Genomic DNA, 280,990 nt, shown 5'->3' on the forward strand with positions numbered 1-280,990 from the left:
ATTCTGATCATAGGCATGCAACGCACATAATATCAACAGTATGAATTTGAGCTGTATTTTTAGTTTTTTTTATGATTACATTGGACATGTTGATGTAGATAAGTGCAATTGTATATTTATTTTATAAAAAAAACTACACACAATGTGTCCTGTTTAGTTTTAACCATCTGTGTATCATATGAGACTGCCTATGACAGGTGCTGCCAAACTTGTAGGCCTAATTTGTCTTTGGGCAAAGCAATAGTAACTGTAGTATTTATGCAGCAGAAGCTGTAGTAACACGACACAATAACAAATCCACACTTTCATTAATTACACTGAACGTAAGGCTCACGCTGTTTATACCATCCACAGTCAGCTAAAAGTTAAATCGTGGTACTTCAATCTCTGAAATATTTAAGTCAAGTGCCTCAGCTTAATGACGTTTCAGTCAACTACACAGACCCATTTTCTAAATGTGTCTGAAGCATGGAGTTCCAGTGCTTGAGATAACTAAAGAGTTGACATCCAACTGTAAAAGTCCCCCATGTTGATTCAGAACCTGGTGTGAATATGCTTGGAATGCACACAAGCCCTCCCAACTGAGTTCAGTCCAGAAGGGTATCAACTGTGGTGATAATTTGAAAGGGGCAATCTGCAGTTGCTAACATCCATTTTTGGATTTACAGTTGAAGTCGGATGTTTACATACACCATAGCCAAATACATTTAAACTAAGTTTTTCACAATTCCTGACATTTAATCCTAATAAATATTCCCTGTTTTAGGTCAGTTAGGATCACCACTTTATTTTAAGAATGTGAAATGTCAGAATAATAGTAGAGAGAATGATTTATTTCAGCTTTTATTTCTTTCATCACATTCCCAGTGGGTCAGAAGTTTACATACACGCGATTAGTATTTGGTAGCATTGCCTTTAAATTGTTTAACTTGGGTCAAACGTTTCAGGTAGCCTCCCACAAGCTCCCCACAATAAATTGGGAGTTTTTTGGCCCATTCCTCCTGACAGAGCTGGTGTAACTGAGTCAGGTTTGTAGGCCTCCTTGCTCGCACCTGCTTTTTCAGTTCTGCCCACAACTTTACTATAGGATTGAGGTCAGGGCTTTGTGATGGCCACTCCAATACCTTGACTTTGTTGTCCTTAAGCCATTTTGCCACAACTTTGGAAGTATGCTTGGGGTCATTGTCCATTTGGAAGACCCATTTGCGACCAAGCTTTAACTTCCTGACTGATGTCTTGAGATGTTGCTTCAATATATCCACATAATTTTCCTTCCTCGTGATGCCATCTATTTTGTGAAGTGCACCAGTCCCTCCTGCAGAAAAGCACCCCCACAGCATGATGCTGCCACCCCCGTGCTTCACGTTTGGGATGGTGTTCTTCGGCTTGCAAGGTACCCCCTTTTGCCTCCAAACATAATGATGGTCATTATGGCCAAACAGTTCTATTTTTGTTTCATCAGACCAGAGGACATTTCTCCAAAAAGTACGATCTTTGTCCCCATGTGCAGTTGCAAACCGTAGTCTGGTTATGTTATGGCAGTTTTGGAGCAGTGGCTTCTTCCTTGCTGAGTGGCCTTTTAGGTTATGTCGATATAGGACTCATTTTACTGTGGATATAGATACTTTTGTACCTGTTTCCTCCAGCATCATCACAAGGTCCTTTGCTGTTGTTCTGGGATTGATTTGCACTTTTCGAACCAAAGTACGTTAATCTCTAGGAGACAGAACACGTCTCCTTCCTGAGTGGTATGACGGCTGCGTAGTCCCATGGTGTTTATACTTGCGTACTATTGTTTGTACAGATGAACGTGGTACCTTCAGGCGTTTGGAAATTGCTCCCAAGGATGAACCAGACTTGTGGAGGTCTACAAAAAATGTTCTGAGGTCTTGGCTGATTTCTTTGGATTTTCCCATGATGTCAAGCAAAGAGGCACTGAGTTTGATGGTAGGCCTTGAAATACATCCACAGGTACACCTCCAATTGACTCAAATGATGTCAATTAGCCTATCAGAAGCTTCTAAAGCCATGACATCATTTTCTGGAATTTTCCAAGCTGTTTAAAGGCACAGTCAACTTAGTGTATGTAAACTTCTGACCCACTGGAATTGTGATACAGTGAATTATAAGTGAAATAATCTGTCTGTAAACAATTGTTGGAAAAATTACTTGTGTCATGCATAAAGTAGATGTCCTAACCGACTTGCCAAAACTATAGTTTGTTAACAAGAAATTTGTGGAGTGATTGAAAAACGAGTTTTAATGACTCCAACCTAAGTGTATAAATTCCTGAAGAACATAATTTATAAATGCCTCATGAGCTTAGTTTAACTGTCGTACCCAATCAGAATCCAAAATATAAGCTTGTTAACAAAGTAAATGTAAACAAACACTATATAGTCTCAAAACATTGTTATTAAAACTATAATTTTGATCAGTCCTTGCATCCGTAGCTCTATAGGAACTTGAGAGTGGTTACATTTCTCCAGCCCCATCGTGCAGCTTTTTACAGAAACGGGCGGGGAGTGCGCTTTGTTATTTTTTCAACTGGTGATGGCCTCTTCAAACGGTCATGAGCCACAGACATATGGGCACATACCGTTATATCCTCATCATTATTGGTGGTAAAGATTGATTACTATTATAAACAAGAAAATTACATAAAAACTGTAAAACAAAATTATATGGAATTGGTCAGTGGTCACTAAATATAAAGGTTTTCTGTCTGTGTTGGAGTATTTCAAATATGATTGATGGTGGCAACACTTGGCTCCTAACAGTATTTTGGTGGAAATGTGTGGACAACTATTTACAATAGGGCTGTTGTTAGTCTTTCACATGTTTTAAAACCCTCCATGGAGACTAATTACAAAAGAAACAGGTGTTTAAATTATTTCTGCCTCCAAAATACACTAATGTTTTAGCCTGCCCTGTTGTGTAGCTAATTGCTGAAAAACATTGTTCTTTTTGAGTGTTACATTTGTAGATGGCAAAAGAAAAAACAGCATGCAATCTTTGGTTAGAATTCTATAGAATTCTATAGACTGCAGAAGGGGAGCTATAGGGTAGAATTACTGCCTAATTAGCTCTGCTTACTCTATGGGGGGGACGGGGGGGGGACACTTCACTATTCCATTACACTGTTTCAAATGACTTACTAGTTTTTCATAGACTGCGTAAAAAAAAAACACACAATTAATCTCCATGGGGTTTCCAGAGGACCACTTTCCAAAAGCAAAACATAGGCCAGGGAACCAGTAGATTAATTGCCCTCTTAGAGCCTTGTTTATAGTCTAACGTTTAAGGATATGGTGCACTCTGAACCCCTTATTTCCTCCCAGAGGACAGAAATTGACATACAGAGAGCATACCTTTTTTATGTTTGTTTGAAGAGTGCAGTAGATACAGTTACCACTAACACAATTTGAGAATTACATTCAGTCTATCTCCTAGCCCTACACTCTAGCCCTACACTCTTTTCATCTGAAGAACCATTTTTGTAAGAAAGGGTTCTTTGATGATTCTTTGGAAGGCAACAAGGATTCTTTGGAATGCAATAAGTGTTATACAAAGAACCCTTCTGAATCTGAATAAGCTTTTATTTGTAATTTTAGTAACACTTCATTTGGATAGTCCCAAGTAGATTGTTTATAGATGGTTTTTAGATGTTAAATAACTGTCAACAACATTTCCACTAACCCTAGCCCTAACCCTAACCCTAACCTTAACTCTTATCATAACCCTAAACTTAACCCTAATCCTAACCTTAACCCTTACCCTAACCTTTATTCTCTGTTACTCTGTTAATTATTTATGCATAGTCACTTTAACTCTACCCACATGTACATATTACCTCAACTACCTCAACTAGCCGGTGCCCCCGCACATTGACTCTGCACCGGTACCCCCCTGTATATAGCCTCCCTACTGTTATTTTATTTTACTTCTGCTCTTTTTTTCTCAACACTTTTTTGTTGTTGTTGTTTTATTTTACTTTTTTATTAAGAAATAAATGCATTGTTGGTTAATGGCTGTAAGTAAGCATTTCACGGTAATGTCTACACCTGTTGTATTCGGCGCATGTGGCAAATAAAATTTGATTTGATTTGATTTGATTCATTCTAAACCTAACCCTACCACTAACTGTAACCTTAGCAAGCAGTTGCTTATCAACATATAGTTTGTTGATAGTATGACCATCTGTAAATCATCTATATGGGACTATCCAAATAAAGTGTGACCATATTTTATTTTATTTTAAATAGTGCCTGCGCATTAGTGTTTATCTCAGTGTTTAAACTTTAATATCATTAGTTTGCGTAATCTGATACATTTAAAAAGATAGATGAGAGAACGTTTTAAACTGTACCTATATGGGATTATTTTCAGGGATGTTATGGAGCAGAGAGTTGGAGAATAGAAGGGAGTACGAGTTTAGTCTCCTATTCAGAGGACCCCCACTTATTGGTCAAGGTCACGACAAATACTTATCACCACATCTCGTTCAGCCTATCAGCAGCCCTGATTCCCGGGAGTCGGCAGTCTTGCCAATTTAGAGACTTTGTTGTTATATTTAGCGAGTTTTCAGACCCTTCTAGCGACACATTTTCAAAAAAGCGACTAGCGATAAATCTAGCGACTTTTTCTGGTGTTTTTGGAGACTTTTGGAAACTTACTCTTCTCGACGAGCAGCGGGTGCTGCCGAGGGCCCCACCCGGGCCCCACCCCCGTCCCAAAGCACTCACAGGCGACCCAGTCCTCGCACAGCACTCCCTCCCAGCTGTAGTCAGAGCAGGAGATGTTCACCTCTCCGCGTCCAGACTGCAAATTAATCGCGCATGCGGGAAGACGCCGCTGGCTGATCCCGCCCTGGCTTACATTCAGGGCGGGATGTAAATGTAAAATGTTCTTTGTCAAAAATAAATCACTGCATTTCACTCACACAGCCTCAGTCACTTACTCACCTCGTCCACTGTGTGTGTGCCTCTCTGTGACATAAGCTAAACATCTAGCTGGCTAGCTCATCATGTCTCAGTCTAAACTGTACACTCAAAAATACAGAAAGGAGTGGGAATCAAACCCTGAATTCAAAGGCTGGTTGAAGCCGTTTATTGGAGATGATACACGGCATACTGCCTGTATTGTAAGGCTGATTTCTACGCCAAACTTAGTGATGTAAAAAAACACATGATGACTCAAAAACATTCTCAAAAGGCAAAGCCTTATAACAGTTCCACCCAAAACAAGCTGCCATTTATGGTTAAAAAAATCGACTCTGCAAAAAAGGCTGAGGCCACCATGGCATTAGCTATCGCTGAACACTGTTCCATGCTGGCATGTGATCACATTGGAGAAGCATGTAGAGCTGCTTTCTCAGACTCCACTGCTGCTACCCACTTCAAAATGCACAGGACAAAGTGCACAGAAATGATTAATGGTGTTCTAGCACCATACCTTCTGAAAAAGTTGGTCGCAGATGTGGGTGACCAGTGTTTCAGCCTCCTCCTCGATGAGTCCACGGATGTAAGTGTTTCTAAGTACCTGGGGGTTGTAATAAGGTATTTTAGTGACACCAAGCAGACAATTGTATCAACATTTCTGGGGCTTGTTGAGTTGGAGGGAGGAGATGCCAAATCTATAGCCCGTGCTGTTGTGGCTTTCCTCGAGAAGTGTTGTCTTAAAAAAGAGAAACTCCTGGGGATATGGACTGACAATGCTTCTGTTATGACGGGATTAACAATGGGGTCCATAAAGTGCTGAAGGAGGAGTATGGCCTCAAAGATCTGGTTCTTATTCGCTGTGTGTGCCACGCTCTGCAGCTTGCTGTAAGTCATGCTTCCAATGACACCATCCCTCGTAGTGTGGAGTACTTGGTACGAGAGACTTATAACTGGTTTTCAGTGTCTCCAAAGCGCAGGGAGGCCTACAAGGCCATATATGAGACCATCAACTGTGGGGAGAAACCTTTACAGATAACCAAGGTGTGTGCCACACGTTGCCTCTCCATTGAACCAGTGGGAGGAGCTTAGGCTGCATTTCGCAGTCACCAAGTCCAGTGAACACTGCTACATGGCTGAGGTTTTGTACTCCAGTGATCCTCAAAACATATTGTATCGGACTTTTTTGAAGTCAGTGCTGGGCGAGGTACAGTTGGCCATCAAGGCTTTTGAGGGAGAGCAAGTAGATCCTCTTAAGCTACTTGACAGCTTGGTTAGCCTGATCAAGTCTGTGAGCAACAGGGTGCTGAATCCACAGGCAAATGTTGATGTACTCAAAGGGCCAATAGATGGATACATCAGTCCCAAACCATACCTTGGTTAACTTTTTGAGTCAAAGGCAGCTGAGCTCCACCTTGCGCCTGAGGATGAAAACAATGTCAGAAAGCAGTGTGTAGCCTTCACCATCTCCCTCACTAATGAGTTGAGGGTGAGACTGCCGGACAACATGGAAGCATTGCAGTACATGTCCGTTTTCAATGTGGAGGAAACTCTAAAGCACAATAAGAGCCCTGGAGAAATAGAAAAAATAGCCAAGCTCCTTGGCTACTCCCCTGCAGAGATAGACAAGATTGTCCAGCAATGGCGTGCCATCCATCTTAGTGAATGGAATGAGACAAAAAACACACTGGGCTTCTGGAGTGAGATTTGGAAGTTCAGGGATGCAGCTGATATCAACCCGTTTCAAGAACTTGCCATGGCTGCTGTGTCTGTGTTGTCCTTGCCACACTCGAATGCTGAAGTCGAGAGAGTATTCAGCCAGATGAGTGTGGTAAAAAGCAAACTTAGAAATCGGATGTCCTTGCAGACCATTAACTCCATCCTGTACATTCGATATGGACTGAAGCTGTCTGGTGAGGCTTGCTATGAGTACCAGCTGCCTGATAATGTTTTGCAGCTTTTTGGCACATCAGCTGCTTACTCATTTAAGTCAGCTCCCTCAGTTGCTGAACCTGCCATAGAGAGCCTTGACCAAAATGACGATGACCCACTCTTTCTGTGAGCCAGCACAGCCTGTGTGTGTGTGGAGGGGCGTCTGAAAAACAACAACAATTAACCTGAATTAGGGCCAGACTAGTTACCATCATTTTCTGACATTGCCATTGACTTTTTTTTCTATTGTCTCTTTTTGGTCAATTTAGATTGTTAATGTAGATTGTATACAAAACATTTTTTTTAATGTTATGGTTAAAAATGTTCATGTTTTACTGTGACTTGTTGTAGGCTCCTAAGTGGACCATAAGGTTAAAAACCAAACCAAACTTAAGAAAACTAAACTAGCACAGCTCCAAACTATGCAATAACTAAAATAAAATAAAATAAAATAAGTAACTCCGTCAGAGTATCTTTTTTGGGTCACTTTTGCCGGTCCCAAGCCCGGATAAAGGAGGAGGGTTGGAATAGTGACATAAAAAAAAACAAGAATCGACAGAAGAAAGTTCATTTATAGTTCTAAACATATTTAGGGTGTTTGTTACTCACTTTTTGTCTCTCCCACGACATTATTCCTCTCTCCTACAGCGTCTATCAGAATTACATGCACATGGCCAATTATGCAAATTGGGTGATGACGTCATTTAGCGACTTCTAGCGACTTTTAGGACAGCCAATAGCTACTTTCCTTACTGAGCAGTTGGCAACACTCGCCTGTGTGGTCAGAAACGTGCTTTCCCCATCCTGATGAGCACTTCCACAGTTTCCCTCCTGTGGACTGAATCCCTGTATGTCTGAAGTTTAATTGTATATAATTGTATAATTGTGAGTGCATCTAAACATAAGTGCCTTGAGATCTGTGTCGTTATGTGGAGCTAAGTTTTGTGGTCCATTGTGTATAATTACCGTGTGTTGAGCTTGATAGCTAGCTTGCGTTCCCGCTAGCGTTAGCACTACTGTTAGCATTTTGCATTGGAATGCATGAGCATTTTAGCATGCCGTTAGCGATTAGCCATTTATTAGAATTGCTCATTTATGGTGCTAGGCTATTTTCTATTCTATATACACTACCATTCAAAAGTTTGGGGTCACTTAGAAATGTCCTTGTTTTTGAAAGAAAATCAGTTTTTTTGTCCATTAAAATAACATCAAATTGATCAGAAATACAATGTAGACATTGTTAATGTTGTAAATGGCTATTGTAGCTGGAAACGGCTGATTTTTAATGGAATATCTACATAGGCGTACAGAGGCCCATTATCAGCAACCATCAGTCCTGTGTTTCAATGGCCCGTTGTGTTTGCTAATACAAGTTTATCATTTTAAAAGGATCATTGATAATTAGAAAACCCTTTTGCGTTTATGTTAGCACAGCTGAAAACTGTTGTGCTGATTAAAGAAGCAATAAAACTGGCCTTCTTGAGACTAGTTGAGTATCTGGAGCATCAGCAATTGTGGGTTCGATTACAGGCTCAAAATGTCCAGAAACAAAGAACTTTCTTCTGAAACTCGTCAGTCTATTCTTGTTCTGAGAAATGAAGGCTATTCCATGCGAGAAATTGCCAAGAAACTGAAGATCTCGTACAACGCTGTGTAATACTCCCTTCACAGAACAGCGCAAACTGGCTCTAACCAGAATAGAAAGAGGAGTGGGAGGCCCCGGTGCACAACTGAGCAAGCGGACAAATACATAAGGGTGTCTAGTTTGAGAAACAGTTGCCTCACAGGTCCTCAACTGGCAGCTTCATTAAATAGTACCCGCAAAACACCAGTCTCAACGTCAACAGTGAAGAGGCGACTCCGGGATGCTGACCTTCTAGGCAGAGTTGCAAAGAAAAAGCCATATCTCAGACTGGCCAATAAAAATAAAAGATTAAGATGGGCAAAAGAACACAGACACTGGACAGAGGAAGATTGGAAAAAAAGTATTATGGACAGACGAATCAAAGTTTGAGCAGTTCAGATCACAAAAAATAACATTTGTGAGACACAGACTGAATGAAAAGATGATGGAGGAGTGCTTGATGCCATCTGTCAAGCATGGTGGAGGCAATGTGATGGTCTGGGGGTGCTTTGGTGGTGGTAAAGTGGGAGATTTGTACAGTGTAAAAGGGATCTTGAAGAAGGAAGGCTATCACTCCATTTTGCAACGCCATGCCATACCCTGTGGACGGCGCTTGATTGGAGCCAATTTCCTCCTACAACAGGACAATGACCCAAAGCACAGCTCCAAACAATGCAATAACTATTTAGGGAAGAAGCAGTCAGCTGGTATTCTGTCTATAATGGAGTGGCCAGCACAGTCACCGGATCTCAACCCTATTGAGCTGTTGTGGGAGCAGCTTGACCGTATGGTACGTAAGAAGTGCCCATCAAGCCAATACAACTTGTGGGAGGTGATTCAGGAAGCATGGGGTGAAATCTCTTCAGATTACCTCAACAAATTGACAACTAGAATGCCAAAGGTCTGCAAGGTTGTAATTGACGAAAGCAAAATTTGAAGGACACAATTATTATTTCAATTAAAAATCATTATTTCTAACCTTGTCAATGACTACATGTCCTATTCATTTTGCTATATTTCCTATTCAAACTCATTTCATGTATGTTTTCATGGAAAACTAGGACATTTCTAAGTGACACCAAACTTTTGACCGGTAGTGTATATATCACTCATGCTCATTGTAATTATATATACATTTCAACATTACTGTAATGTTTATTTGAGCACATTTGCCTGAGTTTCATGTGTACAGGTCAAACAGGCTGTTTAGTCTATTGCCATGTGACTAGGCATCATGCCTGCTGTAGTGTATAGCCCTTGCTGTTATATACTTACCTGTGCTAGCTTATACAGCCATGTCATTCATATTGTAATGAAACAGGCAGGGAGCAGGTCTCGAACCCTCAACCTTCTAGCCAGCACGCCATTGACTGTGCCCCAAAAGCATGCTCCCGTGGCAGAGTCGATATCCGCGCTTATAAACCAGGGTCGTTACAATATTATAGCAGTGCTATAGCCTAAGTTTTCTTTCTCCTCTTTTCTTTCAGGACCCCATAGTTAATGTCAGTTCTCACTGGACATGATTCTCAGTTATTTACATTTTAGTCATTTAGCAGATGCTCTTATCCAGAGCGACTTACAGTTAGTGAGTGCATACATTTTTCATACTGGCCCCCCGTGGGAATCGAACCTACAACCCTGGCATTGCAAGCGCCATGCTCTACCAACTGAGCTACAGGAGGCCCTAGTTATCTGAGACCATGAGTGGTCAGATGTGTGTGTGTAAAGGTGGACATCTTCTTCCATTAAATTCCCTTAACCTGGACATCCGCCTCATCCTTGTTCTGACCTGATATTCTGTAGTGGTTGCTACCGGCCTTAAGCCAGCACCTAAGGTTTCTTATTACATTCATGGTCCTTCGATTCTCTACAACCCTACCCCTATTTTTCACTAGTGTTGATTTTTTGTGGGTAACATGATTTAGGAGGTAACTTTTCCCCCAATTTTTTTCAATTGCTTGATGCAAATTTCACAAGTATGTGGTACATTTTCACAACACTTAGTACAAAACTCAAAACAGATCATCAAAATGGCAGTTGTTTCAAAACTCTAAGCACATTTTCAATTGACAAAGTAAAACAAACACAATAACAGTCAATTTTTTACCAAACTTAATCAGGGTTTCATCTAGAAATACATTGCAATACATGTTCATATAAAGTCATTTTATGTTATGATTGTCTTCTCATTTGTTAAAATGCATTTTACTATTACTTAATCCAACTGCTCTTAATTGATAATAACTTAACTGTTTGGTAAACCTATAGATTTCAAACTGGTTTGTCTACTACAGATTTTGAGAACTACATAGTTTTTCTCAATCACTTTTGCAAATTTTTCAGATGTAAGTGGTATATTTTCAAAATTAAGTACAAAACTCTAAACTGATAACACTTGCAATGCCCCCTATCTTATGTTCAGAACCTTTGATTGTGCATTCATTGGGGTTTCACACATTTCTCACCCCTGAGTCATTCATGCAAAATCAATGTTTTCCGGGAAATACCATGAGAACATTTCATATAGTCATCAATACATCAGATAATGATAGGCTCACCATTTAGATTCAATTCCATTTTTAAAAGTCTAAGTCGTTGGTAAAATATTGAGTTTGGTCTTTACCATAGCCCAGAGAAACGCATTGAATAACACATTAATAAATGGCAAAAAAGACAGTAAAAAAATAAATAATAGGAAACAAGGTTTTGAAGTGTTTGTCCTATATCTAGGAGATATAAGAAAGCTCAGGAAATATTCACAGTTTTTTTTTATATATACATATTTAACCCCTTTTTTGGGTAGGCACAAAACTACCTTCATACTTCCATTAATTTTTTAAAACCGGTACCGGTTACCTTCAGACGAGTCCCGTAACACTTGTGGGGGTCATAGAGTAATCTGGAGAACACCATCGTGTTCATGAGTATCTCCCCTTTCCACGGTGGGGTCATAATAGTTTGTACGGACGCTACAGACATTTTTGTGAGAAGACCGATTCTTTTTTTTAAAAATGTTTGTAGCCCACACGGTTCGGACACTACAAACAGAAGTTGGCACATCGACGGTACCGACTTCAGGCGAGTCTGACACTTGTGGGGGTCGTAGAGCAAAAGGATTAGACCATCGTGTTCGTGAGAGTCTCCCCTTTCCATAGAGTGGTCATAATAGTTTGTACAGATGCTACAGACGTTTTCGTGAGAACACCGATTTACGGGATGTCTCATGGTCTGACAAACACCACTCTAGCTCTCCCACCTTTCACCACAGATGCGGAAGTGCGACAGGCGGATGTGGTGGATTGAGACGCATCCAATGCAAAAAATATCTATAGCTTACAGTTTTTTTTTTTCGCTTTGGTACTATTTTCAGAAGTATGTCGTATATTTTCACAACTTTTAGTACAAAACTCCAAACTGGTCACACTTGTAACGCAGCCAGTCTTTCATTCAAAACCTGTCATTGTGCATTAATTTGGATTGTAAACATCTCTCACCACACAACAATTGATTCAAAATATACGCTTATTGTGAAATGTAATGAGAGCATTGGTTTAATCACCAACACACAACATAATGATATCTTTTCAATTTAGTTGTTTTAACTACGAGTTAATCCAATGGCAAACAATGCAAGATACATGTTTGAAATCACCCTTAGAAGAGCTGAAACTAATATGCTACAGTACTGTAAATTACAGTAGATTACACAGTTTTCACTTTAGGCAATACACTTACATTACCCAACAAAATGGACAGAAAAGTAATAATTTCCGTAATATCTATCCAATGTGTAATCAATGGTGTGATCAATGAAGACATCCTCTACAATCATTCATGCAAAAAAAACATAGGTGTACTGTCTGTAATCAAATGTTAGAAATTAAATGAAACAAATTAAATGAATGAAAATAAAACATAACATTTAGCACACATTCATTTGCATCAAGCCTGTCTTGAGCATTTGGCCATAAATTCTCATCCACATCACAGTGAATGTCCTCATTGTTCATGCACCGCGGGAAAAACCTTTTGGCATGACGAATCCAAGCTTGACGTTGGTCTGCATTGATGTCGTCGCATGCCTCATCCATGGCCAGAAGGAGGGTGGCACACTCATGGGGATGGCGATCGTACACCTTCCACCTCCATGCTGAAAATAATTTTGCAATAGGGTTGAGGAAAGGAGAATATGGGGGCAGGTATTGGGTCACGAATCAGGGATGGGCCCGAAACCATGCCTGAACCACCTCTGCATGGTGGAACCTGACATTGTCCCACACAATGACATAGGTGACCCCTTCACCTTGACAGGCCAGCTCAATTTCATAGAGAAACACAATGTAGAATCCAAGTAATGGCCTACGTCCTACCATACTATCTTCAGAGATTGCTGCGCACATGGAGATGTTTCCCCCATGTTGTCCAGGCACGTAGACGGTCGCCTGTTTGCCGATGACGTTCCACCCACAGCGCTGAGTTTTGGCCAGGTTGAAGTCCGCTTCATCAACAAAGATACTAAATATTTGCAGTGGCAACCCGTTATTCTGTGCAGGTGGGGCAGAGCCCCACCTGTTTTGAGCCCCACCTGTTTAGCAAAAAATTTATAAATTAATACGTGTCACATATCAGTTTGCAAACAATGTAAAAAAATATATTATTGAGTTAAAGACATACAAACATGGTCTCTTTTTTGCATTCTTGAGTAAGGCAGCTCCAAAATTCATGTGTTTCAGCCTAGCTCAGTGCTTTCTGTGGTAGAGGGGCAGCCAGTGGAAATACAGAGCGTATGGGTTGGTCATCTTCTCTAGTTGCTCCGTGATTGGCTCAGTGTTCTGTCACTCATGGGGACACTATGTCACCGCAAAATCTACAGGGAGAGCTAGTAAGTTCAAGCCCCCTTGGGTGCTGCCATAGATTTACATTAGAAGTGCCCATTGAAGAAGGCTCAAGGTCATTGGCCACAGATAAAATGGTGTCAAATCAAGTTATATCTACTGTAGCTTTGATTGGACTGATCATGTCAACAGCATACTTTCAAAATCTTAGCTAGCAAGCTAAACAAGCAGTCATCATCATGAATCACGTCGACAATCTACTTGCAAATAATTTTCAGTCCTTATCATATGAAGATCAATTATAGATAAAACGTATCGGTGCTCATCGGCCATTGGACATAAACATTACACAACAAATTGGAAATCGCTAATTCAACAATGAGTGGTTTGGAAGGAATCAGTGGCTCACTGCAAGCGCTGCAAAGCAATCACTATTTTGCTTCCCCTGCCTGCTATTCGGTGGAGTGGGTGTGTGGTCCAAGTCTGGGTTTAAGGGTCTCTTTTCCAAGCGTAAAAGGATAAACATTCACACGCAACACCACGGGCCAGAAAAGGTAGAATACAGTACATTGGCGATGATGTCAATCCAGCATGACTTCTGCCGCGTTCAAAACAACTGGAAACTCGGAACTGGGAAATCTCAGACTTCAATGAGTTCAAGACAACTGGGAACTCTGAAGAAAACAAGATCGAATCATGACGTCAGTGATCTTCAGGTCGGGACTCTAGAAAGAGGCCCAAGATCCCGACTTGGAATTCTAAGTTGGATGAGCATTCAAAACGTATTTTTCCAGTCAGAGCTCGTTTTTTTCCCAGAGTTCCCAGTTGTCTTGAAAGCACCATAAATCCAGAGAATGTCAGACTTTTATGACAAAGTTTCATGACAGAATTCGCCCACAAGAAGGACCGCCGCGCCACCTTCCTGTTCAAGTGAGCACAACGGTGAGTCCATAAATGTTTTGTATGCTGCTGCATAAATTATGTAATATGCCAGGGAGATATGTATACTGTAGCTAAGAAAGTAATACTAAGTGTATGTTGTGTAGTAAGCTGTTAATAGCCCATGTGCCTCACCCTAATAATTTGGTCCCTTTTCCCCTCATAACTTAGCCTACTGTTCTGACTTGGTGGTGCACATGTAGCCTATAGCCTGTTTTAGAGAAATGTCATCATTGAATATTGTAAGAGCTTTCATTGTCTGCTTATATGCCCCCTTTATTTCTCCTACGGTTCTGACTTGGTGTACAGGGAGAATACTGTAAGAACGGCCCAAGTTCTGAATTCTGTCGCTGTACATTTGAAAAATGCTGAACAAATAGTTATATTGACTACGTCCATCTTAGCTCGCTCATTAATGTCTTAATTGAAATTACGGATTGCCTCTTATCCGCTCATCTTTCGCTTATGCCATAGTTTGTACATCTCAATTGTCAGTAGAAACCACATTTGTTTAAGCTGTCACGCCCTGACTCTGGGGACTCTTATTTGTTGAGTCAGGGTGTGATTTTCTATGTTGTGATTGTCTATGTTGTAATTTCTAGTATGTGTATTTCTATGTTGGCCGGGGTGGTTCCCAATCAGAGGCAGCTGTCGCTCGTTGTCTCTGATTGGGGACCATACTTAGGCAGCCTATTGGCACTAGTGGGTTGTGGGACCTTGTTCCGTGACAGGTATGTTGTTGGTGTCTACCTTGGACTTCACGTTTCGTTTCGTTTCTTGTTTTGTCGTTGTGTTTATTAAATTTAAATAAACATGTATGCATATCACGCTGCGCCTTGGTCTGACCCGTCGATGAACGAACGTGACATAAGCAAGTCAGCCATATCAGCTATGTTTTTTAAAAAGGCAGTAAATGAGGCTGAATGAACAGTTTCGCTACCGGTGGTAAGGATTCACTCCATGGTGCTGAAAAGAAAGTTCTGCTGTTGGGACAGCTTTATGAAGGCCCTAACAGTTTGTGGGCACCGTTTGTCACCGTTATAGTGCAATAAATGTATTGTTTAGTGTTGTGCTGTGTAGTGGCTTTGCTGGCATGTTTGTTTTTGAGTTTGGCCCACCAAGATTTACAAGCTAAAATCGCCACTGTATACTTGTGATGGTTCACAGCAGCATCAAGCGCCATCACCCTCTAAACATATATTTTGGTTAGTTATTCTTACAGTATAGTTCAAATAGGATATTGTGAAGTAGCATGTACATCAAATAGTAACAGTTATACAGTATATAGTGCTGAACATACTCGGCCCGCAGTTGTTTCACCTGGTCTTAGTTTCACCCGGTCGTTGTTTCTCTCAAAAGGCCCCAGATAAATGTGTTTCATAGATTCCTGGTGACTCTTCAAAAGGCGGGCGATTGTTGGTAGGCTGATGGATGCCACATTGGCAAAGGTGTCATCGTTCTCCTCAATGGCCTGCTTTATTTCAGACAGCCGTATGTCATTTCTGGCCCTCACCATTTTCACCACTGCCCACTCCTGCTGGTCGGTCAGCACACGGCCACCACCATGGGGCCATCTGTCAATTCTGAGGGTAGAACAGAGTATACTGTCAATAGATCATACTGTAAGAATAATGTTTTGTGAATGCATTACAATATGTCATTTACTGTTTTTATTTTTATTTATTTTATTTAACCAGGTAAGCCAGTTGAGAACAAGTTCTCATTTACAACTGCGACCTGGCCAAGATAAAGCAAAGCAGTGCGATAAAAACAACAACACAGAGTTACATATGGGGTAAACAAAACATAAAGTCAAAAATACAACAGAAAATGTATATACAGTGTGTGTGAATGTAGTAAGTTATGGAGGTAAGGCAATAAATAGGCCATAGTGCAAAATAGTTACAATTTCGTATAATACTGGAATGATAGATGTGCAAAAGATGATGTGCAAATAGAGATACTGGGGCGCAAATTAGCAAAATAAGATAAGAGTCTCCAGCTTCAGAGATTTTTGCAGTTCGTTCCAATCATTGGCAGCAGAGAACTGGAAGGAATGGCGGCCAAAGGAGGTTTTGGCTTTGGGGATGACCAGTGAGATATACCTGCTGGAGCGCAGACTACGGGTGGGTGTTGCTATGGTGACCAGTGAGCTAAGATAAGACAGGGATTTGCCTAGCAGTGATTTATAGATGGGTTTGGCGACGAATATGTAGTGAGGGCCAGCCAACAAGAGCGTACAGGTCACAATGGTGGGTAGTATATGGGGCTTTGGTGACAAAACGGATGGCACTGTGATAGACTACATCCAATTTGCTGAGTAGGGTGTTGAAGGCTATTTTGTAAATGACATCGCCGAAGTCAAGGATCGGTAGGATAGTCAGTTTTACGAGGGCATGTTTGGCAGCATGAGTGAAGGAGGCTTTGTTGCGAAATAGGAATCAAATTCTAGATCTAACTTTTGATTGGAGATGCTTAATGTGAGTCTGGAAGGAGAGTTTACAGTCTAACCAGACACCTATGTATTTGTAGTTGTCCACATAATCTAGGTCAGACCCGCCGAGAGTAGTGATTCTAGTCGGGTGGGCGGGTGCAAGCAGCGTTCGGTTGAAGAGCATGCATTTAGTTTTACTAGTGTTTAAGAGCAGTTGGAGGCTACGGAAGGAGTGTTGTATGGCATTGAAGCTCGTCTGGAGGTTTGTTAACACCGTGTCCAATGAAGGGCCAGATGTATACAAAATGGTGTCGTCCGCATAGAGGTGGATCCAAGCGTCACCAGCAGCAAGAGCGACATCATTGATATACACAGAGAATAGAGTCGGCCCGAGAATTGAACCCTGTGGCACGCCCATAGAGACGGCCAGAGGTCCAGACAACAGGCCCTCCGATTTGACACATTGAACTCTATCTGAGAAGTAGTTGGTGAACCAGGCGAGGCAGTCATTAGAGAAACCAAGGCTATTTAGTCTGCCAATAAGAATGCGGTTTTTGACATAGTCGAAAGCCTTGGCCAGGTCGATGAAGATGGCTGCGCAGTACTGTCTTTTATCGATCGCGTTTATAATATCGTTTAGGACCTTGAGCGTGGCTGAGGTGCACCCATGACCAGCTCGGAAACCGGATTGCATAGCGGAGAATGTACGGTGGGATTCGAAATGGTCGGTGATCTGTTTGTTAACTTGGCTTTCAAATACTTTCGAAAGGCAGGGCAGGATGGATATAGGTCTATAACAGTTAGGATCTAGAGTGTCACCCCCTTTGAAGAGGGTGATGACCGCGGCAGCTTTCCAATCTCTGGGGATCTCAGACATTACGAAAGAGAGGTTGAACAGGCTAGTAATAGGGGTTGCGACAATTTCGGCGGCTAATTTTAGAAAGAAAGGGTCCAGATTGTCTAGCCCAGCTGATTTGTAGGGGTCCAGATTTTTTAGCTCTTTCAGAACATCAGCTGTCGGAATTTGTGTGAAGAAGAAGCGGGGGGGGGGGGGCATGGGCAAGTTGCAGCGGAGGGTGCAGAGCTGGTGGCCGGGGTAGTGGTAGCCAGGTGGAAAGCATGGCCAGCCGTAGCAAAATGCTTGTTGAAATTCTCGATTATTGTAGATTTATCGGTGGTGACAGTGTTTCCTAGCCTCAGTGCAGTGGGCAGCTGGGAGGAAGTGCTCTTATTCTCCATGGACTTTACAGTGTCCCAAAACTTTTTGGAGTTAGTGCTACAGGATGCAAATTTCTGTTTGAAAAAGTTAGCCTTTGCTTTCCTGACTGCTTGTGTATATTGGTTCCTAACTTCCCTGAAAAGTTGCATATCGCGGGGGCTATTTGATGCTAATGCAGTACGCCACAGGATGTTTTTGTGCTGGTCAAGGGCAGTCAAGTCTGAGGAGAACCAGGGGCTATATCTGTTCTTAGTTCTGTATTTTTTGAATGAGGCATGTTTATTTAAGATTGAGAGGAAATTACTTTTAAAGAACAACCAGGCATCCTCTACTGACGGAATGAGATCTATATCCATCCATGATACCTGGGCCAGGTCAATTAGGAAGGCCTGCTCGCTAAAGTGTTTTAGGGAGCGTTTGACAGTGATGAGGGGTGGTCGTTTGACCGCGGACCCGTTACGGACGCAGGCAATAAGGCAGTGATCGCTGAGATCCTGGTTGAAGACAGCGGAGGTGTATTTAGAGGGTAAGTTAGTCAAGATGATATCTATGAGGGTACCCATGTTTACGGATTTAGGGTTGTACCTGGTAGGTACGTTGATAATTTGTGTGAGATTGAGGGCATCTAGTTTGGATTGTAGGATGGCCGGGGTGTTAAGCATATCCCAATTTAGGTCACCAAGCAGTACGAACTCTGAGGATAGATGGGGGGCAATCAGTTCACATATGGTGTCCAGGGCACAGCTCGGGGCTGAGGGGGGTCTGTAGCAAGCGGCAACAGTGAGAGACTTATTTCTGGAAAGGTGGATTTTTAGAAGTAGAAGCTGAAACTGTTTGGGCACAGACCTGGATAGTACGATAGAGCTCTGCAGGCTATCTCTACAGTAGATTGCATCCTGTACATGTAAGGGTAAAGTATAGTGCATATCCTGCAGACTTACCTGTTTTCTTGGCAAAATGTTCTCATGATCAAATTGACAGTTGATCTTTTCAGATTGGGATGAACTACTCTGGCAGCCTCTGCCATGGTAAGGCCTTTGTTTACCACATGGTCAACGACGATGGGCCGGACTTCATTAGACACAACAGTTCCCTGCCATCTGCCTCCCTCTCTCTGATGTCCACCTCTTTGACGGGGCCCATGCCCACCTCACTAACGGGCCCCTTGTCTACGAGCTCTTTGATCACACACGCCCTTTTATATGGTGATCAATTGTGGTAATCACTATGTGAAATCAATTAGCAATAACGAGTCATTATGTATGGTTATCATGTATCATACATTGTCACGGATTCAGCCGAGGCTGCTCCTCCTCCTTGCTCGGGCAGGCTTCGGCGTTCGTCGTCAGGGCTTTTAGACATCTGAAGGACCTGTTTACCTCGGCTCCAGAGCTGGCACATCCGGATCCCTTTTTGGCGTTCCAAGTTGAAGTGGATGCGTCCAAGGCTGGGATCGGTGCTGTACTGTCTCAGCGCTCGGGTACGCCACCAAAACTCCGCCCCTGTGCTTTCTATTCTAAGAAGCTCAGTCCGGCGGAGCGCAATTATGACGTGGGGGACAGGGAGCTGTTAGCTGTGGTTCAAGCCCTGACGGTGTGGAGGCATTGGCTTGAGGGGGCTAAACACCCTTTTCTCATTTTGACTGACCATCGTAACCTGGACTACATCCAGGCAGCGAGGAGGCTGAACCCTCGCCAGGCAAGGTGGGCTATGTTTTTTACCCGATTTGTATTTAAGCTCACCTATAGACTAGGGTCACAGAACGCTAAGGCAGACGCCCTGTCCCGACTATATGACACAGAGGAGAGGTCCATTGAGCCCACTCCCATACTTCCGGAGTCTTGTCTGGTGGCACCGGTGGTGTGGGAGGTTGATGCGGACATCGAGCGGGCGTTACGTACCGATCCTACTCCCCCACAGTGTCCAGAGGGTCGGAAGTACGTGCCGCTCGAGGTTCGTGATCGATTTATATATTGGGCTCACATGTCACCCTCCTCTGGTCATCCTGGTATTGGTCGGACAGTGCACTGCCTTAGTGGGAAGTACTGGTGGCCCACTTTAGCTAAGGACGTGAGGGTTTACGTTTCCTCCTGCTCTGTGTGTGCCCAGTGTAAGGCGCCTAGACACCTGCCCAGAGGGAAGTTACAACCCCTACCCGTTCCACAACGGCCGTGGTTTCACCTATCGGTGGATTTTGTCACGGACCTTCCCCCCTCCCAGGGGAACACGACGATCTTGGTCGTTGTGGATCGGTTTTCGAAGGCCTGCCGTCTCATTCCTATGCCAGGTCTCCCTACAGCCCTACAAACTGCTGACGCCCTGTTTACACACGTCTTCCGGCACTACGGGGTACCTGAAGATATAGTGTCTGATCGGGGTCCCCAGTTCACCTCTAGAGTCTGGAGGGCGTTTATGGAACGTCTGTGGGTCTCGATTAGCCTTACCTCAGGTTTTCACCCCGAGAGTAATGGGCAGGTGGAGAGAGTGAACCAGGATGTGGGTAGGTTTCTGAGGTCCTATTGCCAGGACCGGCAGGGGGAGTGGTCGGGATATATCCCCTGGGCAGAGATAGCCCAAAACTCACTCTGCCACTCCTCCACTAACCTTACGCCTTTTCAGTGTGTGCTAGGGTATCAGCCGGTCCTGGCACCTTGGCATCAGAGCCAGATCGAAGCCCCTGCGGTGGACGAGTGGTTTCTGCGCTCTGAAGAAACCTGGAACGCTGCGCATGTCCATCTGCAACGGGCTATCAGGCGGCGAAAGGCGAGCGCCGACCGCCACCGCAGTGAGGCTCCGGTGTATGCACCGGGAGATAGGGTCTGGCTCTCGACCCGAAACCTGCCCCTTCGCCTGCCCTGCCGGAAGCTGGGTCGGCGGTTTGTGGGGCCATTTAAAGTCCTGAGGAGATTGAACGAGATATGTTATAGGTTACAACTGCCCATTAATTACCGCATTAACCCCTCGTTCCATGTGTCTCTCCTCAGGCCGGTAGTAGCTGGTCCATTCCAGGAGAGTGAGGTACGAGAGGCTCCTCCGCCCCCATTGGACATCGAGGGGGCCCCGGCGTACTCAGTCCGTTCCATCTTGGATTTGAGGCGTCGGATGGGGGGCCTGCAGTATCTCGTGGAGTGGGAGGGAAACGGTCCGGAGGAACGGTGCTGGGTCCCTAGGAGGGGCGTCCTAGATCCCTCCATGTTGAGGGATTTCCACCGGAGTCATCCGACTCGCCCTGCTCTGCGTCCTCCTGGCCGTCCCCGAGGTACTAGCTGCTACCAATCTATGTTTCGGTGTTTGTCTTGTTGGGTCTTTATTGTTTACACCTGTGTCCCATTATGTGGCATTGTATTCCCTTTAAAAAACCCTGTCTCTCATTGTTTGTTGTGTGTGATTGTTTTCCGTGAGGTCGGCAGTTGCTGTTGTATGCGAGTATTGTTCCTCCCTGTTAGGAGGTGTTTTTGTGTTTGTTTTTGTATGTTCATTACTGTGCAAGTAAAGTACGTCTGCCAGTAGCTCGGTGTCCTGCGCTTGACTTCGTTCACCGCATACACGTCACCTTGACATGCATGTAATTTAGATGTTTATACTTTACAAACACATTTTATTTCTGTAGTTCTCAAAATCCATATATAGTAGACAAACCAGTTTAAAAACTATAGGTTTACCAAACGGTTAAGTGATGCACAGTTGGATTAAGCAATGGTCAAATATATTTAAACAAATGAGAAGAGACTCACATGAAAAGTATTGTGAGCATTGCATTGTGAAAGGCAATTACTTTATATGAAAGGTATTTCTAGATGAAACACTGATTAGGTTTGGTGAAAAAGTTACTGTGTGATTTTATGTGTTGTACTTAGTCAATTGAAAATGTGCTTAAAGTTGAGAAAAAACTGCATTTTTGATTATTTGTTTTGATTTTTGTACTAAGAGTTGTGAAATTTTACCACATACTTGTGAAAATAGTACCAAAGCGATAAAAAAAACTGTAAACTGACGGATTTTGATGGGGATTTTTATTATGTGAGTTAGATCGACTCTAGGGGTAAAACTACTATTTAATCCAATAGCAGAAAAAACAAGATACAAATGTCAAAACTGTTCTTTTTGAAGTGCTGAATTGAAAGAATAGTAAATGATAAATATCATTTTCCATACAGTATTTGACTATAACTTGACATGCACCATCTTAAAAAAAAATGTGTATCCAATGGCAGGTTGTGAGCATGTTGAGAAATACAGTGCATTCCGAAAGTATTCAGACCCCTTCCCTTTTTCCACTTTTTGTTATGTTACAGCCTTATTCTAAAATGGATTCAATAAAATAAATACAAATCTAATCAATATACAATACCATAATTACAAAGCGAATACAGGTTTTTAGAAAATGTATTAAAAATTAAAGACAGATACCTTATTTGCATAAATATTCAGACCCTTTGCTATGAGACTCGGAATTGAGCTCAGGTGCATCCTGTTTCCATTGATCATCCTTGAGATGTTTCTACAACTTGATTGGAGTCCACCTGTGGTAAATTCAATTGATTGGACATGATTTGGAAAGGCACACACCTGTCTATATAAGGTCCGACAGTTGACAGTGCATGTCAGAGCAAAGACCAAACCATGAGGTTGAAGGAATTGTCCGTAGAGCTCCGAGACAGGATTGTGTCGAGGCACAGATCTGGGGAAGGGATACCAGAAAAATTCTGCAGCATTGAAGGTCCCCAAGAACACCGTGGCCTCCATCATTCTTAAATGGAAGAAGTTTGGAACCGCCAAGATTCTTCATAGAGCTGGCCGCTCGGCCAAACTGACCAATCGGGGGAGAAGGGCCTTGGTCAGGGAGGTGACCAAGAACCCGATGGTCACTCTGACAGAGCTCCAGAGTTCCTCTGTGGAGATGGGAGCACCTTCCAGAAGGACAACCATCTCTGCAGCACTCTACCAATCAGGCCTTTATGGTAGTGGCCACACGGAAGCCACTCCTCAGTAAAAGGCACATGACAGCCCGCTTGGAGTTTGCCAAAAGTCACCTAAAGGACTCTCAGACCATGAGAAACAGGATTCTCTGGTCTGATGAAACCAAGATTGAACTCTATGGCCTGAATGCCAAGCGTCACGTCTGGAGGAAACCTGGCACCATCACTATGGTGAAGCATGGTGGTGGCAGCATCATGCTGTGGGGTTGTTTTTCAGCAACAGGGACTGGGAGACTAGTCAGGATCGAGGGAAAGATGAACGGAGCAAAATACAGAGAGATCCTTGATGAAAACCTGCTTCAGAGCGCTCAGGACGTCAGACTGGGGCGAAGGTTCACCTTCCAACAGGACAATGACCCTAAGCACACAGCCAAGACAACACAGGAGTGGCTTCGGGACAAGTCTCTGAATGTCCTTGAGTGGCCCAGCCAGAGCCCGAACTTGAACCCGATCGAACATCTCTGGAGAGACCTGAAAATAGCTGTGTAGCGACGCTCCCCATCCAACCTGGCAGAGCTTGAGAGGATCTGCAGAGAAGAATGGGAGAAATTCCCCAAATACAAGTGTGCCAAGCTTGTAGCGTCATACCCAAGAAGACTCAAGGCTGTAATCGCTGCCAAAGGTGCTTCAACAAAGTACTGAGTAAAGGGTCTGAATACTTATGTAAATGTGATATTTCCGTGTTATAATTTTTTCTATACATTTGCAAAGATTTCTAAATACCTGTTTTTGCTTTGTCATTATGGGGGTATTGTGTGTAGATTGATGAGGGGGGAAAACAATTGAATCCATTTTAGAATAAGGCTGTAATGTAACAAAATGTGGTAAAAGTCAAAGGGACTGAATACTTTCCGAATGCACTGTATTTCAGTCTTACAGTTTCATTATCCTTTTACAGTACATACATAGGACAAATCATCAGAAATATGGGTATTGTAAAGCAGTTGGCAACTGTAAAAACGTAGCACAGTGTTGTTTTCCATTTCTGCCCCATGCAACATCGTACAAGATCACCTTTTCTACGTGGCTTGTCAACTGATACAGTATCGCTTGTCTCGCTACTTGAAATTCATCAGCTTACAGTGTATCACTGAAATTCAGATAGTGAGTGGAATATATTGTTATATACAACCCAGGTATTTCAGCAGTGCATTGTACACTACACTATAATTCCAAATGGTAGCACATAGTGACCCTTTCCACTTTGTCCTATTGAAGCATACTGGCTGATGGAAAATGATGATGTAGTATTTACAGCCACATCCATATATGATTTGGTTTTACCTTCCAACATAAATGGATGTCAAATTGATGCATTTATTGAATTTTACAGTGATCAGCAATTATCAAACGTATAAGTTAACTAGGCACTACATAATTGTGGTTCAGTAGTTATCAGTTTTCTGCACTTTAAATAAATGATAAATAACAAGAAGATCATAGCAAAAGTAAAGTGAATATTGCATTTTGAAAAGCAGATACTTAGAATGTGTCCAAATTGTAAGAGTGATTTGGTGCAGTGAACAAGTGACTTAGTGAATTTGTTTGTTGTATTTAGTCAATTGAAAATGTGCTAAGAGTTTTGAAACATGAACCATTTTGATGATCTGTTTTGAATTTTGTTCTTAGAGTTCTGAAAATGTACCAGATACATGTACTTGTTGTGAAAATTGCACCAATGTGATTGAAAGAAAAAGTAATGAAAATGTATGTTTGTAAAATATAAACATATGAAGTATGATATATACTGTATTTTAAACTGAGTGGTTCGAGCCCTGAATGCTGATTGGCTGAGAACCTTGGTATATCAGACATTATAAACTGGGTGGTTTGAGCCCTTATGCTGATTGGCTGACAGCCGTGGTATATCAGACCGTATACCACAGGTATGACAAAACATGTATTTGTGGTATATGGCTAATATACCACGCGTAAGGGCTGTATCCAGGCACTCCGCATTGCGTCGTGCATAAGAACAGCCCTTAGCCATGGTACATTGGCCATATACCACAACCCATCAGGCCTTATTGCTTAAATGTACTATTATGATTTTACGTCACAGTAAGTTTAAAGAGATCAGAGATGTGCTGTATGTAACAAATGCATCCCCTATACAGTAAACATGTATCCAAAATGAAGTTGCTGGGGTCTTTTTGATGGGGGGTTTCACACTGCTTTACTAAAACTGCATTAGTCAGTACAGTACTGTAACATATACCATTTACGTAGCAGACGCTTTTATCCAAAGTGACAACAGTGAGTCCATACATTTTCATATGTTATCCCAGTGGGAATAGAACCCACAACTCTGGTGTTGCGAGTGCCATGCCCTTACTAACTGTGCCACACAGAACCACTACAATATATACAGTTGAAGTCGGAAGTTTACATACACTTAGGTTGGAGTCATTAAAACTAGTTTTTCAACCACTCCACAAATGTCTTGTTAACAAACTATAGTTTTGGCAAGTCGGTTAGGACATCTACTTTGTGCATGACACAAGTAATTTTTCCAACAATTGTTTACAGACAGATTATTTCACTTATAATTCACTGTATCACAATTCCAGTGGGTCAGAAATGTACATACACTAAGTTGACTGTGCCTTTAAACAGCTTGGAAAATTCCAGAAAATTATGTAATGGCTTTAGAAGCTTCTGATAGGCTAACTGACATAATTTGAGTCAATTGGAGGTGTACCTGTGGATGTATTTCAAGGCCTACCTTCAAACTCAGTGCCTCTTTGCTTGACATCATGGGAAAATCAAAAGAAATCAGCCAAGATCTCAGAAAAAAATGGTAGACCTCCACAAGTCTGGTTCATCCTTGGGAGCAATTTCCAAATGCCTGAAGGTACCACGTTCATCTGTACAAACAATAGTACGCAAGTATAAACACCATGGGACCACGCAGCCGTCATACTACTCAGGAAGGAGACGCGTTCTGTCTCCTAGAGATTAATGTACTTTGGTGCAAAAAGTGCAAATCAATCACAGAAAAACAGCAAAGGACCTTGTGAAGATGCTGGAGGAAACAGGTACAAAAGTATCTATATCCACAGTAAAACAAGTCCTATATCGACATAACCTGAAAGGCCGCTCAGCAAGGAAGAAGCCACTGCTCCAAAACTGCCATAAAAAAGCCAGACTATGGTTTGCAACTGCACATGGGGACAAAGATCGTACTTTTTGGAGAAATGTCCTCTGGTCTGATGAAACAAAAGTAGAACTGTTTGGCCATAATGACCATCGTTATGTTTGGAGGATAAAGGGGACGTTTGCAAGCCAAAGAACACCATCCCAACCGTGAAGCACAGGGGTGGCAGCATCATGCTGTGGGGGTGCTTTGCTGCAGGAGGGACTGGTGCACTTCACAAAATAGATGGCATCATGAGGAAGGAAAATTATGTGGATATATTGAAGCAACATCTCAAGACATCAGTCAGGAAGTTAAAGCTTGGTCGCAAATGGGTCTTCCAAATGGACAATGACCCCAAGCATACTTCCAAATTTGTGGCAAAATGGATTAAGGACAACAAAGTCAAGGTATTGGAGTGGCCATCACAAAGCCCTGACCTCAATCCTATAGAAAATGTGTGGGCAGAACTGAAAAAGCGTGTGCGAGCAAGGAGGCCTACAAACCTGACTCAGTTACACCAGCTCTGTCAGGAGGAATGGGCCAAAATTCACCCAACTTATTGTGGGAAGCTTGTGGAAGGCTACCTGAAACGTTTGACCCAAGTTAAACAATTTAAAGGCAATGCTACCAAATACTAATTGCGTGTATGTAAACTTCTGACCCACTGGGAATGTGATGAATTAAATAAAAGCTGAAATAAATCATTCACTCTACTATTATTCTGACATTTCACATTCTTAAAATAAAGTGGTGATCCTAACTGACCTAAGACAGGGAATATTTACTAGGATTAAATGTCAGGAATTGTGAAAAACGGAGTTTAAATGTATTTGGCTAAGGTGAATGTAAACTTACGACTTCAACTGTAAGTAGAATACAACACTTTAAAATACAATACATGATTACAATACAGGTGGAAGGTGTATGATTGCCATCCCCATAATAATAATAATAATAATATGCCATTTAGCAGACGCTTTTATCCAAAGCGACTTACAGTCATGTGCGCATACATTTTTACATATGGGTGGTCCCAGGGATCAAACCCACTACCCTGGCGTTACAAGCGCCATGCTCTACCAATTGAGCTACAGAGGACCCATGAGCGTGCCACCCTCGCTTAGGCCATGGATGAGGCATGCGATGACATCAATCCAGACCAATGTCAGACTTGGATTCGCCATTCAAAAAAGTTTTGTCAGGTGCATGAACAATGAGGACATTTACTGCGATGTCAATGAGAACCTATGGCCAAATGCTCAAGACAGGCTTGATGCAAACTAGTGCCTGCTAAACGTTATGTTTCTTTCTTTCATTCAATTAACTTGTTTAATTTGATTACAGTACACCTATGTTGTAATTATATCTGAACAACAATACATTTATTTTTTGCATCAATGGTTGTGAAAGACGCCTTACAGTAAATAATCACACATTTGATCACACATGGGATAGAAATTATGGAAATTAGATTTTCTGTCAATTTTGATGAGTAAGTGTATTGCCTAATGTGAAACAGTGTAACGTACTGTAATTTACAGTACTGTAGCATATTACATTCAATGAGCAATTTTAAAACATGTATCTTGCATTCTTTGGTATTGGATTAACTGTTTGTTAAAACAACTACATTGAGAACATACAGTATTATTATGTTGTGTTTTGGTGATTAAATCAATGTTCTCATGGTATTACACAGTGAACTTAGATTTTGGATCAATGGTTGTTTGGTCTCCAAACAAAATGAATGCACAATAAAAATGTTGAACATAAGACTTGCTGTGTTACAAGTGTTACCAGTTTGGAGTTTTGTACTACGAGTTTTGAAAATTCATCACATACTCGTGATAATAGCATAAAAGCGATAGAAAAAACTGTAACACTCAGTGGTGTAAAAGAACCCCAGTGTTGGTGTTAATATCCAGAGTCGAGTGGGATTGTGTCATTTTTACTCTGTGTTGAGTAAAACACTCAAAACCACATCCATCATCATATTTCTCATTGCTCTAATGCAGGTTGATTTTCAGAATTGTTTGTTTCAATATCTATGTTTTTGCATGTATTTTGACTGGTTTATTAATCTACACAAAGATAAACTAATCAAATTTCTTAGTAGTTGGACTTATTGCACCTGTTACTGAGATGGCTGGTCCAGTTTAAATGATGTAGGTAGTCTCATGAATCAATCTTTCTGAATACAGGTTGTGGGTGATTAAATGTTCCAATTGTTGGATATGCTCACTCTGGCTGGATTCCAAAGGAAATTACACATCACTTTGAAAGCTAGCATAATGTGACTTGCAGGCCTAATGTGGCCTGTAAACAAGGAGTTTCCTTACACCACTGTGGTAGGGTATAACTAGAACCTCAAATAATGGCCTTATGATATATTTCGTATATAATGTATTGTCATAAAAGGTTTAACTTTAATGGCTATTAAAACTGGTGGAACCGCTCATAGAGGGTTCTAGGAAGAACCCTTTAAAGATAAAAGGGTTATTGGCAGAGCCGTTCATAGAGGGTTCTAGGAAGAATCCGCGGGCCACTATCTTCCTGGAATCACTCGCAGGCCGGTTTTGGCCCGTGGGCCGCCTGTTGCCGACCCCTGTCCTATGGGAACAAACCGAAGAACCCTAAATGGTTCTACTTAGCACCTTTTTTTGTAAGAGTAGGTCATATTCCCCAAATAAGACAAAATTACCTCGACTATTAAGGCAGCCTGACGATAGGCAGACTAAAGTTTCTGAAGTGGATTATGTCAAAGCATCTTATTTTGTTTCTACTGTACGTCTGTTGCCTTTGTGAAAATGTTTCATTTCATATCCAATCAGTATTTTTTATTTTATTTTATTTATTAGGATCCCCATTAGCCGACGCCAATGGCGACTGCTAGTCTTACTGGGGTCTGACACATAACGAAAAAGACATTACAGACAACTTACTTTACAATTGACATACATTTAAAAACATTAACGTGTGTGTGTGTGTGTGTGTGTGTGTGTGTGTGTGTGTGTGTGTGTGTGTGTGTGTGTGTGTGTGTGCATCTATCAGTTGCACATACATGTCAATACATACACACAAAAAGTAGGTCACATGGGGGAGAGGCCGAGATGTGTTGCTTTATTTCTTTTTGGACCAGATTTGCTGAATGAGATGGAAGGTAGTTCCATGCAATCATGTCTCTGTATAGTATTTTAAGTTTCCTTGAATTTGTTCTGGACCTTGGGACTGTGAAAAGACCCCTGGTGGAATGTCTGGTGGGGTAAGTGTGTGTGTCAGTGCTGTGTGTAAGTTGAGTATGCAAACCATTTGGAATTTCCAACGTGAATGTTTCTTATAAAAATAGCCAAGCAAAATGCAAAATGTGCCAATGTTCTGGGCCAGCTGCAGCTTAACTAAGTCCTTCTTTGCAGCACTTGACCGTATAACGACAATAATCAAGATAGGTAGGTATGCTTTCACTTTTCAGAATTAGAAATGTGTGGGCACGGGATGAATATTGTAAATAAAGAATTTAAAATATATATATAGATATCTGCCCAAATGGAAGTCACAACCATTGAACTATGAACCAACTGTTTTAGCAGATGTGCCACCAATAAGTCACAGCGGTAGGGGAAAAAATACAACGAGTTGACAGGACCACCATTGTCATCTATTTCTTGTTATGATGCATGTAGCTACGAATATAAATGTATAATCCTCATAGCCTACATGTTTTTTTTCTCTCGTAAAAGCACATAGATGTGTATGAAACGGTAAGCAAAAATGTTGAATTTGGTCATAGGCGGAAATGTGCCTTACTGACGTTTGAATTGTGTGTAACGTCAGTAGTCTAGTCAAGGAAGCATCATGCAAAATACACTACATGACCAAAAGTATGCGGACACCTGCTCGTCGAACATCTCATTCAAAAATCATGGGCATTAATATGGAGTTGGTCCCCCCTTTGCTGCTATAACAGCCTCCACTCTTCTGGGAAGGCTTTCCACTAGATGTTGGAACATTGCTGCATTGATTTACTTCCATTCAGCCACAAGAGCATTAGTGAGGTCAGGCAATGATGTTGGGCGATTAGGCCTGGCTCGCAGTCGGCGTTCCAATTCATCCCAAAGGTGTGTGATGGGGTTGAGGTCAGGGTTCTGTGCAGGCCAGTCAAGTTCTTCCACACCGACCTCGACAAACCATTTCTGTATGGACCTCGCTTTGTGCACAGGGGCATTGTCATGCTGAAACAGGAAAGAGCCAGAAAGTTCTAAGCTCAAAATCGTCTAGAATGTCATTGTATGCTGTAGCATTAAGATTTCCCTTCACTGGAACTAAGGGGCCTAGCCCGAACCATGGAAAACAGCCCTAGACCATTATTCCTCCTCCACCAAACTTTACAGTTGGCACTATGCATTGGGGCAGGTAGCGTTCTCCTGGCATCCGCCAAACCCAGATTCGTCCGTCGGACTGCCAGATGGTGATGCGTGATTCATCACTCCAGAGAACGCGTTTCCACTGCTCCAGAGTCCAATGGCGGCGAGCTTTTCACCACTCCAAATGACGCTTGGCTTTGCGCATGGTGATCTTAGGCTTGTGTGTGGCTGCTCGGCCATGGAAACCCATTTCATGAAGCTCCCTACGAACAGACGATTTTTACGCGCTACACGCTTCAGCACTCAGTGGTCCCGTTCTGTGAGCTTGTGTGGCCTACCACCGTTGTTGCTCCTAGACGTTTCCACTTCACAATAACAGCACTTGACCGAGGCAGCTCTAGCAGGGCAGAAATGTGACGAACTGACTTGTTGGAAAGGTGGCATCCTATGACGGTGCCACGTTGAAAGTCACTGAGCTCTTCAGTAAGGCCATTCTACTGCCAATGTTTGTCTATGGAGCCTTTAGGCGGTACCACCCAGCACATCTAGAAGGGAGTGTATTTCATACTGAACCCCTCTCTTGAGATGACATAGAGGCACCTCTAATTCACGATTTCAATGGTAGAGTTGAACCGCTAGGAGGCAAAAAGAGCTAGATTTACTACTAAAAGACCAAAACATATTACTTTTGCAACGAACTGTCAAAATGAAGACCAGAATTGACGTGTTTCACTATAACTAAGCCCCAACCCCAAAAAACATGAAAGTTACTCTTTAAATTGGAAACTTCAATTTACAGTCGAAAAACTATGGATAACAATCCCTTGATCAGGCATTTAGATTTCTGGTCTTTCAAGACATTGGCATGGGGCGGCCTGATAGCTTGGGCTGCATACTACTACTGGTGTTAGAGGAGACAAAGAGAGAGAGAAGGAAAGAGAATGTGTGAGGGATATACAGTACATTCGGGAAAGTATTCAGACCCCTTGACTTTTTCCACATGTTGTTACATTACAGCCTTATTCTAAAATGGATTAGATAGTTTTTTCCCTCATCAATCTACAAACAATAACCTATAATGACAAAGCAAAAACAGGTTTTTATACTTTTTTAAAAAATGTATACAAAATAGAAAACAGAAATATCACATTTACATAACTATTCAGACCCTTTACTCAGTACTTTGTTGAAGCACCTTTGGCAGCGATTACAGCCTTGAGTCTTCTTGGGTATGTCGCTACAAGCTTGGCACACCTGTATTTGGGGAGTTCCTCCCATTCTTCTCTGCAGATCCTCTCAAGCTCTGTCAGGTTGGATGGGGAGCTTCGCTGCACAGCTATCGGGTTCAAGTCCGGGCTCTGGCTGGGCCACTCAAGGACATTCAGAGACTTGTCCCAAAGCCACTCCTGCATTTTCTTATCTGTGTGCTTAGGGTGGTTGTCCTGTTGGAAGGTGAACCTTCTTCTCAGTCTGAAGTCCTGAGCGCTCTGGAGCAGGGTTCCATCAAGGATCTCTCTGTACTTTGCTCCGTTCATCTTTCCCTCGATCCTGACTAGTCTCCCAGCCTCTGCCACTGAAAAACACCATGATTCACCGTAGGGATGGTGCCAGGTTTCTTCCAGACGTGACGCTTTGCATTCAGGCCAAAGAGTTCAATCTTGGTTTCTTCAGACCAGATAATCTTGTTTCTCATGGTCTGAGAGTCCTTTAGGCTCTGTAAGAGTTACCATCAGGTTCTTGGTCACCTCCCTGACCAAGGCCCTTCTCCCCGGATTGCTCAGTTTGGCTGGGTGGCCAGCTCTAGGAAGAGTCTTGGTGGTTCCAAACTTCTTCCATTTAAGAATGATGGAGGCCAATTCCTTCGACCTCATGGCTTGGTTTTTGCTCTGACATGAACTGTCAACTGTGGGACCCTATATAGACAGGTGTGTGCCTTTCCAAGTCATGTCCAATCAATTGAATTTACCACAGGTGGACTCCAATCAAGTTGTAGAAACATCTCAAGGATGATCAATGGAAACAGGATATACCTGAGCTGAATTTTGAGTCTCATAGCAAAGGGTCTGAATACTTATGTAAATAAGGTTTTTCTGTTTTTTATTTGTAAAAAAATCTACAAACCTGTTTTTGCTTTTTAATGTTGGGTATTGTGTGTAGATTGTAGATTTTTTTTCTCCATCCATTTTAGAATAAGGCAGGAATGTAACAAAATGTGGAAAAAGTCAAGGGGTCTGAATACTTTCTGATGAGAGAATAAGGAAGAGTAGGAGGTAAGGAAGAGTAGGAGGTAGCGAAAGAAAGACAGGAACAGAAATGTCTGAGTTTCCTAGTTCTGACTAGCACTTGAACGTGGCATCATACCAAAGATTTGTATAACTAACCCAAGATAGACCAGAGCCTGTAGTTTGTAACAGGAGCAAATGACTCATAGTGGGCAGAACAAGCAAGGAGGTAGGCAGAGCCAAGCACGAGCTAGTGAGATCCTATTGGCACGTTCTAGCATTTCTTTGCATATTTCCGTTAGGGAATGCCTACTGTGAAGTAATGTGAAGTACGCATGTGCAATAACTCAATACGCCCTTGCACTCCTTCTAAACAACACAATTTTGTAAAACTTTGGCAAAGGGTAAAGTCTACAAAATGCAGTGCACTCTGTTTGTTACAGATTTTCGTTTTGGAAACAGAAAACTGTATGGAGATCAAATGTTTCATCGATGAGAAATCCATCTTGCTCCATCTTCTCCCACTGCCGGACACTGGGCTTCCTCTCATCACCATATTTGGTAGTGAGTGGAAACGCTAACCGGATGCTTCACATTTATACAGCCAGTGAAATATCTGGCTCATTGTTCCATCTGTGATCATACTAAATGGAGTGGCACGATTTACCTACAGAATAATATATTTAATGATAGGCGGGTTTTAGTGACAGGCCGCTCAGTGGCCGCCCTTACAAAAAAAGATTGCAATTTTGAAATTGCAGTAACTGCAGTCGACTGTGATATTTTGGATGCAGTAATTACAGAATAACTGCACTGTACTGCAGTTGAATTGCAGTTATACTGCACTGTAACTGCAGTTACACTGCAAAATTACTGCAATAAAAAAAACGGTGTTATTTTGGACGCAGTATTTGCAACATACTGCAGTTATACTTCAGTGTATAGCAGTTATACTTCACTCTGACTGCAATATTTTTTTGTAAGGGCGGCACTGTAGCTGGATGCAGCCAGAGATCTATACATATATAATTGATGAGATGCTCATGTCTCCGCCCTAACAATGGGAGTCGTTGTCCCAAATGCTGGAAGGCAGGCGACACGTTTAGGTCCAAAATAAACCCATTGAAACGCATTGGGCTTATTTTGGACAGATTTGGGCGAGAGTGAAACCTCTCGCTTCTACTCTTCCTCTCTGATTAATCTCCATTTGTGACGGTCATCATTAGTTACCAGAGCCACAAAGTCATAACCCTATTTCTAAAATGTATCTTCTTAAAATGTGATTTTAAACCTAAACATAACCCTAACTATGATCATGCATTTTTACGACAATTCTGAGTTTGTGGCTGTGGTAACTAGCGGAAACCATTTGGATCTTGGCATAAAGGAAGTGAGCGTAGAATGAATAAGGAAGCCGATAGTAGTCATTACGTTGAAAAATAAAATAAAAATGGCAGCCGCTGAAAGCACTAGCTTGTCACCAAGTCAGTCAGAAGAACCGCTTAAACTATCAGATTTATTAGATCGGGGATGGAAACTATATGGGGAGGTGGACACCACAAATGATCACATCGCAGCTACCCATATCCAGGTTAAAATCAAGCGTGGGATAACGCAACTGGAAGAGGCAACGCGGATGGTTGCCCAGCTCGACTTGTTCAGGTAGCTAACGTTAGCTAGATATAGATCGCTAGCTACTCAAGCTATGATGACTAGCCAGATATCCCGGTAGCTAGTTACTGTCATGTATTGGGCATGATTATGTATAAAATTGTATAGTCAGCTTGATAACGAATAGATTCCACCTTAAAGTTGCTTGACAGTTTAGCTAACTAGATACTTTTGCTGGGCTAGGCTAAATCGTAAACAATCTAGGTAGCTAGCTAACGTTAGCTAAGCTAAGGCCATACAATGAAGGTGATGCTGCATGTTCATTCTTGTTCATTCTTCATGTTTGTTTTTTAGCCGAAATGAAGAGTTGGAGGAGGTGGCAACCACAGATCTGAAATATCTGATGTTGCCTGCCCTCCTGGGGGCTCTTACTATGAAGCAAGTGAACCTGGCAAAACGATTAGAGCAGGTTCAGATAGCTAGATGTTACTTTTTGGACTTCTTGAAAAGATGTAAGGAGTATAACATATCAAAGTTTGAACTACCCAACACCAATGAAAACTCTGCTGGCACACTGGAAGAAGAGTCAGCAAATGGGCCCCCCAAACCTCCGGACTTGATTGCGATGGCGACAGTAAGAGCTGCAAAGATAGAAAGGTATCAGAAACATCTGCTTTTCAAAAAGCATTGTTTTGATTCAGGACTGCACAAGTAATATTTAGGCCTATGCTTGAAGGTCTAGTACCTGTCACGCACCTCTTAAAATATGTTATGTCCCTCAGCTATTTAACAAATTAAACATCTGTCTTGTTCATTTTATAATGGCAATTCATCTGCACCCAAATTGTTCTGATGACTCTTATTTATTGTGCTATACTCTGCAGATACAACCAGAGGAAGGACACTGAGGCCAAGCTATCAGAGATCAAGGCAGCAGTGGACAGTGGGCAGGCAGACGACGAGATAGTTAGAGACTTCTACCTCCTCAACTTGAGGAAATGGATTGCTGTATCCCTGGAGGAGATTGAGAGCATTGATCAGGAAATGGAGATTTTGACCAGGATGGATGTTCTACAACAGGTACATGGATTTGAAGATGTAACTAATCTCATTCACCAATGACTAATTGAAAGAGTATTGTTTTCTGATGCTCTTTATATGTTCCATGTGCAGAGTTCAGCAGAGCCATCACAATCTAAAAGGCCTCCCATGAAACCCTTCATTCTCACCAAAGATGCTGTTCAGGCTCGGTAGGCACCTGCTCAAACTTATCATTTATTTTCTCATTCAGCAAATATTTATGTAAAATATTTAGCTGTTTTCCTGCTCACAAAATAAGTACTATGTCCAACCTCCCTTATGAAGATTACATAGCTACTTGCTTATTATATGACATGAAGTAAATAGTTGATGAATGTGTAAAAATGTGTAATTTTTCATTTCAGAGTGTTTGGGGCAGGCTATCCCAGCCTACCTACTATGTCCGTGGATGAGTGGTATGAGCAGCACAGGAAGAAAAATGCCTTGCCGGACCAGGGGATCCCTCGCAGCGCTGGTAGGGTTAACAGAGATGTTCATAATCGTTTTCTATTTACAGTTAACTGTATGTACCTAAATTGTTTTGAGGAAAATTAAAACGGTCATGAACCATGTTTTATTTTTCACCCTGTCTCATTCACCAAATGCAATTTGTCCCCCCTTCAGAGGACGTTGATGCAGAAGAGCGAGAACAAGAAGAGAATGAGAAGCGGGTTGAAAATGATGACGAGGAGGCCTTGCAGAAAGCTAGAGACTGGGACAACTGGAAGGATACACATCGGAGAGGCTATGGGAACCGTAAAAACATGGGCTGACAACCCTCAAACACAGCAACAGCAACCGTGCCAAACCTGGTCTGCATTCCCTCTTAAATACATTTTAAAAAGTTGCCAGTGTATATGGAAAGATGGCCTTGAAGAAAAGGGAGGTTTATACAATCCCAGACAGAAACTGTTCATAAGTGTCTGTTTATGGTCTCTTTTTATTTTGATGCTGTAAATCACGGCTTTCATTGTGGCCATATCAGAGGAACATTATTTAGTGGTAGCCATTAATATGATCTGCAGGCTCTATGCAAATACACAACCAAGTATTGACACGAAGGCCCAGTCTCTGTTGAGACAGCGCAGTGCTGTGCTTAAGAAGATTAGTAAGTGAATTTGATGATAAATTGTTTAACAGCTGCTCCCAAACAGAGTAATATTTCCTGAGAGTATCCAGCAGCACTTAAACTGTTGTGACTTGTGAAATGCCCTAGAAAGGTGGTGGTAACACTCTACAGGTACAACACATTGATATTGTATTTTGTCATCCATACTTCATCTGATTGGTTATGTTAGCTCGTGCTTATACCTGGAAGAAGCCCCATTATTAAAACATGTTTCCTCTGATCGATGTCCATTGTGAAACTGAATAATGGTTTGCTATGCAGGTGTGATGTTAGAGCCACTCCCTTTTCATCTTGTTTTGCTCTTTGTTAAAGAACTGTGTGTGTGAAAGGCAATTTGCTCTTCTCAAAAGTATGGCTGACTCATTTTATTTCTTTTTGACAGACTTGGTGGATTCCTTTGTCAGAGTTGATAACTCTTGGTCTATTTTTCCACAATAGCAGGAATTCTGTATGGTTCCCACTGTAACAACAAATTATTTGAGTGTTTTGTACTTTTTCCCCATTTTTTCTTAAAGAAGTTGCTAGTGCATTGGAAATATGGATACGATCCAGAATAAATATGATACAGTAAGCTGCTATGGTCAAGCAAATTGTTATTGACACATTGATATTCACACATACACAAAATGTGCATTAATCAAAAACATATATTGAACACGACTACTATTGCTCCCATGTAACTTGATATGTGTATTTTGGTGAAAGCATAAATTGTGATCTCAAAATGTATTTCTGTTTCCCAGCCAATTAAATCAATGTATTGTACATCCTCACTAAACGTTTATTTTATTTGCTACCCATTGGACCACTGTGCTAAAGTGAAATGATGCCCAGTACACCACCTAGTTCTAGCTTCATGATGTGTCTTTGTGATACTTTGTCTCAGTCAGTGTGTCATCCATCAGTGGACCTAGCTCCCTCTAGAGATGAGATGTTGATCTGTCTGAGACTTGTTTAAGATTATTTAAGATTATCTCTCCAAAGTATCCCTCAGAACTTTACTAGAATGGTCTGTTACGTTTTTGACAGCAGGTGGGTATACAAGAAAGGTTAGAATGTCTTTGAAAATACCACGCACACAAGACTTACATTTTTTATGAACAAACAAGCATTTATTTCTCTACTGTTATCTATATGATTTACTCCCTCTGCATGTGGTTAGACTTTCTTTGTTTGGGTTTTGTACTTTTTACTCTGTATTGTGTCAAAAGCAGCCTTCACTTCCCTTGCAGCACAGTGCACAATAGATAGGGCAGGCTTCTTTGTGTCCACACAGATTCTTTCCTTTGCTGAGGGTAGGCGGAAACTGAGGCGCTTGATCTGAATTCTAAAGGGGCTTGTTGGATCTAATAAAAGCAGCTATTGTATGTAAATTATTCACACGAGCATATGACTCCGACTGTGCAGGGCAGTGGCTAGTGTGAGAGAAATCATTAGCAATGCAAACTCATGGTGTTCTGGCTCACAGAATCACTAATGGGAAGAAATCCATCTATACTGATGGTAACTCAATTGTTTCTGGGCGTGTTTGTGCACTACTTCTACTGAAGGTAATTTGATTAATTTAATAATTTGTTACAGCTATGAAATCTAAATTAAGTATAAGCATTAAAACATTTTTGTCATGATTTACATGTTGGTGATTAGGTTTCATGTTATTTATTTATTTCTATTTAACTAGGCAAGTCAGTTAAGAACAAATTCTTATTTCCAATGATGGCCTAAAATGTTAAAGGGGGTGAGATCTCTCCCTGGTCATCTTTCTGCCTAGTCAAACAAACAGTTTTACTGATGTTTTGGAAATGTTTATTTAGGATTAATACTAATAATCTAAAAGTATCCTTTAAAAAGTGTTATTTGATGTATTAACATAATTTAAAAGCACCAGTTGTGTTGTATTCACTCATTCTTCTACATAGATAGCCTATTGTATGTCGCTTGGATAACCATAGCTGTGCTTTCCAGTGACAGCCATAATAGGTTGCTTGTGAAATATATTAGAAAATCAGAGGTGCGCGCTGTAAGAATTAAGAAAACATGCTAATCTTAAATAATAACTATACTTAAAGGTTTTATTGTGGAAATCTTAATTTAGCCATTCAATTTGCGATCTCATGTTCAGGAATCTCATTCCATTAATCTTCTCTTACCATATTACCTCAAATTTCTCATTTTATCAGGAAAAATCTGTCATTAATATTTTTTAAATCCTGAATTATGTGTTTTTTCATTTATATCTTGATTTGACTTGAGTTGAAGGGAAATAGACCCGAACCATGTTGTCTGTAGACACTTTTGGCATTGACTTATCATATAGTCTTTGTTGTGACACTACATATTATAGAACATTTCATGAAAGTCCCCACTATGACCCCAGTCTGTGGTCAGTCGGCTGGGGGAGGGGCACAGATATACCATGCAGGCTGGTGCCAGTGTCAACATGGCACACTGGTCACATGGAGGCAGATACTCCCTTGCCAGTGACTTTGGGAAAATGGTCACCTTAAGCCGCCCACCAACGTCAGGGCATGTAGAGAGGTTTGGTTCTCCACTGGACGCACATCAATGTCCACGCTACACCGGTGGGTCAACGTTGTCCTCCACCCTGGGTGCCGCCTATGCCTCTTACACCTCCTGTTGAGCTTGGTCACCTCTCCACCTCTCCACCTCTCCACCTCTCCAAGTCTCTTCTACTGCCATGGCAGGAATGACTGGAACAATGGAATTAAATAGATCTGAATTATAACAAGCTGGAGAGAGCTCAGTTGCCATTGGCTTTGACGGATATGGAATTAGTCTTGGGGGATTCTGCTTTTTGAGAATGGATGGCTTTATGGAGATTTCCCAATATCTCAGTCGCTGACCAGTGCTGGTCAGACAGTGGTGTTGACTGGTGAAGCGGGTTATGTGAGATCTGTGTTTTTAGTAACAAACCGTGCAATTAGTATTTGTTTACAGAAATCTTGTGGAAATGTGGAAATAACTTACGTATGTAGGGCAAATTTTCTATGCAAAATGAGCAACAATTTATCAACATTATTGACCTCAAAGCGTTCTACAATTAAATAATTTTAATGCCGTCCTTGTTTTTCAGACCTGGAATCGAAAATGAACTGGGCGTCCTTTTATGCCGTCATCAGCGGTGTAAACAGACACTCCACGGGCATCGGTCGCATCTGGCTCTCTGTCCTCTTCATCTTCCGTATCCTGGTCTTGGTGGTTGCAGCAGAGAGTGTGTGGGGCGACGAGAAGTCCGGCTTCACCTGTAATACCCAGCAGCCCGGCTGCAACAGCGTCTGTTATGATCACTTCTTCCCCATCTCACACATCCGTCTGTGGGCCCTGCAGCTCATCCTGGTGTCCACCCCAGCCCTGCTGGTGGCCATGCATGTGGCCCACCGCCGACACATCGACAAGAAACTCTACAAGCTGTCTGGCCGGGCCAGCCCCAAGGACCTGGAGCAGATCAAGACCCAGAAGATGAAGATCGCAGGTGCCCTCTGGTGGACATACATCATCAGCTTGTTCTTTCGCATCATCTTTGAGGTGACCTTCATGTATCTCTTCTACATGATCTACCCTGGCTATAAGATGATCCGGCTGGTCAAGTGTGACTCGTACCCCTGCCCCAACACGGTGGACTGCTTTGTGTCCAGGCCCACAGAGAAGACCGTCTTCACTGTGTTCATGCTGGCTGTGTCAGGGATCTGTATCCTGCTCAACATTGCAGAGGTGGTCTTCCTAGTGGGAAAGGCCTGCAGTAGGCACTTAAGCAATGCTGGAGACTCAACCATGGGAGCATGGATCACCCAAAAGCTCTGTTCCTACTAGAACAAACTAAATGGACCAGCACTGTGTAACTGTAATTGGGCACATATGTTCAAAGCTCAAAGTAACGGCCTTAACAACACTCATTAATTCTGCTTACAGTGCCATGATGAGGTGTTCACACTTTCTCTATAGTTGTTGAAATGACACTTCAAATAGATATGACTCAAAGGACAATTTCAGTTTGGATATAAAACAAGCTCCAGAAGAGGAGACTGAAGAAACGTATGGTAAACTGATTTATTAACAGTCCCTTACCTTGTAACGTCTCAAATTTAGCTGAATTCAATATGCAGTCACCTTCGATATACTCTGCAAGATTCAAGCAACTAAACCAGCTCATCATCCATTCTGTATTATGATTCATAAATAGCTTTCAATTCCTGACAGACATTTTAATCACTGATAATGCGGCATCATTAGGACAAAGCATTGGTACCCCTGGTTTATTGTAAATAGTAACCCAAGAAAACTGTCCAACTGATGAATTTAACCAACATTTGGTGGAGTATTACTAATAACTATGAGGCTATTCCAAAGCACTACTAATAACTATCTCACTTTCATAGTGAAATATCAAATGCTTCAAGACATCCAAATAGTGTTTTGAATGCTATGAATGAGACTGATTATGCAAGTGTAGAGAGTAAAATAGAATAGTGAATGAGAAAATATGCTTAGTTGATGTTACAATGAAAGAACCAAATGATTAGTGAACATGTTTTCATGTCTATCTCATAGTTTTTCTTACTATATACAGCATTGCTGCTTTAAAACTATTGTGTGTGTGAGAGAAAGGATAATAGATGTTTAGAATTTGTGGTACTGTAAAGTTTTTACTTCATTAAATATATATAGTATTTTACTTCCTGTTTTGTTGTATACCATGCCTTGTTATGTTGAATGTCTTGCACATATTTGTATTACTGTAGCTAATAAAATTAGACATTCCTAATAAAACACTTGAGTTTTATTATGTGCAATAGCCACATGGAAATATTAACGAGCTAGTAGTACACGCAGCTATTATGAGTGTGTTTTGAATGCTTAATGTGTGTTGTCTTGAGTTACAAGGTGGTCAATACAAAGTCTTTATGTAATACTTCAGAAAGCCACAGGAGAGCAGCACAAACACATAAAACTAACCAAAACATCAGGTACTAATGGCTTTTAGATTCTCTGCTGTTATGATCATTTGACAGTGCCATTGAGTAAGAATAGGAAAGAGAAAAATCCAATCCATAGATTGTATTGATTGAAACACAATCAAAGAATGAAGTCTCGTGAAGCTTTTTAAAGTCAGAGGTACTGTTTGCTGGAGTTCTTGTGAGCTGTCAGACCACCTGTGAGGAAATGTCTGAGGAAGCTTCAGCAATTAAAACCATAGACTGGCCGGGTAGAGTGCATGGTCCCAGGTTATCAATAGCGTAGCCTTGTGAGGGGTCAGTTCAGTCTCTGAGGCTAAGAAATATTCACCCTGGGGACAGCTGGACCTAGCAGGGGCAGGTGTGAAGGCATTTGTCTTTTTCTGGAGCACGTCAATAGAGACCATATATAGAGAGTCTATCAGGTGTGAGGTCTGACTGAGAAGGGAGACATCTAATCACAATGATTTTCACTGTCCGCTATGAATAACTCCACTAAATGTAGATGTTATCTGGCATTATTCTTACCTGACACTTTGCTTTTAACAAGCTGTTAATGGATAAATACAGCACCTTTTTCACAGAAGTCATATGGTAAGCATTCATAATGTACCTTTCAAAGTGCAGATTTGCAATGTACCATATGTGCTATGTGTTCTCTGTTGACTTATCTGACCATACAATTTGATGCTTAAAGGGTTATGATTTCATCCATACAATGAACAGAGGTCAGTTTAACAAAACATAGTTTTTTCTGTTTTAGGTAAAGTAAATATAGCTAACTGCCTCTGTTTGGAAGGATGTCTTCTGTTGAATTTACAACCACCACAGACTGTGAGATTCTGGTCAGCCTGTCAATAATGACACCGGAGTACGTGCCATAACAATGAAGGGAGGGCCCACCTTTTCCATTTTCTGATGCTCTCCCACCCCACACAGCCACAGGCCTTGGAACACTTTACCTTTCAACTCCAATTCACCAACCCCCCCAAGCCCCCTGAGTGTGATAGCACAGCCACTCCCTTCACAGTGAATTATATTTAGAGCCATGCCACGCAAGACTTAAACCCACTCCCCCCATTGGGCTACTTTAACGCCACTCAGTCGTAAAGAAACATCACTTTAGCAGTGGGCCTTATAATTCTCTACAGGGAGTGAGTGTTCTCATCCTAGCTAACTGACACAGTGAAAGAGGGTGCTTACAGAGGTCCTATTGGTGGTTACTTTTACAGGACACATTTATTGGGCGTTAGTAAGGAGATTCAACGAGAGCTGAAAACTAGTTGAAACCATTTGGAGACAAGAGCGCTTAACATTTGTAGTGTAGTGTCATCACTATCAAAGGACATGGCCTTGTCGGGGACAGGAGTACCACAGTGTAGACTGTGATAGCGACCTAAGTGGAGACGCCACCACTGGATCTGCAATTCCACTGGAGATGAGCATTATGGGAAGGTGGGTCTTGACGCACTGTGTCTATAGAAGTTTCAACTGAAGAATCACATTAGAAATCATTAATATGGTCACTAATATGGTCAATACCCAGCTAGAACATAACATCCTGAGAACCATATGGTTCTTAGAGATTGGTGAAAGCGTGTTATTTTGCATAACCAGTACTTCAGCATGAAGTATATATATATTTTGTTGTTGCATACAACCTTCCCAAAACTTCTGGGAATGATGCAGGATAGTTGCTTGGCTTTGGAACATTCTCAGCACATCTAAGAACAATAAAAACATTATTTTCTTGGTATTTCATTATTTTAACAGAACATTTTGTAAAGGTTCAAAGATGGTTACATTTAATTTAAATTTTGGTAATGTTCTAGGAATGTTCTCACACTGGTTTGACATTGGGAATATTCTCAAATTAGTTCAGAGAATCAATGTTCTTATGTGGGAATTACAGTACTTCAGCATAACGTTTCTTACAGGTTTCCTTGTGGTTCTATTTAAAGTCATATTCTCACATTCTTCCGACAACGTTAAGAAACAACGTTCTTCTGTGTGAATTTCAGTACTTCAGGATAGTGTTTCCTACTGTACAGGTTTCCTCATGGTTCTATTAAAGTCATGTTCTCACATTGTTCCGAGAATGTTAAGAAAAAACTTTTTCTGTGGGAATTTCAGTACTTCAGCATAACGTTTCCTGCTGTACAGGTTTCCTCATGGTTCTATTTAAAGTAATGTTTTCAAGTTGTTCCCGAGAACGTTAAGAAAACTTTCCATAAAAACCACAAGAAAACTTTAATAAAGTTCAGAGAACGTTCTAATAATGTTATTTAAAAACATATACATTCAGTTCTTCTCAGCATCAACAAAACGATATCTTCTATATTGTTAAGTGTGCTCAGGTGTGTTGGCCGCATCCATTAATTTGTCTTCTTCTTGAAGTTTTATTGGCAAATCACAACCAACTGACAGGTGCATACATCGCCACCTACTGTACTGAAGTGTGAGGCCGGTCACAACCTATCTATACCACTATATTCTCTTAACTAACCCTGAATTTCACTTATTTTTTACCCCCTTTTTTCTTCCCAATTTCGATCTCGTCTCCTCGCTGCTACTCCCCAACGGGTTCGGGAGGCGAAGGTCGAGTCCTGCGTCCTCCGAAACATGACCCGCCAAACCGCGCTTCTTAACACCCGCATGCTTAACCCGGAAGCCACACCAATGTGTTGGAGGAAACACCGTTCAACTGACGACCGAGGTCAGCCTGCAGGCACCCGGCCCGCCACAAGGAGTCGCTAGAACATGATGAACCAAGTAAAGCCCCCCCCGGCCAAACCCTCCCCTAATCCGGACGACGCTGGGCCAATTGTGCACCACCCTATGGGACTCCCAGTTGTGATACAGCCTGGGATCTAACCCAGGTCTGTAGTGATGCCTCAAGCACTGCGATGCAGTCCCTTAGACCGCTGCGCCACTCGGGAGGCCCTTAAACCTGAATTTCTAATAAAATAAAATAATTCCCTTCAAACCTCACTACCCCCACCCAAAATACCACCCACTCCTCATTCCCTTCCAACCTCTCTGACCCTGTCAAACAACTTCTCCCTTTCTACATCATACATTTCACAAAATAATAATACATCAACCATTTCCTCTACCATACAGCCATTACACATTCCAGTACCCGCCCATTAATCGGCCACACCTGATCTTAATGAGTGCTTGTTTCCTTTTAAATGGGGTCTATTTGAATAGACTAAATTGAACAGCTTTGTATGAGTTAAAAGAACATGGCATCCTAGCTCCATCCTGGTGGTGCAGCAGACAAATTCCATGGTTGAAAACAGAAGATCATAGGTTTGAATCTCACTGACGCGATCCCACAATAAAAAATAAAAAATTGGTTTGCATGATTGCTTAAGCAAATAAGTGTCCTGTCTATGCTTGTTCAAAACAGTTAAACTAAGCTATCAGTTTTATTTAAACATGTTCTCAGAACATTAATAAAACCTCCCAGAAAAACATTCAGGGAACCAAAGTTCTCAGAACCTAAAAATGTACGTTCCCAGAATAGGCGAAATGTTCACTTCCGTTCTCATAACGTTTAAAAAACATTCAGTTTTACCAATCAAGAAACGTATTGCTTCATTCCCAGAACCAATTGGAAACCAGAAATGTATTAGTCTCTGAATTTCTGAAATGGCTCAAAAACTGTAACGAGGGAAGTCAACCATTTCAGTGAGTGTAGTTGCAGTGCAATGCTTTACTGTCTCTACTAACCAGGCCAGTGTTGTTATCAAATAATATTAGTGTGTAATAAGAGCAAAGTTTAGCAGATGAAGTCTGAGATGATTAAACCACGGACTATGATGAATGTAATCAGGGAAGTCCTAGATTGAGACAAGTTCTTGGCCATCCACATGTACACTATACTGTCATGGAACGCTCTTAGGTAACAGCAGCCTAGTTTTTAATAACTTTAAAATCCCTGTGTGGAAAGTGAAACTCATCTGGGAACCTGACCGCCACTTCCATACGCAAGTCTAACTGGCATCAATCAGTATGTTTACTAAAGTGACCACTCAACCCCTGGAAACCTATATCTATGGAGAAAAGAGCTACAACCTATTGAGGCCATGTGTGTGTCAGTGTGTTTGTCTTGGTGCTCCTCCATCTGATTTCCGGTTTACACTGCCTGGCAGTAGGCTACAGTGGACTGGCCACTACCTGCTCCAGTGCATACTCTCTGGGTACAGTCAGTACTTAGTTTGCATTCAATGGGTATTCATACATACAGTCGCTAGTGAAAGTCTACACACCCCTTGCACATTTTTCTGCTTTAAAATGAAATCTAAAAAGGTAATATGGACTGGGGACTTTGTCAGAATAAAAATAAACAAAAAACATGAAAGAAGCAAAGCCCAGATAAAAAGTTAGAGGAAACCCTGCCTCAGTCTTCTGAATTACGAACCCTGGGATAGGGTTTTATTTTTCAGCTGGAAAATTACACAAATATTAATGCCAATAGATGTTGAGTGTTCCTGAATGGTCCAGTCTAAGTCCTACTTAAATCTGCTTGAAAATCAGAGACAAGGTTTAAATACTGCTGTCCATCAATGACTCCCAACCAAATGTACTGAGCTTGAGCCATTTCTTACCAAAACAATGGATAAATGTTGCCCTAGGAGTTGTGCAAAGTTGGTAGAATCTTATTCAAAATTATTCACAGGTGTAATGGCTGCCAAAGGCGCTTCCACCAGCTATTAACTGGGGTGTGAAAACATACTCAATCAAGACATCTTCGTTTTTTTATTTATTTAGAAAATGTTCTGTAATTGTTCTTTCACTTTGAAAATGTGGAGTATGTTGTGTACATCGGTATGATTTTTTTCAAATGTAATTTTAAAACAGCAAAATGTTAAGACTGTTGTGTAGACCAAGGTTATTATAGTTTTGTGTTTTTATATTCGTTTAAATTTCTTTCTCTCTTTTTTTTTTTTTTTTTGAATTCAGTTTAGTTTCAATTCGTTTTCAAACCTGATTTGCTAGTTTTTATTTAGTTTAAATTGTATACAAATATTTCTATTTCGTTTTTTATATGATTAAGTTTCAGTTTTAGGGTTAGGGACCGAAAGCATGCATAGGAGCCATTTGGGTTGTATTGTTTTTTGTGTGTTTTTGGGGATGTCACTTCTTGCAATTTGGGGGCAGTAATACACAAGGTGATGGGTCAGGTCATACAGTAGGTTAGGTTAGCCCTTCTCATGACTCCAATGCTACGTTGGAGTCATTCCACGTCCCTTTTGATTAGCTGAGGAGATTTAGTAAAGAGTGAAACGTTCTATCTAGAAACAATTCTTGCTTGTGATAGGGTTTGGGAAACCTTGAACACGACTTCATTATCATTCAAAAATAACTTCACAAATAAGAAAGAAACATTTACTGTTAGCTGTTTTACCACAGATTTATACAGAGGTTTTTTGTGTAATACAGCTTCGAGCCTAAGTTTTTTTCCTACGTTTTTTCTCTCCAATTAGCTCAGGAAGTGCAATGCAAAACACCTCTGTGGGAATCTGTGTTAAAACGGCGCACAGTAAATATATATTTTTTCTTTGTTAAATCATTTTGGGTTGATATGAAAGTGGTTTCCAAAATCGTATCGTACACAGTGATTATTAACGGTTAGATGGAACGTCGGGACAGTTGTAAACGTTGGCCCAGCTCTGGTCAATTGTTCAAATGAGAACCCTATGGCTGTATGGTCTTCGGTTCTCAAGAGCTATGGTTAGGTTAGGTTTAAATTATAAAGTTAATCTCAAAGTGACTTGGTTTTAAAAGGAATGGAATGGTGCAAAAAAAAAGGTAAAAGGAAACTTTCTCTCGCCAATCCGATGCTTTTTAACCTTAATAGTACATGTAAGAAGAATCAAGTTAGCTACCTAGCCGTTTTTCCTCTTGTTAGCTAGTGATAGCTAGTGACAGTGTTGCCAACTCCTCAGTAAGGAAAGTAGCTATTGGATGTCCTTAATGTCGCTAGAAGTCACTAAATGATGTCATCACCTAATTTGCATAATTGGCCATGTGCATGTAATTGTGATGGACGCTGTAGGAGAGAGGAATAACGTTGTGGGAGAGACAAAAAGTGAGTAAAAAACACCCTACATTTACATCCCGCCTGGGCGGGATCAGCCAGCGGCGGCTTCCCGCATGCGCGATTCATTTGCAGTCTGGACATGGAGGGGTGAACATCTCCTGCTCTGACTGCAGCTTGGAGGGACTGCTGCGCGAGGACTGGGCCGCCTGTGAGTACTTTGGGACGGGGGTGGGGCCCACGGGGGTGGGGCCCACGGCAGCACCCGCTGCTCGGGGCCCACGGCAGCACCCGCTGCTCATTGAGAAGAGTAAGAACGATATGTGCTTTCACATCAGAGTCTCCAAAAGTCTCCAATAACACCAGAAAAAGTCGCTAGATTTGTCGCTAGTCGCTTTTTAAAAAATGTGTCGCTAGAGGGGTCTGAAAACTCGCTAAATATAGCGACAAAGTCGCTAAGTTGGCAACACTGGCTAGTGATAGTTATGCACAAGCTAGGCCTTTTTGAAACATTGCCATCTCCTGGCCACATTTACCAGCCATATTCAGTAGCTTGAAAATCCCCAAAAAGCTTGATTGCCCAAAGTTGAGAAAAAATACTAAAACTGAACATAATTAATGATAGCTTTTATTTTATTTCGTTTTGGAGTCAAACATAATAGTTTCAGTATAGTTTTTGTTTTTCAAACATGTTTGTAAATAATTTAATTTTACTCAATTGTTTTTCAAGATTAGTTTTAACCTTGGTGTAGACTTTCACTAGGCACTGTACATATAATTCTAAAATGACAGGCAGGGTCTTTTGGGACTACGAACAGGTTCAGTATGAGGGTGAAATACATACAGTATACTGTAGAACCTTTCAAATGGGTGTCAGCCTATTGGTATGATCTATTCCTGATATATTGCATACTGAATACACTAAACACAACATTTCAAGTAGCCTACAACTAACTGACTGTGATGAATATTCATCATCCATTCATACAATGTGCTCACATCTCACCTCCAACGAATAACATGATAGTGGTCTACTTAGGGTTGCAAAATTCCGGGAACTTTCAAGAAATTCCCTGGTTTCCCAGACATCTCGGTTGGAAGATTACTGGAATTAGTAGGGAATAAGCAGGAAACCCGGATCCTCCAACCAGGATTTCTGGAAAACCAGGGAATTTATTGAAAGTTAGTTCCTGGAATTTTGCAACCCTAGGTCTACTTGATGGGCGGTTTCTCCTCAAGGAAACAGGTGTTATATCGTGCTGTTGCCTGTGATGTGTCCATTAAATGAAGGACCCGCAGCCACTATGTCAAATTAAACATGCTAATGAAAACAGAGGAACTTTGAGGAAATTATTTATCTCAGAATAATGGAGGTAAAACCAAAAAATATGCATGGACCACCTGAGCTTTTCTACAAGACGTTTCACAAGCATATGACAACACTCTAGGAACATGACCAACATTACACTTTTCTTCCTGTTTTTCAGAACCGCTCACATTTTGGGGATTAGGAAAAATAAACTGTGTGGAAAGGACAAGGCCATATATTGCGAACTAGTCAAAGCATGGGCATTACTTTCTCTTTAGAGAAATGATGGCAAATTATTGCCAGGAAGCACCAATCTCGCTTAATTGGTCTCTGCAGGGACCAAATTAATGTAATGTATTGAACAAATGTTTTCATGCTAGAAGAAACAGAACCACAGAAACGTGTAGCAGAACATTATATATAGAAGTGAATCTGGTTCATTTACAGAAACACACTCAAAAAAATACAAAGCTAAAAACTAAATTACAAACAAATTATTGAGCTGGAGAGGTCTGTTTAGCAACAGTAAAAAATACTTGGCTCTTATCTTTAAATGCAAGCTTTTACAACCAAATACATTATAAATGAAAATGCATCAGTATAGGTTAATTTCTTATGCCACCCTAGGTGTAATAATATAGTTACGGTGAGGCATTTTCCTCAAACTATCCACGTTTTTATGCAATGGTTTTCAATCTAATTGTGATGTTTGTCTGATGCAGTTCGTTTACATTATGTTTTTATTCTGATTGCAGGTTCCTGTTTCGGATCTCTCTGTAAGACTGAGCCTATGAGTAAGCCACTATGGCGGACTGGAACTTGTTGGGCAAGCTTCTGGAGAGTGCCCAGGAGCACTCCACCGTAGTAGGCAAGGTCTGGCTGACCGTGCTCTTCATCTTCAGGATCCTGGTGCTAGGAGCTGCAGCTGAGAAGGTGTGGGGTGATGAGCAGTCTGGCTTCACCTGCGACACCAAGCAGCCTGGTTGTCAGAATGTCTGCTATGACAAGACTTTCCCCATCTCTCATATCCGCTTCTGGGTGCTGCAGATCATCTTCGTGTCCACACCCACTCTCATCTACCTGGGCCACATCCTGCATCTGGTGCGCATGGAGGAGAAACAGAAGCAGAAAGACTTGGCTGCGCAACTGGCCATCCACAATGACAAGCAGCAGCTGCTGCCCGACGCCAAGCCCAAGAAGCCCCCCGTCCGGGACGACTTTGGCCGCATCCGCCTGCAGGGGGTCCTGTTACGCACATACGTCTTCAACATCATCTTCAAAACCCTGTTCGAGGTGGTATTTATCATCGCTCAGTACCTGCTCTATGGGTTTGAGCTGAAGCCTCTGTACACCTGCAACCGCTCACCCTGCCCCAACGTGGTGAACTGCTACATCTCCAGGCCCACAGAGAAGACTATCTTCATCCTCTTCATGTTGGCAGTGGCATGTGTCTCACTGGTGCTAAACATAGTGGAGATGTATCACCTGGGGTTCACCAAGTGCCGCCGGTACAGATGTGCCCAGTCCACATGTGAGACAGGGTCCAAGGCCCCCAGCGAGGCAGTGGTGCCTTTTGTCCCAAACTATAACTACTTCCCCAGGCACCACCCAGCCAATGAGCCCTACCATGCAGATCAGTACATCTTGAATGAGCCTGACTCTACCTACCACCCCTACAACAGCAAAGTGGCTTACAAGCAGAACAGAGACAACCTGGCTGTAGAGATGAACAGTAAACCAGAAGGGGGTGACACCACAGAAAGGAAATGCTCCAGTTCTGCTCCAGGGTCGCCTTCAGAGAAACAACGGCGATCCAGCAAGCACAGCAATAGTAAGACCAGACTAGATGATCTGAAGATCTGAGGGCCAGTTAAGGCGCATTTCCACCACAGGGTTTTATACAGCTGCTTGGCCTAAAGATTAAAACTTTCGTGTTTCCACCTCTGGTGGGGGAAAAGTATTGGGCCATTTGAGGGGTGAAAACAGACAAAGCAGGATAGATCACCACCTCATTTGTCAGGGGCCAGAAACAAAAACCTTCTGTGGAGGCTTAGGATAATAGTTTTTAATTATTCAAGGTAGTTGATTCTCATTAAACATTTTACTCCTGAAAACTTAACTTCAACTGAAAAGCATGTCAGATGCTGTGTGTTCTATGTGCAGTGCTAGAAACAGAGGTGGGCTCCTGTTCTTCTTCAGTTATGTTCCTGTACAGAACAATCCCTTGGTCAACTGACGAGACCCAAGTCTGACTCGCACAACTCCCAGAGGTAAAGGGTACTCCCTGGACAAGTGCCATATCGCTAACTGGAGAGGGTTGCCAGCGAGTCTGTATGCAAAGAGACCGAGGCCAATTGAAGTCCAAAGCTTAATAAATTAGTTAGCTTGGGCACGCAAACAGCAACTGTTGGAGGTTCTCTCTCATCAGTCAAACATTTGCCATGCGCAGTATAATATTTCAATGTGTTCCAAGACAAGTTGTTTCCTTATGAACACATGTTGATTATTCTGACTGGAAATAATGCCAAAGCAATTGCTCGTCTGTGTAATGCTTTGGGCACAGACTACCCACCAGAAAGTTAAGATGCAGCATGCATTTGATTGATTTTACAACCATGAATAGTGAATTGTTGTTTATGAAGAATTTGTACAAGACATTCATTCTTGATTCCTTCAATTAGAAAAAGACAGAAAATAAACTTTATAGTACATTATCAACTTTTCTCAAGACATTCAGGACAGAAAATGCATTAAACCGTACTAGTTTGTAAATGAAAGACAATACAATCTAAGCAGGATCAAAAAGTTTAAAATAAAAAGATATCATGAAGTTAGGCTTCTTTTGTGTGGTTTAATGAACAGTTGGTTATATGATTGTAACAATAAGAAATTCTTAAATGAAGGGCAATATATATACACATTAGCTATGAAGTAAAAGGACTGCCATGACTGAGTTTCTTGATACTGTACATGTGAACATCTCTGGCAGCAATAAATGGTTTCCACCTCACTGGCCACATGGTAAACACAGATTTAAAGTGTTTAAGTTGAACATTATTGTTTATATTATCAGTGTATGAACATTAAGCTTTTGAATGAAAAAAAAATCCAGTGAGGCTAGCATAGGGGGTTAAATTCAGTGTCAATTAAATGGTTTTATGAACTAAAGTAAATGACTTTTATACAGCTGTTCTGTACACTTCATAACAAACAAATATATGGGTTTCCAATACGAACCACAGACGTTTCAACTAGTTGTCGTTGACAGTGCCCAAAGTACCTAAGCGTTCCAAATACATTATCTGAACTGAGGGTGGTATACTGCAGTGCTAATATAGTTTCTATACAGATCTAGCTACAATGGTAATTCTATAGGGGAAATGCTCACTGAACTATTTGTGTAGGGGTGACTTAACAACCATGGGACAACCAAAGGCATTGTAGTTAGTACAATGCCAGGGTTGTGGGTCCTGTGTGGCTCAGTTGGTAGAGCATGGTGCTTACAACGCCAGGGTTGAGGGTTCGATTCACACGGGGGACCAGTACGAAAACGTATGCACTCCCTACTGTAAGTCACTCTGGATAAGAGCGTCTAAATGACTAAATAAAAAAATTGAAAAAGTAACTTATGCCCGTCATCCCTTGTGCTAGCGGCTTCCACATCAGCAATGTACACTATATAAACTTGTTGCGTGGCTTTCAGTCCATGTCTCCCTGTCCCGGGTGCTCGTCATAGACATCCTTGAGAGCCAGGATCCTGTTGAGCATAATTCCCAGCCTGCCCTTGTCCATGGGGATGTCAGAATACCAGCGAGGACTCTCAGCCATACATGTGCTCTCCGGCTGCAGGTAGAATGCACTGCAGCTGCTCCGCACACCATCAGAGCTGTAAGAACACAAAGACAGACACCATATGTGAATCTAAGAAAGGAAATTGTACGGTTTAATTTATTCATTCCAATGTATTAAACAAATTCAGGGATAGTCCAAGGCCTTCAACTGGCGTTTTAAACGCTGCTGTGCATACCTGGCCAGTCCACATTGCTTACCATTTGGAGAGGTAGAACTCAAAGAATTTGACGGGGCATCTGAGAGGGTTCAACCGGTTCTCTTGTTGCTCCAGCTCAGAAGGCTCATCCCGTTTCCTCTTTCCCAAGCCGCCCTCTGTGTGTAAACAGAACAGAGTACAGGCTCACTTCACTGTCTGACTGACCCATTGGTGTTTATTTTAACACTTGGCTACAGTTAGGGCCAAGCTAAACGGATTAAGCTGATGGCCAGACAGTTATGGGGAACAGTTTAGTTTTTTTTGTCACTGTCTTTCATACTATAAAAGGTTAATAAAATGAATATTATTTTGAAATGGTCTTTCCTACAAAAAGGTACTTTTGGATATCATGAAGGTCACAAGCCCACATGTTTTATCCAACGTTGATATATGGACTTTAGACTTTATTTATTGTGCCACTAGCTACATCTAAAACACTTTTCAGACATTCAGTCAGAGATTCTCTACTAGTATATCATGTTGCACGACTCCGAGTTGCTCCACAGCTCCTTTTAGCTTCCTGGTTTTCCCTTGGCAAACAGTGACAGGCCAGGGGTTGGTGTTTGTAGTGTGTATGGCCAGGGCCAGTTCTAAGACACATACCATGGTACACCTCCCATGCTGAGAGCAGCTCTTCAAAGAACTCCACTCTGTGGTATAAATAGCCGTCCGACACACTGAGAATAGCAGTATGGACCAACCGGGGGGGAAGGGGGCAAACAACTTCCTTCTCCTACATCAACAGGTCTCTCACTGTTATTTGTAATATTTAAGACAAGCACTCATAGAACACAAACTGTCAACAGGTGATGTCACCCTAAAATCATTTATTTTATACGTCAGCATAAAACCACAATAGTACCAAACTGATCAATTTCAAACTGACCTACAAAGCCACTGAGAAATCTAGCTAGTGACACTGATATCCAGAGAATGGTCGGGCCGAGTTCAAAATAGACCTACGTTAAAACACGTGATTATGTTTCAGTCAGAACATGCCAGTAAACAGAGAAACACTGAGTAGGATGGAGGTGTGGGTCTAGGCTAGCCTATATGTTATAAATAAACAACTGGCACCAGGACAATTTCACAGGCATTGCAGTGTTATACTCCAGGCAGTCCAACTCATTGGCACCATGTTATTTGATCGCCGGAAGCTAGTTTAACGGTTTTTACTAATTTATCTTCAATGGAAGCTCTTTGGGGTCAGATGCACCATGTTTAGGAGTGGTGGTCCCTGCCTAAGAGAATTACCCATCACCATCATCTAATTGCATTTTAAAAACACTGTAGTGATAAGGGGAGTTAATGATAAGAAAAACCCAGGCTCTAAGAGTTACTTTAAGACATGTCAACTCCTATCATTCCTTAGCAGATAAAGGCAAAGACCCTACCACGCCTTGGTCAAGTATACATCCAAATTATATAAATTACTGGAGTTGAAAATATGTTTTGTTGGGAATAGCATATTATATCTACAAGTACAGTATTTTTAGGATGTTTTGAAAAATACATTCTTACCACTAAACTGGACCTCATAACTCTATACTAGACTTTCAAACATTCTAAATATGAACTCAAAGATTTAATTTCACCTAGTTGTAGATATTCATGTAATGACTCCATTTTCTAGCCCTGGTCAGCCCCCCTGTCATTCAGCTGAAAGGTGGTACAACTCAAGATAGGTGACCTGCTTCCCCCCCAGGCTGGGGTCATGACCCATGACCCAAAGCAACTCAATCTCTCATTACTGGGAATGACAACTAGCCAATCTTCCATTGGGCTACAGCGCATACTGACACTTCTCATGCACTGGGCTTTCTTATACCAAAACCAATCTCAGACATGGAAAATACAAATGAACGCTAATGTTGTGATGTGACTTGGTACACTAACCACATTTCCCCATCCAGTTTTTAAGCGTGTCAAGTCATACTGTAAAACAATAAAATAATCACCACAGCTGTGATGGAAACAGGTAGTTTCGGTACAATTTTATAAATGATGACAGATCATTTGTCCATTTGACATGGTGGGATCTTTGTTATGTCGGTATAATGAATTATGCGAGAAATTGTGGTGGAAACTCATTTATGCGTAAATATTGATATAATAACCATCATATCGAAGTAAACTTGGAGTCACGCAACGTTATGATGAATTTCACAGGGTGGTGAAAGTGCACGTCGATCTTGATGCTCCTTTCCAATAAATATCGAGGGTCTTATTCTGGTGACATGATCGATGCTTGACTGCCGTTTGACAAATAATAATAATCTCACCATGTAGACTAGCCTACCCACACACTGTATCTGCCAGCTGTTGGCTAGAGTGCACATGCCAAGACCAGAGTAGGCACAGAGTTGAAAATTCGATGGAAACACATAGAACTTTTGATTTTTATTCGGTACATGAAAACTTAAGCGAAAAAGTACATTGTATTATTTTATTTTTTTTACCTTTATTTAACTAGGCAAGTCAGTTAAGAACAAATTCTTATTTACAATGACGGCCTACACCGGCCAAACCCGGAAGACGCTGGGCCAATTGTGCGTCGCCCTATGAGACTCCCAATCACGGCCGGTTGTGATACAGCCTGGAATCGAACCAGGGGGTCTGTAGTGACGCCTCAAGCACTGAGATGTAGTGCCTTAGACCACTGCGCCACTCGGGAGCCCCCGGGAGCCCCCACTAAGTCATCACGCACTGACTTATCTGCAACAAGTCTGTTTGGTGGAAACACACCACTGGTGGGAAAATGCATATATTTTCTCTATGAGGATGTTATAATATTCACATGAAAATCTGTCATCAATTAGATGGAAACCTAGCTAGTGGCACACAAACTCTCACCTTTACTTGTTCTCTTGTGATGTGATTTGGGGTGGTAGCAGACACTAGATGACTTGACCATGCCATGTGGTGTAGACCTCCTCTTGGCCTGGCGCGTGACTGTAGAGAAGGAGAGCTGGAGGTGCTGCTCCACAGTGGTCAGACCAAAGTACTTGGTGTTGAAGAACATGAGGGTGTTGAGCAGGACAAAGGGAGAGTACACACCCAGCTGTTTACACTCCCACAGGTGCTCCTCCTGGACACGAGAACTGAGAGCACCTGCACCCAAACACACACAAATACATTATTTACACCCCAAATACAACACATACACAAAATGTGTGAAAATAAATAGAAATATGAACTCACCGTTAGGTGACATAGAAGGCAGCCAATGGCTGACAATCTTATTCAGCTCCTCAGCGAAGGTGACATATAACTGGTCTGTGAATATATTCACCATCCGGTTGTTCTCAAGGAGATACTGGAAAATATACAAGACCACTGTGATCAAATGTTTAAGTTGAACACACCGTGTAAACAAAATAGACATTTTCTAAAAAATAAAATCACTTAAGATTTTAATAAGGGACTCTTCAACAAGTTGCAAATATTAACTACAAGACTGAAACCATGATGAAATTGGGATTTACCTGTTGAATCCCTAGACAGAGGTAAAATACACTGTCAGGCTTGTAGCATGGTCCTCTAGGATGAACAATGTCTTGGACAAACTGCGACAGGCCATGGTTCAGTTCCTCAGGACTGCACAAGAGAAGGTCTAATGGTTTCTCTATATGGGAGAAAATAACAGGCACTTTATTATCAGGATTACATTGAAACATTACTGCCCATTTTACTCACAGGAGATCTATCAAACTCAAAGGAGAACTATCAAAGATGGGTACATTTAAAGTTCCATTCAAGAGATATTTTACGTTTTCTGTAGTCAGCGTCCGAGTGCTTGCTTTGGGCCCATGACCTCCAGGCTTTGACCCCAAGGGAGCTGTTCAAACCAGCGCCGAGAGGCTGACTGTCCAGGGGATCGTGCAGGGTCATCTCTGACATGGCCTGACGCTTGGGACCCTGTGACACAAAGCCTATATTAGACATCACACTGCTATGACCTGTTAAGGGCTAGTTACTGTAGTTGGTTAGTTAGTTATTCATATTCTCTTCGAGTGCACCCATTACATAAATTCTACATGTGGAATGATCATTAACACGTTGTCTGGTCCAAGAGACCACCAAAGCGCGAAAGTAAATTTCTCAGTATATATGTCAAATACTCTCGTTTTAAGAAGGACACTTTTCATTAGTAAGCAGTCCATCTTGTAGGTTTGGTGACTGTTGCCTTATGTTACATGAGCCGTGTGTTGGGGACCATGCCTGCCTGCCTTCCACCAGGGATATATTTGTTTTTCAACCATTTCACCTTTGTGACCCTGTTGCACCTGTCTAAGTACGCAGAACATGACCACTGGTCTCCGGTAAGTCTGACACTAAGACATCTCATGTTTGTGCCAGTTTTATCCCATGTGATTCCACTGTGTCGCTCACATAAGTTGACGCTTTTCTGACACTATTTAATTCAATACAAAATGAAAGTAAAGTAAGGTCTATAAAAGACAGACAGAATACACGTATTGTAGGCTGTGTTTAATTATACCTTCTGAACAGCGACGTCGGAGCTCTGCTCTGTTGAAGTAGCATGTGGCGGCATCCCACAGTCAAAGAGGAAATCAACATTGGGGTTCAGGTCCAGGGAAGCTAAAGAGCACAAATGATAAGGGACACAAAATATATATCATAGACTGTTGAGAGTGTGTGCAATTATAGTGTACGTTTACACATCTCAGACGGCAAAGCAAACTACACATTAGATCAGGGGTCTTCAACCTTTTATAGCATTAAAACAACTTAAAAAATGAAACATGTTGCAAGCTACTATTTTTCCCCCTAGCTTTCAAATAGGCACATTGTTCTCTCCTCCCCTGCAACTCTTCCCCAGGTCCTGTAAGTCGTGGGGGCGGGGTTCTACTAAGCTAACATATGGAATTGTTTTTAAGACGGTCAAAACATGGATAATTTAGCTATTGGATTCGGAATTTTGAGACCCCTTTAGGAATAATTTTTTTAATCAAAAATCTATTTGATAAAATATTGAATTTGGCCTTTACTACTATAGCCCAGAGAAACACATTGAATAACACATTCATAAATGGCAAAAAGGACAGCCAAAAAAAGAATCATAATGAATAAGGTTTTGAAGTGTCTGTCCTATACAAATCTACAAATTCTGTTTTATAGTTTCCCAAATTATGTTCTCTCAGTTTCCTTTTTCCTGGTTTTATATATTTTTTTGTTTTCACTCTGAAAATTACAATTGTTCAAAGAAAACAATGAAATGGATGTTCGGAGTCCATGTCAATGCTTAAATCACATCAGAAGAAAATTTTTAGGTCTGGAAGAAAAGTAATACATTTGGATTGAGTGTAATTGCGCATCTGGCCCTTTAATTGCGCATCTAGCGAGTGAGGAATGTGCCGGTCTAGGATGGTTCTGTACGGCTGCTGCTCATTTCATGGCAAAGTTTGCAAATAACAAATACAAATGACATACTTACTCATGATATATTTCTGCCAGGTAAGCCTGCTCTGCAGTTAACATTTAATTGAGAAGGTTTTGGGGAAAGTATTTTGTTCAACCCTCAAGACGGTATCACATCATCTGGCTACACACTGAGTGATAGACAAACGCACGCACCACACAGACAGTGGCAATATTGCTAGAAATTAATTGGCAGGTATTGTGTTAGGTTTGTCTTTTTAAGCAAATAGCGGCTCACCAGGGGTGGGATAATGTAAATGTTGCATTGATAGTAGCAAGGAGCTTGCGGTGTCTTGATACTTGTGAGATTTGTTTATGACAGTTTGCGGTGGAACACGTGAAAAATGCATGTACTTTCAGAATTGTTTGGCGAGCTACTCACAGGTGGGCTGCGAGCTACTGGTAGCTCACGATTGACCTGTTGGATACCCCTGCATTAGACATTACATATTATAAAGCTTGAACCTACCTTTGGTGAGCTCATCTACTGGGTCTTGGCCTGGCTCAGTCAGTACATCAGCCATATTGACAGCCATGGAGAGGATGTCATCTTGGGATGTAGAATCAAATAAGCTGCAGTCCCTCTGATCACTGTCCAGATCTAAATAAACACATATAACCATCATATAGTTACAATAATTATATATAGAATACCAATGGCAAGTTGACTAAGAAGAGAGAGAGAGAGCCGAGGAGCCCTTGCCTTTATTCTCCTCTGCTATCATGTCTGCCATGGCCAGAATGTCAGCCTCCAGTGGATCAGACGGGATCTGGAGTTTCAGGTCATTTATGTATTCCACAAGTTTATCGATATGATCCAGTGTGACAGGTAGGAACATGGGGACAGGGAGCTAACAGAGAATAAAGAGCAAAACAATAAGCAGACAGTCCCTCTAGAGAACCAGACATTATTGCAGCAGTGTGTAGGCACCCATAAGGAACAAGTTTGGGTGGAAACTAAGAGTTACTCTAGACTCGAAATTAATGACGATAAGCCTAGAGTAAATTTTGCACAATACTCAACAGGTCCTAGACAAAACCAACTCACCGGCAGCGGCAGGGCCATTGGTATGGGAGTGTACTGACAGTACATATTCAAAGGTACAGGAACAAACACAGGCACAGGGACAGGCAACACCACAGGTGGGGACTGCAAGAAATCATCTGAAACAGACAATATTTATTAAAACCATGAAGGTGCTTTTTTTGCAACTGCTAATTATAATTGTTGGCCTGATTTAACATAAAGCTCTTAGCATACGAATAGGGATGTTTTGTTTAAAACGCGAATCCTTAGTTGCTACATCCATTTTTGGACTTATAAATCAATGATACAGACCTATTGATTCTTAAAGAAAATAACTTAAATATTAAACACATATGAAATAATATTAAATATAGTGTTAGACTAACCAGTGAGTCCCATAGACGGGTTGGTTGTTTAGAAACAAAAGTGATGTGTGAGCAACTATGGGGCAAAACAGACAGGGTTGGCTTAGAATTGACTATATAAACTATATTTAGTGTCCAAATGTTTATTGAAAACATACATTTGCAATGAGCACTTGTTGTCTCAACTACATCGTTACAGTTGTTGGTTAGCGAGCTAGAGAATTTTAGCCATATTAGAATAGACACTACATCAGTCAAAACAAGACATGTTATCAATAAGATACACTATATATACAGAAGTATGTGGACACCCCTTTAATTTAGTGGATTTGGCTATTTCAGCCACACCCGTTGCTGACAAGTGTATAAAATCGAGCACACAGCCATGCAATCTCCATAGACAAACATTGGCAGTAGAATGGCCTTACTGAAGAGCTCAGTTACTTACAACGTGGCACCGTCATAGGATGCCACCTTTCCAACAAGTCAGTTCGTCAAATTTCTGCCCTGCTAGAGCTGCCCCGGTCAACTGTAAGTGCTGTAATTGTGAAGTGGAAACTTCTAGGAGCAACAACGGCTCAGCCGCGAAGTGGTAGGCTACACAAGCTCACAGAACGGGACTGCCAACTGCTGAAGCGTGTAAAAATCATCTGTCCTCGGTTGCAACACTCACTAGAGTTCCAAACTGCCTCTGGAAGCAACGTCAGCACAATAACCGTTTGTTGGGAGCTTCATGAAATGGGTTTCCATGGCAGAGCTGCCACACGCACAAACCTAAGATCACCATGTGCAATGCCAAGCATCGGCTGGAGTGGTGTAAAGCTTGCCGCCATTGGACTCTGGAGTGATGAATCACGCTTCACCATCTGGCAGTCTGACGGACAAATCTGGGTTTGGCGGATGCCAGGAGAACACTACCTGCCCGAATGCAAAGTTTGGTGGAGGAGGTATAATGGTCTGGGGCTGTTTTTCCATGGTTCAGGCTAGGCCCCTTAGTTCCAGGGAAATCTTAACGCTACAGAGACAATTCTGTGCTTCCAACTTTGTGGCAACAGTTTGGGGAAGGCCCTTTCCCGTTTCATCATGACAATGCCCCCATGCACAAAGCGAGGTCCATACAGAAATGGTTTGTTGAAATCTGTGTGGAAGAACTTGACTGGTCTGCACAGAGCCCTGACCTCAACCCAATCTAACACCTTTGGGATGAATTGGAACGCCAACTGCGAGCCAGGCCTAATCGCCCAACATCAGTGCCCGACCTCACTAATGCTCTTGTGGCTGAATGGAAGCAAGTCCCCGCAGCAATGTTCCAACATCTAGTGGAAAGCCTTCCCAGAAGAGTGGAGGTTGTTATAGCAGCAAAAGGGGGACCAACTCCATATTAATGTCCATGATTTTGGAATGACATGTTCGACAAGCAGATGTCCACATACTTTTGGTCATATAGTCTACAATGGTCTGAAACGAGCCACCTACGACTCCCCACTTGGCAGCTTCTTGTCATTGTTGCTAGCTATCTGATCGTTCAGAATCATAACGCACGCCTTCCGGCCACATCGATGCGGGCGCATCATTTTCGTGATGTTGTCAGCCAACCAGTCTATAAAAATGGACATGGGTTTACGTTCGCCATTACCTGTCTGGCAACTCTGGGACTTCATCTCAGGTTTACATGCGACACCAGTAGTGGCCATCATGGGTTTACACATGGAGGATTTGTTCCTTTGGGAGAGAGGTAGAGTGAAGGGAGGAGCAGGCTTGGCTACAGTCCTCTTCAGCCCTCTTCCTGTGGCCTGAAATAACAGAAAAATTGACAAAAATAAATGTTTGGACGTTCACTCAGCATAAGTTTTATAGAGAAAAGTAGCTCTTAGCTTTATTTCAAAATCCAATGAAGTTTTTTTCAAGCAGAGAATACATTTGTTTGTGTGGTAAAAGCCATGATCAAATGCATTTGTGTGTCCTTTCGGTTGCATTTCCCCCCCACCTTTTAGAGCATCAAGTCAAAAAGCACACTTACTTCACTTGTCTTTGTAGCTACAGGGGGAGGTGTAGACTCTGGGGAATGACCTGTAAGTCCAGTAAACATATAGAAGTTTAATAGCCAATTACTGAGACTAACATATACAGATTTAAGGGAAATCACAAAAGCAATAGCACTAACTCTGTAACATTATGTTAAACAGTGAAAATCAAACGTTGAACGATTATATTACAACAAAGCGCACATAGAAAAAACTATTCCCATGTATGGATTGGGTTTATGAAAAACTAAGTGTGGGTATTGTTTGCATGCATGTATTGGTGTACGTGAAGCTAACGCACTGCTGAGCAGGCTCCCAGGGCCCTGCTTGGTGTCTAGGTTGGGCTGGTTCTGTTGGCTGTAGAAGTGCAGGAGGCACGGCTGGTCACAGTAGTGTTGGATCTCTCCCCTCCAGTGGATGGTCTCCAGGAGCTCCCCTTGACGCTTGCAGGCATGGCACTGTGCTTCCTAGGAGAACACACATAGCTCAAAATACACATTGTAGCCTGGTAATATATGACACTGCTAACACATAATTTGATCGCAAATCACGCATATTCTGGATTCATTCTGTCATGTATGACGTCATGACAACCATATTCTGGCAGTTTAGCACATACATTCTGAAGCTACCATTCCTCAAACAAATATGTCTATATTACCACATACAACAGACTATTCACAGTGAAAGCGGGTGAACTGAATGCAGCCTGTGTACCGGCAGCCATCTAAAACTTCAGGGCCAGTCATATGGTCATGGTGTATATATGAAATTGTTATTGTTTGGACATACTTTCAGGTACCACAGGAGGTATTTGCTTTTACAATCTTCGCTGCAGAAGTCCCATGTGTTGCCATCCTGTTCCTCTGTGACTGCCCGTGAGCAGGTCTGAGAACAGTATGTACAGGTTATACAGCACAGGCCCAGTTGTTGAGCAAAGTCTTGCTTGTACAGTAGTATGCAACCTTGGTAAAAAGAGACAACAGACAAACATAAGTCTCTGCCTAGACACACAGGAAAGTGTTTCCATGTAAACCAACAATCTATTACATATAACAATGCGCACAGAAATGCATGCATCATCCTAACCGTCACTGCAGAAGGTCTTCTCCACCCCAGAGAACTTTATCTTCTTATGCAGCAGTTTCTCTTGGTTGCAGTGCTCACACACAGAAACCACACCATTCAGACGCTTGTAGTCCTCACAGCACTCCTTACAGCAGAACTGATATATTGAGTCCTGAAAGCAAAAAAAATAATATATTCAATCCTGGTGTAACAAGCGTCATTCTCTACCAACTGAGCCATACAGGACCACACATAATAATGGATGTACTTCTTATTGAAGTAGTCTTGAAAAAATAACAGTTTTCACTAAACCAGCCGTAAAAAACATTTTTGCCACAATGTTGAGACTAGTAAACTAAAAAACAAGTATGTAAAAGGCAAATTTGGATTACCTGCCAGTCTAAGATTTCTGGTACCCCACTGAACATGTTATGACAAGAGAGACAGTTGAAGTAGATGTCTCCATTGGGACTGTTGCTCTGTGAAGAAGAGTATATTTCTTAAACTGGAGATTTAACAAGAAGAGAATAAACAGCAAACATTAAGCCAAGGCAAAAAAAAAACTACCTCACAGGACTAGTATCAAAGAGGGACTCAAGAATGTCTCAGCCCATTCTCAGACATTTTATTGCGAGGGTTTTGCAGAAACAGACCAAGCCCTAATTCATAGGTTTTCTGTAGAATAAAGGCGAAAGCTTTCAAAGGGTGACCCTCTCCACACTAAAGAGCTTTATGATGATTTTTATTTTAATGGGCTCCAGAAGTGAGGCTGAGCTCCTCACTGCAGCTGCTTGGTGTGCATTTTAACTAGCATTTTTCTGCTTAACAGGCACCTACGGCCAAGCCTGTACATCACACTGTAAATATTAACTGTTTCTTTTTTATCACTTTCAGAATCCATCACCAAAAATCATTTTTTTGTTGTTGTTGAACAACTGAGGCATTAAAAATGTTTAAAACAAATGCACATAAAATAACAAAGTGTTGTATAAACATCTGTCAGACGATGTTTTAATGCAAAAATGTTCTACAAATCTTTGAGAGTAGGCATGATTAACCTCTACGGGATCGGTGTCCCGTATACGGGACGGTTGAGCTAACGTGCGCTAATGTGATTAGCATGACTGTTGTAAGTAACAGCAAACTTTCCAGGACATAGACATGTCTTATATGGGCAGAAAGCTTAAATTCTTGTTAATCTAACTGCACTGTCCCAAGTTACAGTAGCTATTACAGTGAAAAACTACCATGCTGTTTGAGGAGAGTGCACAACAATAAAAAACGTATCATTAGGCAACTGGTTTCGTACATTCACCTCTGAAGGTAAATAATGTACTTACATTCAGTAATCTTGCTCTGATTTGTCATCCTAAGGGTCCCAGAGATAAAATGTAGCATAGTTTTGTTTAATAAAATCAATTTTTATATTCAAATGTAGGAACTGGGTTCTACAGTTTGAACCTCTGCTGTCTCTGGCGCCACACCCACCCCGCCCGGCCATCTAGATGTGTGAAAGTTAGTGTATAAGCTAATGATCCATCATGTATGACATTCCTGGGAGTGTGTAAACTTACATTTTGTATTACCATATCATTTTTGCATGTTCTCTATAGTTATGTACTTGAAAAAGTAACAATTGACCAATTCGGCACATTTGGGCAGACTTGATACAAAATAGTCCAGTATTGCAGTGGCTCACTAGATCAATCTGAAACTTTGCACACACACACACACACACACACTGCTGCCGTCGAGTGGCCAAAATCTAAATTGCGCCTAAACTGCAATATTATATTGTGGCCTTTCTCTTGCATTTCGAAGATGATTAAAAAAAATGTTTTTTGTTTGTATTATCTTTTACCAGATCTAATGTGTTATATTCTCCAACATTAATTTCACATTTCCACAAACTTCAAAGTGTTTCCTTTCAAATAGTATCAAGAATATGCATATCCTTGCTTCAGGTCCTGAGCTACAGGCAGTTAGATTTGGGTATGTCATTTTAGGCGAAAATTGAGAAAAAAAAGGGTCCGATCCTTAAGAGGTTAAACACTGTAGGTTGTAGTGTTGTCCCAACTCTATTCAGGGTATGGGTTTATCCTACCTGAAATTTGCTCCAACAGCTAGGGCTACAGAAGACATACACGGCTTCATTTGTTTTACAGTAGTAAGGTTCAGAGGGGCTTCTTTTGCAGGAACTGCAGGCTTCACTGGGCACTGGAAAAGAAACAGATTAGTAGTAGTAGTAGTGAAGAGCCATTCACAGTCAGACATCATGTCAAAACATTCAGATTAAGAAAAGGTGAATTAATACAGTAGTAAACAAGCCAAGGAGAGTAGAAGGTACCTGTGTCCCCAGACGTTTTAACTTTATGTGAGGCGATACAGCACAAAGAACAGAAGTGTCTGGTCTTGCCATACTGATCCACTTTAGACAGCATGTCAAAGTTCTTACACAGAGTCCTACACCACTGGCATGAGAGCACCTTAGTGTTTTTCTGAAATCAAAGACAACACAGCAGCCGTTCAGATGTTAAACACTCTAAGCAGACAAATCACTCTCTTATCACTCAATATTACAAGACTGTACATTCAAGAAGAGAGATTCACCCACCATCTTATACAGCCTGAGACACGAGGAGTTGCAGAACCTCCTCTGCTGTCCCTCATGCAGTAGGTACTCAGCCCGGGAGGTGAAGGTGTTGATGTAGGTGCCACACGCGTCACAGCAGCTGGTCTTCAGGCCCTTGGTAGCGCGGAAACGGTTGAAGCAGGCATCACTGCACATGAGGTGAATCATGTTCCCCATGGTTACCTCGTGGTTGATCTGAGGCAGGAGGGAAGAAATGTAAGAAACTCGGGGCTGAATTCTAACAATCCTACCTTCAAATAACGCCATCATTTTTAATTTCCCATTAGTCAACCAGTTGGCTATAATTTATTCTGCTGCCTGCTCATAGCATACGAACAGACTCAACAACAGCATAAACTTGTCGATATGGATTTCAAAGTTTGACAGAAGTCCTGCCTCATGCAGACTCCATCATCACAGCATAGATCCAGCTACACACATAACATTTGTTTTCAATTATGAAATATCAACATGAGGTGACATTGAAATGTGTGTCACTAGGGTTTAGGGATTCTTTGTTTTCACTTCTGGGAAAAGCACATGACGTGACAAATACTTCACATTAGCACAGGTGTTCGGTGGGCTGCCCTATATCGACTGAGCTTGAATTGAAGAGTGCTGATCAGATCTCTGACCAGCATTTCTAACACAAAGGATATTTTAAAGAATGTATACCATAATCACATCATTGTGTGGTTTTGCAGTGCTTAGCATTAAAAAGTGCCTACTTATTTTTAATACATTTTATTGTACAAATGACTAACAGATGGTGTGGGAAACTCTAATCAGAATAGGTAAGGCTGGTGCCAGCTTTTCGAGGTAAGCATAAAATGTTGACTTGTTGCAAGAGTAGAAGCTGCAGTCTTTAAAATAGCTTCAATTTAATGTATAACTAACAAAACAGCCTACAGCATTTTAAACCATAAGCAAAGCATTGTGGAAGTGTAGCCATTTTTAACTCAATATCAAATAATTTTCAGGTAACAATTAAGTACCTTACTGTGATTGTTTGCAATTAAAATGGTCAAAAAGAAACAGCTTCTTAGTTTTTTTGTTGCTTCTTAGCAAAGAGCAATTTCTCAAGCAAGAATGCTGATATGACTGTCTGGGAGTGGCATGAGTGGGGAGGGGAAAACAGAAAACTAGCTGGTTTTGGCAGAGGTTTGGAACTCTCTTGTTGGTCTATTTATGTGGAACTGACAGCATTTTAGCAACATCAAATCATATTAAAATCTGTTCATATACACCCCCAGGAAGAATATGAAGCCTTTTATTTTTATATTTTACATTTTCTGAGAATGGAGTAATTAGATATGGTCATTTTCACGTTTTAATACATTGTGTTTGTTAATGACGTATAGTAAGGCATTTGTGAACATTCTATAGCAATATAGAGTGGGAAAGCAGCTGTGTGTTTGGACAATTAATAGACTAGCCAAACTCAACTGGCGGGCCGCGGTCCGGACCCAGAGGAAGGTTCAATCCGGGCCGGACAACATCGCATTTTGTTATAGAAAAGTCAATAAATTATGTTTAGACAGCTTTTTTTAAATCTACCTGGCGCAGCGGTCTCTTTAACTCAGTAACCTCTCTTTCTCGCTCTCTCGAAGCAACACCCACCTCTACTAGTGCCCAATCTAATCCAATTGCATGGTTATATGCAAATACAAGAGGCCGCGTCTTACCCAATCACATCAATATCCTCAAATATCCTTCACAATTATCCTCTGCGGAACCTTGGAACAAGGAGGCATAAAGAAACAAAGATTTGACCATGGTTCAACTGTTAATAATCACAGATATGAGTTTAGTTACCAGTATCTTTGTTAATATGGCTTGATAAAAAAATTATCATGACTATGAAAACCGTATATTCAAAGACGAGTGGACGGAACAGTATTCATTCTCCCCGCAACTAACACAAAACCAATGTACCTGATATGCAGCCAGTCCGTAGCTCTCGTGAAAAGTGCCACTGTTAAGTGCCATTATGACACCAGGCATAGTAAATTCGATCAGATGTATCCCCTGAACACGGAGGTGAGAACAAACAAAATTAACCAACTCAAATCCCAATATGAGAGGTCCACCAAAGTCCTTGTCAATTACCTGACAGCCCAACAACGTGCAGTGTTCACTGAGGATAGCTTGGGTTTTGGGAAAACACACCAAAAAACAAATCTGACACTGAGATGGTAAAATAATGCATGTGTGAAGTTACTGAAACCTTGCTGGAAGGTAAACAGAAAGATGAGCTCAGGGAAAATATCAAACAGATCCCACTGTCAGATTCCACAGCAATGAGGAGAACTGAAATATTAGCGGAAGATTTCACTTCACAACTTGATGAGGCCATTCAGAATGCACCATGCATTTCATTAGCTGTGGATGAATCAACAGATAACACTGATAATGCACAGCTTCTGGTGTGTCAGATTTTATAACGAAACAAAGAAGGAATTCTGTGAGGAGCTGTTGGGCTGGCTCAACTAATCTAGAAGCACACACACGGGGAGAGGATATCAATGAGGCCATCAAAGGGATGCTGACAAAAAGGGGGATAGATCTGAAGTCAGTGGTCTCCATCACCAAAGATGGAGCTCCAGCCATGATAGGAAGAGGGAGGGGACTGGTTGCACATTTGAAATAGGACCACCCTGACCTGACATCATATCACTGCATCATCCATCAATCTGTCCTGTGTGCCAGTCTGGGAAAGCAATATTCCGAGGTCATGACAACGATGATGAAACTGATCAACATCATCCCTACAACACCGCCTGCTACGAGGCATTCTGACAGAGGCCAATGACAGTTTTGATGACTTACTACTGCACAACAATGACAGATGGCTCAGCAAAGGCAGGGTTTTGGAACGCTTTTGGGCCATTCAAGAGGAAATCAAAGCTTTCTTATCAGAGGAAAAGAGTGACAAGGCAACTCAGTTTTCTGTGTTTTTGGAAGATGGAAACAGTTGCACAGTGTGTGATATGCTAACAGCAGTTCAGGCTTTCTAGAAGAAATTTGAGCTTTCAAGAATGATCTCCAAGGAGAACTTGTCCACTTCCCCAATCTTCTGATGCAAACGCAGGGAGACAATGATGTTCCCAACCATGTTGATTTCATCCAGAAGCTGATGGATAACTTCAAGGCTCGCTTTGATGACTTCACTGTTGGGAGAGAAATGCTGCTGCTCATCCAGAACCCCTTCTTGGTCATAAATGTGACAAAGTTGTCAGAAGAAGCAAAACAGATCTTCAAATGGGTAGATGTTGCATCACTGCAAATGAAGTTGATTGAGCTGCAACAAAATGTGGCTTTGAAAGAGCAGGCTGGCGATTGTGACCCTGTCACTTTCTGGGGAAAGATGGTGCCTTCAGTTGATGTCCCTGTTCTCAACAAACTGGCACTACACATCCTGACCATGTCTGCCTCCACATACAGTGGGGGGGGGGAAAGTATTTAGTCAGCCACCAATTGTGCAAGTTCTCCCACTTAAAAAAATGAGAGAGGCCTGTAATTTTCATCATAGGTACACGTCAACAATGACAGACAAAATGAGGAAAAGAAATTACAGAAAATCACATTGTAGGATTTTTAATGAATTTATTTGCAAATTATGGTGGAAAATAAGTATTTGGTCAATAACAAAAGTTTCTCAATACTTTGTTATATACCCTTTGTTGGCAATGACACAGGTCAAACGTTTTCTTTAAGTCTTCACAAGGTTTTCACACACTGTTGCTGGTATTTTGGCCCATTCCTCCATGCAGATCTCCTCTAGAGCAGTGATGTTTTGGGGCTGTCGCTGGGCAACACGGACTTTCAACTCCCTCCAAAGATTTTCTATGGGGTTGAGATCTGGAGACTGGCTAGGCCACTCCAGGACCTTGAAATGCCACTCCTTCGTTGCCCGGGCGGTGTGTTTGGGATCATTGTCATGCTGAAAGACCCAGCCACGTTTCATCTTCAATGCCCTTGCTGATGGAAGGAGGTTTTCACTCAAAATCTCACGATACATGGCCCCATTCATTCTTTCCTTTACACGGATCGATCGTCCTGGTCCCTTTGCAGAAAAACAGCCCCAAAGCATGATGTTTCCACCCCCATGCTTCACAGTAGGTATGGTGTTCTTTGGATGCAACTCAGCATTCTTTGTCCTCCAAACACGACGAGTTGAGTTTTTACCAAAAGGTTATATTTTGGTTTCATCTGACCATATGACATTCTCCCAATCCTCTTCTGGATCATCCAAATGCACTCTAGCAAACTTCAGACGGGCCTGGACATGTACTGGCTTAAGCAGGGGGACACGTCTGGCACTGCAGGATTTGAGTCCCTGGCGGCGTAGTGTGTTACTGATGGTAGGCTTTGTTACTTTGGTCCCAGCTCTCTGCAGGTCATTCACTAGGTCCCCCCGTGTGGTTCTGGGATTTTTGCTCACCGTTCTTGTGATCATTTTGACCCCACGGTGTGAGATCTTGCGTGGAGCCCCAGATCGAGGGAGATTATCAGTGGTCTTGTATGTCTTCTATTTCCTAATAATTGCTCCCACAGTTGATTTCTTCAAACCAAGCTGCTTACCTATTGCAGATTCAGTCTTCCCAGCCTGGTGCAGGTCTACAATTTTGTTTCTGGTGTCCTTTGACAGCTCTTTGGTCTTGGCCATAGTGGAGTTTGGAGTGTGACTGTTTGAGGTTGTGGACAGGTGTCTTTTATACTGATAACAAGTTCAAACAGGTGCCATTAATACAGGTAACGAGTGGAGGACAGAGGAGCCTCTTAAAGAAGAAGTTACAGGTCTGTGAGAGCCAGAAATCTTGCTTGTTTGTAGGTGACCAAATACTTATTTTCCACCATAATTTGCAAATAAATTCATTAAAAATCCTACAATGTGATTTTCTGGATTTTTTTCCCTCAATTTGTCTGTCATAGTTGACGTGTACCTATGATGAAAATTACAGGCCTCTCATCTTTTTAAGTGGGAGAACTTGCATAATTGGTGGCTGACTAAATACTTTTTTTCCCCACTGTACAGCTGTGAATCAGCCTTCTACACAATTAACTTTATTAAAACAAATACCACACCAGGCTCACCAATGAACACCTGTACCAGCGTCTCAGCGTTGCTCTCACACCATTTGCGCCAAAGTTCAAAGCATTGGCAGGAGACAAAGTGTAATTTCTCTCATTGATGCAAGGGCAAGGCACAGTGACTTTTACATGAATATTGTATGGCCCACAGTGATGTTCTGTGCATTCATTTTTTTTTTCTTCCCAGCTCTCCTTTGTTCTCCAGAAAACATGCACTTTATTTTATTTAAATATATATTTTTGAATTTAAGGCCAATGTACAATGGTTCACAGTGCACTTTTTGCATAGACAATTATGCAACCACTTTTGTTCTTCAGCAATGTTGATGCATCTCATTTAATGAATTTAATGTACAGTTAATATAACAACATGTTTCCTAAGTCGCAGACGACTATGTTTGTTACTACGCTGTACCACAGCGCCGATAAAGGATGATATCCATCCAGACTTTTGACACCTAGGAAATTTGTGTCACTGGACCTTCTCAAATAGTAGTTGAGTACCCCTGTAATAGACATTGCAGTAAATAAAACCTAATAAAAACATGTGTCTTGTCCAGGACTGGACTCTACCACAGACTGGTGCACCATAGCCAATCAGAGCTACAGTAGGACTATATGCAAATAAGCCATTTGCCACACGGGCCTGCCATCATTCACTTTGAACTGGACTGTGTGTTTACAGGCAGTAGCAACAGTACGAATTTAGCTCATTAGAAAGCCACAAAATACACCTGAATGGATTTCTGCAAATATGTAAATACCACGGGAGTCCTCTTACATTTGGGAACTTTACAGTCCTACTGATCAAACAACCATGAAAAGGTAGGCTCTCTCTCCCTCAGTTGCCTATGTACATCAAAAACAACAAGATCAACAACTAATGTCAGCCAGAGAGCTGAGCTAAAATCTAATGAGGGAACAGTAGATAAACCCTCCAACTTTTTCAGCTTGTAGTGCACTGATAAACGATAGGGGGAAAGTAGCCTGCTCGCCCTTCTGCAGCTTGCCTGCCAATGCATGCTTGTCCCAACCCACGTTTTAACAACTAAATAGGAACTTGCCTGCCCGCCCATTTGATCGATGCCAAATACATTTGATTGACAACTAAGAGATATGCTAACTGTGGATAACAGTCGTTCAAGTTCAGCATTGCTAGCTAGCAAAGTGATTTACATTTCTTGCTAGCTAACCAAATGACACCTGCATCTTTAGCTGTAGCCACAGAAAAACGATATTGGGGGGAAAAGTTGGCCACTCGCCCACTGTCCAATGACATAACATCATCCCAGCAGCTAGCTAATGTTAGGCTCCGCGTTTTTAGCTTGATAAATACATAGCAACATAAATAGTTAAGCTAGCCTATTAGCCACTTATGACTGACTTGTGATCATTGCCCTTGCTAGTTTGATTGTATTGACATTCCTCGCCTTACTTACATTTGTCTGTTTTTGTCCAACATATTGAGTCATATTGAAACTGAAACAGTGCATCCCCAATGGTTGGAGGAAGCAAACAATGTACCAGGCCAGCTGTGATGTACAACCTGATAGCAATATTTGTTGCTACCAAGAAATGTATTGGTGAATTATATTGATCATGCATTGAACTGCATCTGTCTATTCTGCCAACAATGCCTTACTCTATGTCATGGCATTTTCTGTCAAATAGAACCTATTTTTAAAGTAGTTTTTTTAAAGAATAAACTGGGAATTTGATATTTTTTTTACTGATATTCTGATCTGCAAATTAGTTAAAACGCTTTCAGTGCCACTAACTAAGGCAGGCCAAAACTCCATCCCACCAAAATAGGCAGTAATTTCAGGCAGTCTTTTCAAACAGCTCTTACACTAAAAGGACATTATCGTTTTTTTTCTCAATTTCACAGTATTATTCCAACCTCATAGTGTGGAAATATATATAAAACAGAGGGAAATCATGTTTTTGACTGCACTGGGCCTTTAAATAATCATCCTACTGTCTACTGGAGTTTCCTCCTATTGAGACACCCTAACACTATTTAGTTGAACATGCAGCCAATTGGCTGGGAGCACATAATCTAAAATGTTATGGCCAAAGCTTTGGTACCTCACGCATTAGGTTGCACACACTGCATCTTTGGGCAGGGGCACTTGGTTTGGGGGGATGTGTCGGGCCCTTCTCCAGCCGGGCCTCATACAGGGAAAGACAAGTGCTGTTGCAGAATTCTTGGAAGGCCTGTGACTGGCCAACCTGTGCAAGCATGGTGTCCTTTCTATTACCCATGTCCCTAAAATAGAAGAGACAAACCTTAAGGTACATTTCACAAATATTGTTGAGATCAAAACAATGCACAATGTTAACACTTACTTTACTATGAAATAGCATGAGGAATTTGTTATAAATCCACTGTCCTTCCTGGAAGGAATAGCAGAAACTAAGAACACATTAATTGAATATCTATTGAGAAGCTTACCTTTTACAGAAAGCACAGGGCTTTTTCTTGGGGGCTTTCTTGCCAAAGGAGTTAAGGCAGGTGGAGCTGCAGAATAGCTGAGGCTGACCCCTGCGCTGGTAGGCTGTCTGTCCGCTCTGCAGAATTCCACTGCAGTTGGCACAGAGGACCCTGGTAGGCTGGCGAGGGGGTGGCGGCCGGGGTGGAGGGGGTCCTCCAGACCTCTGAGTGTACGCAGGGGTAGAGGCAGGACCAGACAGCTTCGGGGAAATGAGGCGGGGGGACGGAGTGCTCTGGCTCCTTTGGGAGACCCTGGTGGAACGCCGGAGGCCAAACCGTGCGGGGTCAAAGTCTGTGTCCCTCGGATCATCAGCTGCATCGTCAGAACCGCTGTCTGTTAGCTGGTCTGCAGCAGAAGACAATGCATTTAGAGCAGTGTGATAATCATATAATTGGGCAAATAGTCATACATAATGATAGTTGTTGAGACTGAGGTAAATTAATTAGCTAAACATAAGCAGCTTTACAAAGAACTGATGTTTTACCTCCATCAGACATGTTTTGTGTATTTTTCCTCACTTCTCCACGATTACGACGACCTCTCTTTCTCCCCTACAATAAATGAGAAGAGTAACTAACAGTAATTAACTTACTTTTAAAGAAAATGTCTAGAATTAATGGAAAGTTGTTTTTTTACCGTAGTCTTTTGACTATTTGGATCCTCGACGGCGACCTCAGTTTCAGGTTGTTCCTCAGCTGAAACAAACACAATCGATCATCAGTAACTAAAGGCTGTTCATGACATAGGAGATGCAGACTATGTGAACTGACATGGCTATTTGAAGAAGTGATTGCTAATCGTTTCTCAAATATGTGTAATTATGCCTAAATCAAGTTTTGCATTTCCCTTTATCATTCTCAAACTATTTCTGTGGCACTGAGACTTCTATATGTTACATAAATGTATAAACTTATGAGCCTAAAAACAACGGTTCCTTACTACACACACCTTCACCTGGTGTCAATGGCTGGGCCCAGGATGATAGTGGGGACATACTGCCCCCCACTGGCTGTTCTTTCTCACTCTTTTTCTCTGCTGTGCCTTCTACCTTTGGCACCAATCCATAGAATGATAAGGCTTCCTCTTTGCCTGGACCATCCTCAGAGTGTGAACTCTCTACGCTGACTATAGAAGGCATATTTGGATCAACGTCATCTTGAGCAGATGCAGTGGGATCTTCATGCACTATGTCCATTTGCTCCTCTCCTGTCTCTGGCATCTGTGTCCCAGTTACGGTCGGAGTTCCCACGGTGACCTCCAGCCTGTCTGTCCCTGGCTCAGCTCCCATTTCTGACCAGGCTTCTGTGTGACCCTGCCTGCCCCACTCATCCTGACTGAGGCCTGTGGCTGGGCTGGAGGGCTCTTGGAAGTCTGAGGGTTTTGAAAGGTATGAGGGTTCTGGATAGACTGAGGATTCTGAGAAGCCTGAAGGTTCTTGAAGGTATGAGGATTCTGGAAGGACGGAGGGCTCTGGAAGGACGGAGGGAATTGGAAAGACTGAGGGTTCCTGAAAGTCTGATGGTTCTGGAAGGACTGTGCGGCTGTAAAAGTCCTCCACCTGGGCTTTGGACAGTTCCAGTGAGTCTGGGTCCCCCAGGATGCTCAAGCTGTCCTGAGTTTTCAGCCTCTCTCTTTCAGATTGGGTGAGAAAGGTTGTCAACTCGTCAAGGGCCTGCTGCTCCCCACTGTGTCCCTCTGTTCCCAGTGAGCCAGTGTAGGCCACCTCCATATCCGTCTGTACAGGCTGCAGGTCCATATCACTCTGTGCAGACAGTAGGTCTACATCAGTCTGAGCAGGCAGCAAGTCCATATCACTCTGTGCAGACAGTAGGCCTACATCAGTCTGAGCAGGCAGCAGGCCCATGTCAGTGTGCTCAGAAAACAGGTCCATATCAGTCTGTGTGGATAGCAGGTCTAGATGTACATTCTCATTGGCCATTTGAAAAGAGGCCGAGGTTTCTGGATGCTCTGAGGGTTCCATACTGCACCTAAAGTTACAATTGAAGAGAAAGGAAACAACAAAAACAATGGTTTGCTTCAGTTGTATTCATGTCAATCAAATGTGGTGGTAGGCTTGAGAAATTACAGCCACAAGTAGCTAGTTAATTGTGGCTCCACTAAGTAGTTATTGTGGCTCCACTATTCTAGACCATGAGATCACACACGTGAAGGCATATATCTAGTTAGTTAGCTCGGTCAATGTAGCTAAAGTTTGGTACTCGCTAGCCAGCGGTCATCAGTAGTTACCACAGCCACAATGTCATCATTATATTTATGGCTAAACCCCGCCTATTTCTACAATTTCTGGTAAAATCATATTTTAAACCTAATCCTAACCACACTGCTAACCTTATGCCTAACCCTAACCTTGATTTACGACCAAAAAGCGAGTTTTTACGATATAGCCATTTGACTGTGGCTGTGGTAACTAGTGACAACCACTAGCTAGCTTGGCTATGGCAACGTTGCTGCTTTTGGCGCGCCTCACCTGGCGTCTCCATTTTTGCAAGTTAGAATGCTAGCTAGCTAACGCTAGCTATTTTGCTAACTACCTGGAAAGCTACATAAGTACATGTTAGTCCAATACTATCTATAGCATCTCAATACTATCTATAGAGTAGACATAACTCGATACTTGCATGAAAAGCGTATAATGTTTTATGACTCTGCAAAGAGACCGCTAATTACGTTACTAGCTAACGTTAGCTAGTAGCTAGCTAGCTTCAAATAGGCTATCTGCTAGCTAACGTTACGAAGCTAACGTTGCCTTATGCAAACTAGCCGTCAAACTAATTCACTAGCTAGCTAATTCTAATATAGTAACTTTATTACAAGATAATATTAATGATTCAAACATAAATTATGAGACATCTACAAAGTATGGTGAATTTACCTGCAAATATGAAATGTTGCTGTAGCTAGCTAAGATGTTGGATGCAACCACCATCAAACTGCGGTGTGTGTGGCTAGTTTCAAGCTACAACTTCTTCTTCTTCTATGGCGGTCTGCAAACAGACGTTAAAGGTGCATGCCGCCACCTACTGTACTGGAGTGTATGGTCAAAAACAATGGTCAATGGTCAACATAAACATCTATAAACAAAACCCTCCTACCTAATCCTGTACTACTAAGAACATTAAAAGAAAGAGCCCTACTAACTTCTAACAAACCCACGCCCCATCCCCCCTCCGCCTTTTGAATCTTGTTCCACTGACCTTTCTTTGGAGGGCATATAAATCTCAACCCTAGGGCTCGGGAGTCCCACCTCTTCTGCACGTCTATAAAAATGGCTATGATCTTAGCCTCTACCCAATATAGCACAAATATACATTATATCTGGTTTAAAGCCCTTTTGGCTACTTGGTGTACAATTCCATTCCCTCCCACACCTGAATGGGCTGGGACCCAACAGAAACACACTACTACAACCACTTTCTCAATTCTCCATAATAGAGTCAATGCCTCCAATAGTAGATCACTCATATTAGAGTTACCAGAGGATAAACTACACAGTACAGACAAAGAATCTGAGCATAATACAATTCTAATAGGTTGAGTGTCCTCCACCCACTGGAGAGCAACTACCATTGCCAACTGTTCAGCATACAGACAGAGAGAGTAGACCAGTCCATCTGTTAGTCTTCTACATATCTGCACATCAAATTCAGGAATGTAAACTCCTGCTCCCATGTGTCCACTATCAGGATCCTTGGAACCATCTGTAAACACCTTTTAAATAAACATGAAAGCTTCTACTAATGTCATTTTCAACCAGTTCCTCTATATCACTGATTTCGGACCAATCTTTTCTATTTTCCACCAATGTTAAATAAACAACAGGTGTCGGAAGTAACCACGGAGGGACATCCACAAGCTACAGCTTTCTCGCAAGCTCTCCACTCCACAACAAACGAGCCAATCACGATTAGCAAAGGCCCTGTCTGACTATGGTCATTTGGTCCTGTACCTAGGGTCATCTTCATGTCAGTGAGACTTTAGAAGAGTTTTGTAGACCTATTATCTTTGCTCATGCACTTCTAGTATTCTATGACTTATGGAGGCTAAATAGGCATATGTCATGGGTGTTGGTAGCGGAGGCTGACAATCACTGTGTCAAATAATGTAGCAGCAGTCTCGACATGAGAATAGGGGCAAATGCGGGTATCTTACATTTTAGTCCTGGCTGTTCCATTCATTCACTTGGCCTATTTGCAAAACAACTCATTCATTCAAATAAACACATTTGATGTCTAAGATTATTTTATTACATTGTAACATTTTATTCATTTCAAGATGTTTGACATTCACATAAAGTGTCACTTGTGGTAGGCACAGGCAGATCAAAAACGTCATAACATTCCAAAGGATTAATTTTCCTCCAGAAAACCCCGCAACAAAAACAGGCAGTACACAGACTTAAATTAGAATATTTACGCTAGATGTGGTTATTGTAATTAAGACCATTAATTGGCAACCAAGCAATTACATTTACAATGTATCTTAAGTAGGCCCAAATACATTTGTGCTATGAGAGTCATCTTAAAGTGTAAATAGCTTAAAGGTGAAATAAAAGGTAACGTAATATAGTTTCACTGGTAATACACAATTATCCTATGTATTGCACCAAGTTGATAAAGATCTGACTACACATATCTAGAGCATAACTAATAAAGCCTATACACAATCTCTTTATTTCTAAATGTGAGTGTAGTACACAGCAATCTCTCATGACAAATTGAGAATTGTGGCATTTCAAATGGCAATTGCCCTGCAAATATTTTAATAGACTTTCATTTAGTTGACTTGTTCACAGGGGAATTTAACTTCCCACTCAAGTCACCACTAATGCAATGTAAAGAGTTAACTGCTAATTTCAAACACTAACACTTGTTCTCCAATGAACATGGGCTCTTATTACTTTACTATATTGATCAAATAAAGAAAATGGAGAGTAGCTACCGATCTATGATATTGTATGATATTGTGCTGTCAAGTAAAGGCTTTAAAGTGACAAATATGTATATTAATCTTAGCAGCTATTATAACAAGGAACAGCATTTTAGAAGTATTTACTGCCAAGTGATTATTGGTGTGGGATAAGGGGTCTATTTAAGAGACTATAATATATAACGGCAAGGTTTGATTTTACACACAGATGGCACTGAGGAAGAACACTCAAATACAGAAAATACAAACCATGTAAAAGTTGCTCAGCTGTCCTTTTCCTGACAGACTAATTTTGAAAACAAACATTTATACATTTACATTTTAGTCATTTAGCAGATGCTGTTTATGTAAAATATAAATATCCATACTACACAGAGGACATTGAAGCAGGTTTTTTCAATCAACAATGACTAAAATTCTGCATTTTACAGTCCACCACATCAAACCAAGAAATAAAGTAAGTCATTCAGAACCAACTGTGTTGCATTTGAATCATCATAAGGTATCCATGCCCATGCACCGTTTCATGCTTTAAAGGATTTCAAAAAAGGAAAATGATATACAAAGGAATGTGTAACAGGCCACACTATCAGTTATACCCATCAAATAATTGTATCTGCAGTCTCACAAATATAATCAAACAACAATAATTTCCTTTTACAAGACATTATAAAAATTATGAATATAACATTTACTCTGACAAATAGTAATTAGTAATTTAGTAATCCCTTTGCAACTCAATTAAATTATACAATATCAAACAAAAGAAAACATAATCATAAGACATGTTTATTGTTTATTATTATGTATATGAAATTATATATATTACCTTCATTTCCCTTAAAGACTCAGACAGTAGTTAGAATACAAATATTGCACAATGTCCTCAAATGACAACAGTGATTGCCTCAACAGCAACTATCCAATTTGTTTTTACTTTGTGTCCTGAAAGTGATTTGACTTAGCAATGACAACATGCTCTTGTTCCCTCATTCATGATACTTCAACAAAACAAATGGAATTTGAAGGCAAAAACGTAATATATATTGTAAGAAAACGGAAATGTAGAATTCCGACTAACAGCCTTGGGCCTTGAGCAAGTAGTGGTCCCATCGTTTTCAAAAGCCGCCCTCCACAAAATGAGCAGAAATAAATTGGCCACATCTTGTCATTACAAAGTAAACCCAGAGATACAATAACATAGTGGTGTCTCTTTCATCTCTCCATTCTAGGTTTCATTCATTGCATAATTATGGATGAGCAACAGTAAAGGTCTCATATACAATTATCTATCCCATCTACATGTGCCGGTTTCATGCAATGATTGACTTCCATTGTTGGCTTTAAGTGACAACCCTGGAGTGTGATGCTGCTCCCTACATATCCCACACAGGTCAACTGATTACTTACCCCCCAATTTGAAAGGCTGGTGTTTCTGAAAATTAGCTGAGAGATTTAAGGCTGCATGAGAAAACCACTCTGGCACATAGAAGCAAGATGCTTGAGCAGGTTTGCTGGTGTGCAGATGACATAACTAAAACTATGAATCTACAAGATACAACTGGAATTTATAGGCGTTAAAAGGTGTGAATGCTTTCTCTACAAGTGTATTCCTTGCGTTTGGTTACAGTGAACAGGGTTGGCTTAGAATCCACTCCTGTTACCTGACCAGGCGGAAAAAGAACAGTAGAGAATAGTGAGGATAGTGAACATAGAGACTTAATGGCTTTGAGAAGGTTTGACCCACAGTGTATCCTTCAGTTCACTTGTTTGTCTTGGCTTTCAACTGAGCACACTTGGCATGGTCCAGCCGGGCCTGAATGTCTACAGGCCTCTCAAAGAAGCGCACAAGGACAGGCTCGTTGAGCAGCGATGCCAAGATCTGCTCAAAGGCAAATGACCATTCCACCTCCTGTGGGATGGAGCCTGCCTCCAGGGTGATGGTAGTGCTAGGGGTGTCTGAGCAGCTCTCATGGGTGCTGCAGGCCTCCCCGTCGGGTAGAGTCCCCTCTGGGGCAGCCTGGGTGGGGCTAGTGGTGGACTTCTGGGGGCTGGTGGGCTCCTGGAGCCTGCGCCCTACTTCTTCCATCCTCAGCAGGAGACTGGTGACTCGAGCCACAGCACGGTACAGAGACTCCTCTTCTGGGTCACCATGGAACAGATTGTAGAGTGATTTGGAGAACTGGATAAACTGAGCCTGACAACATTAAAAGAAAAGGGATGGATTCAATTTTAAGATTTTGTCATTGTGTTTCTTTTTGCATAAAGTAATGACATAACATGTGGATTCAATTGTTCAAAGTTGATCTGTTAGAAAGATATCTGCATGCATATTCACCTGATTGACTACATGTTAATCTAGATATGGGTGTATTTACCTGGTTAATTCTGGGTAAATCCTTGATGCTCTCCTCTTTCTTTAGTATCTCATCTTGCCATTGTTTCAGGTAGGCCTGCAGATCCACTTTCCCTCTGCCTGTGGGTGGAAAGTGCAGTGTTCAGACACAAATGGGTAATGTGTACAAGGATATTCTGTTTAAATTAGCAATATTGTGAAGAGCTTGGTAAAAGAGAAAAAGAGACAGGCCAAATAAATTACCTCTTTCAGGGCTTTTTCTGATCACGCCATCTTCTGGAAGATCGGACACTACATAGTGTAAAGTACATTCACATAAGTCAAAGGAAGTCATACAGTAACTAAAGTACATTTTGCTATTCTACACCATAACCAGTGAGAAATTATATCATATATAAACCTTGTCTACAAGGACACATATCTAGATAGTAGTAAAACAAATTGTACACGACAAAAGAGACCAACTTAAGACATTGTTAAAGACAAACAGACAGATGAGCATCTACCAAAGACAAAAGCACAGAGGCAAAGAGTGAAATGCTTATAGCAGAGAAAGAAAAGAGCAAAGCAAGCTGACCAGTCAATCGACTCAAGTGGGATAGGTCGTCAGTCATTGGAATGAAGTGAGGAAGTCTTTGGCCCTTTGAGTGGAAAGGACTACCTGTGAAAGCTAGAAGAAGACATTCTCTGTGAGAGCATGCAACATTACAGCAGGGACAGATGTAAGGAACAGTTAAAGAGATTAGTTGGCGAGTAAAAGAGTAGCACGAAATATACAGTACAGTTGAAATTAGAAGGGCATAGTCTGCAGCAAAATTGTATTGGGAGTTTCTTATTATAAATAATGTATTCAAGCAGAAGAAATACAGATCAAAAGTATCATGACCGTAGAATGACAAGTGGTTAATAGAGAAGGTGCTAATGCAGTTCTGGTGATCTTACTTACCTGGTGGCTGATGAAGCTTGAACAGGAATTTCAGTTTGCTGGTGAAAGTGCCGCTGTACAAAATGTCTGCAGAAAGAACAAAATAGGGAGGGGGACATTTTCATGAAAGGTTGCATGAGGTTGATGCTGGATTAGATGCGACATACCGTTTCCACAGATAATGGTGAAAACGGAGGGTGGGCACAGCATTCATAGACCTGTAGCTATGCATCAGAGTACTGGTCTAACCTTACCCAGGGCACAGCAGAACTCTTTGAAGTTGACGAGGCCGTCCTGGTTCTCATCCAGCAGGCGGAAGGCCCAGAGGAAGAGGGCATCGTTGCCGCTGCAGAGGGACCAGGGCTCCAGGAGGGAGAAGAGCAGCCTGAACTGATGGAAGCCCAGCTGGTACTGCTCCAGATAGGCCAGGCTGGGGTCGTGGTGCAGCAGCACTGGGCTGTTCATCGTCCAGTAGCAGCTGAGGAAATGTTGCCTCTGGAAACACATTGAAGTATTCAACTTCCAGCGCTTAAATCTGTGTCTATTTTCAACACATTTCCATTTTTCATGCCAGTCGTGTCAACTCTGTGTCTATGAGGAATATTGACGCATGTAGTGTATGCAGTAGTATATTATTATTTGAAAAGAGTGATTGTGATACCTTGAACAATGCATAAAGGTCATCAAGCTGGGAAGCACTGAACTTTACTTCTTGTGACACTACCCGTAGCTGGGAAAAAAGTCAATCTCAATTCATCCTACATCAAATTGTAGTAAACAATGCTAAAAGGTTGCCATGGAAGTTTGGGGATGTGCCACTCACCACATTTTGTTTGGTCGTATCCTCTAATGTTTGGATTACATACAGTTTGTTTCTTTTCCGCATGCGCTCTACTTCCTCTGATTTCATGTCTCCATATTTCTGTAAGCAAATTAAAAAGGCTAAATCAATGACAAGCCTGACATTGAGACATGGGGTCAGTTCTAGCAACTCTGACCGTTACAGTACCTCATAGGCTTCTTTGATGAGATCACTGATGTCCACCTTGGAGAGGGATGATGCTTTGTCGTTGTTCCCTACTGAGTTTTGCTGCACTGTTTGTGGTAGAGGACTGTCCTTATTGGTCACATTATCGAAAAACCTGCCAGGGCAAACAGAGCAGCAGTTAAGTAACATGAATAAGATGGGCATTCCTGTAGAATTAACTCATTGTTTTGGAGATTATGTTGCTTCACAATCCATCATAAACCTAATACGGTACTTTGAAATAACCAATTAAGTTGACCTTCAGACCTCGCCCACTCTGTGTTGACACTCACTTGTTGAGGATGGTGACTGCCTCAGCGTCGTCATGGGAGCTGATCAGGCCCTCCATGTTGTAGTCGAGCACAGCCAGGCCCAGCTGAAGGATGGCTTTGATGCCGTCGTAGAAGAAGCAGTCGACCACGTTGACAGCGCTCTCTATGGGCAGGACACTGATAAACAGGGTGAGGAACCAGGACAGGGACACGGAGGAGAAGAAGGTCAGGTCTGTCATGTGCTCCGTCAGCTGGGTGAGGTGCATTCGGATCAGCTCCTCAAACACTGCCTGGTCCACCAGGGCACCTGAGGAAATACAAGATGTTTGTAAACAGGATTTATAGCAGTTATGTGAGAAAGTGTAAGCCAGGTATTCAGTATCAAACACACATACAGTACATATATTTAATGTGATGCAACACTAAAAATTATATTGTTATTCAGCTGTGTCTCTCACCGATGATCCTGCGGTTAAAGTAGTCAGGCAGCATCCTCTCACAGACGGCCACTAGCAGCCAGAAAGCCTCCTCCTCTTTAGCATAGAGCAACAGGACCGACGTCAGGATGTTCATGGCCTTCAGAAGAGAAAAGGAGGATAGATGTAAAGATGCCTAATTTATTAGCTTTTTGAAAGAAAGAAAGCAGGGAAGTGTTATAGGGGTTTCTAGCTTAGCACCTGGCAATAGCCGATTTTGGGGTTCCTGTAGGCATATGCAGTGAGGACTCTGCGCAGGGCAGAGATGCCTGTGTCGCTCTGAAAGGCAGGGTGCTCTGGTAGAGAGCGGTGCAGGTCTCTCTCTATCTCATCAGTGGCAAGGGTGCTGGTCCCCAGAGACTGATCCACTAGCTCACTGTAATACCCCGGGTTAGTGGCCATGTCATTCACTGCACCTAGAGTACCAAGGCAAAACACCACACACCATATTTAAACAAAACACATACAGCTACCTATAGCAAAACATTAAAGACACCACACTTTTACACATCAGTGAAGGAGACATACGAGCCATATAACAGTGAAAGAGCCATATCAAACAGAACCTGAGAAGAGCATCCAGAGCTCTCCTCTTAAGGCCTCAGGGACGCCACGCACAATCAGGTCTCGTGTCTTTTTGGTACAGAACATACTGGTGCCACGGCCATACTCTGAGAAGTGGATGTTCCATGACTGCTCCTTCATCTTCTCCTTTAGCTGTCAGGCACAGAGATGAAACAGCGTAATAAGAAATGAGCTGTCAAGGCTGAGACATCTAGACAGTACAGGGAGAGCACCTTTAAAAAAACTCCACCATATGTATCATGCTCTGCTCATTCTCACACTGGGGAAAAGAAACAGCGCTCCTAGATAAACCAAAAATTGTATATTTCTTCATATTAGGAGAGAAGGTCATGTTTTAGAGTACAATCCCACCATTTTGGGATCAAGATTTTCAGCGTCCTGGGGGTGGAACACAGTCATGAGGGCCTCATTGCTGACAGCCTTGCTGCTGTCCTTCTGTCCCACCATCAGAGCCACCTCCTCTGGGTTGTCCTCAAAGTGATTGATGAGGTTTTGGCACTCCCCTCTGATGACCTGCAAGGCACAGTGAACCCGCAGTTTGTTTTCAATGGCAGCAATTATAGCGTGGCAGATATCTTTCATTTGGTCCAGTTGGTGTCACACTGACAAATGTCTAACTAACTAAAATGCCTAAACAAAACCATATGTTCACACAAGGTAATTTGTTTATTGGGCAAAAATGCTCACGTTAAATCCATCTATGATCATCATGGAGCATCACTTGGGTGTCCCAGCCAATCGTCATAATACTTTAGCTGCTCTAACTGCAACGTGCAGTGAATATATTCAGTAGCCTATATCCCCTGTACAGCCCCGGTCTCCCCTAATCTGCATAGGATGCGCTCATAAATGTGCTGCTACTCACAACATGTTTGAGAGAAACCAAGTTCAAATGCTCATAGTCAAACAACCAATAATACTGCTTATTTTCCTGTGTTTGGTCCAAATTGCGCTCACACCTGCAGCGAAACACACCACAGTACGAATGGAAACGGACCAAGATCACCCTTTTTGAGAGAACCACGGAGCGTTGTTTGGTGCGCTCCCGAGTGCAGATAGTGTTCACACCAATTCAAATGAACTGAACTAAGGGGGTGAACGCACCAGAGTGAGGAAAAACCGCTTAAACCAATTTGATGTGAAAGCTCCCTTAGACAAATTTGGAGGGTTGCAGGCGGACTGGAATTGTGCCCTTGGAGCAGAGACCTAGCAGTAAGAAGCAGGAAGAGGATCACATGTTCAAAACAGGAAGTTAGTCACCTCAGGTGATGCAGAGTGCTGAGGACTGGCAGTCATCCCACACCTCCTGCGGATTGCATTGCCGAGACGCTCAAAGTCCCGAACTTCAGAGAACCTCAGAGCCGTCTTACCCCGCACACACACAGTCAAAGCTCTGCTGCTACGATCTGGCTTCTCCACACCAATCACCTGCAAGGATAGGTGTTTGGGTCAACAACATTGAGCAAAACCACTGAGCCACAGAGGCTATTAAATTAGTTTAGTGTCAAGGTAGTGTGCTGTGTCTTGCCTCTCTCATGGGGATGATGACGTGGCACTGGCTGCCATCCTGGCTAGCGAAACACAGGTAGCTCTCAGACAGACAGATCTTCCCAAGCGTGTTGAAGTGGCTGAATGGAACCCACAGGAAGCTCTCATAAACCTCCAGCAGGTTCTCCTCTTTAGGCAGCCTGAAGAAGGCCCGGAATTGCTCGTTCCTAGCATTAGTTTCCAAGCCTCTGAAGGAGAGCAAAAAAAGAAAAGTAGTGAAAAAAGGAGGACAGCTTGAGAGCATGGAGGTAGTAAACAAAATAATTAATATCATCTCCATTCACTATGGTGTCCTGAAGTAACTGTCAAATATTAGTAAAAAATAACAGTGACAGGCAGTATACCTCTTGGTGATCTGTAGTGGGTCTGAGAGGGAGGGCTCTTCCTGGAAGTTCTCCTTATCAAATAGGCGTTTGATGGAGTAGTCAGCAAGTTGCTCCATGATCAGAAAGGTCTCATTGAGGTGCAGGAACATAGAGAAGTAGTGGTTCTCCCCATTGGCCAACACATGAATGCTCTCCGTCAGAATGACATTGGACGTTTTCTCCAGCCTCCAGATCTCATTCCATGAGACTACCAGCTTCACTGAAGAGGAAACAGATTATCTTTAATGAGTAACTCGCTACCATTCTGTCATGGAATTATAATAATATTGTACCCAAATACAATGTATAAAATGACAAGTAAATGGATGAAGCCTGCCAGTTTCTGCATTTAAGTGACAATCAACAGTGAGGGGTTGTTCAGGTTTCGGTCTCTGTTTCGTCTCACCCTCGGAGCCCAGCAGGTAGGAGTAGAAGGAGAGGAAGTTGGTGCTGAGGTAGAGCCAGCCCTGGCAGGGCACACGGCCCCTCCAGTAGCTGCAGGAGTAGTAGGTGACCAGCTTCTCCTTCTGAGGGAGGTCAAACCATTTCTCAAACCTCAGCAGTGCTTCACGGAACTTCTCAGGGTCGTCCTCCTGCACGCCTGACACCTTCCCTTCCTCAGCAATCAGCCCCTTTATAGAGAGAAGAGGAGGACAACATCTCTCTCATGGCCGCTGAAGGAAACAAATATAATTAGCAGTCTAAACAAGTCAGCATGCCATCTCCATTCTGTAACATTTATGTCAAGGCATATAAATTAGCATCATATAGTTTCTTAAATTCAAATTTTTATTACAAACCTACTATCCTTTGCTTAGCTTTCAATAAACAGTCAAAGGTTTCCATATCAGAAACAGTAATCAATTAAACACCATAATCACCACCAAATGTTTTCAAAGAGTAAGCACTTGCTACTTATCATCAGTAGGCTTCACTACATGAATACATTATTAAGTCTGTAGGAGGCCTCCATCTCCCTGTGAGAGTGGCAGTGATCAATAATAGTAGTGTCTGTGTAAACCATGTGTTTAATTATCTGTAGTGATTACTTACTCTGATCTTGCCCTGCACAAAGCTGGTGATGTCATCGCTGGAGTCAAACACAGACAAGGTTCTCATGATGTTCTTCTCCAGCCACTCCCAGTGTTGGTTGATCTCCTCCTTGGTGCCACCTAATCACAGGGAAAACATATTCACAATGCAAAGGAAACTGTTTACACTATGCACGACTAAGCCATCTATTTTGTTAAAAAATGGGAAATGAGTGTCGACTAAAATACAATCCGAAAAGGTTGTTATTACATGATTGTAGTCAGTTATTACATTCCTGTAGCCTATAATGTTTACATTGTGGCTATTCTGACTGAACGGGGATAGTTGAGAAAGTGTAGAGCAAAAACTCTCACCACATGCTATTGACCAGTAGACCTGAGAGTCCAGTGTCTGGTGTAGAATGCGAAATGGAGCGACCTTAGACGTGGAATCCAGCATCGTATCAAGAGTTCCAACAAGGAGACCTGTCAAAAAAATTAAGTAGCAATCATACTTCCCCTTAACAGTCACACATTAGACATGCATGATGAGACATTTTAAAATCATGAGGCAATTTCATGCCTATTGATTGTACAGTATCTAGCAAACAAAACAGCCCTCCCACCTGGGTTATCAATCATGGAACATGGAAGTGGAAAACTCAACGGATATTGTGCTGATTATCACATTCAAGTGCCCTGCCTGTCTGTGGTTCAAATCAACAGTGTTGTGTTACCTATCTAGGACTGTAGTGGCCTTCATAAATTATTAACAAGGTCAGAGCAAGGCCTTTACTGCTATCCTGGCCCGACTGCATCAGCAGAATCTATGGCTGCTGGGCTGGGGGATCATGACACAGCTGTACAGTGGCCTTAACCTCGCCCCCAGGCTAATTGCTACCAAGAGCCGGCTGGTGGACTAGACCACATCTATGAACTGATTACAGAGTTCGTTTCCCCCTGTAAATCATCTATTATAAAAGTTTGGCTGAATTTCTGCTGAAAAACCTGTGCATATGCAAGGGCCCAATTAATCGAGCAGGTATTACTAAATAATAGCCTGCTCTCTGCCCTGTGGCCATTTGAGATTTACATCTGGATACTTCAGGATTAAAAAGGTCCTTGAGTTGGAGGGGGCTTCAGGGGAGGCATTGAACAGGAGGAGAGCAGACACTGGTGGTCCTCCACCATCATTAGCCCAGTCAGAGGAGAAAGCTATTGTGTTTCACTTCATCAAACCCATTCATTACCTGTTATTATAGCTCTGATGTTCTCAGTGTCAGTCTTTTTGACAAAGACATCTACCATTACTATCGGTAGGCTACATCCACTGGCACGTCAGCTTCAATAGACTAGAAGGCCACCAGATTGCTATTTTTAGTTTTAGAGATGAGGCAAATGTGAAAGTTAGCTATGCTGTTTCAGTCAAGTGGATAACTGTGATCAACAGCTGATAATTGGCCTATCAGAGGCTGTGTGTGACCATGTGCAAGAAAACGTACTATTGTTGGGAAACCTAAAGCTGACATTCAATTATTGCATTACAGCAAACAAGGTAGCCTACTCACTCTTGGTGTAATTGATAGAATGACCACGTTTACATGCACAACAATATCCCACTATTATTTGGGATACTCAAGTATTCTGTTTTTGAGTTGACGCATATAAAACATCATTTCCCATTTACAATAACCCGAAAAAGCTTGTATCCCGGTTATGAGAAACCCGGATAAAATGCCTGGGATATGCTGATTTTAGACGGGATACTGTGGCATGTAAACATCTTATCCTGTTTACTGTTGTTTTTCGCGGTTTGCTCAGGCTCAGTTTCATATATTAATGGTGTTGTGTGATGATGTTTTTATCTGATTGTCAAACAAATCACTTCATAAAGTAGGCTACCTGCGCAGTTCGAACCAATAATTCCATAATCAATTATTTTGCTGATAGGCTAGTCCGTACTGGACCGTTTCTGCTTATAATTTCCGACATTTGGTAGGCCCTATTATAATTTCGGACATTTGGTAGGCCATTTGCTTGTCAACTATAGTTAGATACGTGTAGCTTCTCTTCTGTCATAACTTGTTGCCCTAAAACACTAAATAAAGTAGTGCTCACTATAATAATGTCTTACATCGATAGAATGAATGCATTAGTAATCTAGTTAACACCGATAAAGTTGTCTGTTTTGTTTAGAGACCAGAGAGAAAACGCAATAACTCCAAAACAGTGGAAAGGTTGGTCCTGTGCAAAATATCAAAATGTCATCAGTTTGACCGGTTTTAAGGAAATGACAAGCTGAGAAAACGATGAAACACGTTTCTGATAAGACTTCAGTTCGTCTTGGGCACATATTGTATGTGGTTGAAATACTGTCTGCTTGCATAACAGTGTCAAAGATAACACATTACATGCGCATTCGCATTTTCTCAAGAGATGTTGAAATAAATAAATAATATTTCTCCAATCCTGTTCCCGAGCAAAAATCAACATTTGTTGTATAATTTTACTGTAAGAAATGAAATATTATTTTATGCTACATGTGAGAGGTTATAGGCCTACAGTCAGTGTCCATATTGCAGTTATTTCATTTAACCAATATGAATTTAAATTAGGAATATCTTGTTTATTCATGGATACAGGGATACTAGTGAGCGGGATATCAAAGGTGCATGTAAACAGCTTATCCCGAATAAGACTTTAAGCGGGATATAAGCTACTATCCGGAACACTGTGTGCATGTTAACGTGTTCACTGACTGCAGACCTGCATGGTGAAGGAGGATCAATGTGTTATAAAATAGCGCAGCATTGATCTCAAAGATCAACAAGCACTATTTTCATAATGTAGAATCTTCCCATTTCAGATGCTGGGAATCAGTAGACCAGACAGACCCTATGGAATGGATGAGCACTGCCCTGGCTCTTCTGCCTCTAGAGTATCATGCTTGAGTACATTCTCATACAGAAGTGCTGTGTGCCCTCAGTATAGCCTATTGCTCCACCCATAAAGCTAAAGCAAATGTCGGCAACCCAATATGACACTACTGTGTCATTTTGTGTGTGTGTGTGTGTGTGTACCAAAACAACAGACATCTCAGACAGCATCATCAAGTGTTGTGACAGTGGTTTGTAGCCTAAACAACAGAGGCAATTTTGTTGATGGCTCAGTCAGTGGTAACAAAGTAAATAATCTGCATCGTAGGCAGGCTATACTATAAACCAGGGGTCTTCAACCTTTTCTTGCCCAGGGACACCCTCCCAGGCAAACCGGCAACCCAGGGACACCCATCATACGTTAGCAAAACATTCGTTTTTTCCCGTCTTATCAGGTGAATGATAATGTCAAGGATAATTAATAAACATTTTACAATGAATAGATTTGGTGTAGTTTTTTAAAATTATTTTGACCTTCCCACATAATTGGTAAATTCTAGCTAGAAAGGGAACTCTAAACACATTTTCGCTAAGAGTAGCTGTTTAGCTGGTTAAGAAAAGGTTAGCCATGTGTTGGCAAAAAATAATGTCCAAGTCAAGAAAGCTTCCTAGCAGCACTTGCCACACTAGTAGCCTATTCGCGGCTGCTTTTTCAAAGCCTGTCAGATACTCCAGTGAGTGTAATTGGCTCCAATTAGTGTAATTTTGTCAAAATTAGGAGTTGAGAAATAAAGTTGACATCATTAGAAATTAGATCTACTGTAGGTATGTCATTCAAAATGTGTTTACTCTGTTGTTGCTAGCAATATTCATAAAAACATGGGGGGGAATCCACACAACAACAAAAAACATTTTCGCAGAACCCCTGCAATATCTATGCAGACCTATAGGGGGCCGCGGACCCCCGGTTGAATAGCCCAGCTGTAAACTGTTACATTGCAATACCTATTTCAATCTAAGCTAACGTTTGGAGTCCAGCCTGTCCATTTGACACGCGGATCTGGAGAACTGTCTGTCTCCCACCCCTATGATTACATGACAGAATCTGAAGGGGGACATTCTAAAATAGACCGGAAATATTAACTCTTGTCCGATGGCATGCACACTTTGCTAGAATGTCATTGCGGTGTCACTGAGTTTTACCAGACCAGCAAAGAACAGAACACATACCTGTCAAACCGCCTCCTCCTTCTCCATATCCTCGCCTCCTTTGTAATACGAAATAATCGTTGCTTTTTTCTGTCACCCATAACTTGAATGCATTTTTCAGCAATATCTCTTCAGGTTTAAGCCACATATTTAAATTCACATATATTTGTTGAATCCAATGTGCATGTCAATTTGTTCATTTCTATTGCAACCTATACCCATGGACATTTGTTTGTCTGAGCACTAAGCAGACCCTTTCCCACGTCGACAGAAACCTTGCCAAAGTCAACGATACAAGGACTTCTGGGGATTGTAGTTTCTTGACATTGGTGGGTGTATGCAGAAGAATGAATTCGCTTGATACTGTAGACTTGATTTCCCATAGTCCTTCTCGGTTGAAAAGTATCAAATTTTATAACTTCAAAGTGCAAAATACTGTAACAAATACCAGCGCATTCATGTAGGAGAGAGCACTTTTTGTAAAACACAAATGGACAGTGGTGTAGTGGAGGGTATACGCAGGTATAAACCGTATACCCACTTTTGTTCAGTGGCATTGCGTATACTCACTTCTTAATCCCTATTGATGCGTATCAATGTAGTGTAGTGGAGGTATACGATTTATCAATGATGTAGTACAATGGAGAAATCATCCACAAAGACTACACAATCGCAAAGCACGTGACATATATTCACATGCGCGCCGCACACTACAGTGTTGCCAATTTAGCGACTTTGTCGCTATATTTAACGTGTTTTCAGACCCCTATAGCGACACATTTTCAAAAAAGCGACTAGCGACAAATCTAGCGACTTTTTCTGGTGTTATTGGAGACTCGTTTTTACTCTCCTCAACGAGCAGCGGGTGCTTTGTTACTCCGGTCCCAAACAGACTGTTCGCCACACCACACCGGCCTGCCATCATTCACTTTGAACCTTACTTTGTGTTTACAGTTGCAACAGTGCGACTTTAGATCAGTGAGGGAGAACGGCTCATAATAATGGCCGGAACGGAGCAAATGGAATGGCATCAAACACCTGGAAACCATGTGTTTGATGTATTTGATATAATTTCACTGATCCCGCCCCAGTCATTATCCCGAGCCGGTTCTCCCCAATTAAGGTGCCACCAACAACCTGTAGTAGCAAATGGCTAGTTTGTATAAAGGCCTACTGTAGCTCTGGTTGGCTATAGCGCACCGGTCTGTGTAGACTCCGGTCCTGGACAAGACAGATGTTTTTATTCGGTTTTATTTACTGCATTGTCTATTAATTGTCAAAACTCACAGCCCTTTTACCATGCTACATTGCCATAGAATTTTCACAAATGCCTTAGTATACGTAATTCTCAAACATTCTAAGAATTTATGAAAACGTGAAAATTACCATATCTAAGGGGTCGCTTGTCAGAAAATGTTTAAAAAGTGTAATTATTCCTGGGGTTGTATATGAACAGATTGTAATAAGATTTCATGTTGCTAAAAATGCTGTCAGTTCAGTGGCGATTTTAGCATGTAAATGTTGGTGGGGCAAACTCAAAAAAATGTTTTACATGCATGCCAGCAAAGCCACTAAACAATACATTCATTGGACTATAACGGTGACAAACGATGCCCACAAACTATTAGGGCCTACATACAGTGAGGGAAAAAAGTATTTGATCCCCTGCTGATCTTGTACGTTTGCCCACTGACAAAGAAATGATTAGTCTATAATTTCAATTGTAGGTTTATTTGAACAGTGAGAGACAGAATAACAACAACAAAATCCAGAAAAGCGCATGTCAAAAATGTTATAAATTGATTTGCATTTTAATGAGGGAAATAAGTATTTGACCCCCTCTCAATCAGAAAGCTTTCTGGCTCCCAGGTGTCTTTTATACAGGTAACGAGCTGAGATTAGGAGCACACTCTTAAAGGGAGTGTTCCTAATCTCAGCTTGTTACCTGTATGAAAGACACCTGTCCACCGAATCAATCAATCAATCAGATTCCAAACTCTCCACCATGGCCAAGACCAAAGAGCTCTCCAAGGATGTCAGAGACAAGATTGTAGACCTACACAAGGCTGGAATGGGCTACAAGACCATCGCCAAGCAGCTTGGTGAGAAGGTGACAACAGTTGGTGCGATTATTCGCAAATGGAAGAAACACAAAATAACTGTCAATCTCCCTCGGCCTGGGGCTCCATGCAAGATCTCACCTTGTGGAGTTGCAATGATCATGAGAACGGTGAGGAATCAGCCCAGAACTACACGGGAGGATCTTGTCAATGATCTCAAGGCAGCTGGGACCATAGTCACCAAGAAAACAATTGGTAACACACTACGCCGTGAAGGACTGAAATCCTGCAGCACCCGCAAGGTCCCCCTGCTCAAGAAAGCACATATACAGGGCCGTCTGAAGTTTGCCAATGAACATCTGAATGATTCAGAGGAGAACTGGGTGAAAGTGTTGTGGTTAGATGAGACAAAAATCGAGCTCTTTGGCATCATCTCAACTCGCCGTGTTTGGAGGAGGAGGAATGCTGCCTATGACCCCAAGAACACCATCTCCACCATCAAACATGGAGGTGGAAACATTATGCTTTGGGGGTGTTTTTCTGCTAAGGGGACAGGACAACTTCACCGCATCAAAGGGACGATGGACGGGGCCATGTACTGTCAAATCTTGGGTGAGAACCTCCTTCCCTCAGCCAGGGCATTGAAAATGGGTTGTGGATCGGTATTCCAGCATGACAATGAACCAAAACACACGGCCAAGGCAACAAAGGAGTGGCTCAAGAAGAAGCACATTAAGGACCTGGAGTGGCCTAGCCAGTCTCCAGACCTTAATCCCATAGAAAATCTGTGGAGGGAGCTGAAGGTTCGAGTTGCTAAGTGTCAGCCTCGAAACCTTAATGACTTGGAGAAGATCTGCAAAGAGGAGTGGAACAAAATCCCTCCTGAGATGTGTGCAAACCTGGTGGCCAACTACAAGAAACGTCTGACCTCTGTGATTGCCAACAAGGGTTTTGCCACCAAGTACTAAGTCATGTTTTGCAGAGGGGTCAAATACTTATTTCCCTCATTAAAATACAAATAAATTTATAACATTTTTGACATGCGTTTTTCTGGATTTTTTTGTTGTTATTCTGTCTCTCACTGTTCAAATAAACCTACCATTACAATTATAGACTGATCATGTCTTTGTAAGTCGGCAAACGTACAAAATCAGCAGGGGATCAAATACTTTTTTCCCTCACTGTAAAGCTGTCCCAACAGCAGTCCCAACACATTACCACTATTACACCTGGCTATCAGCAGAGCCTTGTCTGGCAGCGAAACAGTTAATTCAGCCTCATTTACTGCCTTTTCAAAAACATAGCTGATATGGCTGACTTGCTGAAACAAATGTGGTTTCTACTGACAATTGAAATGTACAAACTATGGCATAAGGCGACGACGAGCGGATAAGAGACAATCCGTAATTTTGATTAAGACATTAATACAGCGATCTAGGACCGACGTAGTCAATATAACTATTTGTTCAGCACCTTTGAAATGTACAGTGACAGAATTCAGAACATGGGCCGTTCTTACAGTATTCCAAGTCAGAACCGTAGGATAAATAAAGGGGGCATATAAGCAGACAATGAAAGCTCTTACAATATTTGATGATGACATTTCTCTAATACAGGCTATAGGCTACATGTGCACCACCAAGTCAGAACAGTAGGCTAAGTTATGAGGGGAAAAGGGACCAAATTATTAGGGTGAGGCACATGGGCTACTAACAGCTTACTACACAACATACACTTAGTATTACTTTCTTAACTACAGTATACATATCTCCCTGGCATATAACATAATTTATGCAGAAGCATACAATACATTTTTGGACTCACTTTGTTCTGCTGTGCTCACTTGAACAGGAAGGTGGTGTGGCGGTCTTTCGGGGGCAAATTTTGTCATCAAACTTTGTCCTCAAATTCTGGCATTCTATGGATTTATGGTGCTTTCAAGACAATTGGGAACTCTGAAAAAAAGTTTGAATCATGACGTTAGTGATCTTCAGGTCGGAGTTCTAGAAAGAGGCCAGAGTTCCTGACTTGGAATGCCGTTGGATGACCGTTCATAACGTATTTTCCCAGTTGGAGCTCATTTTTTTCAGAGTTCCCAGTTGTCTTGAACTCACTGAAGTCTGAGATTTCCCAGTTCAGAGTTTCCCGTTGTTTTGAAAGCGGCAGAAGTCAAGCTGGATTGACAGCATGGCCAATGTTGAATGTTTATCGTTTTAAGCTTGGAAAAGAGACCCTTAAACCCAGACTTGGACCACACATCCACTCCACTGAATAGCAGGCTAGTGATTGCTTTGAAATGCTTGCAGTTAGCCACTGATTCCTTCCAAACCACTCAATTGTTGAATTTGCAAATTTCCAACTTGTTGTGTAATTTTTATGTCCACCGATACGTTTTATCTATAATTTCTCTTCATCATTTCTCTTCATATGACAAGGACTGAAAAGGATTTGCCAGTAGATTGTCGACTTGATGCATGATGATGACTACTAGCTAAGATTTTGAAAGTATGATGTTGACATGATCAGTCCAATCAAAGCTACTGTGGATATAACGTGATTTGACGTCATCTTATCTGTGGCCAATGACCTTGAGCCTTCTTGGATGGGCACTTCCAATGTAACTCTATGGCAGCACCCAAGGGGCTTGAATTTTCTAGCTCTCCCAGTAGATTTTGTGGTGAAGTAGTGTCCCATTGACTGACAGAACATGGAGCCAATCACGACGCAACTAGAGAACATTACCAACCCCTACGCTCAGTATTTTCCGCTGGCTGCCCCACCACCACAGAAAGCACTGAGCTAGGCTGAAACACCTGCATTTTGGAGCTGCCTTACTCAAGAGAGCAAAAAAGAGACCCTGTTTGTATGCAGCTTTATTAACTCCGTTTTTTTAAATGTTTAAATTGTTTGCAAACTGACATGTGACACGTAATAATGCCAAAATAACATGCAAAACAGGCAACAACAAAAATAACCGGTCAAAAGTTTTAGAACACCTACTCATTCAAGGGTTTTTCTTTATTTTACTATTTTCTACATTGTAGAATAATAGGGAAGACATCAAAACTATGAAATAACACATGGAATCATGTAGTAACCAAAACAGTGTTAATCAAATCAAAATATATTTTACATTTGAGATTCTTCAAATAGCCACCCTTTGCCTTGATGACAGCTTTGCACACTCTTGGCATTATCTCAACCAGATTCATGAGGTAGTCACCTGGAATGCATTTCAATTAACAGGTGTGCCTTATTAAAAGTTAATTTGTGGAATTTCTTTCCTTCTTAATGCGTTTGAGCCAATCAGTTGTGTTGTGACAAGGTAGGGGGGTATACAGAAGATAGCCCTATTTGGTAAAAGACCAAGTCCATATGTCAAGAACAGCTCAAAAAAGCAAAGAGAAACGACAGTCCATCATAACATGATGGTCAGTCAATACGGAACATTTCAAGAACTTTTAAAGTTTCTTCAAGTGCAGTCGCAAAAACCATCAAGCGCTATGATGAAACTGGCTCTCATGAGGACCGCCACAGGAATGGAAGACCCGGAGTTACCGCTGCTGCAGAGGATAAGTATTATTATTATTATTATTATAAGTTCATCAGAGATACCAGCCTCAGAAATTGCAGCCCAAATAAATGCTTCACAGAGTTCAAGTAACAGACACATCTCAACATACAAATGTATGCACGCATGACTGTAAGTCGCTTTGGATAAAAGCGTCTGCTAAATGGCATATTATTATTATTATATTATTATTATATTATTATTATATTATTATTATTATAACATCAACTGTTTAGAGACTGTGTGAATCAGGCCTTCATGGTCGAATTGCTGCAAAGAAACCACTACTAAAGTACACTAATAAGAAGAAGAGACTTGCTTGGGCCAAGAAACACGAGCAATGGACATTAGACCGGTGGAAATTTGTCCTTTAGTCTGGAGTCCAAATTGGAGATTTTTGTTCCAACCGCTGTGTCTTTGTGAGACACGGTGTGGGTGAACGGATGATCTCTGCATGTGTATTTCACACCGTAAAGCATGGAGGAGGAAGTTTTATGGTGTGGGGGTGCTTTGTTGGTGACACTGTCTGTGATGTATTTAGAATTCAAGGCACACTTAACCAGCATGGCTACCACAGCTTTCTGCAGCGATACGCCATCCCATCTGGTTTGGGCTTAGTGGGACTATCATTTGTTTTTTAACAGGACAATGACCCAACACACCTCCAGGCTGTGTAAGAGCTATTTTACCAAGAAGGAGAGTGATGGAGTGCTGCATCAGATGACCTGGCCCCCACAATCCCCCGACCTCAACCAAATTGAGATGGTTTGGGATGAGTCGGACCGCAGAGTGAAGGAAAAGCAGCCAACAAGTGCTCAGCATATGTGGGAACTCCTTCAAGGGTGGCTATTTGAAGAATCTCAAATATAAAATATATTTTGATTTGTTTAACACTTTTTTGGTTACTACATGATTCCATGTGTTATTTCATAGTTTTGATGTCTTCACTATTATCCTACAATGTAGAAAATAGTAAAGAAAAGCCCTTGAATTAGTAGGTGTTCTAAAACTTTTGACCGGTAGTGTATATGTACAGTGGGGAGAACAAGTATTTTGCAGGTTTTCCTACTTACAAAGCATGTAGAGGTCTGTAATTTTTATCATAGGTACACTTCAACTGTGAGAGACGGAATCTAAAACAAAAATCCAGAAAATCACATTGTATGATTTTTAAGTAATTAATTTGCATTTTATTGCATGACATAAGTATTTGATACATCAGAAAAGCAGAACTTAATATTTGGTACAGAAACCTTTGTTTGCAATTACAGAGATCATACGTTTCCTGTAGGTCTTGACCAGGTTTGCACACACTGCAGCAGGGATTTTGGCCCACTCCTCCATACAGACCTTCTCCAGATCCTTCAGGTTTCGGGGCTGTCGCTGGGCAATACGGACTTTCAGCTCCCTCCAAAGATTTTCTATTGGATTCAGGTCTGGAGACTGGCTAGGCCACTCCAGGACCTTGAGATGCTTCTTACGGAGCCACTCAGTTGTCCTGGCTGTGTGTTTTGGGTCGTTGTCATGCTGGAAGACCAAGCCACGACCCATCTTCAATGCTCTTACTGAGGGAAGGAGGTTGTTGGCCAAGATCTTGCGATACATGGCTCCATCCATCCTCCCCTCGATACAGTGCAGTCGTCCTGTCCCCTTCGCAGAAAAGCATCCCCAAAGAATGATGTTTCCACCTCCATGCTTCACTGTTGGGATGGTGTTCTTGGGGTTGTACTCATCCTTCTTCTTCCTCCAAACACAGCGAGTGGAGTTAAGACCAAAAAGCTCTATTTTTGTCTCATCACACCACATGACCTTCTCCCATCCAGATGGTCATTGGCAAACTTCAGACGGGCCTGGACATGCGCTGGCTTGAGCAGGGGGACCTTGCGTGCGCTGCAGGATTTTAATCCATGACGGGGTAGTATGTTACTAATGGTTTTCTTTGAGACTGTGGTCCCAGCTCTCTTCAGGTCATTGACCAGGTCCTGCCGCATAGTTCTGGGCTGATCCCTCACCTTCCTCATGATCATTGATGCCCCACGAGGTGAGATCTTGCATGGAGCCCCAGACTGAGGGTGATTGACCGTCATCTTGAACTTCTTCCATTTTCTAATAATTGCGCCAACAGTTGTTGCCTTCTCACCAAGCTGCTTGCCTATTGTCCTGTAGCCCATCCCAGCCTTGTCCTTACACAGCTCTCTGGTCTTGGCCATTGTGGAGAGGTTGGAGTCTGTTTGATTGAGTGTGTGGACAGGTGTCTTTTATACAGGTAACGAGTTCAAACAGGTGCAGTTAATACAGGTAATGAGTGGAGAACAGGAGGGCTTCTTAAAGAAAAACTAACAGGTCTGTGAGAGCCGGAATTCTTACTGGTTGGTAGGTGATCAAATACTTATGTCATGCAATTACTTAAAAATCATACAATGTGATTCCATCTCTCACAGTTGAAGTGTACATATGATAAAAATTACAGACCTCTGCATGCTTTGTAAGTAGGAAAACCTGCAAAATCAGCAGTGTATCAAATACTTGTTCTCCCCACTGTATATATTTTTTTAGGCAAACAGGTGGGGGCTCTGCATCATTGAAAATAATAGTATTATTATTATAATAATTATTTAATAAATCCTTAGCCCTTCTCTTCAGTAGTAGAAGGCCCATTGTTCCCCACTGTGTTTGGGTTAGTAATAATTTGTAGTGGCTCCATTTTACCTCAGCAAGCATGTTTTCACTATTCTGAACGTCTAAATAATCCCATACATTGTTCTGAAATATGAACACAGAAATACTGGACATTTTGAACTCTTATTTTGACAAAATTACAATCATGGTCTTGAATTGGACTCACATTTTTCTGGTCGCGGTCTTGACTCTGTCTCGGACCCCTTGTCCCCCCCCCCCCCCCCCCCCCGGTCTTGACCCGGATTCGATTTTCTCCAGTCTTGATCTTGAATCGGTCTCGCTTTAGGTGGTCTCGAACACAACACTGATAAATATGTAGTCTTTCTATGGTCAAGTGCAGCTGATATAATTGACTGACACTAGGAATACTAATAATGTCCCTAATTTTTGCATTATAATTAGAAAAATAACAGCCTACAGGGCAGCATACAGTAAATACCACTAAATTGCCATTACACCCTTCCCTGCCTATTTGCCCAATGAACTTGTTTCTCAACTGTGAGGTGAGCATGGCCTTTTCTGTCAATTAATTGCATCACTAGTGAATGACGATTACAACATTTATCAATTTTATAAACAAAATGAACAAATTAGCACAAAGCAATATTTGGATCAAACCAAAATGTATTTACAATATTGTCAAAGTATTTTATGAATATATACCAGTTATTACTACATTTCCCACATAACTGAGTAAAAGAAAATAATGAATAACCTTTGTCCCTTATTTAAGCAAAAATACTTAAGACTATAGACATTTACTCTGGAAAGGCTGAACAAGGTTAAGACTATTGACATTGTAATCAATTAATTCATGTAAAGTGCATGCACAATCTAGTTGAAAATATACAGTGACCTCATTGCATTTTTCTATTAAAGTAGGATGGCATGGAATAGATCTTGCACTGGTGAATCATTTTAAGGCACACACCCAAAAAGCACAGATAGTTACTGAAACGCATGTACAAATATTTGAATGAAGCCAGGGGGTTTAAAGAGATGCTCTTACTGCCATATCCAGACTCAGTATTTCCAAGTTAAAAAATACCATTCCTAACATGCATCACCCTCATAACAGACAAAAAAGAAGAGACATGTAGCTACAGATCAGGAAGCGCTGGGCATGGGGGTGTGCCAGAGCACGTAAGAAATTGTAATGTCACAAGCATACAGCAGGTGGAAGCAGTCCCTCATTTTGGGATTTACCTCAAACAAGTGGCAAACCAAATTTACATGTACAATCAATTAGCAACAATGAGACAAATCTATATTTCGAAACTGGAATGTTCCTCACATAATCTTATGCTCTCCTCTGCTAGACAAGGAAAACCAAGGTATGTTCTAGAGAGGCTAACATCCTATGCTTATGATTGAAATAAGATCAATGCATCCCAGAGGTAAAACTGAGCTTTGTATAGCGGTGCTTGCTGTCAAAGTAATTTTCCATGCAAAAAATAGTATGAGAATTTTTACAGCAGCAAACCTTATCAGAAAATGCCTTGCACTAACTACTGCATTATTGTACGTTTTGAAATTGAATTTGCACATCGCCACAAACTTTAGTTGTCATGGGAACTGTCACCTATAATACCCCATTAAAACAGACACTTGGAGAGTAGTCTAATCCCAGTAACCTGTGGGTGTGAAATTAGCTTTAAAAAAAACATACAATTTAAAAATCTGTACCTAATTGATCATGTGATCCATTGACTGAAGTAATTAAACCTCAAACGTAATCGAATAAATCATTATAAGTACAATTAAATTCAAATAAGAATGAAACTGGATTTGAACAAGAGTGAACAGTACAATTTCCTAACTTAGATAGTGGTAAGTGCATCGAAGAATTGCCTCATCAATTTAATGTTAAAATGATATGCATAGGTAGGTCGAGGCCTCTTTTCCTATGAATAATCTCAGACCCACACTCCTAGTTTCACTTGCTTCATGACCACAGGAAACAACATCTTTGAATGTAATTGATTGTGGCGCAAGTCCCATTAGCCAAGCTCCAGTGCTTGGAGTGAGCATGCTGTTCATGTCCGGGGTTCCAGTTCGTTTCCTGAGTCGCCCTCGAAGGCCAGGTTGTCATAATGGGGCTGGATGTCCACCTGGACTGACCCAGGGTCAGGATAGTGCCCCAATGCTGCAACACAAACATGATTACCAGTCAGTCAAGCCTCATAAGTGCTGCTAGCAAACCGTACAAGAACCAACCTGCCGGTCATTATATATTTTGGCACAATGGCTCATACAGAGGTCAATGGATAGGCAAGCTAAAGAGCGAGGAGGGAAACTGAAAGGAGGCACTTCAGCCCCAGACAGTAACAACAATACTGGTTGTTTGATCAGGAATATACTTTGTAGTGAACTCTGATATCTACTTGCAGCAATCAAACTAACTAAACAAAAAAAGTATCTGAAAAATTCAGTAACAGGAATATCTAACCACTAGAATTCAAACATAGGTGGCAAAACCCACACGGTCTTGAGCAGGGGTGCATAGGGTTGTGGCTTTAACACATTATCAAGGTAACGTGAAAGCCTGCATCTTCCAAAGAACCTGCACAAAGAGGTACCACTGCCAACTGAACTAAAGTAGTCCCCTTACGTCTATAGACAATGCTTATGATGTGAAAAAGCTCTCAAAACACTATTTCTGTGATGTTATAAGACTTCCTGAAATAATTTGCCTCTGAATGTGAATTGTGTGTCTTACTCTCATATGTGTGGGTCTCGTCTGCTGGGCTGCTGTGCTCCTCTGTGCCCTGGACAGAGGCATAGCCTGAGGAGGCTGTCTCACTGCGGGTGTCCTCTGGGACTGGGACGCTGGGGTAGGACCTCATGTCTGGAGGCATGGTCACCTGATGACTGGGTTGCTCCTCCACCGGCTGCTGCTCAGGGGGATACAGATGGATGGACTATCATCACAATCATAAAAACATAGCTATTTCTGGTCCCACTACAGGCGTTTCAATCTAGCATGTTTGCCTATTCTCCTTAAACAATGGCGCTAGCAGTGTAAATACTGTGTTTAATCTACAACAGTATTTAAAACTTCAGTGAATGACAGGCAAAGGTTATTTCAAAGTACAGGGTAATGCCGAGGACATGATGCAAGGTACAGTTGCCTACCTCTACTCCCAAGGCCTTGAGGATGTCACATTTACACATGGGGCACGTCCTGTGCTCCAATAGCCAGGGCTCAATGCAGGTCTTGTGGAAGAAATGACTGGAAAGGAAAACAAGAATCATGATGACCATCACAAAATTAAGGGAATTGTAATAGCAGACAGGGGTAGGCCTACTGTCAGGGACGGCTTGTTCAATAGGGCGATATGGGCGACGCACTGCCAAACGGGAAAAGGAAGGGATTTTTTTTCTAATCAATTATAAAAAAAAAATATATATAAATATATTTTTTTTATAAATTTATAAAAAATTATATCACGGCAACAGCAGTTATCAGTGTTCACGTCTGATCTGACAGCCACTAAATGTCAAATCAGGCTAAAGTCGTGCTTCAAATGGCCCCGCCCGTTTTTTGGGCGATTTCAGTCAGGTTGAAAATCGCCCAGAAGTCTCTCATAGCCTGTCATGTAAAATCTATTTTTTTCACATTTCAAAGCTTTCAATACATTCTCTATGGGTGTCTGTGGGCTTGCACTTACGCGCTTTCGTCATACATAACGTAACCACGAATGAACGTAACTAAGAAAAGACCAGGTAGCAGCCTCAATCAATTCACTACTACTATCAAAATGGCTAGGCTTCAGTCCAACTCGATTGTGTCTTTGAAAGAAGTTCCTTTTTGTCGGCGAACAAATTAAGATAAATTGGCAACGAAACAATTAGGACCTCCCAGACCAAATTTAATAATTCAACAGGTTTCTACTAAAGGCGGAAAGTCCTACACCCGAGGATTTTCCAAAAATTTGTACGAACGAAAAAAGACATTGCGACTCACTCAACTGGATGACGAGGGATACAGGCTAGCTGTCCGCCGCCACAACGATGAGGTTAGTGTTGATAATCACAAGTTTACTGGATGTGGATATGGTGTAATAAAGGCAGTTTATTCAGAGGTAAATATATCTGGAATCGCGTTCACGGACCCGTTCGTCAAACTCTTAGGGAGCTATACATTAAGCCCCATTACTTACCATATCAGATAAGAGAAATTGCTGCAGCTACATATATTTTACATCCTGGCCCTACATAGTTCACTATTTGCATCACTTACCAAAATATTACATGTGGTCATATATGCTTGGAAAGTGGAGATGCCATAGAACGTCAAAAAAGTAAACATTGCTGGAGACACATTGTCGTTTTGGAGAAGACATCGCGTTTGCTAGCGAAGAGATTTGTTGTGGCAAATGAACTTGGCCTGGGAATTGCCAGGAACCTCACGATAAGATATATGCATCAGCATTGCGAGTCTCATGATTCTATACGTATTGCGATTCGATACTGTGATTTTATTGCGCACCATATGTCTGTTGCAGAGGGATCAGAAAGCCATGAGAACGAGTTTTGATCAGTCATGGAAATAAAAGTGCTGAAAACTAATTGGCTCCCAATGTGAAAAGATTGAGAACAAGCTATGAAGGAACAATAATGGTGTTTTGGTGCAGGTACAGCCAACTAGCGCTAAAATATTGCGATATTGTCAATACAGTATATCGTAAAGTATCACTATGTAACTCGATTTCTTTCACCCCAATCCCTCAAATTAACGGTAAATAACTGAATTGTTTGCCCCACATTTAGCTAAGATGATTAGCTAGCCAGCTAAAATGTTTTATTTAGTTAGCAGTCGCATCTACAATAGTTTACTGTCAATAACATGTCTCCAAAAATGACGTGGTGTCTCCAATTGTGTTGACATTTTACAATTGCAATGCGCATCCATGAGTATCCACTTTCTGTAGCTCAGCTGGTAGAGCATGGTGCTTGTAACGCCAAGGTAGTGGGTTCGATCCCCGGGACCACCCATACACAAAAATGTATGCACGCATGACTGTAAGTCGCTTTGGATAAAAGCGTCTGCTAAATGGCATATTATTATTATTATTATTATTATTATCTGAAGAGAGCCCCGAAACATTGTGTGCAGACATTTTATGCAATAAATGAAGTAGGTTCAATCTAGTAGTTCTGATCTTCTGATTGGTCCTGATGAGTTGGGCGAGGTCACCTCCAGGCTACTGTCACTGTTGCATTGGCTCTGAGTCGGGTTCTCTGTCTTCAAATGTTCAGCCTAAGAGAGGGGATTTTTGTGTGTGTGTGTGTGTGTGTTTAACAGTGATGATGTGTGTGTGTGTGTGTGTGTGTTTAACAGTGATGATGTGTGTGTGTGTGTGTTTGTGTGTGTGTGTGTCCTCAGAGCAAGAACTCGTGAGTTGGAAGAACTGAGAGGCCTATGGCGTGGGTGTTGTCCTTGGCCACCTGCTGACAAGGCTGACAAGATAGGACCCTTTTGTCCATTGTTATTGGATAGGAACAGAACTTATAACCAGCTCCTGACCTAAATAGATCTTAGCACAACATTTTACTCAACATATCATATTCCATATTCACTATAACAAATATATTTACTACGACATTAGCAAGAACCGCCACATCCTCAGCCGGCTAATCCAGTGTGTGAAGTTTTGCGGAGTGTTTGAGTTAGCTTTGCGAGGCAAAGATGAAACTGAGGGCTCCACCAACCCTGGTAAGCCAACACTTTTGAGATCAGTCAATAAATGCTTCTGGTATTGACTTATATGCTGCCCCTGTCTTCATGTTGTTGCTGGACATATCTTTTTTTTAAATGTGTGTAGGTCACCTAAATCATCAGAAAAATTGCCCCTCCTGAGAATTTTTTCAGGAGCCGCCACTGCCTACTGTACTCCATGTGTCAATACTAAACAAGCAAAAAAACACTACAGTTAGGCACTTACTTGCAGGTGAGGATGGTCAGCACGTCGCCAGACTTGTAAGCGTCAATACACACTGCACAGGTGTCAGCATCAGGCCCAGTCTCCTGAAAAACAGGTACAAATATATATTGTAGTGACTAGGGCTGTGGCGGTCATGAAACTTTGTCAGCCGGTTATTGTCATGCAAAAGTCTGCGGGTCTCACGGTAATTGCCCATTAATTAACATAAACAAGTTTAGCATCTCCAGGCATCCACGCTGCATTCAAGCCACTAATGTGGCCTTTGGAACTGTGGCCTTTGGAACATCTACATTTAAAAAGTCTAACAAATCAATTTAATATACACCATCACAATAAATCCATTATTTATTTTAGCCAGGTCTTAAAGAAATATTAGGATATGAATAACATTTATTTTAGAAGAACATAATATAAGTTGGCATACTGTATGTTTTCTGGCTATGCTCATGCCATAGGCTGTAGGCTTGTTCATTTAGCTGACAAGATATGCTTCTAAGTCCCTTGCCATTATTTTCTAGTAAGAAGTATAAGAAGTGCCTGTGCCATTAAACCCCTACAACTTATCCAGAACGCTGCAGCCCGTCTGGTATTCAACCTTCCCAAGTTCTCTCATGTCACCCCGTTCCTCCGCACACTCCACTGGCTTCCTGTTGAAGCTCGCATCTACTACAAAACCATGGTGCTTGCCTACGGAGCTGTGAGGGGAACGGCACCTCCTTACCTTCAGGCTCTGATCAAACCCTACACCCAAACGAGGGCACTACGTTCATCATCCTCTGGCCTGTTAGCCCCCCTACCTCTACCGAAGCACAGTTCCCGCTCAGCCCAGTCAAAGCTATTCGCTGCTCTGGCACCCCAATGGTGGAACAAGCTCCCCCACGACGCCAGGACAGCAGAGTCACTGAACACCTTCCGGAGACACTTGAAACCCTACCCCTTTAAGGAATACCTGGAATAGTATAACAGTAATCCTTCTACACCACCCCTCCCCCAGTGGTGGTTGTCCCACTGGCTATCCTAAGTTGAATGCACCAATTTGTAAGTCGCTCCGGATAAGAGCGTCTGCTAAATGACTTACATTTAAATGTAAAGTATATAATTGAACTTAGCTGAATAAAATAGAAAGGATATTTTTCCCATTTTGGAGCAAGTGTGCATATGAAGTGGCTATATTGAGCATAAAAGTGATCATTTGAAACGGGTCCTATACACTATATTTAGAGTTACTTGGCAACTTTAGTTGTGAATGATACAAACCTTAAAATGTCTTAGAAATGAAAACATATATGGGCTGCATGATGCGACTATAGGCTATTGATGATTTGACAAAGTCTGAAAAAAAGCTTGTGCTCCATTCCTTGCCTTGGGCTGCACATCTGTTCTCTCATCAAGTGATCATATTTTCACCCATTAGACTATTCTCAGTTTAATCTTGTCTTTACTAATATGTCAAATTAGTTTCGATTTAGAATGGCCCATTATCAAATGGGCATGAACAGGGGCATGGGAAAAAAGACGTCATCCGTATGCACTCGAATAGCGAATGTTGGCCGCGCTTTCCCGCCCGTCCGTTTTTTAATGATGCCGGATAGGCTACTTTGGTTTTATAGCGGAGCTGTGCTTAATATGGGCAGCTGAGAACTAAATATAAGAACACTTATTTCACTCCACACGTCAACCACTATTTGATGAGCATGCTCTCGCTGCGCGACAGGTGATTTTCCGCACAAACTCTGTATGCCATGAGTTCTAACCCTGTTCCTGCAGCTACCCAGTGCTTAATTTGGGAAACCAAGTTAAATCTGTTCGGGAACATCGATTGTAACATGTTTTCGCAACGAAACATATTTCACTAAACTGTTTCGCTGCCCCTCTCCGCGCTCGAGGAAGGAATAAATGAGAGAGAGGAGATGGAAACGCGTGGTGGTGAGATATTCTGTAGTTTAAAAAAAGGTAGTGTGTCAGTCTATTAATTATGAAGAAAAAAAAAAAAGACCTATTACTAGGCTATTCAAAATCATATACAAATTCACTATAATTGCTATTCTTTCTCTCCCAGACTCATGGATAGAAAGTTTGGAGCATAGCATAATGTAACCCAGACCATTCAGTATGCATAATAATACAGTCCACACTCAAAGGCAATTCCTAAAATGTGTTTAATTTTGGAGTATAGGCTAGACCAATTATGTGCCAAAGACATCTTCAAATCAGTTTTGTTTTGTGTTTTTCCTGCCATTTGTAATATGCCGTAGGCTATGTATTGTATAACAGCACAATCATAATTTTAATGCAGGGCTGTTGTTTTTTTGGGCTTGGGCTCATAAGCTCGAATATGCATATGGGTGTTTTGAATTAATCACCACCTTAGAAAGTGTTGTCCATTTTGTTGTGTTAGGCTTTGAAACAGCATCCACAATGACCATGTTTTACACTCGGTTTCAACCTGCTTTTGAACTTCTTTCTTCAAATTGATCATCACAGTGATGTGAGTTTTAAAAGCATGATACTGTTTTGATAAGTGTTTGATATGACTTTCGATCGTGTTTGCATTGATGTCAGTTGTTAGAGGGACATTAGAGCCCCGAGTACCAGGCCATTAGCGACCTACCAACGCATGCCTGAGTGCATAACAGGAGATTACCGCGACTCAACGGTCACGTGGCATTTTACTGCGGTCATGACTCATGACTGCCGTTTTGACTGTAATACGTCATCACCCCAACACTGAGCATACATGCAATTTACAGTTTAGTCATTTAGCAGACGCTCTTATCCAGAGCGACTTCCAATTAGTGAGTGCATACATTTTTCATACTGGCCCCCGTGGGAACATGTACACTACTGGTCAAACATTTTAGAACACCTACTCATTCAAGGATTTCCTTTATATTTACTATTTTCTACATTGTAGAATAATAGTGAAGACATCAAAATATGAAATAACACATATGGAATCATGTAGTAACCAAAAAAGTGTTAAACAAATCAACATATATTTTATATTTGAGATTCTTCAAATAGCCACCCTTTGCCTTGATGACAGCTTTCCACACGCTTGGCATTCTCTCAACCAGATTCATGAGGTAGTCACCTGGAATGCATTTCAATTAACAGGTGTGCCTTCTTAAAAGTTAATTTGTGGAATTTATTTCCTTCTTAATGCGTTTGAGCCAATCAGTTGTGTTGTGACATGGTATGGGTGGTATACAGAAGATAGCCCTATTTGGTAAAAGACCAAGTCCATATTATGGCAAGAACTGCTCAAATAAGCAAAGAGAAACGACAGTCCATCATTATTTTTTAAGACATCAAGCGCTATGATAAAACTGGCTCTAATGAGGACCGCCACAGGAATGGAAGACCCAGAGTTACCTCTGCTGCAGAGGATAAGTTCATTAGAGTTACGAGCCTCAGAAATTGCAGCCCAAATAAATGCTTTACAGAGTTCAAGTCACAGACACATGTCAACATCAACTGTTCAGAGGAGACTGTGTGAATCAGGCCTTCATGGTCGAATTGCTGCAAAGAAACCACTACTAAAGGACACCAATAAGAAGAAGAGACTTGCTTGGGCCAAGAAACACAAGCAATGGATATTAGACCGGTGGAAATGTGTCCTTTGGTCTGGAGTCTAAATTGGAGATTTTTGGTTCCAACCGCTGTGTCTTTGTGAGACGCGGTGTGGGTGAACGGATGATCTCCGCATGTGTATTTCCCACCGTAAAGCATGGAGGAGGAGGTGTTATGGTGTGGGGGTGCTTTCTGGTGACATTTGTAGAAGAACAAAGCACATAAAAAAGAAAAAAGTGCTGTAGTCTGAGTAATGGGTTAAAACGAAGCTTACATACTCAGCATTTTCTCAGAACAAGAACCATACAACACACATCAGTAAAAATAGCCTATGCCATATTTTACCAGTTTGAAACAACCATATTTTGCATATGCTCCTCAAAGTGATGCATAATAACCATAAACCCATCCGTATTGTACTTGAACATGTTTACCTCATCTCCCCGTTTCACGGTCCGGACTTGCAGCTGACCAATGGCTTTCTTGGCCACTGCCTTGAGACGTTTCTGTTGGAGTAGAGAGCAGAATGTGTTCAGTATTAGAATGTGAGCAGGCTGCTGTTTAAATTACATTATTCATCTGCTTCCTCTGACAATTCATTAACAAACACATTCAGCAACTGGACAACTGAAAAACTAAACAAAAGATCACTATGTAATATCTAGAATGCAACACCAACAACAAAGCAAACATTTTGCACCAACAATTTATTTTTTCATTTCCTGTACTGTGACCATAAATTGTTGAAATAAGAAGGAGCAGGAGAACCGTATGCGATGAGGTCATGTTAGAGAACATAGGTGATCTGGGAGTAGCAGAGCGTTCATTAGAGCAGCCCCTGCCTGTGTCATTAAGCCGTTCCTCTGAGATCATGTATTGGAAACGTTACATCAGTTTGTATATAGGACGGCAAAACAGCAGATTTACGTACATCCGGGACTTTTCGTATTAGGCAAAAATAATCCTGGAGGGACAGAGTGACGGACTCAATTCTAAAACTATAATTTGGAATGTACAATAAAATCATGCGTTGGACATACACACAATTAAAGACCGCTCACTCTGTGCTCATGCAGCCTCCCCATAGCAACAAGACAAAATAAATGTGCACAATGGCACACAGGAAGAATCTACGTTATGTAAGGGGACTTAGGAGACACAGGATGAGGCATCACTGTCAGGGACAACATTGGCTTTGAGGATTCTCTGGAGAATGTCATCATCATGTAGATATTTTCTGTGATATACACTGAACAAAAATATAAAAACGCAACATGCAACAATTTCAAAGATTTTACTGAGTTACAGTTCATAAGTAAATCAGTCATTTGAAATAAATTCATTAGGCCCTAATCTATAGATTTCACAACCGGGAATACAGATATGCATCTGTTGGTCACAGATACCTTAAGAAAAAGTAGGGGCGTAGATCCAAAAACCAGTCATCATGCAGCGAGACATCTCCTTTGCATAGAGTTGATCAGGCTGTTGATTGTGGCCTGTGGAATGTTGTCCCACTCCTCTTCAATGGCTGTGAGAAGTTGTGGATATTGGCGGGAACTGGAACACGTTGTTGTACACTTCGATCCAGAGCATCCCAAATATGCTCAATGGGTGACACAATTGTGTTCGTTTTCCATAGTTTATGCCTGCCCATACCATAACCCCACCACCACAGGGCACTCTGTTCACAACGTTGACATCAGCAAACCGCTCACCCACACGACACCATAAAACGCTATCTGCCATCTGCCCAGTACAGTTGAAACCAGGATTCATCCGTGAAAAGCACACTTCTCCAGCGTGACAGTGGCCATCGAAGGTGAGCATTTGCCCACTGAAGTCAGTTACGACTGCAGTCAGGTCAAGACCCTGGTGAGGAAGACGAGCACGCAGATGAGCTTCCCTGAGACGGTTTCTGACAGTTTGTGCAGAAATTATTCGATTGTGCAAACCCACAGTTTCATCAACTGTCCGTGTGGGCTGGTCTCAGATGATCCCCCAGGTGTAGAAGCCGGATGTGGAGCTGGCATGGTTACACGTGTTCTGCGATTGTGCGGCCAGTTGGACATACTGCCAAATTCTCTAAAACGACATTTGAGGCGGCTTATGGTAGAGAAATGAACATTCAATTATCTGGCAACAGCTCCGCTGAACATTCCGACAGTCAGTATGCCAATTGCATGCTCCCTGTGGCGTTGTGTGACGAAACTGCACATTTTAGAGTGGCCTTTTATTGTCCCTTGCACAAGGTGCACCTGTGTAATGATCATGCTGTTTAATCAGCTTCTTGATATGCCACACCTGTCAGGTGGATGGATTATCTTGGCAAATAAGAAATGCTCACTAACAGGGATGTAAACAAATGTGTGCACAAAATGAGAGAAATAAGCTTTTTGTGAGTATGTAACATTTCTGGGATCTTTAATTTCAGCTCATGAAACATTGGACTAACACTTCACATGTTGCGTTTATGTTTTTGTTCAGTATAGAAAGAGTTGGGTTTTGGATATCAAAGACTAACATGGCACAGACTGTTTTGATGCTTGACAACATTTGTCATAATCCTTAAAGGGGCATATATTAAAATGAATACTGTTGCATGTTTACTTGATTGATATGTAGATTTGAGGGAGGCATGTTGCGGTCATTCTAGTTCACAGGGCGAGCACGAAGCTGGAGTTTTGCATATGATTACAGCCTGAACAATGGTGCCCTGTGCCCTCTGAGCATAAGGTCCTAGCTCAGTGGGCGAAGTCAGCTCTGCTCTAACTGCTCAGCTACCCACTCCAAAATACACTTCTCTGTATCGGTCTGTCTACCCAGCCTCCCTGCAGAAAGCATTGGAGAATCAGCCACATGTGAACAGACGCCCCTTAGACCACCGGGTGCTTTAGACAACACAGAGCTACACTGCTTCTGGGAGTGATCATGAAGCAAGGACAATATGTGGTACACTGCTAATAAGTTAACAGAGCCTGCAAGCAAGCACTTGAGACCAGTCAGTCTTCACAGTCAAGGTTACCCCCTATATGCAGGAGTAATAAACAGTGCTGAAAAAAGTACTGTAACCTTGAAAATCATGGTCCTGTCCACGTGAGTGGTTTTACCTTGCATAACAGCCCAGATCCAATCAGATTAAGTGGAAATACTTGTTACGCAGCAGCAGGTTCAAAGGTTTTTTGGAAACGCTACCTTTGAGTGGAACTGAGAATTCTTCCCATAGTACACTTTCCTCCACCATATACAGTGGGGGAAAAAAGTATTTAGTCAGCCAACAATTGTGCAAGTTCTCCCACTTAAAAAGATGAGAGAGGCCTGTAATTTTCATCATAGGTACACGTCAACTATGACAGACAAATTGAGAAAAAAATATCCAGAAAATCACATTGTAGGATTTTTAATGAATTTATTTGCAAATTATGGTGGAAAATAAGTATTTGGTCACCTACAAACAAGCAAGATTTCTGGCTCTCACAGACCTGTAACTTCTTCTTTAAGAGGCTAATCTGTCCTCCACTCGTTACCTGTATTAATGGCACCTGTTTGAACTTGTTATCAGTATAAAAGACACCTGTCCACAACCTGAAACAGTCACACTCCAAACTCCACTATGGCCAAGACCAAAGAGCTGTCAAAGGACACCAGAAACAAAATTGTAGACCTGCACCAGGCTGGGAAGACTGAATCTGCAATAGGTAAGCAGCTTGGTTTGAAGAAATCAACTGTGGGAGCAATTATTAGGAAATGGAAGACATACAAGACCACTGATAATCTCCCTCGATCTGGGGCTCCACGCAAGATCTCACCCCGTGGGGTCAAAATGATCACAAGAACGGTGAGCAAAAATCCCAGAACCACACGGGGGGACCTAGTGAATGACCTGCAGAGAGCTGGGACCAAAGTAACAAAGCCTACCATCAGTAACACACTACGCCGCCAGGGACTCTAATCCTGCAGTGCCAGACGTGTCCCCCTGCTTAAGCCAGTACATGTCCAGGCCCATCTGAAGTTTGCTAGAGTGCATTTGGATGATCCAGAAGAGGATTGGGAGAATGTCATATGGTCAGATGAAACCAAAATATAACTTTTTGGTAAAAACTCAACTCGTCGTGTTTGGAGGACAAAGAATGCTGAGTTGCATCCAACGAACACCATACCTACTGTGAAGCATGGGGGTGGAAACATCATGCTTTGGGGCTGTTTTTCTGCAAAGGGACCAGGACGACTAAAGGAAAGAATGAATAGGGCCATGTATCGTGAGATTTTGAGTGAAAACCTCCTTCCATCAGCAAGGGCATTGAAGATTAAACGTGGCTGGGTCTTTCAGTATGACAATGATCCCAAACACACCGCCCGGGCAACGAAGGAGTGGCTTCGTAAGAAGCATTTCAAGGTCCTGGAGTGGCCTAGCCAGTCTCCAGATCTCAACCCCATAGAAAATCTTTGGAGGGAGTTGAAAGTCCGTGTTGCCCAGCGACAGCCCCAAAACATCACTGCTCTAGAGGAGATCTGCATGGAGGAATGGGCCAAAATACCAGCAACATTGTGTGAAAACCTTGTGAAGATTTACAGAAAACGTTTGACCTGTGTCATTGCCAACAAAGGGTATATAACAAAGTATTGAGAAACTTTTGTTATTGACCAAATACTTATTTTCCACCATAATTTGCAAATAAATTCATTAGAAATCCTACAATGTGATTTTCTGGATTTTTTTTTCTCATTTTGTCTGTCATAGTTGACGTGTACCTATGATGAAAATTACAGGCCTCTCTCATCTTTTTAAGTGGGAGAACTTGCACAATTGGTGGCTGACTAAATACTTTTTTTCCCCACTGTAGGCCTGACAGTTCATTTACACTCAATGAATACAATGTGACAAAACCTTTGGACAAATAACATGGGCAAAGCTGTAAGGGCAAAGAACTGTAAAAGTCAAAACACTGTGAAATCTGTCACCATCTGAAAGAATACCAGCACAAGTCAGGACTCCTACCATCCCTTCATATTTCAGAAGGGAAACTCACTGCCGCTCTATCCAAACAACACAGATTTCAGAGAGAAGCTAAAGCATAAGATCAAAGGCAGAAAACGACATTATAATAAATACATTGCTGACCAGAGGTTCTCTCTGGTTGGCTGGATCCATGTCATGCAACAAACTCAAGTGATTAACATAATAGATTAATCACCTCTACATAGATGAGCAGTCACTGACACTGACTCAACAGGAAATGTTCTCTTTATTTTAGTTTCACCTGACTCCCTCTCTGTATGGCTGAGGAATGCTGACACACCCCAAACTGTGTTGCCCAACTAAGTGTTCCATAATGTTTCCAGCTCGTTGAAACACACACATAAGGGAAGGTATGTTTGTGTGTATAAGATTATGTTTGACTCAGGAAAAGAAAACAACTGTTTGCAGTGGAATTTCCCCAGTCATATTGTTCTACAGATCAAAAGGTGATAGTGCTGCAGCATTCTATTTCAGCACAAACCACTGAATTTGTTTTATTTTACCTTTATTTAAACAGGGAGTCACCATTGAGACAAGGGTCTCTTTCGTAAGGGAGCCCTGCACATATAATTAAAGGTAAATAATTGTTGTCATTGTTCCAGAGACTGGAGACTGACCTGTTTGCGGTTTTGTAGACGAACACTGTTTAGGCGGCGGGCTGAGTAGAAGATGAAGTAGCCCACAGTGGCTGCTGTTACCACGAAGAAGGAGATGGAGACGAAGAACACCGAGTAGTGGCTCATCCAGGGACCATGCTGCTTGCCCACTTCAATGGTCATTGAGACTGGAATCCCTTGCCTGATCAGCTCAACAATCTCCATGCCCCGTCGGTGACCAATAATGATGGCAACCATACCTTCTGTTCCTGTAACCAGGGGGGAAAACAAAGTATGAGGAAACATCACTCTCCTCAGACTCATATACAGGCTAGGCCTTAAATATACCCCCAGGTGCTCTCAAAGAAATGTCACTATTGTCCTAATGTGTTTATCAAAAATATTTAACAAGCAATGTAAGAATAGTGTTATCTAATGTGAAAACATATCTATTGCAAAGTATTAGAGTTTCCCCTAGTATTTTTTTCAGCGGTGGCAAGGGTGGGGGGTGCATTGCTTCTTGCGCAATGACATGCTAGCTGTTCCCATTGACTTCCAGTCATTGAGCAAATGACTATCCATTTAAACCCCTGTAAGTCTAAGCCCTTAGATCGCAATATCTACTAAGCTAACATGTGGAATTGTTTTAAGATGGTCATAAAATGTATCATTTAGCCATTTTATTTGGAATTTTAGGACCCCTGTATGTATAAAACAAAATGTATATAAAAAATATATTTGATGAAACATTGAATTTGGCCTTTACTGCTAAAAAAAATAATCATAAAGGAACAAGGTTTTAAAGTGGCTGTCCTATATCCGTGACATATAAGAAAACTCCGGGGGAAAAATACATATTTTAGAACCATGTTTGGTCATGTTATTCGTGGCACATTTTACCCCCTATAAACTTCTTGCCATTTTTACAGCCCGGTACTGGGTTACCTTCAGATCGTGTGCATCGTAGAGCAGAACAACAGACACCTTGGTGTTTGTGAGTCTCCCCTTTCGATATTGGTGTTATTAGTTTGTAGCTCCAACGGTTTGGTCTGGAGGGTCAGTTTTGTGCGAAGACCTCTTCGAAATGAGGACATCCGCGACAGAGAATTCAGACGACTGCCTAAAGCTTGTGGATGTCGTAGAGCAGTACTAGTGAGTCTCTCATCTTTTGATGGTGGTGACTTATGAGTTTGTAGCTCACACGGTTCGGGTTTTACAGACAATTGTGACGATTTTATTGTCCGGATCCTCTCATGTGTAGACAAAGTCCACTTTCACAAGCCCCATGTCATTGAATAGGCACAAACTTTATTATGGCGGAAAGAGGTGATTGAGCTGCAGCCACTACAACAAATGGTAAGCATAAACACAGGGAGCTACTCAATATATTTTTTTAAAGCGCATCTTGGCAGAAATATATATTTAAATGAATATAGGGGAAACCCTGTATTACAGTGTCAAAATGTGAATTGTTCTCTGTGAAAGTACACATCTTCACAGTTTTAAACAATAGAAAGATCCATTACACAGGTTGTCATCCAGCCTGTCTCAGTAAGTGTTAAGAATTCATGTTCACTTTCATTGTGTTGAATCCAACTAGAAATGATCTCATTGGAAATGACAACTGGTGCATAAAGCTTACACCAGTCAAGCACAGATGAGGGATGTTGAACAAGACCGTTGCTCAATTGTTTTAGCCAAAAATGTCAACTTGGAATAGTACTACACTATATTTAATTATAATTCTGAGTACAGTACTATGTAGATGTTTACACACAGTTGGCGTCAAACCTTCCTTATCACACTAGAACAGAGTCCCTTCGTTTCTGACAACCATGTGACTCATTTCAACAGAAACAACATTTAATACATGTTGTCCATATTCCCTAAATTAGCAAAGAGTCACTGTACAGTTCATAGGGACGAAATATTACAAGGTTAATTGCGGTTTCAATTAAAATCTAACCTCATAACACCCCCCACATGGACAACCTGTGGGAATTACTATTGTTTTTCAGCAAATCAAGACGCACTGTGCATAAATCGCGCCGCCATTTTCTGGTCGCTAAAATTCCAGTTTGTGACAAAACAAGCAAGTATAGTGTAGAGAATCACATTTTTCCATAACCTTAAATATTGTATTTTCAGCTGTTTGAAGCTGGTGTACAAACCCGAAAGTAAAAGATGCAAAAATTAAACTTGATGGGATGCATAGAAATAGTGCACATAGAACAGATGTACCACTTCTTAGCCTTGCTTTCAATTAGAATGACAGATAACACATTTCTATGTGAATTTGGTCGGTCACCCAAAAAGTTACATATTGCAGCTTTAAGTGTCTAAAGTGCATAAAGAATGGTAGAAAGAGTAGGCAGAATGGAAAGATGGGCTACCATGTTTACTTCCAAGGCTATGCTACATAATTGCAAATTAACTTTCAGAACAAGCGTCGGGGCTCTTAACCTCTACCGGATCGGTGTATTATCTTTTACCAGATCTAATGTGTTATATTCTCTTACATTAATTTCACATTTCCACAAACTTCAAAGTGTTTCCTTTCAAATGGTATCAATAATATGCATATCCTTACTTCAGGTCCTGAGCTACATGCAGTTAGATTTGGGTATGTCATTTTAGGCGAGAAGATACCTTAGTGAATAGACGCTAAAGGTAGTTAACGTTTATGGGCTAACATATAGCCGAGTTGCCCATCTTGCTGTAGACTACATACCTGGGTGCGACATTTGGATGACTCTATTGTCTGTACCAATATCATTAAAAATGACAGCAGCAATAGCTCCTTTACTGGCCGCAACATTGATCTTCTCTGAAAAAGAACATCGTTGGCCGCGTTGAATTAAGGCGATCCACCCCTTCGACCCACTGGGTACATCATAGAAAGTATCACTTTCACAACTGTAAATCGGATCTGGTAAATACACGTCGCCCATCACTGTAACTTTTGGAGAATATTGTCCATATAGTCCGCTTTCCTCTTGTCGCCATACGGTTACGTTGTGTTCAGGATCAATAAACGACACGTTCAGGTAGGCTGTACATATATAAATCGCCTCCGCAAAATGCAAACTCGTCACCTGAAGACTTGAAGCCACAAACAGCCATGACAATAGATACCGTTTCGCTAAAGGTTCCATAATCCTGTTTACGACGTGGGTTACTATAGTGCCTCTCCGCGTTGAACAGTCGATAAAGGTATGAGACTTTAAAAACCAAACAAAGAAAAGTTGCAGCCTAACTAGGAATATTATGTCAGACGCCGTTGACAGGTGAACTAGTTTGAAGTCGAACAAGTCCTCTTCGTCGAGGTCAAACTGAGTAGTACACTCCCATCTTCATGCTTAAAGGAGAAGCACACATTTAAACCAAACCTCGAGGATTATTTACGGAGAAATAACACAGAGCCATAATAACAATGTTAACATTGAAATGCTTGTAAATTTGCTGATGTGTTAGGCTAGGCCGTAGCCTATGTTGCTGAAAGGACACTAATTGATTGAATAGTGCAACAATAGGCAGGTTTCCACTGACCCAGGTTTATTCGACAAAAGCTAAAAATAATAATAATTGTGACGTGTAATGGAAACGGCAGATAGGATAAATGTTCTAAAGCTCGACAACATTTTTATCCATTCGACAACGGTGCATGTTTCTTTTGTCAAACTTTCTTAATTGCGACAAATTATGATGGAAACGTGTTTTCGAATAAATGATCATTGCCAAATAATTGTGACGTCATCACATAACTATAAAGTCCAATCCACATTTAATTATAAATACCTACTGCTTGAAAAATAAAAAAAATTCAACTGTAAAAATAACCTTTCTTTGCAGGACAAGGATTGTCCTGACTTTCAAGAATGTCTGAATTGCTTCGCCTTGCTTTTCTGGTTGCCTGGCAAGTTTCACCATCCAATTATTTCAGATCTACAGGAGTACAAGTTTCACCATGGCACGGGCTGTTGCCACATGAGAATGATTAGAATATGGCAAATATTAGTCAATTATTGCATTCTGTCCATGCTGGCTTTCGCGGGCTAGGCCTACCTCAGTGGTGTAAAGCACTTAAGTAAAAATACTTTAAAGTACTACTTAAGTAGTTTTTTTTGGGTATCTGTACTCTACTTTACTATTTATATTTTTGACAACTTTTACTTTTACTTCACTACGTTCCTAAAGAAAATATTGTACTTTTACACCATACATTTTCCCTGACAACCCAAAGTACTTGTTACATTTTGAATGCTTAACAGAACAGGAAAATTGTGAAATTCACGCACTTATAAAGAGAACAGCTGGTCATCCCTACTGCCTATGTTCTGGCAGACTCACTAAACACAAATGCATCTTTTGTAAATAATGTCTGAGTGTTGGAGTGTGCCCCTGGCTATCTGTAAAGTTTTAAAACAAGAAAATGGTGCCGTCTGCTTTGTTTAATATAAGGAATTTGAAATGATTTATACTTTTACTTTTGATACATAAGTATATTTAAAACCAAATACTTTTAGACTTTTACTCAAGTAGTATTTTACTGGGTGACTTTCACTTTTACTTGAGTCACTTTCTATTAAGGTATCTATACTTTTACTCAAGTATGAAAATGGGGTAATTTTTCCACCACTGTCCCGGAGACATGAAACAGATAGGTGGGAGGGGTATACAAGTAGTGATGTTAAGTTTGATACCGGAGGCGCTCCGAGGCATGCGACTAAACGCTATAGTGCAGTGGGTGTCTTATGCTGAGGCAGTGAAGAAAGTAGAAGAATATGGGTTAAGGGGGAGGGATCCTGAGATGATTAATGTGAGTCGTAGATCCAGTGGCGATTTTAGCATGTAAATCTTGGTGGGATAAACTCCCCCAATATTTTTTTAATGCATGCCAGCAAAGCCACTACAGAACATAACACTAAACAAAACATTAATTGCGCGATCACGGTGACAAACGGTGCCCACAAACTGTTAGGGCCTACTTAAAGCTGTCCTAACAGCAGAGCTTTCTTTTCAGTACCATGGAGTGAATCCTTACCACCGCTACACCTGGCTATCTGCGGAGCCTTGTCTGGCAGCGAAACAGTTAATTCAGCCTCATTTACTGCCTTTTTAAAAAACATAGTTGATATGGCTGACTTTCTTAAACAAATGTAGTTTCTACTGACAATTGTGATGTACAAACTATGGCATAAGGGAACTACAAGCAGATAAGAGGCAATCTATAATTTCGATTAAGACATCAATGAGCGAGCTAGGACGGACGTAGTCAATATAACTATTTGTTCAGCACTTTTGAAATGTACAGTGAAAGAATTCAGAACATGGGCCGTTCTTACAATATTCTCCCTGTGCACCAAGTCAGAACCGTAGGATAAATAAAGGGGGCATATAAGCAGACAATGAAAGCTCTTACAATATTCGATGATGACATTTCTCTAAAACAGGCTATAGGCTACATGTGCACCACCAAGTCAGAACAGTAGGCTAAGTTATGAGGGGGAAAGGGACCAAATTATTAGGGTGAGGCACATGGACTACTAACAGCTTACTACACAACATATACTTAGTATTACTTTCTTAGCTACAGTATACATATCTCCCTGGCATATTACATAATTTATGCAGCAGCATACAATACATTTTTGGACTCACCATGTTGTGCTGTGCTCACTTGAACAGGAAGATGGCACGGCGGTCTTTCTTGTGGGCAAATTTTGTCATCAAACTTTGTCATCAAATTCTGGCATTCTATGGATTTATGGTGCTTTCAAGACAACTGGGAACTCTGGAAAAACAACAACGTTGAATCATGAAGTCAATGATCTTCAGGTCGGAACTCTAGAAAGAGGCCTGAGTTCCCGACTTGGAATTCCGATTTGGATGTCCGTTCAAAACGTATATTCCCAGTCGGATCTCGTTTTTTTCCAGAGTTTTTTCAAACTCACTGAAGTCTGAGATTTCAGAGTTCAGAGTTTCCAGTTGTTTTGAACGCGGCAGAAGTCATGCTGGATTGACAGTGGCCAATGTATTCAACCTTTTCTGGCCCATGGTGTTGCGTGTGAATGTTTATCTTTTTAAGCTTGGAAAAAATTACCCTTTCAGACAGATTATTTAAATCCTTAAACCCAGACTTGGACCACACACCCTCTCCACCGAATAGCAGGCAGGGGAAGTAAAATAGTGATTGCTTCGCAATGCTTGCAGTTAGCTACTGATTCCTTCCAAACCACTCATTGTTGAATTTGCGATTTCCGACTTGTTGTGTAATGTTGATATCCAATGCCCGATGAGCAACGATACGTTTGATCTATAATTTATCTTCATATGACAAGGATTGAAAAGGATTTGCCAGTAGATTGTCGAAGTGATTCATGATGATGACTGCTTGTCTAGCTTGCTAGCTAAGATTTTGAAAGTATGATGTTGACATGATCAGTCCAATCAAAGCTACGGTAGATATAACGTGATTTGACCTAATTTTATCTGTGGCCAATGACCTTGAGCCTTCTTGGATGGGCACTTCTAATGTAAATCTATGGCAGCACCCAAGGGGGCTTGAACTGCCTAGCTCTCCCTGTAGATTCTGCGGTGACGTAGTGTCCCCATGAGAGACAGAACACTGAGCCAATCACGGCACAACTAGAGAACATTACCAACGCCTACGCTCTGTATTTTCCGCTGGCTGCCCCTCCACCACAGAAAGCACTGAGCTAGGCTGAAACACCTGCACCCTGTTTGTATGCGGCTTTATTCACTCAATACATTTGTTTTGACATTATTTGCAAACTGATATGTGACATGAATTAATGCCAAAATAACATGCAATTTTTGCTAAACAGGTGGGTTGCCACTGGTCGGTAGTGAAAAGACATAGGAAGAAGAGAGATCATGATACAGAAAGCAGTGGGGCGTCTAGTAAATAAAGCATAAAAATGGCCAAGGTAGGAAGCAAGACTAATAATGTGTTGGAGTGGAAAGTGGTGATAGTGTTTGAGACCTCAGGGTGGCAGGTAGCTTAGTGGGTAAGAGCGTTGTGCCAGTAACCGAAAGGTCGCTGGTTCTAATCCCCGGGCCGACTAGGTGAAAAATCTGTCGATGTGCCCTTAAGCAAGGCACTTAACCCTAAATGCTCCTGTAAGTCGCTCTGGATAAGAGCGTCTGTTAAATGACTAAAATGTAAAAAATGTAATGTAAATGTAAGTGAGGCCCTATCTGACTAACTAATGCTGTAGAGAAAGAGGTAGGTGAAGTGAAATTAGCTTGGTTAATTGGAAATGGTAGATTGTTAATATTTTGTGGTAGCCAGGCTCAGCAAGAGAAGATTCTGAAAATGGAAAAGCTTAATGGGAAGAAGATTAAAAGCCATGTCCCTGGTGCTTATGCTAGATTGAGGGGTGTCATCACTGGGGTCCCAATATTTATGTCCATAGATGATATTAAAGAAAATGTGAAGGGAGGAAGAGTGATTGAGGCCAAAAGGTTGATCAGTAGGAAAGAAGCCAAAGAAGTGAAAGCCTATCAGTGCTGCTGAGGTTTGAGAAGGTTATGCCTGGGAAAGTACAGATAGGATTCCTTAGTTTCAATGTCAGAGAATTTGACCCATCCCTATTGCGGTGTTTTAAATGCCAAAGAATGGGACATGTAGCTGCTCAATGTAAAGGAAGGAAAATATGTGCCAAGTGTGGAGGGGAACATGATTAGTGTGAATGTGGGAGCAATGTGAAGGTTAAGTGTTGTAATTGTGGGAGGGAACATAGTGCAGCATTTGGTGGATGCCAGGTGCAGAGAGAGGCTCAGAGATATAGAATTAGTCATTATGTATCGTATGCGGAGGCTGTAAGTCAGATTGGTGGAACTACAGTGTGGAATGATGGAGCTTCCATGGACCTAATGTAGTAAGTGGACCTAATGTTGAGGCTGGTGTTTCTGCTGGTCCTGGCATGGTTTGGAGGCCTGTTCAGAAATCTTGCACTCATGAATGTGCGGCGTCAAAGGACACTTTAATAATAAATAAAGTTGACATCATAGCTTTTATTTGTAAGGTTATCAATACGACTCGGGTTGTGGAAAGCAGAAATGCCAGGTTGAAGGTTATTGTGGAGACGGCAAAATAGAGATTGGGAGTAACAGATGTTACTGTTGAAATGGTTGTTGACATGCTGAACAATCCTAAGAGTGGAGTGTTTCAGCATGATATAGATCAAGTTTAATGGGGTAGGGGGGTTGAGGAGGGTGTAATGTTTGAGAGATAAGCAGCATGTTATTATGCACACTTGGTTAAAAATGGTATGCATGTGTTCAGTGCGTGATATTAGAAATATAGATCTGATTGGATGAGCATAGCTTAAATTGGCAGGCCCTCATTGGTTGTTGGCCAGGGTATTCAAGTGTGCTACCTTTGAGCGGGTGCAGATGGACTCAGCTTGGAACCGGCTATGTTGTATCTGCTGCCATGTTGGAAATAAACCGTCTTCGTGATGTTAATGCTTTATACTGTCGAGTTTCTCTGTGCAATAACTAAAAAGAACACGCTTCCTTTAACCGGGGATGCAACAGATTGGCGACGAGGTACCAGAGTTTTTGTCTGAAGGGGAACAGAGCAAGCAAGAAAGTGCTAGCTCCATCGAGACAGTCTACGTAGAAAAGCTAGCACTGAAGATGGCGTTTCACAAGGCCGAGGATTTTCACTTCGAGGAAAGTGAGGAAAGTTTCGAAGCCTATTTGGAAATGTTGGAACAGTATTTTGAAGCTAATGGGCTCAAGTATGAGGATGATAAGTCAAAAGCCATTTTTCTGACGATTGTTGGCATAAAGACTCATAATTTGTTAATGGACTTATGTGCGCCACAGAAACCAAGTGAAAAAATGTTTACAGAGTTGGTCGCGCTATTGAAAAGTCACTACGTACCGAGGACGAATTTTATTGCTGAAAGATGCAAGTTTCATGCAAGGAGTCAACTTGAGGGAGAGTCGATTTGTGAGTACTTGGCTAGTTTAAGAAAACTATCAGCCACATGTAAATTCGGTCAATTTCTTGAAGAGTCATTACGTGATAGATTTGTGTGTGGTGTTAAAAGTGAAGAGCTGAGAGACCGTTTACTGAATGTAGCTCACACAAAATACTTAACATTAGCACATGCTGTGGATATGGGTTTTTCTCTTTAAGTAACAAAAAAAAGTGCACAGCAGTTTTCACAAAATACTTTTAAAGCAAATGCAGTCGAGAAGAAAAGCGTTGCCAAGAAAACGGAGGCAACAGGTAAACCATGTTACCGTTGCGTGGGATAAGGGCAAAAGCCAGATGAGTGCCGCTACAAGGATTTTGAGTGTCGGGAGTGCAAGAAGAAAGGACACATAGCCAGGGCATGCCGCTCGCGTCAAGTGGATAACAATGACACGAAGCAAGCGAAATGGAACAAACAACTGGATGCTACTGAGGGAGAGGCCTCCTTACTGCGACTGCAGGAAGACGAGAGGAGCAACGATGATCAGCACCAGGGCAACGCACACCAGCGAGAGAGAGGACAAGAACGTCATTGCAACAGAGATGAGCATTGCGTCGCACTCAAGCGCCAGAGTGATGAGCATTACATCTCACATGAGAGTGAGACATCTGATAAAGGCACATCAGCTGTTTTCACCACTAACTATGAGTTGGGTAACGTAAAATGAACTGAACTGTTTGCATTAGATACAGGTAAAGACATTACTAAACCGTACTATGTGTATGTAAGGGTAGATGATATGAGACTCAAAACCCAGATGCTTATAAGAAATCCCGCTATGCCCTCCGACGAACCATCAAACAGGCAAAGAGTCAATACAGGACTAAGATTGAATCGTACTACACCGGCTCTGACGCTCGTCGGATGTGGCAGGGCTTGAAAACTATTACAGACTACAAAGGGAAGCACAGCCGCCAGCTGCCCAGTGACACAAGACTTCCAGACGAGCTAAACCATTTCTATGCTCGCTTCGAGGCAAGCAACACTGAAGCATGCATGAGAGCACCAGCTGTTCCGGATGACTATGTGATCACGCTCTGTGAGTAAGACTTTTAAGCAGGTCAACATTCACAAGGCCGCAGGGCCAGACGGATTACCAGGACGTGTACTCCGAGCATGTGCTGACCAACTGGCAAGTGTCTTCACTGACATTTTCAACATGTCCCTGACTGAGTCTGTAATACCAACATGTTTCAAGCAGACCACCATAGTCCCCGTGCCCAAGGACACTAAGATAACCTGCCTAAATGACTACCGATCCGTAGCACTGACGTCGGTAGCCATGAAGTGCTTTGAAAGGCTGGTCATGGCTCACATCAACAGATCCACAGATGATGCAATCTCTATTGCACTCCACACTGCCCTTTCCCACCTGGACAAGAGGAACACCTACGTGAGAATGCTATTCATTGACTACAGCTCAGCATTCAACACCATAGTGCCCTCAAAGCTCATCACTAAGCTAAGGATCCTGGGACTAAAGACCTGCCTCTGCAACTGGATCCTGGATTCCTGATGGGCCGCCCCCAGGTGGTAAGGGTAGGTAACAACACATCTGCCACACTGATCCTCAACACAGGGGCCCCTCAGGGGTGCGTGCTCAGTCCCCTCCTGTACTCCCTGTTCACCCATGACTGCATGGCCAGGCACGACTCCAACACCATCATTAAGTTTGCCAACGACACAACAGTGGTAGGCCTGATCACCGACAATGATGAGACAGCCTACAGGGAGGAGGTCAGAGACCTGGCCGTGTGGTGCCAGGATAACAACCTCTCCCTCAACGTGACCAAGACAAAGGAGATGATTATGGACTACAGGGAAAAAAAAGAGGACTGAGCACGCCCCCATTCTCATCGACGGGGCTGTAGTGGAACAGGTTGAGAGCTTCAAGTTCCTTGGTGTCCACATCACCAACAAACTAACATGGTCCAAGCACACCAAGACAGTCGTGAAGAGGGCACGACAAAGCCTATTCCCCCTCAGGAGACTGAAAAGATTTGGCATGGGTCCTCAGATCCTCAAAAAACTATACAGCTGCACCATCGAGAGCATCCTGACTGGTTTCATCACCGCCTGGTATGGCAACTGCTCAGCCTCTGACCACAAGGCACTACAGAGGGTAGTGCGTACGGCCCAGTACATCACTGGGGCCAAGCTTCCTGCCATCCAGGACCTCTATACCAGGCGGTGTCAGAGGAAGGCCCTCAAAATTGTCAAAGACTCCAGCCACCCTAGTCATAGACTGTTCTCTCTGCTACCGCACGGCAAGCGGTACCGGAGTGCCAAGTCTAGGTCCAAAAGACTTCTCAACAGCTTCTACCCCCAAGCCATAAGACTCATGAACAGCTAATCATGGCTACCCGGACTATTTGCACTGCCCCCCCCACCCCCACCCCATCTTTTTACGCTGCTGCTACTCTGTTAATTATTAATGCATAGTCACTTTAACTCTACCCACATGTACATATTACCTCAACTACCTCAACTAGCCGGTGCCCCCGCACATTGACTCTGCACCGGTACCCCCCTGTATATATAGCCTCCCTACTGTTATTTTATTTTACTTCTGCTCTTTTTTTCTCAACACTTTTTTGTTGTTGTTTTATTGTACTTTTTTATAAAAAAAATTATGCATTGTTGGTTAAGGGCTGTAAGTAAGCGTTTCACTGTAATGTCTACACCTGTTGTATTCGGTGCATGTGGCCAATAAAATTTGATTTGATTTGATTTGAAAATGGAAGTTGATACAGGTGCAGCCGTTTCTGTGATATCAGAGAGGTTGTACAACCGCAAGTTCAAAAAGGTGAAATTGAGCCCTGCAAACTGTGTGTTAAAAACATATAGTAAAGAGTCACTAGTTCTAAGAAGGAAAATCTCAGTCAAGTGTAATAGGAGCACTAAAACTTTAGACTTGCTGGTGGTCAAAGGAAATGGTCCTGCCCTGCTGGGTAGAGACTGGATCAGTCAGTTGAAGCTAGACTGGTCACGTGTACACAGAGTAACAGCTGTAGAGACAGACAGTAGAGGGTTTGTGTGAAAAATATTCCTCTGTGTTCCAGCCAGAGCTGGGAATGCTAAAAGGTGTCACAGCCAAGATACATGTAACTAAGGGGGCTGTACCTAAGTTCCGCAAGCCTCGCCCAGTGCCATATGCACTGAGAGAAGCTGTTGAAAAACAGCTAGTCAAGTTGGAGTCAGAAGGGGGGTCCATACTCCGGTTAACTACAGTGAATGGGCTGCTCCAATTGTGTGTATACCAAAAACAGACAATACTGTAAGAATATGTGGAGATGACTAGGTAACTATCAATCTGTGGCTGGAAGTAGATCAGTATCCGTTACCAAAAACGCAGGACTTGTTCACAAAGCTGACAGGGGGTGAGAAGTTCACAAAGATGGATTTGTCACAGGCATACCAGCAAGTACAGTTAGAGGAGAGCTCTGAGCACTATCTCACCATTAATACGCAAAAGGGGTTGTTCAAGGTCAACAGGCTTCCTTATGGTGTTGCCTGTGCTCCAGTTATTTTTCAGAAAATGATGGATCAGATCCTACAAGGTATAGATGGGGTAATCTGCTATCTTGATGATATACTTATCACAGGCCATGACACAGAAGAGCACATGAGAAATCTTGAAGAAGTGCTAAAAAGACTGAAAGTCTGCAATCTGAATGTTAAAAGAGAGAAATGTTATTTCTTCGAGAACAGCGTAGCCTATCTAGGTCATGATAGATGCAGAGGGGATACACCCCATGAAACAGAAAACTGAAGCTATTGAGAAGGCTCCCATTCCTACAAACACCACTGAGCTCAGGTCTTTTCTTTCGTTACTTAACTATTATGGCAAATTCCAAAGTGCTTTCGAGGAAGCTAAGAAACATCTCCTTACTAGCCAGGTGTTAGTTCACTACAACCTGGAGCAACCGCTCATACTAGCCTGTGATGCTTCACCGGAAGGTGTAGGTGCAGTGATTTCTCACACAATGAAGGATGGTTCTGAGAAACCTATATCATTTACCTCTAGGATGCTTACCAAAACAGAAAGGAACTATTCTCAAATAGAGAAAGAAGCACTAGGACTGGTGTTTGGCGTTATTACATTTCATGAGTATCTGTATGGTAGGAAATGTACCTTGCTGACAGACCATCAGCCTCTTCTTAAGATTATTGGACCTAAGACAGGTGTCCCAACACATAAAGCAGCTAGAATGCAACGATGGTCTTTGATTTTAGCAGCTTACACACATGAGATACAGTAGAAACCGTCCGAGCAGCATGGCAATGCAGATGGTCCTCTGTAGCTCAATTGGTAGAGCATGGCGCTTGTAACGCCAGGGTAGTGGGTTCGATCCCCGGGACCACCCATACGTAAAAATGTATGCACACATGACTGTAAGTCGCTTTGGATAAAAGTGTCTGCTAAATGGCATATTAGATGCGTTGTCCAGACTCCCACTGAGTGATTGTAGGGGTCCTACACCAAATCCAATGTATAGAGTGTCATTTATAGATTACTTGCCAGTCACTGCTAAAGATATATCACTTTCAATACAGGAGAAAGCTCCCATATTGAAAATGGTTAAGCAGTATGTAATGTCAGGTTTGCCAAACCATGTACCAGATGAAGTCTTTAAACCTTAAGTCAAAAGAAAGTTTGAACTTACCATTGAGGATGACTGTATTTTTTGGGGTTACAGGGTGGTGATTCCACAAAGCCTGCAAAGCAGACTATTGGCAGAACTACATGAGTCATTGGGGTATAGTTAAGATGAAATCCTTAGCTAGAAGTCTTCTCTGTTGGCCTACACTTGATGAAAATATTGAAAGTGAAGTAAGTCTATGTGACATATGCAAGCAGCAGTGTAGCATGTCTGCAAAAGTGCCAGTACATACATGGAAATGGGCATCAGGTCCATGGGAGAGAATTCACTTAGACTTTGCAGAAGACCAAAAGCAAATGTTTTTGGTTGTTATGGATGCTTATGCTAGATGGTAGAAGTTAGTAGGGATTTATTTGGTTTTTATTTTCATGGTAGTACAGAATTGGGCAGATCATGATTGAGCGTACATTCCAGCACAGTAGGTGGCGGCATGCACTAAAACGATTGTTTGCGGACCGCCATGATGTCATAGAAGAGGAAGAGTTGCGTCAATGTGGCGTACTGCATTAGCATCGAACAGCCCCCGTGATATGCAACTTTTCAGGGAAGTCAGGATCCAATATACACAATCAGTTAGGAAAGCAAAGGCTAGTTTTTTCAAACAGAAATTTGCATCCTGTAGCACTAACTCCAAAAAGTTTTGGGACACTGTAAAGTCCATGGAGAATAAGAGCACCTCCTCCCAGCTGCCCACTGCACTGAGGCTAGGAAACACTCTCACCACCGATAAATCTACGATAATCGAGAATTTCAACAAGCATTTTGATACGGCTGGCCATGCTTTCCACCTGGCTACCCCTACCCCGGCCACCAGCTCTGCACCCTCCGCTGCAACTTGCCCATGCCCCCGCCAGCTTCTCCTTCACCCAAATTCAGACAGCTGATGTTCTGAAAGAGCTGCAAAATCTGGACCCCTACAAATCAACTGTGCTAGACAATCTGGACACTTTCTTTCTAAAATTAGCCTCCAAAATTATCGCAACCCCTATTACTAGCCTGTTCAACCTCTCTTTCGTATCGCCTGAGATCCCCAGAGATTGGAAAGCTGCCGCGGTCATCCCCCTCTTCAAAGGGAGTGACACTCTAGATCCAAACTTTTACAGACCTATATCCATCCTGCCCTTCGAAAGTATTTGAAAGCCAAGTTAACAAAACAGATCACCGACCATTTCGAATCCCACCATACCTTCTCCGCTATGCAATCTGGTTTCCGAGCTGGTCATGGGTGCACCTCAGCCACGCTCAAGGTCCTAAACGATATTATAACCGCGATCGATAAAAGACAGTACTGTGCAGCCGTCTTCATCGACCTGGCCAAGGCTTTCAACTCTGTCAATCACCGCATTCTTATTGGCAGACTAAATAGCCTTGGTTGCTCAAATCGCTCAAATCGGAGGGCCTGTTGTCTGGACCTCTGGCGGTCTCAATGGGGGTGCCACAGGGTTCAATTCTCGGGCCGACTCTATTCTCTGCGTATATCAATGATGTCGCTCTTGCTGCTGGTGACTCTCAGATCCACCTCTACGCAGACGACACCATTTTGTATACATCTGGCCCTTCATTGGACACTGTGTTAACAAACCTCCAAACGAGCTTCAATGCCATACAACACTCCTTCCGTAGCCTTCAACTGCTCTTAAACGCTAGTAAAACTAAATGCATGCTCTTCAATCGAACACCGCTTGCACCCGCCCGCCCGACGAGAATCACTACTCTCGGCGGGTCTGACTTAGAATATGTGGACAACTACAAATACCTAGGTGTCTGGTTAGACCGTCAACTCTCCTTCCAGACATTAAGCATCTTCAATCCAAAGTTAAATCTAGAATTGGCTTCTTATTTCGCAACAAAGCCTCCTTCACTCATGCTGCCAAACATGCCCTCGTAAAACTGACTATCCTACCGATCCTTGACTTCGGCAATGTCATTTACAAAATAGCCTCCAACACTCTACTCAGCAAATTGGATGTAGTCTATCACAGTGCCATCCGTTTTGTCACAAAAGCCACATATACTACCCACCATTGTGACCTGTACGCTCTCGTTGGCTGGCCCTCACTACATATTCGTCGCCAAACCCACTGGCTCTAGGTCATCTATAAATCACTGCTAGGCGAATCCCCGCCTTATCTTAGCTCATTGGTCACCATAGCAACACCCACCCATAGTCTGCGCTCCAGCAGGTATATCTCACTGGTCATCCCCAAAGCCAACACCTCCTTTGGCCGCCATTCCTTCCAGTTCTCTGCTGCCAATGACTGGAACGAACTGCAAAAATCTCTGAAGCTGGAGACTTATCTCCCTCACTAACTTTAAGCATCAGTTGTCAGAGCAGCTTACAGATCACTGCACCTGTACACAGCCCATTTGTAATTAGCCCACCCAACTACCTCTTCCCCATATTGTTATTTATTTTGCTCATTTGCACCCCAGTATCTCTATTTGCACATCATCTTCTGCACATCTATCACTCCAGTGTTAATACTAAATTGTAATTATTTTTGCACTATGGCCTATTTATTGCCCTACCTCCATAACTTACTACATTTGCACACACTGTATATAGATTTTCTATTGTGTTATTGACTGTACGTTGTGTTTATCCCATATGTAACTGTGTTGTTGTTGTTTTTATCGCACTGCTTTGCTTTATCTTGGCCAGGTCGCAGTTGTAAATGAGAACTTGTTCTCAACTGGCTTACCTGGTTAAATAAAGGTGAAATAACATGTTGAAAAAATATAAAAATGTGACGTTCGACCTGCTACACAGATCGCTTTGTTTTGAGAGCTGACAGGAGCACAGGGGAAGAGTGTCTTTATTCTATTTTCACCTACTGTACTGTACCATATTCATCCATAATGCCTAAGTATAATAACTTTGGGTCAGTTTTTCGCAAGTACTCATTCAATTGTTGCTAGTGGTTGTACTAAATTATCCTCTAATTAGGCCTACACAAGTTGCTTTTGTTTACATTGTGAACCTACCTAGTCATTGTAACTAGTAAGTTAGTAGTAGTAGCTTCTTGACTTCATAAATCTTAGTAAAATAACCAGTGCTGTATAGTCGAGGTCATATGCAACCAAAATCTACTTTATTTCTCATTATTTCAATTCACGTCAGCCATCAAGAATTGAACCTACATTTACATTTACGTAATTTAGCTGACGCTCTTATCCAGAGCGACTTACCTAGGCGATTCTTGCGCTTGTGATGTTTTCAAGACAAATGGAAAAACGAGGTCGCATCATGACGTCAGTGATCTTTAGGTCGGCAGGTCAGAGTCAGAAGTCTGAATTTCCGACTTGGAATTCCGATTTGGATGAACGTAGTGCTTTCTGTGGTGGTGGTGGTGGTGGTGGGGCAGCCAGCGGAAAATACGGAGCATAGGGGTTGGTAATGTTCTAGTTGCGCCGTGATTGGCTCAGTGTTCTGTCACTCATGGGGACACTACGTCACCGCCAAGTCTAAGGGTAGAGCTAGAAAATTCAAGCCCCTTGGGTGCCGCCATAGAGTGACATTAGAAGTGCCCATCCAAGAAGGCTCAAGGTCATTGGCCACAGATAAAATGACGTCAAATCACATTATATCTACAGTAGCTTTGATTGGACTGATCATGTCAACATCATACTTTCAAAATCTTAGCTAGCAGTCATGAATCAAGTCGACAATCTACTGGCAAATCCTTTTTAATCTTTGTCATATAAAGAGAAATAATGAAGAGAAATTATAGATAAAACGTATCAGTGCTCATCGGCCATTGGACATAAAGATTACACAACGAGTCGGAAATCGCAAATTCAACAATGAGTGGTTTGGAAGGAATCAGTGGCTAACTGCAAGCATTGCAAAGCAGTCACTTGCCTGCTGTTCAGTGGAGTGGCTGTGTGGTCCCAAGTCTGGGTTTAAGGGTCTCTTTTCCAAGCTTAAAATTATAAACATTCAACATTGGCCATGCTGTCAATTAAGCATGATTTGTGCCACGCTCAAAACAACTGTTAACTCGGAACTGGGAAATTTGCTTAATTGACAGCTACGACGTGAAGAGCACTGACGTCATCATGATTCAACCTTGTTTTTTTCTGAGTTCACAGTTTTCTTGAAAGCCCCATAAATCCAGAGAATGCCAGACTTTGATGACAAAGTTTGATGACAAAATTTGCCCATGAAGGACTGCCGCGCCACCTTCCTGTTCAAGTGAGCACAACAAGGTGAGTCCAAAGATGTATTATATGCTGCACCATAAATGATATAATATGCCAGGAAGATAGTATTACTTTCTTAGCTACAGTATACATAAGTGTATGTTGTGTAGTAAGCTGTTAGTAGCCCATGTGCCTCACCCTAATAATTTGGTCCCTTTCCCCCTCATAACTTAGCCTACTGTTCTGATTTGGTGGTGCACATGTAGCCTATATTAGAGAAATGTCATCAGCAAATATTGTAAGAGCTTTCATTGTCTGCGTATATGCCACCTTTATTTATCCTATGTTTCTGACTTGGTGTACAGGGAGAACACAGTAAGAACGGCCCATGTTCTGAATTCTGTCGCTGTACATTCCGAAAGTGCTGAACAAATAGTTATATTGACTACGTCCGTCCAAGTTCGCTCATTAATGTCTTAATCGAAATTACGGATTGCCTCTTATCCGCTTGTCGTCCCCTTATGCCATAGTTTGTACATCTCAATTGTCAGTAGAAACCACATTTGTTTAAGGCTGAATGAACTGTTTCGCTTCCAGACAAGGCTCCGCTGATAGCCAGGTGTAGCAGTGGTAAGGTGTTGGGACTGCTGTTGGGACTCTGCTGTTGGGACAGCTTTATGTAGGCCCTAATAGTTTGTGGGCACCGTTTGTCACCGTTATAGTGCAATTAATGTATTGTTTAGTGTTGTGTTGTGTAGTGGCTTTGCTGGCATGCATCCCAATTTTTGTTTTTTGGTTTGCCCCAACAAGATTTACATGCTAAAATCACCACTGGTTGTAGCCTATATTTAGGAAGGCATATCAAACACAAGCAAGTCACATACAGGCAGTCAAAATAGCGATTGTTTTCTCATTGCAAACATTGGCTAGTTCTTTTTTCAGCAACTCTCGCTACAATATGCCATCATACAGTAACTGAAGATTATCATCACATATAGTAGGCGGTCTAAAGCTGTATTTGACAAATGACTTGGGGTCTGGATACACATGTTCAGGCTGCTTAGAACGTTCAGCTGCCCTGAGGTTGAACAGCTAGGTTGGCTACTCATGGGTACTTGCATGATCATTGAGTGGTTAAAAGGCAGATATGTCGTTTTTGGCCCCAATACAAAACTCAAGTGGGGAGTTACATTCTTTATTCGGAACTCTGACTAGTGGCTACAATATGGCAGCAACTACAAAATGTGCCTACACCATCACACAAAACGCTGATTGTTTTTGCTGCAATGCAATGTGTAAGGATTGTGTCCTGCTTGTGCAACTTCAATATCCGTTACAACAGACAGAGCAGGTTAGCCTTCATGAAATATGTTTGGGAATGTAAGTTCAAATTGCTGCAGGGTTTTTTATTTAAGCAATTCAGAAATATGAGGCAGAGATAGGCTACATCATCATGGTTCAGAAGTGGGTGAGTAAAGAGAGAAACTTAAAGGGAGGTGGAGTGTGAGTAATAGCTATGTAGTGTGCGTAAGATAACACATGCGCAGAACGTGATCTGGATCCTAAGCTTTGAGAAATAAGTTTCCGTAGGGTCGTCACTAGTTACCACACTCACAAAGTCAAAAGGCCAGCCTACTCGACCAATCAGATGAGGCGTTGTGATGACACGTATGCCGACCGGCATGCAGGGGCAGACGAGAGACAATTATTTTTTTAACCTATTGATCCATCAATGATTTGGTTATTTATTTGATATAGTAAAACCAACCGTTATAAATGCAAAGTGTTAATCGGATGTCTTATTCAAACTCAGCTTGCAAGCTTATCATGATGTTTGCCCTTACTCATAGTTACTTGTCTTAAACCCAAAATCTGTTTACTCCAATATCTGCATGTAGACAAACAAATTGACATCTTGATTTTAGATTGTATTTTCAAAATCCACAAGTAATCCACAAGTTAAACGTACAGTTTCACAGACATTAAAAAATAATAATTATTGGCAGATTTGTTGCAGATTAAGATACAGATTAAGTATTCAGACCTCTTGATTTTTTCCACATTTTGTTATGTTACGGCCTTATTCCAAAATTGATTAAATAAATTACAAATCTCAATCTACACACAATACCCCATAATGACAAAGTGAAAACAGGTTTTAAATCTTTGCAAATTTATAAAAAATAAAAAACAAATACCTTATTTACATAAGTAATCAGACCCTTTACTATGAGACTCAAAATTGAGCTCAGGTGCATCCTGTTTCCATTGATCATCCTTGAGATGTTTCTAGAACTTGATTGGAGTCCACCTGTGGTAAATTCAATTGATTGGACATGATTTGGAAAGGCACACACTTGTCTATATAAGATCCCACAGTTGACAGTGCATGTCAGAGCAAAAACAAAGGATTGTGTTAAGGCACAGATCTTGGGATGGGTACCAAAAAAATCCTGCAGCATTGAAGGTCCCCAAGAACACTGTGGCCTCCATCATTCTTAAATGAAAGAAGTTTGGAACCACCAAGACTCTTCCTAGAGCTGGCCGCCTGGCCAAACTGAGCAATCGGGGGAGAAGGGGCCTTGGTCAGGGAGGTGACCAAGAACCCGATGATCACTCTGACAGAGCTCCAGAGTTCCTCTATGGAGATGGGAGAACCTTCCAGAAGGACAACCATCTCTATAGCACTACACCAATCAGGCCTTTATGGTAGAGTGGCCAGACGGAAGCCACTCCTCAGTAAAAGGCACATGACAGCCCGCTTGAGTTTGCCAAAAGGCACCTAAATGACTTTCAGACAATGAGAAACAAGAATCACTGGTCTGATGAAACCAAGATTGAACTCTTTGGCCTGAATGCCAAGAGTCACTGGCCCCATCCCTACAGTGAAGCATGATGGTGGCAGCATCATGCTGTGGGGATGTTTTTCAGCGGCAGGGACTGGGAGTCAGTATCGAGGGAAAGATCGACGGAGCAAAGTACAGAGAGATCCTTGATGAAAACCTGCTCCAGAGCGCTCAGGACCTCAGACTGGGATGAAGGTTCACCTTCCAACAGGACAATGACCCTAAGCACACAGCCAAGACAACGCAGGAGTGGCTTCAGGACAAGTCTCTGAATGTCCTTGAGTGGCCCAGCCAGTGCCCGGACTTGAACCCGATCTAACATCTCTGGAGAGACCTGAAAATAGCTGTGCAGCGACACTCCCCATTCAACCTGACAGAGCTTGAGTGGATCTGCAGAGAAGAATGGGAGAAACTCCCCAAATACAGGTGTGCCAAGCTTGTAGCGTCAAGAACTGCAAAAGTGTTGCTAATGCTCTCCACTTTCTGGAGGATGATCGTGCCATGCTGACTATCTCTGACTCTGAAAATTAATCAGACGATGAGGAAATCCCTGATTTAGGTAAAAACATTTTAATTGAACCAGACGTTGTAGTCTTCTAAAATGGTGATCAACAGTGTTGTTGTCACGGAAGAAGTTGACTGAGTTTTGAAATCAGTGGAATGCCCGGTGGAAGCAAAGTATGATAGCTAAGGAGATGGATAAAACTATGGCGTTTGATAGCAAATATGTGGAGGGAGTCGAAAGGAGAACACACAGATGGCAGTTGTATAAAACATCTGCCTCCGGATTACATCTTCAAACCATGGCAACCATGGCATCCGTGACAGAGAGGGAGAAGCGATTCATCCATGTATACGGGAAAGAGAGTCTAGCTAGCTACATTTTCAGATATTATACGTTTCTAACTTAGTCAAAGTTGTTTTCATTGCAAGTTAAATCGTACTGTTAACTAGCTCGCTAACATTAGCTGGCTGGCTCGCTAGCTAACGTTACGTGTATGATCTATGTAGTAATATTATTTGTATCTCAGAAAACCATTTGCATTGCTAGTTAGAGCCTAATGTTAGCTAGCGTCAACCTAGTTGGTCAGCTTTAGTTACCTGCAGATTTATGCATGTAGTAAAGTTATGAGTTGGGATTATGGTTAATTGTTTAGCTAGCTAGCTACATGTCTAAACAAAAGACTCCACTATGCAAGTAACCATTTCACTGTACCGTTTACACCTTCTGTATCCTGTGCATGTGACAAATAAACTTAGATTTTATTTGATATAGTGTGTGTTTACCAGAGACGGTAATGTGAAGAACAACATGACCTACACCAAAGTCAAATTAGGATATAACGTTAGGCCAATGAGACAGTGTCCAAGTAAAAACAATTCTGGTAGAATGCTCTGCTTTTATTTCGTCACACTCACAACCATAAGCCATTTTCTGTAATTAGCTCACCATTAACTTTTAAATAATGATCTTGTTGTGAGTTTTTCCTGTAATAATCAATAAAAATTAGCTGAAGTTAAGACATTGTCAGCAATGATATGGTCATTATTTCAACTGCCTAGCCAGCTAACTTAACGTTAGCTAGCTAACAAGCTAGAAATGAACGAAAACATTGTTTAGAAAGTTACTTTTAGTTGCCTGGTTTGCTAGATTGACATATACTAAATTCATTTTTAAACGGATGGGTTTATTGGTGTTAAAATACAACAGTAATGCTATTTTGGACCACCAGGCTGCTGATGTCATGCAGCCTGTCATTTTAGTGTTTATACTTTTTCATAACGACAACAACAAGTTTGATAACGGACGACAATTAATGTCACTGCGACTGTCTACAGACATGTCGATAGACGTAGTATAAAACAGCCTTTAGATTTGAAATCTTTGGTTGTTTAGTACACTACCATCTTCACTCTGTTTAGCACATGGCCTTACGTACATTCTTAAAGAGATGGGTGGGGCTAAGGCTTAGGAGGGTGTGAATGATGCTGAATGGGTGTAGACTAAGAAGAGCTCTCCAGTAGGTGTACCAAAACATTCAAGGACCATTTTCTCAAAAGTGAGGTTACAAGTTTATCAACTTTCAAAGCAGAAATACTTTCCCATTGTTCCTCAACTGTAGTGTATGATATACAAATTTCTAGCTCAGACTCTCTACTTTTATCCAATGTAAAAAACACAATTTCAGATTTTGCTACATAAGACCGAATCGATCCGGCCGGTCACATTTGCATAAATCCCAATGCATTTCAATGGCCATAGACTTGAATGGAAAAAATTCTGGTCATACCTAGTCTTTCACTGTTTAAGCTAGAAGCGCCATTCAATCTTTAAAAGGTGCAGACCTGGTCTCGAAAAGGTTGCTTGTATACAGCTTTTTGATACCATTTATACTTTAACTGTTTAAATGTGCATAAAAGCGCCATAGGCTTGAATGGGAAGTATTTGGATAAGCCACAGCTCTTTAACCGTTCAAGCTACCAAAACAACTTTAAAATATACAGACTGGCACTGGTACTGTTACTTGACAAACTTTTTGATACTACTTATAGTTTTCACACTACCACGATATTTGCATAAATCCCAATGCATTTCAGGGGCCGTAGACTTGAATTGTAAAAATGATGGTCACTACTAGTCTTCCACCATTTAACCTCAATGTCTAAGCCTTTGTGAATTGTTTTAAGATGGTCATACCATGGATCATTTAGCTATTTGATTTAGAATTTTAGGACCCCTGTAAGTATCCCCGAAAAAATTGGCCTTTACTACTATAGCCCATAGAAACGCATTGAATAACACATTCATAAATGGCAAAACAGACAGTTAAATTGGTTTTGAAGTGTCTGTCCTATATCTAGGACAAGAAAGCTCAGGAAATATTTACCTTTTTTTGGACACATATTTAACCCCTTTTTTGTTGCCACAAATGGAACGGTATCAAACATATGGAGACCATGTTTGACACCGTTCCATTTATTCCATTCCAGCCATTACAATGAGCCTGTCCTATAGCTCCTCCCACCAGAGTCCTCTGCTCTACACCTACAAACCACCCCAAAATAGGTCACTATAACTAACACATAGCCTACATTACCACTACTTTCATTACTACTGCCACTATTTCACAACCATAAATACTTCAAGACTAGCAAGCACACCACATTTAATTCAGTTTACTTCACTAAATATCATTTTCTAGTTAAGCTTGCAATTATGTAAGGAATAGAAAAACAAAAAAGGCTGAAGCACTACCAATTGGAAGGTATGTTGTGTTACCCCTTCTTGTGTTTAAAAAGTAGAGCACAAGCCACAACTTGGAGACACGTGAGACTTCAACTTTGCATTCCATGGAAATACAAACAAATCCTTCGCTCCATGCAGCTGATGTAAACGGTGGTTCTTCTTTCTCTTTCAAAATAGTCTATGGATTCATCTGATCTAAATGTCACATGCACTAACACATAGGGCGGAAAAGAGAGAAGTGAAAATAACCGAATCACTCACCATGGTGTACCATGGGGGTTACCTCGTCGCCTGTACCAGGAAGGTTGTAAATAACCACACCATTGGCTCCACTGTCAGCAGCAGTCTTGATCTTCTCAGCGAAGGTGCAGTTCCCCCTCTGAATAAGGGCTATCCACGGCTCTGAGCTGTTAAAGCCAGTCTGGGGACCACAGGCTAAGGGATCCGAAATAGGAAGAGTCACCTCTCCGGAAGCCGAGGTGACAGAAGAGTGGAGCCCATATAATCCACAATCACAGCTCTGTAACACGGTTTGGTTGTCACTTGTGTTAAAGTAACGCGTTTGAACGATAGCGGTCGTAAATACCATGTTCGCCCCAGCATGTTGAGCAGTTATCAAGCAGAGCAATGTGAAAAAGCCAAAGCCATGTGTGCCTTTCTTCTCCATTTTCCTCTCAAATATATTCGCAACTCCTGTAGTTCAGTCCTGCCCGGTCTTCCTGATCAACGGCTGCCTGGAGCGCTGTACTGTTGGGCAGTAAACGGATACCTCCCTTCTCTGTAACCTAAACCAAGTCTACGTCAGTTGTGGTCTCTCTTATCTCAGTGGACCTTGCTCACTAACTTTAAGTCCAGGTTTACCTGTGAGTGCTAGCCTGGAAAAATATTATACAGTATTTACACTACTGTTGATTTGACATCATTTTGTTTGCGATATTGCAGTGTTGTAATCATGATCTGTCTTCATTAGTTTCGGCCAGTGTGTTATTAAAAGTGTGTAGGAGGAAATGTTCTAGCAGGATTTAAAATAAGCAGTGTCAACAAACGCATTAAATGTCAATACAATACTGCTGCCATAAAAGTGCACAAGATAATGTGATAATGTAGGCTTAAAACACAGAAGATCTAGCAAGATAACTTTGGCAATTCCTTTGTAGCAGCATCACAAGTTGGAAAGTTCATCCTAATGTGAAACCAGTTTAGGCGGTTTACTCAACATTTGAGCTATAAACTATATCCTCTGTTTCAGGATGTTTACTCAACTATTCTACCTTCTGTATAGTTCTATGTACTTTTTCCAGAGCCCATGTAGCTTGTCTTTATGCTATGGCATAAGGAAACATTAAGCATGTGAATATGGAAGATGATTTGACATAAATATTTTTGTAAAAACCCCTGCATTTTTTTTACGAATCCTCTTTAAAATGTGATTATTTTATTTATTGTTGAAATTATACTTTAAGTAAAATTCACATTATCTCAGTATATATACACCTGTTCTGAAAGGCCCCAGAGTCTGCAACACCACTAAACAAGGGGCACCACCAAGCAAGCGGCACCATGAAGACCAAGGAGCACTCCAAACAGGTCAGGGACAAAGTTGTGGAGAAGTACAGATCAGGGTTGGGTTATAAAAAAATATCAGAAACTTTGAACATCCCACGGAGCACCATTAAATCCATTATTAAAAAATTGAAAGAATATGGCACCACAACAAACCTGCCAAGAGAGGGCCGCCCACCAAAACTCACGGACCAGGCAAGGAGGGCATTAATCAGAGAGGCAACAAAGAGACCAAAGATAACCCTGAAGGAGCTGAAAAGCTCCACAGCGGAGATTGGAGTATCTGTTCATAGGACCACTTTAAGCCATACACTCCACAGAGCTGGGCTTTACGGAAGAGTGGCCAGAAAAAAGCCATTGCTTAAAGAAAAAAATAAGCAAACACGTTTGGTGTTCACCAAAAGGCATGTGGGAGACTCCCCAAACATATGGAAGAAGGTACTCTGGTCAAATGAGACTAAAATTTAGCTTTTTGGCCATCAAGGAAAACGCTATGTCTGGCGCAAACCCAACACCTCTCATCACCCCGAGAACACCATCCCCACAGTGAAGCATGGTGGTGGCAGCATCATGCTGTGGGGATGTTTTTAATCGGCAGTGACTGGGAAACTGGTCAGAATTGAAGGAATGATGGATGGCGCTAAATACAGGGAAATTCTTGAGGGAAACCTGTTTCAGTCTTCCAGAGATTTGAGACTGGGACGGAGGTTCACCTTCCAGCAGGACAATGACCCTAAGCATACTGCTAAAGCAACACTTGAGTGGTTTAAGGGGAAACATTTAAATATCTTGGAATGGCCTAGTCAAAGCTCAGACCTCAATCCAATTGAGAATCTGTGGTATGACTTAAAGATTGCTGTACACCAGTGGAACCCATCCAACTTGAAGGAGCTGGAGCAGTTTTGCCTTGAAGAATGGGCAAAAATCCCAGGAGCTAGATGTGCCAAGCTTATAGAGACATACCCCAAGATACTTGCAGCTGTAATTGCTGCAAAAGGTGGCTCTACAAACTATTGACTTTGGGGTGGTGAATAGTTATGCACACTCAAGTTCTGTTTTTTTGTCTTGTTTCTTGTTTGTTTCACAATAACAAATATTTTGCATCTTCAAAGTGGTAGGCATGTTGTGTAAATCAAATGATACAAACCCCCAAAAAATCAATTTTAATTCCAGGTTGTAAGGCAACAAAATAAGAAAAATGCCAAGGGGGGTGAATACTTTCGCAAGCCACTGTATGTCCCTCTAACTACCCTGAATGCCTCTGCTGGTCCTACAGCTATTGTATGCAGTAATCATGTGCCTATGAACCAGATGTATACTGTTAGCACTGAGGCGGTGTGCCCTAGTAGGAAGTCCACTGTGTGCAGCTCACCCTGCACTAACATTAACAATATGAGCATGTCTACTTCTGCTAAGCTTCCCAGTAAAGCAATGAAAACAATCGAGCATCCCAGAAAAGTGCTAAAAATAGCCGACATTAACATATGTAGCTTAAGAAACAAGGTTCATGAAATCAATACTTTTCTAGTAACTGACATTCATATTGGGCTTCCGAGTGGCGGAGCGGTCTAAGGCACTGCATCTCAGTGCTTGAGGTGTCACTACAGACCCCCTGGTTCGATTCCAGGCTGTATCACAACCGGCCGTGATTGGGAGTCCCATAGGGCGGCGCACAATTGGCCCATCGTTGGCCGGTGTAGGCCAATATTGTAAATAAGCATTTGTTCTTAACTGACTTGCCTAGTTAAATAAAGGTAAAACTAAAAAATAATTACAAAATATTCTGACAATCTCTGAAACTCACTTAGATAATACCTTTGATGATACATGTTCATAACATCTACATGCCAAAGGTTGAGGTGTTGCCGTTTATATTCAGAACCACATTCCTGTAAAGCTTAGAGAGGATCTCATGTTAAATACTGTTGAAGTAATATGGTTACAGGTTCATTTGCCTCACCTAAAGCCCATTCTAGTGGGAAGCTGCTATAGACCACCAAGTGCTAACAGTCAGTATCTGGATAACGTGTGAAATGCTTGATAATGTATGTGATATCAACACAGAGGTATATTTTCTGGGTGATTTAAATATTGACTGGCTTTCATCTGGCTGCCCACTAAAGATAAAGCTTCAAACTGTAACTAGTGCCTGCAACCTGGTTCAGGTTATCTGTCAACCTACCAGGGTAGTTACAAACAGCACAGGAATGAAATCATCAACATGTATTGATCACATCTTTACTAATGCTGCAGAAATTTGCTTTAAAGCTGTATCCAAATCCATCGGATGTAGTGATCACAATATAGTAGCCTTTCTAGGAAAACCAACGTTCCAAAGGCTGGGCCTAATAAAGTGTATAAGAGGTCATACAATACGTTTTGTAGTGATCCTATGTTGTTGATGTAAATAATATTTCTTGGTCTGTGGTGTGTAATGAGGAGCAACCAGATGCTGCCCTTGACACATTTATGAAATTCCTTATTCCAGTTACTAATAAGCATGCACCCATTAAGAAAATGACTGTAAAAACTGTCAAACCCCCATGGATTGATGAGGAATTTAAAAATGGTATGGTTGAGAGGGATGAGGCAAAAGGAATGGCAAATAAGTCTGGCTGCACAACCGATTGGCAAACGTACTGCAAATTGAGAAATCATGTGACTAAACTGAATAAAAAGAAGAAGAAACTACACTATGAAACAAAGATAAATGACAAAGAATGATAGTAAAAAGCTTTGGAGCATCTTAAATGAAACTTTGGGCAAAAAGGCAAACTCAGCTCCATCATTCATTGAATCAGATGGCTCATTCATCATAAAACCCACTGATATTGCCAATTACTTTAATGATTTTTCATTGGCAAGATTAGCAAACTTAGGCATGACATGCCAGCAACAAACACTGACACTACACATCCAAGTATAAGTGATCAAATTATGAAAGACAAGCATTATCATTTTGAATTCTGTCAAGTGAGTGTGGAAGAAGTGAAAAAAAGTATTGTTGTCTATCAACTTGGATGGAAAATTACTGACGATAATAGTGGACAATATTGCCACTCCTATTTGCCATATCTTCAATCTAAGCCTACTAGAAAATGTGTGTCCTCAGGCCTGGAGGGAAGCAAAAGTAATTCACTACCCAATAATAGAAAAGCCCCCTTTACTGGCTCAAATAGCCGACCAATCAGCCTGTTACCAACCCTTAGTAAACTTTTGGGGAAAAAATTGTCTGATCAGATACAATGCAATTTTTTTTCTGTAAACAAATTGACAACAGACTTTCAGCACGCTTATAGGGAAGGACATACAACAAGCACTTACACAAATGACTGATGATTGGCTGAGAGAAATTGATGATAAAAAGATTGTGGGAGCTGTTTTGTTAGACTTCAGTGTGGCTTTTGACATTATCTGCTGATGGAAAAACATGTGTTATGGTTTTACACCCCCAGCTATATTGTGGATAAAGAGTTACCTGTCTAACAGAACACAGAGGGTGTTCTTTAATGGAAGCCTCTTCAACATAATCCAGGTAGAATCAGGAATTCCCCTGGGCAGCTGTCTAGGCCCCTTACCTTTTTCAATCTTTACTAATGACATGCCACTGGCCTTGAGGAAAGCCAGTGTAGCTATGAATGCGGATGACTCAACACTATACGCGTCAGTTACTACAGCGAGTGAAATCACTGCAACACTTAACAAAGAGCTGCAGTTAGATTTCAGAATGGGTGGCAAATAATAAATTAGTACTAAATATTTCAAATACTAAGAGCATTGTATTTGGGACAAATCATTCACTACACCCTAAACCTCAACTAAATCTTGTAATAAATAATGTGGAAATTTAGCAAGTTGAGGTGACTAAACTGCTTGAGGTGACCATGGATTGTAAACTGTCATGGTCAAAACATGTTAATACAACAGTAGCTAAGATGGGGAGAAGTCTGTCCATAATAAAGCGTTGCTCTGCCTTTTTAACAACACTATCAACAAGGCAGGTCCTACAGGCCCTAGTTTTGTCGCACCTGGACTACTGTTCAGTCGTGTGGTCAGGTGCCACAAAGAGGGACCTCGTAAAATTTGAATTGGCTCAGAACAGGGCAGCACGGCTGGCCCTTAAATGTACACGGAGAGCTAACATGGCTCAAAGTAGAGGAGAGATTGACTTAATCACTACTTGTTTTTGTAAGTGTTGACATGCTGAATGCACCGAGGTGTCTGTTTAAACTACTAGCACACAGCTCCGACACCCATGCATACCCCGCAAGCCATGCCACCAAAGGTCTCTTCACAATCCATGTCAAGAACAGACTATGGGAGGCGCACAGTACTACACAGAGCCATGGCTACATGGAACTCTATTCCACATCAGGAAACTGATGCAAGCAGTAGAATCAGATAAAAAATATATATATAAAAATACACCTTATGGAACAGCTGACTGTGAATAGACACACACAGGCACAGACACATGATAAGACACACACTCTACACACACGTCCACATGGACGTTGTATTGTATACAGTGCATTCGGAAGGTATTCAGACCCCTTGACTTTTTTTCCACATTTTGTTACGTTACAGCCTTGTTCTAAAATATATTAAATTGTCCCCCCCCCCCCCCCCCCCCATCAATCTACACACAATAGCCCATAATGACAAAGCAAAAACAGGTTTTTAGAAATTATTGCAAATGTATTCCAAATAAAAACGGAAATATCACATTTACATAAGTATTCAGACCCTATACTCAGTACTTTGTTGAAGCACCTTTGGCAGCGATTACAGCCTTGAGTTTTCTTAGGTATGACACTACAAGCTTGGCACACCTGTATTTGGGGAGTTTCTCCCATTTTTCTCTGCAGATCCTCTCAAGCTCTGTCAGGTTGGATGGGGAGCGTCGCTGCACAGCTATTTTCAGGTCTCCAGAGGTGTTCGATCGGGTTCAAGTCCGGGCTCTGGCTGGGCCACTCAAGGACATTCAGAGACTTGTCCCGAAGCCACTCCTGTGTTGTCTTGGCTGTGTGCTTAGGGTCGTTGTCCTGTTGGAAGGTGAACCTTCGCCCCAGTCTGACGTCATGAGCGCCCTGAAGCAGTTTTTCATCAAGGATCTCTCTGTACTTTGCTCTGTTCATCTTTCCCTCGATCCTGACTAGTCTTCCAGTCCCTGCCGCTGAAAAACATCCCCACAGCATGATGCTGCCTCCATGCTTCACCGTAGGGATGGTATTGGCCAGGTGATGAGCAGTGCCTGGTTTCCGCCAGATGTGACGCTTGGCATTCAGATCAAAGAGTTCAATCTTGGTTTCATCAGACCAGAGAATCTTGTTTCTCATGGTATGAGAGACCTTTAGTTGCCTTTTGGCAAACTCCAAACGGGCTGTCATGTGCCTTTTACTGAGGAGTAGCTTCCATCTGGCTACTCTACCATAAAGGCTTGATTGGTGGAGTGCTGCAGAGATGGTTTTCCTTCTGGAAGGTTCTCCCATCTCCACAGAGGAACTCTGGAGCTCTGTTAGAGTGACCATCGGGTTCTTGGTCACCTCCCTGACCAAGGCCCCTTCTCCCCCGATTGCTCAGTTTGGCTGGGTGGCCAGCTCTAGGAAGAGTCTTGGTGGTTCCAAACTTCTTCCATTTATGAATGATTGAGGCCACTGTTTCCTTGGGGACCTTCAATGCTGCAGACATTTTTGGTACCCTTCCCCAGATCTGTACCTCGACACAATCCTGTCTCGGAGCTCTACGGACAATTCCTTCGACCTCATGGCTAGGTTTTTGCTCTGACATACACTGTCAACTGTGGGACCTTATATAGACAGGTGTGTGCCTTTCCAAATCATGTCCAATCAATTGAATTTACCACAGGTGGACTCCAATCAAGTTATAGAAACATCTCAAGGATGATAAATGGAAACAGGATACACCTGAGCTCAATTTTGAGTCTCATAGCAAAGGGTCTGAATACTTATGTAAATAAGGTGTTTGTTTTTTATTTTTAATAAATAAGCAAAAAATTATAAAAACATGTTTTCACTTTGTCATTATGGGGTATTGTGTGTAGATTGAGGAAAAATAAATATTTTAATCAATTTTAAAATAAGGCTGTAACGTAACAAAATGTGGAAAAAGTCAAGGGGTCTGAATACTTTCCGAATGCACTGTATAGGTAATAGTGGAGTAGTGGCCTGAGGGAACACACTAAATGTATTGGGTAAAGTGTTATGAAATGTAATGTCATGTAATATTTTAAACTGTATATAACTGTCTTAATGTTGCTGGACCCCAGGAAGAGTAGCTGCGGCCTTGGCAGCAGCTAATGGGGATCCTTAATAAATACAAATACAAAACATTTTGGGACTACAGTGGGGAAAAAATGTATTTAGTCAGCCACCAATTGTGCAAGTTCTCCCACTTAAAAAGATGAGAGAGGCCTGTAATTTTCATCATACGTACACGTCAACTATGACAGACAAAATGAGAAAAAGAAATCCAGAAAATCACATTGTAGGATTTTTTATGAATTTATTTGCAAATTATGGTGGAAAATAAGTATTTGGTCAATAACAAAAGTTTCTCAATACTTTGTTATATACCCTTTGTTGGCAATGACACAGGTCAAACGTTTTCTGTAAGTCTTCACAAGGTTTTCACACACTGTTGCTGGTATTTTGGCCCATTCCTCCATGCAGATCTCCTCTAGAGCAGTGATGTTTTGGGGCTGTCGCTGGGCAACACGGACTTTCAACTCCCTCCAAAGATTTTCTATGGGGTTGAGATCTGGAGACTGGCTAGGCCACTCCAGGACCTTGAAATGCTTCTTACGAAGCCACTCCTTCGTTGCCCGGGCGGTGTGTTTGGGATCATTGTCATGCTGAAAGACCCAGCCACGTTTCATCTTCAATGCCCTTGCTGATGGAAGGAGGTTTTCACTCAAAATCTCACGATACATGGCCCCATTCATTCTTTCCTTTACACGGATCAGTCGTCCTGGTCCCTTTGCAGAAAAACAGCCCCAAAGCATGATGTTTCCACCCCCATGCTTCACAGTAGGTATGGTGTTCTTTGGATGCAACTCAGCATTCTTTGTCCTCCAAACACGACGAGTTGAGTTTTTACCAAAAAGTTCTATTTTGGTTTCATCTGACCATATGACATTCTCCCAATCCTCTTCTGGATCATCCAAATGCACTCTAGCAAACTTCAGATGGGCCTGGACATGTACTGGCTTAAGCAGGGGGACACGTCTGGCACTGCAGGATTTGAGTCCCTGGCGGCGTAGTGTGTTACTGATGGTAGGCTTTGTTACTTTGGTCCCAGCTCTCTGCAGGTCATTCACTAGGTCCCCCCGTGTGGTTCTGGGATTTTTGCTCACCGTTCTTGTGATCATTTTGACCCCACGGGGTGAGATCTTGCGTGGAGCCCCAGATCGAGGGAGATTATCAGTGGTCTTGTATGTCTTCTATTTCCTAATAATTGCTCCCACAGTTGATTTCTTCAAACCAAGCTGCTTACCTATTGCAGATTCAGTCTTCCCAGCCTGGTGCAGGTCTACAATTTTGTTTCTGGTGTCCTTTGACAGCTCTTTGGTCTTGGCCATAGTGGAGTTTGGAGTGTGACTGTTTGAGGTTGTGGACAGGTGTCTTTTATACTGATAACAAGTTCAAACAGGTGCCATTAATACAGGTAACGAGTGGAGGACAGAGGAGCCTCTTAAAGAAGAAGTTACAGGTCTGTGAGAGCCAGAAATCTTGCTTGTTTGTAGGTGCCCAAAGACTTATTTTCCACCATAATTTACAAATAAATTCATTAAAAATCCTACAATGTGATTTTCTGGATTTCTTTTTCTCAATTTGTCTGTCATAGTTGACGTGTACCTATGATGAAAATTACAGGCCTCTCATCTTTTTAAGTGGGAGAACTTGCACAATTGGTGGCTGACTAAATACCTTTTTCCCCCACTGTATATCAACAATGGACTAATGAAACAAATACTAAAATATCATTTTTGGGTGGAGTTTTCCTTTAAGTTTTTCTCCAGATACTCAAACCCCCAGTTTAAAAAAGGAGAACAAATTGGCACAAACAATATCTACAAAAATATTTCCAGAATTTAACAATAAAATGTGTCAGACTTGTCAGACAAGACAACACATAATGTGGTCCAATATCTTAACCAAAGCGATGTCTGTCATTCTATACACCTTGGTGATGAGAACCTCTACTTTCTCTCCTCCCAGATGAGAGGTCAAGGATACACACAAAATGAGTGTCTTTCAGCTCCTCAGCAGTTGACAAAATCTCTTCTGAAAGAACAAAAAAGAAAAACCAGCATACACAAATTAACTTCAGAGTATTTAAAGTAACTGTACAGTGAAAATCTCACTTTTAAAAGTTCATATTCTGTTAATTCATACCCAAATAATGTTGTTGACTCATCCTATACTCGTATGTGGCCAAAGCATAGATTGGAGAGAAAAAAAACACTTCAAAAACCCCACCTCAACCTTGTATCTCAAACAGACAGTTTCAAAAATGCTTGCTATTTCCTTAGAGAATGATGTCATCCTCCTGAATATTTTTAATGACCAGTATACACCCACACCATTCTGTTGTTGGGGTACTCCCACACCATTCTAACACATAAAAGCTGCTTTTTAAACATACTTAATTACACTTTTTTGGAAGGAAAACTATTCCACTCATATTGTAATTAATTATAGGTCATATTTCATAGAAATCTGGAAACACTGAACAGTTACTTTAAGTTGTAGAAACATTATGCATACAGCCCTCCTGAAAACAGTGTCTACATTCTATGTAATTAATTAATCAATGCCTAATATGCGTAGACAGAATGTACCATAAAAATCATGTTTGATTTTACCTTGCACTGTACCATGTAATCAATACTCAGTCTAGCCTCAAGAATGGACAGTGCATTTGCCATAACTGCTCACTGAAGTGGACTCGAGTTTTAAAGTTGAAAGCCCCACTTGAAGGTCAACATTAGGAAATATGATATTGTAAATATGCTTGTGAGCAGGTCATGAACCACGAATAGTAGTCGGCTTGAAAATAGCCAGGATCTTCCGCCTCAGCTAAAAGCAGTGCCCCATGACTGGCTCCCAGGGGTGTGTGTTTACCCTCGTGTCCCCCTCTACCCGGTGAGTTACCGGGTTCAGGGAGAGCAGCCTCACTCTGGCCCCTGCGAGAGGGCAGATGAAGCCTGCAGACAGGCAGGACAGAAGTGTGTTGTCATGGGGGTCTTGAGGTACACCTAAGGACCTGCGGTCCCCAGATGACATCAAAGGAACAAAAGCACCATCGATGGCCATCCACTGGTTTATACCTGCCAGCGAGAGAGAGATACATGGTAGTGTGTCTGCAACTCCTGTACTCACAAACAATACAGTGAGTATAACATGCAAAATTATACATTCATGCATGTCCTATTTTAACAAAGGGAGATGTATAAGTGCATTTAAAATAGCATACAATCAACACATTTTACAGTAAAACAATTAAATTAAATAAGTAAAAGCAAACAAGCAATAAAAGATGAATAAAACATTAAAAAAACACTAAGGATGTATAAAACAAAATCCCTGATTAACTCCAGTCAAATGAAAGAAATGCATATAAATGATGAACATGAGCTCTACATTAACAAATATTGTGGTTTTATAGTATCATTTGCAGGCTACTGGTGAGAGGGTGTCTGTGGTTTGCTCTAGCATCCACCTGGCAGCATGGAGGTTACTCTGCTGCAGCAGAAGGGTATTGTCGACAAATCTGTATATCTGAGAAAGGCACTCTGGGTACACACAACTAGGATGTAAATGGGTCAATGGTAAGACGTGCATATTTTGGTGTCCCAATGAAATATTTTCAAAAAATTCAACAACCAATATATACCATTTTATGTTATGTAACTATGCATTTTCTCTTTTACTGTATCCTAAAATAGTTAATGGTGCTCAGAAGACAAATGTAATCTATATAACTGTTAATAAAACATCTTAAATCTAAACAAAAGTGTCAAAATATTATTCTGGCATGATTTTGTAAGGGTCTACTGCACTACACTTGTATATGAGTAAGACAGTTGAGGCAGAAAGGTTTTAAATACTTGAAATATTTTTGTCAGAAAAAAATGGCCTTTTGATTATCATTCGGTGCAACCGACATAGTCACCATTTTGGATCAAATCATATGATGATACTCGTGACAATATGTTACATCATTAAGATGCCTGTTAGATACCCTTTGATTAAGAAGAAAGGTTAGCAAGTCTCTCGTAAATGTTTAATAAGTTCTCATTTCCACTCCCTGTCAGGTTTTACCCCCAAAAAATTGCATAATTCGGTACAACCGCTAAAAAAAACAATACACATGTGGAATTATCTGAAAAGCTTGTATTTTATTTTGATACTCATGATACATACTTAAGGTCAAAGTCAAGTGTTCTCATTGGTGCACAAGCAGTTGCCTGTAAAACATGTTTACGTGAGAAAAGTCATACGGTACAGACAAAACTATCATTCGGAGTCTCCAGAAATCCCAGTAGCACCATATGACTAAACAGTTGTACTGAATGATATCAATCTCTTTGTCTTTGTATTAAATTATCTATTCATCTACATATTTTTAATTGTACACAGAAATATATAATGTTATCTACTTTTAAGTAAAAACAAGTTTTTGTAGGATAAGGATGTTTTTATGTCCATGTTATACAATTCTATAGTGCACAACAAGCAGCTAATACTGAAAATATGTGTAAGTAAATAACTACTATCCTATTAATCTAGATATAAACTCAGCAAAAAAAGAAACGTCCCTTTTTTAGGACCCTGTCTTTCAAAGATAATTCGTAAAAATCCAAATAACTTCACAGATCTTCATTGTAAGGGGTTTAAACACTGTTTCCCATGCTTGTTCAATTAACCATAAACAATTAATGAACATGCACCTGTGGAACGGTCGTTAAGACACCAACAGCTTACAGACGGTAGGCAATTAAGGTCACAGTTATGAAAACTTAGGACACTAAAGAGGCCTTTCTACTGACTCTGAAAAACACCAAAAGAAAGATGCCAGGGTCCCTGCTCATCTGCGTGAACGTGCCTTAGGCATGCTGCAAGGAGGCATGAGGACTGCAGATGTGGCCAGGGAAATAAATTGCAATGTCCGTACTGTGAGACGCCTAAGACAGCGCTACAGGGAGACAGGACGGACAGCTGATCGTCCTCGCAGTGGCAGACCACGTGTAACAACACCTGCACAGGATCGGTACATCCGAACATCACACCTGTGGGACAGGTACAGGATGGCAACAACAACTGCCCGAGTTACACCAGGAACGCACAATCCCTCCATCAGTGCTCAGACTGTCCGCAATAGGTTGAGAGAGGCTGGACTGAGGGCTTGTAGGCCTGTTGTAAGGCAGGTCCTCACCAGACATCACCGGCAACAACGTCACCTATGGGCACAAACCCACCGTCACTGGACCAGACAGGACTGGCAAAAAGTGCTCTTCACTGACGAGTCGCGGTTTCGTCTCACCAGGGGTGATGGTCGGATTCGCGTTTATCGTCGAAGGAATGAGCGTTACACCAAGGCCTGTACTCTAGAGCGGGATGGTCTGGGGCGGTGTGTCACAGCATCATTGGACTGAGCTTGTTGTCATTGCAGGCAATCTCATCGCTGTGCGTTACAGGGAAGATATCCTCCTCCTTCATGTGGTACCCTTCCTGCAGGCTCATCCTGACATGACCCTCCAGCATGACAATGCCACCAGCCATACTGCTTGTTCTGTGTGTAATTTCCTGCAAGACAGGAATGTCAGTGTTCTGCCATGGCCAGCGAAGAGCCCGGATCTCAATCCCATTGAGCACGTCTGGGATTATTGTCAATTTGAGAATCTGTTACAACTTTTGCTGCAAAGTAACAATTTGTCTTTAATGTTTGAACCTCATGAATTGCTTTCACAATTATATATATATATTTTTTAATTCTCTATTTTAATCTTGCACTGTTCTGAACAAACTTAAACTCATTTGTGGATGTTTTCATGTTACATTTGAATATTTTTACAAGATATTGCACAGAGCAATTTCATTTGTTTTTAATTAAATCTGTAATTGATGTAATGTAGAAGAACACTGTTTCTTATATGTTTTGGATTTTAATGTTTGAATGTCATTACTGTATTTCAAGAACTTTACTATTTATGTTTTATATTGATTCTTAAAACTGTTTTAAACATTGTTTGAAAAATTAATCATAATGCATCATTTTAATCCTGTTTTTAGAAGTTCATTGCCATGTTCATGATGAAATGTTTCTGCGTGATAATCATTTGAGTCACATTTTTTGTAATTTATTAAGCATTAAAGGCATCATTGTTGTTGAATAAGAAACCATACTTACTGTTTAATTTGTGTGTTTGAGTAAGAGGGAAAGAGAGAGAGATCTGCCTAAAAAATGACACTGTTCGGTGAAACCAGCAATGATCATTCGGTAATACCAGTGTTTTTAATGTAAAAAAATAAGAACATTATTTTACTGTCTAAAAATGCAGAGAGAAGCTCAGTCTATAAGAGAAACATTCATTTTTGTAAAATTCTATATGGTTTAAATTTTTTATATAACAAATTAATGGTCGCACAGAATTACTTTTTTTAGGAGGTAAATTTAACAGTTGCATAAAAAGACAATTTTTGTACACATTTTTTTGTTGTGACAAATCCTGAAAGTGCATAGGTAACACTCAAGGGAACATAAAATGAGTTTCAAAATTTATATTTTTCCCTTTTTAAAACCTTATTCGTCATTGGCCCAAATTTTCGGACACTTCTCATCTCTGCTTCAGCCATGAGCTGCTTTCCCACGATGATCTATCACAGTCTGTAACCACTCTCGCCAAGAGCGCCTTCACTATGTGGAATATCTTAGAAACAAAATACAATAGGTGTATCAGTGTCCCTAGCCTTGTTGTAACACCCCTCATTAATGATGCAATGGCAAGCAGTTTCCATGGTTCCAGACTGAGACAGCGTAGTTAATTTCTCAGGCTAGCCATGCTTAGTCCATAAAGAGAGGAATAGAAGTTAGGCCACAGATAAGTGGTGAGAAAGTATGTTCATGTGGCACAGCACTCATATACCTGATGGCCCTTGTTGTCCACTGGCTCTGGTTTGGTCTGGGTTTCCCGTATAGCTCAGTTGGTACAGCATGGCGTTTGCAACGTCAGGGTTGTGGGTTCGATTCCCACGGGGAAATGTATGCACTCACTAACTGTAAGTCGCTCTGGATAAGAGCGTCTGCTAAATGACTAAAATGTTAATGTTTCTTTCTAGTGGACCAACTCCTTCCTCTTCCTCGGATTCAGAATCACTCTCCTCTTCCTGCTCCACTAGCTCCTATTCTGTAAAGCCATGGCTAGCTTCTCTGTGAACAGACAAAGCTCTCATCATAACCTGAGCTACTGGGTGGGTTCCTGATGGGCATAGAGAAATTATTACAGTTACCTGGAATGGCGGAGCATAGAAGTTGATTCATTACCCTTTCTCTTGCATCCTGGCACGAGTGATGTTGCATCGCTTCATCACTCTAAAAGACAAAATAAAATAATTCTAAAACATGCGAGTGACGTCATCATGACAATGTAAAATATACTAATACAATTTCAAATGCCGTAGTAAAGGGGAGGTAGAAGTAGAAATTGAAATGTTTAGTAATGTTTTATAGCCTACCTGTGGTTTAGGGATTCAAACTCTTCTTGGGCCGTGTTGTTCCCCCCGTCTGCTGGGTGAGCTCTGCACACCAGAGGGCGATGTTTCGCTGTTTATCTGTGTTTCGGTTATTTCTACAGTCTTCTGATCACTGGGTGGGTCAGGTACAGCCACACCAGTCTCACCCACAGACTGAACCGTATTCTAAACTTTACTTACCAATGGCAAATCATTCCTATAAAGTAATGTCCAGGTAACTGTTGTTTTTTTGTCTTGCAATGTATCCTGTCCTGTTATTTTTCTTGTAAAAAACAACAACACATCGACTTTAGAAAAATATAATTAGTGTGTTAAAATAACATGAAGTGTGTTATACACATTGAGTATACCAAACATTAGGAACACCTGTTCTGCCCTCAGAACAGCCTCAATTCATCGGGGTATGGACTCCACAAGGTGTCGAAACCGTTCCACAGGGATGTTGGCCCATGTTGACTCCAATGCTTCCCACAGTTGTGTTAAGTTGGCTGGATGTCCTTTAGGTAGTGGACAATTCTTGATAAACACGAGAAACGGTTGAGCGTGAAAAACCCAGCAGCGTTGCAGTTCTTGACACAAACCGGTGCGCCTGGCACCTACTACCATACCCAGTTCAAAGGACTTAAATGTTTTGTCTTGCCCATTCAACCTCTGAATGGCACACATACACAGCATACCACCCTGCAGTCTTTAGGATGGGACGTTAAACGGGTGTCCTGACTCTCTGTGGTCACTAAAGATCCCATGGCACTTATTGTAAGAGTAGGGACGTTAACCCCAGTGTCCTGGCTAAATTCCCAATGTGGTCCCCATACCATCATGGCCACCAACTCATCCCCAGCTTCCAATTGGCTCATTCATCTCCCCTGTAACTATTCCCCAGGTCGTTGCCCCACATTTTTAGCTATGTTTTTGCATGTTAATTTGGCATTAATACGTGTCACATATCAGTTAAAAAACAATGTAAAAAATAAAAACTCTAATAATTATAATCTATTTTTTGCTTTCATGAGTAAGGCAGCTCCAAAATGCAGGTGTTTCAGCCTAGCTCAGTGCTTTCTGTGGTGATGGGGCAGCCAGCGGAAAATATGGAGCATAGGTGTCGGTAATGTTCTCTAGTTGCGCCGTGATTGGCTCACAATGATACTATAATACAGATTTTGTTTTTTACCACATTGTGGTTTTAAACCACATTGTAGAACACTCAAATTGAGTTTTGAAACACTAAAAACAATCATAGGCAAACATGGTACAGGTGTCATCTATAATGCATTACATCATATATACACATGTATGTATAAACAAAACAAAACAAAGTACAGTGGATAAAAGGACAACTAGGCACTTATAAAAATTGGAGGATAAGGTGGCAGGCTTTGGCACAGACATGTCACATAATTGGTTATTTTCATCAAGACAAACATTTAAAATTTAGATTTTGGCTGGACAGCTGACAAAAAAAAAGATAATCCTTAATTTCATTGTATAACTCACAGTGAAGCAATCTATAACGCCTACCTGGTCTGACAGTGCCTCCTTTGGCCATTCCACATATTGCACAGCCATGATCTGACCTTGGATTGCCAGCCGCTTGTGCTAACGATAATGCAGAACCTCCATCTCCCTCTTTAGGTAATTTGCAGCAACTAGAGGATAATGATTAAATGGTGATTTCTGCTGTGGTTAAAAAACAACAAACATATTACAGACAGGCATACATCTTTCCTTCTTGAAAAGGTTCACCTCACACACCTGAGCCATCTGCCACTGACTGTGTGAATATCTGAGGGAAGCAATAATGGCCACCAACAACAGTCTTCTTCAGCATGATGCTGTCCTTCAGTCTTGGTCCACTGGATGAAGTTCTTGACCCTGGGGTCCGACACTTAAGGAAAACTACATCTGATCAAGTAAAACAATTACATACTAGATTATACTAACATAATGTTGCAGTGTGTCCATATATTACTTTTTAAATAGAACCGTTTTACTGTTTATATTTTCTTTGTTTCTTTGAAAATGACAGCTGCACTTATCCGTAGTAAATATATGTGTCCCGCAGCTGCTGATGAGGTAAGGCAGTGAGTCTTGCTCTTGACACTTTCTCATCGGAGTGCACACCAAGTATGTTACTGCAATGGGAAGAGGGGAGGGTGCAGAGTGGGAAGAAAATAAGTACAATTAGGAGAGTTCTGTTGCTGTTTACCTATGGAATTGTTTGCATTACAGCTACTAACTGTTATAGCTAGTACTATAGTAAAAAATCTCCAAAATGAAAGGAATATTGGATGCATGGACCCAGCGGTAAGTCCAGTATTCTTCTGGGTCTGCTAAAGAGGGAAATAAATCATGGACATGTGTGTTACATTTTCACAATAAATGACTAGTTCAAGTCTAATGAACACCTCTGACCTGTGTTCCCCTTACTCTTGATTCTTTCCACCCGACCCACAAAAGTTACCAAGCCAATGACATCACATGCAGAATAGTTGGCCATGCGCTCCAATTCTGATCTTGAATAAAAAGCTAGGAATGAGTAGTTCAGGCAGATGATAAAGACTGCTTAGCAATGTTGTAAATGTTACCCAGGGAAAGGCCTTTGTTTTTACATACAATCTAAATTAACTGGTAGGAAACATTAGGCAAGCCCCATTGAGATGGCACACTTGGCTGGAACCACAGTAAGGAGTGCAGTGGGATTCAGAGGATTCACAAAGATTTCTACAAGGCCATGCAAAGTAAAAATGCACAGTAAAAATGAACAGTTTCACAGTATTCAATATCAGTATACAGTACTCAGAATCAGACAGAATATTGTTTCAAAATGACCAATCAGGAGTGTCTGCCTGGCAACATACCGGTACTGTATGTTGATTTACTGAGTTGTGAATCACTAGGTTAGGTTCAGTACCTAAGAGTGAAAGCTCTTCATTCTGTGGTTGTCTATGTCAGGTCGAGACCTGTTTGGATTACTCTGCTTGAGGGTGTAGTTTTGGAGCTAGACTGCTAGAGCATAGTTCCAACATTCAGTCTCTGGTACCACTCTGGACACAGCTCATTCCACAGGACAAGGACATGGTGACACTTTGGTCTGCGACCTCAAAGTAGGTCTGGAGCATGGAGAAATAAACAAAGAGAGGGCCAATCCTGATGAGACACTTCATACAGAATACTGACAACAACATTCAAAGAGAAGTTAATTATATTTTCAGGGTTGAGTAGAGAAGAAATAGTTTATTTGTTAAGTGTTACTATGATATAAATACTACTCACCTGGTTTGGGTAATCACAATAGTAATTCTCACAATATTTAAATACTGAAATTATCATCTTACCATCCAAATCAAATCCAATTTTATTGGTCACATACACGTGTTTAGCAGACGTTATTGCCGGTGTAGCGAAATGCTTGTGACACCTTACTGGAAAATGACTAAAGTAAAAGTGAAAGTCACCCATTAGAATACTACTTGAGTAAACGTCTTAAAGTACCTGATATTAAATAGAACCCTATACATAAAAAAGAAAATGTTGATGAGCTTATCAAAAGTACATGTACAGAACTGCACACAACCTCACTGTAGGAATATGAGGACATCACCACTGATAAAACTGTATTAGAAATCAGTGTGTCAAAGGACACCTATTACGTGTGAATTTTAAACATAAATTAACAAAATGCATAAGGCATCCGTGTCCTTGGGCTTGCTAGCGTTAAGCTGTCATTATTTGAAGTTGAAGAATTTACAGTTAATCTTCAGTAAAAGCTGGTTTTCAAAGTTTCTGGAATCCAGCCTTGCTCTCCTGGGGCTGAAAACAAGTCCTGCAATGCTGAACACCCTTTCACATGCAGCTGATGCAGGTAAGGGTGTGTTTAGCCTCAGAGACAGCTTACAGACTGCCGGGAAGGACTTGAGCAACTCCATATGATCAGCTGAACAGGCACGGTTTCCGTCCAGCTGTTTGGAGCTTTCTTGTGCTTAAGACGTCTTTATGGCAGAGAAGAAGTCCTCCTCATCTGATGAACTGGTGCCATCACCTAGCTGCAGCAAGGGTTCTTCCAGGTGGTCCTTGCTGTAGTCCATTCCTGAAATACAAGGAAGATGACAATAGAAATCATGCCGTTATGAGGCAAAAAAATAAAAAATAAAAAGTACATTAATCCATCCCCATCCCCCATCTATATAAACCAAGCAACAGGGCTAAGTAGGCTACCCATTGGACGAAACCACAAAGTCAGGATTGTAGTTTAAATGGGTGGTTCTCAAATCTATGAAGTGTCAAAATGTACACTATACACAGTTGTTTATGAATAATAAAATACTGTTAATTAACCACATTGTTTTACCCATTCTGATGGTGGCGTCATCCTTAGTCCACGTTGTTTTGAATTTGGGGAGAAGGATTGCAGCTGCGATCAGCTCAGAGTCGTGAAATATGTGGCTGAAGCGCTTCTTCAGTCCCAGTTGTAGCGCATCCACCAGAGGCTTACAGTACTTCAGGGACAACTTGATTCGGTCAAGTTTTGTGATCAGCAGGTTGATAGTTGGAAGTAGCCACCCCATCTGGACATTGGTTTCAGCCTGCAGGATGTTGATGGCCTTTGCGACTGGGCTCATGGTGGCAGCATACTCTGTGAGGAAGGCGAGTTCAGCTGGATTGAACCTATGAAAAAAATAACACTGTTTCCTAACCCTATACAAATGTGACCACTAACAATTTCACCTGATTTAACTACAGTAATCAATGGCTGGATGAGTAGTTGACTAAATGGATCAATGATAGTGTATGGCTACAACATGTGAAACTGTTATTAGTCCCCAAACAAAGGGTCAGGAAACACTAAAAACAGATTTAGACAACATTCAAGACCTTAAATTATGACAAAATAATACATAATCCTTACTTACATTGGAACCTCGAAGTCTGTGCAGAGAACTCTGACGGCCGCCTCTCCTTTGTCAATCCCCAGGAGTCTTTCTACAGCCATGAACCAGGAGTTCCACCTTGTAGCATTCGGGCGCAGCAGCTGGAGGTCGCAAGCATCTTCAACCGTTTCGGCTGCAAGTGTGGATCTTCCGCATTTGTTCCAAAGTGCTTGGCACTTGCCAAATGTTGAACGGGACACTTTTTTGTAAGCCTCACTGGATGTTGCTTTCAGGGCATCGACTGTAGATACTAAGTTGAGTAGGTGGCAAGCACAGCGCTGGTGCTTCGGCAGCTGGTACTCAAAACCATCATCTTCATTCAGGATCGTTGCCATATCAACAAACTCCACTTCTTCACTCTCCTCTTGTTCTTCTTCACCATCTTCCTGTCCTGGCTGAGCTGCTTCACAACCCACTGCTTCCACTGCCTCGTTGTTTTCATCTTCTCCAAACACTTGAAAAGCTTTCAAGAAGTTAGAGCCGTTGTCTGTTGTTGTTCTCACAATCTTACCCTGGATTTCAAACTCAGAATGGATGTCATTTAGGGAGCCTGCCAACACATCAAAGGTGTGCGATCCTCTCAACCGTTTACAGGCCAGGGCTGCAGAGCATCTGTTGAGACTGTCAGGGTCTATCCAGTGGGCTGTAACACCAATGAAGCTCCGTCTTCTTGCAGACCAGCAGTCGGTGGTGGTGGCGATGTGGTCAACTCCTCTCATGGCCTCAGTCACCTTCTTCTTCGTTTCCATGGAGGCTTCATCAATCCTGGAGCACAGTGTGGGCCTTGATAAGATCTTTGAGTTAGGCTGCAGATCCTGGACAAACTCTCTGAATGGTTCTTGTTCTACAACAGCGAATGGTTGGAGCCCTTGGACCACATACTTCACCACAGCTTTGTCGATGGATTTTTGAGACACTGTCTTCAGTAATGTGCTCTGCTTGATGGTGGAGGGAGTCTTAGGTGCATGTTCTCTCTTCAGTGTGTTTGCCGTCAGTTCTCCATACTTCTTAAGATGGTGTACATGCTTTCTCTGAAATAAGAAGAAAAGGAAAAGAGAAAGACAGTTACTTAGCTACATAACAACCATCACCAAATACTTAAGGTATAGGATCCTTATTTTAAAGCTGTGAACAACATTAGCTAACAACGCTTCTGAATCTGGGCACATTTTAGCCAGCTAAAGTAGGTAACTACTAGCTAGTGAACTATTTAGGTATATAGGATTAGCTAGCATCAACTAACACTGCTTGTTGCATTAGCAAATGGGGGCTAGCTAGGTTAACTAATGTTAGCTAGCATGCGCTAACGTTATTCTAGCTAGCAAGCTAACAGTAGGCTTACCTCAATGTGGTTTTTTTAGGTTAGAAGGAGAGTTCTTGAACGCTAGTATTTCCTGAACTTTTGGTAATCATAACAGACATTTCATCGGGTAGAAAACATTTATTTTAGATACAGCCAAGGGTGTTCGTCCTCATCAGGAGGTGGTGGTAGAGCGATGTCGGACATGATTGTGCGATTTCGGACATGCTTGGGCAAAGTGCTACTGAGTGGATGACTGTTTTGCAAGTGACAGGCTCCTGGAGGTTGGGGTTTGCACTTTAGGACCTTTGGATTTGCCCAAACTGATGAGGATTGGATCAACTCTGCATGTCGTCGCCTGCTGCATTGCAAAACAAGTTAACCCATGAGTGTGCCTACTCGCCGATGTTGCTTACATCTTTTTTCCAACATGATTCGTTTTTTTCTTCCAGCTTCAGATTGATTTGCAAACGAATTGCAAAAATCTCTGAAGCTGGAGACTCTTATCTCCCTCACTAACTTTAAGCAGCAGTTGTCAGAGCACCTTACCGATCACTGCACCTGTACACAGCCCATCTGAAATTAGCCCACCCAACTACCTCATCCCCATATTGTTATTTATTTTGCTCATTTGCACCCCAGTATCTCTATTTGCACATCATCTCTTGCACATCTATCATTCCAGTGTTAATACTAATTGTAATTATTTTGCACTATGGCCTATTTATTGCCTTACCTCCATAACTTGCTACATTTGAACACACTGTATATATATTTTCTGTTGTATTTTTGACTTTATGTTTTGTTTCACCCCATATGTAACTCTGTGTTGTTGTTTTTATCACACTGCTTTGCTTTATCTTGGCCAGGTCACAGTTGTAAATGAGAACTTGTTCTCAACTGGCTTACCTGGTTAAATAAAGGTGAAACATTTTTTTTTGCCATCATGAGGAAGGAAAATGATGTGGATATATTGAAGCAACATCTCAAGACATCAGTCAGGAAGTTAAAGCTTGGTCGCAAATGGGTCTTCCAAATGGACAATGACCCCAAGCATACTTCCAAAGTTGTGGCAAAATGGCTTAAGGACAACAATGTCAAGGTATTGGAGTGGCCATCACAAAGCCCTGACCTCAATCCTATAGAACATTTGTGGGCGGAACTGAAAAAGCGTGTGCGAGCAAGGAGGCCTACAAACCTGACTCAGTTACACCAGCTCTGTCAGGAGGAATGTGTCACGGTTTCGGCCGAGGCTGCCTCTCTTCCTTGCTCGGGCAGGCTTCGGCATTCGTCGTCTCCGGAATACTAGCTGCCACCGTTGTATGTTTCTATGTTCGTTTGGTTTTGTCTGGATTATGTACACCTGTTGTCGTTTAGCGTCATTAGTGTCCTATAAGTTCTCGTTGTGTTTGTCAGGTGTTGTGTGTGATTGTTTTCGCTGTCGTGTTGGTGCGCTACTATTTTCAGTGCGCTATTGTAGCTTGCCTCCTTTGTGTAGGAGAGTATTTTTCGCACATGTTTAGTGCGCCCTTTTGTTTACGCCTGTGTGCGCATTTTCTCGCCTCCGGGCTGTTGGATCGTGTTTTGAGTGTGCATTACTAAAGTCTTTTGGACTTATCTTCTGCGTCCTGCGCCTGATTCCCACACCACACCCACCTACAGCACCCGCTGACAGAATCACACACCATTCAGAATGGAATCAGCAGGAGCCGCAGCAGCACAGGAGACTTTGGAGGATCGGGTCCGGGAGCAGAATGACCAGATCCTTCGGATCGGGACCGCCCTGCAGGATGTTATTAACACACTTCAACGCTGGGAGACCCGAGGGACACCCCCAACTCCACCTCCCCTGCCATCACCATCAGCCAGTCAGCCCATTCCCGCTCCGGAACCCAGGGGAATTCGACTCTCGCTCCCGAGGGCCTACGATGGGACCGCTGCCGGGTGTCAGGGCTTCCTTCTCCAGGTGGAGCTATACCTGGCCACCGTGCACCCGGCGCCCTCGGGACACGAGAGCGTGTCCGCCCTCATCTCCTGCCTTACCGGCAAGGCGTTGGAATGGGCCAACGCCGAGTGGAGGAGGATAGACGCTACCACCATCACATACGCTGAGTTCTCCCGCCGCTTCAGGGCGGTGTTTGACCATCCACCGGAGGGGAAAGCGGCGGGGGAGCGTCTGTTCTGCCTCCGGCAGGGGAGGAGGAGCGTCCAGGAGTTCGCGTTAGAATTCCGTACTCTAGCGGCGGATGCAGGGTGGAATGAGCGGGCCCTCATCGATCACTACCGCTGTAGTCTACGAGAGGACGTCCGTCGGGAGCTGGCCTGTAGGGACACCAGTCTCTCTTTCGACCAGTTAGTCGACATGTCCATCAGGCTGGACACCCTGCTGGCTACCCGCGGACGTTCCGAGGGGGGTCCGTCCATTTCACCCTCCAGCGCCTCCGAGCCGAGCCCTATGGAGCTTGGGGGCGCTGGCGCTAGAGAGAGGAGGGGTCGGAGTACGAGGGGGCCCGTCTCCTGCACCAACTGTGGCCGTGGAGGACACACCGCGGCTAGGTGCTGGGGATGGCCTCCTAGGGGAGAAGACGACAGGCCCCGCACTGGGGAGTCCTTCCAGGTGAGTAGGCGCCCCACTCACCCAGAGCTCTCTGTTGCGCACTTCTGTATACCATTGCGTTTTCCACAGGTAGCACCTCATTCCCAGCATAAGGCGCTGGTAGATTCAGGCGCGGCTGGGAATTTTGTTGATAGGAAATTTTGTTTAGAATTAGGGATTCCCCTTCTTCCTGTTGACGTCCCATTCCCCGTTCATGCCCTAGATAGCCGTCCGTTGGGATCGGGCTTGATCAGGGAGGTCACGGCGCCACTTAGGATGTGTGCGCAGGGGGGTCATCAGGAGATGATCCAGCTATTTCTGATCGACTCACCTGCGTATCCGGTGGTGCTGGGCATGCCCTGGTTGAGTATCCATAACCCGTCTATTTTGTGGCAGGAGAGGGCTCTGATGGAGTGGTCTGCCCAGTGTGTGGGTCGATGTTTAGGCGTTTCCGTAGGGGCTACCTCGGTGGAGAGTCCAAACCAGGTGCCCGCATTGCACGTTCCCCCTGAGTATGAGGATTTGGCTATTGTGTTCAGTAAGTCGAGGGCGACGCAGTTGCCTCCCCATAGGCAGGGAGATTGTGCGATAGACCTCCAGGCAGGAGCTGCGCTCCCACGGAGCCATGTGTATCCTCTGTCTCAGGAGGAGAAGAGAGCTATGGAGACTTACATAGACGAATCTCTGAGACAAGGATACATACGGCCATCCACTTCCCCTGCGTCCTCGAGTTTCTTTTTTGTGAAGAAAAAGGATGGAGGGTTACGCCCGTGCATTGATTACCGTAGTCTCAATCAGATCACGGTGAAGTACAGTTATCCACTTCCTCTGATTGCGACCATGACGGAGTCATTGCACGGGGCGCGTTTTTTCACTAAATTAGATCTCAGGAGCGCGTACAACTTGGTGCGCATTAGGGAGGGCGATGAATGGAAGACAGCCTTTAGTACCACCTCGGGTCATTACAAGTATCTTGTCATGCCATACGGGTTGATGAACGCTCTTTCAGTTTTCCAATCATTCGTGGATGAGATATTCAGGGACATGCAGGGGCAGGGGGTGGTCGTGTACATAGATGACATTCTCGTGTACTCGTCCACCCGAGTCGAGCATGTGGCTCTGGTGCACCGAGTGTTGGGGAGGCTGTTGGAGCACGACCTGTATGTCAAGGCAGAGAAGTGTCTGTTTTTCCAGGAGTCGATCTCCTTTTTGGGTTATCAGTTGTCTGCGTCAGGGGTGAAGATGGAGGTTGACCGGGTGTCAGCCGTGCGTAATTGGCAAACGCCAACCACTGTGAAGGAGGTGCAGCAGTTTTTGGGATTTGCGAATTACTACCGGAGGTTTATCCGGGGTTTTGGACAGGTGGCAGCTCCCATAACGTCTCTTTTGAAGGGGGGTCCGGTGCGTTTGCAGTGGTCAGCCGAGGCGGACAGGGCTTTTGGAAGGCTGAAGGACCTGTTTACCTCGGCTCCGGTGCTGGCGCATCCGGATCCCTCTTTACCATTTCAGGTAGAGGTGGACGCGTCAGAGGCCGGTATAGGAGCCGTGCTTTCGCAACGGTCCGGCACGCCACCTAAACTCCGCCCCTGTGCTTTTTATTCCAAAAAGCTCAGTCCGGCGGAGCGAAATTATGACGTAGGGGACAGGGAGCTGTTAGCCGTGGTACAGGCCCTAAAGGTGTGGAGGCACTGGCTTGAGGGGGCTCAACACCCTTTCCTCATTTTGACTGACCACCGTAACCTGGAGTACATCCGGGCAGCTAGGAGACTGAACCCTCGCCAGGCGCGGTGGAATATGTTTTTGACCCGGTTCGTATTTAAGATCACGTACATCCCTGGGTCACAGAACGGTAAGGCAGACGCACTGTCTCGGCGGTATGACACGGAGGAGAGGTCCGTGGAGCCCACTCCCATACTGCCGGAGTCTTGTCTGGTGGCACCGGTAGGGAGGTCGATGCTGAACTCGAGCGGGCGTTGCGCACCGACCCTAGTCCTCCTCAATGCCCGGAGGGTCGGACGTACGTTCCGCTCGAGGTTCGGGATCGATTGATCTATTGGGCTCACACGTCACCCTCCTCTGGACATCCTGGTATGGGCCGGACAGTGCACTGCCTTAGTGCTAAGTACTGGTGGCCCACGTTGGCGAGGGATGTGAGGGTTTATGTCTCCTCCTGCTCGGTGTGCGCCCAGTGTAAGGCGCCTAGACATCTGCCTAGGGGTAAGTTACTACCCCTGCCCGTTCCACAACGACCATGGTCTCACCTCTCGGTGGACTTCATCACTGACCTTCCTCCCTCACAGGGGAATACTACTATACTGGTCGTTGTGGACCGGTTCTCTAAGGCCTGTCGTTTGCTCCCTATGCCGGGCCTTCCTACTGCCCTACAGACCGCCGTACAGACCCATGTTTTCCGGCACTACGGGGTACCCGAGGATATTGTGTCTGATCGAGGTCCCCAATTCACCTCCAGAGTCTGGAGAGCCTTTATGGAGCGGTTGGGGGTCTCGGTGAGCCTCACCTCGGGTTACCATCCGGAGAGTAATGGGCAGGTGGAACGTGTGAACCAGGATGTGGGTAGGTTTCTTAGATCATACTGCCAGGACCGGCCGGAGGAGTGGGCACGGTACGTTCCCTGGGCAGAAATGGCCCAGAATTCCCTACGCCATTCCTCCACTAACCTAACCCCTTTCCAATGTGTGTTAGGTTACCAGCCGATTCTGGCACCTTGGCAGCAGAGCCAGATCGAGGCTCCTGCGGTGGATGAGTGGGTGCGGCGCTCGGAGGAGACGTGGAACGCTGCACACGTCCACCTGCAGCGGGCCCTCCGTCGTCAAAAGGCGAGCGCCGATCTCCACCGCAGTGAGGGACCGGTGTACGCACCTGGTGATCGAGTCTGGCTCTCTACCAGAAACCTGCCCCTCCGCCTGCCCTGTCGGAAACTGGGTCGGCGGTTTGTGGGGCCGTTTAAAGTCCTGAGAAGATTGAACGAGGTGTGTTACAGATTACAACTACCTATTGAGTATAAAAGTATTAACCCCTCGTTCCATGTGTCTCTTCTCAGGCCGGTGGTAGACTCCTCCGCCCCCATTGGACATCGAGGGGGCACCGGCGTACTCCGTGCGGTCCATCTTGGATTCGAGACATCGGATGGGGGGTCTCCAATATCTGGTGGAGTGGGAGGGGTACGGCCCGGAGGAACGGTGCTGGGTGCCGAGGAGAGACATTTTGGACCCGTCTCTCCTGACAGAATTCCACCGTAGTCACCCGACGCACCCTGCTCCGCGTCCTCCTGGTCGTCCCCGAGGCCGGAGTCGGCGCACGTCTGGAGCCGCGCGTCAAGGGGGGGGTACTGTCACGGTTTCGGCCGAGGCTGCCTCTCTTCCTTGCTCGGGCAGGCTTCGGCGTTCGTCGTCTCCGGAATACTAGCTGCCACTGTTGTATGTTTCTATGTTCGTTTGGTTTTGTCTGGATTATGTACACCTGTTGTCGTTTAGCGTCATTAGTGTCCTATAAGTTCTCGTTGTGTTTGTCAGGTGTTGTGTGTGATTGTTTTCGCTGTCGTGTTGGTGCGCTACTATTTTCAGTGCGCTATTGTAGCTTGCCTCCTTTGTGTAGGAGAGTATTTTTCGCACATGTTTAGTGCGCCCTTTTGTTTACGCCTGTGTGAGCATTTTCTCGCCTCCGGGCTGTTGGATCGTGTTTTGAGTGTGCATTACTAAAGTCTTTTGGACTTATCTTCTGCGTCCTGCGCCTGATTCCCACACCACACCCACCTACAGCACCCGCTGACAGAATGGGCCAAAATTCACCCAACTTGTTGTGGTTAGCTTGTGGAAGGCTACCCGGAACATTTGACCCAAGTTAAACAATTGAAAGGCAATGCTACCAAATACTAATTGTGTGTATATAAACTTCTGACCCACTGGGAATGTGATGAAAGAAATAAAAGCTGAAATAAATCATTATCTCTGCTATTATTCTGATATTTCACATTCTTAAAATAAAGTGGTGATCCTAACTGACCTAAGACAGGGAATTTTTACTAGGATTAAATGTCAGGAATTGTGAAAAACTGAGTTTAAATGTATTTGGCTAAGGTGTATGTAAACTTCCGACTTCAACTGTAGGTTCAAGGGAGAGATGGGTAGGAGCATCTAGACCGGGGATTACGAGGCAGGTGTGCAACGGTATGGTATACAAAGAACAGAGAAAGCTGGTGACGTTCATAGCAGGAGCTTTCAATAGCACTGATAAAGTAGAGTCTAAAACAGAGAGGATTAAGCTAATAGTGAAAGCTGCTGGGAGACATCTGAGTATGACAGGGTTGACATGGGAAGAGGTTCGAGATGACCTCAATCAGCCGAGGGTGGAGTCATGTATTACTGGATCTTAGTTATGGTGGTAGTACTACAGTGGAATGCTCGAAGCCTGTTAGCTAATGGGCAGGTTCCTTGGAGTATACTTTGATACTAGACTGACCTGGGCAGAACACATTGAGAGAGTGGTGGGAAAGTGTAAGTAGGTGCTAAATGTGATGCACTGTCTGACGGGGAAGGAGTGGGGGGCTGGGTGTTCCTCACTGAGGACCATGTATGTTGCATTGATCCGATCTGTAATAAACTATGGCAGTATAGCATATGGTTCGGCAGCCCGGACCTCATTGGAAAGGCTAGATGTCATACAGGGGTGTAAGGACTCAGAATATGTAGTGGGGCGTTTCGGACGTCCCCAGTGGCTGCATTACAGGTGGAGGTAGGGGATATGCCATTGCGGATTAGGAGACAGCAGCTGACAATGAATTATTGGGTCAACCTACAAGGACATGGGGTGTCTCATCCTGTGAAAGGGATTTTACAGGCACGCTGGGAACATGAGCGAAGACAGAACACGAGCTTTGGGTGGGTGGGTAATACCCAGGCGAAGGAGATGGGACTGTATGGAAGGGAGATTAGTCCAATGGTAGCTATTCCTGTAAATCCAACATGGCTACTCCCGCCTCCAGTAGTTGATCTAGAAGTGTTTGGAGAGTCTACAGAAAGATAGGGAGAGTGTTGATCCATCAGATTTTTTAAAGAGACGTCTGGATACTGTGTTTCAGGATTTTGTGGACATTTACACAGATGCTTCAAAAGATCCAAGGACAGGATGTACTGGGTCAGCATTTTTTAAAAATGTATTTTATTTCACCTTTATTTAACCAGGTAAGCCAGTTGAGAACAAGTTCTCATTTACAGCAGGGAGATAAATACAACAAACACAGAGTGACATATGGAATAAACAAAACGTACAGTCAATAACACAATAGAAAATCTATATACAGTCAGCATTTGTAGTGCAGCAATGTGGGGTGGAAGTCAGGAAACATATTACAGATCATCTGGCTGTATATACGGCAGAGAGGATAGCCATACTGTTGGCCTTGCAGTGGGTGGAGGAAGTCAAACCAGATCGAGTAGTTATTTGCTCTGAAATACTTATCGAAATACCCATCTTGAAGAATCCATTTGATCTATCCAAACTGGTGGAGTGATGGGTAAAGTGAAGGATGTGAGCATCACGAGAGCGGGTTTGTTTAGATTTTTTGTACTTCTGCGGATCAGAAGGAACGTGTGTTGCGGCTCTCCCGATTTGAAAAGTTTGACGTGTCGTGTGTGTCTCTTCGGAACAGGGCACCCCTTAAGGGGGTAATATCTGGCGTCTTGTGGGAAGTCGATGTTAAAGAGATTAAAAATATTCCTGGAGTGATTGATGCACGTCGGATGGATCTAGTGGTGAATGATGAAAAAGTGAAGAGTTTATCTGTTCTTTTGTTTTTTGATATGGAGTCTCCCTACTCAAGTGCAGTTGGGGTATATAAACTACAAAGTCAGAGCATTTATTCCAAGACCAATGCAGTGTGATCACTGTAAAGTTTTTGGTCATGTGTCAAGGGTTTGCAGAAGGGAGAAACCGAGATATCCAAGTTGTGGAAAATTAACATTTAATGTGTTATAAAAGTGATACAAAAGTGAAATGTTGCAATTGTGGTGTGAACCATGAAGCCACGTCATCTGGAACCCATACTCTGCCTTCAGGACCATCATTATTCCAAAGAGACAGGTAATGTTTGCGGTGCAACACGTTGCAATGACACAATGTTTCCAAAGCCATCCTTGGAAACCATGGGGAGGGAATTCAAGTCCTTAATATTGCGCAAAACATTAGACTCCTTTGAACCATGTTCAGTCTTCTCAATGCAAACACAACCCTGACCAAATCATTTCTCATTGTAAACAAATGAGCACTGGGTAATGTTATTATAAATTATACTGCTAAGAAGGTTTTTGTGGACCAGATGATTTAAACTACGACAAGAATGCACTTGGCCTGCCAGACTCACTCCATCAGTTACTGTCATGACATAGCTGTAAGGTTGTTGTTGTTCAGGATGTTGTTTTGTCAAATATCTCTGATGTCAAATAACTGCATCCGTTTTGTCAATTTGAAGTGTATGAGTTTTTGCAGTAAAGAACTGTTCCAAAGTAGAATGTAAGAAAGACTTCAAAGCCGATGTGTTTTAAACTTCTTCAGGCATGGTTAATTAATGTGCATAACAGACCATGCACTGGGGGAGATGGGGTTGTTTACAACTAGCTAGCTAACGTTAGCATAGCTGGCACAAAAAAAAAAGTAGCTATGTAAACAAAGTTTTTAAACAGCCGTTTGCTGACTAGTTGACCACGCAAACAAGGGTTACCGTTAACCATCAACCCAGTGCTAGCTGTATCTGTCTTGCCAAATTCTAGAATATATCTTGTTAGCTAGCTATATCTTGCACAAAAACGCTACTGTTGTAGTTAACTTTAGCTACGTAGCTAAATCAGCTGTTAGCCAGCCAGCTAGCTAGCATGCTAATGTTACTGATATGGTATCCGTGCTTCCGGTTTATGACTAGCTAGCTAACGTTGGCTACTTTTTTGACTTACGAAGGATACGAAAATCACGACAAGTTGGTTGGAAACATTGTAGCTACAGTATAACGTCTGATAGGCCGAATTGATCAGAGAACTCAGCTTTTGCTTCGGCTCCAGTGGATTTGAATATAGGAAGCCATCATTCCATAGTCCCCTGTAGCTCAGTTGGTAGAGCATGGCGCTTGCAACGCCGGGGTTGTGGGTTCGTTTCCCACGGGGGGCCAGTATGAAAATGTATGCACTCACTAACTGTAAGTCGCTCTGGATAAGAGCGTCTGCTAAATGACTAAAATGTAAATTCCACACATCAACGCTGCAGCACTACTGATGTAGCCTACTACATGACCAAAAGTATGTGACACCTCATTCCAAAATCATGGGCATTAATATGGAGTTGGAAACACAGAATCGTCTAGAATGTCATTGTATGCTGTATCGTTAAGATTTCCCTTCACTGGAACTAAGGGGCCTAGCCTGAACCATGAAAAACAGCCCCAGACCATTATTCCTCCTCCACCAAACTTTACAGTTGGCACTATGCATTAGGGCAGGTAGCGTTCTCCTGGCATCCGCCAAACCCAGATTTATCCATTGGACTGCCAGATGGTGAAGCGTGATTCATCACTCCAAAGAACGCGTTTCCACTGCTCCACAGAGTCCAATGGCGGCGAGCTTTACACCACTCCAGCCGATGCTTGACATTGTGCATGGTGATCTTAGGCTTGTGTGTGGCTGCTCGGCCATGGAAACCAATTTCATGAATGTCCCGACGAACAGTTATTGTGCGGATGTTGCTTCCAGAGGCAGTTTGGAACTCGGTAGAGTGTTGCAACCGAGGGCAGACAATTTTTACGCGCTTCAGCACTTGGCGGTCCCGTTCTGTGAGCTTGTGTGGCCTGCCACTTCGTGGCTGAGCCGTTGTTGCTCATAGACGTTTCCACTTCACAATAATAGCACTTACAGTTGACCAAGGCAGCTCTAGCAGGGCAGAAATTTGACGAACTGACTTGTTGGAAAGGTGGCATCCTATGACGGTGAAAGTCACTGAGCTCTTCTACTGCCAATGTTTGTCTATGGAGATTGCATGGCTGTGTGCTCGATTTTATACACCTGTCCGCAACGGGTGTGGCTGAAATAGCCAAATCCCATTAATTTGAATGTATGTGTCCACATACTTTTGTATATATAGTGTATTTTCACAGGACTGGACTTACATCAGAGAAAATACATTTCAGTTACACATGAATGAAAACACGCAGAATAAAGTGCACCAAATGCCTATGTTTTTAAAAATGTTTATTTTCAAAGATACCACATTATCAAGAATTCAATATCACTTTCACATAATTATTATCCAAGCTGTTTCAGAATGTAAACTTCTTATTAATTTATTTAAAAACAATATTAACAATATGTTAAAGCTTATTTTTGATGGTATATACAGACAGAAAAAAACAAGCCATACAATATCAGACTGTGAAACACCATTACACCAACCTGCTGAACTGAAGAAAATAATAACCTCACCTCCCCAAATAAGACACTTCAATAATCTGTTACAAAATACTTCTGTTTGTTTTACTTTAAAATCATGTAACATATATTCAATCTATTTGAAATCTTATAAAATAAACAACTATATAATCTAAACATGTTTTGTACATTCTATAATACAATATTTTCAATGAGTTTTCTGCAATGCAATGGCTGTTACATGTATGTACCAGGTTCTGTTTGTTTTACTTTTTCCTGGCAAATGCTTGACAGTATGCATTGATTGACCCTCCACCCCATATACTGCAAGGATGCACAGTCCACTCTAAAGGTCACAAATGCAAAAATCAAAGTCACATGTTGCCTTGAAAAAAGAATGACATTTGATGAAGAATCCATGAACATAAAAATATAGTCAAACGGTGAAACAAAAAGTGCATCTACTGCTGGGGGGAGACAGATTAAACAGAATCAAAGAGTGAGGCAGTACCATTTGATCTAGCGTAGCAATCACAATTAACAAACAAATATCAATAAACATGAACATTTATATAAACTGAAGCAATACACAAACACACAATGGCTCTCAGCATGACCTTAAAATGTAGGAAATCATCTGTGGACTGGGTTAATGGAAATGAATAACTGCCTCTGGTGTCATGGGGGCAACTAAAGCAAATTCTTTACATACAAGGGTTAGCTAGAGAGTACACTGGACACATGTGAGAACATGGTTTACTGTTATCCTATGAGCTTGATAATTAAACATACACTACATGTTCCTTCAACCAGCGTCAAAAGGTAGTTTACCTTATGATTGGGCATTGAGCACACTGAACCAACAACAGTTTTTTTCTGAATGATAAGGTTGAGTGGAGGTCTGAAAAATAGAATGGCCCCCTTTTCCCTCATGCCAGCGTCACTCTCAGACCAGTTGACCTGAGTCTTTTGTGTGCTCGACTTTGTTACAATGACTAATCCAGATACAAGATGTACCGCAGTAAAGATACTGGTTATATTTATGGTTGAAGGAATATATTTTTTACATGAGTACATACCTGCCTTTCTCTCCAAAATTAACATTGCACATAGTAAAGGGTAAAACAGCACATACTTTAAGCATTCTACAACTTTCTTTAAGCATCTCTTCAACCTAAATGAACAGCACCAGTCTTCATGAGAGTGACTGTGACAGATTAAGTGATAGCGACTCAATGTACACAGCAGAGATTGCTAGGATTGTCATAAACGTTGTACAATTAAAGATTCTTATCACTCCACAATGCATTTCAACATTCACTTCATGTCAAAGGGCACATTTAGTTTGATTAGAATTCCAATATATTGTTCCATTTTGTTATGGCTAGTGACTTAGCCATGTAGTGTAAAGGGATTGAGGCATACATAGACCTGTTTGTTTGACAGGATGTTTCACAGAATAACTTTCCCATTCAAATATTACAATATCTAATGGACGTGGGGTAACTCAAATCAGATACCTACTATTGTAGTTATTTGGGGAAAGCTAATGTAACTTAAATAAGAGGAAATATGTAGTATTATTTGAAGTGGTCAGTTTGATTGTCATTTACATTAGCAGGTAATTTGTCTCTGGTTAGTATTTTGTTATTACACAGTATTCCTGAAATCACCAGAGTGTATGGACACAATAACTCATAGATAGATAAATCCACTAATAGACTCTCTCTTACAAAAAAAAAGAAAAAAAGATTATCTGACCTAACAGATATAAACCATGTAACCAGAATATTATGAAAAGTACAAGTTGTTAATGTAATACTGAGAATAAATGTGTAATTATTAATAATTTGTGGTTATTTCCACAAATAACCTGAGAAAAAAATACGTTATGAAAGCATACATAATCAATGTATGACAATTACCATATATTAGTGACATCTTCTTAATCATTGCAGCATCTGTTACACTTGATACAAAACAATAAGTGAACTCTAAATAGTCCTTGGTTAGTAGTTTATGGTTGTGAGCCATTTAAGGCATTAAGACCCTACCCACTGGGCACAAACTGGTTGAATCAACATTGTTTCAACGTAATTTGTCAACGTATTGTAATGTGGAATCTACATGGAAATAACATTGGATTTGAAAAAAGTCAAACTGTTTTGAGGCTGAAACGTCAACCCCAGGATTATGTCACCATTGTAACCAATTCAACATATAAACCTTGTATAAAATGTTGAATATGTACCTTTGAAACAATGTCAGATCTTCAATGTTATATCCACTATAAAAAACAACAACAATGGGCTGGGCAGCAACTCCTGCTGGAGAGTTGCTCCATCTACAGTCCAGCTATTCATTTGGTCTCCCATTCAGGGTTTTAACCAAGCCCAGCTTTGATATTTGTCACTGACTACTACCAATGTGCTATCGTGAGAATGATTATTGAGAGACCTCTTAATAACTAAATATATTCACTGTTGCTATCGAAGTCATTCCAATGGGTAGGTTTAACAGAGCAAATTAAATGTAACCATACTTTACAAGTCATACAGTATATCATAAATGATACTATTTAGGCCTATATAGCATTTGCAAACTCATCAACAGCTATTGTTTCAATTCAACCCAGGGTTAAACAAAAAATGGACAATACATATAGGCCTAGGGTTTCAAACTTTGGTTGATTTTAAATTGTAATCTTCATGTTAATCATTAATATGTTGGATTCACGTCTCCATCTCAACCAAAAATCTAAGTTAAAGAATAGGACTAAATCAAATCAAAAACTTTAAATGCACTTTAAATAAAGTTTGATTTGATTTAGTCTATTCTTTAACTTTGCCTCTTGGTTGAGATGGAGATGTGAATCCAACATATTAATTTGTAGACATACTGAAAATAAAGCCAGACTAAGTCAGTGGCACCAAAGATACAGTACATCTCCTACACAACCAAACACAATTCAATATAACTTTTGCAATAGAGTAAATAGCCTATTAACTTGTCGACAATTTAACCAAAAATAAAAAATGTAATAGGATTAAGCCAGTGGCTCAGATTAAACTATCCAAGCATTAGATATCCTTTACATGTTGATATTTGGTTGTTGTCAACCAAACACAATTCAATATTACTTTTGTAATACAGTAAATAGCCTTCATTTTTGGCTATTTTACAAACTAATGTAACCGTATTTATTCAACCTAAATGAGTAACGCATCCATGGCCACATTTTGAGATTAGCCTACTGTAACTATACATTTCTTCTTATGTAATCTTAGAAAGCGTGCATGTTCAAGACAGCATGCAAAGGTCGCAGGTCTGTAGAGATTGCTATAATAATCTGTGCAGAATCTTGAACAGAATTGATCACTTGCACTATGTACTTTTAAATGTAACCTCAACTGCAATCCAGGTCATTGGGGTTGTGCTATTAGATGCAGCACAGTTATAACACATTAAGTTGTTGTATAAATACAAATGATCTGACATTCTATTCCCATTTTAACTTTGTTGTGCTTTTTAAATGGTTGAAAGCGTAGTGATAACACATTTAGATGACAACTAAACCAAAAATCAGACATTGTTTTTCCCATTGGAATTTGTCTGTGCTTTTAGATGGTTGAAAGCATAGTGATAACACATTGGGAATTCAACAAACTTCTGGCTGTCTTTTTGAGTGGGTGAATAAATGTTGAAATCTCATTGATCAACGTCTCAACCAAATATTACTCACATTTCCACATTAAAATGACATGGTGTGCCCAGTGGGTATTGTTTTATCTTTAAATGCCCGAATAAAAATGGTAGAACAGCAAGACATAACAATAATGGCTGCCTGCTTACTCTTGTTTTGAAATATATGGTGAATGAACAAACATGCTATGGTAGTCTACTAATAAGGTTTGCTCCGTCCATTAAAGTGTGGATAAAAAATATGAAGCCTGATTTTTATGAATTATTGAATGAAAATGGCATTAGTAATTGGTACTGTTCTTAGAAAATAAAATGTCTAAATATCTGATTCTATAGTGAACATAATAGGGTTATACTTGTATGAGGATATTGTTCCAGTTGCTTTGTCAGTCATTAAACAATATATTTTTTCAAACATGGACTAATAGTGTTGAACATACTATAGTGTTTAATAACGATATCAACTACAGTATACTGTATCTAGGATGACTGATTTGAATGTTTGATGAAATAATGACTGATGTCCAACATCAAAATTAACCCTTTACATTTCCTTCTGGGGAAAATATTATTGTTTTATAAGTTTGTAAAACTGCTGTTTCATAACAAAAAAGTATGCAACAACTGCACAAAAAAAACATAACTCACAGACACGTAAGTGTTTTTCATGTGAAATGAAGATGCAACTTTGAAGGAGTAAATGCTCACTGCTTGTGTTTACTCTCTGGAAACATCAGGACAGATGCTATGAACAAGACTCACCTAACAACAACCTCTCTTTTTGTTGAAAACACATCTGCATAAAAACACATAGCAGCACTGTTTTCCTGTTGATTACTTTCATCGTTTTCTCCATCCAGCAGTGTCATGATGAAATATGACGTGTAAGCATGGTCCCAGTAGCTCTGTGGAGTGGGACAGAGATGCTGGTGGTGCAGTGAAGCGCAGACCTTCAGCACACAGACTCTTTTACCATTTCCGGGAGAGCTGTCACATTGGGGGCCGCCCCTGGTCCAAGCAGCCTCTGCCTGTGGTTCACCCCAGCATGGGGTACAAAAACCGCTTTGTCTGAAAATGGTGGTCCTTGTCAGAAGTAAGGTCACCACAGGCATATTTTCACGTTTTGTTTGCTGTGGAAACATAGCCTCTTCTGCTTCTTAAACAGCGAAGAACACTGTACAGCATGGTGACAAATAGCCTCTGTCTCTTCTATGCATCCCATAGAATTCTGCCACTGAACCTGTGACAATACGTTTCAGGGGATATCTCACAACTCTGAGTCTTCGGTGCTACCGAGTGAGCACATTTCGGAATTCTGAAAGACTGCCAGTCTGGTTTTGGGAATGGTGGTGTTGTTGCTGCTGTTGTTGTGGTTGCTGTTGCTGCTGTTGTTGTTGTTGAATATAACCCACAGTCCCTTGCTGTGGGACATTAGTGGTGTGGAAGAACGCCTGAGTGGGTCCACTGTGTAAGAGTCCTTGGGGCTGCATCTATCACCAGAAAGGGATCAGGGCGTAAGTGAGGTGATACTAGTTATTCTACAGAGTGAGACAAACCCCCCCCAGCCCAAGGCCTGCTATCACACTACTGCAAGTAGTAGGACTACTACTGTACCTGAAAGAACTGCTGGGACTGCTGCAGCTGTAGAGAGTGATGGTTGGCCTGCTGCTGAGGGTGGTAGGCGGGCTGGGCCTGGTGCGTGATAAAGCTGTTGTGAGGGATCATGATGGGGGACGTGAATACAGGGGAGGGGACCAGGACAGCGTTGCAGTTCACCTGCTGCATGGGGAACGACGGGGTCATCATCTGCTGCTCCAGGGTGTATCTGGGGAGGGATGGGCGCAATCAAACTACGTTTACTGTGTTCATAGTAACAGAATATGTTTATTTGGAACATAAGGTAAAACATGCTGGTTGAACTACCAGTAGAAACTAGAATGTTTTTCTTTAACACTCAGATTTGTGTATGGTCTGATTCTTTGCCAATAAGTATATATCATGTCTTTTAAGTACAATCAGGTCATATCAATGATAAATGTTCTCATATTTCACTGCATGTACTACATATGGGTCAAATAACAGACTGTGTAAAGAGATATACACAAACTCAAACACACACTTACTTGGTTTGCTGGATGGCTGTGTTGCACTGGGAAGCCTGGGAGCTCACACTGTTATCAGGTAAGAGGGTCTGCATTGGCTGGTTGAGCAGCATGCTGCCAGAAAGAACGGTCTATGTCATTGTCAAAGCTGGAACTCCAACCGTTCTAAAAATGACTCCTGGGCCATGAGGGCTGAGATTGCAAAGCTGGTATTTTTCACCCTTGACATACTTATCCATCTCCCAAATACAGTGTGAGTCCAATGGACAGGACAAAAGGTTTTGTGACTCAAGGAGACTATTCCCTCTCCAATGTCACCCTAACCTTTTTCTTCTAACCATTTGATTTCAATCTGATGAACTCAAACCTACTTTTATTTTTGATTAAATTAACTGAAGGACAAGACTTTCATGTGAAGTTACTTCCACTTCAAGGTAAGCAGGTGTTAAGCAGGTGTTATTTCATTCAGAATTCATACAACATAGCTATGATTAACAAACTCAAAGCTTTGTTTCGATAATATACAGCTTGCCATGTCAATGTTTCCCAAAATGTATTCAGTTACAAGTTGCTTCGATTCAGACCAAACTAAAGGCTGAGTTACACTGACCATGAAGAGCAGACTTTCAACAACATGTTCTTGAAAGGAATTCTGCAACAAGAAATCAGTGTTTTACTGTCTGTAGGGCTCACCGTAACTGTTCCTCTTGGCTGAACTCAGTGTCTGAGTGTCTTTGGTTTGAGTCCTGCAGTGGTCGTGTGTTCGTCTGTTGAGAGAACATCATGGGGTTGCTGTAGAAGGGCATGGTCAGGCTGGTGTGGGTCTGCACCGGGAGACTGACCGCCTGCATCTGCCCGCCTGCACTCCTTATCAACCTCTGCTGCACCTAAAGCAACAACAGGGACATTAACACCAGGTTGACTACAGGCATGTACAAAACATGTCCTTGTACAGTTGAAGTCGGAAGTTTACATACACTTAGGTTGGAGTCATTAAAACTCGTTTTTCAACCACTCCACAATTCTTCTGTTAACAAACTATAGTTTTGGCAAGTCGGTTAGGACATCTACTTCGTAAGTAATTTTTCCAACAATTGTTTACAGACAGATTATTTCACTTATAATTGACTGTATCACAATTCCAATGGTTCAGAAGTTTACATACACTAAGTTGACTGTGCCTTTTAAACAGCTTGGAAAATTCCAGGAAATTATGTCATGGCTGTAGAAGCTTCTGATAGGCTAATTGACATAATTTGAGTCAATTGGAGGTGTACCTGTGGATGTATTTCAAGGCCTACCTTCAAACTCAGTGCCTCTTTGCTTGACATCATGGGAAAATCAAGAGAAATCAGCCAAGACCTCAGAAAAAAAATTGTAGACCTCCACAAGTCTGGTTCATCCTTGGGAGCAATTTCCAAACGCCTGAAGGTACCACGTTCATCTGTACAAACAATAGTACGCAAGTATAAACACCATGGGACCACGCAGCCGTCATACCGCTCAGGAAGGAGACGCGTTCTGTCTCCTAGAGATGAACGTACTTTGGTGCGAAAAGTGCAAATCAATCACATAACAACAGCAAAGGACCTTGTGAAGATGCTGGAGGAAACAGGTACAAAAGTATCTATATCCACAGTAAAACGAGTCCTATATCGACATAACCTTCAGCAAGGAAGAAGCCACTGCTCCAAAACCGCCATAAAAAAGACAGACTACGGTTTGCAACTGCACATGGGGACAAAGATCATACTTTTTGGAGAAATGTCCTCTGGTCTGATGAAACAAAAATATAACTGTTTGGCCATAATGACCATCGTTATGTTTGGAGGAAAAAGGGGGTTGCTTGCAAGCCGAAGAACACCATCCCAACCGTGAAGTATGGGGGTGGCAGCATCATCCTGTGGGGGTGCTTTGCTGCAGGAGGGACTGGTGCACTTCACAAAATAGATGGCATCATGAGGAAGGAAAATGATGTGGATATATTGAAGCAACATCTCAAGACATCAGTCAGGAAGTTAAAGCTTGGTCGCAAATGGGTCTTCCAAATGGACAATGACCCCAAGCATACTTCCAAAGTTGTGGCAAAATGGCTTAAGGACAACAAAGTCAAGGTATTGGAGTGGCCATCACAAATCCCTGACCTCAATCCTATAGAAAATTCAGCAGAACTGAAAAGGCGTGTGCGAGCAAGGAGGCCTACAAACCTGACTCAGTTACACCAGCTCTGTCAGGAGGAATGGGCCAAAATTCACCCAACTTATTGTGGGAAGCTTGTGGAAGGCTACCTGAAACGTTTGACCCAAGTTAAACAATTTAAAGGCAATGCTACCAAATACTAATTGCGTGTATGTAAACTTCTGACCCACTGGGAATGTGATGAAAGAAATAAAAGCTGAAATAATACTATTATTCTGACATTTCACATTCTTAAAATAAAGTGGTGGTTTAAATGTATTTGGCTAAGGTGTATGTAAACTTCCGACTTCAATTGTATATTTTAACTGATTATTTCCCTGCTAACTCTATACAAAGTAAAAGTCTAAATATATTGGGATAAGAGTACAGAGAGAGAGCTGGGGTACCTGAGGGGAGGGTGTGCTGTGCTCTCTGAGGAGAGAGTGAGGGGACGAGTCGTGGGCTCCATGGAGAGGCTGTTTGGAGTGGCCCGAGGCCTGCCTGATCACCCCAGACTGGGGCTGCTGCTGGACCGGCCTCCCTGGACCCTGCTGCAGGGGCTGCTGCTGTTGGACCTGGCCAAAGTCACTGTGGATGGGCTGCTGTAACAACATCTACACAGACAAACACAGGAGGGCTTTGCTACTGTATCCACTCTATGACAATTGGCTTAGGACATTTCCCAAACTCGGTCCTCAGGATCCCAAGGGGTGCATTTGGTTTTTGCCATAACAAATTATAAAAGCTTGATGATGAGTTGATTATTTGAATCAGCTGTGTAGTGTTAGGGCAAAAAACAGAGGACAGAGTTTAAGGGATTGCTTTAGGCAGGGCGTCTGACTAGCGGTAAGCAGGGTTACCTGGAGGTTAGCCAGCTGAAGCTTCTCCTTGATGTCATGCAGCTCCTGCTGCTGAGTCTTGATGTCCATCTGCAGGATGCGTGTCCTCTCCTCCAGCTGGTCCTTGAGCTGGTTCATCACACCTAGCTGAGGCTCTTGGGGCTGCTGTTGGTACATGGACTGCTGCTGCTGTTGTTGTTGTTGTTGCTGCGATTGAAAGAATAGGATACACAGCCATCATGATAAAGGCGGTTCACATCACAGTACCATGCATGGGCCATGCTCTGGCACAAGCCTTCACAGCTGCCTACACACATTTTCAGAGCCAAGGAGGGCTCTGCAGTAGTTCAGAAATACAGCACTCGATACAGCACTCGAGCACTTGAGGTCCACAGAAATCATCTCCACAATCATATAGCTTGATTAGCACTTCCAGCTCTTCTTGTTTTCATGCAGATGTAGGAGATGCTTTTAGTGGGCCTCATTTAACATGAGGTGAAGTGATCATCATGAGACTATTTAAACATACTTGAGAATAGTAGTTTTACATCTAGAATATAATCGTCATCTACATTTGCATCTATAATATGATCATCCCAAATTACATTGCTGTGGTCTAAAATCAAGTAGGAGTGGAGGCATTTCACACAAATGAATGAGGATATAAGGATATAAACCAACAGACAAGAGCAAGCTGTCATAATTCTGGTAGACTACTACACAAACAGTGAGCAGGCAGGAGACAGACAGACAGGAGAGATTAGACTAAATACCAACCATTGCGGAGTGCTGGCTGCAGGTAGGAGAAAGGGGGAGGCTCAGTTGGGGAAGGAGGTCAAAAGAGTTTTGCCTCTGTATCAAATTCTATAAGGAGAAGGACAACAAAAACAGAGATGGTGAGTTGAGCAGGATTCCAGGCTAATGTTTTTCTACAGATATTGGTTTTTCCACTGGCTAGTTCATAATGAGGTGAACTGACCTTTGCACTACTGGGTACGAGTCTGGACGAATTCTTCTCTGTCCCTGCGATGGATGCAGACTGCCGTGATGGTGTGCAAGCGTCTGTGAACCGCAAAGACGAGTTGGCTGGTGGGGAAAATGATTCAATAGGTAGAAGGTTATGCATACTTCCTAATTAACCATCTAAATCCAAAATAGTATACAGTAAGTGAGTGTATGGTGGTACAGAGTTTGGATTATGGTGAGAGTGGTGTTGTATGGTACAGGGTTTAAGTCTAAACTGACAAATTCAGTATTTGGGTTAGCTGGACAAAGAGAGCAGCAGGGGGACTCACATGCCGAGTCGGACAGGGCCGTGTGGGAGGATTTCCGGGAGCTGTGGGAGGACACTGAGCGTGCCCCGCTCATCCTGTCCCGTCCGGGAGGGTCCAGATTGGGACAGATGTCCAGGGACACCTCCTGAGCCTGGAACACAGGATAGACAGAGGAGCATCAAGTACTGACAGTGCCAATAAGATCTGGGACATATTTGCTTTTACCCACTCAGAATACACACAACAATGGCTGACACTGGAAAGCGCCGTAGTTGCATGGCATTTCACCATCCCACTCAGTTCTGAACACTGACACAGGATTGGGAAGTAGAGCACTACTGTACATGATTGTAACAATTGGACCTGGTAAAATGGCTGTGCATTATGAAACTTGAATACAGGATGTTATTGTAACATTCTTTATGATTCATTATTTATATTTGATCCCAGTGTCTCTTCTTCATACCTTTATGGAGGACGAAGTGGCCATCTCAGGTGACGTCTCCTCCAAGCCAAACTCTCTCCTCCTCTCCGCTCGCACCTCCGCATAACTACAAGTCCGTGACAGAGTGTGATAGAAAGAAAGATCAAATGTCAAATTATTTGCCCATAAGCCTAGCTTTCCTATCTATCTATCAATCAATCAAATTTGTTTTATAAAGCACTTTTTACAGACACCCAGCCTAAAACCCCAAAGAGCAAGCAATGCAGATGCAGAAGCACAGTGGCTAGGAAAAACTCCCTAGAAAGGCTGGAATCTAGGAAGAAACCTAGAGAGGAACCAGGCTCTGAGGGGTGGCCAGTCCTCTTCTGGCTGTGCTTGGTGGAGATAAGAGTACATGGCCATTAAGGCCAGATCGTTCTTCAAGACGTTCAGATATTCATCCTCAATTTACAATATCTAATGACAGACAGATACCACAGACCCCTAATGCAGTAGATCAGGTTCAATAGGTCTACAATAGACTGATCCTGTTGAACTCTAGGGGGGTAGCGTCAGAGTATACTTTACCAAACATGACAGAGAGAGACAGAGGAATTAGGTTTACCTGACGACTGTGTGAGTGCACACTATGAACTCTGGCTTGGAGTTCCACTGGTGGTATGTAATGTAGTAGTGTGTCTGGAGCCAGATCCACTGCTGACCCTTGGTCAGAAACCGATAGTAGCAGGATTTACCCTTCCCAAACTGCATTACTGTAAAGACAAAACAACACATGGATATTTTCAACAGAGCAGTCAGGCATACACAAATCACTACACTGCCCTTGTTCCCGAAATCCTAAAACATCAGGGTAGAGGTACCAAGCTCTAAGAAGTCTCATAGGTCCAGGCTTTTTATGCACATTGGTGAAGTGGAAATAGAAATGTAACTACAGCGGGATGACCTATTTTTGTGAAATGACTGCCTGGATCCTGTGGTAGTGAGAGAGCGGGAGAGAGGGAGAGGGTAGGGGAGGGGAGGGGGGATGAAAGAGATGGTGGAGAGAGTTGCTTACATTGCTTATGACACTGCGCTATAAGCTCCAAGTCATCCACATGATAGTAATCATAGCCAGACGTTCCAAGAACCTCAAAGGGCAAGTAGCCGATGATTGGTGAAGCTCTGGAAAGAGAGAATAATCAAAATATTAGACAACTATGTTTTATAACAACAACAGACTGGTTAAACTGGGACATTAACTATTTATTTTGTCGGAATGTACTATTTTGCAGCCTGGAGAGAATAACTTGATTGATAATGCCATAATTACCTTGACAAGTACATTGAAAAATGCATAAACATTATGATTAAATAAACCTAAGTCTGTATTGCCTCAAGCACACAGGGCAATAGAACTTCATATGATCCATACAGTTATGACACATTGACAGAATATCACCTCTCTAAATAGGCTAGGGCTGAGCGAGTGTGATGTTGCTAATGCCTCAAAAATGTGTAAACATGGCAATGTCATATAATCACAGCTATGATTATGACATGATTTTGGCTCACTTGGTGCATTTCATTCATCAATGCTCAGTTAAATCCACTTAGCCTAGGCCCCCATAAGCCAAATTCAGAATGGCATGCAGGTCACATTATAGAGGGAGCCATTCTTGAGACCCAGCGCAGAGCACAGCAGTTTGGCAAGGAGCTGTGAATGTCCAATTATGGCTCAGCAGAGAACAGGACGTGCAATTTCCTCCCTTGGTTTTACCTTCTTCGCACAGTTATCTAATAGTCTCGGGGAGGTTGCCATCCTCCATGCTCTGAATTCACAAGGGTGTTTGATTAGCAGGTGCTAATTGATTTGATTTGATACTGCACCTCTGGTGTCATGAATGATAGAATGTAGCAGTCTGGGCTGTTTCTCACTGGTCCTTTATCACTTCTGACGTTGCAGACTAATCTTGTGGCTCACTCTCACAATCCAGGGCATGGCAGCAGATTTAAATGCCTTACTTAGTGAGGACGCCAGGCCACACAGTGGAAACTAGCACAATCAGTCAGTCACGCCACTAGCACCAGCAGTCTGCTGATCACTGAGCCTGATCACCCAAAGCCAATCAGATGGAACATAACCAAGGGACACAGCGGGGCAGTATGGCATGCCAGTAGACATAGTTTACAAACAACAATATCATGTTACTGCCAAAATAGGGACAGGAGAGAACAGCAGTTGTCCTCTTAAATCTATGTGTTACTGTAGCGCTAAAGATGTGCAGCCCAGAGGATGTCAGTTGATGGGCACCGATGATAGTGTAGCTTTCCATCAGGCTATGAAACTACTAAATTAAAGACTGATAACAGATGGAGGACAAAATGTACATGTTTCTTAGCTCCTCTTACCTGTGATCTAAGAACAGGAACTTCCATTCAAGGCTGTGTCTGGATGTGAATTCATCACAGGGATCTTCCACATTACACAAATCCTGGTAAAGGTAACAAAAATACATAAGGCACTAGAGCCAATCCTTTAATCCTATAAAATCTATTGTGACCTTGGTTCTATCTATGATAAGTCTAGATCTGAGTTATTGAGCATCAAAGTTTTCACGTCATATCTCAGAACTGTTTTGTAGAGAATTCCTCGTTCATAACTAATCAAGTCCCTCACCTTAAAGGTACTTAAAGTGCAGAGTATCAAAATCCTGGGAGTTTTGTAAATTTGTTTTTTAGGGGGGTGTTGTAATTGTAACCTTGTAAGTCTCAAAAGTGGATCTGTGTTGCGTAAAAAGGTTATTTCTGGCACTTAATGATACGATTATTTCAATGTTAATAGAAAAGTAAAGCCATTTAATGATTAAATGAACAGAATAGCCTTCCTTTCTTCAAACCACATCATGAAATACATCAATCCATATTCAACATCAATTCATAATCACCAAACACTTGTCCTTGTATCAAAGCTGGGACGAGACACTGAAAAACAGCTTCTATCTCAAGGCCATCAGATTGTTAACCCTGCACCTTAGACATGGAATCACTGGTCACTTTAATAATGGAACACTAGTCACTTTAATAATGTTTACATACTGCTTTACTCATTTCATATATGTACAGTGGGGAAAAAAAGTATTTAGTCAGCCACCAATTGTGCAAGTTCTCCCACTTAAAAAGATGAGAGAGGCATGTAATTTTCATCATAGGTACACGTCAACTATGACAGACAAAATGAGGAAAAAAAATCCAGAAAATCACATTGTAGGATTTTTAATGAATTTATTTGCAAATTATGGTGGAAAAGAAGTATTTGGTCAATAACAAAAGTTTCTCAATACTTTGTTATATACCCTTTGTTGGCAATGACACAGGTCAAACGTTTTCTGTAAGTCTTCACAAGGTTTTCACACACTGTTGCTGGTATTTTGGCCCATTCCTCCATGCAGATCTCCTCTAGAGCAGTGATGTTTTGGGGCTGTCGCTGGGCAACACGGACTTTCAACTCCCTCCAAATATTTTCTATGGGGTTGAGATCTGGAGACTGGCTAGGCCACTCCAGGACCTTGAAATGCTTCTTACGAAGCCATTCCTTGGTTGCCCGGGCGGTGTGTTTGGGATCATTGTCATGCTGAAAGACCCAGCCACATTTCATCTTCAATGCCCTTGCTGATGGAAGGAGGTTTTCACTCAAAATCTCACGATACATGGCCCCATTCATTCTTTCCTTTACACGGATCAGTCGTCCTGGTCCCTTTGCAGAAAAACAGCCCCAAAGCATGATGTTTCCACCCCCATGCTTCACTGTAGGTATGGTGTTCTTTGGATGCAACTCAGCATTCTTTGTCCTCCAAACACGACGAGTTGAGTTTTTACCAAAAAGTTCTATTTTGGTTTCATCTGACTATATGACATTCTCCCAATCCTCTTCTGGATCATCCAAATGCACTCTAGCAAACTTCAGACGGGCCTGGACATGTACTGGCTTAAGCAGGGGGACACGTCTGGCACTGCAGGATTTGAGTCCCTGGCGGTGTAGTGTGCTACTGATGGTAGGCTTTGTTACTTTGGTCCCAGCTCTCTGCAGGTCATTCACTAGGTCCCCCCGTGTGGTTCTGGGATTTTTGCTCACCATTCTTGTGATCATTTTGACCCCACGGGGTGAGATCTTGCGTGGAGCCCCAGATCGAGGGAGATTATCAGTGGTCTTGTATGTCTTCCATTTCCTAATAATTGCTCCCACAGTTGATTTCTTCAAACCAAGCTGCTTACCTATTGCAGATTCAGTCTTCCCAGCCTGGTGCAGGTCTACAATTTTGTTTCTGGTGTCCTTTGACAGCTCTTTGGTCTTGGCCATAGTGGAGTTTGGAGTGTGACTGTTTGAGGTTGTGGACAGGTGTCTTTTATACTGATAAGTTCAAACAGGTGCCATTAATACAGGTAACGAGTGGAGGACAGAGGAGCCTCTTAAAGAAGAAGTTACAGGTCTGTGAGAGCCAGAAATCTTGCTTGTTTGTAGGTGACCAAATACTTATTTTCCACCATAATTTGCAAATAAATTCATTAAAAATCCTACAATGTGATTTTCTGGATTTTCTTCCTCAATTTGTCTGTCATAGTTGACGTGTACCTATGATGGAAATTACAGGCCTCTCTCATCTTTTTAAGTGGGAGAACTTGCACAATTGGTGGCTGACTAAATACATTTTTTCCCCACTGTATATACTATATTCGATTCTACTGTATTTTAGTCAATGCCACTCCGACATTGCTCGTCCTAATATTTATATATTTCTTCATTCCATTATTTTACTTTTTGATTTGTGTGTATTGTTGTGAATTGTTAGATACTATTTTACTGTTGGAGCTAGGAACACAAGCATTTCGCTACACCCGCAATAACATCTGCTAAATATGTGTATGTGACCAATACAATTTGATTTGATTTGATTTTAAAGCAATAGTTCACTGAAATGACAACTACCCTACAGTGCTTTCAGAAAGTACACACCCCTTGACTTTTTCCACATTTTATTTTGTTACAAAGTGGTATTAAAATGGATTTTCTGTAAAAAAAAAAAGAATTTTAAAAAATAATGGAAAATAAAACACTAATATACAGTGGGGAGAACAAGTATTTGATACACTGCCGATTTTGCAGGTTTTCCTACTTACAAAGCATGTAGAGGTCTGTAATTTTTATCATAGGTACACTTCAACTGTGAGAGACGGAATCTAAAACAAAAATCCAGAAAATCACATTGTATGATTTTTAAGTAATTAATTTGCATTTTATTGCATGACATAAGTATTTGATCACCTACCAACCAGTAAGAATTCCGGCTCTCACAGACCTGTTAGTTTTTCTTTAAGAAGTCCTCCTGTTCTCCACTCATTACCTGTATTAACTGCACCTGTTTGAACTTGTTACCTGTATAAAAGACACCTGTCCACACACTCAATCAAACAGACTCCAACCTCTCCACAATGGCCAAGACCAGAGAGCTGTGTAAGGACATCAGGGATAAAATTGTAGACCTGCACAAGGCTGGGATGGGCTACAGGACAATAGGCAAGCAGCTTGGTGAGAAGGCACAACTGTTGGCGCAATTATTACAAAATGGAAGAAGTTCAAAATGACAGTCAATCACCCTCGGTCTGGGGCTCCATGCAAGATCTCACCTCGTGGGGCATCAATGATCATGAGGAAGGTGAGGGATCAGCCCAGAACTACACGGCAGGACCTGGTCAATGACCTGAAGAGAGCTGGGACCACAGTCTCAAAGAAAACCATTAGTAACACACTACGCCGTCATGGATTAAAATCCTGCAGCGCACGCAAGGTCCCCCTGCTCAAGCCAGCGCATGTCCAGGCCCGTCTGAAGTTTGCCAATGACCATCTGGAGGATCCAGAGGAGGAATGGGAGAAGGTCATGTGGTCTGATGAGACAAAAATAGAGCTTTTTGATCTAAACTCCACTCGCCGTGTTTGGAGGAAGAAGGATGAGTACAACCCCAAGAACACCATCCCAACCGTGAAGCATGGAGGTGGAAACATCATTCTTTGGGGATGCTTTTCTGCAAAGGGGACAGGACGACTGCACCGTATTGAGGGGAGGATGGATGGGGCCATGTATCGCGAGATCTTGGCCAACATCCTCCTTCCCTCAGTAAGAGCATTGAAGACGGGTCGTGGCTGGGTCTTCCAGCATGACAATGACCCGAAACACACAGCCAGGGCAACTAAGGAGTGGCTCCGTAAGAAGCATCTCAAGGTCCTGGAGTGGCCTAGCCAGTCTCCAGACCTGAACCCAATAGAAAATCTTTGGAGGGAGCTGAAAGTCCGTATTGCCCAGCGACAGCCCCGAAACCTGAAGGATCTGGAGAAGGTCTGTATGGAGGAGTGGGCCAAAATCCCTGCTGCAGTGTGTGCAAACCTGGTCAAGACCTACAGGAAACGTATGATCTCTGTAATTGCAAACAAAGGTTTCTGAACCAAATATTAAGTTCTGCTTTTCTGATGTATCAAATACTTATGTCATGCAATAAAATGCAAATTAATTACTTAAAAATCATACACTGTGATTTTCTGGATTTTTGTTTTAGATTCCGTCTCTCACAGTTGAAGTGTTCCTATGATAGAAATTACAGACCTCTAAATGCTTTGTAAGTAGGAAAACCTGCAAAATCGGCAGTGTATCAAATACTTGTTCTCCCCACTGTATCTTGATTAGATAAGTATTCAACCCCCTGAGTCAATATATGTTATCGCCTTTGGCAGCGATTACAGCTGTGAGTCTTTCTGGGTAAGTCTCTATGAGCTTTGCACACCTGGATTGCACAATATTTGCTAATTATTCTTAAAACAAATCTTCAAACTCTGTCAAGTTGGTGATTCTAACATGTATTGACTCAGGGTGTGAATACTTATGTAATCAAGATTTCTGTATTTCATTTTCAATAAATTAGCAAACATTTCTAAAAACATGTTTTCACTTTGTCATTATGGGGTATTGTGTGTAGATGGGTGGGGGAAAAAATATATTTAATCCATTTAGAATTCAGGCTGTAACACAACATAATGTGGATTAAGTCAAGGGGTATGATTACTGTCTGAAGGCACAGTATGCCTCACCAGTAAGCCTTAAACATGCTCCAAGGTACCTGTATTTATTTATTATTTTTTTGCCATAAAGAGCAGATATTTTGGCCATTCTTCTGCAAAAATTGCACAAAAAAACGAAATAATTGCAAAAGAATGCCATAACCTATGATTTGAATAATCAAGGACTTGAAATCAAAAGGTTTTATCTGCGAAAGTGCTGAGCGATTAACCGAAATGTTGGTTATTTTTTGTTTTTTAAACAACTAATTGACCTACGTCGGTTTAATTATTTGAATTCCATTTCGTTGTGAGCTCTATGTGCAGTTTCTGTAGAGATAAATCAGATGAGGCCTGAACTGTGCGATGTAGTAGGGAGTTGTCGTTTCCAACAGGCCAATATTCTACATATGCACATAATCCATTACGCACCCGCTTACATTTGTCCGGTCTGTGCAGAGCAGACATGAAGACTAAGAGAAGAGAGAACAGGCGATCGAGAGGGATAGAAAGCAGTTGCTTCGCGAGCCTTTAAAAACATGATCTAAGTGATTGATAGTTGGTATTCAGCAATCATAAAAGTATGCCTTATTTACATTGAGGAACTACTAAAATAGTGATTTTGTCAAATTATCGGAAGAGAGGATTGCCATAATAAATAAATATGCAGCTCAAAAAATTGTTTAGTGATCAAGAATATTAACTGTTTACTTTGCAAGCAATGGGGCATCAATTACTAGCATAGGCCTACCGCTATTTTTGTATGTAACAATTGCTTGAAATTGATCATTTACTTATGAAGCTTGCATTTGGAATTTGTTTAAAATTCATTATTACTATGGCGAAGATGCACCATAGGCGTGGCTCTTCACTTGCGCTCTCCAAACACCCGCCAGTAGAGAGTACTTTTTTTCTCTTGTTGAAATGTTTGCTCTTGCTTTCACATGTTTAAATGCATAGGCCTTATGTGGTAAATCTATATTCCATCTATTACTACAATAATTACTAGCGTTTCATCATTCCATCCCCGTACCGTTTATTGCAACACATAGACATTTCTGTTACATGTTTGATAGGCCTACGATATATTTTCATTTAGCCAACCATTTATTACCCTCTGAGTGGGCTCGATTTTTATTGTGCACATGAATGTTCACAACTCATGAGGTCGAAGGTCTGTTTATTTAATTAAATATATGGTTTCCTTTGTTCATATTGCCCAGGTTATGTCGGAGTTCCGTGTGTCTGTGTCCTATGTCTCTGTCATTCTGGTTGTGCTTAATATCAGGGCAAGCGCCTCAGTGCACATAGAAATAGGCTACGTGACCTGCGCTCCACGCTTTGGAGTCAGAACGTTGAATAAGAGAACAGTATTGTTCCATGTATGCATGGTGTTGAAATATCATTAATAATCATTAAGTCTGATTAAGACGAATGTAACAATGGATGTGGAAATTGCCTTTTAAATGGTAGAACCAGTTAATTAGTTGTAATTGCCAATTGGGTAATTGTATGGTCCTGGGGACCAAGTGCTTATATTATGTAGGCATACCTGTTTGAGCTCCTGTTAGACCGCTTTGGTTTCTCAAGGGGAGGCTGTACAGTCTTGCCCTCTACCTGTGTCCATTCAGATAGGACAGGTTAAGCCTGATACAGAGGCTATTTCTTTTGGGCTATTGCCTGTGTATATTTGGTAAATCTACATGTATATTTTGTATGATATGGTGGTCTCACCATTGGATCACCAAGACCTGTAAATAAATCTACACTCTGAGCACATCAACCTTCCTTGCCTTCTGCTGATTTCATGCCCTTATGACTGCTACAAGGTCCCTATTTTACAATTACAAAGGCTTATCAAAATGTGTTGTAGACAAAATAATGAAAAGGGCTGTCTCAATAAATAGACAAAGATTTGTAGTTGAACTAGTTGTTGCATGTATATATTTTTTTGTTACTTGACTTGAAAACTTGTGACTCGACTTGACTTGCTCTTGGAATGCACGACTTGGACTTGATGCGAGTCTTGACCCGTTCTACTTGGGACTCAACTTGAGACTCAGACCTTGTGACTTGAGACTTGGGGGGGGGGTGGGGGGGGGTGCAATGTATGTATTCCACATGTGAAGGATCATCTAAAGAGCAACTATGTGAATAACTAATTTTTTTTACCAAAATGACAAATATAATTATTCCAAGGTCTGGTAAAAAAACAAATGGCAAAAGAATAATATGAAGATTCACAATGCAAAAAAAACTAAGACAGGCCTTAAAAAGATTTTCTAAATATATTATTTTCTTCTTCCTTGTCAACACTTTTTCACTGTTCTTTATAAATTAATATCCACATACATAAAACATCTGTATGTCGTCAAATGGAATCAGCAAAGATTTAGCAAAAGAAACATGATCTTACCTTTAAAAACTGCGGAGTGACTAATCGTACAGTGGCAACAAGGCAGACCTGCTCTTCCAGTGATGACTGCAGGGTTCTTGGTAATGTCAACTCAAATCCGTTACAAGAGGATGTAGGCACTACGAGTCAGAAACAACAGTCACTCAAATACCTCCCCAGAGGATGGATGTTGGCATAGCAAGTATAAATCAACAGCAACAATCCATTTGGTGCATTACAACAGTATAGTATAGTCACTAGGAATGATTATCATCAACCCCACACAGGTATATATGTTACAACAGGACGTAGGAACTGTGAATCAAAGTCCAACTGTGTTTCCCAGCCACAGCAGTGTGCGCTGGGGGTTTTGTCATTGCCCCTTTAATCACACACTCATTTGAGAAAGGAAAATCAGCAGGACTGTGGCCCCTGAAGACTGCAATAGTGATCCCCAGCTGTGGGTCGGGGGTAATGGCAAATCAGGCAATACATATTTGATTAGCTGTGACTGGAGTTATTCTACGAGTGCCAAATACCTTTACATAACCTTTCCATCTCACCACACTCTGGTGAACATACTACGGCATTATGCTATTCAAACGACTGGAAGTCCAAAACTTTAAATGAGTATGGAAATATCAAAAAGTCAGAAGTGTAATTTCAGACGAGAGGGAAACATTTCCTCATACGTCTAATTTTCCAGTCAATTAGCCAGGTATTTGAATAGTGATCCACAATGAGATATGCAGTTCTGAAACGGTTATATAACCTCTTTGATTGTCTGTCTGTTTCATGTTTTGAGTAAGTTTTCATGACATAACATCTTCATTCTAATACTCAATAGAATGCAGAGGTTGGCCTTATAAATATAACTAGATGGTTTACTGCCCATTCATCAGGTTGTAGCTCGGTCAGCAGCTGTAGATGAAATGGCACATAAAATACATATGATAATAGAACAATAGTGCTGGCAGTTGAAAGAGAAAGTAATTTCTGTTGTTATGCGAGTATGTCAAGGAAACAAAGATTTGGGAACTAAAACATTGCAAAGTATTGCACAACTTTAAAATGTCAAGTGAGCTGGGGGTAGAAAAACAGAACACTCACCATTGTTATGAAACTTGAAATCTCCTACAAATTTCACATACTCATATGTAGGGGGTTCCTTTGGGTCGATGTTTCCTCTGGCTAAATGACAGCAGAACTCAATGTGTGTCTTACCTGTAAAAAATACCAAATGGGAGTTAGGTGGAGTGTCCTCAACAAAACACAATGCTTTTTCCATCATCATGAAGAAAAATAAAGTGAGAAAAATATTTACTGCAAAAGCGAATAACCCATTTACAGTGTGTATTTACAGATACTCTATTGGCTCTTCTTTCTAATATAAATCATCTTGAAGTCTTCATGGTACAACATGATAAAATATCAACCTATTTGAAAATAGTTTATGTGAGAGCCTTGGATGAAACTCTGACAGAGTTGGTAAATCTCAGTGAAAAGAATGATGACAATAATTATTTTGCCATTACAACTTCTGCTCCTCACAACTGCTGACCGCTCAGACATTTTGGCCTTTCTCTCATGGCTGAAAATCAGCACACTGCTCCCAGTAAATGGCATTGAACCAAACATAGTTTGTCTCAGTTGTCATGGGACGGCTCAGCAGTGTTGTTCATACAGACGAGGCTTCACTTGGCAGGGGAATGAGACCAGCGGGGGGAGAGGATGCGGGGGAGTATGTAACTGTGCCATCGAAACACTAAAACTGTGCACTGATGATGTTCTAAATACTCCTCATCCAGACACAATGTCACAGTAACACAGAATGTCTGAATACAGTCATACCATTTTCTACAGAGTCCACGGTTCCGTTTAAACGGGTTACCTTTGCTCAAGAGAATGCCTCCACTGACTTATGTCAGAGCACTAGCTCAGACATACTGTACACACTGAGGGGACTCACTGTGTTAATGTTCTACTAAGCCTCCAAAGCCAATGTGTTGCTCTTCAGTAGACTAAAAATAGAGCATTGTGGCATTGTCAGGAGGCTGGGAATACCAGTGGCCCTGTGCCATTCAAACTGATATATATATATATATATAGAGAGAGAGTACCAGCCAAAAGTTTGGACACACCTACTCATTCAAGGGTTTTTCTTTATTTAGACTATTTTCTACATTGTAGAATAATAGTGAAGACATCAAAACTATGAAATAACACATATGGAATCATGTAGTAACCAAAAAAGTGTTATACAAATCAAAATATATTTTATATTTGAGATTCTTTAAAGTAGCCACCCTTTGCCTTGATGACAGCTTTGCACACTCTTGGCATTCTCTCAACCAGCTTCATGAGGTAGTCACCTGGAATGCATTTCAATTAACAGGTGTGCCTTGTTAAAAGTTAATTTGTGGAATTTCTTTCCTTCTTAATGTGTTTGAGCCAATCAGTTGGTTTACAGAAGATAGCCCTATTTGGTAAAAGACCAAGTCCATATTATGGCAAGAACAGCTCAAATAAGCAAAGAGAAACGACAGTTCATTGTTACTTTAAGACATGAAGATCAGTCAATCCGGAAAATTTCAAGAACTTTGAAAGTTTCTTTAAGTGCAGTCGCAAAAACCATCAAGCTCTATGATGAAACTGGCTCTCATGAGGACCGCCACAGGAAAGGAAGACCCAGAGTTACCTCTGCAGCAGAGGATAAGTTCATTAGAGTTACCAGCCTCAGAAATTTCAGCCCAAATAAATGCTTCACAGAGTTCAAGTAACAGACACATCTCAACATCAACTGTTCAGAGGAGACTGCGTGAATCAGGCCTTCATGGTCTAATTGCTGCAAAGAAACCACTACTAAAGGACACCAATAAAAAGAGGAGACCTGCTTGGGCCAAGAAACACGAGCAATGGACATTAGACCGGTGAAAATCTGTCCTTTGGTCTGATGAGTCCAAATTTGAGATTTTTGGTTCCAACTGCTGTGTCTCTGTGAGACGCAGAGTAGGTGAACAGATGATCTCTGCATGTGTGGTTCCCACCGTGAAGCATGGAGGAGGAGGTGTGATGGTGTGGGGGTGCTTTGCTGGTGACACTGTCTGTGATTTATTTAGAATTCAAGGCACACTTAACCAGCATGGCTACCACAGCATTCTGCAGCGATACGCCATCACATCTGGTTTGGGCTTAGTGGTACTATCATTTGTTTTTCAACAGGATAATGACCCAACACACCTCCAGGCTGTGTAAGGGCTATTTGACCAAGAAGGAGAGTGATGGAGTGCTGCATCATCAGATGACCTGGCCTCCACAATCACCCGACCTCAAACCAATTGAGATGGTTTGGGATTAGTTTGACCGCAGAGTGAAGGAAAAGCAGCCAACAAGTGCTCAGCATATGTGGGAACTCCTTCAAGAATGTTGGAAAAGCATTCCAGGTGAAGCTGGTTGAGAGAATGCCAAGAGTCTGCAAAGCTGTCATCAAGGCAAAGGGTGGCTACTTTGAATAATCTCAAATATAAAATATTTTTTGGTTACTACATGATTCCATATGTGTTATTTCATAGGTTTTGATGTCTTCACTATTATTTTACAATGTAGAAAATAGTAAAAATAAAGAAAAACCCTTGAATGAGTAGGTGTTGTAAAACTTTTGACTGGTACTGTACATACATATATATACACACATTTGTTATAATATAATATATACAGTGCATTCGGAAAGTATTCAGACCCTTTCCTCCACATTTCTTTCTCCACATTTCTTTCTCCACATTTTGTTACGTTACAGCCTTAATCTAAAATGGATTACATAAAAAAAATTCCTCATCAATTTACACACAATACTCCATAATAACAAAGTGAAAACTGTTTTTCAGAAGAAACATTCTTTTTATTTGTAAATTTTTTTAGGGGGTAGATCAGCTTTAATATTGCAAATAGATTGTAGCTTCCATCAATGTAATTGTCTGCATCACTTCCAATCCCCCATATATTTTTTACAAATATATATGTATACATATAAACATACACATATAAATACATGTACATATCCTTTAAAAATTATATATATTTTCCTTTATTACTTTCTAACCCTACCACCCCTCCCCTAATTGGAGTAAACAACTGAACAACAACGCTTAGGCCTCTACCTCCAGCTTATACATACTATATACACCATCATTCAAAGGTTTGGGGTCACTTAGAAATGTCCTTGTTTTCGAAAGAAAATCAATTATTTTGTCCATTAAAATAACATCAAATTGATCAGAAATACAGTGTAGACATTGTTCATGTTGTAAATGGCTATTGTAGCTGGAAACGGCTGATTTTTAATGGAATATCTACATAGGCGTACAGAAGCCCATTATCAGCAACCATCAGTCCTGTGTTCCAATGGCATGTTGTGTTTTCTAATCCAAGTTTATCATTTTAAAAGGCTAATTGATCATTAGAAAACCCTTTTGCAATTATGTTAGAATAGCTTAAAACTGTTGTGCTGATTTTGTTGTGCTGATTTAAAGAAGCAATAAAACTGCCCTTCTTGAGACTAGTTGAGTATCTGGAGCATCAGCTATTGTGGGTTCCATTACAGGCTCAAAATGGCCAGAAACAAATCACTTTCTTCTGAAACTCGTCAGTCTATTCTTGTTCTGAGAAATGAAGGCTATTCCATGCGAGAAATTGCCAAGAAACTGAAGATCTCGTACAACGCTGTGTACTACTCCCTTCACAGAACAGCGCAAACTGGCTCTAACCAGAATAGAAAGAGGAGTGGAAGGCCCGGTGCACAACTGAGCAAGAGGACAAATACATTAGAGTGTCTAGTTTGAGAAACAGGCGCCTCACAGGTCCTCAACGGGCAGCTTCATTAAATAGTACCCGCAAAACACCAGTCTCAACGTCAACAGTGAAGAGGCGACTCTGGGATGCTAATTATTTTACATAATTCCCTATCTTGAAAGGTACAGTGTAGTTGTACTATATTTATTTAACAATTGTTTTATTTTATTGCTTTTCTATTTATATATTTTTTTATTATTACAATCCCTACCATGGCTAGTATTGGGTGTTCCATTATTCGACTCCTCTATGAGAACTTTATAATTTTTAGAATAGCCATGGAGTAGTCTTTGTGTCTCTGAACATTTGGTTGTCAATATACAGTTTATCGACTACGAGAGCTACACACTTCCCTTTTAATCTAGTCTACTTGAAGATTGGGTACAGAACTTTGCGCCGTTCTGCAATCTCCCTCGGGAACTGATCATTCATGCCTATCTTCGTGCCAGCAAGTCTTTTACCCAGCAAGTATTTTACCCAGAACACGGTGGCCTCCATCATTCTTAAATGGAAGAAGATTGGGACCACCAAGACTCTTCCTAGAGCTGGCCGCCCGGCCAAACTGAGCAATCGGGGGAGAAGGGCCTTGGTCAGGGAGGTGACCAAGAACCTGATGGTTACCCTGACAGAGCTCCAGAGTTCCTCTGTGGAGATGGGAGAACCTTGCAGAAGGACAACCATCTCTGCAGCACTCCACCAAATCAGGCCTTTATGGTAGAGTGGCCAGACGGAAGCCACTCCTCAGTAAAAGGCACATGACAGCCCGCTTGGAGGTTTCCAAATGGCACCTAAAGTACTCTCAGACCATGAGAACCAAGATTCTCTGGTCTGATGAAACCAAGATTAAACTCTTTGGCCTGAATGCCAAGCATCATGTCTGAAGGAAACCTGGCACCATCCCTACGGTGAAGCATGGTGGTGGCAGCATCATGCTGTGGGGATGTTTTTCAGCGGCAGGGACTGGGAGACTAGTCAGGATCAAGGGAAATATGAACGGAGCAAAGTACAGAGAGATCCTTGATGAAAACCAGGACCTCACACTGGGGCGAAGGTTCACCTTCCAACAGTACAACGACCTTAAGCACACAGCCAAGACAACGCAGGAGTGGCTTTGGGACAAGTCTCTGAATGTCTTTGAGTGGCGCAGCCAGAGCCCGGACTTGAACCCGATCCAACATCTCTGGAGAGACCTGAAAATAGCTGTGCAGCGACGCTCCCCATCCAACCTGACATAGCTTGAGAGGATCTGCTGAGAAGAATGGGAGAAACTCCCCAAATACAAGTGTGCCAAGCTTGTAGAGTCATACCCAAGAAGACTTGAGGCTGTAATTGCTGCCAAAGGTGCTTCAACAAAGTACTGAGTAAAGGGTCTGAATACTTATGTCAAATGTGATATTTCAGATTTGTATTTTTAATACATTTGCAAACATCTGCACAGAATGACACACACATTTGGGATTTAAAGTGCAAAGGAAAAAAGGTTCCTTATTAAACCAAGAATGATATCATCACTCCATTGTTACACATATCTACCTGGATTCAATTAAATAAAATGCTTCCTCTGTGGTACCGTAAGCTCTGAGTCAAGTATTGAGTTCACTTATCCAAGAGCAGCTAGACGTTCATAAGGACCTGAGAGCTCCTTTGTCCTCAGGTGGGAGTGCAGTGCACATAATGTATGTATTAGTGATGAACACTCAACTCAGAGCAACACACATTCCCATTGCTATACTTCAACGAAATGACAGTAACAAATTAACCAAGAAGATCGCTGACTTCCTAAGCAATTCGTGTGTTGAGCAGGAGAAGCAGTATTTTTTTTTATGAAAGAAAGGAGATGAAAGCTAAATGCAGGAATTGCCTGTTAATGAGGCTAGGAGAAAATGATTATTCCAGACACAGTAGCGTCTACAGTAGTTTTCTATGCTTTGTATTCCTGTAGTTCTAAACATAGACTTAGATGATTCCACATCAGTCTCTTTCTCAGAAGAGCACAATTGTAGCATGGGATTAAGCTCAGTGTCTCGAGCCCTAGATACAGGATTACTGAAGCTACAGTGATTAAAACTCCTAACCACGCTGCTAGGCTAACTACTATTATTAGCTAAAGGACTAATCATAGGACCACACTGTCCAGCAATCCAATAAACTGGCAGAGCCAAACACGGCAACCTGCTCTATATTCACGGTCAGTTCAGTATCAGGACTGCAGAGCAGAGGTGGTCTGAGGTTCAGTACAGTACAGTGTGAATTCCTAACACACAGAGGCAATAGTCATGTAAATACAATAGAACTGGATGGATGCCTACAGGAGAGATTTAACACTTTGTCAAACAGAATTTTCCCCACTGCTGGCATAAAATCACTGTTTGTTTTGGAGGCTGTGGCGTGTGACTGCTGGGCCACTGCATGGTTTGATGTATAATTCATGGGGATATCGCTCATATAATTCATGGGGATATCGCTCATAAAAGTGAAATAGCCAACATCAAAAGAAATAAAAAGGTCACCACAGCCCTGTTCATTGCTGTAGTGCATTAAATGAAGCAAAACAAAGCACTAGTACAGGACAAAATAGGAGGCTGGTACAAATGCTTATGAATACTTGTTCTGCAACATAATGCCAATAAGAAAAACAAAGCATTACTAATCTTCTCTATCCAGACATCTCCTAAGCTAAGCATCCCTGGTGGTGCCAGGGCTGGAGATGGACCCAGTACTGATTGACTGAGAAGGAAAGATGGGTTCAGTACTGAGGGAGTAAAGAGGAAATATGGTTCAGTACTGAGGGAGTGAAGAGAAAAGATGGGTTCAGTCCTGAGGAAGTGAAGAGGAAAGATGGGTTCAGTACTGAGGGAGTGAAGAGGAAAGATGGGTTCAGTACTGAGGGAGTGAAGAGGAAATATGGGTTCAGTACTGAGGGAGTGAAGAGGAAATATGGGTTCAGTACTGAGGGAGTGAAGAGGAAAATGGGTTCAGTACTGAGTGAAGAGGAAAGATGGGTTCAGTACTGAGGGAGTGAAGAGGAGGACTAAATACTCACTGTCCAGGAAGTCAGCAGAGACGGGGTCAGTCATCAGCATGTGGGATGATAGCAGCTTATAGACCTCCCCATGCTCATGCTCAGGGAGAAAGTTCAAGATATTTTGGTCCACCATATCTGACTGATACAAAAGGATAAAAGGTGGGAGCGTCAGTGTCTATGGCCCATCATTGTCCATGCACATGTCATATCACGGTCATATTATCAGGTACGGTATTACATATCATAGTCAGTGTCCCAATTGCAATAAAGTATACATTGATTTGAATGAGTGTATTGAGATCATAAGTGGAAGCTTAACGTTTAACGCATGATATAATCAGGAACATGGTGGTTGCAAGATTGAATCTATATCCTTGTTTACTGTGCAGCTATTCTTATATACATTAATATGAAGTTACAAAGGACAATAATGGAATCAAAACTTTTTTTCATAACCATGTGCAAAGACATAATGCTGTTACAAGCTAGATCAGCCTGACTCTCACTTACCGGTAAATGGCCAATGAGTGAAGACACGCTGTCGGACACATATATAATGTTTCCATCTGTAGTTAGTGCTATGAGGAAACCGTCTAAAGCCTGTGGAAGGAAAACAAAGTGATTATTATTATGCCGGCTACTATAATTGTTGTGTGTTACATTTGTTTCAGAGGTGCATCATGCTGGTGCTGGCCTAAAGAGGTTAATCAGGATGTCAAAATACAGTATTCCTTCCAGTACTAGTGAACGATGTCCTTTGGCTTTATTTAATATCAGAGGAGATTAACGTGGTGCTAAACTGATTTTACCTCCAGCATCAACTGGGTGAACTCCTCATTACTGAGGAACGAAGGCTTCCAGTCCTGCCTGATCTCACACGACTCGGTCTGTGCTGTGATTTCTGAAACAGAGGATAAGAGAGGTAAAGGCCAGGAATAGGGGTTAGATAGATCTGTTAGCACTACATTAGCACTGTCTCCGACAAAAAAAAATCTTGGTTGACCAAGAGTCATCTGTTCTTTCAACCAATCGATTTGTCAACATTTTAAAACAGGTATTTTTCCATATATAGACACATGCTGTGTGTTTTAATAAAATCAACTATATGCACTGTGTTTGTCTGATGCTTTAAGCAAACTGTTTGATGAAATAATTAAGAAACAAAAATGACTAGACGGAGTTTGACAGCAATTGATTTGAATGTGCTGGGCCTGGCTCAGACTTTCTGCGCTAGGTAAAAAAAAAGGTTCATCAGGATGTCCTCATTTGTTTAGGAAAAACATTCCCTATTCCCTCAACCCTTGCTCTCTTTACATGACATATGTATGCATGGCATGCACGTGACCAATGGGGCCTGACCTATAGCATATCATAATCACATCAATAAATTGGTAATAACAAACTCTGAACACCGTAACACGTGACAACAAAATGGATGTAGAGAACGTGACAAATAAACTCGAAACGGGGGAATGTTTACTGGTTGCTCAGGAAACAAAGGGGAAGTCAGATGTGTGGAATACATTTGACTAGTTGTGGAAAACACTGGCGATCAAGAAAAAGAAAGTAAGGAGCAAGCGCTGCGTGCATATTATGTGTACCAAACAGTATCTGTTAGATTACAACATAATCTTTCTGACTGTTTGGAACAATGTAAACAACACTGAATAAATTATAAGCGTACCAGAGAGTCTGTTGTAACGTTTTTTTTGTAAAGCCTTTATTACAGCAAAGACTAAAAACAGTCACATTCATTCATGAATGCAATTTCCGAAATGGAACGGTTTAGGCCTGTTTATTGTTTACGCTAATTATTCAATGGTCACTTTCTTATTTTATTTTAAAACTAAAACGCTTGATTGCATTTCATATCATGAATGACTCCTATACTGTTTGATGACATTAACAATTACATTGATTGATACAGTAGCCTATATAAGTATTGAAATATGGGCCTAAGTAAGTTACAGTATTAAGACTAAACAGGATGCGCTCTTAGGCCTACAGCTCGATGGTGGTTATACAAGGCTGCTATACTAAGCCTGCTAATGATAATGACATTACTTATTATTATAATAATGATGATCATAATAATAACAGTAATAATAACAAGAAGGAGATCAAGGAAAAACTAGGGTTATTATTATAAATATAAAGCCTTTATTACAGCATAAAATAAATAAAAAACTGCAGAATTTGTGAAATTGTTTATCCGACATGTTGTGGTTGCTTGAGCCTTGATGATCAGTAGGCTATTAAACAAACACTCAAACAGGCAACAGAAGCAGGATCTGTCTTATTTGCATTTGGAAAGTATTCAGAACCCTTGACTTTTTCCGCATTTTGTTACGTTATAGCCTTATTCTAAAATTGATTCAATTGTTTTTTCCCCTCATCAATCTACACACAATACCCCATAATGACAAAGCAAAAACCGGTTTATCACTGAAATATTACATTTACATAAGTATTCAGACCCTTTACTCAGTACTTTGTTGAAGCACCTTTGGCAGCGATTACAGCCTTGAGTCTTCTTGGGTATGACGCTACAAGCTTGGCACACCGGTATTTGGGGAGTTTCTCTCATTCTTCTCTGCAGATCCTCTCAAGCTCTGTCAGGTTGGATAGGGAGCGTTGCTGCACAGCTATTTTCAGGTCTCTCCAGAGATGTTCGATCAGGTTCAAGTCCGAGCTCTGCCTGGGCCACTCAAGGACATTCAGAGACTTGTCCCGAAGCCACTCCTGCGTTGTCTTGGCTGTGTGCTTAGGGTTGTTGTCCTGTTGGAAGGTGAACCTTCGCCTCAGTCTGAGGTCCTGGGTGCTCTGGAGCAGGTTTTCATCAAGGATCTCTCTGTACTTTGCTCCGTTGATCTTTCCCTCAATCCTGACTAGTCTCCCAGTCACTGCCGCTGAAAAACATCCCCACAGCATGATGCTGCCACCACCATGCTTCACCGTAGAGATGGTGCCAGGTTTCCTCCAGACGTGACGCTTGGCATTCAGGCCAAAGAGTTCAATCTTGGTTTCATCAGACCAGAGAATCTTGTTTCTCATGGTCTGAGAGTCCTTTAGGTGCCTTTTGGCAAACTCCAAGCGGGCTGTCATGTGCCTTTTACTGAGGAGTGGCTTCCGTCTGGCCACTCTACCATAAAGGCCTGATTGGTGGAGTGCTGCAGAGATGGTTGTCCTTCTGGAAGGTTCTCCCATCTCCACAGAGGAACTCCGGAGCTCTGTCAGAGTGACTTTTGGGTTCTTGGTCACCTCCCTGATCAAGGCCCTTCTCCCCCGATTGCTCAGTTTGGCCAGGTGGCCAGCTCTAGGAAGAGTCTTGGTGGTTCCAAACTTCTTCCATTTAAGAATGATGGAGGCCACCGTGTTCTTGGGGACCTTCAATGCTGCAGAAATGTTTTGCTACCGTTCCCCAGATCTGTGCCTCGACACAATCTTGTCACGGATCTCTACGGACAATTCCTTCGACCTCATGGCTTGGTTTTTGCTCTGACATGCACTGTCAACTGTGGGACCTTATATAGACAGGTGTCTGCCTTTCCAATAAATTTAATTTACCACAGGTGGACTCCAATCAAGTTGTAGAAACATCTCAAGGATGATCAATGGAAACAGGATGCACCTGAGCGCAATTTCGAGTCTCATAGCAAAGGGTCTTGCACACATTTTTTTTAAACCTGTTTTCGCTTTGTCCTTATGGTGTATTGTGTGTCGATTGAAAAATGATTTAATCAATTTTAGAATAAGGCTGTAGAGTAAGAATTATGTGGAAAAAGTCAACGGGTCTGAATACTTTCCGAATGCACTGTATATGGATGATTTATAAAGCCAGGCACATTTAACAGTTAGGCTATTGATTATAGACCTAATTAAGTTGGGGTTTCTTCTCTCCTCACTTTTCTTAGACAATTAAGGCAAGGGCTGTTTTCTCGTCTCCTAACTCCGGTGTCTTGTACACCATTTTTTTTATTTGCTACTGCTCGACTAAAGAAATCTTGGTCGACCAAAAGCCTACCGACCAAACAATCGACTAAATGGGGTCAGACCTACACTACACTCCAACATCCAGGGGGCCATCGCTGCCAAATCGCTAGTAGTGGAAGGATCCTGATTAATACCTCTGAATAGACCAAACTGGTCAAGCTTTCAGACAAAATAGGAGACGCAAAACAGAAGAGGAAGAGAGGTTAAGAAATATCCCAGATCGGGACGGTTTCTGTCTAAAAGCCATCTCGTAAACACTGACAGCTGTGACCTAGACTGAGTTGAGGTTCTGTCTGTCTGGGCCAAGCTTGGTAGGGAAGTGGAGAACTCCTCTCTTTTCTCTATGTTCCTGTCCGAACAAATACTATACTAGACAGCTAATGTCATCCACCCTCCTAGTTCCTTCCTTCTTTTCCCACCTGTTCTGGGAGCAGTGATGTTCTTTATGTAGGGCAGGACGCAAGCGCCACATGCACACGCACACAAACACACGCACGCACACACACACACACACGTACAGTGGGGAAAATAAGTATTTAGTCAGCCACCAATTGTGCAAGTTCTCCCACTTAAAAAGATGGGAGAGGCCTGTAATTTTCATCATAGGTACACATCAACTATGACAGACAAAATTAGGAAAAAAAATCCAGAAAATCACATTGTAGGATTTTTAATGAATTTATTTGCAAATTATGGTGGAAAATAAGTATTTGGTCAATAACAAAAGTTTCTCAATACTTTGTTATATACCCTTTGTTGGCAATGACACAGGTGAAACGTTTTCTGTAAGTCTTCACAAGGTTTTCACACACTGTTGCTGGTATTTTGGCCCATTCCTCCATGCAGATCTCCTCTAGAGCAGTGATGTTTTGGGGCTGTCGCTGGGCAACACGGACTTTCAACTCCCTCCAAAGATTTTCTATGGGGTTGAGATCTGGAGACTGGCTAGGCCACTCCAGGACCTTGAAATGCTTCTTACGAAGCCACTCCTTCGTTGCCTGGGCGGTGTGTTTGGGATCATTGTCATGCTGAAAGACCCAGCCACGTTTCATATTCAATGCCCTTGCTGATGGAAGGAGGTTTTCACTCAAAATCTCACGATACATGGCCCCATTCATTCTTTCCTTTACACAGATCAGTCGTCCTGGTCCCTTTGCAGAAAAACAGCCCCAAAGCATGATGTTTCCACCCCCATGCTTCACAGTAGGTATGGTGTTCTTTGGATGCAACTCAGCATTCTTTGTCCTCCAAACACGACGAGTTGAGTTTTTACCAAAAAGTTCTATTTTGGTTTCATCTGACCATATGACATTCTCCCAATCCTCTTCTGGATCATCCAAATGCACTCTAGCAAACTTCAGACGGGCCTGGACATGTACTGGCTTAAGCAGGGGGACACGTCTGGCACTGCAGGATTTGAGTCCCTGGCGGCGTAGTGTGTTACTGATGGTAGACTTTGTTACTTTGGTCCCAGCTCTCTGCAGGTCATTCACTAGGTCCCCCCGTGTGGTTCTGGGATTTTTGCGTGGAGCCCCAGATCGAGGGAGATTATCAGTGGTCTTGTATGTCTTCCATTTCCTAATAATTGCTCCCACAGTTGATTTCTTCAAACCAAGCTGCTTACCTATTGCAGATTCAGTCTTCCCAGCCTGGTGCAGGTCTACAATTTTGTTTCTGGTGTCCTTTGACAGCTCTTTGGTCTTGGCCATAGTGGAGTTTGGAGTGTGACTGTTTGAGGTTGTGGACAGGTGTCTTTTATACTGATAACAAGTTCAAACAGGTGCCATTAATACAGGTAACGAGTGGAGGACAGAGGAGCCTCTTAAAAAAGAAGTTACAGGTCTGTGAGAGCCAGAAATCTTGCTTGTTTGTAGGTGACCAAATACTTATTTTCCACCATAATTTGCAAATAAATTCATAAAAAATCCTACAATGTGATTTTTTGGAAAAAAAAATCTCAATTTGTCTGTCATAGTTGACCTGTACCTATGATGAAAATTACAGACCTCTCTCATCTTTTTAAGTGGGAGAACTTGCACAATTGGTGGCTGACTAAATACTTTTTTCCCCCACTGTATTTAGAAGAGAGATGCTCTTATCCAGAGCAACTTACAGTTAGTGCATTCATCTTAAGATAGGTGAGACAACCACATTTCACAGTCATAGTAAGTACATGTTTCCTTAATAAAGTACAGTACATGTTTCCATAATAAAATACAGTACCAGTCAAAAGTTTGGACACACCTACTCATTCAAGGGTTTTTCTTTATTTTTACTATTCTTTACATTGTAGAATAATAGTGAAGACATCAAAACTATGAAATTACACATATGGAATCATGTAGTAACCAAAAAAGTGTTAAACAAATCAAAATACATTTTATATTTGAGATTCTTCAAATAGCCACCCTTTGCCTTGATGACAGCTTTGTACACTCTTGGCATTCTCTCAACCAGCTTCACCTGGAATGCTTTTCCAACAGTCTTGAAGGTGTTCCCACATATGCTGAGCACTTGTTGGCTGCTTTTCCTTCACTCTGCCGTCCGACTCATCCCAAACCATCTCAGTTGGGTTGAGGTCGGGGGATTGTAGAGGCCAGGTCATCTGATGCAGCACTCCATCACTCTCCTTCTTGGTCAAATATCCCTTACACAGCCTGGAGGTGTGTTTTGGGTCATTGTCCTGTTGAAAAACAAATGATAGTCCCACTAAGCGCAAACCAGATGGGATGGCGTATCGCTGCAGAATGCTGTGGTAGCCATGCTGGTTAAGTGTGCCTTGAATTCTAAATAAATCACAGACAATGTCACCAGCAAAGCACCCCCACACCATAACACCTCCTCCTCCATGCTTTATGGTGGGAAATACACATGCGGAGATCATCCGTTTACCCACATCGCGTCTCACAAAGACACGGCGGTTGGAACCAAAAATCTCAAATTTGGACTCCAGACCAAAGGACAAATTTCCACCGGTCTAATGTCCATTGCTTGAGTTCCTTGCCCAAGCAGGTCTCTTGTTATTATTGGTGTCCTTTAGTAGTGGTTTCTCTGCAGCAATTCGACCATGAAGGCCTGTTTCACACAGTCCCCTCGGAACAGTTGATGTTGAGATGTGTCTGTTACTTGAACTCTGTGAAGCATTTATTTGGGCTGAAATATCTGAGGCTGGTAACTCTAATGAACTTATCCTCTGCAGCAGAGGTAACTCTGGGTCTTCCTTTCCTGTGGCGGTCCTCATGTGAGCCAGTTTCATCATAGCGCTTGATGGTTTTTGCGACTGCACTTGAAGAAACATTCAAAGTTCTTGAAGTTTTCCAGATTGACTGACCTTCATATCTTAAAGTAATGATGGACTATCATTTCTCTTTGCTTATTTGAGCTGTTATTGCCATAATATGGACTTGGTCTTTTACCAAATAGGGCTATCTTCTGTATACCAACCCTACCTTGTCACAACACAACTGATTGGCTCAAACGCATTAAGAAGAACACACCTGTTAATTGAAATGCATTCCAGGTGACTACCTCATGAAGCTGGTTGAGAGAATGCCAAGAGTGTGCAAAGCTGTCATCAAGGCAAAGGGTGGCTATTTGAAGAATCTCAAATATAAAATATATTTTGATTTGTATAACACTTTTGTGGTTACAACATGATTCCATATGTGTTATTTCATAGTTTTGATGTCTTCACTATTATTCTACAATGTAAAAAATAGTAAAAATAAAGAAAAACCCTTGAATGAGTAGGTGTGTCCAAACTTTTGACTGGTAGTGTAGTTATCAGCAAAGTCAGCGCTTTTAGGAAAAGACAAGCGCAAGTGTTTTTTTGTGTGTGTTTTTTAAACGCCATACACACACACAGGTCAGCAGGAGGCCAACGTCAATGTGATGAATGACGCAGCCCACTACATTACACATTCCTACCTTTCTGTGTCTGCAGGAAGTTGATTGTTCTCTGCAGTATGGTGGATTTGTCCATCTTGCGCGGATGGCCTTGGCCCTGCAGCATGGTGCACAGCTCCTTGATGAGCACATTGAATTGGTCTCTTCGTTTCTTTTCCGATTTGTTACGAGATGCCCTTTAATAGAAAACATTATAAATGTACAGGATTACATTTCTTACCATTTACACTGAGTGTACAAAACATTAGGAACACCTTCCTACTGTTGAGTTGCAGCCCCTTTTTCCCTCAGAACAGCCTAAATTCGTTGGGCAAGTTGTCGAAAGCGTTCCACAGGGATGCTGGCCCATGTTGACTCCAATGCTTCCCACAGTTGTGTCAAGTTGGCTGGATGTCCTTTGGTGGTGGACCATTCTTGATACACACGGGAAACTGTTGAGCGTGAAAAACCCAGCAGCGTTGCAGTTCTTGACACACTCAAACCGGTGCGCCTGGCATCTACTACCATACCCCGTTCAAAGGCACTTAAATATTTTGTCTTGCCCATTCACCCTCTGAATGGCACATACACAATCCATGTCTCAATTGTCTCAAGGCATAAAATCCTTCTTTAACCTGTCTCCTTCCCTTCATCTACACTGATTGAAGTGGATTTAACAGGTGACACCAATAAGGGATCATAGCTTTCACCTGGTCAGTCCATCATGGAATGTTTTGTACACTCATTGTACATTAAAACTTTGAACATATACACATTATACATTTATTTATAAAGAAGTGCATTTGAGGACAGTAGCTAATGAGCAAGAGATGCGGTGGAAGTTGCGAGCTCAACAATTCTACCTACAGCTTCTTATTTATTAAACACACTCATGCTAAGAAGTGACCACTGCTAATAAATAACCACCATCACAATTCACTCATTCATCAGCCACCATAAAACAGCTTGCAGGATGCTAAGAGAAGGATGATAGTCTAGTGAAACCAAACAATATCCCTTCTGATAGCACAAGCAAACGTTTCTGAAGATTCATCCCATATGGACTTATTTAGATGGGAAAAACTCTGATATCAACAGCATAGCATGCACAAAATCCACCATTAAAACAAAAAAACATAATTTTTATGTGCTTGTAGTTTTTGCTGCCATTCTCCCCACACAAACTTTTGATGAATCTGACCCCAGCTGAACCCACCTGAAAACGTATACTGACTAATGATTTAAAAGTCTACTTTCAGTCAGGCTTGTGTGCATCATTACTGGAAAGCAAAAAATGTCTTGACCTTGTTGAATATATGGAGGGACCCTCTCCTTAACACCTTCCTATGACTTTTTTGTAAACTGTCTAGGCACAGAAGCCTTTCAAAACACTTGTCTTTGTGCTGAAGGTGTTGAGGTGAAAAGTGATTTCTAGAGCTGAAAGTGTGAAGAGTCTTCACATCAGGAAAACAGACACCTTCATAGATGTAATGTCAAAGTAGGGCCATGCTAAAGACGACCTTTCATTAACATACAAGCTGAAGGAGGCAACTTCCACTTGTCTCTGTCTGCTTCATCTCTCGTCCTCACTCTCAACCGTCTATCTCTCATAGAAACACAAACACTCACACACAACCATTACACACAACCATTACACACAACCATTACACACAACCATTACACACAACCATTACACACAACCATTACACACACAGACATGCAGTAGTGGAATACCTTTTTGCCCTGTCTTTTTCATCTTCATCCATCAAATGGTCCACACAGCTGCTGGTGCTAGAGGGAGGGGGAGGGGAAAACCAGTTGGAATGCTGTTTCTCTGAATTAACACCAATGTCATCAACGGACAGATACAAAGCAGGTGGATTCGAATCCCCCTTTACCCTACAACATTATGAACAGAGATAGACACCCTTGGAGTGGAAACCATTCTTAAAAATTAATTAATCTACATCTTATACAACAGCAGTCTCCAACTATGGTCCTAAAGAAACTGACTTGTGCCTAGATGCTTTATTCTAGGGCGTTCACATAGTACAGTAGTTGACCAAGTATAGCCCTGTATACAGTGCATTCAGAAAGTATTCATTCCCCTTGACTTATTCCACATTTTGTTGTGTTACAGGCCGAAATCAAAAATGATATATATATTTTTTTTCTTCTTCTCATCTACACACAATACCTGTAATGACAAAGTGAAAACATGTTTTTAGAAATGTTTGCTAATGTATTGAAAATGAAATACAGAAATATCTCATTTACATAACTATTCACACCCCTGAGTCATGTTTGAATCACCTCTAGCAGCGATTACAGCTGTGAGTCTTGACATTCGTGTTTCTTTACGTAATATGTAATCGTTGTACTGTATGTGTGTCTCTAGTTTTGTTCAATGTTGTGTTAGTGTATGTAAGTGGTTTTGTCTGAAACTTTGTTCCCCCTGCTGCTGTTTGACTAGGTCTCTCTCGAAAAATAGATTTGATCTCAATGATAAAAACCTGTATAAATAAAGGTTAAATAAAAAATTAAATAAAAAGTCTAAGAGCTTTGCACACCTGGATTGTACAATATTTGCACATTATTATTTAGAAAATTCTTCACGCTCTGTCAAGTTGGTTGTTGATCATTGTTAGACATTTTCATGTCTTGCCATAGATTTAAGCCAATTTAAATAAACTGTAACTAGGCCACTCAGGAACATTCAATGTCATCTTGGTACGCAATTCCAGTGTAGATTTGGCCTTGTGGTTTAGGTTATTGTCCTGCTGAAAGGTGAATTTGTCTCCCAGTGTATCCTAAAAACTCCCTAGTCCTTGCCGATGACAAGCATACCCATTCTTGAAAATACTGTATGAAGAGTGGTACTCAGTGATAAAGTTCATTTATTTGCCACATTTTTAGCAGTTTTACTTTAGTGCCTTATTGGAAACAGGATGCATGTTTTGGAATATTTTTATCCTGTACAGGCTTCCTTCTTTTCACTCAGTCATTTAAGTTAGTATTGTGGAGTAACTACCATCCTCAGTTTTCCCCCATCACAGCCATTAAACTCTGTAACTGTTTAAAGTCACCATTGGCCTCATGGTGAAATCCCTGAGTGGTTTCCTTCCTCTCCGTCAACTGAGTTAGGAAGGACGCCTGTATCTTTGTAGTTAATGGGTGTATTGATACACCATCCAAAGTGTAATTAATAACTTCACCATGCTGAAAGGGATATTCAATGTCTGCTTTTTTTATTTCTTCTTTGCGAGGCATTGGAAAACCTCCCTGGTCTTTGTGGTTGAATCTGTGTTTGAAATTCACTGCTCGATTGAGGGACCTTACAGGTAATTGTATGTGTGGGGTACAGATGAGGTAGTAATTGTTTTTTTTTTAAATAATATTATTGCACACAGATTGAGTCCATGCAACTTATTATGTGACTTGATAAGCACATTTTTACTCCTGAACTTATTTAGGCTTGCCATAACAAAGGGGTTGAATACTTATTGACTAACGACATTTCAGCTGTTCATTTTTAATTAATTTGTAAACATTTCTACAAACATAATTCCACTTTCACTTTATGGGGTATTGTGTGTAGGCCAGTGACACAATCTCAATTTAATACATTTTAAATTCAGGCTGTAACACAACAAAATGTGGAAAAAGTATACGGGTGTGAATACTTTCTGAAAGCACTGTATATTGTTAGAATGTAGGGTAACTCGGTAAGTCATACACTACATGACCAAAAGTATGTGGACTCCTGCTCGTCGAACATCTCATTCCAAAATTATACGCATTAATATGGAGTTGGTCCCCCCTTTGCTGCTATAACAGCCTCCACTCTTCTGGGAAGGCTTTCCACTAGATGTTGGAACATTGCTCTGGGGACTTACTTCCATTCAGCCACAAGAGCATTAGTGAGGTTGGGCACTGATGTTGGGCGATTAGGCCTGGCTCGCAGTCAGCGTTCCAATTCATCCCAAAGGTGTTTGATGGGGTTGAGGTCAGGGCTCTGTGCAGGCCAGTCAAGTTCTTCCACACCGACCTCGACAAACCATTTCTGTATGGACCTCGCTTTGTGCACGGGGGCATTGTCATGCTGGAACAGGAAAGGGCCTTCCCCAAACGGTTGCCACAAAGTTGGAAGCACAGAATCGTCTAGAATTTAATTGTGTGCTGTGGCGTTAAGATTTCCCTTCACTGGAACTAAGGGGCCTAGCACGAACCATGAAAAACAGCCCCAGACCGTTATTCCTCCTCCACCAAACTTTACAGTTGGCACTATGCATTGGGGCAGGTAGCGTTCTCCTGGCATCCGCCAAACCCAGAGGTTCCTAGAGGTTTCCACTTCACAATAACAGCACTTACAGTTGACCGGGGCAGCTCTAGCAGGGCAGAAATTTGACGAACTGACTTGTTGGAAAGGTGGCATCCTAAAGTCACTAAAGTCATCCTAAAGTCCATGTTAAAAGTCACTGAGCTCTTCAGTAAGGCCCTTCTACTGCCACTGTGTGTCTATGGAGATTGCATGTGTGCTCGATTTTATACACCTGTCAGCAACGGGTGTGGCTGAAATAGCCGAATACACTCATTTGAAGGGGTGTCCACATACGTTCGTATATATAGTGTATTTCTCCATACAAACACATGTATTTAGCAGTGACAGGAAACACAAGAAAGAAAATAAAAGTAGCCGAGATACTTACTCCCATTCCCTCCGGCTAGACGGACATAGGGACCCAAAGTCGGAAAGGTTGTCCATTCTCACTCCTTCGCCCAGCCAGGCCCTATCTGAAGTCTGATGTATCCCATTCGCGCTAGCTGCGCTGAAACTCCCAGGAAGAATCTAGTGATCACCTGCTGCTGCCCACCTCCTCCTCCTGGAGTCCGCCACAGAAATACAAAAACCTGGGGAGGATAATAAGAAAGAAAGTGGGCTTGAGTAAAGGGAAGGGAAGTCTACTGTAGTTATGGCATATCTATGTCAATTACTCATACATCCGATAATTACTGTATTTTAATTAATCTGCAGCAGTTTCATTCAAGTGTCATAGCGGTATTATGCCTAGCAACAGTGCTGCCCCTCAGTATTCTCTTATTCACACTCAAGCAGGTCCCCAAACCTTTAGCTCCAATTCTATTCTGAATAGGTGTACTTTATAATGCTTCCTCTAGAGCTTTCATTGGAGCTAAAGCTATGCTTGTGTAAAACAACAACAATAAATGCATACAAAAGTATTCTGTTTATTGTAAAATACAATAGACTACCTCAAGGATAATTATTATTTATCAACCCAGATCCTGTGCATATCTCAGTGATTGAACACATTACCAGAAAAAAACATAATTATTAATTGTGATTCATTAGCCATGATTTTCCAACAGTGAACAGCATGTATTAAAGGAAGTGTGTTAAACATCAATTACCACCTGGATACAGCAATTCAACATTGAGGACGCAGCATTACGTGCGGGAGGAGCTCTACTGACCTAGAAAAATACCAGAGGCAGAGACACCTCTTTTGTTAACAAAGAGAGTGGAAGAGTTACCTCATTCAACCCATCACAAAATATAAAGAAAAACTTGAGCAAACACCTCTGGGAACTCAAACAGCCTTTGTCCATTTGCAAATGTATCCCTAATAGAAAAGTAAATCAGAAGCCGGTTACATAACAAGCAAACATTGTTTTTCACAGCCAGCCATGAAATCAAATACAACTGAGGAAGAACCATTAACCATGTGTTTAAACAAGAGGAATGTGATTGATATGTTGAGGTCAGATGAAAGAGTTAATTAGCCATGTACCATTAAGCCCCATGATTGAACCCCTTTCATCTTAGCTTAATGTCTGCAGTGTCTGAACCATAGCCTATAGGTAAAGAGCATTGGGCCAGTAATCTAGAGCTCACTGGTTCAAATCCCTGATCTGGCAAGGTGGAAAAATCTGCTGTTCTGCCCTTGAGCAAGGCAGTTAACCCCCCAACAACACCTGCTGACATGGATGTTGATTAAGACAGCCCCCTGCACCTCTCTGATTCAGAGGGGTTGGGTTAAATGCAGAAGACACATTTCTGTTGAATGCATTCAGTTGTACAACTGACTAGTATCCCCCTTTCCTTTCTTTGAAATTCTGAACAGGTGTACCTTTTCCATCTTCCACCGTCAGATGTAGTAAACTACACAGTAATAAGCCCCTTACCAATCTTTTCGATCAAATCAAAGTTAACCAAGATCAAATGCGATAATTACTATATTTTAATTAATTTGCAGCAGTTTCATTCAAGTGTCATAGCTGTATTATGCCCAGCAACAGTGCTGCCCCTCAGTATTCTCTTATTCACACTCAAGCAAGTCCCCAAACCTACTTGAAAGTCATCCTATTTCCAATTCTATTCTGAACAGGTGTACTTTTTAATGCTTCCTCTAGAGCTTTCATTGGAGCTAAAGCTATGCTTGTGAAAAACAACAACAATAACTGCATACAAAAGTATTCTGTTGATTGTAAAATACAACACAAATGCATCTACTCTTACACCAAGCTAGTATTCCATGCAAAAATCTTTCCAATAATCTAGCGTGGGGGAACAACAAATAATTTTTTCCTTTACTCCAATTAAAAAGAATAGAGGTCTGTGGGCTGGAAATATAAAAAAAATATATATATATATTGTGTCTGTGTAATTATGACAATTGGTGGCCATTTTCCGTTCATTGCGGTTCAGTATGTCTGAGAATGGTGACTATGTGCCCGTTTCCATTGGGCCGAGACCCAGTTCTTACTCCATACGTCCACTGACTGACATACAGAAGCGGCCTGAGAAGGGGCCAACATGGATATTACATTTCACATAGCTTTATTCATCTAAATGAAATCCATGTGCTCAGGCGAGGAAAACTGAAATGTGATAAAATTATGTGCCATAAAAAAACGTACAAAAAAATCTCATAATACATTTCAAAGCTCAACAAATTAACCAAAACACTTTATGGTATTTATGACATTTTCATTTTCATTAACATGAAAATTGTTTCTTGATGGTGCCTGCTGCTTGTCACCATGCCCAATAAGATTATGCACAATAAATCTTTACTATGGCTCCCTTCATTACTCCGAGGGTTCGCTTAACTCAAAGATGATATTTTAGGCACAATTGATACCTACTTCAGCTTTAATCTTCCCTTTTGTTGTTGAGGGGTTTTTCAATCAAGTCTCAACTTTACCTCATGCCTGTGTCAAAGAATGTATCAATAACTCTGTATTTCAGGTTGTTTCCTTAAAGGGAAACTTCACAATTTTTCAACTTCATATTCATAATCTCCATAACCACCCCAACATCAACATATGTGAAAATGGCACATTTCTATGTTTTGTAGTAAAAAAGATAGAGGAAGATACGTGTTTCCAAAGCCGTTGACTTTGTGACTGTGGTAACTAGTGACAACCATCAATTTGGGAAGAGGATTAATCTTTGACTTTACTTCCTGGATCAATGTGCTTCTCCATGATTAAACTAGCCGACTAACTAACCCCTGTCTTGAGTGAAAAGGAAACAACAGAGAGCTTCACCTCCATTGGCTCCCTAAGCCAAACAATGGGAGGGACATCTCACGCACTCAGTGACCTACTCCAACCAACATCCACTGAGGTGAAGAAATAATTGCATCATGTCCCATGACTAAGCTGGGGAAAAAATTACATTGGCAGATAATTAATTCATATGGTTTCATAAACTAGGCCTACTTAGCTACCCATCTACTCAGGCTGCTGACAGAAGAAACCAAATTATTATATTGAAATGTCAAATGACAGATCTCAAACCTTTGAAATCATGATGTGAAAATGTATCAAAATTGAAAACTTTGCAAATGCAACATTTACATGAAGTATTGAACAGCAATATTTGGGTATTCCATAATTGAAGAGTAAATTGTAGGCAAGTCTATATTACAGACTCCTTCTCAGATGATAAGTCACTGACCAAGGCATTGAACTAGATCCTGAGCTTGCCAAATGCCTTACTGGAAGATTTATATGTTCCCAAAATACACCATTTAAATAATTTCAAGATTCCTCACTTGATGAATTGACCAGACATGATTTGACAAGGCACTAAGCCTCCTCAACCAATCAGTGACCATGCAAGTGCCAAAAGCACTTTGTTCTAATCAAGGTAAACATGGTTTTAAAACGATGTTTCTCAAAAAAGACAACTCATACACTTGCAAGGACACACTCTACTTGTAAATCTATAGGCTACCAGTGAGCTGAACTGTCATGGAGCCTTTTAAGAAAATGATTAACTACGTTGGGGAATACACAAAGAATATATAACACTTCTCTATGAAAACGACATATAATGCATATAAATTAACATTGTATAATAGTTAGCCTACTTTATTTGTATTTTGACACCGTCAGAAACAGTAGCCTACAGATCTCCAAAATGGTAGCAAAACCAACCGGTAAACGTTTTCATTATCACAAGACTAGAGTGACAAAAAATGCAAAGGACATAAACATTTGACATACCTTGAAAACTGGACTTTAGTTGACATAAAGATCCATACTTTACTTTTCTCGGTACTCATTTTCCAACATAGCCTACTGTGCAATTCACTGAGCCATGTAGGCTATCCTAAGCTTGACTCTCCACAAACGCATCGCGAAAATACCATAAATTATTGCATACATACGCTGCCTAAGTATTATTCGAAACACAATTCAAGTAACAATCCCTATTCGGTACAAACACTGTACAAGATTTCGGGAGTAATCGTTTTCAGGTCTATGCTCAGTCCCTTTTCCCCTACCACTCAACCTCTGTTGGCAGTCCCTTGTAAACAGGACTGAGCCGCTGCAAACAGGGAAAGTAGGTCAGTCGGTAGCTCAATACTTAGCTAAGGACATCATTAGCAACCGGCTGTACATCACACGACTAGGAGTATACATAGTGAGAAAAATAATAGCTCGGATAATACTAACACTTGAATGCCATTTAGGTCACATTATTCTGAATTCGAACGTTTTGTATTAATTTCAGTGCCGAGTTTATTCAATGTGAATTGAAACGTTGTAGCCAACATCAGGGGGTAGAGAGCGGGGCATATAATATCTCGGATAGGTTCTAGGTTTGCTGTCAATGGGTTGGCTCCCAATCACTAATAACGTTTTAATAATGTTGCCAATGACGTATACGATGGAGGCCTCACCTTCATGTTACCTGTTTCATGTAGCCTACAGGCTGGCAATTCATGACGTGATGACAAATTAGGTTAGGTTGTCTATCAAATATTGTAATTACAATTTGATCATGAAAAGTTCAGAGATCAAGATGAGTGACATTTGACCAAAGTATTTGTAGTAGGCCAACATACTGTACAAGGTGACATTTTATTTTTTTATTTTTATGAATGCCTATTCTAAGAAAATATCTTGCCCTCACTGCAGTAGCGCTGCGTGGGTAAAATCACTGGGGAAGCCAAACCAGGAAAAAAAGCCATATTACAACATGTTGTCATAATTGCGTTGTTTGCTCTATAACCTGTTAGTTCATATGCCTTGCCACCGTGATATAAAGGCCTACGGCCGAGACAATATGAAGACCCAGTGGCAGAATAAATTCAACCACATCTTTGTTTCATCACAAAACCGGAGAGCAACCTCTGTCCGGTGAAGTCCACAAAGCATATTGCATGTAACAAAGAGTTACATGACCTACAGCATGGTCAAGAAGGTTCATGTTTCCGACATTTTCAGACTACTAAACAACTATTGATTTAGAACCACGGAGAGTTACTGCAAGTTGCAAAGAAAACAGGAGCTGCCTCCACTATTCCAGCACCATTTCAACGTCAACATTTCAACATCATCAAATCACCTATGCTTAGTCTACTACAGTGACAACTAAAAGATACCAAAAACGATTTAGTCCAATCAACATAAGCTAAATACAGTATGATGTTGCTGTCCATGGTTCTGATTTGTGTGTGTGTGTGTGTGTGTGTGTGTGTGTGTGTGTGTGTGCGTGTGTGTGTGTGTTCGTGCAAGTAGAAAAAACATGTTGACTCATCCTACATCTAGAGAAACGCCAATGCCATCCTCCTCCCTTTCATGTTGAAGAAAAGGTCTATGACTCTGTCATACACTACAAGCTTTTATTTTTTGTTGTCCTAGGCTACCTGTCTAAAATGCTTGCTCGCTAGCCTAACTTTCTTTAATGGGCAACGTTAGATAGTTAACATAAGCCTTCTACTTCTAGCAACATATTGAACTTCCATCCTCTCAGTCCAGGGGCACAATGTATTTTATGCTTGGATCAGAATCGCCTTTATAATCATTGGCTAGTAAGGCGAATTTAGTAAAACCACAAGTCCAAATCCCTATCTACATCCATGGCTAATTTAGGAAAAGGCCCATTTTAGCTAGCCACAGGATGACAACAACACAACGAGATGCAATAATTAAAGTTGTTTCTATCGATGACATATTTCTCTGCGATAGGAGTGAAGTCAAATCCAAACTGGCTTCCCTTAACACTTTTTTGGTGGTGCGCCAGGACCATTCACAGTTGAGCTCACTCAGTTTAGCTCAACGATGATTGGCTATTATTTTATACTTTTTTAAAATCAAGGGAGACCAAATGCTCGCTGGCTTCTCTTGCATTCAATGCTACTGGCATCAACAATGTCATACTCCTTATGACCAGACGCATCTGATAGATGGCCTACACATACAGAGACAGAGGGGTGCTGTTTCGCTCGCTCGGGTTGCTTTCTCCGGTGAGATACTGTATATACACAACCCAGTTATGGGAAATAATAAAAGAGGCCAAGATCTGATAGACTTTCACAACACACAAACCCACATTTACAGTGCACACATGGTGACACACAGATTCAGATTCTACATACGCTCCTGTATTTTTTATTACAAAAACATTATTCAGTAAGGTCAGTGTCCAGTACCATGAATACCCTGTGCATGATATGTCCCCTCACAAACCAGTCTCGCTTGATCACTTCCGCTACACTGGAAATATTGATATATCAATAAATGTGTTTGGAAGCTGCTCTTATCTATTAACAAACACGTTACTCAATGTTTTATGAATATCAAACGCAGGCTACTGTACACATACACAGAATGCAGGCTACTGTACACATATATGGACAACTTTAAACTTGTCAGTAAATGAATAACTAATTACAGCCATAAGCTTCCTGTACAAAAATGTAAAATGTCTGCAGCTAAAGTCTCAGGGGTGGACATTTGTTATTTCTATACAAGCTTCAGCTCCAAGACCTGTCTACGAACTCAAACTGGATACAAAACAGGACTGTTTCTTTCCATTTGTGACCTTTGGAAATACTGTGGAGCACAAGCTGGATAATACAAGGCTTGGTTTTCAATGCCAGCAATAGTCAAACCGATACAGCAAAAAAAAAAAAGATTCAAAAGTCCCTTAGTACTTAGTATGCGCATTCACAATCACACCAGGGGAGTCACTACTTCACTCACTGATGGCAAGACATGCTCTCTCTACTGTAATCAAATCAAATGTATTGGTCACATACACATATTTAGCAGATGTTATTACGTGTGTAGAGAAATGCTTGTGTTCCTAGCTCCAACAGTGCAGTAGTATCTAACAATTCACAACGATACACACAAATCTAAAAGTAAAAGAAAGGAATTAAGAAATATATAAATATTAGGACGAGCAATGTCGAAGTGGCATTGACTAAAATACAGTAGAATAGAATACAGTATATACATATGAGATGAGTAAAGCAGTATGTAAACATTATTAAAGTGACTAGTGTTCCATTATTAAAGTGGCCAGTTATTCCATGTCTATGTATATAGGGCAGCAGCCTCTAAGGTGCAGGGTTGAGTAACCGGGTGGTAGCCGGCTAGTGACGGCTATTTAACAGTCTGATTGCCTTGAGATAGAAGCTTTTTCAGTCTCTCGGTCCCAGCTTGGATACACCTGTACTGACCTCGCCTTCTGGATGATAGCGGGGTGAACAAGCCGTGGCTCGGGTGGTTGATGTCCTTGATGATATGTTTGGCCTTCCTGTGACATCGGGTGCTGTAGGTGTCCTGGAGGGCAGGCAGTGTGCCCCCGGTGATGTGTTGGGCAGACCGCACCACCCTCTGAAGAGCCCTGCAGTTGCGGGCGGTGCAGTTGCCGTACCAGGCGGTGATACAGCCAGACAAGATGCTCTCAATTGGGCATCTGTAAAAGTTTGTGAGGGTCTTAGGGGCCAAGCCGAATTTCTTCAGCCTCCTGAGGTTGAAGAGGCACTGTTGCATGGGTGAACCATTTCTTATTGTCAGTGATGTGTACGCCGAGGAAATTGAAGCTTTCCACCTTCTCCACTGCGGTCCTGTGGATGTGGATAGGGGCGTGCTCCCTCTGCTGTTTCCTGAAGTCCACCATCAGCTCCTTCGTTTTGTGTCCTCCATTGCCATGTCCTGTGTATCTAAGTAATCATGACAACCTGTCCACGACTCCCATCCCCCCCATGCAGTGGACACTATAATTTCTCCTATTACCTGTTTTATTCTATTTCATTATATTTGATTAACCTTTGTCTATTGCAGTAGTAATATCGTAATAACAAAATAATAACTCTTAATCTCGTGAAGACAAAATGCAAGTTGATGCAGAAATTCTGGCAGGTTTTAGATGCCTGATTTCACTTCAACAGTCATTCAGTCAGAGACACACCACCCCCAAGCTATTTGTCTAGTTCAAGAGAAAATCCTAACCTGAAATTAGGAATTTTGCCCTTACTTTTAGAACCTAGTACACCTTATATAATCTATATTTATGGCACTTGCATTTACACACTTGCGTCATAGACCATAATAAGCAAGGCTACAGTTATGAACAACCTATAATTTTCTCTCCTTCTCTCTGTCTACTAATCTGCCTCTGCTTTATTATCAGACTAATGTTCTTTCATTAAAGCCGTCAGCTACAGTAGGCCTAGCTCATGATAAATGAACATTTACATGTGGGTCTATTGTATAAGAGGAGATGAGGAAAGTCACAAACTAATTAAACAATGTGGGAGCGTATAATTAAGGTGACCTGTTTTGAATTTAACTCTGACACTTTTTTATCACACGGAAAACACAAATGACAGCTCAATTAAATCAGAGGCTTGCAGGCAGTGAAGAGCATTTATATTACCGGCTACAGCAATTGCTTTCCATATAATCTCTGAGTAGTGACATAATGAATGACAGTTGACTCATTAACCACTGTTGTTACAGGTCTGTGAAAACAACGCTGCTCAAAGGCATAATTAAAGAAATATAACTATTTTCAGAGTCCCATGCTTAATTAATATCAAGGGAACATAGTTAATTGCAAGTATGTTTCATTAATTACAGTACCCTTTATAAAGTTATTGTGCATGTGGTTTCATTAATCTGCATACAGTATAACAGACTAATTTACTCATATGGCAAATAATATTGCTTATTTTACCCTTCCTATTTTGCAGGCAATTGTGCTAATGCTAAGCTATGGTAACTATGCCATATTCTTGGTCGTGGCTCTTAGAATCCAAAGATTACTTTATAGTTATCCATTAGATTAGGAAAATTATTGACCTTTCAATTGACCATGACACCATCATTGTAATGATATATATTTTATTGGATATAAAAATGTACCCGTATTGGTGTTGAAGGGGACAGTTTTTGAATCAGCATTATTCAAATACACTGTATGTGGACACCTGCTCGTCGAACATCTCATTCCAAAATCATTAATATTGAGTTGGTCCCCCCTTTGCTACTATAACAATGGTTTCCACTAGATGTTGGAACATTGCTGTGGGGACTTGCTTCCATTCAGCCACAAGAGCATTAGTGAGGTCGGGCACTGATGTTGGGTACTTAGGCCTCACAGTCAGCATTCCAATTCATCCCAAAAGTATTCGATGGGGTTTAGGTCAGAGCTCTGTGCAGTTCAGTCAAGTTCTTCCACACCAACCTCGACAAACTATTTCTGTATGGACCTCGCTTTGTATATGGGGGCATTGTCATGCTGAAACAGGAAAGGTCCTTCCCCAAAACTGTTGCCACAAAGTTGGAAGCACAGAATCGTTTAGAATGTCATTGTATGCTGTAGCGTTAAGATTTCCCTTCACTGGAACTAAGGGCCTAGCTCGAACCATGAAAAACAGACCCAGACCATTATTCCTCCTCCACCAAACTTTACAGTTGGCACTATGCATTTGGGCAAGTAGCGTTCTCCTGGCATCCGCCAAACCCAGATTTGTCCGTCGGACTGCCAGATGGTGAAGCGTGATTCATCATTCCAGAGAACGCGTTTCCACTGCTCCAGAGTCCAATGGCGGTGAGCTTTACACCTCTCCAGCCGACGTTTGGCATAGCACATGGTGATCTTTTATTTTTATTGAATATTAAAACATACAATCTACTTGCAGTGAAGCCGCTCAACATCCAGAGCGACCCACAGAAGCAACCAAGGGCACGTCGACAGATCTCTCACAAGGTCAGAAAGGGGACCCGAACCAGTGACCTATCGGCCACCGGCCCAAGCTCCCAACCACCAGCCCTCCAAGATCCCCTCCACAGTTCCCCAGGAGCTTTTTTTTTTTTTTTATCCATTCCCCACCCCCACGCCACTGTCCCCCAATGGTCCAACAAAAAGAAAAAAAAGAAAACAGACAAAAAAAAGAAAACAATGCAAAAACAGAAGACGCGTACAAACACCTGCGTGGCATCAGCCTCAGGCAAACAGGCATTAGATGTAACAACGTTGCCCATCAGTGTCATATTATTATTATTTTTAATTTTTTTAAACTTCATTTTTAACTTTTATCTTTGACTGTAATTCATCCGCGCATGGTGATCTTAGGCTTGTGTGCGACTGCTCGGCCATGGAAACCCATTTCATGAAGCTCCCGACGAACAGTTTTTGTGCTGACGTTGCTTCCAGAGGCAGTTTGGAACTCGGTAGTGAGTGTTGCAACCTAGGTCAGATGATTTTTACGCACTACGCGCTTCAGCATTCGGCAGTCCCGTTCTGTGAGCTTGTGTGTCCTACCACTTCGCGGCTGAGCTGTTGTTGTTCCTAGACGTTTCCACTTCACAATAACAGCACTTACAGTTGACCGGGGCAGCTCTAGCAGGGCAGAAATTTGACAAACTGACTTGTTGGAAAGGTGGCATCCTATGATGATGCCATGTTTAAAGTCACTGTGCTCTTCAGTACGGGACATTCTACTGCTATTGTTTATCTATGGAGATTGCATGGATGTGTGGTCGATTTTCTACACCTGTCAGCAACGGGTGTGGCTGAAATAGCCAAATCCACTAATTTGAAGGGGTATCCACATCCTTTTGGCCATGTAGTGTATATTGATCATAATTTTGATTGAAATAAGGTTATCTGAGTAAAACCTAAAAAAAACATTCACTCGTGCTTGTCAAAAATGTACCCTTATTGCATGATGATCCCAGAGTAAACTGATTTCAGGACGATGATGCTGTATCACACTGAAAGAACTGTTCCTATGCCAGCGGCCAAGAAGTCTGAGGCATATATGATTCATAAAGATCACCCACATTTTACTGCATTATTCACCATCCGCCTACGTAGAGATTAGTTCCTCTCTGTTATGTAGGTCAGGCGATTGGATAATGGGATGACACTCAGTGTTCATAAACGGTCCCCTTCTACGTAATAAATGGAGGGACTGCAGCGTGTGTCACTCCCCTGTACCTAAAGCCCAGCTGTTGCCCTCAGATCTTTGAAAAAAGAGAGGGTCTTTTAACATTGCTATCAATGAAATGTTGAGCCAAACTGCCTTTAGCAGGCATCTGTGATGCCGGTGTCATGATGTCATCACAGTCGTCATTTGAAGCACTGACTGTCATTAATTACTGAGCTCATCTACATGACTCCCTGTCAAAATAAAGGTTAAATTAAATTAAATGAATCAGGCTGTGGTACTTCGGTTCTCTCTGTGTTCCCATGGAAACATTGTGCGGTGGAAATGCATGTGGTCCTCTCTTTTCCATCAGCCAACGCAGTTCTTTCCCTCAACTCACTGACTCAAAGCAGAGTCCTACCATAGGTAAAAAATTATTGGAAGTTAGTCTCAGAATGGCCTTGTTTTCGCAAGACTGAGGACTGGCTTTCTACTGAGTACTGGCTTTCTAAAGCCTGATCCAATCCTAACCTAAACCTTTTAAATGCAGCCTCCACATCATTGTTGGCAAAACTAAGAGTCAATTGTTGATAAATATTTAATATTCACAAGGCTTAACATTGTTTATCATAGCTTTTCTTTCTTTGCAAAATGAAACGCACCATGTCCCATCTCATCTGCCAAAAGGTCATCCTGTCCTTATGACCGTCTGAGATGTACTGTGTAGACAATGTTTCCAAATGAGACACCATTGGAAGCCCTGGGGCAGCAGGCATCATGTGAGTGGAGAGCAGCTGACAGGTCTAAAAATCCCAAATTAAAACCTGACTGTACCTCAGAATTCATTTCATGCCATGCATGCATGGACTGAGTACGTTCAGAATGTTAATATATTCATGTTGAGATAAGATAAGGATATCAGATCTTATCATGTTGGGTGTCATGCAGCTTAACAGAAAGTAACTGGATGCTTTGCTTAGGCATAAATTGCATTTGACACTAATGGACCGTACAATAAATACACAAGCAGACTACAAAGCATGCAATCAATGTATTTGTTATCTTCAAAATGATGAGTGACATGGATATCATTAGGTGACAAAATATACACATCCAAAGGTGAGTATTCATAAATAATCTATTGGTAACAGCAAAACCCTAGATTTTAGTAGACACTCTTATCCAGAGTGACTTACAGGAGCAATTAGGATTAAGTGCCTTGCTCAAGGGCACATCGACAGACGTTTCACCTAGTCGGCTCGGGGATTCAAAACAGCGGCCTTTCAGTTACTGGCCCAACGCTCTTAACCACTAGGCTACCTGCCGCCCTAGATAATTCAGATAACTCTAAGGAAGACCTTTTTCAGAAATGTTTGATTGTACTAATCTGGTTCAATCAATTAAGACATGTTCAGATTCAACAATAATTCAGAGAGCGGGCTACAGTGCCTTGCAAAAGTATTCATCCTCCTTAGCGTTTTTCCTATTTTGTTGCATTACAACCTGTCATTTAAATGGATTTTTATTTGGATTTCATGTAATGGACATACACAAAATAGTCAAAATTGGTGAAGTGAAATGAAAAAAATAACTTGTTTAAAAAAATTATACAAAATAAATAACGGAAAAGTGGTGCGTGCATATGTATTCACCCCCTTTGCTATGAAGCCCCTAAATAAGATCTGGTGCAACCAATTACCTTCAGAAGTCACATAATTAGTTAAATAAAGTCCACCTGTGTGCAATCTAAGTGTCACATGATCTCAGTATATATACACCTGTTCTGAAAGGCCCCAAAGTCTGCAACACCACTAAGCAAGGGGCACCACCAAGTAAGCGGCACCATGAAGACCAAGGAGCTCTCCAAACAGGTCAGGGACAAAGTTGTGGAGAAGTACAGATCAGGGTTGGGTTATAAAAAAATATCAAACTTTGAACATCCCACGGCGCACCATTAAATCCATTATTAAAAAATGGAAAGAAAGGGCCGCCCACCAAAACTCACGGACCAGGCAAGGAGGGCATTAATCAGAGAGTCAACAAAGAGACCAAAGATAACCCTGAAGGAGCTGAAAAGCTCCACAGCGGAGATTGGAGTATCTGTCCATAGGACCACTTTAAGCCGTACACTCCACAGAGCTGGGTTATATGGAACAGTGGCCAGAAAAAAAGCCATTGCTTAAAGAAAGAAATAAGCAAACACGTTTGGTGTTCGCCGAAAGGCATGTGGGAGACTCCCCAAACATATGGAAGAAGGTACTCTGGTCAGATGAGACTAAAATCGAGCTTTTTGGCCATCAAAGAAAACGCTATGTCTGGCGTAAACACAACACCTCTCATCACCCCGAGAACATCATTGCCACAGTGAAGCATGGTGGTGGCAGCATCATGCTGTGGGGATGTTTTTCATCGGCAGGGATTGGGAAACTGGTCAGAATTGACGGAATGATGGATGGCGCTAAATACAGGGAAATTCTTGAGGGAAACCTGTTTCAGTCTTCCAGAGATTTGAGACTGGGACGGAGGTTCACTTTCCAGCAGGACAATGACCCTAAGCATACTGCTTTAGCAACACTCAAGTGGTTTAAGGGGAAACATTTAAATGTCTTGGAATGGCCTAGTCAAAGCTCAGACCTCAATCCAATTGAGAATCTGTGGTATGACTTAAAGATTGCTGTACACCAGCGGAACCCATCCAACTTGAAGAATGGGCAAAAATCCCAGTGGCTAGATGTGCCAAGCTTATAGAGACATACCCCAAGAGACTTGCAGCTGTAATTGCTGCAAATGGTGGCTCTACAAAGTATTGACTTTGGGGGGGGTGAATAGTAATGCACACTCAAGTTCTGTTTGTTTTGTCTTATTTCTTGTTTGTTTCACAAGAACAAATATTTTGCATCTTCAAAGTGATAGGCATGTTGTGTAAATCAAATGATACAAACCTAAAAAAAAAATCAATTTTAATTCCAGGTTGTAAGGCAACAAAATAGGAAAAATGCCAAGGGGGTGAATACTTTCGCAAGCCACTGTATAGCCTACATATTCTTACCTCTTTGTTGATTGATATCCATTGAATTCTGTCCATTTTCTGTTTTAGAATGATTTGCACAAATATGAAAAGATAGATGGTATCATCATAAAACAATATCAATTTAGATCATACAAGGGACAAACCTTACCTTAAATTGAGGAGATCTTTACATTTCAGTTAAGTGCCTGCACCTGCTGTCCTTTCAAATTCAAATCCAAATGTTTCAGTTGAGCAGTTAGGTTCCCGCAAGAACCCCCACCAACTAAGGAGGTTCCTCGATGAACCCCACCTCCTATGGGGTTCTTGGAATAACCTTTTGTGGGCCATTTTCAGTGTCAAGGTTCTTTGAAGAACTTTGAGGATCTTAGAAGAACCCTTGTTGAACCCCTCATTTTTAGAGTGTAGCAATTGACAGGAATGAAAAATAGGATCATATTTTTCATGGATAGTTTGTTCTCACTCTCAAAGCTGTTCCAGTGTGCTTTGCTTCCAACTGTATCAGCTGCACCTCTTAAATGTATGTGGTTTATTATAATGATGGTGACAATGATGATGATACTTTGTCAGCCCAAAGTGCCTCTTCAGGGTATTGTAACATAATCAGGGCCTTTCTGCAGCCAATAATTTAATTCAAGATGTAACCTCCTCTCAGAGCTTGTGTGCACAAAGAGTGAGCTGCATGGTCCTTCCACCCGTGCCCTAGAATCATGACCTACATATCCGCTCACACACCGCTTTAGGTAATTGTCATAATGTAGGCTGCAAAGATCATGTCTTTTGCTCCTGAGCAGGACGGTATAAGAGGCCTGTTCAATGACAGGACTGATGATTTATTTATTTTGTGGTGTATGCTTAGCAGTTTGTTAAACGGTAATAAATGTCTGAAATCTATGTAGTGTAATGGTGAAGAAGTATTTAATAAAAAATAAAAATCTTTACCAAGCTACATCAATAATAATGTATAGTTTTTAAGTTGAGTATTATTAAAACGGTCACTTTTTAAATAAATGCAATAAAGCAGAGTCTATTGAATGTTGGTATTAATTATTTAACTTATGTTTATGCCCTGGTAGTTTTAAAGTAATTGATCATTTATTAAATTTGCAGGCATTTCCTTTAGGCCCAGTTCATAATGAAACCCTTTGATTAATTGATTTACCTGATGTTAATTGATAAATTATAACATTTGTACAGGGACTCTATTACAGTGGCTTGCGAAAGTATTCACCCCCCTTGGCATTTTTCCTATTTTGTTGCCTTACAACCTGGAATAAAAATTGATTTTGGGGGGGTTTGTATAATTTGATTTACACAACATGCCTACCACTTTGAAGATGCTAAATATTTTCTCTTGTGAAACAAACAAGTAATAAGCAAAAAAACAGAACTTGAGCGTGTTTGGAGAGCTCCTTGGTCTTCATGGTGCCGCTTGCTTAGTGGTGTTGCAGACTCTGGGGCCTTTCAGAACAGGTGTGTATATATACTGAGATCATGTGACAGATCATGTGACACTTAGATTGCACACAGGTTAACAAATTCTGTGACTTCTGAAGGTAATTGGTTGCACCAGATCTTATTTAGGGGCTTCATAGCAAAGGGGCTGAATACATATGCACGCACCACTTTTCCATTATTTATTTTTTAAATTTTTTTGAAACAAGTTATTTTTTTCATTTCACTTCACCAATTTGGACTATTTTGTGTATGTCCATTACATGAAATCAAAATCAAAATCCATTTAAATGACAGGTTGTAATGCAACAAAATAGGAAAAACGCCAAGGGGGATGAATACTTTTGCAAGGCACTGTAAGAATATGTTGAAGGCTAGCTGTATTGGGTGCAGATGATTGAACTGCTCACTTTTGTTTCTGTGTCTGCAGGTATTCAGACGAGTAGGCATACAAAGGTATGTCAATTTCTATTGGTATGTTATGCTGATCACATTTACATCCTCCTCCCTTACCTCTTCAATGAATATCCCATAGGCCTCTACATTATGGACAAGGTATGTGTATGAAAACCATGATCAAAACAGTTTTTTACATTCACATTCATCACAAACACCAAGGTATGAATTCTGTTGTGCGCATGTTTTGTTAATCATCTGTATACTTACATTTTTTTTGGATTCACAGACTTCACCCTCCCTACACCTCTGATGAATATAACAGGAAACCTGTTAGATCACCATGCACTGCAAAATCATTCTGGCTATGGATACGGAGAACATCGACACATTAACATCAACACGCCAGAGGATATATCTATTGACAGACTCTCCTCTCTGGGAAAAGGAAAAGCCGCCACAAATAAATATGATTATTCTACAATATAATTTGCACAGTTTTGACATTTGAACCCACGTGAGTCAAAGTTTATAATCTGTAAAAAATAATTTTACAGTTTCCTGATCCTTTAAAACGTATGAACATGTATAAATACCTTTTTTCTAGTTCATACCAGGGAGTTGTCAGACCTACACTCTACTGCAGTGATTCCTACACTGTGGGGTACAAGGGGTTGGCAGAGAGGTAGGGGCTTTCAGGGGTTGGCAGAGAGGTAGGGGCTTTCAGGGGTTGGCAGAGAGGTAGGGGCTTTCAGGGGTGGCATGAGTGAAAACGTTTGGGAAGCACTGCTCTACTGTACAGTGACTTAGACATTTGCTAATTTGTTAAACATTCAGGGAGAGGCGCCTCAGACAATCCACGGACAGTGTGTATGTTGTAGTATTCCGTAACACAAACAAATGATTACGTCAGTAATAGACGCACACCAACACCCTGAGCACAAGAGCTGAAGGGCTGGGCCCGCTCAGATTGTGAAACCAAACTGTCTTCCTCTGAGAGCACCAGTGTAGCCACACCCAACCCTTGACTGTGACCTTTTGCCTTGGGAGACTCCGATAAAGCCAGAGCAGCCAGGATTATCACAACCGGACATGAGAATAGACACTCCAGAAAAAAAGAGAGCCAGAATAGCCCAGATATATAGAAGGCATCCCTGTCTTGCACACGGTCGGGGATTACAATACACCCAGATTAAAGTATCTTCACCTCTCAGTTAACTAGACTCATTATGTGGGAGATCTCTTCCATGATCCCATGAACAAGTTACACTGATCACAGTATGTTTAAGGATTCCAGGTCATCTACTTACAGTAACCCCCCCCCCCCCCCCCCCCCCCATAGCTTACCGTGCTATGGGAAAACAAATGCCGTTAGAGGAAATGGCATAATGTTTCTAGCTCATTTGAATGGATCCTCTGAAGCTACATGCTGACACAAAAAACATTACTCATATTTGAACAACCGGAAGAAAGGAACATAAAAGGTAAAGCAATGAAGTGTCTTATCATGCCCTGGTAGGTCTCTGCCTGTAGCTAGTGGGTACAAAGACAGTGTGCTGTGGACCAGAGATGAGCGATGACGTCTGTACTGGCAGTTATAACCCGAGCTGAACATTTCGTCTGTCACAGTAAGAAGGTTAAAGAGGGTGACATGAATACCAGACATACTCTCAAGAGTCATGTGCAACATAGTTCCACTGGGCGAATGAAGCCACCGACAAGTACACCAAGGAATGCTACAGTACTACTACAGCACACAGGATCACCAGGATGTTCTGCTTACTGACATACTGCACCACAAGCTACCTGACATTCAGTGCATTCGGAAAGTATTCAGACCCCTTGACTTTTTCCACATTTTGTTACGTTACAGCCTTATTCTAAAATGGATTAAATAAATGTTTTCCCTCATCAATTTACACACAATACCCCATAATGATAAAGCGAAAACAGGTTTTTAGAAATGTTGCAAATGTATTAAATATAAAAAACAGAATACCTTATTTACATAACTATTCAGACCCTTTGCTATGAGACTCAAAAATTGCGCTCGGGTGCATCCTGTTTCCATTGATCATCCTTGAGATGCTTCTACAACTTGGAGTCCACCTGTGGAAAATTCAATTGATTGGACATGACTTGGAAAGGCACACACCTGTCTATCTATGGTCCCACAGTTGACAGTGCATGTCAGAGCAAAAACCAAGCCATGAGGTCGAAGGAATTGTCCGTAGAGATCCGAGACAGGATTGTGTCGAGGCACAGATCTGGGGAAGGGTACCAAAATATTCCTGCAGTATTGAAGGTCCCCAAGAACACAGTGGCCTCCATCATTCTTAAATGGAAGAAGTTTGGAACCACCAAGACTCTTCCTAGAGCTGGCCGCCCGGCCAAACTGAGCAATCGGGGGAGAAGTGCCTTGGTCAGGGAGGTGACCAAGAACCTGATGGTCACTCTGACAGAGCTCCAGAGTTCCTCTGTGGAGATGGGAGAACTTTCCAGAAGGACAACCATCTCTGCAGCACTCCACCAATCAGCCTTTATGGTAGTGGCCAGACGGAAGCCACTCCTCAGTAAAAGGCACATGACAGCCCGCTTGAAGTTTGCCAAAAGGCACCTAAAGGACTATCAGACCATGAGAAACAAGATTCTCTGGTCTGATGAAACCAAGATTGAACTCTTTCGCCTGAATGCCAAGCGTATTGTCTGGAGGAAACCTGGCACCATCCCTACGGTGATGCATGGTGGTGGCAGCATCATGCTTTGGGGATATTTTTCAGCGGCAGTGACTGGGAGACTAGTCAGGATCGAGGTAAAGATGAACGGAGCAAAGTACAGAGAGATCCTTGATGAAAACCTGCTCAAGAGCGCTCAGGACCTCAGACTGGGGCGAAGGTTCACCTTACAACCGGACAACGACCCTAAGCACACAGCCAAGACAACGCAGGAGTGGCTTCGGGACAAGTCTCTGAATGTCCTTGAGTAGCCCATCTAGAGCCCAGACTTGAACCTGATCGAACATCTCTGGAGAGACCTGAAAATAGCTGTGCAGCGACACTCCCCATCCAACTTGACAGAGCTTGAGAGGATCTGCAGAGAAGAATGGGAGAAACTCCCAAAATACAGGTGTTCCAAGCTTGTAGCATCATACCCAAGAAGACTCAAGGCTGTAATCGCTGCTAAAGGTGCTTCAACAACGTACTGAGTAAAGGGTCTGAATACTTATGTAAATGTGATATTTCCGTTTTTTTTATTTTATAAATTTGCTAAAATTTCGAAAAACCTGTTTTTGCTTTGTCATTATGGGGTATTGTATGTAGATTTATGAGGGAAAACAACAATTTAATCAATTTTAGAATAAGGCTGTAATGTAACAGAATGTGGAAAAAGTCAAGGGGTCTGAATACTTTCCGAATGCACTGTATTTAGGTTATCATGTCAAGCTTTTCTACCTCTAGATTTGCATGGCTATATTTTCACCATATGTTTAATCTGTTAGATGAATATGAGTTATCTGACAGTAGCAGAAAAGCCTTTATTTTTTATTTTTTTACCTGTCATGTAATCCATAGCTTGATAGGATTGTGTTGTGTCATGCCTGTAGTTTAGTCTGTCATGCCTATTCAACTGGGGTAATTATCAGCACGTGAACCTTGATCTCATCTTTGTTACACTTCATTTTTAAAAAGTGAAACACATGCAAAGAATATTCCTCACTGCTGAAAGAAGTGGAGATGCCATGACTGACTTTCCAAAAAAGCTTGGTTGGTTATGATTTATTTTTCATCAAAATGTTATCACTATGTAACTGCATTGGGACATAAAAGACTAGGGGAAAGATGTACATCTACGGTACTTTACTCTCTATAATATATCACTGTTCAAGAGGTTTATACAAGCTATCAATTCACCTAAATTCAACTCAAGGAATCTACAAAGTATGAACTGAGGCAGCCGTAGTCCAGTTACAAGTAATTGCCAGTAGAGGCAGCTTTCATAGAAGATCTCCAGTTCATGCTAGCTGTTATTTTAATCGCTCATCACACTGGTGACAGATGCAGCCTGGGCCCACTACCTCAAAAAAGGAGCTAATAATCTATTCCAGATGTGTTGACATTCTGACCTAATTATAACTGATCAGATGTAGGTTGAGAGAATGCCAAGAGTGTACAAAGCTGTCATCAAGGCAAAGGGTGGCTATTTGAAGAATTTCAAATATAAAATAGATTTTGATTTGTTTAACACTTTTTTGATTCCATATGTGTTATTTCATAGTTTTGATGTCTTCACTATTATTCTACAATGTAGAAAATAGTAAAAATAAAGAAAAACCGTTGAATGAGTAGGTGTGTCCAAACTTTTGAATGGTAGTGTATGTTTCACAAGTTTGGTTAGAACAGTACAGTACAGCACTGTACAGTGAGTTGAGCACAGTAGAGTACAGTACAATACAGTAGTGCAGTACAATACAACACAGTACAACTCTGCTGTGCTACACTGTGATGTCCACACTTGTGAAACATGAGGAGAATGACATTCATATCCATAATTATGCATTTCTGTGTAGTAGAGATCAGGGACCCATGATGTAATTCTGTTACTGTAATTCTGTTACTGGGTGTAAATCCACTTCACTTATTGTAGTTCAATAACCAAAATAGATTTGTTCAAACTCAAGGTGCCATGTCATAGCTGACACCCCATTCTTTCTGCAGACATCTTTGAATCTTAATACGGAGCAGATATTTAAGAGTGGTCGCATAAAAACCTGAGGGAGATTTTACCACAATTCCGTTACCAAAGTTTTCCTCTGCACAGTTCTTCCACTAAATACGTTTTTATAAATGTTTCAGTGGAAATTGTTAAAAGTAGTCAGTGTGCATAGATTTGTATGGTTTGTTAAACTTTGAAATCAATGGTTTTTATTTGGCACCCCCAAGTGAGTCAAAGCGTAATTCCGTTACCGTGGAATTGCTCATGAGTGATTATAAGTACGTCATATTCTTATCCTGTTGATAGATGCATCACACTTGACTGTCACTTCAGTACAGTAGTTAAATGTTAATTACTGCTCTTAAATCCATTCCAATTAGGTGCCAAAAGTAGGGCTTAGCAATGCCCTTCAAAAATGAATGAAACAAATATTTTGCTACACAACGACTTTCCAGGAAACAAGCCCCCAGTGTCCAGGTCCATTAATGTCAGTCACTGCCTGAGGACATAAGCGGCAGGAAACCAACTATCAAATGCATGATGTTGGTGATGTGAGGCATGTTTATGTTGATATCTAATGTGGAACAGTGCAGCTGACACTCATGTGACATGCCATTGTCAGTGTCCCAAAGAAACATACTATAACCACTAGGTGATACAACAAGTGAAGAGGGGCCCGTAAATAGATGCTTGCTGTGCAACAGCTGTTCACTGCCAGGGTGGCTGCCTTTATTTTCACATCAAATTCTAGAGGTATAAGGAGGTTTAAAATGTAGTCAAAATCACTAACTATTGACTTCTACTGGCCTGTGAAGCTATGATAACCCCTGCTATCTGCTATCTTCCAAACCTCCTGTTCCCATACAAACGCACTAGGCAATTGAGGACTAATGCTACCAGGCATTTAGCACCCCAAAATCAAACCATCATAGTTTTGGAGTTAGACCCTTTTCTCGGATTAGCCCTGACCTGTCCGTGACATAAAGGGTCATGGCACAGTCTCTGTCTGACCACAGTCTGTCTGATTTAATCAAGTCTGAATCCATTCCGAATCATTCTCTGAATGTGTTTCATTACCTAACACTTGCATTTACACTGTATTAGGAGCATTGCTATTTCTCTGCAGAGCCACTTTTCTGAAGTGCAGGTTTGATTGGATTGTGTCCTGAGTTGCTGCTGAGCAGAATGCTCCTAGCCGGTGAACTCTAAAAGTAGAGACCTCGTGACCCCAAAGTGAGAGGTCAGACAGTTAGAGGCCGTGTCAGTGAATAGAATATTGTCTGGTGAATAGAATATTGGCAAACAAAGCAAGAGACAGAGAGCTGTATATTCATATGCAGTTAATAAAATTGACTCTAAATTTAACTGGGAAAATATTTTATGTACAAACATTCTGCGACTACGCGAATGCCGGTCCTTGAGAGCTGTTGACAGTGATTTGGTGGTCCTCAGAACGGAAAAGGTTGGGAACCGCTGCAGTAGGCTAAATCCTCACTGATGTCCCAGAATAGAGGAGTTCACCTGGGTGTCACAATGCTAACATGTCGCTTCAAAAAATTTAAGTTTTTGGTGATATAAAACTGCCCTTTAAAAAGAAAAACTCCAGCCAGCACACTTGAGTTGAGCTTGATGCTTCCCTTTAACAACAATACCTAATAACACGATAATAAAAGCACTTCAGTGATACAGACACTCTTCTCAGGTTAGCCTTTATGCAATGAAAAACTACAAGTAGGTCAGTTCCATTGAAAGAGTACATAATGAAGCATTCTCAGGTACATTATAGAAACAGGAAATGGTGCTGTGCGATCGATCCTCACTGCTCACGGCTAGACTTAAGAATAAAGTGAATTCGCTGCTCATCTCCAAACCCCTATAAAAAAAACCTGAAGTCATGTTTCACTCATTTATTGTGTTGTTGAAATGAATCGTCATGAGTTGAACATTCATCAAAGCTTTGAAGAGAGCCACTGTCTTTCTTAAAGGGACAGAGCACAGGGGAAAAAATGACTTTGCTATTGCATGGACCTGCTCCATTTGTGCATGGCTAGTCACATTTAGCATCTCCAGCGATATTCCAACTAGCATTCCGTTTAAGCTTGCAGGACATGGCCCAGTAACCTACTTTCCCTCCAGCAGGCTCCGTAACAGCAGAGGCTGCGTGTCATCAGTTACCTAACGTTCACACAGCATCTTTTCAGGCAGAGAGACGTGAAAACCCTCTACAGCATAAGGAGGGGGCAGAGACCCCCATTTCCTCTCTGTACACCCTTCCGATTTAAAAAAAACCTGTCAAGGAGCTCTGTGAAAGTAAAGGTTATAGCATCACCTCTTTAACAGAGCTCACTGCATCTGTTCTAAAGGCTCATAAAAAGCATTTGTATATTTTCAACCTTTATAACCAAGGCTTGAACTGACCCTCTATACTGCCATGACACAGCTTTGCTAGGAAGACCTTATAGAGCCCCACAGTGGAGGTGTCATAAAACCTAGCTGTAAAACAGGGAAATGGTTCCAATCGTTTTTCCACCATTCATTTTTCCCATAGGGGATTTTAGAAACACTTAAAATAAGGGCTGTGTTTCGTGTAGACTTATCCTGACGTGACTTTTTGATAACCATGTAAATCTCTCGGACAAGGTGACTTTAATCAATAGATTCGGCTCTATTTACTCTCGGATTCGAAAATGCTAATTAGCATCAAAGTAGACATCATGCAAAATTAGAAATCCCTGCAAGCTCCTGTACGTCATCTCTAGCTGACACCTTTGCTAACAGGTATTGTGTCAATGTAATATTTTTTTGCCACTTTATTAATTTCTACATTTAGCTAACATTAGATAGTTAATTCTGAGATTCTTACCTTTGTCTCGATTCGGCAGTCTCGTCCAGATCATCATGGCATTTGTAGTTCTTTATGATAGCCACATTAGCCTAATTAGCATTTCATTTTTGGGGTGGTAAATACAGGTGAATATTTTGATAAAAGTCACCTTGTCCTTGAGAGATTTACATGGTTATCAAAACGTCATGCCAGGGTAAGCCTACACAAAACACAGCCCTTATTTGAAGTGTTTCTAAAATCCCCTATGGGAAAAATGAATGGTGGAAAAACAATTGGAACCATTTCCCTGTTTGACCGCTAGGTTTTATTGGTATTATAACTCATACTGTGGTACTCTATAGTAGAGGCAAACAGTGAGAGTGAAAGGGAAGAAGTATCTATAGATGGGAAGGTTCATGGAGAGATAGATAAAAATGGGCAGATGAGTGAGGAAAAGGAAAATAAAAGGAGAGGGCAGCCAGTAGAGGGCAGACAGTGTATCTCTTGAGTTAAAAGTCTAACTATTAGTGGGTTGGCTCAGTTAAATAAGCTTAGCTACTTCACTTCACCATTACTTCACCTCACCTCACTGTGGCTCCTAAAAGCCTGACCACATGGGACCAGCCTCATCACAGACCAGATTAACAAGAGTAAAACCATCAACATAGGCTACCAATCCAGGCTCCTGGAACACTTTATCAGGATCATTACGAGCCAAAAATCATCAAATCGTCAGTATCAAGGCAAATGGAAACTTGAATAATGTAATGTCTTCAAAATAATGTCTCACATGATTGCAGTGTGTGTTGAAGTAATTCAACGATGACCACTAACGTTTTGCCATCATAGATTGAATTTGTGAATAATATCAATTATCTGAACTAAGTCAATACTATTTCTGAGAGTCTGATATACATTGAGGATGTGTGTGGAGAAGAGTCCCCATCATCATCATCATCAATCATACCACGTAATCATAGGCCTACATTTTCTTAGAAGGATGAACAGCTTTCGATGCAATTATTTTCTCCTGACGCCCAGAACAACTGCGCAGCACGGGTTAGTTTAGTTTCCTTTCTTTAATAAATACATCTGGGGCGTGACGTCACTGCAACCGGCTCATGCTTCTTCATGAGTCATGAGTTACATAACAATGTCTATTTTAGTGATTAACCTACATAACTTAGATTTTGTAAGGACTGCTCTCCTGACAGTGTGCTCACGATCAACCTTTCAGAATTAAGTCACTTTTATATAGGACCAAAACTATAATTCCACGACTGGTCTGGCTCGCATGGATAGCCTACTGTATTCCCAAGTAGGCTACAGGCTATTCAACACATCCAAAAGGTGCAGCCTTATTCCTAAATACTGGATGAAAAATCAAATATACATCACTTGGTCTAGCCTGTCAAATTAGGTAATATAATAGAAAACCATGAAATCACCTGGAAGATCCCATTTCCGTCAAATGCACGACTATAAAACCACAGACTATCATGCACCAGCATATCAGTGGAACATCAACTTTCGATCAAGTTTAGCCAGATGTCACTCACTCCACTCAATGTAGGTTACGCTTGAACTTGCTGTGAGTAAAAGTAATGCATTAACTTACTTAATGTAAAGCAGCAACGTGGCGACGATTCCGATATGAAAATCCCATCCGAGAAATACAAAAAGGCTTTTAGACTACCATGAAATAGTGTTATATAACTGGCACCGTTTCTGTATGCAATGAGATTCTTCGAAGTGCTTTCTCTGCTGATGTTCATTTTCCAAACCACACACCTCAAAATGTAGATCATCAGCCATCGTCGCACCTTAAAAGGAGCTACAGGGAGTGACCAAACCAAGCGCGTCGTATCCAGATTCGCTACAGTTGGGGAGGGGAGGAGCGTCCGGCACGAGCGCATATCCTCAGTTCATTTCCATAGAAGCGTAGCCCGCCAATGTAATCGCCTAAAATTATGGACAACATTCACTATTCAGCCAATTCGTTCGTAGTAATGACCAAGGCCATCTGGCATCTGCTTCTGCAGGACAACCTCGTCCCATTTGTATCACATTGGCTATGTTTCCAATTTATGCATGCATCATGTGCAGTGCTGCAGCCTTTTTGGTTTCAGTTCTAATGCCTCGTTCAAAACAACTGGGAACTCGGAACTCGGAAATCTCCGACTTCTAACTTCAGTGCGTTCAAGACAACTGGGAAATTGGAATAAAACGAGCTCCGAGGGGATACATCGTTTTGAACGGTCATCCAACTCGGAATTCCAACTCTCGAATTCAGGCCTCTTTTTAGAGCTCCGACTTGGCAACTTGAAGATCACTGACGTTACGATTTGATCTAGTATTTTTCTGAGTTCCCAGATGTCTTGAAAGCACCATAAATTGACGCCCATCCTTCAACTTTTTACCAAAACAGAGTCGGGGTGTACCCCTTTGTTACTATTACATTTAAGGATTCTAGCTTTACTTTCTTAATACATCACTGTTGTTTTGCTTGCTTGAATCATTTGTCTTGGTCAGAGAGCTGTGTTCACATCCAGCACCCTGGCCCAAGAAGGGTTAGAATCCCTCTATTTTATAGTGCATGTATAACCCTCCTATTTGCTATTTTGACCTATTTTCATTCACTTCAAACCAAAATGCTTGCAATACATGTTCTACCCTGGGTGGGTTTTAGGCATTTATATAGTTCCATGCTTAGTCATCATTCATACAAAAATATATAATATTATTTTTGAGTGCTTTATAAGCAAGCTGTACATAAACTCTATTAAAACCCTTAAAAATGTGGTAATTTCAAGAGTCCTTGCACTCCAAAACAGCTTTGACCTGAAGTGAATTGATTTGAAAATCTGATAATAGCACAACCTTTATGGAAATCACTGCTCTTTGGTGAATCACCCTTGTTTACATTGCATTATAACCTTACAGGATATGAGTTCAATGTGTGTCCATGGTGACAGGGTGACTTCATTCTATTTCAGAAGAGGAGAGCAAGAGATACCTCTTAGCCATTGCCTACCCTTGTGGTCTTCCCTGGCTGTATTCACAGCTGCGGGAAGTAGGGGTGCTGAGGGTGCTGCAGCACCCCCTGATAAATAAAAATAAAAACAAAAAATATTTTTTAAGTATATATATATATATATACACTACCATTAAAAAGTTTGGGGTCACTTAGAAATGTCCTTGTTTTCGAAAGAAAAGCAAATTTTTTGTCCATTAAAATAACATCAAATTGATCAGAAATACAGTGTAGACATTGTTAATGTTGTAAATGGCTATTGTAGCTGGAAACTGCTGATTTTTTTATGGATTATCTACATACGCGTACAGAGGCCCATTATCAGCAGCCATCAGTCCTCTGTTCCAATGGCACGTTGTGTTTGCTAATCCAAGTTTATCATTTTAAAAGGCTAATTGATCATTAGAAAACCCTTTTGCAATTATGTTAGCACAGCTGAAAACTGTTGTGCTGATTAAAGAAGCAATAAAACTGGCCTTCTTGAGACTAGTTGAATATCTGGAGCATCAGCAATTGTGAGTTCGATTACAGGCTCAAAATGTCCAGAAACAAATAACTTTCTTCTGAAACTCGTCAGTCTATTCTTGTTCTGAGAAATGAAGGCTATTCCATGCGATAAATTGTTAAGAAACGGAAGATCTCGTACAACTCTGTGTACTACTCCCTTCACAGAACAGTGCAAACTGGCTTTAACCAGAATAGAAAGAGGAGTGGGAGGCCCCGGTGCACACTGAGCAAGAGGACAAATACATTAGAGTGTCTAGTTTGAGAAACAGACGCCTCACAGGTCCTCAACTGGCAGCTTCATTAAATAGTACCCGCAAAACACCAATCTCAATGTCAACAGTGAAGAGGCAACTCCGGGATGCTGAACTTCTAGGCAGAGTTGCAAAGAAAAAGCCATATCTCAGACTGGCCAATAAAAATAAAATATTAAGATGGGCAAAAGAACACGAACACTGGACAGAGGAAGATTGGAAAGAAGTGTTATGGACAGACGAATCGAAGTTTGAGGTGTTCGGATCACAAAGAAGAACATTTGTAAGACACACACCAAATCAAAAGCTGCTGGAGGAGTGCTTGATGCCATCTGTCAAGCATGGTGGAGGCAATGTGATGGTCTGGGGGTGCTTTGGTGGTGGTAAAGTGGGAGATTTGTACAGTGTAAAAGGGATCTTGAAGAAGGAATGCTATCACTCCATTTTGCAACGTCATGCCATACCCTGTGGACGGCGCTTGATTGGAGCCAATTTCCTCCTACAACAGGACAATGACCCAAAGCACAGCTCCAAACTATGCAATAACTATTAAGGGAAGAAGCAGTCAGCTGGTATTCTGTCTATAATGGAGTGGCCAGCACAGTTACCGGATCTCAACCCTATTGAACTGTTGTGAGAGAAGCTTGACCATATGAAGTGCCCATCAAGCCAATCCAACTTGTGGGAGGTGCTTCAGGAAGCAAGGGGTGAAATCTCTTCAGATTACCTCAACAAATTGACAACTAGAATGCCAAAGGTCTGCAAGGCTGTAATTGCTGCAAATGGAGGATTCTTTGACGAAAGCAAAGTTTGAAGGACACAATTATTATTTCAATTAAAAATCCTTGTCAATGACTACATTTCCTATTCATTTTGCTATATTTCCTATTCAAACTCATTTCATGGAAAACAAGGACATTTCTAAGTGACCCCAAACTTTTGAACGGTAGTGTATATATATATATACTAAAAATGTCCCACCAAATTAGTGCACAAGGCATTTATACTCCTGTATGAGCGGAAAAAATTCTCTACAAGTAAACTTTGAAAAAAATGTGTGCACAAATATTTAAGTGATTAACTCGATTACATTTGTTTATCGTTTGACAGCCCTACATAAAACATGATTATTATAACATAAAAAACGATCACTATACGCCTACACAGACATGTATTAGGGGTTGTCATAGTATCCATGGTAGCAGTTGCATAAATTATTAATTTCCTTATTAACAATTCACACCTAACACACCAGTGGAGTCATCATGGTACATATTCTTTTAGCATTAGTTGACCAGGATCCATGGAGCAATGACAAGTAAATGAAATTAACTGTGTTATACAACTCCCATCTACCTTACAGACCTGGCAGCCTGAGGATATGCCATCATGGTTAGTCAGAGAAGAGGGGAGAAATAAAGTGAGAAACACACATTTACACACACACATTTACACACAAATGACAATCAATTAACGCAAGCGTCCAGCCAGTCACATACAATGTACTGCTGGGATATATATATATATATATTTTTTTTTTTTTTTTCGGGGGGAATGGATCAGCTTAATATTGCAGATAGATTGTATCTTCTATCAATGTAATTGTCTGCATCACTTCCAATCCCCCATGTTTTTTTTTATTTTTTATGTACTGCTGGGATTTAGTAGTCCAGCATTTCCCCAAAGCCAAACAAGAGAACATTGAGTTAATATAGCCGCATACAATCATGGGCTCTTTTTTGCTTTCTTGAGTAGTTGTGGGTTGTGGGTTCGATTCCCACGGGGGACCAGTATGAAGAAAAAAAAAAAAAAATTACAAAAAAATATATATGTATTCACTAACTGTAAGTCGCTCTGGATAAGAGCGTCTGCTAAATGACTAAAATGTAAAAAAAAAAAGAGTAAGGCACCTCCAAAATGCAGGTGTTTCAGCCTAGCTTTCTGTGGTGGTGGGGCAGCCAGCGGGAAGTACGGAGCATAGGGGTTGGTCATGTTCACTAGTTGCGCCGTGATTGGCTCAGTGTTCGTCACTCATGGGGACACTATGTCACCGCCAAGTCTAAGGGTAGAGCTTGAAAATTCAAGCCCCTTGGGTGTTGCTATAGAGTTACATTAGTAGTGCCCATCGAAGAAGGCTCAAGGTCATTGGCCACAGATAAAATGACGTCAAATCACGTTATATCTACAGTAGCTTTGATTGGACTGATCATGTCAACATCATACTTTCAAAATCTTAGCTAGCTGTCATCATCATGAATCAAGTCGGCAATCTACTGGCAAATCATATGAATCATATCATATCAGTGTCACGCCCTGACTCAAGGGACTTGTATTTGTTGAGTCAGGGTGTGTATTTTCTGTGTTGTGTTTGGCTATGTTGATTGTCTATGTTAGATTCTAGTATGTCTAGATCTATGTTGGCCTGTGTGGTTCCCAATCAGAGGCAGCTGTCGCTCGTTGTCTCTGATTGGGGACCATACTTAGGCAGCCTTTTGGCACCTGTTAGTTGTGGGATCTTGTTCCGTGTAAGGTATGTTGTGTGTATGCTACCTTGGACGTCACGTTTCGGTTGTTGTTTTGTCGTGGTGTTTATTCGTTAAATAAACATGTATGCTTATCACGCTGCGCCTTGGTCCTTCTCGTTCGTAAACGATCGTGACAATCAGATAAAGATAAATAAGCAATCACTAGCCTGCTATTCAGTGGAGTGGCTGTGTGGTCCCAAGTCTGGGTTTAAGGGTCTCTTTTCCAAGAATAAAATTATTAACGTTCAACATTGACCATGCTGTCTATGAAGCATGATTTGTGCCAGGCTGAAAACAACTGTTAACTCGGAACTGGGAAATCTGACTTCAGAGAGTTCAAGACAACTGGGAACTTGGGAAAACACGAGCTCCGACTGGGAAAATACGTTTTGAACGGTCATCCAACTTGGAATTGTAAGTCGGGAAATCGGGCCTCTAGAGCGTCGACCTGAAGATCACTGACGTCATCATGATTCAACCTTGTTTTTTTCAGAGTTCCCAGTTGTCTTGAAAGCACCATAAATCCAGAGAATGCCAGACTTTGATGACAAAGTTTGATGACAAAATTTGCCCAAGAAGGACTGGCGTGCCACCTTCCTGTTCAAGTGAGCACAGGACAACAAGGTGAGTCCAAAAATGTATTGTATGCTGCTGTATAAATGATGTAATATGCCAGGGAGATATGTATACTGTAGGTAAGAAAGTAATACTAAGTGTATGTTGTGTAGTAAGCTTTTAGTAGACCATGTGACTCACCCTGATAATGTGGTCTATTTTCCCCTCTTAATTTCGCCTACTGTTCTGACTTGGTGGTGCACATGTAGCCTATAGCCTGTTTTAGAGAAATGTAATCATCTAATATTGTAAGAGCTTTCATTGTCTGCTTATATGCCCCCTTTATTTATCCTACAGTTCTGACTTGGTGTACAGGGAGAACACTGTAAGAACGACCCATGTTCTGAATTCTGTCGCTGTCCATTTCAAAAGTGCTGAACAAATAGTTATATTGACTACGTCCGTCCTAGTGTACTGACTGACTTGCAGGGGCTTTTTCATCCAGATGGATCCAGAGAGGAGTGCGTGACTAGCAGAGGTGCAGAAGTTTTTCAGGGGGGAACAGGACACATGGAATATGACTCATACTGTGAAAACCCCACTGCAGACATGCTGATCGAAACTATGGATTGCCTCTTATCCGCTTGTCGTCCCCTTATGCCATAGTTTGTACATCTCAATTGTCAGTAGAAACCACATTTGTTTAAGCAAGCCAGCCATATGAGCAATTTTTTTTAAAGGCAATAAATGAGGCTGAATTAACTGTTTCGCTGCCAGACAAGGCTCAGCTGATAGCCAGGTGTAGCAGTAGTAAGGTGTTGGGACTGCTGTTGGGACAGCTTTATGTAGGCCCTAACAGTTTGTGGGCACCGTTCGTCACATAATGTATTGTTTAGTGTTGTGTAGTGGCTTTGCTGGCATGCATCCCAATTTTTGTTTTTTGTTTACCCCACCAAGATTTACATGCTAAAATCGCCACTGCTCCAATCCTGACCTGAAACACATGGCTGTCAGTCTTGCTGTGACGAGTTGGTTTCAGAACGGGTTTGTTTTGTACGTGTAAGTGTAGTATGTCTACCCAGTGCTATTTATTATATGTTCATTACATTAATCTGAAGTTTTATATAAATTAAGCCTGACCAAAATCTGAGGTTTAATGCTAGGTATGCCTTTTTGTAGGATGCATAGTTTTTCTTTGAGGGAATGGTTAGATTTCTTAATCATTGGCCATTTAAGTAGAGCATTTCGAAGTTACTAGGCCAGTCAGTTGCCTTGGTTTCCATATTTCCTCCGTCAGAACCTAGACATGTTCTCAAGGTTTCCATGATTGTCTTAACTTTCCATGTTTTTAAACTCTTGGTTTGCTGCCTGTCATGAAGTCAAGACCTTCATTCTTTCTTGTTTTTCCGGTAAGTATTTGCTGTGTGACTTGCAAGTATTTTTGTTATCAGTTTTGAAGCACAAATCAGAGAGTAATGCTTTATTGAACAACCCCTTGTTTTCCCCAATTACTATTCTATTTCACCCAATTGTCAAACCCTGATGGCATACCTTCATTTTAGGACGACAATGTGCCTGCCTTTCTGTGTGATTTCATGGTGTCAGTTTGAATATATCTTTGTTGAGACAAGCTTACAGAAAGAGACCCAGGGTGGTCTCTACAAGCATGATCAATAAAAACAAACAACTTCATGGGTATTTCATGCATCATTATGAATTGTATCAAATTAGGTGAAAACAAAAACAGAATACAACATATGTGACAGTCAAAAAGAGCCTTGGGAGTTCAACAAACTAGAATGTGCAAATCACATTTAAAGGAATCTGTGAGAAAAAAACACATTCTAAAGCAACAAACGTATTAACATGAAGATGGATTTGTGGTACGTGACATTAAGCATCTATTTTATCCATAATTTTTCATTTTGATACAATCTATCCTCCTATGATGCAAAGCCACATCTGTTCATATCAGGTTGATACCTAGAGATGTTTATCAAGTATTTAGATTCAAAACAATGACTGAATGATGATTGATTACCTTAATGGCATATGGCAATACACCAAAATACAAGGCTCTTCCCTAAGAAAACATATCAAAAACATGTTTTTGACTCATCCCCAAAACCCTGTTACCAGCTTAGATTTAATAGGGTCCCATGTCTTTAAAAATAGTTGTCCCTAATTTTTTAACTGCTAAAACTGGACAAACTCATTGAGCAATTGCTGTATATTCTTATGACCACCACATTGTATACTTTCGTGCCTCTCCAAGCATATAAATCCTGAACATCAACCATCCACTATTGCACTGCATCAGTGGGCTCTAGGCTGTAGCCTCACTGTCTTCTCTGTGTGTTGTGGTAGTGATGTGGTCATCCTCTCCTGGTCCACACACAGCCTGATCCTCCTAGTCCTGCTTTCCTTCTCTCGTCTGATGTGACCCGGAGCCCTCGTTCCATGCAACATACACAAAGAGGGCCAAGACCACATGGACAGCTATCACTGCCACGATGGCAGCATAGAAATAACTGTCATTGCTGGAATATCCAGAAGCTAAGGAAGCAAGAGAGAAAAACATGTTTTTGTATATGACATTAAAACAGTGTAGGCCTATGGAATAGCCCTCATGATGGCAGAAATGGATGTCTTTAGAAAATGACAAAAACATTAGGAACATTTACATAAAATATTCCACTAAACAACAACAATGTGGCTCCTGCTGCGCATAATTAGATTTTTGGTGGGCACGCCGTGGGCTACCCCCTTAGCTATCACATTTACCTTCAAAAATATATGATTTTGATGTAAAATATAATCCTATTGGCAGGGTTATCATCATGACTGTGAAAAACAGCAACGTCTTCAGTACAGACGCCAATGATCCATCGTTCCTGAAAGAGAATGAAACAAAGAAAACCCCTTTTGTTTTAATTTAGATGATTTGGTGACCACATATCACACATCTAACACTTTACTTGCTAGATTCACACACTGTTTCTTATGCAGGAAAACAACGCGGAAATGTATAAGGAAAAAAGAAAAATGTCTCCAGTATATTTTCATCATATGCATAACCCCATTATTCGTTTGTGCATGTATCGGCTAACTGTAGAGTAATTTAGCTAGTTTGCTAACCCTGGGCAAAGAGAGCAGCTACCTATATTTCTTGTCTGGTGATGATTTTATAGGGGGTCAAATACTGTATGCCCATGCTGAGGTACAGTAGCTAACAATATTACATGTAAGCATGTAGCTACATGCAAGTAGCTAGTATTGCATAAATTAAGTTCACAAGCTGGCTAGCAAGTTATCTAGCTAGCTAACAATCCATCCCGTCTCAGTTAGCTAGCAAGGTTCCAGTTTTGCAACACTTTGCCTATCTGTAACAACTTACCCTCTGAAATCTGGAACAGGACCTTGCATTGAGTTTAACGATTGTTTATTATAGTTATCCATTTTTGGTTTAACTGACTGACACAAGCAATATATTTCTATAAAAGATTACAATGTCGATGGCTCTTGCAGTGTGGCGATGTAAACATAAAGGACTTCCTGGTTACATCACATGACCATGACCTATTCAATTGAAAGGGGCAGGATGTGAACGTTGACCAAGTCAATGGTGCTGACATGGTATTTACACTACCAGTCAAAAGTTTGGACACACCTACTCATTCACAAGGGTTTTTCTTTATTTGTAAAAAAAAAAATGTTTTTATTGTAGAATAATAGTGAAGACATCAAAACTATGAAATTACACATATGGAATCATGTAGTAACCAAAAAAGTGTTAGACAAATCAAAATATATTTTATGTTTGAGATTCTTCAAATAGCCACCCTTTGCCTTGATGACAGCGTTGCACACTCTTGGCGTTCTCTCAACCAGCTTCACCTGGAATGCTTTTCCAACAGTCTTGAAGGAGTTCCCACATATGCTGAGCACTTGTTGGCTGCTTTTCCTTCACTCTGCTGTCAGACTCATCCCAAACCATCTCACTTTGGTTGAGGTCGGGGGATTGTGGAGGCCAGGTCATCTGATGCAGCACTCCATCACTCTCCTTCTTGGTCAAATAGCCCTTACACAGCCTGGAGGTGTGTTGAGTCATTGTCCTGTTGAAAAACAAATGATAGTCTCACTATGCCCAAACCAGATGGGGTGGAGTATCGCTGCAGAATGCTGTGGTAGCCATGCTGGTTAAGTGTGCCTTGAATTCTAAAAAAAATCACAGACAGTGTCACCAGCAAAGCACCCCCACACCATAACACCTCCTCATCCATGCTTTACGGTGGGAACTACATCTGTTCACCCACACCGCGTCTCACAAAGACACAGCGGTTTGAACCAAAAATCTCCAATTTGGACTCCAGACCAAAGTACACATTTCCACCGGTTTAATGTCCATTGCTCGTGTTTCTTGGCCCAAGCAGACCTCTTCTTCTTATTGGTGTCCTTTAGTTGTGGATTCTTTGCAGCAATTCACTACTACCTCTGAACAGTTGATGTTGAGATGTGTCTGTTACTTGAACTCTGTGAAGCATTTATTTGGGCTACAATTTCTGAGGCTGGTAACTCTAATGAACTTATCCTCGGCAGCAGAGGTAACTCTGGGTCTTCCATTCCTGTGGCGGTCCTCATGAGAGCCAGTTTCATCATAGTGCTTGATGGTTTTTGAGACTGCACTTGAAGAAACTTTCAAAGTTCTTGAAATGTTCCGTATTGACTGACCTTCATGTCTTAAAGTAATGATGGACTGTTGTTTCTCTTTGTTTATTTGAGCTGTTCTTGCCATAATATGGACTTGGTCTTTTACCAAATAGGGCTATCGTCTGTATACCCCCCTACCTTGTCACAACACAACTTATTGTCTCAAACGCATTAAATTCACTTTTAAGAAGGCACACCTGTTCACTGAAATGCATTCCAGGTGACTACCTCATGAAACTGGTTGAGAGAATGCCAAGAGTGTGCAAAGCTGTCATTAAGGCAAAGGGTGGCTCAGCTGGTAGAGCACGGCGCTTGTAACGCCAAGGTAGTGGGTTCGATCCCCGGGACCACCCATACACAAAAAAATTATGCACGCATGACTGTAAGTCGCTTTGGATAAAAGCGTCTGCTAAATGGCATAATATTATTATTATTATTATTATTATTATTATTTGAAGAATCATATAAATATAAAATATATTTTGATTTGTTTAACACTTTTTTGGTTCCTACATGATTCCATATGTGTTATTTCATAGTTTTGATGTCTTCACTATTATTCTACAATGTAAAAAATAGTAAAAATAAAGAAAAACCCTTGAATGAGTAGATGTGTCCAAACTTTTGACTGGTACTGTATTTTTATTTGTGCAGTGTCAATCAGTGTTGTTTGTACCATGCCTATGTTTCTAACAGGAGCATTTTATTCATCATAGTTGTTACTGGCCCTAAAAATTGCCAAAGACTCCAGCCACCCTAGTCATAGACTGTTCTCTCTGCAACCGCACAGCAAGCGGTACCGGAGCGCCAAGTCTAGGTCCAAAAGGTTTCTTAACAGCTTCAACCCCCAAGCCATAAGACTCCTGAACAGCTAATCAAATGGCTACCCTGACTATTTGCATTGTCCCCCACCCCCCACCCCCTCTTTTTACGCTGCTGCTACTCTCTGTTTATTATCTATGCATAGTCACTTTAACTCTACCTACATGTACATATTACCTCAATTACCTCGACTAACCTGTGACCCGCACATTGACTCTGTACCGGTACCCCCTGTATATAGCATCACTACTGTTATTTTACTGCTGCTCTTTAATTATTGTTTATTTTTCTATTTGTATAATTTTTATATTTTTACTTATCTATTTTTTACTTAACACTTATTTTTCTTAAAACTGCATTGTTGGTTAAGGGCTTGTAAGTTAGCATTTCACTGTAAGGTCTACATCTGTTGTATTCGGCGCGTGTGACAAATACATTTTGATTTGATGGAGATATTTTTCTTACTATTTCTACAGATGTACTCACTTATTGTGACTGCTTCCTGTTATGTATTGTTGTCACGACTTCCGCTGAGGCTGCATCCCCTCCTTGTTCGGGCAGGCTTCGTCGTTCGTCGTCACTGGCTTACTAGCCACTGCCGCCCCAATTATCATAATTACATTTGTCTTGTCTTGTCAATCACACACACCTGGTTCTTACCCCCTCATTAGTCCGTGTATAAGTGTTCCCTCTGCCCCCTTTATCAACGCCAAGGTGTCCCAATGTCCCATGCATGATCAATTCCATTATGCATAAAGTGGATTTCTCCTTCATTCAGCACTTGAGTAAGATGAGATAAATTAAAGGTGAAAATGACTAATTTTAGTTGGGACTGATGAGGGACAATATCACTGATGAGGTCAAAACTGTTTTATTCTCATTACCTGGGTGACACATCAGTGTCTTGCTTTAAACCTCTTCGGCACTTGTATTGTTTCATATATGCTCTACAAAATATTCTACGTACAATTTATGAAGGACAACTTTCATGTACAAATCTTGGCTGCAATACAAACTTTTCTCTACACTCTAAAAAGAAAAGGTTCCTGGAGTATCCTTTAGGGGTTCTTCAAATTGAAACTGTGGGGAAACCCCTACAAGCTCTTTGAAGAACCCTTTAAAGGGGTTATTCAAAGAACCCCTTTTAATGGATCCCCAAATAACCTTTTGAAGAACCTTTTGGGGTTAATTTTTGAACTACCCCCCCCTTCCCTATTATTATTATTAATAATAATAATAATAATAATAATAATAATACGCATAACAATAACACAATATTTTAGTTCTCAGTGTTTATTATGATTTTATGGCAAAACAGAATTTAAAAAATCAAAATATGAGGTAAACTCCCAGCAGAGCCCCAAGTCTAATATCCTCTGGCGTGTTGATGTTAATGTGTTAATGTTCTCCGTATCCATAGCCAGAATGATTTTGCAGTGCATGGTGATCTTACAGGTTTCCTGTAATATTCATCAGAGGTGTACAGAGGGTGAAATCTGTGAATCCCCAAAATAGTAATTATACAGATGATTAACAAAACATGCACATGACAGAATTCAAACCTTGGATTTTGTGGTGAATGTGAATGAAAAAAACGGTTTTGATAACGGTTTTCATTCACATACCTTGTGGAGATCTTTACATTTTTCAGTTAAGTGCCTGCACCTGCTGTCCTTTCAAATTCAAATCCAAATCTTTCAGTTGGGCAGTTAGGTTCCTGCAAGAACCCCCACCAACAAATGAGGTTCCTCGATGAACCCCACCTCCTATGGGGTTCTTGGAAGAACCTTTTGGGGGCAATTTTCAGTGCCAAGAACCCTAAGGTTCTTCGAAGAACTTTGGGCACCGTGGCCATGGCAGTGAGCAGCCAGGTGATGCCCAGGTAGCAGCAGGTGTTCCTGGTGCTGAACAGGCAGTTGTAGTGCAGGCTGTGGCAAATGTAGCAGTAGCAGTTGATGGCAATGGCTGTGATGTTGAAAATGGAGCCAATGACACTTAGGCCCATGATGAAGCCGCAGAGCTGGCAGTGCACGTCCCCAACGGTCCAGTCATTGTGGAAGATGGCCAGGAGAGCCAGGGGGTAGGGGTACACTGCCACCACCATGTCTGCCACCGACAGACTCACCACAAAGATGTCCCTACAAAAGACAATACAATAATTTTAGTGGTCAAACTTACTGAATACAAACATGCTTCCATATTAAATACACTATATATAAAAACGTATGTGGACACCCCTTCAAATTAGTGGATTTGGCTATTTCAGCCACACCCGTTGCTGAGGAGGTGTACAAAATTGAGCACACCGCCATGCAATCTCCATAGACAAACATTGGCAGTAGAATTGCCTTACTGAAGAGTTCAGTGACTTTCAACGTGGCACCGTCATAGGATGCTACCTTTCCAACAAGTCAGTTCGTCAAATTTCTGCCCTCCTAGAGCTGCTCCGGTCAACTGTAAGTGCTGTTACAGTGAAGTGGAAATGTCTAGGAGCAACAACGGCTCAGCCGCGAAGTGGTAGGCCACGGTTGCAACCCTCACCACCGAGTTCTAAACTGCCTCTGGAAGCAACTTCAGCACAAGAACTGTTCGTCGGGAGCATCATTAAATAGGTTTCCATAGCCGAGCAGCCACACACAAGCCTAAGATCAGCATGTGCAATACCAAGCGTCAGCTGAAGTGGTGTAAAGCTCGCTGCCATTGGACTCTGGCGCAGTGGAAACACGTTCTCTTGAGTGATAAATCACGCTTCACCATCTGGCAGTCCGACTGACAAATCTGGGTTTGGTCGATGGCAGGAGAATGCTACCTGCCCCAAATCATAGTGCCAACAGTAAAGTTTGGTGGAGAAGGAATAATGGTCTGGGGTTGTTTTTCATGGTTCGGGCTAGGCCCCTTAGTTCCAGTGAACGCTACAGCATACAATGACATTCTAGACAATTCTGTGCTTCCAACTTTGTGGCAACAGTTTGGGGAAAGCCCTTTCCTCCATACAGAAATGGTTTGTCGAGATCAGTGTGGAAAACTTGCCTGGCCTGCACAGAGCCCTTACCGCAACCCAATCGAACACCTTTGGCATGAATTGGAACGCCGACTGCAAGCCAGGCCTAATCATCCAACATCAATGCCCGACCTCACTAATGCTCTTGTGGCTGAATGGAAGCAAGTCCCCACAGCAATGTTCCAACATCTAGTGGAAAGCCTTCCCAGAAGAGTGGAGGGTGTTATAGCAGCAAAGGGGGGACCAACTACATATTAATGCCCATGATTTTGGAATGAGATGTTCGATGAGCAGGTGTCCACATACTTTTGGTAATGTAGTGTATGTCTGAGTGTTTCAGTGCATACTGATCTCACGACCAGACAGTTACTGCATAATATTCAGAGACACACTGTCCAGAGTATGTGAGCGGAGTTGACGCTCATCACTCATGGAGCTTCTCACCTCCATGTCCTTTCCTCTCCGCTAAAAACCGCTCCACACTCACAGGGGGGGAAAAAACTACTGCTCCAAATTCGCTCCATTCATTAAAATCACAATTGAACCAACACCCAACTATTTTTGTGACTACCTGGACCTACCATTTGGTTTTGAAGTATTGAAACCAAACCATATGATTTGAATGAAAAGTATTTTAATAAACATGAAAAGGTGAATGTAAGAAGCGCTCATCATTTCAAATAGGCTACATGTCATATTTTAAACAGCATATAAACACTCTAAATAGGTCAGGAGCCAGACAGGGAGCCTAAGAAGGAACAGAAATGAATTATTTAGGTTATATTATTTCAAATATTTCAAGGCTATAGCTTACAAAGAAATACATTGTGAAGCATTTGCGAGTGCGACACACTAGGCTGTTAGGGAGTCAGGGACAGTAAGCGCTCAGCATTTAATTTCATTTCATTTCAGTCATTTAGCAGACGCTCTTATCCAGAGCGACTTACAGTTGCGCATATAGGCTGTGACTTACTTAGAAATAAATACAAAATAAATGAAAAATGCCTTTGAATAATTTGTTTTGAAACACCAGTTTGGCCAGAGTCTGTGGCTTCAGGCTCATGCGATGGTACCTTGAGAGAGAATATCCACTCCACGCTTGCAGAGCCACTGGGGATATTAAACACCCTTTTGGTCACTCTTGCCAGGCTGAGCAGGGATTCAGAGTTTTTTTTTTTTTTCGATAGGTAGGCCCAAAGGTTTTTAGGTAAAATAACCCAATCAAAACAGAAAGCTCCTTGAAAGTTGGAATATGCCAAGCCTATTGGGCCAAAATCAAGTATGGCCTATTGTATAGATAATAGAACAAAAATGAAGGAAACTTTTAAGAGATCTGATTTTGGGTTATAAATACGTTGCTACAATGACACACTTAATTAGCTACCCACCTCATTCCTTACTTTTAGCATATGCATGTAGTAAGTACACCATCAGGCTTTCCGGATATGTGTCTTTTCAGATTCAACAATTATTATTTCATTGTGAACACTACATCACCGCACTCCTCTTGCTCTTGATCTTTGTAAGTCACCTTGATTTTGCACCTGTGTGTTTTATCAGTTTCTTTATAACAAATATTTAGCGAACTCCATGACAGTAGCTAAAGCAAGCGGCTATAGCAGCACACAAGTAGACTACAAATGCATGAAGGGCTGGGCATGCCCTGAGCTCATGAAGTGAGCGCTACTGGAGAGAAATTGGAGCGGGCAAGAAGGCGGAAGCTCCAGCCTTTGGGAATCTCGCTCCATGCTCAGCTGCTCGCTCCGCTCACATACTCTGCACTTGTCTGGATTCACGAGACTAGGTGCAGGGACGGCTTGTTCAATAGGGCGATATGGGCGACGCACTGCCAAACGGGAAAAGGAAGGGATTTTTTTTCTAATCAATTATATCACGGCAACAGCAGTTATCAGTGTTCACGTCTGATCTGCCAGCCACTAAATGTCAAATCAGGCTAAAGTCGTGCTTCAAATGGCCCCGCCCGTTTTTTGGGCGATTTCAGTCAGGTTGAAAATCGCCCAGAAGTCTCTCATAGCCTGTCATGTAAAATCTATTTTTTTCACATTTCAAAGCTTTCAATACATTCTCTATGGGTGTCTGTGGGCATGCAGTTACGCGCTTTCGTCATACGTGACGTAACGTTGAACGTAACTAAGACAATGGCGGCTAGCAGCGTCTATGTTGCGACCTGCAGTGTGGCGTTATTTTATGTTTTTAATTTGTAGACTTAGTTTACAAACATTCTGCAAACATTCTGCTTTGGACTGATCTTCGGTTTTGGACTGATCTTGTTGATCGTGTACATACCCGCTACGAACGGACTAAATAATGAAAACGCTGCTGGCAGCGGAATCCCAATACAGCTGGGAGACTTGGCTGGATGACAGAGTCCCGGACAGAGAGGTGGAGCCGGCCGGCTTCACCCTGGTCAGAGCGGACCGCGATCCTGGTAAGAGAGCGACTCTGTACCCCGACATTGAACTGCTTTCTGTGTCATTGAACCTTACTATTGTTGATAAAACAAGTTTACTGGAGAACGGAGACAAAGTAGAGACTTTTGGACAAGGTGGATAATTGTATAATATAAGGCAGTTTATTCAGAGGTAAAGATATCTGGAATCGCGTGCACGGACCCGTTCGTCAAACTCGTAGGGAGTTTATCAGAAGAGACCCTAAACATTGTGTGCTGACATTTTATACAATAAAATGAAGTAGGTTGAATCTAGTAGTTCTGATCTTCTGATTGGTCCTGATGAGTTGGGCGAGGTCACCTCCAGGCTAGTGTCACTGTTGCATTGGCTCTGAGTCGGGTTCTCTGTTTTCAGATGTTCAGCCTAAGAGAAGAGGATTTGTGTGTGTGTGTGTGTGTTTGTTATCAGTGTGTGTGTGTGTGTGTGTGTGTGTTTGTTATCAGTGATGATGTGTGTGTGTGTGTGTGTGTGTGTTTATCAGTGATGATGTGTGTGTGTGTGTGTGTGTGTGGGGGGGGGTGTGTGTGTGTGTGTCCTCAGGGCAAGAACTCGTGAGTTGGAAGAACTGAGAGACCTATGGCGTGGGTGTTATCCTTAGCCACCTGCTGACAAGGCTGACAAGATAGGACTCTTGTTCATTGTATTGAATACAAAGGCCCAAAAACAAAATGGGTCATGCACAATATTTTAGTCAGACCAAGCTATAACATTATATATTTACTACGACAGTACATTCAACCAAAAGCTAATATAACAAAGGCATCAGAGATTATTTATAATCTGTCACAGAAACTGGAATCCATCTCCCCAGATCAGTCAATAAATGCTTCTGGTATTGACTTATATGCTGCCCCTGTCTTCATGTTGTTGCTGGACATATCTTTTTTTAAATGTGTGTAGGTCACCTAAATCATCAGAAAAATTGCCCCTCCTGAGAATTTTTTCAGGAGCCGCCACTGACTAGGTGCATACTGATAGTAGTATTTGTTCAGGTAAACATGAGCCGCAAATCTGTGACGTAAATTTACAAGTGTCTGAGAAGCATCAGCAAAATCATTTTCTGCTGTGGACTCAATATGTCGCCGTTTGATTTATGGTGCTTGATTCCTCCTGACAGGAGTAGAGTCTGTGTACAGCATCTCTCTCCCTTCGATGACCAATACCCAGCCAGAGAAACACACACATCTCAATTATGGAATTGTCTGGACTCTAAGGAGGAAATTATTATCCTAAAGTTAAACCAAAGGCAAAATCCTGGTATTTATTCACATGAAGTGAGAAAAATTGGCTTGTGCGTTCATTATGAATGATTTCACATGCAAAAATGCACCTTATCCTCTTAAGGCCCAAGCTGTTTTTTTACATGCATTTTTTATTTCTCTTTGCTATTTGGGCTTATTGGAACCTAATTAGAATAAAAACTGTCACGTGGGTGCAGTGGTGGAATCAAACGCAGGACACCGAAGGATAGTCCAACAGACTTTAGTAATCTCCAAACAAGGAAATAAGACTACTCTTGCCCGAAGGCGAAATACGCACGAAGGCGAACAAACAAAAGTGCACAAAACAGGTGCGTAATACTCCAACGCAGTGGAGGGAAGCTCAACCGAGCGAAATTACAAAATGAAGCCCTACACACGACAGACCAAAATCAATAACACACAACACTAGACAAACACAACGAGAAACTTATAGGACACTAATTACGCTAAACGAGAACAGGTGTGACAACAAACAGACAAAAGCAAACGAACATGAAACATACAACGGTGGCAGCTAGTATTCCGGAGACAACGAACGCCGAAGCCTGCCCGAACAAGGGAGAGAGGCAGCCTCGGCCGAAACCGTGACAGTACCCCCCCCCTTGACGCGCGGCTCCAGACGTGCGCCGACTCCGGCCTCGGGGACGACCCGGAGGACGCGGAGCAGGGTGCGTCGGGTGCCCACGATGGAATTCCGTCAGGAGAGACGGGTCCAAAATGTCTCTCCTCGGCACCCAGCACCGCTCCTCCGGACCGTACCCCTCCCACTCCACTAGATACTGGAGACCCCCCATCCGACGTCTCGAATCCAAGATGGACCTCACAGTGTTCGCCGGTGCCCCCTCGATGTCCAATGGGGGCGGAGGAGTCTCCCTGATCTCACCTTCTTGGAGTGGGCCAGCTACCACCGGCCTGAGAAGGGACACATGGAACGAGGGGTTAATACTTTTATATTCAACAGGCAGTTGTAATTTGTAACACACCTCGTTCAACCTTCCCAGGACTTTAAATGGCCCTACAAACCGCCGACCCAGTTTCCGACAGGGCAGGCAGAGGGGCAGGTTTCTGGTAGAGAGCCAGACTCGATCACCAGGTGCGTACACCAGTCCCTCACTGTGGTGGAGATCGGCGCTCGCCTTATGACGTCGGAGGGCCCGCTGCAGGTGGACGTGTGCAGAGTTCCATGTCTCCTCCGAGCGCTGCGCCCACTCATCCACCGCAGGAGCCTCGATCTGGCTCTGCTGCCAAGGTGCCAGAACCGGCTGGTACCCTAACACACATTGGAAAGGGGTTAGATTAGTGGAGGAATGGCGTAGGGAATTCTGGGCCATTTCGGCCCAGGGAACGTACCTTGCCCACTCCTCCGGCCGGTCCTGGCAGTATGTTCTAAGAAACCTACCCACATCCTGGTTCACACGTTCCACCTGCCCATTACTCTCCGGGTGGTAACCCGAGGTGAGGCTCACCGAGACCCCCAACCGCTCCATAAAAGCTCTCCAGACTCTGGAGGTAAATTGGGGACCTCGATCAGACACAATATCCTCGGGTACCCCGTAGTGCCGGAACACATGGGTGAATAGGGCTTCGGCAGTTTGCAGGGCGGTAGGAAGGCCCGGCATGGGGAGCAAACGACAGGCCTTAGAAAACCGGTCCACAACGACCAGTATAGTGGTATTCCCCTGTGAAGGAGGAAGGTCAGTAAGGAAATCCACCGAGAGGTGGGACCATGGTCATTGTGGAACGGGCAGGGGTAGTAACTTACCCCTAGGCAGATGTCTAGGCGCCTTACACTGGGCGCACACCGAGCAGGAGGAAACATAAACCCTCACATCCCTTGCCAACGTGGGCCACCAGTACTTGGCACTAAGACCCGGGTGTCCAGAGGAGGGTGACGTGTGAGCCCAATAGATCAATCGATCCCGAACCTCGAGCGGAACATACTTCCGACCCTCCGGGCATTGTGGTGGACTAGGGTCGGTGCGTAACGCCCGCTCGAGCTCAGCATCGACCTCCCACACTACCGGTGCCACCAGACACGACTCCGGCAGTATGGGAGTGGGCTCCACGGACCTCTCCTCCGTGTCATACCGCCGAGACAGCACATCTGCCTTACCGTTCTGTGACCCAGGGATGTACGTGATCTTAAATGTAAACCGGGTCAAAAACATATTCCATCTAGCCTGCCGAGGGTTTAGCCTCCTCGCTGCCCGGATGTACTCCAGGTTACGGTGGTCCGTCAAAATTAGGAAAGGGTGTTGAGCCCCCTCAAGCCAGTGCCTCCACACCTTCAGGGCCTGTACCACGGCTAACAGCTCCCTGTCCCCTACGTCATAATTTCGCTCCGCCGGACTGAGCTTCTTAGAATAGAAGGCACAGGGGCGGAGTTTAGGTGGCGCGCCTGACCGTTGTGAAAGCACGGCTCCAATACCGGCCTCAGACGCGTCCACCTCTACCTGAAATGGTAAAGAGGGATCCGGATGCGCCAGCACTGGAGCCGAGGTAAACAGGTCCTTCAGCCTACCAAACGCCCTGTCCGCCTTTGCAGACCACTGCAGACGCACCGGGCCCCCCTTCAAGAGAGACGTGATGGGAGCTGCCACCTGTCCAAAACCCCGGATAAACCTCCGGTAGTAATTCGCAAACCCCCAAAACTGCTGCACCTCCTTCACAGTGGTTGGTGTTTGCCAATTACGCACGGCTGACACCCGGTCTACCTCCCATCTTCACCCCTGACGCAGACAACTGATACCCCAAAAAGGAGACCGACTCCTGGAAAAACAGACACTTCTCTGCCTTAACATACAGGTCGTGCTCCACCAGCCTCCGCAACACTCTGCGCACCAGGGCCACATGCTCGACACGGGTAGGCGAGTACACGAGAATGTCATCTATGTACACCACGACCCCCTGCCCCTGCATGTCCCTGAAGATCTCATCCACGAATGATTGGAAAACTGACGGAGCGTTCATCAACCCGTATGGCATGACAAGATACTCGTAATGGCCCGAGGTGGTACTAAAGGCTGTCTTCCATTCATCGCCCTCCCTGATGCGCACCAAGTTGTACGCGCTCCTGAGATCTAATTTAGTGAAGAAACGCGCCCCATGCAAGGACTCAGTCATGGTCGCAATCAGCGGGAGTGGATAACTGTACTTCACCGTGATCTGATTGAGACCACGGTAATCGATGCACGGGCGCAAACCACCATCCTTCTTCTTCACAAAAAAGAAACTCGAGGACGCAGGGGAAGTGGAAGGCCGTATGTATCCTTGTCTCAGAGATTCGTCTATGTAAGTCTCCATAGCTTTCTTCTCCTCCTGAGACAGAGGATACACATGGCTCCGTGGTAGCGCAGCTCCTGCCTGGAGGTCTATCGCACAATCTCCCTGCCTATGGGGCGGCAACTGCGTCGCCCTCGACTTACTAAACGCAATAGCCAAATCCCCATACTCAGGGGGAACGTGCAATGCGGGCACCTGGTTTGGACTCTCCACCGAGGTAGCCCCTACGGAAACGCCTAAACATCTACCCACACACTGGGCAGACCACTCCATCAGAGCCCTCTCCTGCCACGAAATAGATGGGTTATGGGTACTCAACCAGGGCATGCCCAGCACCACCGGATACGCAGGAGAATCAATCAGAAATAGCTGAATCATCTCCTGATGACCCCCCTGCGCACACATCCTAAGTGGCGCAGTGACCTCCCTGATCAAGCCCGCACCCAACGGACGGCTATCTAGGGCATGAACGGGGAAAGGGACATCAACAGGAAGAAGGGGAATCCCTAAAGCTAAACAAAACTTCTTATCAATAAAATTCCCAGCCGCGCCTGAATCTACCAGCGCCTTATGCTGGGAATGAGGTGCTACCTGTGGAAAACTTACAGGTATACAGAAATGTGCAACAGAGAGCTCTGGGTGAGTGGGGCGCCTACTCACCTGGAAGGAATCCCCAGTGCGGGACCTGTCGTCCTCTCCCCTAGGAGGCCATCCCCAGCACCTAGCCGCGGTGTGTCCTCCCCGACCACAGTTGGTGCAGGGGATGGACCCCCTAGTAAGCCGACCCCTCCTCTCTCTAGTGCCAGCGCCCCCGAGCTCCATGGGGCACGGCTTGGAGGCGCTGGAGGGTGAAATGGACGGACCCCCCTCGGGACGTCCGCGGGTAGCTAGCAGGTTATCCAGCCTGATGGACATGTCGACCAACTGGTCGAACGTGAGGCTGGTGTCCCTACAGGCCAGCTCCCGACGGACGTCCTCTCGTAGACTACATCTGTAGTGATCGACGAGAGCCCGATCATTCCACCCTGCATCTGCCGCTAGAGTACGGAATTCGAGGGCGAACTCCTGAGCACTCCTCCTCCCCTGCCGGAGGAAGACCAGACGCTCCCCCGCCGCTTTCCCCTCCGGGGGATGGTCAAACACCGCCCTGAAGCGGCGGGAGAACTCGTCGTAGGTTATGGTGTCCGCGTCGATCCTCCTCCACTCCGCGTTGGCCCATTCCAACGCCTTCCCGGACAGACAGGAGATCAAGGCGGACACGCTCTCATGTCCCGAGGGCGCCGGGTGCACGGTGGCCAGGTACAGCTCCACCTGGAGAAGGAAACCCTGGCACCCGGCCGCGGTCCCATCGTAAGCCCTCGGGAGCGAGAGTCGGACTCCTCGGGGTTCTGGTGCAGGAACAGGCTGACTGGCCGATGGTGCTGGCAGGGAGGGTGGCGGTGGAGGCGTCCCCCAGCCTCGGATGGTGGTGATCACCTCCTGCAGTGCGGTCCCCATCTGCAGGATCTGGTCACCTTGTTCCCGGACCCTGTCCTCCAGCGTCGCCTGGGCTGCTGCGGCTCCTGCTGATTCCATTCTAGGTGTGTTATTCTGTCACGCGTGCTGTAGGTGGGTGTAGTGGTGGAATCAAACGCAGGACACCGAAGGATAGTCCAACAGACTTTAGTAATCTCCAAACAAGGAAATAAGACTACTCTTGCCCGAAGGCGAAATACGCACAAAGGCGAACAAACAAAAGCGCACAAAACAGGTGCGTAATACTCCAACGCAGTGGAGGGAAGCTCAACCGAGCGAAATTACAAAATGAAGCCCTACACACGACAGACCAAAATCAATAACACACAACACTAGACAAACACAACGAGAAACTTATAGGACACTAATTACGCTAAACGAGAACAGGAGTGACAACAAACAGACAAAAGCAAACGAACATGAAACATACAACGGTGGCAGCTAGTATTCCGGAGACAACGAACGCCGAAGCCTGCCCGAACAAGGGAGAGAGGCAGCCTCGGCCGAAACCGTGACAAAAACTAAGTATCATCTTTTGATATGATGTACTTTTACAGAAAAATGATGTCCACATATGTGGATTCATGGTCCGAATTTCCATAAAACACAATAAAGTCACCTTTGTGTAATAGAATGAAAAACTCTTCATTTCTGCCTTGAACACAGCAGTTTTTTTCCTGACTGTTTTTTAATGTATTAATAACACATACACATATTTTTTGAACATGTTTTGACTATCGGAGAGTAAAAATAATATGGAAACATTGCATTTTTGCCCATTTTGGACAGTTAAAAATAGTGTTTGGAACATTTGATATGCTGCAAAATAGTTGCAGGATGACATTGTATGTCTGTAACAAAATATAAAACATTCAAAGCATTTTAAATAGTCACTCTTGCATTAGGCTACTAATGTGTTTTGAACATCATAGTGAAAAAAAGAAAAAATAGTAGGTGAGTAGCTCATGTGACATTTTGCATTGGTAATGTAAAAAAGGGAACATGTTAAAGGCTGCGATAACTGAGCACTGAAGGACCAGGCCTGCTTTCAGAGGCCCAGAGGTCACCTGATTGATTGACCTTCACGGAGTCTGAGAACATGGAGGAACCAAGGAACATGTACACACCTTGAGAATCACTGCCATCACTTATGTGTGAAAGGCTGAGTAACAGTTGCGCTCGGTTTGCAAGCACAAGAACACTTTGCAGGTCATACAACGCACTCGGGTTCTAATTCTTCTAATTTAAGTATGTATGTATGTATTTAGTGATTTAATTGTTATTTATTTCATTGGGACCATGTACAGATTTTTAGCTGCATCAGAGCTAGCTTTTTTCCCATTTTACGTGTGTGCATGTTTACAAGCATATTAGCTGTTTCGAGGAGCCTCAGTCCATAAGTACACTTACGTGTACTTCATGTTTAGCGACCTACAAAGTTGCTAGTTTTACACTTTTTTTTTCAAATTTGCATGTCATGACAAATATACAAGGCTTTTATAAATATCTAAATCAGAATAAGCCATGAAATATGACAGAACTTCTTACCTGGTCGACGTTTGTGTATGGAGCTACCACTTGAATCTTCCCTTGTGTTCGCCGCCATTTTGAATTTTGACCGTAGTGTGTTATAAACTTCTGACACCACCAGATGGCAGTGTAAGTACCCCCATACGTGTCCGTAATAATAATAATAATAATATGCCATTTAGCAGACGCTTTTATCCAAAGCGACTTACAGTCATGCGTGCATACATTTTTGTGTATGGGTGGTCCCGGGGATCGAACCCACTACCTTGGCGTTACAAGCGCCGTGCTCTACCAGCTGAGCTACAGAGGACCACGAATTCAGCAGTGAACACAATTGTGGACATAAGAGCTAAAAAGTGCTGTCCACGTATGTGACCACTAAGCCCTAGGAGGTTAAATATCTATATATATATATATATATATATATTTATTTTTACTGAGTGGTCTAGGTTCTGTACAGAGGTTCAGTAGCTTGTTCATAGAATAATAAACATATGGATTACTACAGCCTTGAAAGCCATGAGCTCTCATAATGTCTATATACAGTTGAAGTCGGAAGTTTACAAACACTTAGGTTGGAGTCATTAAAACTCGTTTTTCAACCACTCCACAAATTTCTTGTTAACAAACTATAGTTTTGGCAAGTCGTTTAGGACATCTACTTTGTGCATGACACAAGTAATTTTTCCAACAATTGTTTACAGACAGATTATTTCACTTATAATTCACTGTATCACAATTCCAGTGGGTCAGAAATGTACATACACTAAGTTGACTGTGCCTTTAAACAGCTTGGAAAATTCCAGAAAATTATGTCATGGCTTTAGAAGCTTCTGATAGGCTAATTGACATAATTTGAGTCAATTGGAGGTGTACCTGTGGATGTATTTCAAGGCCTACCTTCAAACTCAGTGCCTCTTTGCTTGACATCATGGGAAAATCTAAAGAAATCAGCCAAGACCTCCGAATTTTTTTTATAGACCTCCACAAGTCTGGTTCATCCTTGGGAGCAACTTTCAAACGCCTGAAGGTACCACGTTCATCTGTACAAACAATAGTACGCAAGTATAAACACCATGTGACCACGCAGCCGTCATACCGCTCAGGAAGGAGACACGTTCTGTCTCCTAGAGATTAACATACTTTGGTGCGAAAAGTGCAAATCAGTCACATAACAACAGCAAAGGACCTTGTGACGATGCTGGAGGAAACAGGTACAAAAGCATCTATATCCACAGTAAAACAAGTCCTATATCGACATAACCTGAAAGGCCGCTCAGCAAGGAAGAAGCCACTGCTCCAAAACCGGCATAAAAAAGCCAGACTACGGTTTGCAACTGCACATGGGGACAAAGATCGTACTTTTTGGAGAAATGTCCTCTGGTCTGATGAAACAAAAATATAACTGTTTTGCCATAATGACCATCGTTATGTTTGGAGGAAAAAGGGGGTATCTTGCAAGCCGAAGAACACCATCACAACCGTGAAACACGGGGGTGGCAGCATCATCCTGTGGGGGTGCTTTGCTGCAGGAGGGACTGGTGCACTTCACAAAATAGATGGCATCATGAGGAAGGAAAATGATGTGGATATATTGAAGCAACATCTCAAGACATCAGTCAGGAAGTTAAAGCTTGGTTGCAAATGGGTCTTCCAAATGGACAATTTTTTAAATATTTGTTTATTTAACCAGGTAAGCCAGTTGAGAACAAGTTCTCATTTACAACTGCAACCTGGCCAAGATAAAGCAAAGCAGTGCGATAAAAACAACAACAACAAAGAGTTACATATAGAATAAACAAAACATAAAGTTAAAAATACAATAGAAAATATATATACAGTGTGTGCGAATGTAGTAAATTATGGAGGTAAGGCAATAAATAGGCCACAATAACCCCAAGCATACTTCCAAAGTTGTGGCAAAATGGCTTAAGGACAACAAAGTCAAGGTTTTGGAGTGGCCATAACAAAGCCCTGACCTCAATCCTATAGAAAATGTGTGGGCAGAACTGAAAAAGTGTGTGCAAGCAAGGAGGCCTACAAACCTGATTCAGTTACACCAGCACTGTCAGGAGGAATGGGCCAAAATTCACCCAACTTATTGTGGGAAGCTTGAAACGTTTGACTCAAATTAAACAATTTAAAGGCAATGCTACCAAATACTAATTGAGTGTATGTAAACTTCTGACCCACTGGGAATGTGATGAAAGAAATAAAAGCTGAAATAAATCCTTCTCTCTACTATTATTCTGACATTTCACATTCTTAAAATAAAGTGGTGATCCTAACTGTCAGGGAATTTTTACTAGGATTAAATGTCAGGAACTGTGAAAAACTGAGTTTAAATGTACTTGGCTAAGGTGTATGTAAACTTCCGACTTCAACTGTACATGATTCAACATTTTTCCCTATACCAATCATGAGGTTGCTATAACCTAGCCTGTGTATGAAAGTTTACAACGTAGGTGGACACAGGTCGAGCGAGACATTTGAGGTGAAAGACAGTGACACATGGACAGACAGTGACACATTAAATACTGCCTTGCACACTCTTGCCTGCATCTAGCTGATATAGGGTGTAATTATTAGTCCAACAGTTGCAAATGATTCTATTGGACAAATTCAGGTATGTTTATTCCTGTTTTGTTCCGTTTGCTTCCATTTAGGAAACATTTTTTAACAGAATCGGTGGAATGAATACACCCCTGATCACTACATTCATTCTCTGATCCTTTGATTGGGTGGACAACATGTCAGTTCATGCTGCAAGAACTCTGACAGGTTGGAGGACGTCCTCAGGAAGTTGTCATAATTACTGTGTAAGTCTATGGAAGGGGGTGAGAACCATGAGCCTCCTAGGTTTTGTATTGAAATCAATGTACCCAGAGGAGGATGGAAGCTAGCTAGCTATTTGGTGACGTGATTATATTTAGTATATTTTTATTTAAAAAGGATAACTTTTTGAATGTTTCACCATTTTTATTTTTATGAAATTCACTGAGGAGGATGGTCCTCCCCTTCCTCCTCTGAGGAGCCTCCACTGGATTCATTACCCCAGAGAATGCGTTTCCACTGCTCCAGAGTCCAATGGCAGTGAGATTTACACCACTCCAGCCGACGCTTGGCATTGCGCATGGTGATCTTAAGCTTGTGTGCGGCTGCTCGACCATGGAAACCCATTTCATGAAGCTCCCCACGAACAGTTATTGTGCTGACGTTGCTTCCAGAGGCAGTTTGGAACTCGGTAGTGAGTGTTGCAACTGAGGACAGACGATTTTTACGCGCTGCACACTTCAGCACGTTCTGTGAGCTTGTGTGGCCTACCACTTCGCGGCTGAGCCGTTGTTGCTCCTAGAAGTTTCCATTTCACAATAACAGCACTTACAGTTGACCGGGGCAGCTCTAGCAGGGCAGAAATTTCACGAACTGACATGTTGGAAATGTGGCATCCTATGACGGTGCCACGTTGAAAGTCACTGACCTCTTCAGTAAGGCCATTCTACTGCCAATGTTTGTCTATGGAGATTGCATGGCGGTGTGCTCGATTTTATACACCTGTCAGCAACGGGTGTGGCTAAAATAGTCGAATCCACTAATTTGAAGGGGTGTCCACATACTTTTGTATATGTAGTGTAGTTGGGAACAGATTTTTTATGACCCAATACCATGGTATCGGGTTTATGAACTGACGCATCAATCCGTTCTTTTCAATTTAAACTATTATATACAATTCTGGCCACCAAAACAAAGCTCATATATGGGGCATTGAACAGTCAGCGCTGTGCAGACTCAAACAGAATCAATAGATCAATTATTTTGGTACTGTCCTTCAGTGACTCGCTTTTGGAGTCAGGTCCAGGAGTGGTAGTTAAGTCATAATGTCTGTGTTCAGATGGCCCTACAAACAGTACTGTTAGGAGATCTGAAAAACCACGATCAATCAATGGGAAAAATGATTATACTCTTAGGTAAAGTATTTATTTAGGGCAATCTCGGTAGAAATGGTACAATGGTAGAGAGGTTCAAGACCCTCGTAAGACATCACAATAAAATAGAGGGTATGTATTGCAAAAGGAAATAGTAAAATGGTAGTGCACTGGGAAAGATGGGTTAGTCTGTGGACATTTGAGGGTTGGAATTAAGATTGGAGTGATTGGTTGTTTTGGTTGAGTCCAGTGCGATTAGGAAAGACACTTTATATACAGTACCAGTCAAATGTTTGGACAAACCTACTCTTTATTTTTTACTATTTTCTACATGGTAGAATAATAGTGAAGATATCAAAACTATGAAATAACACATGGAATCATGTAGTAACCAAAAATATATATTTTATATTTGAGATTCTTCAAAGTAGCCACCCTTTGCCTTGATGACAGCTTTGCACACTCTTGGAATTCTCTCAACCAGCTTCATGAGGTAGTCACCTGGAATGCATTTCAATTAACAGGTGTGCCTTGTTAAAAGTTAATTTGTGGAATTTCTTTCCTTCTTAATGCGTTTGAGCCAATCAGTTGTGTTGTGACAAGGTAGGGGTGGTATACAGAAGATAGCCCTATTTGGTAAAAGATCAAGTCCATATTATGGCAAGAACAGCTCAAATAAGCAAAGAGAAACAACAGTCCATCATTACTTTAAAGACATGAAGGTCGGCAATCCGGAAAATGTCAAGAACTTTGAACGTTTCTTCAAGTGCAGTCGCAAAAACGATCAAGCGCTATGATGAAACTGGCTCTCATGAGGACCGCCACAGGAAAAGAAGACCCAGAGTTACCTCTGCTGCAGAGGATACGTTCATTAGAGTTACCGGCTTCAGAAATTGCAGCCCAAATAAATGCTTCACAGAGTTCAAGTAACAGACACATCTCAACATCAACTGTTCAGAGGAGACTGCATGAATCAGGCCTTCATGGTCAAATTGCTGCAAAGAAACCACTACTAAAGGACACCAATAAGAAGAAGAGACTTGCTTTGGCCAAGAAACACCAGACATACAGAGAGAGAGAGAGAGAGAGAGAGAGAGAGAAAGAGAGAGAGGTTTATGTTTTCCACCAAGTCCTCCAACCAGGGGAGAGGGGGGTCTTTTACATCGTCGCTGGGTGTACCATCCCAACCACCATCAGATAGCTGTCCCTGATATCCTCTTGCTATTCTCCACATCTACAAACTCCCTCACAGCCTTAACAAATATATTCTTACCCACTCAGTTCCTCACATTAGGAGACTTCGAAATTCAAAATATATTTGTTATGAACAACATAAAAAGTAATGAATGAGCCCCAGCTGGGCAAAGTGATAACCAATTAAATGGTTTATTTTTGATTGCAGCATGTAATGCATCCAATGAATAATAAAACATTGGTTGTTCCATACTAGCATCATCAATCTTCCCCATCGTCCTTCCCTTCGCCATTTAGATAGACAACAGGTTCCATTCTTGATTTAGGAGGAGGATCTGCATACAGTTCACCAGAGTACATTTGTCTAGGACTTTCTATCAGTCCATTATATTTGATTATTCCACTTCAAACCAGGTATGGTGAAATGATATAACCTAGTGTTGATTATAGCCAAAGAAAGAATCATAATTTAACCACAAATCAGATTCAGGACAAGATCAGTCCTCTAAAGATTAGATAAGTCACACATGGGTCCCCTGTAGCTCAGTTGGTAGAGCATGGCGCTTGCAATGCCAGGGTTGTGGGTTTGTTTCCCACGGGGGGCAGTATGAAAAATTTATGCACTCACTAACTGTAAGTCGCTCTGGATAAGAGCGTCTGTTAAATGACTAAAATGTAAAATGTAATCTCGCGCGCTAGACCAAGGCCCCAGTTGACAAATACCATGGTGCTCCAGCCAAGCCAGATGTGTGATTAAGTATCTACTTCTTGATTATCATATTACCAAACCACTGATCTTGGCTCTGCCTTGACTCAACTGTCAACTGTCAAATGCTCTCTCTCTCGCTCTCTCTTGCTGTATTTCCGCTTTGTGGTTGGCAACATCACAGTGTTCTAAACAAGCTGACATATGGTTGCATTTCAATTACTAGATGTATTTCACAGAATTATTTTTATTTTTTACATTATTTTACATGATTTTACTCCAAGTCTCAAAATGCACTGAGTAGGTGTCTAGTAAAATGACCCTGATTGAAAATGGCACAAACATTTGTGATGTAAGAGACGCCTGTATTTTAAAAAATCTAAAACATAACATTTTGAGCATCTGTGAAGGAGAAAACGTACAGTTATGACTATAACTACTGTTCCCTGAAGGAGAGAAACGAGGTACAACACTGCTATGGGGAATTCGCACGCCAGCGCCCTCTACTTAAGAACATTAGAATTATGCCTAACAAGGCCAATGAACACCGTGCCTCACCAGAAGCCCCGCCTTCCACAGGTGATAAACCGGAGGCAAGGATACATTTATTCAATTCAGTACCGCTTTTCACTGAGCCCAGAACTGGGAGACGCGGGCCAAATAGGTGTTGTACCTCATTTCCCTCCTTCAGGGAACAGTAGTTCAGTCGGTCAACTCGGTACAACAAAGCTATGGGGATATGAATTCACGTCCCAAGCCGACCCAAGTGGACACAAAATGAAATGTCCCATGGCAGACAACAATAGGAAAGCCTGCGTGCTGCCTAATGAACCTCTCCTGTCCCAGCCATAAGCACACTGTAGGCTACACTGGGGACAGTGACAACCAAGCGATAAAACCACAAAACAAAAGTGTGTGGTGATGTCCAACTCGCAGCAGCACAAATATCTCCTACAGGCAACCCTTTAAAAAACGCATAAGACACTGCAAGACCCCTTGTGGAGTGGGTGCATACACCATTTTGTAATTCCTGCCATTTGCTGTCACATGACAGAGAAATAGCCTCCACAATCTAGTGGGAGAGACACTGCTTAGAACAAAAAGTTGGTCACACAAACAGACACACTTGGTCTGCTCAATGTACATGTGTAACGCTTGTACCTGACACAGGGCATGTAACCTCTGCTGCTTCTCAGAAGCAAACGTAGGAGGCTAAAAGGGAGCTAAAAAAAAAAGCTATAAAGCTAGAGACCTGTAGGACATACTCATGGCCATAGGGGCGAAGGCCACATTAGGATGCAACGTCACCTTAGAGTCGCCAAGGGCGAAACCTCATATCGGAGGTGTGAACGGGTCACGCGTAGAGATCTTCAACGCGTTTAACCAAGGCCAAGGCCAAAGCCACAAGCAGGGCGGTGTTGTATGAGAGGATCTTCAGATCCACAGACTCCATCGGTTCAAAGGGGGCCTCACACAGCAGATTCAAAACTAAAGCCAAATCCTAAGTGGGCGCAATAGGTTTAGAAACCGGCCTGAAACAGTGCACACCTTTTAAAACTGCACCGCCAGGGGAAGAGCCCCTGGAGTGGCACCATCAATTCCCACATGACATGCTGAAATAGCTGCCATATCCACCATCAGGGTGGAGACGGCCCTGCTTGAAAAGCCTGTGAAGGAATATTAAAATGTCCACCAGACATTCCTTTATTTTGGCACCAAAGCTCGAGCACCAGCCACTTATATCCATTCAACCCTCTAGTGGAGGGTGCCTTTGCAGACCACACATTCCAAATCACTGCCCACGGGTGCCAGACCTGCCCATGCACCTGGGACAACAGGTCCCTGTGCAAGGGGAGTTGCCATGGGTCCCCGCCTAAAAGGTGAATGATCTCCGAGAACCAAGGTCATTTGGGCCAACGGGAGCCACAAGGATCAACAACAAGCCCTCCAGACGCACCCTCTCCAGCGTGGGCTGAATCAGGTCCACAGGGGGAAACCCGTAAAGTAGGGACCGAGGCCACTGGTGTGCGAGAGCATCCATTCCCAACAGAGCACTCAGGTCCCTTATTGAGAAAAACTGCCGATAATGCGTGTATTCTCGCGATGTGTAAAGATCTACATCAGCCCTGCTGAACATTTCCCATATCCGGGAGACCCCTGAGAATGCCCCCCGGAGCGAGGAAAAGTGTGCACCACTCCACAGCAGTAGGGAGCGAGCCAAGGATAAGAGGGGGCAAGACCACACCCCTCCCTGTCTGTTGATGTATGCCACCACTCTCCCTCTGTCGGTCCTCACCAGCACATACTGGCCTGCCAACAATGGGGGAAAGTGCCTGAGCACTATGTACGCTGAATTGAGCTTCCCTCACACAGCGCATCCAACCCTCGGGGGGATGAGTCTGTCGCGATCACCTTGCGGGATATAACTCGACCCATGTCCCCAGTGACAACAGCTGCGGGTCCCTCCACCAAGCCAGAGCTCGTAGGCATGACGGGGACACCCAGAGTGACCGGTTTAGTGTTTATCACCCACTGCTGGAAAGGTCAAATCAGCAACAGCCCCAGGGGAACCATGGCTATAATAGAAGCCATCTTCCTAATAGGCACAGGCACTGGCGAAATCACACTATGTGACCTAGCCGAAATTGGGCCAAGCAAAGCCAGAAACTGGCCTCCTTCTTTGGGAAAAATAATGCACGATTCTCGACTGAGTCTAACCCGAGACCCAGAAATGGAATGCGCTGAGATGGAGTCAAATGTCTCTTCTCTTGATTCACCATGTAACCTAGAACCTGAACATGGGAAACCAGCATGGATGTGTGTAATAACACCGCGCACTGACTGTAACAACCAGCTGTTTGTGAGAATTCCCGAATTTGTAGACCCTGAAGTGTTTGTTAAGGTCATGCAGGTCTAAAAAGGGACGCAAAGGACCAGGAAACACCAGCTGCACCAGCCATCTTGGCCCTCTGACATAGGCACCACTCTGACAAAAACATGGGGGACGCAAAAGGAATCGTAGCCTGTAGGATGTCACTGTTCACACTCCCGTAAAGTGCAATCTGAAGGGGCAGAACGCCACCTTGTGGACTGGGAGAATTCTATATGTTCTTTTTTCATGCATTTTTATTTTTTATTTTCACTATTCTCAACAACCGAGTGTCTGACTGTGGGGAAGGGAGTCTTTTTTTAATTCAGCTTACATGTGGAGGACACAACACTCTTGTCACCCGTAAACACTGTGGAACTTGGGGTAGAAATAAGTGCCGACGTTTGCCTGAAGCCCGGTCCACTCTGGGTTCGGGGGCTTCGACTACCGGTGACATACCCCGATTGGCCGTGCCACTTGGGGGTACTGTTGTCACAGCGAACATCTGGGGAGGGGGGAAAGGGGAGACCCCAGACCATGCCACCTCCCCCCTAATCGCGCTAGGTTCCTGGGGGCTGCACTCATTAAAAATAGACCCAGGTAAAAACTTTATCATGGAGGTTATCATGCCCATCATTCATAGGTAACGGTTTGTAACCCAGCTGGAAAAGGGACAGACAGCTCTGAAAAACGGACCCCACCTGTGATAACAGACAGGGCGATTCATAATTGAATCCAATTCCCAGAAACGAAACGTGTTAAGCAAGAAACAGACAACACATCTTGTAGTTCATATGAACCTCAGATAATATGTGTGAGATAATAGTATGATTGCCAATTGCCTACCGAGTCCATAACCTGTATTACTAATCACCTCATAGGGACCAGTGAGCTGAAGGGAGGAATCAGCAATTAATCCCAGTAATTAGCCACCTATGGCGGAGGAGTGCCCCCTTGTGGACAGACAGTGCCTGATACTGTATAGCCCGCCTGAAGGTCAGCCTTTTTATGGGCACAGGAGCTCCAGCAATGCCAAACACCGAGACACTGTTGTCACAGTACTATATGCTAGCCGACGTCAGTCAATGCGGCTTCTCAGTAGCCTGGCATTATCCCCGTGGGCTAGCACTAGCCAAGCCCGCTTCCAGCACAGAGCTAGCCAAAGAAATCCATGTGGCGTCTGCCTACGCTCTCGAGAATCTCTCTGACCGCAGCATGGTCCGTTTAGAATAACCAAGCAACTGAATGCTATGTATGCTAAACGAGAGAGCTACACAAACAATTCCACCATGGGAGGCAGGAATCTCCACTGACAGTACGCTAGCTAGCTTGCCTTGACGAGTCAGCAAACCTGGATAGCATGCTATGCAACGCTGTTTAGCTAGCCTGATCCCGTCAACATAAATAATAATAATAAGACTAGATAATCGACCAAGTCTGGGAAGAGAAGTAAACGGTGCTTGACCGAGGCAGGCACAGGCGGCAGGGAGTGCCCACCGACCCGGCCGCCCTCTCCCTTCAAGTCGCCTCCCTTAGCCGGTGACAGGGTTAAGCAAGTATCGTTTCTGCATGCCTCAGCCCAGGCAGATAAGACATTTGATCCGACCAAAGCCCCAATTCATCCCGGGTCACGTAACTCAGACCCAGCCAAGGTACGGACATCCGTGAGAGGAAGCCCTAAGAATTCCACATTTGCCAAGGGAACCTGCGAGCATCACGGACTAGGGGAACAGTGCCAACTGCGGCCAAGCCACTGTTACTTACACTGTCCCTTCGTCCCGCACACAAGCTGACCTGACCGGGGGCAGCCGGAGCATGCACCGAGCCGAGACATACCAGACAAGAAAAAAACGTGAGTATCTTTTAATTTATTTGGGCATGGTCTTGAACCCCAACCCCGCTTGTTAACCTTCATCGTTTTGGTTGCATTAGCCATCTTACTCAGGCAGTTAGCCAAGCTAAACAGGCAGAAGAATAACTAACAGATTCAGCAAGAAACTCACGAAACCAGTTACCAAGCTTAAACACATAACGTCCAGAAGGATGAACATGCCCTCCTTAAGTGAGACAGTTAAGTTGGAGTAAAGCCTGATAGATTTCGTATTCCCATGTTTATTTTAAAGAATGCGTGAAATTGTTCTGCTCAGCTCGAGGTGAAGAGCGGAAGAATTGAAGTTTTGAATCCGTGCCTCGGGTTTATCACATGTGGAAGGCAGGGCTTCCTTTGAGGCACGGTGTTCATTGGCCTTATCGGGCGTGATTCTAATGTTCTTCAATATAGGGCACTAGAACGCGAACTCCCCATGTTGTAGAGAGTTGACCGACTGAAAGGGAACCGTTTTTTATTTATTTTTTATTTAGAAAGCCTTTTGGTGATACAACTCTGTATGGTAGCCTATATATAAAATATAGACTTAAGCCCACCCACTAAAATGATGTGAACTGTGAAATTCAAGTACATTTCAGATATGAAATCAGGCAGGGTACACTAAATCAGGGTCTAACCAAGCAGCAAGCAACATCCTAAGCACAAGTGATAAAAATTAACATGGTCATAGACAAAGTTGTTGTAGGTGGGGATAATCACACAAGTATTAATTTTTTTACATACCATTTATTTTTATTATGACGAGGAAAAGGAAAAGCAACCATATCTTACATCAACACATCATATAATGAGTTGAGACATTCTTTATTGCCCTTAAATCCTGACCACTTTTGATGCTGACAGAGACATGGATTACCCCACAGAACACTGCTACTCCAGCTGCTCTCTCAGCATCTGACTATGTGTTCCCTCGTAGTCTGGGAGCATCTGGTTGTAGCGATGGTGGCACGGGGCTACTAATTTCTCCTAAGTGGAGATGTTCTCTTTTCCCCCTCCCTCACCTGTCTATCTCCTCATTTGAATTAAATGCCGTCACTGTCACTTGTCCACTCAAGCTTTACATTGTTGTCATCTATTGCCCACCAGGTGCTCTTAGAGAGTTCCTCAATGAGCTTGACACCTTGTTACGCTCATTTCCTGACGATGGTTCACCACTCGTCGTACTCAATGTCCCGACGCCTGACTTTGATACATTTATTTCCACCTCTTTCTTTCTGCTCCTTTCCTCTTTCGACCTCATCCTTTCACAGTCCCCTCCCAATCACAAGGCATGCAATGCGCTTGACCTCATCTTTACTAGAGGCTGTTCATGTACTAATCGCACAACAAACCCCTTCCGTGTCTCTGATCACTACTTTGTTTATTTTTCTCTCTCTCCTCCAACCCTACCCACTCAGACCCTACCCAGATGGTCATGCACCGTCGCAATCTTCACTCTCTCTCTCCCACTACTCTCTCCACTTCTTTCATATCATCTTCTTTCATATCATCTCTACCTTCTGCTAAATCCTTCTCTCTCCTGTCTCATGATTCTCACTTTTCGACCCTACTCTCCTCCCTTTCCGCATCCTATGACACTCACTGTCCCCTATCCTCCCGGCCGGCACAGCCCTCCCATCTTGCTCCGTGGCTGAGTCCATTATTCCAACAACATTTCAACTTCAAAATTTCAACGTCATCAAATCACCTATGCTTAGTCTAATACAGTGACAACTAAAATATACCAAAAACTATTTAGTCCAATCAACGTAAACTAAATACGATTTGGCTGTCCATGGTTCTGATTTCTGTGTGTGTGTGTGCGCGCGCGCGTATGCGTGCGTTCATCCAAATAGAAAAAACATGTTGACTCACCCTACTTGTAGAGAAAAGCCAATGCCAACCTCCTCTCTTTCATGTTGATGAAACGGTCTATGACTCCCATACAGTATGCTTTTAGTTTTTGTTGTCATAGGCTACCTGGCTAAAATGTTTGCTCGCCTAAAGTCCTTTCATGGGCAAAGATGAGCCAGCTAGTTAACATTAGCCTACTACATCTAGCTACATATTGAACTTCCATCCTCTCAGGCCAGGGGCACAATGTATGAATTTATGGTTGGATCAGAATCACCTTTATAATCATTGGCCAGTACGGAGATTTAAGTAAAACCAGAAGTCCAAATCCCTATCTCCATCCATGGCTAATTTAGGAAAATGACTATTTTAGCTAGCTAGCTAGCTAGCCACTGGAGGACACCAACACAACGAGATGCAACAATTCAAGTTTTTTCTGTAAATTATGTTTTGCTCTGGATATGATGTGATTGGTGTGAAGCCAAATCCAAACTGGCTTCCCTTGACACTTTTTTTGGTGCGCCAGGACCATTCAAAGTTGAGCTCACTCAGTGTAGTGCAACGCTGATTGGCTATTTTTTTATTTTTTTATCAAGGGAGGCCAAATGCTCGCTGGCTTCCCTTGCATTCAATGCTACGGGTGGAAACAATGTCATACTCTTTTTGAACAGACAACATCAGATATATGGGCTACACATACAGAGACAGAGGGGCGCTGATTCGCTGGCTCGGATGCTTTATCCGGTGAAATACATTCAGCCCCTTGCGAATTTAAGGAAAATTATAAAACACAGAGACTTTTAATTTTTATTATTGGTCAATTTTTGGGGTAGCCTAGCTTCCTTTAGCAGCCATGAATACACGCCATTGTCCGTCAACTTTTTTCCTTCCCCCTTCTGACACCCAGGTGCGTGTCTGGCAGACAGCTTGATGTCAGTCCACCACCTACTGCAACTCTCTGTTGGCTGGGCTCCCTGCTTGTAACATCAAACCCCTGCAACTTATCCAGAATACCGCAGCCTCCATGGTGTTCAACCTTCCCAAGTTCTCCCATGTCACCTCGTTCCTCCACACACTCCACTGGCTTCCAGTTGAAGCTCGCATCCACTACAAGACCATGGTGCTTGACTACAGAGCAGCAAGGGGAACTGCCTCTCCCTAACTTCAGGCTACGCTCAAACCCTACACCCCAACCCGAGCACTCTGTTCTGTCACCTCTGGTTTCTTGGCCATCCCACGGGAGGGCAGCTCTAGGGAGACCACATTTATAATACCCAAATGCGGGACAACAGGATGATTTCCCGGGACAGTGTAGCCTACATGAATACATGTTTTTGGCAGCACTCCCCCCCCACCACACACACATCTCGCTCCCGCTACACCGAGCAAGCTTATTGAATTGCATGTAGCCTACTCTTTTGCCAAGCTTGCGCAAAATTTGGTGATGCAGAAACGAGACCACATGTGTGGGTGATTTGGGACTATTTGGCCAAGGAAACATTTCTGAACAGTTATGAAGGGAGACTTTAAAACGGGACTGAGTGAAGTAGCAGCAAATAGGTTGAATGAGCAACTAATGAGCATGGAGAGCCTTACAAGTTTGATGAAAATTACCTTATATCGTTCAGTCTAATACAGCAATTTACTTACTTTTGTAGCTCTTCGTTAGAAGCACACTATTTACATTTTAGTAATTTAGCAGACACTGTTATCCAGAGCGACTTACATTTAGTGAATTCATCTTAAGATAGCTAGGTGGGACAACCACATATTACAGGCATAGAAAGTACATCTTTCCTTAATAAAGTACAGTAGCTATCAGTACAGTCAGAGCTAGAAAGGGGGTGGTCAAGTGCAAGTGATGGCTCAGGTTTTTTTTTTTTTTTTTTTTGGGGGGTACCCTTTACTCAGTACCTTGTTGTGTGTAGATTGATGAGGAAAAACATTCATTTAATCAATTTTAGAATAAGCCTGTAATGTAACAAAAGGTGAAGGGGTCTGATTACTTTCCGAAGGCACTGTATGTATATATATATATATATATATATATATATATATATATATATATATACAGTGGGGGGGAAAAGTATTTAGTCAGCCACCAATTGTGCAAGTTCTCCCACTTAAAAAGATGAGAGGCCTGTAATTTTCATCATAGGTACACGTCAACTATGACAGACAAAATGAGGGGGAAAAAATCCAGAAAATCACATTGTAGGATTTTTTATGAATTTATTTGCAAATTATGGTGGAGAATAAGTATTTGGTCAATAACAAAAGTTTCTCAATACTTTGTTATATACCCTTTGTTGGCAATGACACAGGTCAAACGTTTTCTGTAAGTCTTCACAAGGTTTTCACACACTGTTGCTGGTATTTTGGCCCATTCCTCCATGCAGATCTCCTCTAGAGCAGTGATGTTTTGGGGCTGTCGCTGGGCAACACGGACTTTGAACTCCCTCCAAAGATTTTCTATGGGGTTGAGATCTGGAGACTGGCTAGGCCACTCCAGGACCTTGAAATGCTTCTTACGAAGCCACTCCTTCGTTGCCCGGGCGGTGTGTTTGGGATCATTGTCATGCTGAAAGACCCAGCCACGTTTCATCTTCAATGCCCTTGCTGATGGAAGGAGGTTTTCATTCAAAATCTCACGATACATGGCCCCATTCATTCTTTCCTTTACACGGATCAGTCGTCCTGCTCCCTTTGCAGAAAAACAGCCCCAAAGCATGATGTTTCCACCCCCATGCTTCACAGTAGGTATGGTGTTCTTTGGATGCAACTCAGCATTCTTTGTCCTCCAAACACGACGAGTTGAGTTTTTACCAAAAAGTTCTATTTTGGTTTCATCTGACCATATGACATTCTCCCAATCCTCTTCTGGATCATCCAAATGCACTCTAGCAAACTTCAGACGGGCCTGGACATGTACTGGCTTAAGCAGGGGGACACATCTGGCACTGCAGGATTTGAGTCCCTGGCAGCGTAGTGTGTTACTGATGGTAGGCTTTGTTACTTTGGTCCCAGCTCTCTGCAGGTCATTCACTAGGTCCCCCCGTGTGGTTCTGGGATTTTTGCTCACCGTTCTTGTGATCATTTTGACCCCACGGGGTGAGATCTTGCGTGGAGCCCCAGATCGAGGGAGATTATCAGTGGTCTTGTATGTCTTACATTTCCTAATAATTGCTCCCACAGTTGATTTCTTCAAACCAAGCTGCTTACCTATTGCAGATTCAGTCTTCCCAGCCTGGTGCAGGTCTACAATTTTGTTTCTGGTGTCCTTTGACACCTTGGTCTTGGCCATAGTGGAGTTTGGAGTGTGACTGTTTGAGGTTGTGGACAGGTGTCTTTTATACTGATAACAAGTTCAAACAGGTGCCATTAATACAGGTAACGAGTGGAGGACAGAGGAGCCTCTTAAAGAAGAAGTTACAGGTCTGTGAGAGCCAGAAATCTTGCTTGTTTGTAGGTGACCAAATACTTATTTTCCACCATAATTTGCAAATAAATTCATAAAAAATCCTACAATGTGATTTTCAGGATTTTTTTTCCTCATTTTGTCTGTCATAGTTGACGTGTACCTATGATGAAAATTACAGGCCTCTCTCGTCTTTTTAAGTGGGAGAACTTGCACAATTGGTGGCTGACTAAATACCTTTTTTCCCCACTGTGTGTGTGTGTGTGTGTGTGTGTGTGTGTGTGTGTGTGTGTGTGTGTGTGTGTGTATATATATATATATATATATATATATATATATATATATATTTATTATATACATACACAGTACCAGTCAAAGGTTTGGACACACCTACTCATTCCAGGGTTTTTCTTTATTTTTTACTATTTTCTACATTGTGGTTCCCACCGTAAAGCATGGAGGAGGAGGTGTGATGGTGTGGGGATGCTTTGCTGGTGATACTGTCAGTGATTTTATTTAGAATTCAAGGCACACTTAACCAGCATGGCTACCACAGCATTCTGCAGCAATACACCATCCCATTTAGTTTGCGCTTAGTGGGACTATCATTTGTTTTTCAACAGGACAATGACCCAACACACCTCCAGGCTGTGTAAGGGCTATTTGACCAAGAAGGAGAGTGATGGAATGCTGCATCAGATGACCTGGCTTCCACAATCACCTGACCTCAACCCAATTGAGATGGTTTGGGATGAGTTGGACCGCAGAGTGAAGGAAAAGCAGCAAACAAGTGCTCAGCATATGTGGGAACTCCTTCAAGACTGTTGGAAAAGCATTCCAGGTGAAGCTGGTTGAGAGAATGCCAATTGTGCAAAGCTGTCATCAAGGCAAAGGGTGGCTACTTTGAAGAATCTAAAATCTCAAATATATTTTTATATGTTTAACACTTTTTTTTGGTGTTATTTCATAGTTGATGTCTTCACTATTAGAAAATAGTAAAAATGAAGAAAAACCCTCGAGTCGGTGTGTCCAAACTTTTGACTGGTACTGTATATATTTAATATCATAAGCCCAACATAACTGCAAAAGAGACAGGTTGGAATGTCAATTCTCATCAAATGCGTAGGAAGCAATTTTTCGTGATGTTCAATTGGTAGTTACAGTCTTGTTCCATTTCTGCAACTCCCCTACGGACTCGGGAGAGGCGAAGGTCGAGAGCCATGCGTCCTCTGAAACACGACCCTGCCAAGCCGCACGGCTTCTTGACACACTGCTCGCTTAACCCAGGAAACACCGTCCACCTGGCGACCGAAGTCTGCTTGCTTGCGCCAAGCCCGCCACAATGAGTCGCTAGAGTGTGATGGGACAAGGAAATCCCATCCGGCCAAACTCTCCACTAACCTGGACGACGCTGGGCCAATTGTGCGCCACCTCATGGGTCTCCCGGTCACGGCCGGCTGTGACACAGCCTGGGATCGAACCCGGGTCTGTAGTGATGCCTCAAACACTGCGATGCAGTGCCTTAGACCGCTGCGCCACTCGGGAGGCCAATACAGGACAAAGCTAAATTTGTTGTAAATTGGTGTTTTAATTTGTTGATAAAATGTACTAGCTACGACTGATCTGTCGTTGTCTTACCCAGGTATCTTAAGATTATGTTTTCAGTAACGTTGTCAGATATTTTTTTACTGTACTATACTGTACTGTAATGTATGGTCTCTGCTGTGCTTGACTGTACTGTATTGTGCTGTGCTGTCCAAACTTGTGAAACATAGATGTCTATGATTGTGAAATGTATACTGTTGTTATTAGATGCACTATTGACAAAGGTCTCAATATCTACTTTTCACAAAAGGAATCCAGAACAGGAGTCCGAGGCGATATATTAAATGTAAGATCCCACTAAGCATTTACAGACGGCAACGTCTTTTGGACACCTTTTTTTGGTCCTTTCCAGACCGGCACTCTGTTGTTTTTCTTTTTTTGTTGGAGTCCCAAACATAGACGTCTATAATTGGTTCAGATTTGGTGCAGTCCGGACTGGCCTCGATTTGGCCCAATCATAGACATCTATGTTTCACAAGTTTGGACAGCACAGTACAGCACAATACAGTACAGCACAGCAGAGACATACATTACAGTAGAGTATAGTATAGTACAGCACAATACAGTACAGTCGAGCACAGCAGAGACCATACATTACAGTACAGTATAGTACAGTACAATACAGTAGAACAGAGTACAGTAAAGTTTAGAGTACTGTATTGTACCCTACTTTACTCTAATGTACTCTACTGAACTAAACTGTACTCTACTGAATTAAACTATACTGTCCTGTACCATACTCTACTGCAGGGGTTCCCAAACTTTTTCACTCAGGCCCCCTTCCAGCATTGGGGAAAATCCCGCGCCCCACGTCTATTTTTATGGGCACAAGCACTGTTCATGAGACAAACTGTTCACACCCCTCTTGTTGGAGGAGATAACTTTTTGCAGGTGTAGCCCTTTCCTGCAGTCAAATGACCTAGTGGCCTCATGGGTGGAATGTTATTCATAGTTTTCATAATTAATCAACATTATTTCAAAAAACCCACTGAAAATCCAGTGTTTCTATGTCAAATGCTTTTGTTATATTTCAGTCTTCTGTGATGTATATAAAGTGTAATATTGGGATGCAAACTCAAAATGGAATACATTTCAACTCTATATCTCACATGGTACAGGTGTCTTCTTTTATTAAGCCCATAACCATGTGTGTGAGGTGTATACTTTTGTTTCAAAGTAGATTTGTTTAAGACTACCAAGAAACAATCTGTGTGACCCTGATTTAGCCACTGCAGTAAAAGGTTAAAGCTTATTTCCTACAATTCTACACATTTTGTAATGGGGTGCAGATACATTTTGGCTGTTTTTAAAGCTAATTTTCTTGCAATTCTATACATTTTGCAATGTTTAATGTGTATTTGTGTGATATTTGAGTGACTCAAACAACTGGGCTAAGAAACCTAGCTAAAAAACTTTAGCTGACATGGGCTAGTTGATCTGGACATTTCTGACAAGTTATAAATAGCTCTCTATGGTATGCAATGACTGACATGACGAGGAAAACTGATAATGCACTACCCAATTTCGAAATTGCACCTTCTGCATTCTACTATTACAACTTCCAAGAGTAAGTTGAAAGCCAGATTGAGTTCCTTAAAATGTTTTAATAAAAATAAGAATGTATTTTTGGGAGGACCCCCGCGACCCACCTGCCAACCCCACAGTTTGGGAACCACTGCTCTACTGTACTGTTCAAACTTGTAAAACATAGCCTAGATGTCTATGATTCGTTCAGATTTGGATCTGGTTCACACCGACCAAATTTGTACTTGTTTAGGTGCAGAGCTCAATAGAATAATACCCAGCATGTTTTGCAAGTGTTTATTTTTACATGTACATTTTGGTCATTCAGCAGACGCTCTTTGAACATCATCGCTGGCAGTTTTAAAAGCTTTTGACAAAGCTAACATAAGTGCATGTGACAGATAGGAGCAATAATAAATATTCTGGTCAATTTTCAGTTGGCTCCTGTCACGACTCCCTCCGAAGCTGCCTCCTCTCCTTGTTCGGGCAGGCTTCAGCCTTCATCGTCACCGGCCTTCTAGCCAATGCCGCTCCTCTTTTCATCATTCCATTTGTTTGGTCTTGTTTTTCACACACACCTGGTACATATCCCCTCATCAGTCTCTGTATAATTATTCCCTCTGCTCCCCCATATCTTTGTGTGTTATTGTTCCATGTGGAGGTGTCGCTAGCTCGTGTTGAGCATTATGTTACTTTTATCACTGGGATATTCACCCGCGTGTTTTGTTTTCCCAGTACGCATTTAAGTCGCACTGTATTTGGTTTACACATTGCTGTGGACTGCTGTATTGGCCAAATAAACCCTATTCTATGATTCACACCTCCTGCGCCTGGCTCCATCCTACTCACCTTGTTACAGAATAACACACCCAAACAGCATGGAGTCATTGAGCGGGTCCGGGAGCATTCCACCATGTTAGCCAGCTCAATCACAAATTTGAATGACTGCAGTATCTGCAATAATTTGATATAATTGTATATACAATTGCATTGTTTACCTCTGTCAACAGCTGCGGCTCCCGTCCTTACAGCAGGCGATAGGGGCGAGTACTTGGTGGAGGCCTGGACACTGCTGTTGTGTGCAAAGAAAATTACCTTCAGGTTGTCCTACCGTTCCTGGTACCCGTCAAGGGACTTGCCCATGGCAGTATTGAGGGTCTGGTTGGTCCATTCATCCAAACCTGGAGGAGTGGGTAGGAAAGGGATATCTATTGACAATGTCTGATTTATGTACCGTAAAAAAAACTAAAACAAACAGTTGGTCTGTGGATGATATGCAGTGGAAACCCGGTGCTTCACCCCCCAGTCCTCGAACAAGGCTTTGTTGGTCTAAAGAAAATCGCACATCAGTAAATAAACTTGGCTATTTATGTAGTTGGTGACAGAATATAGCTGTAGCTCAATTGGTAGAGCACGCCTGGGTAGTGGGTTCGATCCCCGGGACCACCCATACGTAAAAATGTATGCACACATGACTAAGTCGCTTTGGATAAAAGCGTCTGCTAAATGGCATATTATATATATATATATTATTACCTTGTTTCAGAGTTCACAACCTCAGTCACTCAAGATTACCTCAGGAACACCGTGGGTGTTGAAGATCTCCATCATCGCCTTGGAGGTGGCCTCGCCAGTCTTATCCTTGATGGGTATCATACAACATGAAAATCGATTTTTGGTTCCAAGCACCCTTTTTAATGGGTTATAGAAGGGAATTTAGAGTTAAGCACATTCTCTTCCTTTACTGACCTTAATGGGTATAGTCTCCACCCACTTGGTGAATTAATCGGTCGCCGTCAGACACCAGCGGATGCCATTCCTGGATTTCGTGAAGGGTCTGATGAGGTCCACCCCTAACATTTAATGTGTTAGAGAGAAAATTACTTTATTCTTACCCGTGTCATACAGTATGTAGTTTTCATATTTGTAAGGATACTGACACAAACGTTTGAATATTGAACAACCATTACAAAACAACTTGCAAAATTTGAATTGTGACACACTTACCGATCATGTGCCATGGTGAAACAACTTTGATGGGCTTCAACTCCGGCGCCAGTCTTCACCCTCTCAAACGTCTGGCAGGCTAGACAGGTACTGACCTATAAGTACAAAGTGACAAATTGAAACACTGTGCGC

At 42.0% G+C, this 280,990-nt stretch overlaps 7 protein-coding genes, 1 long non-coding RNA gene and 2 pseudogenes across 14 annotated transcripts; 3 read left to right on the top strand and 7 right to left on the bottom strand.

The window, feature by feature from the left end:
• The first annotated feature begins 33,809 nt into the window (after positions 1-33,809).
• LOC311136004 (immunoglobulin-binding protein 1-like) lies at positions 33,810-37,012 on the top strand. The gene is made up of 6 exons (XM_084170062.1): positions 33,810-34,283; positions 34,587-34,889; positions 35,117-35,312; positions 35,406-35,482; positions 35,678-35,787; positions 35,937-37,012. Exons 1-6 carry the CDS (start codon positions 34,072-34,074, stop codon positions 36,083-36,085), a joined length of 1,047 nt encoding a protein of 348 aa, XP_084026188.1. The 5' UTR covers positions 33,810-34,071; the 3' UTR covers positions 36,086-37,012.
• An 846-nt stretch (positions 37,013-37,858) lies between these two features.
• LOC311136005 (gap junction beta-1 protein-like) lies at positions 37,859-41,222 on the top strand (the record flags this gene model as incomplete). Of its 2 annotated transcripts, none has more annotated exons than XM_084170064.1 (2): positions 37,859-37,991; positions 39,536-41,222. In XM_084170064.1, the coding sequence occupies one exon, from the start codon at positions 39,550-39,552 to the stop codon at positions 40,270-40,272; it is 723 nt and encodes a 240-aa protein (XP_084026190.1). The 2 variants fall into 2 exon arrangements, with proteins under 2 accessions (XP_084026190.1, XP_084026189.1); XM_084170063.1 differs by lacking the exon at positions 37,859-37,991 and adding an exon at positions 39,060-39,087 and having other exon boundaries at positions 39,536-40,272.
• Positions 41,223-49,576: 8,354 nt separating this feature from the next.
• On the top strand, positions 49,577-50,635 carry LOC311136431 (gap junction alpha-3 protein-like; the record flags this gene model as incomplete). Its single annotated transcript, XM_084170556.1, has 1 exon — positions 49,577-50,635. One exon carries the CDS (start codon positions 49,577-49,579, stop codon positions 50,633-50,635), a length of 1,059 nt encoding a protein of 352 aa, XP_084026682.1.
• Positions 50,636-51,389: 754 nt separating this feature from the next.
• LOC311135949 (zinc finger MYM-type protein 3-like) lies at positions 51,390-75,923 on the bottom strand. Its single transcript, XM_084169991.1, has 25 exons — positions 75,861-75,923; positions 73,916-74,955; positions 73,604-73,662; positions 73,452-73,518; positions 72,928-73,312; positions 72,561-72,741; positions 65,361-65,573; positions 65,094-65,244; positions 64,851-64,963; positions 63,139-63,225; positions 62,768-62,918; positions 62,471-62,643; positions 61,980-62,145; positions 61,675-61,724; positions 61,291-61,447; positions 59,311-59,426; positions 58,966-59,113; positions 58,732-58,863; positions 57,322-57,422; positions 56,591-56,738; positions 56,306-56,445; positions 56,022-56,136; positions 55,674-55,931; positions 52,822-52,936; positions 51,390-52,658 (listed from the first exon to the last, which is right to left on the bottom strand). The coding sequence occupies exons 2-25, from the start codon at positions 74,946-74,948 to the stop codon at positions 52,472-52,474; spliced, it is 4,446 nt and encodes a 1,481-aa protein (XP_084026117.1). The 5' UTR covers positions 74,949-74,955; positions 75,861-75,923; the 3' UTR covers positions 51,390-52,471.
• Positions 75,924-77,223: 1,300 nt separating this feature from the next.
• On the bottom strand, positions 77,224-91,062 carry LOC311136084 (TBC1 domain family member 8B-like). 2 transcript variants are annotated; one of them, XM_084170159.1, is made up of 21 exons: positions 90,606-91,062; positions 86,875-86,985; positions 86,522-86,640; positions 85,875-86,100; positions 85,448-85,688; positions 85,084-85,291; positions 84,816-84,983; positions 83,907-84,068; positions 83,537-83,687; positions 83,172-83,386; positions 82,953-83,070; positions 82,516-82,801; positions 82,205-82,337; positions 82,019-82,117; positions 81,857-81,925; positions 81,450-81,690; positions 81,217-81,282; positions 80,848-80,940; positions 80,514-80,561; positions 80,293-80,390; positions 77,224-80,111 (listed from the first exon to the last, which is right to left on the bottom strand). In XM_084170159.1, exons 1-21 carry the CDS (start codon positions 90,730-90,732, stop codon positions 79,677-79,679), a joined length of 3,414 nt encoding a protein of 1,137 aa, XP_084026285.1. In that variant the 5' UTR covers positions 90,733-91,062; the 3' UTR covers positions 77,224-79,676. The 2 variants fall into 2 exon arrangements, with proteins under 2 accessions (XP_084026285.1, XP_084026284.1); XM_084170158.1 differs by lacking the exon at positions 80,848-80,940 and having other exon boundaries at positions 90,606-91,061.
• Positions 91,063-99,440: 8,378 nt separating this feature from the next.
• On the bottom strand, positions 99,441-138,944 carry rnf128a (ring finger protein 128a). Of its 2 annotated transcripts, none has more exons than XM_084170850.1 (7): positions 138,207-138,944; positions 114,053-114,300; positions 108,850-108,921; positions 104,843-104,925; positions 102,030-102,126; positions 101,614-101,788; positions 99,441-101,040 (listed from the first exon to the last, which is right to left on the bottom strand). In XM_084170850.1, the coding sequence occupies exons 1-7, from the start codon at positions 138,610-138,612 to the stop codon at positions 100,931-100,933; spliced, it is 1,191 nt and encodes a 396-aa protein (XP_084026976.1). In that variant the 5' UTR covers positions 138,613-138,944; the 3' UTR covers positions 99,441-100,930. The 2 variants fall into 2 exon arrangements, with proteins under 2 accessions (XP_084026976.1, XP_084026977.1); XM_084170851.1 differs by lacking the exon at positions 138,207-138,944 and adding an exon at positions 116,763-117,331.
• Positions 138,945-147,646: 8,702 nt separating this feature from the next.
• LOC311136336 (RPA-related protein RADX-like) lies at positions 147,647-156,405 on the bottom strand (annotated as a pseudogene). The gene is made up of 12 exons: positions 156,198-156,405; positions 155,913-156,007; positions 155,699-155,812; positions 155,539-155,613; positions 155,319-155,418; positions 155,037-155,188; positions 154,805-154,963; positions 153,044-153,125; positions 152,368-152,463; positions 149,179-149,361; positions 148,685-148,860; positions 147,647-147,814 (listed from the first exon to the last, which is right to left on the bottom strand). The product of its transcript is annotated as an RPA-related protein RADX-like (transcript).
• Positions 156,406-156,619: 214 nt separating this feature from the next.
• LOC311136337 lies at positions 156,620-171,382 on the bottom strand (annotated as a pseudogene). Its single transcript has 5 exons — positions 171,368-171,382; positions 168,156-168,648; positions 158,197-159,245; positions 157,635-157,951; positions 156,620-157,373 (listed from the first exon to the last, which is right to left on the bottom strand). The product of its transcript is annotated as an uncharacterized misc_RNA (transcript).
• LOC311136007 (neuronal PAS domain-containing protein 2-like) lies at positions 170,618-236,177 on the bottom strand. Of its 2 annotated transcripts, none has more exons than XM_084170067.1 (22): positions 236,042-236,177; positions 211,013-211,214; positions 208,038-208,094; positions 206,346-206,500; positions 199,235-199,326; positions 198,936-199,025; positions 198,444-198,564; positions 191,663-191,776; positions 190,574-190,692; positions 183,465-183,547; positions 182,131-182,237; positions 181,681-181,828; positions 181,098-181,182; positions 180,653-180,782; positions 180,337-180,443; positions 180,135-180,221; positions 179,379-179,564; positions 178,926-179,132; positions 177,034-177,227; positions 176,362-176,454; positions 175,853-176,063; positions 170,618-175,728 (listed from the first exon to the last, which is right to left on the bottom strand). In XM_084170067.1, exons 2-22 carry the CDS (start codon positions 211,066-211,068, stop codon positions 175,528-175,530), a joined length of 2,643 nt encoding a protein of 880 aa, XP_084026193.1. In that variant the 5' UTR covers positions 211,069-211,214; positions 236,042-236,177; the 3' UTR covers positions 170,618-175,527. The 2 variants fall into 2 exon arrangements, with proteins under 2 accessions (XP_084026193.1, XP_084026192.1); XM_084170066.1 differs by lacking the exon at positions 236,042-236,177 and adding an exon at positions 214,839-215,126.
• An 11,941-nt stretch (positions 236,178-248,118) lies between these two features.
• On the bottom strand, positions 248,119-260,036 carry LOC311136614. Its single transcript, XR_014613883.1, has 3 exons — positions 259,907-260,036; positions 248,453-248,965; positions 248,119-248,323 (listed from the first exon to the last, which is right to left on the bottom strand). It is a non-coding gene; the product is annotated as an uncharacterized lncRNA (long non-coding RNA).
• Between the last annotated feature and the right edge of the window lie 20,954 nt (positions 260,037-280,990).

This window comes from Coregonus lavaretus, assembly GCF_964263955.1.
Source record: "Coregonus lavaretus genome assembly, chromosome: 10".
Classification (NCBI taxonomy): Eukaryota; Metazoa; Chordata; class Actinopteri; order Salmoniformes; family Salmonidae; genus Coregonus; species Coregonus lavaretus.

Coding starts and splice junctions, on each gene's coding strand:
- LOC311136084 (XM_084170159.1), bottom strand. CDS start 90,732: ATGTGGCTTAAACCTGAAGAGATATTGCTGAAAAATGCATTCAAGTTA. Junction 82,118..82,204: donor TCATCAAAGAAGCCTATGAG/GTACTGTAACGG, acceptor ATTTGCTTACAG/AAATATGGAGACATGAAATC. Junction 80,391..80,513: donor CAGAAAAAGCCCTGAAAGAG/GTAATTTATTTG, acceptor TTCCACCCACAG/GCAGAGGGAAAGTGGATCTG.
- LOC311135949 (XM_084169991.1), bottom strand. CDS start 74,948: ATGGAACCCTCAGAGCATCCAGAAACCTCGGCCTCTTTTCAAATGGCC. Junction 62,146..62,470: donor ACCTCCTGTGGTACCTGAAA/GTATGTCCAAAC, acceptor GTGTTCTCCTAG/GAAGCACAGTGCCATGCCTG. Junction 59,114..59,310: donor CAATGGCCCTGCCGCTGCCG/GTGAGTTGGTTT, acceptor ATTCTCTGTTAG/CTCCCTGTCCCCATGTTCCT.
- LOC311136007 (XM_084170067.1), bottom strand. CDS start 211,068: ATGGACAACCTTTCCGACTTTGGGTCCCTATGTCCGTCTAGCCGGAGG. Junction 199,026..199,234: donor TCACCCAGTTGATGCTGGAG/GTAAAATCAGTT, acceptor TTCCTTCCACAG/GCTTTAGACGGTTTCCTCAT. Junction 180,222..180,336: donor TCGTACCCAGTAGTGCAAAG/GTCAGTTCACCT, acceptor TTCTCCTTATAG/AATTTGATACAGAGGCAAAA.
- LOC311136004 (XM_084170062.1), top strand. CDS start 34,072: ATGGCAGCCGCTGAAAGCACTAGCTTGTCACCAAGTCAGTCAGAAGAA. Junction 34,890..35,116: donor AGAGCTGCAAAGATAGAAAG/GTATCAGAAACA, acceptor TATACTCTGCAG/ATACAACCAGAGGAAGGACA. Junction 35,483..35,677: donor AAAGATGCTGTTCAGGCTCG/GTAGGCACCTGC, acceptor TTTTCATTTCAG/AGTGTTTGGGGCAGGCTATC.
- rnf128a (XM_084170851.1), bottom strand. CDS start 117,186: ATGGAACCTTTAGCGAAACGGTATCTATTGTCATGGCTGTTTGTGGCT. Junction 102,127..104,842: donor CTGACCATCCTCACCTGCAA/GTAAGTGCCTAA, acceptor TTTCCTTTCCAG/TCATTTCTTCCACAAGACCT. Junction 101,041..101,613: donor CGAGACCCACACATATGAGA/GTAAGACACACA, acceptor TTTGTGTTGCAG/CATTGGGGCACTATCCTGAC.